The sequence below is a fragment of the Salminus brasiliensis genome, chromosome 5 (genome assembly GCF_030463535.1).
Source record: "Salminus brasiliensis chromosome 5, fSalBra1.hap2, whole genome shotgun sequence".
NCBI lineage: Eukaryota > Metazoa > Chordata > Actinopteri > Characiformes > Bryconidae > Salminus > Salminus brasiliensis.
Genome location: NC_132882.1, coordinates 27,804,778 through 28,080,650, shown reverse-complemented (window position 1 = coordinate 28,080,650; position 275,873 = coordinate 27,804,778). Strand labels below are relative to the sequence as shown.

General features: G+C 40.9%; 1 protein-coding gene across 6 annotated transcripts; it reads left to right on the top strand.

The window, feature by feature from the left end:
• The first annotated feature begins 44,333 nt into the window (after window positions 1-44,333).
• adgrb1a (adhesion G protein-coupled receptor B1a) lies at window positions 44,334-182,593 on the top strand. 6 transcript variants are annotated; one of them, XM_072680058.1, is made up of 31 exons: window positions 44,334-45,122; window positions 79,152-80,040; window positions 107,805-107,963; window positions 108,606-108,710; window positions 115,052-115,216; window positions 117,834-117,998; window positions 119,476-119,805; window positions 119,901-120,002; window positions 121,043-121,149; window positions 121,233-121,427; window positions 122,947-123,015; window positions 125,083-125,191; window positions 126,362-126,505; window positions 130,773-130,848; window positions 131,627-131,729; window positions 134,642-134,685; window positions 142,188-142,314; window positions 151,539-151,648; window positions 155,800-155,902; window positions 156,066-156,216; window positions 158,684-158,753; window positions 159,006-159,072; window positions 160,867-160,952; window positions 167,912-168,010; window positions 171,220-171,391; window positions 171,486-171,581; window positions 172,922-172,961; window positions 174,598-175,274; window positions 179,028-179,063; window positions 179,163-179,321; window positions 180,624-182,593. In XM_072680058.1, exons 2-31 carry the CDS (start codon window positions 79,314-79,316, stop codon window positions 180,816-180,818), a joined length of 4,788 nt encoding a protein of 1,595 aa, XP_072536159.1. In that variant the 5' UTR covers window positions 44,334-45,122; window positions 79,152-79,313; the 3' UTR covers window positions 180,819-182,593. The 6 variants fall into 6 exon arrangements, with proteins under 6 accessions (XP_072536159.1, XP_072536156.1, XP_072536162.1 ...); XM_072680055.1 differs by having other exon boundaries at window positions 117,819-117,998; XM_072680057.1 differs by lacking the exon at window positions 44,334-45,122 and adding an exon at window positions 59,396-59,462 and having other exon boundaries at window positions 117,819-117,998.
• The last annotated feature ends 93,280 nt before the right edge of the window (window positions 182,594-275,873 follow it).

The following is a 275,873-nucleotide window of genomic DNA, read 5'->3' as shown; positions in this document are numbered from 1 at the left end:
AATGAGAATTTGTGGCATTAAAACATGGTATTGTATTGAACATGCAGGTGATTGGGAGTAGCATCCATTTCTAACTTCAAAACTTCAAAAAAAGTTTTGAAAAGTCCAATAATTTGTAATGATTAAGTTTTAGAGATTTCACATTTCGGAGAGTAGATGAAGTAACATTGGTTCATTACAAATTGCCTTTGGCTTCCCGTCTATTGGGCTTAATATATTGGAGTTCTCTTATAGCACTGTGTAAGATCCACAAAACCATCCTAAAATATCTACATTCACTCCATCATTTCCCATATGGCACCGTGTTGCATTGCTGCTGGTGGGTGAACTATTGCACCACCTAGAGTGGTCTGCCAGGGGGATATATATTGTATATTGGATGACCTTTGTAATGAAATTGGTTTGTGTTCATTCCACACTTTCTTTCTCCATCCCTGGTTATTCACATTATTTTTATTTACAGCTCTGTGCAGTGAAACATGGCTGTAAGTTTCCTCTGGATGCTATCTAAACCACTGAGCCAAATCCACTGAGCCAGTGGTTATGAGTTTCGGTGCCTGATCTGTATGACAAATTAATCTACTCTCAGAGCTAGACCGTAAATACGAAGAGTAAGCGCTCAAGAAAGCTTACAGTAGAATCAAATTCACTTTCATTTTAGAACAATGAATGCTTGAGTTAGGTTTCTGAATTCTGAACAAGCTTAATTATACCCAATGCCTGTGAGATACATGAATTTTATAATGGTTTTGTACTGAGATGTGTATGTGTTAAGAATTTTTGAAAGATTTAAAGAAGATTCTTTACCAATTTTAAATTAAGTTTCTGAATAAAGATAAAAATAAATAAAGATTCTGTTTTCTCACAGCTTTTTTATAAAAATGGTTCTTTATGGACCCAAAAGTGGTTCTTCTATGGCGGCGAACCCTGTGTGTGCATTATATATACCGATATTGCAGGAACTAAACTTTATCTTTACTGTAATTTTCAATATTAATGTAATTAAAGATTAAAGTTAAAGGTAAATCATTTTATTTGGTTTATATTAGTACATTCATCATGAACTCTTCAAACATCTGGCTATATTTTTTCATGTTGGTTTGGAAAGGTCTAAGCTGGTTTATGTCTTTCTAGGGGTTGGTCTGGGTTGCAGTATTTCAAAAGGTCTTGTCTTATTAGTGGGGATAGGCTATATAATGTTTAGCTTACATGTTATTGTAGTAAGTGTAAGTCTTGTAAGTCTTCCGAAGCTAAAATTATTTTTTACTGCTTTGCTACTTATTTTTAAAATGTACTTGTGATCTAATAACTGTAACGGATTACAGATACTGTTATTTTTTAACTCTGATTACGTAACACTGTAACATGCATTCCTTCACTACTCATCCCAGAAGAAGAAACACAAAAGCACACTCTTAAAAATAAAGCAGCTAAAAATGTGACTGCTGAGTGATGCCATAGAGTAGGGGTGTCAAACTCATTTTGGCTAATGGGCCACATTACATGCAGTCCAGTGTCAAGTGGGTCAGACCAATTTTCCTTGGAAAATGGTCCAGCCTGCTCAGTCTCTATGTTCCAGTGGGCAAGATTAGAGCCTTTTTACAACATTGCACTTTTCGCTCTTAGCCGTTCAGACGTTTGACATTACTGCCATTGAAAAACCCAAGATGCTTCCCAAAGAATCTTAGTTCAGTAGCGTGCTGCTACTGTCGCTGTGATGTTGAGTGCACATGTTATTGCTACAGAGTTTGACACACACATTAATGCCACAGTATGTCGTCACACCACTTCCCTTTACAATAATTTTTTTAAGCAAGGAGACACAACATCAGCTTACCTAAGATTACATATCCTACAATTTATACTTGTTAGCTTTGTGGCAAAATGTAGTCCTTACACCACCAGTACAAGAAAATGTCTTCTCTGTAAACAAGAGGCAGTTCTTGCACATGCACGTTTCAAGGCAGCCAGTCAGTCAGGATGCGAAATTGCCTCCTCTAGGCCACAAAAATAACAGCCATAAATGCAATAAAAACAAAGTGTTCATCTCCAGAATGATATAGGCAGAAAAACTGATCCAGCTTTTTACATTTTGACAGTGGGAGCTCTTCCCCTCAGGCCTTCTTGCAAGGATACAGTGGCATGGAAAAGTTTGGACACCCTTGTGAAGTTAGCTAAGTCAACTAAGATTAAAAGATGAACTGATTTCAAAAACGATAAAATGTAAATATGAAGAATTCCTTTCATATTTTAAGCAAGATTACTATTAATCTCTGAGAACTACTATTTGTCTGAGAACTTGGTCAAAGTAATCTGAGAGCTCAAGTCTTTCGTAAGGGATAAATTTAAATTCGTGAAATTGTACAAAACAAAAAAAAAAAAGATTATTTTCACTCAAAATGTTGAGAAGGATGATGTTTCATCTTTAACTTCAGATATATTTGAGATCATCTTCTATTCAGAGATGAGCTGATCTCCATTGAAGATATTTTCCATTGAAGGGCTGCCCAAATATTTGCATGCCACTGTATGTACTTAAATGTAGTTGAAAGTGGCTTTTTGATTTGCGCTGATTCTAATCTCTCACTCAGTCCTTGACTAAATCCTCTGAAGACCTGGTTTCTACTGAATACTGATATTCATCCTTCATCATCACCTACTTACTTCTACGAGCAGAATATATTATACTTTTTATATCTTGTTCTTCTAAGTGTTTCTGCGATGGCTCTTCAGCCATTTCTGGGCACAACTGCACCAGGGTGACAGAGGAAATGATTAATTGCTTGGAAGTGGAGCATCAATATTGTTTTAATTAATGACATTGGTATTGGAGAAAGTGGAAGTGGCCTGAGTTCTAATGAAACTAATTGAGGGCCATCCTTGCGAGTCAAATAAACCCACAGCTCTCCACATGGCAGGTCAGCTCTCATTTCATCACCCTAAAGAGTAGAGCCATGTATTCATTTACCATCAGTCAGTCATTATCACAGGAGCCTGCCCTTCATTGGCAGAAACAACGAAATAGTGCTGGCTGGAACTGGGTCATTCTCCTGAAGCGATGTGCATGAACACCTTTGAGCTGGAGGAGTCTTCTATTGACCCTGGTGCCTGCTTCACTCAAGGCTAAGGCTAATTTATTATAAATATATTGGCTTAGTGATTGAGTTTGCACATTGGTGTGGCCTCCATGATCCAGCTTATTTATTACCTCCAACAACACGCTGACGCTTGACATTAAGCGGCGGTCCGCAGTTATTCTCCTAAGTACGGAATCAGAAAGCAGAGAGCACGTGCAGAGGCTCCAGCATGTGCAATGAATGTGATTATAATGGACATCCAGCACTTTGGCAGAGGACAGGCCTCTCCCTTAGCCCCCTTCTGTTTTAAATGCCACTTGCAAATGCTTTCCAGGGCAACTTAAAAATCCATTTCCCACTTCACTTCCCCATTCAAAGCCCATTCGTCTTGCTGGTATTTCTGTGTTTTGTGTATCGATTTGCTGCTGCCCGCTCGCGCGCAGTGGCCGGGCTGAAGGGGACCTTCAGAGGAGAGCGGGCTGGTAATGGAGTCATCGGCGCCTCGTTATCCCGCACCTTCTCTGGGATTCGTTTGCTGCTGCCGCCGCAGAGGAGGAAGTGATGCTGACCGCTTCCTGAACTTTGGAATTTCTGTCCTGAGCCTTCTGCTGAAAGATCCCATGTCTTGGAACGGCATCAGGAGGGTCTGTGGTTGCTTGCTTCTATTATTCTTAATGAATGCAGCGTGCACTGGTGCAGAGCCATGCATGACACTGTATAAGTGAGCCTGATAAATCAGAATACACACACTCTTGAAAGTGGACCATGTACCATAGATACTCTCCATATATTGTATGAAATGTATTTGTGATATAATAACACATTACATACTTTTTGTGATTTTTTGTGTTACATATACAAATTTATACATTAAGCTGAATGAAGAAAAGCAGGACAAATTCCTCATCTTCAATTTGGTTAAATGGTAACTTCTGATTTGGAGGGTTTTAAAGGTGGAGCTTCCCAGCATTTCTATTAATTAGCTTTTAATTATTTTTTTAATTTTAATTTTAATTTTATGGTCTTATATGGTCTGTTTTTTATAGATACCATGGCTAAAATAACATCTATTATATGTCATGTGACCCTGCCTGGTGAATGACTCAAGCCTTGTCCCCAGGGCCTTAATGTGTAGACCATGTATTTATAGTTTTTTAGATAAACATGGCTTGTGACTAATCTCAAGTTAGTGATGCTAGCGTGCTGCTAATGTCGCTGTAGCGATGTTGAGCCAGCATGCAATTGTTTCTTCTTTGTGTCTTTACAATAACATTTAAAATAAGGAGACCCAACATCAGCTTACCTACAATGATCATCTCCTACTTTTTATACTTGTTAGCTTTGTGCCAAAATGTTTACGCATACAACGTATGCGTGTTGCCACGGTATCGATGCTGTGCAAGGCAGCAGTGGCGATGCTAACACAGCGGTACTGATGCTAACACTGCAATAGCAATGCTAATTCTGCAACAGTGCTGCAAAAGAGATGCTAACTACGTGATAGTTATGCTGGGTGAGGCCGGCACAGCAGTGATGCTGACACCGCGGTATCAATGCTGGACGAGGCCTGTGTGGTACGATTGTTGCCACGGTAACAATGCTGGGCAAGGCCGCAGCCAACTAACATTGCAGTACCACTTCTATTTACAATGATATTTCAAGCTAGACACAAGTTGACACAAGGAGACATGACTTTAGCTTAAGATCACATCTCCTCTCTAACAGATTTGTTAACTTTGCGGCATAAGGTAGTCCTCAGACTGTCAGTAGCAGAAAATGTCTTCTAGGCAAACAAGGCCAGTCCGTCAGTGATTCAGCAAGTGACACTGTCAGTCAGCTATATTGCCTTCTCTAGGCCGGCCCACTAAGCGGTCCAGCAAAAATGTGTCTATACTCTAAAACTATAGCTCAAGGAAATCGATTAAGTATTGTCTACATAGTATATATACATTACATCACACACCAACAACCATGTGTCTTCAGCTAGCTAGAAGAAGAAGCTTGTTCAGTATTCCCAGTCCACAAAGGCTCTAAAGACACTGAGGAACACAGTGTCAAAGCAAGTGAGGAAGGGTAAACGAGAGAGTGATGGAGCTAGAGACCGGACAAAAACAGATCTTGGATTTGCTGAGAGATCAAAGAAAAAAAGGATGCAAGACAGATGCTTAGCTGACCTTCCTACTGTTTGACTAGTAAGTAATAGCTTAATAGCTGCTGTTTTTGTCATGGACATTTTACCAAGGGGATGTTAGCAAACTTGCTAGATAACATGTTTAGACATTGGTACTTGTAATAAGGTTGGTACTGTGATAAGGTCTCTTGCGTTGGTAGCAAGTTTTTTAACGTTGATTTAATGTCATTTCTGATGTCGTCTTTGCCGGTTCTGTATCCTTCAGCTGTATGTGTCTTTCAGTATTATGGTCTCCTTACTGACTTGTGTTTAGTAGTGTCTAAGGTTAAAGGTATCTTTGATTTTTAGTCTATTAAAATTAGCTAAGATTATTCTTGAGTAAACAGCAAGGCACTTTGTAAGTCGCTCTGGATAAGAGCGGCTGCTAAATGCCGTAAACGTAAATGTAAAAATATCTGTCAATATCAGCGGACTTCACCATGCTCCACCTGCAACTACTTGTGTTTTGCATGATTTTCTTTGCAAAATTTAGCAGAAAGTCTTCTTTGCTGGACACAGTTAGTCCACCAAAAGCAGGATAAACTTTCTTAATACCCTTGATTTTGGAAGAAGAAATTAATGAACAAGTGTCCCAATACTTTTGTCCATATAGGACTATACTTTGGTCGTCGGCTAGTTTTGTACTTTGTAGCATGCGTGGGCTTTTTTATCACTCATTTGTCCTCTACGAACCTTCGACCCAGTGGAAATTTAGTATGTGGACCTGAAAGTACCCCTGACTTAGGGGGATCCAGACGACAGATTTGAGAACCACAATATTACTCCAATCAGTGGTAAAGAAGCAGAGGTTAAGTGTCCTTTTTATGTTGGATATGTTTGGATATTATATAATGATAAGTTCTTATCGCTGTATAAAGTGGTTAAAGTGTGCCGCTGTGTGCTGCTCTGTCGGACTAAGTGAGTGCCCATTCTCACACTCACCATGTGAACTCCACAGTAGCTTCTGGTAACGCTTTTTTCCTTTTTTTTCCCAGATCTACCTTCTGAAGATCTGAAAGTCATCCGAATATAATACTGCTGACTCTTCACCACCCCGCTCCAGCCTCCAGAAGAGGGGCTGACACACATGGGTCGTGTGTGATCCGCAGGCTGTGTGCTACTACAGCACGTGAGCCAGAGCAGGCGTGTGAGTGATTAGGCGGTGGGTGCGGGACGGGAGCGGGATGGGAGCGATCAGAGAGCAGTTGGCACATCTCCTGCCCTCTGACAGGTGCCACGGGCCAACGGATCGATATCTCCCGTGTGCAGCTAACAAGCGCCTATATTTAGCCCCCAGACAACTGTCAGAGCTGTGCGGGCTCCCACCTGCAGCGAGAAACAATGCCTGCCTCGCTGTCATCTTTTCCACCCTCGCCAGGGGAGAGGAGAGCAGGGATAGACCCGTCAGGGGTGTGGCACTCTGTCACCATGAGAGAATGCAGAGCGACACTTTAATTTCAGCACCAGCGAATGGCTTAGTTCTGTTCCTGATGCCTGGGCACACTACAGATAAGGGTAAGTCATAAGGCCTTTATACAATAGCTCATAACATATGCAAATGGGCTATTCAAAAGCTAGATCAATAAAACATCGCTGTCATCTCCAATTTTGCAGCAAATCTCCAAAATGGCAACTTTACAGGAGAATGTAAAAACATTGTAACATTCAAAGGAAGTCAATGTAAAAATATTTGATTCTTTGTGATTTTAGAGCATTTCTATTGGTCCATTCATCATGCCATTTTGACACCATGTTAAGAACAATTGCCAAATTCAATTGATGATTTTCAAAATGTGAAAATCGACAAAAATGGAGATTTTGTAAGAACAGAATTTGGTTAAAGCAGCATTATGTGAGAATTTCTTGATCTTGGGCTCCCTGTACAGTGGAATTTATGCTTTGAGCCACGGCTAACAGAAACGCTTTTCACATGAATTGTACAAGCTGGGAGATACAGAACCCTCACTAAAAGTGAAAGAAGCACGCAGAATGAGGCGGTTGGGGAGGATTTTACACAAACAGCGTTACGCAGTTCTCACAAAAGTTGTCCCACTTCACCAAAGTTACATAGTGCAGTTTAAGGTCACTATTTTCCCTATAACAAGTGTTGCTTTAATAAGACTTCTTGAGTCAGCATGAATGTAATTTGCTGCTTTGATGTAAAATGCAGTAGAAGTTTTCCACTTATAAGTCAAATTAACACATTAGTATCCTTCATGTTTAACCGCTTAGCATGCCGACGCTTATAGTGTCGTCATACCATCCTTAACAGTTCTTCTCAGCGCTCTTGACATCTTATGTTAGGAGATATGATTGTTTCCTCCTGGACTGGCATGCTCATGCGTATGTTTCTGATTTCTTTACAAAACCATAAAGTTCCTGCCGACCTGGGACTGAAAAGCCACGATTACACTAAGACTGTTGGACAGCTGACATTGTCTTTTTGGACATTGCTAGACAGGGAAAGAGCAAACATTCTTGGACCAACAGCTTAACCCAAATCTAGTGGTGAGACTATGATGAATGTAACTTTTTCAATCAGCCAACTGCCTGCTGGCTTCCAGTGTGTGTTAAATCAACAGGTTTTCTGTACAGGAAAAGAACTGTGATCATACCCACTTGCGTATTAGTTTTATAGCTTAATCATTTACATTAGATACTGAAGGATAAATCTTAAGACTTGAATGATAAGGTCTAGATTAAGATTAGTTTGTTTCACTTTTTTCTTTTTACATTTTTTGAATCTGGCAGTTGATCTTTAAATAGGGCCACAATTTCATTATGAATGGACCAATGCAATCAAAACATTTTGCTCTGCCTGTGTTTATTGTATTTGATGTGATTTTAGTCATAGATTTTTTTTCCTGGTTCTTACTACAAAATCTTAACAGATTTAAAGATATAACGTAAGTTCTGAAGCTACATCTAAATGGTTCCAGCAGGTCAAAAAGGTCTAATTTCTAAATATTGTATGTGTTTGAACTACATATCAGTGTTACTGCAGTGCTGACAATGACCCACTATCCAAATAATACCTGCTCTATGGTGGTCCTGTGGGGTCCTGACCATTGAAGAATGAAAGGGCTGCACCATATTGGAAAAAAACGTCCATTGCCACATTTTTTCTCATATGCGATATGCTTTGCATTATTAGAAAGTACAGACATTTCAACTAGATTTCACCAGACATTACCAGAGATCAATGATTCAACATGTGATGATATTAATAATGCACTGTGTATCTATGATTGGAGCAAAATAAATGATACTGGGTAGATGTGCATACATATGTAGAAAAACATTTCACACTTTCAGTAGAAGTCAATAAATAATAATTCTTTTTTTAATATATGTATAATTTGTATCATTTTTAAAAATGTCATTATTAATATTTTTTATTGTTTAAAAAAATAAAAGGTTCTCCATTACAGAGAACAACCATTTAACCAGGTAAAGAAATCTATCAAAACATTCAAATGGTACTTTGGTTGTCATGGTCCCTAACTTTGCTAAAGAACCCTCGTATAGAGCGAGAGCTGAATAATGTGCCAGACATGGCTTGTAAAGTAAAGCAGCTCTTTTTGCCCTGTATTAGTTTTAATTTGCAGAGGTTTGATTGGAGCTGAAGCATGCACTGTTTTGTCATTTTTCACAAGCCTTTCACACATACGCTTCAGAGCAGGGTGCTGCGGCTCTGTGCTGAATACCATTTGGTTATAAATATCATTATTTTTGAACATGTCTGAATCTTGCTTGTTTAATTCAGGAGCGTTTCAAATAAAAAGGCTTACCTGCTTTTTTCCCCCCTTATTTTGCATATTGTGTGGAGGGGGTGTCTCTCATACAGTGTCTAGTGAGAAACCATGCTAGCAGAAACATAAGCATAATCTTGCTGTTTTCCCTCATCACGGGCCGTAATGCTCGAGCTAACAGCAGTCTTCCCACCTTAGTGAAGAAGGTTTTTGCATAATTATAATGTGTCAAGAGATAGGGGTTCTTCTGCCAGGATGCGGGGATAGACAATTTCCTGCAATGTATTAATGATGAGGCCTGGATTTGTAGGGTAGCGTTTGGGGAAAAGAGCCATAATTAAGACCTGCATGACTCACACACTTTAATATGGTTAGCGAGAGAGGCTCGCTGATTTTCCAAACAACAACAACAACAAAAAATTATTACTGATAAATCCATATTTAAGACATTTAATGACACATTAGCGAATGATAATGCTACTCCTAATGCAATGAGTCAGAATGCCTATCAATGAGTGGGTGTGCATGTGTGTGTGTGTGTGTGTGTGTGTGTGTGTGTGTGTGTGTAAGAGTGTGTGTTAGCGTGTGAATGTTTTGTATGAAAATAAGCGTATATAATCACTTGGTGCAGCTCCAGCTCCAGCTCCTGGGTTGCCAGAGGCAGTTTTGGCTTGGTAGTGTGTGACTAACAGGAGAAGCCGGCAGGGGGTGGAGCAAGAGGGGTGTGTGTGTTTGAGAAAGAGAGAACTGGGATGTTCTCCACTTCCCGTTTGGTGTGGAATCCGTCTGGCAGGGGAGCGAGTTCCTGCTGGAAGACTCCAAATGGGGAACAGTGTCAAAGAACAGTCCTTTTGTACCCAGTGGTCTTCTGAAGCCCCCTGTCATTTAGCATACAGGGGAACTCTCAGGTGTAATCAGTGGAGCACAGTTTCAGATTCACTTTATAGATTCCTTTTACACAACTCAATCAAAGTCAGTTAGTCCTCTGAGAAGGATGCTGGAACATTGCTGTGAGGATTTGATGGCATTCAGCCACAAGAGCAACAATAAGGTCAGGTAATGATGCTGGGTGATTAGTTCTGGACCACAATCGCCACTCTAACTGATCAGGGTTACATCGTGCTACTGCTCTATAGCTTAATGCTGGGGGACTTTATACCATTGGTTCCTTGAGTAATGCCATAGCAGAACCACTTTTGGTTCCGTAAAGAACCATGTCCATGTCATAGAGATGTGTGAGGGTTTTGAACATGTGGACTTTGATCTTTATTTTACCAGTATTGATAGAACAATGTTATGGACTATGGACACCCCCCCACACACACACATGGTGAGAGAGAGCGAGGGAGAGCATTCCTTTTACACTTGTATTAAATGTGGACGACATCCGTGCCGTCCTGACTTCTTCCGAATGTGATTTAAATGATCCAATCGTAATCCGATCGCAATGCATCTTGAGGGTGTTTACACCTGGCTTTTCATACAGACAACTGAAATCCAAAAGTGATCTGATCACCAAAAATGCATGTTAATGATAGGTGTGAAAAGGCCCTTTGGACAAGACTCCTCCTTCTCTACATTCTTCTACCTGTATATCAGGATTCAGCTGTAAGTCTGTCTAGATAAAAGCTTCAGCTAAATGCTTACATTTTCTTTGAGCTCATGAAACCAGTTCCTTTAAAAAAGTTAAATATCTGCCCTTGAGAGATTCATTTACACTTGAATGATAACAGTTTTTACATCTGTTAGTAGACCTGAACTCACATACGATTAATCATATTAAGTTATGTGTTATTCTCTATTTCTTCTAAGCTTAGGTTTACAGTGTCTATGAAAAATTTATGCACTCTTGTGGGTGTTTTGCCCTTTAATTGCTTTTATAAATGAAATCATATTGTTCCTTTTTTCCCACCAGAATTAAAAAAAAACAATCGAAAGTAATGTCTATTTAATAAAAAAAAAGTAATGTAAAATAAGTGACTGCATAAAGATCCACCCCTTTAAAGTGACTGCCCTAATTCAACAGAGGCCCAGGCAATCGCTGCTAGTCTCACAATTATAAAGCTGAAGTGCTGAGTTCAGTAAATGTGTCTCAGGTGATTGTTGTGTAAAGACAGGGAAGTCTGGAAGGTCCAGTCACAGGTTAATCAGCATTCTTGTCTACAAATACATCATGAAGACATTCCCTGGAGTTCATTTTAATCCATCATTAAGAAATGGAAGGAATGGGCCCCGAGAGTGGTCCAGCGGAATAAGGTGCTGTCGCTATGACCTGCTCTCTCCAGGGTGGGTAGATGGCACTTTCTCCCCACACCACTCTGCACAGTGTGTTTTATGTATTTGACTTGATTTTTCTCTGAGGCCAAATTAGAACAATTATGTTCCCAAAAATATCCAGATTTTTTACACAACCATTTTCCAACCTTGCTTTTTAGAATGGCTATGCTGTTTGCTACAGTGACCTTTAGCTGATAAAAGATAAATAAGCTCTGTTCTGATTGGCTGTGTTGTAGTAATTGTCCCATGGCTGCATGTCTCCAGACCCCTCCAAATAAAGTCCTGTTCAACCCCTGCAATGGTCAACTCAAAGCTGGGCCGTTGAGGAACCCAGTGTTTTAAATGAAACTGTCAGCTGTGTGTATTATTACACTTATACTAGAAAAGAGCACATAGACCTTTATTCACAATATATTTACATAGTTTCTGCCACTAATTCCTACTTTGTTATATTTTTATTTTGGCAAAAAGGCCAAGTGATTGGAAAATGCCCAGCAGATCCAGTATGTACATGTGTGGGTATATATCTGTGTATGTGCATCCATGGAGCACAGTTGAATTGGCCAGAGGGTGATGCCGTGAGGGTGAGGTCTACGTCAGCTTTTCGATGGCCTTGATGAAAAATAAAGCAGGAGCTCTTTTCACCGAATCAGCATGGCTATAATTGCATGCGACAGAAATGGATTTCCTGTCTTTCCTGGGGTTTATGATGAGGACCTGGGGATCCTTACCAGCTTTTCCTTTCATTGCAGCGTGCGCTCATAAAGCCGTACACGTCCCTGTAGGCCATCAACTCGAACGCAGTATGCCCCATCGATCTGCATGCAACTCCTCACTTATTACTACAATCAAGGATCTAAATGTTTGCTAAATCCGTTCTACCTGCAGTCTGATACACGTGCAACCTCTGAGATGAGGAGAGAGAAGAGCATAAAAGGTCAGAGGGTTCACCACCATGTTAATGTTAACACACTTCAGACTTTTGTTTTCCAGTTTTTGCAACTGTATATCATTCTCGTTGTCTTGTGGAGAATGCTGTGACTGCCTGTGTCTCGGTCTCTGTGGACATATCCTAATGTAATAAGCTGCTGGATTAAACCTGTCTTGGCGCTAGTTTATGATGATCTCAGCATCTCAAAGACTCGTTGAGATACAGGTTATAAAATAATGATGCGCACTATTGTGGCCAGGATCAATACAGGGAGTTTATAGTTAATTCAAAAAATCCAAAGCGGGCAACATTATGAAATCTTAGTGATAGCACATCTCCTTTAAACGGTCTTTCCAATACTTGAGCGTTTACACATTTGTCTGTGTTGCAAAAAAAATAAAACTTCCAGAACACTTTGCAGTGAAATGAGAATTCAGCTCAACGATTGGATTTATAATAAAACAACAGCCTTCATTTTCTTTACTCCTGATTTGCTTTAGAAGGCCCATATTTGACCTTTTCTTGATTTTTCCCCTATGAAGTACAGACGTCCCCCCCCTGCAGAATACTCATTTTAGAGATCTCAGAGAGTTAGCACCAAGGCAGGTGTATGTTTATATGCTTATTATTTGTTTATTATATACTTTTGGTTATTTTGTCTGTAAACAATGTTGGGTAGATACAGTCATGCCCGAAAGTATTCATACCCCTGTCAAAGTTTGACTTAAATTTACTTTTATTTAACCAGAAATTATATTTTTGCCTGGAAATGACACAGGCATCTCCCAGGAGATAACACGATGATGTACAAGAGGCATCAAGTAAAAAGTATTTCTCAGCTTTTATACACATTTGAACAAAAAGTGGCATGTCCAAAATTATTCATACCCTTCTCAATAATTAATAGAAAAGCCTTTATTGGCTATTACAGCAATCAAACGCTTCCTGTAATTGCTGACCAGCTTTTTGCATGTCTCCACTGGTATTTTTGCCCATTCATCTTTAGTGATGAGCTCCAACTCTTTGAGGTTCGAGGGTCTCCTTGCCATCACCCTGATCTTTAGCTCCCTCCACAGATTCTCAATTGGATTCAAGTCAGGACTCTGGCTGGGCCACTGCAAAACATTAATGTTTTTGTCTGCTAACCATTTCTTCACCACTTTGGCTGTGTGTTTTGGGTCGTTGTCGTGCTGAAATGTCCACCGGTTCCCAAGGCCAAGTTTCTCTGCAGACTGCCTGATGTTGTTGTTGAGAATCTTGATGTATTGCTCTTTTTTCATGGTGCCATTTACTGCGATCAAGTTCCCTGGTCCATTGGCTGAAAAACACCCCCAAAACATTAGGTTCCCACCACCATGTTTGACAGTGGGGATGGTGTTCTTAGGGTTGAAGGCTTCTCCTTTTTTACGCCAAATGGTGCACACATCATTGTGGCCAAACAATTCAATTTTTGTTTCATCTGACCATAAAACAGAACACCAGAAGTCTTCTTCTTTGTCCAGATGAGCATTTGCAAAGGTCAAGCGGGCTTTTGTGTGCCTTTTCTGGAGAAGTGGTGTCCTCCTTGGCCTGCGTCCGTGGAACCCAGTAGTCCAGATTCACCAGGATGGCCTTGGTGGTGATCCTTGGATTTTTCTTCACCTCTCTCACTATTCTCCTGGCCAGCACAGGTGTCACTTTTGGCTTCCGACCACATCTTCTGAGATTTTCCACAGTGCGGAACTTCTTGTATTTTTTAATAATACTTTGCACTGTAGCCACTGGAACTTGAAAACATTTTGATATGGCTTTATAGCCCTTTCCTGACTTGTGAGCAGCCACAATGCACAGCCGCAGGTCCTTAGTGAGCTCCTTTGTCTTAGCCATGACTGTCCACAAACCAACTGCAGAGAGCTGCTGTTTTTCTCCTGTTGAGTTGATTAAAACAGCTGTTCCCAATGAATCAGGGTAATTAGGATGCTTTAAAACAGCTTGGACTATTTGGAATGGTATAGAACTTTGGATTTTCCCATATACTGTGACAGTTTTCAAAGGGTATGAATAATTTTGGACATGCCACTTTTTGTTCAAATGTGTATAAAAGCTGAGAAATACTTTTTCCCCACAATGATGCCTCTTGTACATCATCGTGTTATCTCCTGGGAGATGCCTGTGTCGTTTCAAGGCAAAAATATAACTTCTGGTTAAATAAAAGTAAATTTAAGTCAAACTTTGACAGGGGTATGAATACTTTCGGGCATGACTGTATATACAGAACATGTATCATTAAAATATGTACTCATTGTTTTTTGGATTCTCTTATAACTTTAAGAAAGTTTACAGGGAGGTCAACAGCACAGCGAGCTAGTTAGCAATACATTAGTATTGTCTGATTCTTTTCTTATCTGCTTATATTTTTTATTGATTTTTTATTAACCCTCCCCCTAGTCTTTGTCGTTTTGTGCTATCAATATGCAGACAATGATAAGATAAGATAAGATAAGATAATCCTTTATTAGTCCCACTGTGGGGAAATTCTCAGTGTCACAGCAGAAAAGGGATAGCAAGACACTCAGATGCAAAAACATAGATAAATGACCAATATATACACAATATAAATAATAGAAGTAAAAAGCAATAACAATATTTTTTACAGATGATTACACACATGCACATATTGGGGGGGGGGGGTATTGCACATTGCATGCTTTAAACAATTGCAGTAATGTACACAGAGAGTATATGTAGAGTACAGTATATGTTTTGTATAAATGAATGTGTAAATATTCATTATTTCTATTTTAAAGTTTTCTTTTTTATTTGAGAATATAAATTATATGGGGAATCAATAAAATTAACAAAAGCAAATCCTTAGTTTGATTTGTAATGCTGTGGTAACAGGACTGTAAAATGTATATATTATTGTACCTAGTAATTATTCTAGTGTATTATTGTCCACTTTAATGAATATTATTGTACTTAGTAAATAAGCACTATTTATGACTTTTTAACTGTTTAATACTGAAATATACCTGGTATTTCTCACATCTCACATACTCTGCACTTACACAGGGACATTTCCGGTGTAAAGTATTTACAATTTTTAAGTACTACATAATTCCATATGTTCACTACATAAATGCCTACTATATTTAGCTATTAAATAGTAGATATTTGCTGTACTGTAAAACAACGTGCTACAGATTTATTATGTAATGAATGTAATGTCATCTCATTACAACAAGCGAGTATCTGTTGATAGCATGTCAAAATCCATGAAGCTCACTGGGTAGACAAAAACAACATAACATCACTGTGCCTGCAAAACACTGCCTAAGTGCCTGTGAGCCTGGCCCACTGCGGAGACAGATCTAAATGATCATTAAAATCTGCATTCTCCGCCTCATTTGAATATGCTTCTAATAAGACTTCAGTGTCTGGAGAGGGATATTTGAGAATGCAAGCAGTTACCGTGGTACAACTTGCGATCTAAGAAGAAATGAAGTCTGACTGCCTCTTGGGGTTTACCTTGATCTCTCTCTCTCTCTGTTGTGCTTGGCCTGAACTCTTGTTCTCATTGGCTGCAGTCTGATTTTGTCACAACATTCTTCAGTCTGATTCAGCAGCAGTCTGAAGAAATGAGCAATCACTACTGTTTTAGCAACCAAATCTGTTGGTAACTCCCTTTCCATGCCATTATCGGTTCAGGCTTTGTCTTGATCCCTATCTGTTATCGAAACGCCATTCAGATGCACAGGGTCCCTAAGCAGTACTGCTGCATTCCCTACCCTGAGCACGGGATGTGGGTGAGCAGTTGCAGTTGATTAAATACCTTCATTCAGAGCGCTCTGCAACACCATCATTCAACACAAAGCAACTCACTCCCTTCAAGAGATACGCAGTTAATGATAGGCAAACTTTCCACAGCAACTTCCTGTGATGTAATACGCTGGTGTTCACTCCTCCCGGGTACTCATCCTTAAAATGTCGGAGTACCCGACCGGAGCGCTCCTGTAGTGTTCACAGTAATGCTAATTTCTGCATGTAGGGCCTAAATGCAGCGGGTCCTATCTTACACCCTGCGTGAGGTACATTGCGATGCTCGTTGATATCTTACACCACAACAACAGTCTGTTTTCATGCCTTCCAACGGTGTTGTGTAAGCAGGTAGCGTGTACCATCAGCCACCAGCAGGGGGCCTGGCCAGCACAGTAGGAAAGTTGGTGGAGCTGGAGCAAAGAACTCCAAGCCCCAGAATCCCCAGCGGTAATCAACGCTGACCAGACCCACCTGTGTGGCACAGTATAAATACACCCAGCCAAACACAATTCCCTGTTGCACCTTTTGTAGAGGTATGAATGGTAACAGTGGGTCTATGATGTGAACAGTCAGAAAAATAGAAATAGAGAAGAGTTAAAAAATGAAAAGAGTTTGTTGTAATCAGTGATAAAAAAAACTGAAAATGGTTCGGGTTGGAAAAGGTTTGGATTGTCCTTTGTTTGAGTAAACACCACTCCTGGTTTTTATACTGCCACCTCTCACAGCTGTGGTTCCGCAGTGGAAACGCACTGGACTCCCATTACTAGGTGTTCGAGCCCTGCCACAGGGTCCCAGCAAGCACCAATCTTGTCTTGACTTAAAAAAATCACCATCTGTTACACGCACCATAATATACTTCCCCAAAAAAAGGTAGTTTCATTCACCCCACACCACAGCATGTAGTTTATATAGCAACCGTGCTTGCGGGTGTATCTGCGCAGATGGGTGGGGTGGTCTCGAAATGAGGTGTGTTTAGGTAAATTTCTGACGTATTGCTATCTTGGCGACGGAAAACACAGGTGCGCCACTGACTGAAAACAACCTAGGCAGACGCCAGCAGTCAGACGTTCAATGCTATCTTGGCAGTGAATTGTCAACAGGCGCCAAAGTCAGGCTGCACCAGGCTCTTAAAGGCAATGGCACGTGACACGCAGATTGATTTATTGCACGTAATGCCCAAAACACCCCCATGATTAATTAAGAGAGTACATACTCTGTAGTTTTCCTGCTGTTACGATCGCAAACTGACACGCCAAAGTCAAACTGCGCAGTGCACAGTTGGCGGCTCACCAAAAGATCGCTAAAATAGGGCCCAGCATTTGACCGTGGATCTTCTTACGATCATGGTCAAAATTCAGTGGTGGATGAATCCTACAGTAAACAGGACTGGAATTGTTTTCAGCAGTTCGAACAATAATCCATCTTTTCTAATGGGACATTTTCCATTATTTCCAACTCAGATACTAGTGTTTATTGTCACACAGACAGAAGGTCATCTTTAGATCTTCCATAACTGTTTATAAACACAGAAAGCTACAGTAAATTACATGATGTGTAGCTGAAATGTGCACAGAGAAAGCAGAGCCTTTTTCAGCATGTATCTTTCATCTGGTTAACTAATACCAAGCAGGAAAAATGGCACCAGAAGCTTTTTTTCTTCAATTTATACCAGATATATTTATACTAGAGAGCATGTTCTCGACACTAGACGGGTAAGGACTTAACACCGCCTCTTTTCAAACTGCCCCAGCAAGCTCAGAGGAAAGCATCGAGTCCCCAGCTCCACAGATGCCTGTGCCGGCCAACATCTTTAGAAATGATGAATGGTAGAGAGTGCCATCTACCCACCCATTTGTCGAGCACGACCAATTGTTGTGATGGCAAAGCGGCATGACTCAGGATTTAAACTTGTGATCCCCAGACCAGCGAATTAGACCACTAAGCCACTCGGAGCCCAAATCTTCTGTTGTGTAATAGGGGACGGTAGTCTGCCTTAACTTTCAGTAATTGGTCTAAAGTTCTGAATCACCCAAAAAAAGTGTTTTTGCACTGCAAAAGTTGAACAAGATATTTTTTAGAGACTGAAAAGTCAGAAAATCTGGCCCAAACAAGGTAGGCCTGAAAGCACCCTTATCTGTTTTTGATGTATTTGATCAATTTGTCATAAAGAAAGATGACCTTTGGATATTGAAATGATATTTTCTCTAAGTTAGTCGCTGCACAATTCCACTTGCTAGCTAGAGCTCCATCGAGTGCCAATATGCTCTGTCAGGCTACTCATTACTTATGGCTGTGGCATCGTTGGGAATCAATCTTGTGCTGTCCTGATGACAAGTCATTGTTTGGGAATTACACACAGGAAAGCTTCAGCTGTACATCAGTGTACACCAGGGAAGGAGTAAAGTTGAAGACAGAACCTGTGACTGTTCTCCTCCCTCTCTCTGCTGCTTTTCCTGCCACAGCCTCCTACTCCACCGTTCTTTCTTCTCCACTTGTCCTCAACCCAAATTTCCAAGTCTGCCATTCTTTTGATGCAGTGTTTTTTTGTTGTTTGGTTTGACAATAGGCTCTCTCAGCATTAATCTTTGAGCAGTTTAGAGCGTCATGTGATAAATAATGCAAAGTGAAGTCCAATTCTCCCCAGGCACCTTCACCTTGCCTGAATGGATGAGCTCTCAAACTGGCCCCACTTGTCGTTTACAAGCAGCAGGGGTAGGTGCTCTAAAAATACAGTGTGTGCGTGAGCGTGTGGTTCTGACTGCAGTGTTGACCTCTTGCGAACATAATTTCCATATATCAAAAACATTATACAAAAGGTGTCACCTACAATGTCAGGTCATGGAAATGGTTAGTAGGAGGGAATTTGTCCTGAGAGATCAGAAGGACAAGCTGCTACTTGCAGTGATGTGTCAGATTTTTTTTGTGTCTGGTAAAAGATGACTTACTGGTTTCTGGTTCTATAGCTTTTCATAGCTTCACTGCCCTGCAAAAACCTTGTATCTCCAAAATGGCATTCCAGGTCATTTTGGAGCATTTCTACTGGTCCGTTCATCATGAAAAACTAGTAGATTTAAATTATGTCAGACATTTTGTGAAATTTTGTGTGAAAGCACCAATATCCCATATAACATTAGGTGTGAATGTACCCATATTAATAAAATAGCCCTTTGGTAGTGCACACTGCCACTCATAGCACCACTCTGTGTTATTCAGTAGGATTTAACTGTGTGTTTTTACAGCTGGTACCTACTGGACAGATGCATTTAGCTTCCTGTCTGACAGGCGCATCTGACAAAGTGGCTCCTAGTAATTAAGTCTCAGGTCACAGAAGAGGATCACCAGCAAAGCTGAACAAAGCATTCTTTAAAGAGACAATGGCTGAATCTTGAATGGTGTGGTAAAACCCTGCTCCTGCACTGAGACATCAGTTTCTGTTAGCAGAAGACTGCTGTCCTAGCTCAGCAGTAATTTTACTGAATCCGTTTTTGTAAAACTCTCATGGACGAAAGAGAGGGTGAGGTATATCATCAACAACATCTACAATCATGCAAAGGGTTCACATATGGTAACAACACTCAAGAACAGAAAGGTCAGATTAGATTAACGGAAAAAAAAATCTTGAAGGGAGGATAGTGAAAGAACAGGAAGGCTTCATGATTTCACATCATCTGTCAAACATGGTGGAGGCACTGTTGTTGCATTGCCGGTGGAACTGGGTCACTGGTGTTTACAGATGATTTGACTGCTGATAGAAAGAGCAGAATGAATTCAGCAGTGTACAGAGCTATACTTTCTGTTGTCATAATGTCATAATACGATGGTGCATCACTGAACAGATGCTAAATGACCCAAAACATAGAGCATGAAAGCAATCCAAGATCTTCATAAGGCAAATAAATAGATCCTAATAAATGTTTCTAAATTGGCCCAAACCCAACTGAACACTCAAACAAGCAGCTCCTGGAGGCATCTGCTGTAAAGGCCTGAAAAGCATATATACAGAGAAAACTCAGCATTTAGTGTCCATTGGTTCCAGACACTAAAAAATGGCTGTAATTCCTAAACGGTTAAATGGGTTTAAATTTGTTGAACCTCTTGAATTAAAGCTGAAGGTCTACACTTCATTCACGTCTTGACTGCCTCATTTTTTCAAACCACGCATCAGATTCAAAACCCTGATGCTGGCTTACAAAGCCTAGCACCTCCTTACTTGATGGCTTTACTTAAAGTGTGCATGGAACAGAAAAAAAAAACATCAGTTCAGAAGTTGAGTTGAGTTGAGAAGTCTGATGGCTTGGGGGAAGAAGCTGTTGCAGAGTATGGTTGTTTTGAACCGGATGCTGCGGTACCTTCTTCCTGATGGCAGGAGGGAGAACAGTCTGTGTGAAGGGTGGGTGGAGTCATCCACAAATGCTGGTTGCTTTGCGGATGCAGCGGGTAGTGTAAATGTCCATGACGGAGGGGAGAGAGACTCCGATGATCCTCTCAGCTGTCCTCACAATACGTTGGAGGTTCTTGCGGTCAGAGGCTGTGCAGGTCCCAAACCAGGCAGTGATGCAGCTGCTCAGGATGCTCTCTATGGTCCCTCTATAGAAGAGAGTGAGGATGGGTGGAGGGAGACGGGCCTTTCTCAGCTTCCGGAGGAAGTAGAGATGCTGGGAAGTAGAGACAATGGTCAAAAGCCCTTCGAGCTTCAAGCACGGCTCGACTTTACCCACCATCCTTTAAGATCCATGGAAGACAAGCATCCAGACTTTTTTCTGTCCTGGCACCGGAGTAGTGGAATGAACTTTCCCTGGGTGTCCGAACACTGCTTCCTGTCTTCAAACACTGACTGAAGACCCACATCTTCCAAGAGTAGTGTATGTTAAGTACTGTGGACTTTTGTATTTAGTAGCATCTAAGCTTGGAGGTATTTTTTGGATTCTAGCCGATACAAACTAGCTATGGATATTTTTTTGAGTAAAACGTGAAGCACTTCAGGTTTCTTATGGCTAATGTATCTTTCCTGATTTCTTGAAATGCTACCACGGCAACAGTCGTACTAATGGCGGATTAAATCCACTGCTATAGAGGGTACTTACTTTTAATCTGTTTTAAGGCCATCACACATCAGCATAGCAGATTGCAGAACACACTGCAGTGAGAGTGTTCATGAATGTCTAAGTTGGCTTAATTTTATGCTTGGCTTGTACAGATTTAACGGAATAAAGTGCTCAACGTCATTCAGTGAGTTTACTGTTTGTGATCAGCTTACTATCTTTCACAAGCTCACTGTTTCCCAGTGAAAAGACACACAATAAAAAAAGACTTGGTAATGCTAGCTGAGGTGAGAGGCCATTAACTCTGAGAGCAATTGAACAACTAGAAGTCGACAGACGCCACAGCAAATTGAGGGTAAATGTTTCCGGCAGTGTGTACTCCTTCATTAAAAAACAATGAATTCAAATTCTCCTATGCTGCACAGTGTGGTGTGTCCAGTGTGCAGTGGTCTTTGCTATGTGTCCAGCGGTGAAAGTGGCATATAGCCAACACCACGCTTAAATGGAGGTGAATTAGCAGCTACACATTAGCTTCATTTCAGCGATTACGACTGGGCTATTATTTTTAAACTGTGTTGGAGTGTTTGACAAAGCATACATTTTTACTCTTTCATATTATTTAGTTTTGACCTATTTGCTAACTGTGCTGTTGTGCTGAATGGTGGAATAGAAAAGCGAAAGAGCTGCATGCACCTCCGGACCACTGCATTGGAGTGTTTCAATTATGGTGTACCCCTATGGACATTTAGAAATCTTAAAGGAATAGTTCAAGATTGCTCGTAAAATCAATTTTCCTACACCAGATATACCTGATCAATGTAGTGGCTGGTGTAATGTAGTGAGTAACAAAGACCACCTTCCCCATGGCAGTCTGTGGGGCAAGCACATCACCCAACACAAATCAGAGACTCCTCTAACGCTACTTTCGAGTACATTTGCTTACCTGTGTAGCATGAATTAAATGTAAGTTGCTCTGGATAACCCTAATGTAATTTCAATCATCAAGGGGTCTAGCGGAATAAGGCGCTGTTACTAGGACCAGAGGATCGCTGGTTCAAATCCCGGTCATGCTGCTAGCCATCGGCAGCCAGGGCCCAAGCCCAGAGAGAGCATAATTGGCCCTGCTCTTTCATACCACCACCTTCTAGATGGTGCTCTCTCCCCACTCGCTCCAGTGCTGTGCTGGTCAATGCATCGGAACCAAGTATATGGTGCATCCCTCCAGCTGTGATGGTTGCCCGATGATGTTGCATCAGCAGCAGTTCGAAAAAGAGGCGTTGGCTGGCTGCATGCGTGCCGGAGCGCGGGGCGTGTGTTGGTCTTCACCCTTACTAGGAAATGGGTTAAAAATCAGAAAAAATAGCAGCTTCAGAATCAGCAATGATACTTCACTGACTTGTAATAAGGAGAATAGCGTCTTTATCATTGCTACTATGGCCTTGAAATGCTGCCAACTGCACTATGTAACTTTGGTGAAGTGGGCAGGAAATTGTTTGCGAGAAGTGCATAACGCTCTCTGTTTATCCAGAAATGCATGTAAACATGGCTTGAAGTGTGAATTCCACTCCCCATCTGTAGGGGGGGTCCAAGAGTAGGAAATACCAATTCTCACATAATGCAACTTTAACGAAGTGTCTACAGCATGGACTGATTTCTCATTGAATCACAAGTTTTATTCCAGAATTTGTTACTTGATCATGAAAATAGGTACAACCCACTGATTCATGTAGTGTTGTGGTCTTCTACATATGGATTTGGATCAATGTGCTTATCCCAAGCACATCAGCTGGCAGATGGACAACAGTTGGCCCTTATTTAGCAATTTCCCCCACAGAGACTGCCTTAGGTGTCAGTAATGAATTAGCTGAAATAGTGTTGGGTATCCTGCAGTAGCAAAAAAGAAGGCTGAAATGAAAACGTACACAGATCAGCCGTAACATTAGTACCACATTAGTACTTTGATAAGGGCCAAATTTTGATAGTTAGAAGACTGGCAGGGTCTGAACGTCTCCAAAACATCAGGCAGGTCTTGTGTAGTGTTTCCTGATGCTATCCATGGAGGCCTCATAAGGATCTGCTGCCAACGTCTTGGTGCCAGATACCACAGTTCGTCTTTGGACGAACTTAGGATGCTGAAAGTTCAGCTCTTTTGTGGCAGCACAAGGAGGGCCTACTCAATATATCCACAGTAGTGCTAATGTTATGGCTGATCAGTGTATGCTGCCGGGTCATTAGACAGAATCTTCCGGTGCAGTTGTCTATGACAGATATGATCCTGGGACTGCCCTTCTTAGGATGTGTCGGCTGTGCTTCAACAGACAGGCTAAGTGCTGTTAGCTGTGTTCCCACTGTTACCCCTCAATCACTTTGCCAGTAAAGGCGATGCTAGCGGGCCAGCAGGCTACACAGCACTCACTGCAGACGAAATGCACTCCCACGGTCAAGCTGTGCTAGCTCTCGCTTCCGAACCACATACTGCAGTTTAAAACGTCACAAATGCCATTAGCTTTTGATTAGGTTGTGGGAAATGGTCCTTTACTAATACCAAACACCAACACTGGTCACAGTAAACATGACCCGAAGAACCTGACTTATGCGCAAAGCAGGTTTGGTTATTAGACAGCGCATTTCTATATGTTCACGTCATAGAGTGTCTTTCACTTATAAAAATGACAGTGCACTTCTCCCCAGGTGTTCAAGGTGGTTGGAGACACATCTGAAGTGGTGGACTCAAACGGCACTTGTTATGGTGTCTGTCTTGCATCCAAAGTGCATTGTGAGCATTTTTATTATAGCACAGCATGCAGCGCACTCTGTCATTTGGTGTATAAAAGCAGTATCGGAACCAAGTATATGGTGCGTCCCTCCAGCTGTGATGGTTGCCCGATGATGTTGCATCAGCAGCAGTTCGAAAAAGAGGCGTTAGCTGGCTGCACACGTGCCGGAGCGTGGGGGTTATGTTAGTCTTCACCCTTACTAGAAAATGGGTTAAAAATCAGAAAAAATAGCAGCTTCAGAATCAGCCATGATGCATCACTGACTTGTAATAAGGAGAATAGCGTCTTTATCATTGCTACTATGGCCTTGAAACGCTGCCAACTGCACTATGTAACTTTGGTGAAGTGGGCAGGAAATTGTTTGCGAAAAGTGCATAACGCTCTCTGTTTATCCAGAAATGCATGTAAACATGGCTTGAAGTGTGAATTCCACTCCCCATCTGTAGGGGGGGTCCAAGAGTAGGAACCTGACTTATGCGCAAAGCAGGTTTGGTTATTAGACAGCGCATTTCTATACGTTCGCGTCATAGAGTGTCTTTCACTTATAAAATAAAGTGAAACTTGTGCACTTCTCCCCAGGTGTTCAAGGTGGTTGGAGACACATCTGAAGTGGTGGACTCAAACGGCACTTGTTATGGTGTCTGTCTTGCATCCAAAGTGCATTGTGAGCATTTTTATTATAGCACAGCATGCAGCGCACTCTGTCATTTGGTGTATAAAAGCAGAGCACTGCTGAAAGTTCTTCTGCTGAACCTTGATGTGAGGAGAATGGTTGATGTAGTGCGGTGGGCAGTGTGCTCAAACGCTCGCCTTTCATTCCACTTAGCCCTCTGAAACCTCTGCCATTTGTCCCTCATCTACTTGTGGCCTTTAATTCTCATGACAGGTGATTAGGATTAGCTTAGAGAGACTTTAGTCTAAACACTTTTCCTTAAACCTGCTTATTGATCTACACCCAAATGAGGCCACGGGGCCTCTGCAGTGTTTGTCTTAATCCTGGCTTTTGCCAATATTCAGATGCAGATATATGATGATGGTGACACTGAATGTGACTATAAAACAATTACAATACAATCTCCTCCTCCACATGCTTTCCCTATCCCCACTCCACACACTCTACTCTGCTGTTTGACAGTTTGGTCAGATGTGAGTGCACCGAGTGGATCTCGTGTAAACCGTCAATACATCCAATCAATGACTGATCTTAACTGAGGTCAAGCGGAGTGCACCCTGTTAATTTGCTCTGTTACTGGAGCTTCTTTTTTAAGGTGCTCAGGCTCACTTTTTGTTTATTTTAACACACAATAATGAAATTTGAAACTTTCAGTACATCAGAATTACGCAATGCTGGAGCTTCAGATGAAATACTGAGTACATGCACACATACACAGCCTTGGCTCGGTCATTATAGAATCGTTCTCCATATAGAATTCACTTCATCATGCCTGTCTATGTGACATCGAAGCTGCCAATTCTTATCTTACGGGTCGCAGAGCAGACGTGAGGATCAGTTAAGCAGCAGAACTGCGAGTCGCACTGGTTAAATAGGCGATCATGCGTCACTTTGATTACATGTCACATCACATGTCTCTGTCACACAGCCTGCCAGCCTGCCAGTTGCATGTGGAGATATATTTGGAAGGGACTAACACTGTGATTGTAGTATTGTATTTCATTCCAGTAGAGGTTTAAAAAAATGAACAGTGTATACAAGTTTAAAACTATCAGCAAAACATGTGTTTGACTCTTCTGAGGGTCAGTTATAAAACTAGGGAGCTAGATGCAGCTATTCCAACCTGATCTCTTATTGGAAATTGCTCACATTGGTCGTTTTCAATCGTCTTGTAAACCGACCCATTGCTACGTTCAGGAGAAGCATGATATCTAGCGGCGAAGAAAAGACTACTGGCGACCTATTTCTGAGAGACTCGCCAAACTAAACATTACTGTAACTATGGACATACCACATATAACCATGGACTACAGTGTAAAATGGCATTTGGCTACCCTAATCTACACCTATACCCAAACCTAACCTTTACATACATCTTAATCTACACCTAAACCCAATCTTAATCTACACCTTAATCTACACATGAACACAATCTTAATTTACACCTTAATATACACCTAAATCTGACCTTTACACATAATTTAATCTACACCTTAATTTATACCTAAACCTAACATTTACATATACCTTAATCTACACATGAACCCAATCTTAATCTACACCCAAACCCAACATTAACCTACACCTCAATCTACACCTAAACCTAACATTAACATACACCTTAATCTACACCTAAATCTGACCTTAACACATAATTTAATCTACACCTTAATTTATACCTAAACCTAACCTTTACATACACCATAATCTACACCCAAACCCAACCTTAACCTACACCTTAATCTACATCTAAATCTGACCTTAACATATATCTTAATCTACACCTTAATTTATACCTAAACCTAACCTTTACATACACCATAATCTACACCCAAACCCAACCTTAACCTACACCTCAATCTACACCTAAACCTAACATTAACATACACCTTTAATCTACACCTAAACCTGATCTTAACACATACTTTAATCTACACCTTAATTTATACCCAAACCTAACCTTTGCATACACCTTAATCTAATAACACACAAACCCAATCTTAATCTACACCCAAACCCAACACTAACCTACACCTTAATCTACACCTTAATTTACACCTAAATCTAATCTTTATATACACCTAAATTTACACATAAACCCAATCTTAATCTACACCCAAACCCAACATTAACCTACATCTTAATCTACACCTAAACCTTACATTAACCTACACCTTAATCTACACCTAAATCTGACCTTAACATATACCTTAATCTACACCTTAATTTATACCTAAACCTAACCTTTGCATACACCTTAATCTACACCCAAACCAAACATTAACATATACCTTAATCTACACCTTAATTTATACCTAAACCTAACCTTTACTTACACCTTAATCTACACATAAACCCAATATTAACCTACACCTTAATCTACACCCAAACCTAACCTTTACATACACCTTAATCTACACCCAAACCCAACATTAACCTACACCTTAATCTACACCTAAACCTAACATTAACCTACACCTTAATCTACACCTAAATCTGACCTTAACATATACCTTAATCTACACCTTAATTTATACCTAAACCTAACCTTTACTTACACCTTAATCTACACATAAACCCAATCTTAACCTACACCTTAATCTACACCTAAATCTGACCTTAACATATACCCTAATCTACACCTTAATTTATACCTAAACCTAACCTTTACATACACCTTAATCTACACCCAAACCCAACATTAACCTACACCTTAATCTACACCTAAACCTAACATTAACATATACCTTAATCTACACCTTAATTTATACCCAAACCTAACCTTTACATACACCTTAATCTACACATAAACCCAATCTTAATCTACACCCAAACCCAACATTAACCTACGCCTTAATCTACACCTTAATTTACACCTAAATCAAATGTTTACATACACCTTAATTTACACATAATAAGAAAACCTGATAGGACAAAGTAGGAAAAAAGGAAAAAGTAATACTCTCACATTTATGGAGAGTGAATACTGACATTAGTTATTTAATAAAAATAAAATAAACACACAGACATTTTCTAATTCCCAGACATCATTAAGCCTTCTCTGAAGGCCTAGAGGACCCTGAGGGTTCCCCACTGCTGTGACCAGGCTGTTTACACTGAAAACAATTAGAACAGACACCCATAGGGCCAGTTTTCCAGACACAGATTAAGCATGGTGTTGGACTAAATTTGCAGTGCCAATGGTGAAACACCTATTTGCTAAAAAAAAATATTTAGTAAATTGTGTGAAAGTGATTAAACATAAATGATGCATGTAATAAGAAATATAACAGACAGAAAAAGTGAAAGAAAAAGCATCCAGACATACAAGGACTCCCAATGCTAAATACAAACTACATGTATTCTCAGAGTTGATGACTTTAACCCCTTCTATTACTAAAGAACATCTCCACCAGTATGTACAGAAGTGCCTGTAGCTACTGAATAATATGCCTATGTGGGTAATAAGGCCTTTCTGCATTAAGGGGTTCATTTACCTTTTAAATCATGACAGAGCAGTAGGATTGTATGTCTCCTCGATCTATGTGTGTATTTTAATCTGATTGGCTGAACCAGTGTTAAAGTTACTCTATAGCAATACACTGGAAATCATGGCTAATCAACTTTGTACAATTTACATGCAGACTTGTATGGCTGTGAATTTTACTTGAAAATTTACAAGGTGGTATTTTATGTGAGACAGAGTTCTGTTAAAAATTGCTAATGGCCTGTGCTAGTGAGAGATAAGAAAGTGGTAATGGCAAATATAACACGAATGGTAAAACACACCAGTAATCAACATTGATAAATAAACAAATTTGCTACTGCATCACTATTTGCTCTAAACTTCACAGTAAATCTGGCATTTTATAAATCTAGCTCTGACTGTTTCTAAAAAATGCTAACTGACTCACGGACAGGGGCACCACCACTGATTTTGGGCCCCATGAAAAGATATTACACTTAACAATATTACACTTCTTCCAAAATACTCAATTAATACATGAATGCATTTAGGTCCTGTGTCAGTCCCAAACCCTTAGAATCGTCCTAACCCAAACCCTCCCCCTTTACGACATCTCAGCTCATGAAGACCCAGCTTTCTGACACTGGGCCCTACATAGTGCTTAAAATTTCCTAAAGCCATGCACACCGTCAAACAGCGAAACAACCCCAAAACATATTTGACCCTACATCATGTTTTGCGCCGTAGGGGCTGTGTTCTTTCCTTCCATTTTCTGTAAATAGTGCAATGATGGGCTTTCCCTAAGCTCTATTTTGGTTTCCTCAGGTAAACTCTGATTCTGGAAAACTCCAGTCTGTTTATTTTTCATATCTCTGTGTCCACAATAGGGTCCTCCTGGGTCTCCAGCCACATGGCCCCATTTCATTTAGATAGCACTGGATCATGCAAGCTGACACTGTCGTACCTTGTGCACCTTGCAGGTCATCTTGAACTTGTTTGGAGGTTGACTGAGCTTCTTTAGCCACTGTTTGAACAATCCCTCATTGCAATCTTCCATCATTTTTTTCATATCCGTCCACGTCCAGGTAGGTTAGCTATAGTGCCATTAGCTGTAAACTTCCTAATGGCATTACGCACAGTGGACACTGTGAGATGAACACATTTCTGGAAGAACTGGGGCATTTGTGAACAAAGTGAAGGGATGTATGGCAATGCTTGGCCATAACTGTATATACAGCAGAGGGGGCCGTATGGGTTTTTTTATAGGCCTGTGACTGACAGCGGCTCTAACAAATGTATTAATTGAGTATTTTGGCAGAATTGTTGGAGTTGTGGGGCCTGGTATAATATCTTTTCATAAGGCCCAAAATCCCTGGCAGTGCCCCTGCATTGTGTGTTATTAATAATAGTGCAGGTTATAGTTGGTTACACTTGTGTGTGTTTATGTGTATGTATGTGTGTTTGTGTGAGGGAGCATCGGAATGACCCGCAGGTCTTTGCAGTCACACATAAAATGCTTTCTCTGTTTCCACGGCCTTGGCCTCTCTAGCCCAAGGTCACTCTGTCTGACACTTATCTGAACACAGAGTCTCTCTCTCGCTCTGTCTCGGAGGTAAAACGGTTATGGAGAAAGGGTTGCAGCAGCAGCAGAAGCAGAGCAGAGCGAGCATTCAACCGAGTGACTACTGCAGCTTGTTTCACAACAGGAGGAGAGCAACACTTTGCCAATTTAAATTTGACCCTTCCACAACATGCTGGACTCAGTGAGGGGTATCACAGGCTGAGAATCAAACTGTTTGTGAGTGTGGGTTGTGGGTGTGTGCGTGCAAATATGTTTCTAAGCAAAAATGCTCTTACTCACATTCAGTATTTATTTCCTTACATAACCAAAACATTTTCAGCCAAAAAACAACAATAGTCCATATTAACATTAAAAATGAACTGTCATAACACTCCCGTATTCTGCAGCATGGGCGTGAAAAGGTAATTAGGCCTGAGACCAAGGAGACCATTACTATTACCACTGTATGATATGAGTGTGTGAGGCTTCAGTGAGGTTAAGCCTTAGAAGTCCCATCAGCCATAACAGCCATATTTACATAGGTAGGCCTGATTGGCTGCATTGGGAACAGGCTCAGTAATCTTAGGTGTGTTTTGGGTGTAACGTGCAATAAACCAATCAGCATGTCACTTGCTATTCCCTTCAAGAGCCAGGTGCGGCCTGACTTTGGCGGATTGCTGTTTCAGTGTCATGAAGCGCGTTAGACTGTACGCACCTGTGTTGACAATTCACTGCCAAGATAGCAATGAACGTCTGCCTAGGTGGTTTTCAGTCAGTGGCCTGTGTTCTCTGTTGCCAAGATTTCAATATGCCAGAAATGTACCTGAACACACCTCATTTCGAGACCACCCCGCCCATCGGCGTGGATATATTCACAAGCACTGTTGCTATATAAACTACACAGATCGAAGGTATGAAAATAGACTGTTGGTGGGGTGTAAGATAGCATTGCTACGCCCCTTGTGCAGGGTGTAAGATAGGGCCCATGATGCTCAGAAGTGATTTTACATTCCTTATTATTTATCCTTTTATGATATGACGTGAATCTGGCAGTTGTTCTTTAAATTGTGTGATCATTTCATGATGAACTGACCAATAGAAATGCTTAAAAATGGTGAAATTAGTATTTTCTCTTCCTGTCGGTGAATTCTGATACTGCACCGACACTGTTAACTCGCACTAGACGCTAATAATGAAAATTGGAAACCACACTGTTGGAAATCACAGGATTTTCATGTCCAAATTCATGTGAAGTGATCTTATGGTGAAGCATATTTTGTCCACTCATATTAAAAAAGCTCTTCTATTAAAATGGAAAATTGGTTTGACAGCCCTAAATTAAGCCCTTAGGTAATGCATTACATAATACATCTGTGCCATTCTTTTTTTAATGTTGTTAATGTACTGTATATATATATATATATATATATATATATATATATATATATATATATATATATCATGCAGGTTGTTCTTTCCTACTCATAACAAACTCTTTCTGTAAGGTAACATTTCAATAGCCTGCTGCTGTTGCTGCAATGACTGTAAGCTGACCGTAATATGTGTAATACTGGGTATTATAGTAACACATATGTGTTAAATATCAACATACCAGATGTTCCGATTATCACTCCCAGTCTACACATGCACGAGAAGTGCTGTCAACAGCTGTTTTCCTCTAAATCTCTAAATGCTCACTGGACAAGAAATCAACACTGAACGCTGAGTGAGCTCGAGTTGGCAGCAGCGAGGAAGCACCTGCGGTAAGAGGAGGGAGAAGCTGCTCTACAGAGTTTGGGTGCATTTGCCTTTTCTGTTGCCTGGGCAATTGTCCTCTAATCTGGAATGAACTATCTATCTATCTATCTATCTATCTATCTATCTATCTGTCTATCTATCTGTCTGTCTGTCTGTCTGTCTGTCTATCTATCTCTTTCTCTCTCTCTCTCCATACATACACACAATTTGACATTCTTCATCAAAGTTTAATGTAGAAATGGACCAATAGAAATGCTCCAAACTACTATGACTAAAATATTTTTACACCGACTTCCATGGAAAGTTATGTTTCTTCCTTCCCCTCCAAATTTCCTATTTTGAGTTAAAAAAAAATCAGCATTCTTAAGCAGAAGTGAGCAAAGGCCTCTTGCACCCCACTCTTCTCCAAATGTTCATGTTCTGCAGTTCTCTGAGGACTGCTCTTTCAGAAATTGGACCTGCATTGACTTCTAGAAGCAATTCTTTGTCATCAATAGCCCGGTGCTTTAACCGCTGAGCCACCACTTCCCCACAAGCCATGAAACCCACCGGTGGTCCCTGTCCATCAATTTTTGATTTTCATCTACTTCCAATTCTGACAAGAATGTCCTGTAGACTGGTATTTTTGCCACTGCTGGTAGACCTGTATCACCATACGCTTCCATACACCTGCAAATTTAGCTCCTTCCTTCCCACTATGGCCTTTGATGCCCAAATGCAATCACTCCTTTTTGCAGAACATTAACATCTGCTTTGTGACCCATTCTCCATACATCCAACGAGAACTTCGCTGCACCACCTCTTTTTAATCTCTGAACCCCGTCACACACCCCTCAGGTATTTATAGCCTGGTCATCCTTGTGCAGCACCATCTGCAGGAGCCTGAAGTTAAGGACCTAAGTGACTTACCAACCTTTCTTACACTCAAGTTCACGCGTTGTTACCAGGTTTGTTTTGGCCTTGCCCTTTGGGTTCTGCAGCTGCTCTCGTTTCCCCATCTCCTAGTTTCCCCAATGCCAGACTAGCGCAGCCTTAGTTTCCCCGTGTTTTCCCCAGGCACTGCCTGCTGGTTTTTGTTGATATTCCCTTCCCGTTCCTTCCCTACCTCCTAGCTCAGCTCCCGGAGTCCCACCAGCCTCAGGCGTGTTTTGTGTTGTCCCTTTGATTTGCCACGGTTGTATTTGGTTTTATCCTTTTGCCCTGTACTTGCAGCCTTTTGCTACGTTCTCCCCTTTTTGTTCTCCTGTGTTCTGTTAATAAATATACTTGCATTGGACCCATCTATGTGAGTGTTAATCCCTCTGTGTCTTAATCTCTGAATCCCGTCACACACCCCTCAGGTATTTATAGCCTGGTCATCCTTGTGCAGCGCCATCTGCAGGAGCCTGAAGTTTAGGGCCTAAGTGACTCACCAACCTTTATTACACTTACCCTCCACTACACCCAGACGCTCTGACTGAGCCTGCCCTTTTATGCCTCCTTAGACTGAAGGGCCACAGGTGAACAGCAACAGGGCGGCCTACCGCCTCCTCACTGCCGCAATAGGTGACACCAGTAACACACACACACACACCATACACTCTATAAAGCTTAAGATGAAACTGAAAATTGCAGATATGAAAAAGTCTTACAGAGAAGATAATTATGGGATGTGTCATACTGATCTAAAGATGTTCTAAAAGCTTACGTTTATTTATTACTGATGGATATGTGGGACTTCTAGTGCTAGTTTAAGCAGACATGCATTATCTCAGGAGAACCGTTTGGAACAAGTATTATCTGAGTGGGAAGATTTGGAGACTCTCTGGTTGACGTTTGTCTTTGTTCTTGTTTTTTTGTGCAGATCTTCAGCAGTTGGGAGGCTGCATCCAGTGACGCTGACATCACTTGGCTTGCTCCTGAGGTGGGTGTATGAGGAGCTAAAGCAGACCAGATGATAGAGGATGTGATGACATTTTCAGTGTTGATGAATTAAAGCCTGGGTGAGTTTTTTTTCCCTTTCAGCAGACAAGGCTCTCTTCTGCCACGTTCACTTATTGAATAAGGCATGCCATGCCCCTAAGCTGTCATGAAAAAATGACACATAACAGATGACATAAAACTCCTTTGCCCTTTGGGTGAGGGTTTACAGACCTTTTACATGAGCTGGGATTACTCCATGATGCAAACTGCATGCTGGTTCTTCATACAACTGCAGCTTCAAAGAAGTTGAATCTACCATTCTTCTAGAGCTTACTGCACCTTCTGTAGGGTCTCTTTATTTAGAGGATGCCCTGTAGATGCTTTGTAGATGATCAGCTTTCCCAGAAACATCGATTAAATGCAACTGAACCTTAACTTCAACCCATAACCTGATCCTAATACTAAACTTGGCCCTGCTTAGAATCGAACACTGTGTTTACTGTGCCTGGTGAGTGATCTGAAGAACATTGAACTCTCCCTGAACTTGTCATGTTAATGAAATCAGCATGCTGGAAGTACTCATTTTAAGATGGGCAAATTTTAGTCATGAAGGGATGCTCAGGGATGTCAGCAGCAATACTCACATAGGCTGTGGCAGTCTACAGATAATTGATTGATATTAACAAACCCAAAGTGTCCCAAGAAAACATTCCCCCCACCATTACACTACCTCCACCAGCCTGGACTGTTTGACACACGGCAGTTTGGGTCCATAAATTTAGGCCGTGAGTGCTTTAGCAGAAATTGAGATTCCTCAGACCAGATTACCACTTTCCAGTCTTCAACTGTCTAGTTTTAGTGAGTCAGTGGACCCTGCAGCCTCAGCTTTCTGTTCTTGGCTGACAGAAGTGGAACCCGATGTGGTCTTCTGCTAATGTTGGTCCTCTACCTCAAAGTTTGACATTCTGAGCATTCTGAGACACAACACCACTACTCACCACAACTGCACAGAGGGGTTATCTAAGTTACAAAGTATTTTTTTCTTAAACTAATCTAGGCTGACCAAAGACTCACTGTTACTTGCAATATCTTTCCAGCTTCCAACGTTTCTGTAAATCTGCCTTGCGTACTTTTGGCCTCAGGTGCATCTCAAATGGACTCTGTACTTGTATAGTATTGTACTTGTATGGCAGTTAAGAAATGTTCCACATTTGGCTTCCACTCCCAAATAGCATTCTGTATGTCCAGCAGGGAATTGTCAACACTCCCTTATATGAACTGCCTCAGTTATGCTGTCCATATTGTCAGAACATCATAGACAAATGTTTCATAAAAATTCAAATGACCCTGTGCTATTAGTATATTAAATGTTGTGTACTGTGCCTGCCCGTTCCCATTATTTTCATGCCTCTAATGGGATTTCTAGCAGGATTGAGCTGTGAAGAGGACACACCATCACAGAAATCACACCTACTGCATTTTAACTGCATAACACATAACAAGAATGCCCTTTCCAATACATTTATGTGCCTTTGGGAAGGGTCATGCACATCCTGATCTAAGACCTATAGGCCAGAGAATTCTGGCAAGAGATAACGTGTAAATGGCACTGGATGTTGTTATTAAAATTTCAGCAGCACATTTATGGCTGTTTGGTGAATAAATCATGGCTGATGATGGTTATTAATGTGCATGACGTCAGCTCAGAGCATGTACTTTTGTAATGTACACAGGCTCTAGCAGAGGAACCACTTTGAAAGAAAGCACTGTGAGTGATCCAAGTAAGGCATATACTGTAAGTTCCCCTTCTAGTGCCCAATCCCCATCTAATAAGTGAAGATGGGAATGAGAAATATGGCTGGGCTAGAGAGAGGAGATGGGCGGTGGTGGGCTGTGAAAACTTTGTGAACGGGTAGAGATGGAATTTAGAGGATGGAAGAAGGTAGGAAGAAGGGGGTTAAGGCATATCCCTCCTCCCTAAATTCTCTCCACATACTGTAGTAAAAAACTACAAATACAATCCTTAGACTAAATAGAATAGCTAGTCTTAATTTGCGGTCGCGCTGGGTTTTTCATGTGGATTACAAAATACAACACAAGCAAAAAACAACAACAGATAAACAGAATCTGGTCAAAGTAGATCCAGATACTATCCAGATAGAAATCGCACATTAATGCCAGATGTAAACAGAATCTTGTTAAAGTAGATCCAGATACTATCCGGATACAAATCGTACACTAATGCCAGGTGTAAACAGAATCTGGTCAAAGTAGATTTAGATACTATCCGGATACAAAATGTATGGTAATGCCAGGTGTAAACAGAATCTAGTTAACGTAGATCCAGATACTATCCGGATACAAATCGTACACTAATGCCAGGTGTAAACAGAATCTGGTCAAAGTAGATCCAGATATTATCCGGATACAAAATGTATGGTAATGCCAGGTGTAAACAGAATCTAGTTAAAGTAGATCCAGATACTATCCGGATACAAAATGTATGTTAATGCCAGGTGTAAACAGAATCAGGTCAAAGTAGATCCCGATACTATCTGGATACAAAATGTATGTTAATGCCAGATGTAAACAGAATCTGGTCAAAGTAGCTCCAGATACTATCCGGATACAAAATGTATGTTAATGCCAGGTGTAAACAATGTCTGGTCAAAGTAGATCCAGATACTATCCAGATACAAAATGTATGGTAATGCCAGATGTAAACAATGTCTGGTCAAAGTAGCTCCAGATACTATCTGGATACAAAATGTATGGTAATGCCAGGTGTAAACAATGTCTGGTCAAAGTAGATCCAGATACTATCCGGATACAAAATATATGGTAATGCTAGGTGTAAACGGAATCTGGTCAAAGTAGATCCAGATACTATCTGGATACAAAATGTATGTTAATGCCAGGTGTAAACAATGTCTGGTCAAAGTAGATCCAGATACTATCCGGATACAAAATGTAAGTTAATGCCAGGTGTAAACAGAATCTGGTTAAAGTAGCTCCAGATACTATCTGGATTCAAACCACACATTAATGCCAGGTCTAAGCAGAATCTAGTCAAAGTAGATCCTGATACTATCCGGATACAAAATATATGGTAATGCCAGGTGTAAACAGAATCTAGTTAAAGTAGATCCAGATACCATTCAGATACAAAATGCATGTTAATGCCAGGTATAGACAGGCCCGAAGAATTTGTTGCTCTACGGTGAAAATTCTACATATTGTTGCTTTAATAATGCTAACTTATGCTACCAGCTAATGTTCAATAGCACTTACCATTATCATAACAAAATGTATGTCCATGGTCAAAAAGAAGCCAGCCACAGTTTCTTTCTCTCTTCTCTCATCTCTTTTGACTGCCCAGTTCTCTGCAGCTGCTCTCAGTGAGCATGCAACACATTCTCTAACATGTCTTGGTTGAATGCAAGATTGAATCAGAAAATAACATGTGCAGCGGTGTGTACTGAAATAAGCTGGAGCTGGAGGTGATTTGCACTAGTTCAGACGCTGCCAAAAGGTTGGAGCTCTTGTGATCCAAGCGAATTGCTTATGTTGTTTCACTGGTTCAGCTATTTCTACAGATGCTTCACTCCAGATATATACCCTACTACTGGCAGAGTGCTTTTAGCCAAGCTGTAGATAATACCAACTCAAATGCCCTCTGAAAATGCCCCATCAGCCAGCAGTAAATATAATTTATGAAGAAGCTGCAAAAAGTCTGCGTTGTTTTTTTCCTCAGGATTTGATTACACACAAAAAAAAATAATTGCCTGACTTTACCTGCCAGTATATCACAACAAGAGAATTTATACTGTCATCATCTAAAGCACTGTACGCATAATGTGTGTATGTGTGCGATAGAGGGGGAGAGAGAGAGAGGGAGGAAGAGAGAGAGAACAACAAGAGAGCAGATATAGCGGGAAAGCAAACAGAGGAAAAGAGAGATAGACAAGAGGGAGAAACAGAGCAGCATTTTATCTCAGATCAAATCAAGCGAAAATATTGTCCCATCACTTGAAGATGAAGATCCGCTGTGTGTGTATTTAGGAGAAGCTGCAGAATGCGTTCAACTGCCTCCTTAATATGTACAGAGCTGCCACTTCCTGAGAGAATTAAACCACTGTAAAAACATTACCCACATTCCTTAATGTACTGTATGTAAATATCTGTATTATTATAATTTTAAATGTTATTATGTATTTCTCTTCTTTATTTTTTTCTGTTAAATATTTATCATTACTGTTATTACGCATGCTGTTATTTGCTTTGGCAACAGTTGTTATTTACATTTATATTCCTGCCAATGAAGCTATTTGGCTTTGAATTTGAAAAAGAGAGATAGACAGAGACAGCATGAGAGAGAGAGAGAAAGAGAGAGGGTGAAAGAGACAACGAGAAAAAGTGTGTGAATTTGAATTAGAATTTAGCAGCTTTATTAAAACAAGCTCTTAATGGTTAACAGTCAACATGAATCACTAAACAAACCCACAAACAGCTCAGACAGGAATGTGATTCACACAGGAAATCATTACAAAACCAACCTCACATTAAAAAATCAGTTAGAATACGGGTCCTGGCCAGCCTTTTAAACACAGTCACAGCATCACTGTCACAGAGCCCCTCAACGAGAAAGCGAGACACAGAGAGACAGAGACAGGGAGAGAGAGAGAGAGAAAGGGAGAGGAGTGAAAGAGAAAGTCTTAGAGTGTGTGTGAGAGAGATTAAGAGAGTGTGATAGAAAGTGTGTGATAGTCTGAGAGAGTGTAAAAGTGTGTGTGATAGAGAAAGACAGAGAGAAAGAGGAGAGAGAGTATGGAAGAAAGAGGCAAAGTGAGAAAGAGGAGAGAAAGCAAGCAAGGAAAAGAGAGAGGAGAACATCTGAAGAAGGAAGAGAGAGAGAGAGAAAGAGGAGAGTTTGGTAAGAATGAAGAGAGAGAGAAAGAGGAGGGAAAGCGAGAAAGGAAGCGAGAGAAAGAGGAGGGAAATCGAGAAACGTAGCAAGAGAAAGAGGAGGGAAATCGAGAAAGCAAAAGCGAGAGAAAGAGGAGGGAAATCGAGAAAGCAAAAGCGAGAGAAAGAGGTGGGAAATCGAGAAAAGTAGCAAGAGAAAGAGGAGGGAAAGCAAGAAAGGAAGCAAGAGAAAGACCCTTCAACGTATTGTGAGGACAGCTGAGAGGATCATCGGAGTCTCTCTACCCTCCGTCAAAGACATTTACACTGCCCGCTGCATCCGCAAAGCAACCAGCATTGTGGATGACTCCACCCACCCTTCACACAGACTGTTCTCCCTCCTGCCATCAGGAAGAAGGTACCGCAGCATCCGGTCCAACACGACCAGACTCAGACTGACCAAGCCATCAGAATTCTCAACTCAACTCAACTTCTGACCTGATGTCTTTTCTGTTACATGCTCTCTCTCTCTCTCTCTCTCTCTCTCTCTCTCTCCAACCATTTACCCCAGATGAAATGGGAAGTGTTTTTTGCACAAAGCATTTTGCACTAATAACTTTACTACCTCACTGGACTCAATATTTATTACACACTGCATAATTTGCACACTACCCCCAATTATTTATTATTCTTGTCCTGTGTTGTGTTGTCTGTCTGCACTTGTTTGTGTTGCACTTGTGTTTTGTATGCACTGTCTATGTTGCACCATGGTCCTGGAGGAACGTTGTTTCGTTTTACTGTGTACTCTGTATGTAGTTGAAATGACAATAAAACCCACTTGACTTGACTTGACTTAAGAAAGAGGAGGGAAATCGAGAGAGCAAAAGCTAGAGAAAAAGGAGGGAAATCAAGAAAGGAAGCAAGTGAAAGAGGAGGGAAAGTGAGGGAAATCAAGAAAGGAAGAGCAAGAGAAAGAGAAGGGAAAATGAGGAAAGAAGAGTGAAAAAGAAAGAGGGAAATCAAGAAAGGAAGAGCGTGAAAGAAAACGGCGGAAAATCGAGACAGGAAGAGAGGAGAGAAAGCGAGAAAGGAAGAGTGAGAGAAAGTGGAGAGAAATTGAGAAAGGAAGAGCGAGAGAGAAAGTGGAGAGAAATAGAGAAAGGAAGAGCGAGAGAGAAAGTGGAGAGAAATAGAGAAAGGAAGAGCGAGAGGGAAAGTGGAGAGAAATAGAGAAAGGAAGACTGAGGGGAATTGAGAAAGGAAGAGCGAGAGAAAGAGGAGGGAAATAGAGAAAGGAAGAGTGAGGGGAATTGAGAAAGGAAGAGCGAGAGAAAGTGGAGAGAAATTGAGAAAGGAAGAGCGAGAGAGAAAGAAGAGGGAAATCGGAAAGACAGAGAAAGCAGAGAGAATGAAAGAGGAGGGAAATCGGAAAGAAAGAGAAAGCAGAGAGAATGAAAGAGGAGGGAAATCGGAAAGAAAGAGAAAGCAGAGAGAATGAAAGAGGAGGGAAACTGAGAAAGAAAGGAGAGAAAGCGAGAAAGGAAGAGCAAGAAAGAAAAAGGAGAGAAAGCGAGAAAGGAAGAGGGGAGAAAGTGAGTGAGAAAGAGAACAGATTGCCAAAAAGGGAGAGAGAGAGAAAGAGGAGGGAAATCGAGACAGGAAGAGCAAGAGAAAAAACAAGCCTGCCTCAAAGAGAGTCATAGAGACTGTGATGGAGCGAGAGAGAGTGTTTGTGCTGCGGAACCTCCTCAGATCCTCCTCAGAAGATTTCCCCAGCTGTGAGGGTCTTGACCAGGGGCAGAGCTGAAATAAATAAAGTGAGTCTGGACGTGATGACAGGACCTCGCTGCCTGAAGCCTGCGTTGCGTGTGTGTGTGTGTGCTGGACAAGGGACGGGAGTGGAGGAGGAAATAACCCATGTCATGTAGGGCTTATGTTTTTTCTTGAGGCCTCGGATGTCACAGAGGTATGGCGCCCTGACTCCACAGCTGCGACACCAGGTTATGAATGTACACACACGCACAAATCATTGCTCCTGGGAGCGTTTTTATCAGGTAGACGAGGGTGATAATGCCTTCATGCTGAGGCTGTTAATACCTACCTCTGTGCTAGCTGTGTGCCTCATGTGGCACTGGTTGTTATTCCAGTCATTATCCAGAGGCAAACAAAGCTCTCTACATGGGAGAACCTGGTCCAGGCTTCACAGGCAGAGGTGAGACACTATACTTGATTAAAAATGCTGTTATTTCAATGAAATAACGAAGCGCACTATGAGGTGGTATCACCTAATTACGTATAGGACAAAGGCCCATTTCCAGAATATATGATTTGTACTTGAATGAGCACGTAATTACATCATTGTATGTTTTCATGGGTCGAATACAGCTAAGCTTTGTACGAGGGGATTTGTGTGTTTGTGCTATGCAGGTTTTGTACAGGGGTTGCAGTTTATATATACAGTATATATAGAATATACAGTACACACTATTAGGGTAAATACAGTACTTTGGCAAGCGCATTATTTATGCCACCTGGAAACCTTAAGCTGTTGCATGGTATTGTGGGAACTGTACTGGTTTTGCTGTGATAACTGTAGTCTTGTTTGCCCTCCTTCTCTCGCTCGTCTCTCTCCCTCTCGCCGTTGCGTGTAGTGAGAGTGACTCAGACACTTCATCGGAATTCCGGATGCAACAGCGTTTGAGGTTCATGGTATATCCGTTCCATGTCCCGAACTCCCAATATTCAACCCGCACCTCATATATCCCCCACCCCTTATTCCTCTAGACTTAATGAATTCTTAGACTTCTAAGTTCATTCTTATTCGTCCTTGTTTGCACTAGCTTACTAGCTTACCATTACTTCACCTTGAGTTCACAGCTCTCTCTTTCTACATTTTTTTCTCTCTTTATTGAGGAAACTTTGGAAAATGTAGATTTGTGGCCTTCAAACCCCAAATATCAGCTTAAAAATCATTGCGATGCTCCACTCACCTGTATGAGGGAGAAAGGTGTCATTTAAATGGACATTTGCATTCATATTAGTGTAAAAATCTAGTAATATTACTTTACCACATCAGTCCACATTCTTGGTTTTGTATACCCCACCCCTCTGCTTGTCCAGAAAAACATATCCGTTAACAGCAGCTCAATACGCGAACTACACTTCCCCACTGTAGGGGGAGCCCAGGAGCAAGATATACCCATTCTACACATTTTACACATGCTTTTCTGGACAAGCTGTGGGATACTGAACCGTCACTGAAAGTGCAATAAGCATATTACAGAATTTTACAAAAATATTTTATGGTTATGCAGCATTACGCGAGCGAGTGTTGTCATGCCCACGTCTCCTAAGTTACACAGTGCAGTTAGCAGCGTGCCGAGTCTGGAGCGGCAACGTCAGCGATGCCTTTCTTCCTTATAAAGGTGTGTATACAAGTGAGCGGAGCTTCACAGTGATTTTAAAGCTGATATTGTGATATTAAAATATTACATAATGTTACTTTAAAGTTTAAAGAAAGTCCAGGTAAGGTAAAAGTTCTACACTAACTTTTTTTTCCTGTTTTTCCAGATCTGCCCTTGAGTGGATGTAAGTGAGTAAACGTCACCAGTTACCCCTGACCTCTGCTCCTGGTGAACAGTGCTCTGCGTGAGTGTAAGTGTGTGTGTGAGTATAATATGAATAGAGGCTTTAAAATGAGGATCCTCCTACACACGCCGGTGCAGCAGGAGAGGAGCGAGCAGGTGGCCGCCCACATGCCCAGTGTGGGGAGCGCCGCACAGCAGGGTCCATCTGCATCAGTGTTATTAACACGCTGGCCCGGCCCGTCTCAGACTAACTCGGACTAACTCTGAGTTTACAGCCTCATGCGTCACTCAGTAAACTGGAAGCGTGTGTGTTCTCAGCTGTGGGGGAGTAGCGAGGACATGTTCACAAAAGTGGAATGGTACCCAGGTCCAATCAGAACACACTCTTGTAAACTTGAATCACGTCTTCACTGTAAAACCTTTAACACCGATAAAAACGCAAGAGGGAGGACGACACTGCTCCTAGAAACAGTGTCAGAGGAGGAGCTCCTCTCAGCACAAAGCTGGTGTGTGAACTGCTGATGTTCACCAGGTGTCTCTCAACAGAGATCCTTTCCCTTCAAACAATCACCTTCTCTCTGCTCCTTCCCCTCCTCCTCCTGTCTCTCCCTTTCTCTTTCAAACACTCTCTCCATCTCTGGTCCTGTCTCCTTCTGTCTCTCTGTCTCTTTTTCCTCCTGTATATTTACCTCTTTCTCCTCTTTGTCTTCCACCTATCACACATTCTCTCACTTTCATTATCTCACACTCTCCCTGTTTTCACCCATTAAATCCATCCTCCTCTGTCTCCCTCACTCTTTCTTTGTCTCTGCCTCTCGTTCCTCATTTTTTACCTATCCTTCTTTCTCTCCTCTCAGCCTCCTTGTCTGTTCATTTGCCCTTTCTTTTTGTCCTCTTTGTCTTCCACCCAATCACACTTCAATTCTTTTATTTACCCTCTCTCTTAAACTTTCTCTCTAACTCCCTCTTTTATTTTTCCTTTCTCTCTCTCTCTCTCTCTCTCTCTCTTATTTACCCGCTCTCTCTTTTATTTACCCTCTTTCTCTCTCTCTCTCTTTTAGTTACCCTCTCTCTCTCTCTCTCTCTCTCTCTCTCTCTCTCTCTCTCTCTTATTTGCCCTCTCTCTCTTTCATTTACCCTCTCTCTCTTATTTACCCTCTCTCTCTCTTTTATTTACCCTCTCTCTCTCTCTCTTTTAGTTACCCTCTCTCTCTCTCTCTCTCTCTCTCTCTCTCTCTTATTTGCCCTCTCTTTCTTTCATTTACCCTCTCTCTCTTATTTACCCTCTCTCTCTCTCTCTCTCTCTCTCTTATTTGCCCTCTCTCTCTTTCATTTACCCTCTCTCTCTTATTTACCCTCTCTCTCTCTTATTTACCCTCTCTCTCTATTATTTACCCACTCTCTCTTTTATTTACCCTCTCTCTCTCTCTTATTTACCCTCTCTCTCTCTTATTTACCCTCTCTCTCTTTCATTTACCCTCTCTCTTATTTACCCTCTCTCTCTTTCATTTACCCTCTCTCTCTTTTATTGACCCTCTCTCTCTCTTATTTACCCTCTCTCTCTATTATTTACCCACTCTCTCTTTTATTTACCCTCTCTCTCTCTCTTATTTACCCTCTCTCTCTCTCTTATTTACCCTCTCTCTCTTATTTACCCCCTCTCTCTATTATTTACCCGCTCTCTCTTTTATTTACCCCCTCTCTCTCTCTCTCTCTCTCTCTTATTTACCCTCTCTCTTTTATTTACCCTCTCTCTCTCTCGCTCTTATTTACCCTCTCTCTCTCTCTTTTATTTACCCTCTCTCTCTTATTTACCCTCTCTCTCTTTTATTTACCCTCTCTCTCTCTCGCTCTTATTTATCCTCTCTCTCTCTGTTTCATTTACCCTCTCTCTCTCTTATTTGCCCTCTCTCTCTTTCATTTACCCTCTCTCTCTTTCATTTACCCTCTCTCTCTCTCTTTTATTTACCCTCTCTCTCTTATTTGCCCTCTCTCTCTTTCATTTACCCTCTCTCTCTCGCTCTTATTTACCCTCTCTCTCTTTTATTTACCCTCTCTCTCTTATTTGCCCTCTCTCTCTTTCATTTACCCTCTCTCTGTTTCATTTACCCTCTCTCTCTCTTTTATTTACCCTCTCTCTCTTATTTGCCCTCTCTCTCTTTCATTTACCCTCTCTCTGTTTCATTTACCCTCTCTCTCTCTTTTATTTACCCTCTCTCTCTTATTTCCCATTTCTCTCTCTCTTTCATTACTTTCACCCATCACTCTCTCCTCCTCTCACTTTCTCCATCTTTTTACTCTTCTACCCATCACTCTCTCTCTCTTAATTTCTTCTCTTTTGGCTCATTCTCTCTCTCTCTCTCTCTCTCTCTCTCTCTCTCTCTCTCTCTTTTCTTACTTACATATCCCCCCTATTCCTCTTTTGTCCTGCTCCTGTTCCACCCATCACACACACATACACACCATCTCTCCTCCTCTTTCTGGGTTCCCTCGCTTTCCGTCATCTCTCTCTCTCTCTCTCTCTCTCTCTCTCTCTCTCTCTCTCTCTCTCTCTCTCTCTCTCTCTCTCTCTCTCGTGTTCCCCACCAGGGGGCGCTGCTGTTGCTGTTCTCTCTCCTCTCTCTTTCTTTTTAGTGACGAGCGTTCCCGCTTTTCAAACCCCGACTCCTGTCTCTTCACTGACACACACACACACACACACACACACACAGAGGTACAGACGGACAGATTCAGCAGAGGGGCCAGAGGAGCGCGCGAGAGTCAGGCTCTGCCCCAAAACAAAACAAAACCAACCCCAGAGCAAGAGAGAGAGAGAGAGAGCGAGAGAGAGAGAGAGAGAGAGAGAGAGAGAGAGTCCCTCAGTGCGCCTCCCTCTCTCTGGTTCCACACTGCTCCTGCGCGCCTGTGTGAAACAACACTGAAATAAGAAAAGCAGGGGACGGGAACGCGCGCGCGCACTTGCCGCTGCAGCCTCCACGTGCGGATTACTTCTTCTCTCTGTGCGCGTGTGTGTGTTTTGTGTGTGTGTGTGTGTGTGTGTGTGAGTGTGTGTTTGTTTTTGAGTGACTTTCCCTGAGAGACTGAAGCGACGTGCTCACGCCGTCAGGACGCCGTGTTTCCGCCACAGTGCCGGAGCGCGCGGAGTGTCTCGGAGTTTCCCTTCTCTCGGAGTTGGTGGTGGAAGCCTGTGGCGTGTCTCCCCTCAGAAATCCAGCGGGAGAAAACATTAACACACACACACACACACACACACATACACACACATACACACGCACACACACACACACACACACACACTCGCACACACTCTCACTCTCAGTCGCACGCGCGCGGAGCTCTGTGAGAGGATGGACGCTGGACTTGTATGTGCTGGACTTGGCGGAGCGCTGGGGGGCTTGGGGGACACGATTTGAACAAGGGATGGAGAGAGAGAGAACTTTTACCAGGTAACGTCTCTTCACCTTTCTTCCATGGTCTCGTGCGCGCGTGTGTTTTTCTCTCTCTATGTGTGTGTGTGTGTGTGTGTTTATGAAGTGTGAACTCCCCCTGTAGTTCTCAGTGAAGGTGCTGGAGAAGGTTAAGTTTGTGTTAAGTGAAGTGAGGGGACGCTAGGTCCGTTCACGCGCTTCCACACACCGGGGGCTTGGTGGGAGTACGACGTGGCACCTTCGCCGAAGGGAACAGGGGACACTGTCCTTCTGTCGCGCGGTGAAATGTGGGGCCATATGCAACAGATTCGTTCAGGGGCTCCCTGTTCCTACAGTTCTCCACCCTGATCTGTCCTCCACCTTCTCTGTCCACAACGTCCAAACACCATCCAGCCAACTGGACGCGCCATGCAGCGCGCTTCAGCTGGGGTGCTGAAATGTACCAAACCGCGCGTTTTTACGCGTGTGTGAAGAGTGCGTGTTCGAGCACTGTTCAGTATATGCTGGTCAGTCTGAAGGTCTCTCTCTCTTTCTCTATCTCTCCTCTCTCCTCTGTCCCTCCTCTGAGTCTGTCTGTCCTCTTGCTCTCTGTCGTTTTGCGTGAGTCTGGAGCCCCTCACTGCGTCGGAGAACCGCCTTTACGCATATTCATGGGCCACTTCCCGGATCTTCTGAGGGCTTTAGCAGTTCAGGTGTTCTCCTCAGCAGCTCGGGCTTTTCTCAGCACAGGTAGAAGAGAAACACAAGCTGCTGCACTTGCTCTTTTTGTTGCGCATGGAGGACACCAGTCTGTCTCGCGCAAGGGTTGGATGTCCTGTTGTTTATTATAATTGATTTGAGATCTGAGTCGACTGTTGTTTATTCATTATAGATGAGTGAGACTTGAAGGCCAGTCTGTGTGCAAACTGACCGCGCGCTCATGTGTGTGTGTGTGTGTGTGTGTGTGTGTGTGTGCGGAGTGTGTGGATGGAAGCGGAGGAGTTCGAGCACTGAAACAATCAGTTTATATATATATATACATTGTGTGTGTGTGTGTGTGTGTGTGTGTGTTATATTATATATGTGTGTGTGTGTGTGTACTTAATTTTGACACCACAACAACCTATTCAGTCATTAAATGAGCGTTGCGGTGCAAACTGGAGAGTGCACCGGCTTTCACTGGGTCTCAGTTGGGTCTTAGTGTGTGTGTGTGTGTGTGTGTGTGTGCGTGTGTGTTTGTGTGTGTGTCCAGTAGGGGGAGCTGTATAGGCGCCCCTCCCTCGGCGGGATCACGGCAGCACACTGAATGATGTGAATCCTCAGAGTGCGCGCACACACACACACACACACACACACACACACACGCATACGCACACAGACAACCCTGAGATCCTCACACTGCAGGGTTAAGCTGTGCAGAGCAGGAAAGATTCTTTTTAACAACAAATATTTCATATTCCAGCCTTTTCACCTCACTGTTTTACACTCGATTAGTCCTGTTTGTACAGGCAAAGGCCATCCGTAAGAAGGGTTGCATTGTCTAATAATAATAATAATATTAATAATAATAAGAAGAAGAATTCTAAGATCATGATAAAAATGTTCAGGCTTTATTAATCCTATTCACTGGGCAGTTCTGCTCATTAGTATAGTGTATTTTTTGCAGGACATTAATAATGAGCTCAGTGTAATAACGGTGACTGACTGTAGCCTCCCTGCCTCCTGTAAAAGCGCACTTGTTGTGGGTCACCAGGTTATTTTCATCCAGAGAGGCGAACAGGACAAAGCACTTAGCCCGTGGTTGCAGATCTTTGGTGGGGGCCGTTTTCCGTCTTTGAATCTAAAGCAAGAGGAAAGAGTGATACATGAGGAGTAAAAATAGCCCTCGCCGGAGCAGCCTGACAGCGCGGCTTTAATCACAGAAGGGGATGAGATGGGGCTCGCCGGCGAGCGCAGTAGCCTTTTGGAGGGCAGCCATGCGTACCTTTCGACCTAGATGTCCTGCTTTGTTTTTGTCCGGGCCGCCTCCTCAGACCCTGCTCCCCCTCTCTTTATCTCCCACACCTCTGTCATCTTCGGCCTCCAGCGCACCCTCCAGCGGGTGGGCGGGGTGGGGGTCCTTTGGCCTCACATAATAGCATGTATATTCCCATAAAACACCCCCCCACACACACACACACACTTCAAGTTGCTCATTCTTCAAGTTGTTCATCAATCTGTTTGCCGCAGGCTGTCGCTCCTGACACTTCGCAGCAAAGGTGTTTTGGTGTTTCCCTTCCCTTTTACCAGGCTCTGAAAATAACATCAGCTCTGTTCACACCAGCCGAGCTTAGAGGAGAAACAGCACTTCGAAAAAAGGGTTGCACTGGGGACTATTTTGCCTTATAACGCCCTGCAGGTATATCTCCGCCATGAATGGATTTTTTTTTTTTTAAATAAAAGGTTTAGGCTCAAAAATACCTTCAAATAATGTCTCAGATATCAGGTGGGGTCACAGTCACTGCTTGTAATATTTTCCTGTGAGGGAGCTTTTAGAGACATTCACATTCTTATCTATATATACTATATAAAAAATCCTCAACCTCCTCATTCCAACACTGTGAAAAATCCTGTCCCGCAAATTTGTTCTCATTATACCAGTTCCACCCGGGCTCTCTGGTGTCCCGCAGATGTCGCCCTGATGACTTTGACCTCTCGTCGGGGTGTCAGTGGTGTGGGTGAGGCGAGGAAGGGGAGGATTGGAGAGGGAAGCTGCCTCCTTGTTTTTTTCTGTGGAGTGGTAATAGCTTAACGACGAAACCATGCCGAGAGAACTTTGTAGCCTCTGGGCCATCATCCTGTGCGAGCCCGGCGATCAGGGCTCGGCCGCTCTCTCCTCTAATTAGGATCTAAATCAGGGTCTGGATTTCTGTCTAATGAAGCTTAGGCAGTGTGCTGGGGGACGCAGGCCATGGGCTTAGAACAGAGAGCAGGGCAGGGGAGGTAGAAAGCATTAGCTGACCCTCGTCAAAGACAAGGATGACTTGGCGACAAGGTGATATTTTATCATCATGATACCTAGAGGCACGTTGACTAACCACAGGGTACAGTTCCACATCATATCAGTTCACCATACCATAACAGCAGGGGCACGTGCTCTCCATATGATTCTCCAGTGGTTCTGTGCCAGGTTAAATAGTTCTTCTACATAATGGAAAGCACCTTTTTTGGGGTTCTTTGAAGAATTATTAAAAAAAAAAATTCAGTGTAGTTCTTACAAAGGGTTCCACTGTTATCATGAAGAGTTTTTGTCAAAGGACCATTTTTAGTCCTACGTCCTTAAAAAGGGTTCTTCAGGGGTTCTTTGGAAAAATCAGTGGTTATGTGTAGAACTTAAATAGCAGTTAGAATGCTGGAACAGTTCATTGCCACGTAAAGGATAATCTCTTAGTCGGCTGTATACACACTCTTAGAAAAATGGTACTGTTAAATGTTCTGTTATACTGTATGTCCAAATGTTTGTGGACACCCGACCTAAAGAATGCATCCAGCTACACACAGCTTGTCTAGTCCCTGTAGAGAAGTATTATCAATAGAACAGGACTCTGGAGCAGATAAACATTAACCTGTTGGAACCATGCCTAATGCCAGGTGTATGCCCCCCCTAATGCCCCCCACCCCCCAGCATTGATCTGTGGAGCAGTGGAACAGTGTTGGTCCTCCGTCCAATACTTTTAGGATAAGTTGGGGAGTTGGTGATGGGGTGGGGTGGTGATCATCTAGCATCCTGACCTCACTAACCCTCTTATAGCAGAAACAATATGCAATGAATGAGCTGTTGTCTCAATATTTTTGTCCATACATAAGGTGTGTATTATCCTATATACTGATAAATACTGATATTATATATAATTAAAATATGATCAGAAATGAAACGCCTGCTTTCCACTTTAGCGTTACAGTCGTGTGGGTGGGTGTTTGTGTGTGCATATCTGTGCTGTCTGCGAGGGGCTGACTTATAAAACATTCACTCTGCCATCTTGCCACTCTCTTGCTCTCTTGTGCCGTTCTTTTTCGAGGATGCTACCGCGAGCAGAACCGTGGTGACGTGGACCTGCACACGAAGCAGTGCAGGAACTACTCTGACTTGCATGTGATTCTACATTAACATGCTTGTTCACTCATTTCCCCGCAGTCGCTCCACCCCAAGATGAAGCACATTGAAAATTGATGAAGCCCTTTGTCTTAGTTCGGGCATGACTGAGCTAAAAGCCATACGGACTTCTTTTAGCACTTGAGGAGCAGCGAGAGCCCAGAATAAAGCTGTGAGGATCTCACAGAGGAGAACACACCTCCATCACAGTTGCTGCTTTTGCTTTAATTAGGCAGTGTAACCCTGTGTGAGAGCCAGGGAGGTGGGTTTTCACATCTGCAAGCAAAGATCTTGCTGGAGATATTCGACACTTATGTTATCTAATTACTAGGGCCTGCCTGATGCTTAAAATACCAATTTATATTCTAACAATTTGGATCATTTTGCCTGATATTATTGTTGTACTACGTGATTTCCTCAACTCAGATAAACAGCAGCAAATCACAAAGTCTAAATAATTTAAAGTGTTTGACAATTTGGAGATATAATAGGCCAGATTCATAAAACTCACAGTAGCAGCCGGTCAATATTGACAAGATAATGAGCTCATGCATATTTATGACCACACTCGGCACCTCCTTGGGTGCCAAAATGGACTGAAAGTCTCAAATCCAGATCCACATAATCTAAGAAATAATATACAGCTGTAAAATACAGCAAATACAACCACAAATCAACAGTGGGAAAACAATACTTATGTGGTACTACAGGCAGTTTGACAGCTCCACATCATCTTCATGAATATGCTGAGTTTATGACTTTAAGGGGCGGTTTCCTGGAGAGGGATTAAGACTCGCATTTTGAATGGATCCATCCATCATCAAGGCTCGTCAGTGTGACCAAACATGTTTGAAAACATTATAGAAACATTCATTTTGGTTCTTACTGGAGAAATATACTGTCAGACTCCTGCAGGTGGGCTTTTTTTACAGGACAGTGTTCTGTTATAAATCACTAACTGTGCATTCAAGTGAACATGAGGGGAGGCACATATCTTGTTCATGACTGGACAAGGGCCTATTGTCTGTTACACAGCACAATTAGCATCACATTTCTTGATGTGACTTTAATGAAGTGTGAGTATGAAGACCCTTTAAACTGGTAAAGAACCTTTCAATCAAGTGAAGGGTCTTTAGACCTAATCTTCCGTCTCACATATCTCTATTACCTACATGTTTTTATTAAAACCCTACGCTGTGTGTGTGTGTGTATACTTGCTCCACCTTAGCCACTGGGCTGGTGGCAGAGCCACCACCAAGGCCAGGCTCTCGCAAGCTCTTTGTTCTCCCATGAAGCTGCCTGATCAGCACACACAGTCGATAAGCACTGATAGTTGGCTGCTATTAATGAGATGAAAATGAGCTCTGGAGGCATTAGCTCACATCAGCTCCCGGCCTTCACTGATGAGCAGATACGTATAAGAATTAAGTGAACGGGCTGCAGCCACATGCGCCCAGGAAACGTCTGCAGCAATTAAGTCTGCAGTACGAGGTCACCTAATAACTAAAGCGAGCCATTTATTTTTTTTTATGTCCTCATTTTAATTTGTCTCAGATTTTTTTTCCATATGAAAGATTCTGTATGAAAGAGCCCGTATTTTACATCACAGGCTTCGTACAGTTCTCTAGGCTTACACCATACAAATAGACACACACCCATGCTGACCACACTCTTAATAATAAAGTGAAGAACCTTTTTTAGAGGCCTAAAGGACCTTTACTTCCATGTAAAGGCTCTTTACCAATTTAATCGTTTTTCACGTTTACACTTTTACAAACATGGTTCTTTGTGGAACCAAAGGTGGTTCTGCCATGTCATCCCTTAAACAACCATTTTAAGAACCTTTTAAGGGTCCAAAGTCTTCACTTGATGTAATGGTTATTCACACTCACATACCTTTATTACAAACATGGTTCTTTATGAAACCAGAAGTGGTTCTTCTATGGTGTCACTCAAAGAAATATTTGAAGCACCTTTTAAAGGTCTAAAGAACCTTCGCTTGATGTAAAGGTTCTTTACACTCACAGTCTCTATTACAAACATGGTTCTTTTATGGCATCCCTTAAACAACCCTTTGCAGCACATTTTAAGAACATTTTAAAGGTCTAGGGTTAGGGTTAGGGAACCTTTTTTCAACCCAAGGTTCTTCATATCGCATCTCTATTGCAAACATGGTTCTTTATGGAACCAAAAGTGGTTCCACTCAAAGAACCATTTGAAGCACCTTTAAGAAACCCTTTAAAGATCTAAAGAACTTTCATTTAATGTAAAGATTCTTCACACTCACATATTCCTATTACAAATATGATTCTTTAAGGAACAAAAAGTAGTTCTGTTGTGGCTTTCTTTTATCAACCATTTGAAGCACCTTTTAAGGTCTAAATAACTTTTGCTTGATGTAAAGGTTCTTTACACTCACACGTCTCTACTACAATCATGGTTCCTTATGGACCCATGGTGGTTCTTTTGTGGCATCACTTAAACAACTATTTAAAGCACCTCATAAGAACCATTTTCAGGGTCTAAAGAACCTTCAGTTAATGTAAAGTGGTTCTTCTATGGCACTGCTCCTAAGACCATTTGAAGAACCTTTATTTTTAGGAGTCTTTGATAGGCCGAATGGCAAAAATAGCTAGTGTTGTATTTCCTCATATTTATCCTACCCTTCATTTACCCGACTAGACTAGAACAGCAGCAGCACAAACTGCCTCACTTTTATCTTTTGTCCAGATCAGTGTATTAAAGAATTTCTCCTTTCTCTATTAGTCTAGCTGTTACCTGAACAGACAGGGAGTTATTCATGCTATAAATGTTTACGGAATGAGAGCAGCACTTCTCTCTTGCAGCAACTTACTCTGGGCTGAGTAAACCCTGAATGGTTCCAAGTCATTACATGTTGGAGTGCCGGAGCAGTTCCATACAATAAATGAAAAGCCGTCCTCGCGGCTCCATTGTTCTGCAGTGCCGGTTTAGGACCACCTTGTGTACGGAATTCAATCAAAGCAGCTGTAATAGGATATGAATGAAACATAGTCGTTCTGTTCACACACTCTGTGTTCTCTTGTGAGAACAAGGGTGGCTTTGATGTGAAGTGCATGCATAATCCTCGCTATCTGACATCACTATCTCTTTCTCTGTAGAAGTCGCGACAGATCTCAGGAGGCCTCTTCCTCCAGAGCAACTATTCTCAACTCTCCCACTGCGCAGCTTCAGCCAAATCAAATGACTAGCTGTCGGATCTCCCTTCAGACAAAGTTGCTTTTTAAGTCTCCATCAATTCCAGCAGTCCCATAGCTCCTCATTAAAGTATTACGTAGTACTTTTTGTTGCACATTGTGGTGTAGTGTAGTGGATAACACAACTGCTCTCCATGTGGCTGTGGCCTTGATTGTGGCGTCACCCAGGTCAAAACGCCATGCTATGCCAGTAACTAATATTAATTATATCATATATATCATGAAAGAATTGCGATATTATAATTTGCAGCACTGTATCGACTCTCAGAAACAAAGTATACATTTTTAATAATAGTTTACATGCAAAGATTGGTGTCAGCAATGGTTTATTTAGTGATGTAATTAAACCTTGGCTGCCAGATAGGAGTCTTCAGATCCCACTGTTCTGATTGGATAAAAAGTAAACTTTTCCTTTACTCAGATTTTATGTCTGTGACGGCATATCTGTTTTCCTAAAATTGCAATATTATGCAACATATGCCATCATAACCCCTGTATCATGACACCCTGTATCGTGGGTCTTGCCAGTACACAGCTCTACCAGTACTACTAATGCCCTGTTCTCCTTCCTCTGGAACTTGGTCATATTGTAAATTGTTCTGGATAAAAGTTCATGCTGAATGTCATCTAAAATGAATGTACAAATGATAGAAATTGTCTATATCTTTATCCCTCAGCTGCCTGAGGCCTGTCAGACACTTCTGAGGTAGTTTGACATGCCTTGACATTTGTGAATGTTTCATCTAAAAAACAATGGACCTCTTTCGCCTTCTCAAAACCTACTTACAACGTTGAAATTACGAGGACGCTGGCTATCCATCATTATAAGAGCAGAGCTGTGAACAGTTCTACAGTTTAAAAACACATCAGAATCTGACCTAGACATTTTATTGGGACTCTTCTCACGTTTCTCATATTTAGGAAAACTCTTGAGGAAGATATTGGTGAGTGAGGCACAGTGATCCTAAAGTGCATACATTAAAGTTAAAGGGGTATACCACTGATTTCTGTATAATTCAGTCTTGAGCTGTTTGGAGTTTGATGTGAAATGGTCCATTGTAGAGAGCATGTAAGATTTCCTCATAGTGGTGGTGATAGGAACCAGGGAGTCAAGACACTGTATCTGTAACACAGACAATGTAGCTTTTTAGAAGCATTAATCTCTCCAAACCTCCGTTCACTGCCACTGTGTACAGTTCTGTCTCAACAAGTGACTTTGTAGACATCTTACATTTATTAATCACAAAGGAAATTTGAAAAATTCTATTCTTCCATGTTTTTCCTTCTCCTATGGGGGATGTGCTGTGGTGTGTAAAGGTCAGGCCACTATAATGAGCACAGTTGTGGGCAGTTTCAAATTTGGTAGGATATATATATATATTTTTTTGACTGTCCAGTCCCTGTAGAGAAGTATGGCCAATAGAATGGAAATAGCATATGAATGGCACCATGCCTAATGCCAGGTGTGGGCTAGAGGGGTAAAAAAAAAAGCCCCCCCAGCATTGAGCTGTGGAGCAGTGGAGCTGTGTTCTCTGGAATGATTGTCATGGTGCTCTATCCAATACTTTTGGGATAAGTTGGAGAGTTTGGGATGAGGTGGGGTGGTGATCATTCAACCTCCTGACACCACTCATGCTCTTGTCATAGTAGAATGCCATCAAATCCTCACAGCAATTCTTCAAAGTCTAGTTGAAAGCCTTCCCTGGACAGTAGAGACAGTTACTCCAGCAAAAGCAGGATAAACTCCTTTTTTGATACCCACGATTTCAAAAGACACAATGAATGAGCAGGTGTCCCAATACTTTTGTCATAAGGATGAATAGGCAATTATGGTATTTGTGTGGCTTATTTGTTTGTTTACAGGGCTTGTTGTTGTGTTGTTAGTTTCTGTGTTTGTTTATTTGCCAGTTTTCCTCTAAACGCTCATATGGTGCTTCGTAGCGATCGCTGTTCCTCTGTCGTGCAGATTTTTTTGCGTGTTGCGGTGGAGCAGATGTACCCTAGCGCTGTTCATCTGTGAATTCTTCATTCCCTAACACGGCAGAGCAGAAACAGCCTTTTAAACGGAATACATCTGCCGGCAATCAGGCCGGAATTCATCTCATTGCCTACCATCAGTGGATTTCTTACATGTTTTCCCTCCAATAAAGGGAGAAGGAGGGGAGAAGGGAAAGCAGCTGTTTGCAGAAACGCAGCCTGTCCAATCTGGTGCTGTCAGCGTTTTGAGGCTGTGGTGAAGTGAGGCGTTTGTCTGAGGCAGCGACCTCTGTCTTTCCATCCCATTAAGTCCCAAATTCTGCACAAATGTTGTTTTTCTTGAGGCAAACCGCAGCTGCATGTTACTGTTTACTGTGCACATTTGATGCTGTGCGTCTCCATGTGTGTCCCTGTCTGTGTGTGTGTGTGTGTGTGTGAGCGTGCGTGTGAAAGCTTGGAACTGAGGAAGCGCCTGGCATCTGAAGGCCTATTTCCTTGCCATTCTGTGTCCTGCCTTCTGATGCTGTTGTGTCCCCAGAGCCTGTAAAGAGTCAAACACACATCATTACTGACAAGTTAGACCTGCCCTCTCTTTCTCTCTCTCTCTGTCTTTCTCTCTCTCTCTCTCTCTCTCTCTCTCTCTCTCTCTCTCTCTCTCTCTTTTGCTCGCTCTCTCATACTTTTTTCTTCCTTTCAACCTGTATTGCTTCATTTCTCTCACTTTCTCTCTCTCTTTCTAATTCTCTCGCTCTTCCACTCTCCCTTTTTTCTCTCTCTTGCGCTCTCTCTCTTGCTCTCTCTCTCTCTCTCTCTCTCTCTCTCTCTCTCTCTTTCTTCCTCTTGCTCTCTTGTTTTTTTCTCAGACTCTCCCTTTTCTCCTTCTATTCCTGCAAAATTTCTCCCTATCCCCTCTCTCGTGCTTTCACATTTCTCCTCTCCTTTTTGTTTATCTTTCCATTCTATCCTCTCTCTCACACTCTCTCCTGTTTTGTTTTTCTCTCACACACTCAATTTCTCCCTCAATTACTCTCTCCTTCTCTCGCTCTTTCCATCCAGCCCTCTCTCTCTCATGTCCTTCTCTTTCTAGCCCTCTCTCTCCCTTTCTTCTGTTCACTCTCTCGTTTTCGTTTCTCTGACTCTCCCTCATTCTCCTTTTCTCCCTGTATTTGTTCATTTCACTCGCTCTCTTGTTTCCTCTCTCATGCTCTTGCTCTCCTACTCTCCCTTTCTCTTTTCATCCAACCCCTCTCTCTCTTTCTTCTTCTCTGACTTTCACATGCACTTATCTCCTCTAACTCTTTCACCTCTCTCTCCCAAGCTTTCTCAATTTCTCTCCCACTCGTGCACTCCTTCTCTCACTAGAACTCTTACTCCTTTTTCCTCACTCTCCTCTTCTCTTTCTCTCTCTCTTTTTCGCTCTCCCTTTCATACTTACTGTCCCTCTCTCTTTTTCTCTCTCCTTTCTCTCCTTCTTAGATATGCGCTCATTCCCTTTCCCCTTCACTCTGATCCTTTCTTGTTGATCTTTCAATCCAATCTACCTTTCGCCTATTCTCTCGCACACACACACTCCTCTCAGTCTCTCTCTCCCTGTCTGTGGACAGTCTGTCAGATGGTACGGGTCATCTCTCAGTTAGCTGACAGTGATAACTTGACGGTCAGGCCTCAGAGAGCAGTGTAGTTCTCTTTCCTCTCCAGCTGTGCGCATATACACACACACACACACACACACAGCAGCAGCAGCACTTCAACAGTCGTCACTGACACAGGCGGTACGAGGAACTACGCTGATTTTGCGCTGACCCTGAGGCTAGGATCAGTTAAGGAAATAGAGCCAGCATACGGATAAGCAGGCTACAGTTAGCATGCGCTCAGCCTTCGGAGACCTTGCTGTGAAGTGCTCGCGTGGAGAACTAATTGTTGACACTGGGTAATTGTGCCCCGGAGGCCTGTCGTGTTTTATTCAGCTCTGTGATGAGCAACCGCATCAAAACCCCTCCGGCTGCCTGAGCCGGAATGCAGTCGGATAGCGGCAGAGAGAGAGAGAGCGAGAGACAGAGGGAGAAAGAGGCAAATGAAAGAGTTGGAGAGGTTATCCTTTCATGTTTCATATCCCAGATTGAGCAGTGGGCTAATTGCATGGGTGAGCGTTTAATATGCTGTGACCTAAAGCATGTGCAAAACTGCTTACACTTCAGACTTCGTCCGGCCTTTTCTCCTTTCTCGTACACCCGTTGAGGAGAAGGCGTGACGTGACATAAGGTAGCGCGGCCCACCCTGCTATCTGCTTCTGCAGCTCCACTGCATACACGCATGCCCTTCTTATATGGGGATGTAGGAGAAAATTCAAGGACAAAACATAAGTATTTGGACACCTCTACATTACACCAACAGGAGCTCATTCTAAGTCCATAGGCATTCATAAGGAGTTTGCAGCTCTAACAGCAGGTTTGGGACTCGGTAACTTTACATGGTCTAACACTTTGAGGTTGAGATGCTGTGGCTCCTAAACATACCACTCACAGTTGGAACTGACTTGTTGCATTGGTGGCATCCAGTTACAATACCACACTGGACTTCAGTGAGACTGCATGTCCAGGTGCTTGATTTTACACACCTGTGGCAGTGGGACTGAATGAAACACCTGAGTTCAATGATTAAGACCACCCAGTCTGTTTGTGTCCCAGTACTTTTGTCCATATAGTGTAGCTGTGAGTTTGCATGGTGGTTTGGACCTGGACTGCTGCTTTGTGACAGCAGCTTTATGAAATCTACTAAAATCAGTTCTACTGAACTCCTTAAGTCCCACATTCTATTTTATCTTCTACTTAATGGATTTTTTAAAATTGTATATCAGTCAGAGGCCTCAATTTTTCCTAGACCATATTAATTTAATAATATAAATATATTCTTACTTATTTTCCTTCCTTAGAATTAAGGCGTTTTCACACTAGCATTTTTTCCTGGCCCAGGAATGCTTGCTCTGGGAGTTCTGTATGTTTGGTCAAGTGTGAGAGCTGTTTAAGAGCCTGTGAGTGTTTGTATCCAATAAAAATAATGAAAAGCAGTAGACGGGTGAAACCTACTCTACCAGTTTGCTAGAACGGGAACCGAAAAGTGACGCTGGAAAGTGGTGCAATCGGTCCACGGTTCCTATGGAATTGTTTTGTGTGGAAGCAAACCAGTGATAATGAGCCCCTTCTCCAAAAGAGTCCAGAATTGGTCCTGTATTCAGGTAAAAATGCCCTTTAAACAGGCTGTCTTCGTTAATGCAGCATAAATGAGCTCTGTTCTCCTTGCCTGCTCTGTACTGTGCCTTAGGGCGTTTTTACACTTGTCTCGAATACATAAGTCTGATTCTGGACTCGTTTGGAGGAGGGGTGCATTACCACTAGTTTGCTTTCACATAGAAGAATTCCATACAAACCCATTGTGCAATTCCGAACATCACTTTTCTGCTCGCATTTTTGCAAAATGGTAGGACCTAGGTTCATATAAGCACTCAAGCAGCAAAGAACAGTGGCATCCCACCGTGCAAGAAGCTGTTCTCATCAGAGAAGGTTTTTTTTAGCCATGCAGGTGATAAGCAGAAGCAGTCACATGACAAAATGAGCACAACCCCTATTACGCCACCCCAGACGTGGTGGCGGGAGCGGATAGCTTCCACACGCCCTGCAAGCAGACCGTGCCAGAATCAGCTTGAAGCAAACCCCATACCACCAATTTCAGGAGGACCAGAGGTGGGTTCTCCGGGCTGCTCCTGGGCTCTTAAGCAGTTTTCACACTTGACCAAACATACCGAACTCTCATATCAAGCGCTCCAGGGTCCGGAAAATAAAGCATTTGTGTGAAAACGGCCTTATTCAGAACGCAGTAGAGGCCGTCCAACTCGTTAGGCCTTAAAACACGAATCTGCAGGGCTAAAAAGCAGTAGGCTGAATAAAAGGATAGGCGTGTGTGAAACTGCTTACACTTCAGACTTCATCCGGCCTATTCTCCCATCCTCGTGCATCCGGCGAAGGCGTGACGTGACCTAAAGTAGTGCTGCCCACCCCCCCCCCCCCCTAAAAAATCTCCCAGCATTCCCTCCCGAAGAAGCCTTATCTGCTTCTGCAGCTCTGCAGCGAACATGCGTGCCCTTCTTATTTATGCATCCGTTTATTCACGGCCTTCGTGTTTGGAGAGACGCTAGCGGCCGTTAGCCGACGTAAATCCACCCCACGCACACCCCCCCACTCATTGATTTCTAGTAGATATGGATTTTTTTCCCTTCCTCTGTAGAGCGGCGGCCTAAAATAAGCTTTTGTTCGGTGGGCCGGACCCGCGTGTAAATCTGCCTGTGACATTTTGATAGCCGGGCCGATGCGCAGAGGAAAAGCAAATATCATTAGAGAAGGGCAGGATTAAAAACTGTCACTCAAAGTCACCATTATCGGCCAAACAAGCACGCAGAGTGGGCGAGCACGGAGTCGTCGCGGGTTACAGGGAGAGGGCGAGCGAGCGAGCAAGCGAGTGAGATAGAGCGAGAGAGAGAGGGCGGGAAGGAGAGAAGCTGGAAAAAGAAAACGATGAACCCACGGGCTTGTCAGTCAGGGTCTCTTTTGGTAAACAGCGAGTCGTAAATATTTCAGCCGTCACAGCAGAGTGTCGACAGCTGTTCCCATCTGCATGTTAATGAAGGCAGAGGCGCTCAATGGCTCCCTTCAGCTCTGCTTTACCACAGCTTCTCCCTTCGCTTCTCTCTCGATCCCACACACTCTTAAAGTCCCCCTCTCTCTCCCTCTCTGTCTCTCTCTCTCTCTCTCCCACACTCGGATTCTTAGTCCTCTTCTCTGTGCCCTCCCTGTCTCCCGCAGCACTGAGCTGGCATTGTGCTCTCTCACACACACCCACCCAGATCCCACACCACACAAACACACTCAAGCGCTTGTCTTCGCTGCGGTGAGGTCAGTGAGCTACAGTGCCTCTCCTCCTTCGGGAGAGGCAGGTGCTGCCTTTGAGGGCTGCTGGGATTGATGTTGAGGTCAAGTGAAGGTGAGTTTGGGCTACACTAAAACTCCTTACCATTCCTGCATAGAGGCCGTTCTCATATGACGATGATGATGATGATGATGATGACAAACGAGGGACGCAGGCAGCTGAGCTTGGCTGGTGGTTTGGACCTGGACTGCAGCAGTGAATGATAACATCTCCTGTAGAATTCAGTTAAGGGCCCCCTTTCTACGTTCATTATATACATCCTCACATGATTCTTTTATTGTTCCACTATTTCCACATTCTGCAGAGTTTCTATCAGAGGAATTTAGAGGTTAGTTATTATACTTATTTTATTATATTAGTAATAAAACTGTATGTGAACTATAGCTAGAACTTACAGTTATATTGGCTATTTCATGCCACTCATTTTGCAAGTGTTATAATGGTGCTGATGATGCATTCAGCTACTTTACGTTGCACCTGTTGCTGACACATATGTGCAAATGCACATAATCACAGCTTGTCTAGTCCCTGTAGTGAAGTGTTGGCAATAGAAAAGGACTCTCTGCAGGAGACAATACCTTTGTAGACAATACCTTTGTCTATATAGTGTCCATATCTTTTTTTCATTACTTTTTGTAATTAGGCTGTATTAACAGACTTAAAATCAAATGTGTTTACATTGACTTCTGTTGAACGTTAAGAATGTTTTTTACTTCTCTTGAAAAGTAAAAAGATTTTTTTATTTTGACACAATATTATTTTCACAGTAGAAATGTAATAAGCCTGGAATTTAAGAGGTTAATGTTCACATACAATAAGTAGTAGAATAAGGGGCGATCGTGTTTATTAACCACTGCATTATGGTCTTTAAAAAACAGTTCAGCAGGAACCCATTGGTTTTTATTATAGGTATGTTTTGAATATATAAATTCTGACCACATCGTACACTACAGAAACAGTAGTTAGAGAAGGGGTTGATTGATTGCACATAACAGTCATTAAATAAGAGAATTAGTATAAAACAGAACACCGCAGTCTGTAAAAAGCATTCCTACTTTTCTTCGTTCCTAATGAGAGTCAGAAACCTTTGCAGTGTTGAGAGTCAGTGTTCCCTGCAGTCACTCACTCAGAGTTGACTCATACCAACAGAGTGTGATTGTTAGTACTGTTATGGAGCTAATTGAACACTGCACTGTGTGTGTCTTTTGGGGGGGGGGTGTTAAGTGTGTGAACAGACTCTCAGTGTTTAACCCTACTGTCGTCAGAAGCTGATGTAAGGCCCCAGAGGTCTTCAAATCTAGTGCTGGTGGGGTCAAGTTGTCAGTGATGAGCACATTTTGTGTCCTCTAATGTGTATCTGAGTGACATCACTGATTAATCAAGCATTTGAAACACCAAGCAAATGTCTCACACTCTTAAAAACATAGGGGTACTTTAGAACAGTGCCTTAGAAGAATGGCTGATTTGTGAATATGAGGAACCTTTTTCAAGCTTTTAGTTGCATCGTATGTTTGGACTTTTCCAAAATACCCATTAAAAAGTGTTTTGTACTATTCCAATCTACAAAGTAGACTTCCTTAACTTTTTCCCCACAGTTCGAGGAGTGGCCACTGCACAGAATGATAAACGTGCTCAAACCAGTTAAAAAATGTATCGTTTCGTTGGTTCATAGATATATATTTGGTTAAACTACCAAATCTCACCTTGATCAGATGTTTTGGTAGATCTTGAAAAGCCTCAGAATTCTGGTTGGATATTTGATCACTTTTCTTGGTAAAATTGGTAGAGTTCAATTACATTTGTGGGTTTCCTGGAATGGAAACCCAGTCCACATATTCTTGATAGGGTTGAGATCAATGTTGTATCTATTCAAAAAAGCTTAATATTAGCCTATTTATTCCCCAATTTTAGATTAAGCCAATTACTCCCCCACCTATCACATGCAGTGCTGCTGTCACTGTGAGGGTGAGCACTGGCATATGCCTTCATGTCTATCCAACACATGTGCAACCACCACCGCCTCCTTTCGAACAGCTCTGAGCTCTGCTAGCAGCATTGACTGAAGTAATGTGGGCAGAGGGAGAGAGCCATCTATCTAGCATGAGCGAGCAAGGTAATTTGTGCTTTCTCAGTCTCCGGCTGCTGATGGTTTGAGATCATTCTCCTGTTGTGTCCCAATTGGTTTCCAGTGGGCAGTGGTGGCTCAGCGGTTAGAGCGCCGGGATATCGATAACAGGGTTGTGGGTTCGATTCCCGGGCTCGGCAAGCTGCCACTGTTGGGCCCTTGAGCAAGGCCCTTTACCCTCTCTGCTCCCCGGGCGCTGGAGTTGGCTGCCCACCGCTCTGGGTGTGTGTGTGTACTCACTGCCCCTAACACGTGTGTGTGTGTGAGTGTGTTCACTACCAGATGGGTTAAATGCGGAGGACACATTTCGCTGTACAGTCCACACTGTACAGTGACGAATACGTGCACCTTTATCCTTTACCTTTATCCTTTATCCTTTTCCACTTCAACTTCCAAACATCTAGCTGCTGGTTTGAGGCTATGTTGAAGAATTCAGAGATAGTCCTCCTTCTTTATTATTCTAATCACATTGTGCAATGTACTAGTTCCAAAACCACCACCGCTTAACAGTTGGTATTTTTATTTATTATTTTATATTATTATATATGATTTATTTATTTATTTTTTATTATTAATATAGCCGTTTTTGTCTGTTTTTAGCAAGCAGTGTCATGACTCTGATTCATGTATTCACTTTATCTGACTGACATATTTACTGATAAGTCTGACTGATAAGTTTGGTCATTTTAAAGATATAAACAGTGTCGTTGGTTTGTCATGTTTGCCTTATCTTGCCGTAAAAAGCTGATGATCCACCTTAAAACATCGCCGCATTTACATTCTGGTGCCTGTAGCTTCTGCACCATTTAAGATAGAATGGAAAATTCCAGTATAAAGCTAGAGAACAACTCCAGCCTTATGAAGGCAGCCGTGTTTGCTTACAGTGTCATGAACTGGCACTGAATTTGTTGTCAGAGATGTTCTACTGAGGGGTGGTTCTATGTGACAGGGTGGTTAAATTATTCCAGGCAAAGCGGAACTTTATCATAACAAAGAAAACAAATGACTGTATCTTAGTGTATCTTGAGCACAAAGTTTAAACGAGCACACAGAGGTTAACTAGCATCTTAGATGCACTTCTTTGTCTTTTAAAATGAGCTCACAGATCTTAAAGCTAGCAGGTGTGTGATTGGACTGGCAAGCTTGCACTGATTAACTCAATGTTGCTGCATTTCGGCAGTGTTGTAGAGACTCGCTGTGGAAGCAGGTTAGATGAACTAGTGGAATTAAAGCTGGTTGTTGCATCATGTTCTACGCTGAACATTTTTGATTCCAGTCCCCTGGGTGGGACCATATTAACCAGGGACCAGCCCCCAGCAAATCCCACTCGTACTTGCTTAAGGGATATCTTAGCTAAGAATCTCTAACGTAATAGGCCTAGAGTCAGCGAAGGTAACAGTTGTTCAGAGCTGCACACTGTTCGTCGGCCGTGTCGGGGAGATTTTTTTTTGCTCAGTGATCACTTTAAATCTGGCCCTTTCTGGTGTGACTTAAAGTGTCAGAGGGATACGATTAGCCTGGGAGACTGCATGAAAAAGTTCTTCTTAAAATGTATTATCAAATTAGGAGAATTCTTAAAAGTGTACACAAAGTCTGGTTGTCTAGTTTTGGCAGAAATGTCCTTGCGCAGAGCGATAGTGGGACTGCATTCTAATTTGTGTTGCGTTGGGAGTAACTCAGGATGGTTTTCTTGGCCTCCGTTGCTACATAATGTGAGCTTGCGGTGATTTGCCTAAATGAGCCCATCTGATGCACTCTAGGGAAAGGAGGTTACAGCAGCAGACTACAACACCCCGGAGCCCTAATCTGCTCCTCTGCTTTTAAAAATGAAACGAGCTGCCTGCCTCATTTGATCTGAATGTGATATGGCTTGATTTGATTTGCTATCCAATGCAATTGCCTCTCCTATGTGTATGATTGTGTTGTGGCACAAAGCAGTCATTATCTGTGGTGTTATTTCTGATGGAGAGGAAAAAACGGGGGCAGTTTTGTCAGCCGCGCCACCATCTGCATCGGCCTTCCTCTACAAAACTCTCCGCAAGCCTCTGCTAACGGAAACACACACATACACAGATACACAACAAAAGGCACACGTGAGCCTCCAAACCTTAGTCTTATTTTCTGCTAGCCTCCACTGCTTGGCACCAGGCAGCGAAATGCGTCTTTTTTTTTTTTTTGGAAGGGCCTCTGCGTCCCGAACAGCAGCAACTGACTGCACACCCCTGCAATGAATCAGTTTGTCATTAACAGCCCATAAAAATGTTTGCAAAGCCACTTCTGTAATCTGCTTTGTGCGGTTCCACAATAATCCGAGTTACAGATGTCGTAAATTCTGCTGGCATGAAACCCAATTAGGGCTGTATTAAATGCTGCATCCATTCCAAGCCTCGCGAGGGCGTATTATGCAGGAGATAATTGCTTTGTTTCGTGTGAAGAGACGCCGCCACTGAGCATCTTTCACAAAACCGGGCGGACAACGCAGGCACAGATGCTGGCCAGGGATAAGAGGATGTGTTTACTTAATGAACTGTTGGTTCACATGTATAATCAATCAGTGAAGGTAATGAAGGGGACGCAGCATCAAATCTGTTTGTTTTAGCCACTTATGAAAAGAGCTGAAAGCAGACTCATTAAGTGCACTGTCACCAGCATGAGAGAGGTGTTTATGAAGCTGAATATAGGAAAGAAGTGATTAAAGAAGGTAAAAGTCTCCTTATGAAGCACCTTTTGGGTGTTTTGGAAAAGCTTAACAAAAAAAGTACAACACCACAGCTCAGGAAAGTGAATAAAACCCAAGGAATGAATGAAAGAAATAAGAATGTAATAAATGATAAATAAGGAATCAGTTTGAAATTATTATTGTGAAACTTTATTAACTGCATTTAATTAAGTTTAATTTCTTTTAAATATTTGGAATCATTTGAAAAAAGCCAGCTGCTCTTTACAGTGTTTAAACATTCAATTCAAATGGACCAATAAGAGTTGCCCAAAAATGATTTTTTTTTGTTATAAGTTATATCATAATTGAATTTTGAGACATGGACCACACCCACACATGGACCACACAACTTTTTCTGCTCCTCCCTATATAATGGTAAAGGTGCAAGTATTTGTCACTGTACAATGTACAGAGTAATGTGTTCTCCGCATTTGACCCATCTGTGGTAGTGAACACACACACACTAGTGAACTAGGAGCAGTACGCACACATGGGGAGCCTTGCTCAAGTGCCCAACAGTGGCAGCCACCACTGTAGTTGCACTCCATCTCTGTGTTGAACAACATCGCACAAACAACCACCATACCGTGTCCTCCCTTCTTCCCTCAACCACAAGGATACAGCTTCATGTGCCACCTCAAAGCCACCCTGAACTCCTGCCCACTACACTTGTGTATTTGCCTCCCTGTGCCAGCTACAGGGTATGGTCCTTACTCGCAAAAGTCTTAATACAGGCATAGTATTTATAATAATATACTAATATAAATAATACATAGTATATATTTTTAAATTAACAATTAACAATAACAATAAAGCATTTTTTTAAAGATCAATATTTTTACTGTTTTCTAAATATTACTGGTTGGATATTAGACCTATGCCTCCTATGCCTGAATAAATAGAGTTCAGTTAAATTTGTTGCTTTCCTGCCACTGACCTGACTTTTAAACCTGTAAATCCATATATTGTCGATAAGGTTGAGGTCAGGACTTAATGTTAGCCCGCTGTATCCATTCCACAACCACCTCTGATGTGTGTTTGGGGTCGTTGTCCTGTCGTAACACCCATTTTGTGCAACAATAGAGCATGTTGCTACTACCACCACCATGCTTAACAGTTGGTACAGTGTTCTTGGAATTGAATGCCTTACCTTTACTCATTCAAACATCATCCAAAAGGCTCTAAAGGGTTTTTTTTTGTTTCAATTTAATAACAACTTTGTGAACATTTCCTGATGAGTGGACAGACTGACTGGATGGACTGGCGCCATGTTCAGAGGGTATTCTTACCTTGGGACCAGATATTCTGGGTGGGCTCTGGACCAGTCACAAGATGAATAAATGAAAAAAACGTATGGTACAGTTTTCCTTGCTCCTAAAATCCTCAATTTCAGAGATCAGTCTTATGCAAATGTTTTGGCACCCCGGCCAATTCCATATCTTGTTGGTAATGGCTGTTTATTTGATTATTTAACATATTGCAAAAAGGAAAAATATGAAATGTGGTGTTTGCAAAAGTAATAGCACATCAAATACTTATTTCATTATAGACATTCAGACATAAAATAGTTTAATTCAAATATTTTATATTTAATATAATAATATTAATTATTAATATTATTAATATTAATTATTATTATATAAGCAAAATACCATATTTGAGTTTGTTTCTTGTAGAGGATTTGTTCACTTAGAAAATCAATAAAACGCATTAGGGGTGCCCAAACTTTTGCATAACACTATCATTCAGGAGTAGAAGTTCTGACGGATGGAGAATGTCCTTGTACTGTATTTACTTCATAAATTCTCAGTGCTTGCTGCTACGCCGAGCGAGGCAGGACTTTCCGATGAGATGGAGACAGATTCGTTCTCCGGCAGTGCAGCATGACTGCTTGTGAGAGCCTGATAATCTGGAGCTGGAGAGAGAGAGAGAGAGAGAGAGAGAGAGAGAGAGAGAGAAAGAAAGAGGCCTCCATCTCCCAGCAGTGCCTCCTCAGCTCCATCTATTTCTTCAGACAGTTAGACACCTAATTGAAATTAGCGTCAGGTAAACAGCCGTCTGGGCTTTTGATGGCAACGAAAACAAACAGAGCCGGGCTGGGTGTGCTGAGGGAAGGGGTGCGTGCAGACACAGCCTGTTAGATCATTTTACAAACAGATGTGAAGCTCTCTCTCCTCTCCTCCACCCATCCCTCCACTGCTCTCTTCATCCCCAGCCTGTCTGTCCAGCTTGTTCGCTATCTCTCTCTGTCTCTCTCTCTCTTTCTGGTGCTCCTCTCGCTGGAAATGTGTAAGCGTTGCTGCGGCTGCTGAATGGAGCCGAGTGGCTACGCTCTTCATGCGATGGGGTGGCCTGCTTTAGTATGCGATAACAAAGGCATGGTTTTGTTGCAAATTCAAAAAGTTATGCAGAAATGATAGGACAAATTAATGGTTTTGGTGCTAGAAGTCATTCAGAGTGGTTTGGGGTAAATTGGTGCATTGTAGAGAAACAGAGAAATTTATTTGTATATATTTTTTTATTTATAATATTTTTTATTTATATTTTATATAGTGGTGGTGATATGAAATAGAGGTCACAATGTTTATAGCACATATAGCAATTTGATTTACTATCCAAAAGCACCAGTGAATCTACACTTGTGTTCCGAGTTTAATACATAATTTTGTGGGCAACAACACCACCTTCCTCGTAGCAGCCTTAGGTTTGATTCCCTGGCCAGGGAAGCACACCACCCCTACACCAATAAGAGTCCTTCATTAGCCTACCATGTGTAACATGTAAACTTACAACAACAACAACATACACTCTATGTCATACATCCCTTCTAATGAATGCATTCAACTACTTTAAGTTGCACCCATTGCTGACACAGATGTGCAAATGCACGTGCACAGCTTGTCTAGTCCTTGTAGGAAAGTACTGCCAATAAACTGTGTGTGCAATGCTTGATGATCTAGTAGAAAGTCTTTCCTGGACAGTATATATCTGGTTCTTCTCACCACCACTTTGAACAATTCTCTTCTTTTTCAGAACGTTTTACAACAAACCACTCTGAATGGCTTTGATGGAAATGGAAGGAATTCCCCTTTTGTAACTTATGTATTAATTATTAATTATGTGATGATCCATGTACATGTGTAAATAAATAGTATGGCAAATGACAGTAAGAACTCTACATTGGGTTAAAAAGGGTTGAAAAGAGCTGCTCAAGGTTTGAGCGTGTCTCTGTTCCAGTGGGGAACCCTCAGGGCCTTCTAGGCCTTCAGAGGAAGACGAATGATATCTGCAACCTGAGGTTATTTGTTTTTAATAGACCCCTTGCTTTGGGTCTGTTTAATTCAAATGTCCTTAAATTCTGCAAGCAATTCTTGAACCACACTTCAGATAATTGCCCAATAAGAAAACATAATCAGAAAAGTGGTAGTTGACCAAGCATGGTCCAGTGGTGCAGCTCTGTGCCAGGGCCCTTTACTGACAGAGACACAGCAAAACTGCTACATCAATAATAATAGTAAAATATACAGCGCTCAGTGTGTCTTTCACAATTTCCAAATCTCTGCACTCCATCCAGAACACCCAAAAAGTGTTCACGTGCATTGCCATCGGCACAGTGCTTACACCCTACAGGCATCCCAAAGGCATACTAGCATAGAAATTAGCATGATCGTATTAGCGGGGTTGTTCCTTTTTAGAGTTTTGATATTTATAGTCCGAACTGAAGGCCTAGCTCTACTAGTCACGGTTCCCCAGTGCTCTGTCCATAGGCTTTCTCTGATCACAGGCAGGATCAGAAGAGATCAGCTCTATTTATTCTGATCTGTAAAATAGGGTCGAGGCTTACAGGGAGAAAAGGCGTGAAAAGAAGGCAGTGAGGACCAGCGCAGTAAACCAAGATGGCAGCTTTAAATCTCACCCCCTGAACTTGATTTTATTCAGGCTGAAATTCGACAATGCGCACCCCAGAATAGGCAGAGATTGCTACCTCTTTCAAACAGAACTGCTCACACTCCAGAGAAGAAAGAAACGGAAGGGCGCTGACTGAAGTATTCTCTATTGTGATTGCACTCTCCTCACAATCATTCAGCACAAACACAATCAAGGAAAGAAAATAATGGTGAACGACCTCAAGGAGAATTCCTCAAACCCATTAATGCTGAGAAATCACAAATCGATGAGTCACAGGAGCAGACAGAAGAGCAAACAAGCAGCTTCCAAACTGTAAGAAGTTACACATACAGCTGTGCAATATTCTGTTCAGTCGTTATTAATATGATGTTCACTTTTGCAATTCTGGCCATTCAGAATCAAATTGGCTCTCTAACCTACACGTTGTGGACAAAAGTATTGGGACACCTGTTCATTCATTGTTTCTTCTAAAATCATGGGTGTTGGAGTAACTGCCTCTACTGTCCAGGGAAGAGCTTCTACTGGATTGCTGTGAGAATTTCATTGCATTCAGCGACAGGAGCATTAGTGAGGTCAGGATGTTGGATAATCACCACCCCTCCCCACCCATCCCAGAAGTACCAGGTGGAGCTATAACTGACAGAAGTATTCTCCCCTATCTATGTCAACTGAGACATAATGGGTACAACTTACTGTACATATCCCCTTATACAGGGCAAATGTGGCCTTGTGTCACTTTCTTTAATGTTGTGGTCACTCTATAACCCAAGTCATTACATTTAAAGCTGAAAGACGTTTGGTGTTAAACATGGTGGAGGACCATTTCGGACCCCTAAGACAAGACAAGGGTTAAGAGTGTTGACCTGCATGTGCAGAAGAGCCTGATTCATATATTTAACGAGACAGGTCTGAATGCTTTTGTATACACAAACGTATTTGGGACACCTGCTCATTCATTGTTTCTTCCCAAATCAAGGATATTAAAACTATTGGAGTAACTGCCCTACTGTCCAGGGAAGACTGTGTCCTAGATGTTGAAGAGCACAGAGATCTTATTTTTATCTTCCTCTCATACAAATATCGCTGAGTGTTTGATAAAACACATTGGAAGCTGCATTTAAAAAATTCAAGGATACACCAGGTGAGTGTGTGTGGCTGTATATATAAATGGACACACCTAAACAATGCATCAAATAAACCTAAAACTACAGGTAATCTATACTGATATGTTGTTTTCATATCTTGTAAATTACAATATGTAGCAATTCAATCACAATATTGACTTTCATCCATATCTTGAAGCGTTAACAGCATCTATAAAGCTGGAGAGGTAAGACGACAAACTCTCACTACAGCCTTGATGACTTGAAGTCAGTAACAGGCCACAGATAGAAAGCCACACACACATGCTGTGTTACCCTTCTACATATGCATGTAAAGGCCAGCACACTGGAAAACAACAGGGGAGACAAGCCTCAAGCCATCATGTAAATTACCAAACGCTATAAGATAAACAGAGCGTCCCATAAAGGAGACTGAGATGGCAGTGATCCATTGCAGAATTTTCCCCGGCTCTAGCAGGATTTTAACCAGAAATACACAATCTGTCCAAAAGTTTCTAGACACCTAAACATCCAACCTTTCTTCTCAGATCAAGGGTTTTAATTTTGCTGCAGTAACAGTCTCTACTCTTTTAGGGGAGCTTTACACTACATGTTGGAACATTTCTGTACAGATTTGATTGATGGAAGCAGCATCATCCCAGAGAACACAGTTCCACTGATCCACAGCTCAATGCTGGGAGGGTTTATACACCTCAAGCCCACACCTGGCCTTGTAACCTTGTTGTTAATAGTTCCTGTGTTTGTTGGCTGATTATAGAAAGTTTTCCAAGTCTAAGCCATGGTCTTTATATGTCTGTTCTGTTTTGAGTAGGGTGTAGAACATATTAGAGGTGCCCTTCGAGTCCTTAGTTGTTTATCCTGGACTTAGAACCATAGGCACCAGCTGCTTGGCAATCCCATGACACAAAGCTGATAGCAATTAAGGCCTCCAGACACTCAATCACCTTGTTTGTTGATTACACTCTCCTCTTACTCGCCGATGCCTCTCCTTCTCCTACATGTGACAGCTATTTCCAAAATATAGCTGATTCTAGCCTGAATGCTAGCACATCAGCCACATTCTCATTGGACATTCCTATCATCTTCATGCAAAGGTTGGGTTACCCGGGCATTAGTATTATCATGATTGAACTGGATCGCTGTTTTTTGGCGCGATGCACAGCATGGATCGCCTACTATCTTATCTTAATTGTTTGTTTTCCATTATTTTGGTTGCACTCTAACACATTTTGTAAATGTCCCTAAGGAATAACTCAAGCTCCGCATGTCCAGATAAATGATGAATCTCTGACCCCTGGAGAAAAATTGAAGCAGCATTAGTTAAACTCATGTGGCTTCAGGAAATCCTCTTACTCAATAAATCTAAACCGAGTGGAAGGAATTAATTAAATTCAGCATTATTGTGAATGAGTCTGTTAGAGTATCAGGATAGTACAACAAAAATATCTGCGTTAGGATTTTACACTATTTAAAATGAAGGTTCCTGAGTGGCCATGCTTTAGATATACGGTTCTTAGAGACACTTGTAATTTTTATAGCACCTAAATGTTATGTGGACCCCAAGAAATGATGATGTCCATTCATTTATGAGTTGTAGCATGTTGGTGGGTGACAACACCAACCTCCTAGTGAAAGAAAATGGCCTCACTTCCTGCATTCCAGACAAGCACACAATGCTACACCAAGCTACACCAATAGGAGTTCTTGGGCAAGACTCCTAACACTACATTACCCTGCCTGAAAGTTGCTCTGGTTAGGAGTGTCAGCCAAATGCCATAAATGTAAATGTGTGTGTTCTTAACCCCAAAACTGTTACATAACAGTCTTGGCTCACTTTTTTTTTAGGTCCCTAGAATTTACTCACACCCAGCCCACTAATAAAAGTCTTTATAGCTAAATAAAAGGGTTTTAATGGGCTTGGAAAAATCCCAACCTAAATAACATGCTTAATATTTGCCACCGCATATCCACATAGAACAGCATAGCATAGCATAGCATTATACCAAGAACATTGTAATTATTATTTTGTTTATTATTATAACTCAAGTTTTACCTAATTTCTTGCACAGTGCTTTCTCCTATGATGTGTGTTTAGCTCCAGTTTGGCAGTCAGCTGAGGTAGTCCAGTTTGTTATCAAAGGAGCAGGTGTTGGAGAGAAAAGATGGGAAAAAACAATCAGCTTGGATTAGCTCTTAGCCCAACATGGTTAACCGCTGCCTTCTCCGGCTTTCACTTCGTCATGCACTGCCTTTGAGCTTAACATCTTGCGGACACTGGCACAGAAGAAGCTGTGGTCATGGTCTGGTTCACACAGTAACACATATTCCTGTAACTAGCAGAAGCTGGTGGTGATGTGCTGCTCTCCAGTGTTACAAGTATCAACAACACCATAGTTACGTTTACATTTAAATTTTATGGCATTTAGCAGACGCTCTTATCCAGAGCGACTTACAAGGTTACTTGTATTACAGAGGTGGGTCAGTGTAGTGTTAGGAGTCTTGCCCAAGGACTGGTGTAGCGCAGCATAGTCACCCAGACCGGGAATCGAACCCCAGTCTCCCACATGGTGTGGTAGCTCAGTGGCAGGTAGTGGTGTTATCTGTTGCGCCACACCAACCACTAGTCCCCCGTGTTCTGGAGAAATGATGGGACAATCCGCAGAATAGACCAAGTAAACTGGGAATATATACATACAGTCCTATCAGAACATCATGACCACTTCTGCTTTGGAATGAACTCGGCCCATTAGATCAGCTCCACTGACCATATAGGAACACTATGTAGTTCCACAGAGCGGGTATTATTTGGGTGGTGGGTCATTCTCAGCACTGCGGTGACACTGATATGGTGGTGGTGTGTTAGTGGTGTGTGTTGCGCTGGTATAAATGGATCAGACACAGCAGTGCTGCTGGAGTGTTTAAACACTTTGTCCTCTCACTCTCCACTCTATGAGAGACCTCTACCTAGTTGGTCCACCAGTACTTACTTGCTGCCCACAGGATGCTATTGGCTGGTTACGCCCACCACGCTAATACTACCTGCTCTGTGGTGCTCCTGTGGGGTCCTGTCCATTGAAGAATAGGGTGAAAGGAGCCTAACACAGTATGCAGAGAATCAGATGGAGTACAGTCTCTGAACTACAAAGTGCATGTGGGTAAAGTCTATGTGGGAAGTGGAGCTGATAAAATGGGCCGCATTCATTCCAAATGAATGAATTCCAGTGGTCATAATGTTCTGATATAACTGTTAATCAGAAGCGGCTGCACTACACAGCACTTGAGTTCTACTGTGTTTTAAAGAAAAATTAAAAACCAAAAATAAAACCAAAAATTCTTTGCAAACGTGTGTAAAAAGCAGGTAAAGCTGAAATGCTGTTCTTCAAACCCTTCAAACCCTTCATTTTACGACCTAAATGACAACCTTTAGAACCACCATTAGACTCACCATTAGAGTCAGTTATGAATCTTATTCTTGAGAGGTCAAAAGTAGCCACTTGGAGTTCGTGACTCTTTGAAAATGAAAGCTCAGGAATCTCTGACATGCGGCGGCGTTTAGAAGTGTATCGTAATGCGTTTTGCCTGGGAGGGAGATGAGTAGTCTCTAAGTTGATGAAAAAGGCCTGGCATTTAGCACAGTAAACACATTCATCACCAGAGACAGATAATTATCTCTTTAATTCCACAGCCGCGTGAGGCCTCCCGCGCAGGTTGTCATAGACATTAGAGTGTGGATGGAGGAGAATGCGAATTGTCTTGAAAGAGGCCGTGCGGCTTGTTGCTTTCTGCTCGTTCAAATAACCTTGTTCTCCCAAAGTTGTCATTGGAGCTCTTTAATTTAGAGAGGGGAAAATGAATGGAACGAACTACAGAAAGCAGGATGATGAATGAGACTCAGCATCGAGAAGAAACAGCCAGCAGTTGTGCCCCTTAGGTTCTTCCTAAATTCTTTCTGTAGTCTTTCTCTCCCTCTCACCCAATACCTCTTTCTCTCTCTCTCTCTCAATCACATTCTATCCCTTTTCCTTTTTTTTCTCCTTATAACACTCTGCCTTTTTCATTTTTTTTCTCTCTGGCCTTCAGAGCACTGCGGCTGGGCAAGCACCTCTTATATGCAGCACAATTATTTCTCCTTTCAGCTCCACTGGCCTAATGAAGGTGACAAGCAAGATCATCATAACATGTCTGCCTGTGATCAGATGAGAAACATATCAAATAAAAGGGAGAAGCAGTTCAATTCCTTTAAAATCTAAAGTGTTTAAGAATGCACTTCATTACGGTCATAATTTACCTAGCATAGAACCTTGTGGGACTCCACAGTATCTGATAAAGAAAATGGCTATACAATATGTTCAGTGACATATTTTGGAGCGTTTCCTGTAAATACTTTTGCATACTTTCACCCTCATAAACATCGCACACACAGAGTCATGGTTGTGAAGGCACAGGCAGGTGAAGAGCACTAACCTCTCTACAGTCGCTGAACTACTGCTAAAGAGCGCATAAAGAGCTGTGGTGACTAAGAAAATGTGACTTCAGATGTGCATGACTCAATCTGCCATTTCCTGCACCACAGTGTCACAGCTTCAGCTTTGTACAGTTGTGTGTGTGTGTGTGTGTGTGTGTGTGTAATTACGTTCTGATAGAAGAGAGGTCATCAATTCATTACTCAAAGACCTTCAACCAGTCTTTCTGCATTTCTGTTCTGCTCAAGCTGAAGCCTGGAGTATGCATATATCGGTGGTCCATTTCATTAGCAGACGGAATAAATCAAACGTGTGGGCTGACTCTTGGTGTCCTCGAGAATTGTGCTCAAGAACCCTAGGATAGAATAATGAGTCACTTAACATGTAAAGTGCCTTTCTCTGATCATATTAATGGCTTTAATGTTAAACAATTCAATAGTTTACATGAGGCGCATTTTCCCACACCCTGATGTGGCCCATTAATCGGGCAGTAAAAGAGCTTTCAGAACTTTGTGCCACTCTAACAGTTTGACACCATCCAGGCAGAAGTGCCATGAAATATGTGAATAGTTACTCTGTCTGCCGTCGCTGAACCACTTCTGATCAATAAACATCCCAGATTACCAAGAGCCATACATGAGGTAATACTGAGAGTATAGTGGAGTGCAATTATAGATGCTGTTAATAATGAGTAGGCATATATATCTGTAGAGTGTAGTTATGGTTGTTGTGGGTAGTGCTGTAGATATCTGTGAAGTGCAGTTATGGGTGTTGTGGGTAGTGCTGTAGTTATTTGTATGTTTGTTATTGTGGGTACTATTGTAGTTATCTGTAAAGTGTAGTTAAGTCAAGTCAAATTTATTTGTATAGCGCTTTTTACAACTGTCACAAAGCAGCTTTACATAATCAGTTTTCTGGAATTAGTAAAAGACAGAAAAAAAGAAAAATAAATAACATAAAAAGACATGACAAATCTAAGACCCCCAGTGAGCAAGCCAACGCCTCTCCCTCAGAGCTGGAGGAAGAAACCTTGGGAGGAACCAAGACCCATCCTCCTCTGGCCTGGTAGGTGGCAGCTGGTCTGACACAGGTAGAGGGGACATCAGCGGGAGAAGGTAAAGAGACAGAGTTCGTTCTGAATGGATTTATAAAGAGCAGAGAATGTTGAGCAGCATCAGAGTGTGTCTGACTCCGGCAGGTCTGACTATAATAGCCTAATTAAAAAGAGAGAGCCAGAAGGTAACACAGACACGGGAGCACCCTGAAACGCTAGCGTCCATCTGCTTCACCGTCCACAAACCTGTGCGAGACGACAGGTCTAGCATCTTGGTGTGCTACAATTCCCTGTGTCCGTGAACCCTCTGACTTACAACCTTTATCCAAGGGGAAACATTACTTACCAAAAGCTAAACTAAAAAGATGAGTTTGCGACTGTGTCTGAGTCCCAAACATTATCTGGAAGGTTATATCCAGAGTTGGGGAGGGCTTTATAAGAAAAGGCTCTTCCCCCTCCTGAGATTTTTTGGATTTTGGGAACTATTGAGAAGCCAGCACCCTGAGATCTAAGTAGTCTTGAGTGTTCATAATATGTAACTAAGGAGCGAGGTCATGTAGGGCTTTGTATGTTAATAGAAGAATTTTGAAATGTAGTCATGGGTGTTGAGGGTTATGTTGTAGCTTTCAGTACAGTGCAGTTATAGGTGTTGTGAGTTGTGCTGTTATTTGTATTTTTGTTATTGTGGGTACTACTGTGATTATCTGTAAAATGTAGTCTTAGTTTTGGGTGGTTCTGTAGTTATTTGTAGGTTGTATTTCTGGTTGTAACTGGGGGTAGTACTCTGTAGAGTATATGGTTGTTGTGGGTAGTGCTGCCGTTATTTGTATGGTTGTTATTGTAGGCAGTACTGTGGGTAATGCTGTAGTTATTTGTAAAGTGTAGTAATAGTTTCTACAATAAAGCAAAGGAACTGGCGATCTATAGAAATGCTGCATAAAACCTTTAAATTGCTCTGCTGTACAGTGCATGATCATAGTGCATGTTTGAGATAGCAGTTTCCACAGGGTGAGAGAGACTACATAAGAAGATACCAAGGCTCATATCAAAGGCAGTGAAATGTCTGTGTTGACACAATTGTCTGAGGGTGAAAGGGTTTAAATCTTGCCTTGTGAATGCCTAGAGCTACACAGAACGCTAACCCGTGCCCAAGCTTAAAATTGTGGCTGCAGCTTGTTATAAAGTCTCTATTTATTAAACTGTTCTATGTGTGTAAAGCTTGAGGTGGTTTTCTTTCTTCACCCACTCATTTACCCAGGAGCCTCCGCACTGAACACACAACACAGCTCAGGCACGACCAGGCAGATGTGTGGCAGCGTCCGTGTGTGTGTGTGTGTGTGTGTGTGTGGAGGAGGAAGAGGAGTGTTCTAAGTCATGCTGTAGTGCCAGCAGTGCTGATGTGTTTTATATTCTGCACTTTATTAAAGCTCCTTGGGAAACATGGCCTCTAATGAAACAAAGCAAGCCAAACAGCAATGCCACATTCACCAACACCATGCCTCTCCCCATCCCGCTCAAGAACACCCCCCCACACACACACACCAACATGCTGGCTCTCTGCTGCTGGAAATCAGTTGGGTTCTTGCAGGAAGCAGATCATACAGTGCAGTGACTCCTGCAGTGAAACAGGGCTCACGGATGGCTGGGTTCAGTGCTGCTCGGCTGAGGCCCAGGCTAGCTCCATATTCCTCCTGGCTCACGCTTTGTGTTTTTGAAGACCTCCCTTCTTCACCCTTCTTCAGCACTTCTCCAAACCAAACATGTGTCAAGAAGTCATTTGATGGAATGAAAATGGTGCCATGGAAGAACCACTTTTGGTTCCGTAAGGAACATACTCAGACATCCTTCCTAAAAATGGTACTTTATGGAACCACACATGGTTCTTCTAACTCTATTAAGTTGTTACTTTACTATATTTGAACACTTAACTATATTTAAAAAATAACTATTAAATAAAAAACATGACATTTTCTTGAATATACTGTTCAATATTCTCCAGCAAACAAGCATTTAAACAGTGTTGTCTGACTCACAGTTTTAAAAAATGACTGACCCTAGCAATTGCAAGTGCAATTATTTGAAACAAATCAAGATGGCCTCTAAAAATGACCAAATTAAAGTTCAGGATATCGTAGACTTTATAGCATCAGAAATACCTGCTGGATATCAACATGAGCTTTCAAAGATAGCCTGTTACAGTCATAAACTTATGCCAGACACAAAGTATCCTTGCAAAGCCATGAGTAATACTGTATAAATACATTTCTCTGGTCTATGCCATGGACTGTGCTCATACTATGTTTGATTTAAGTTTTGATAAAATATACATTTATATTGTAGTCATTTATTCTTAAATTAGACACACAGTCCTCACTTCAAGCACAATATAGTTTGCAAATCAACCCAATTTAAATAAGATATTGGTTATTTAGTCACTCATTATAGTTGTTAATTATCTAAAAAAAAGAATTCATTATTAAGTAACAAGTAATTACATATAGATATAGATATATAGATTTTTTCTTGCCACGGTCACCTCTGGCTTGCTCAAAAGAGGCCCATACCCAGACCTCTGTAAAGCTACTTTGTGACATTTGTGTTGAAAAGTGCTTTATAGATACATCTGAATTAAACTAGTGTATTAATATTAAGTATGTGACTCTGATTGGGGTAAAAATGCTCAAATGTCATTTACCAAGTCGTTTACAACCCAGTTATTTGGCTTTCTAATGAAACACAGAATTCTGTTTTGCCGGTTAGCTTATAGCCTTGCCACCACTCTCTTCCCCAGGTTTCCTTCTCATGTAAGTTCAGCTCCAGTTTGGTAGTCAGCTGAGGTAGTCCAGTTTGTTTATGAATGAGTGGAAGCTGGAGAGAAGGCTAGCGTTCGCTTTCAGCCTAGCATATATCTTTGGTTGCTCTCAATGGCTTTTGCTTTGGCATGCGCTAAATTTGAGCTTCCCTTCTGCAGACACTGGCACAGGACAAGCTGTGGGCAGGAGGCCTGGTTTGTATAGCAACCCATATTCCCATAATTAGCAGATTCTGGTTATTGCTTTCTAGTGTCAACAACACCATAATCTCTTGTCTATTTTTATTGTTGTTGTTTTTTAATGATTTCTCTTGTCTCCCATTTTATTATTTAGCAGCTTTTTGTGGGAGGGTAAAAATAACGGGTCAAGACTGTTACATAACAGTTTTGGGGTTTTGGAATTGGCCCATTTAGACAGTTTCTGAGTTGCCCCTTTCCGGGGACCCTTAAACAGCAGTCAAAACACGGACACTGCTGATATTAAAGTGGTGTTTATGTGATACTTAAGTGGGCTGTAAACAGAACACAGTGGGGTTCATCCTTAACAAAGCATTGGCATTTGTTTGGCTGATCACATCGATCGGGAATTAGGAAATCCTTCAAAATATACACACTCATGCATATATATTTTAGGTTTCACCTCATTACACCCCCTAGCTGACTACCAAGCAATCCCACTTGTCAAGCGGTTTCTAACATACACTGATAAATGCAATCATGTGACAAAGAACACATCACTCTGTGTGAGTCGTCTCATCTCCCTTTATCCTTCCCCACAATGCTCTTTTCTAAACGTCGTCAAAGCCGCATAATGCAGATCCTTCTCTTCTCTCTGCTTATCGCCGTTCCAGTCATCTCTGCACACACTGAGCGAGTGAGGAGGGAGAGTAAAGCTTTTAGATAAGGCTGATTAATCCGGAATGGAAGCCCACATGGTGTCCGATGGCAATGGCTCCTCCTCGGGTGCTTGCTGTCTGGCCCCCACTCTCTGAACGCTCAGTGCTAGAATGGCCAGCGATATGTTCGTCTACATCGCTTTGTCGGCAGCCATCACAGTCAGTATGTGCTGTTAGAGTTATTAAATTGTCAGTGGAAGGGGCGGCACACGGGCGTGGAGAGCCAGTACATTTGCTTTTAGCTTAATGATTCACTAAGATTGAGGCTATTGATCATTTTGCCAAGCAGCAAATTCACCGGAGTAATGAATGACTGCAGGTGTTCACATTTTTGTAATTAATTGCCCTATAATTGGATGAATTATCAGGCACATGGATGAAATACGAGAGAGAGAGGGTGAAATTTTGTAGAGAGTGGCTGCCTGACAGGAAACAAGTTGTTGTTTTTTTTTGTTGAGAGATGCTGTAAATTTCCACTGCTAGCCCATGCACTAGTATTTGTTCATACCAGAGTCATCCTTACTTTATTATGACCTGTAATGCATGTCACTGTCTACGTCCATCTTTCTTTGTCCAGTCCAGTTTTCTGCAGCTCTCTTGCCTGACTCATGTGGTCTCTCTTATTCTCTCTGATCCCACAGATCCATCTGAAGGCCTGAGGTGTCATGGACATTCGTCTGGATCAATGACTCAAAGCCATCTCTCATCCTGAGCCAGAAGTTCTCAAAAGGCCCAGGAAACGGCTGACCTTGAACCCAAAAACTAACATAGCACGCCCTTCTTTTTGTTCGGAATAAGGCCTTATGACCATGATATCCAGCATCTTAAGGACCTACCCATCTTCACTCCGGCTCCTCTTTCCTCTCCTGTTGCTGCTGCGGATGGGAGGGCTCAGCGCTGCCCCTTCCGGCCCGGAGTCGGACACGTGCTCTACATTAGTCCAGAACCGCTTCTTTGGCTTCTTCTTCTCCTCCTTCGTCTTTCCCAGCACGCCCTGCTCATGGACCTTGCAGAACCCGGACCCGAGGCGCTACACTATTTTCATCAAAGCCACCAAACCTACAGAGGGCTGTGTGCCCCGACAGCACCGCACCTTCCAGTACGACTCCTTCCTGGAGACCACCCGCACCTACCTGGGCATGGAAAGCTTCGACGAGGTGGTCAAGCTGTGTGACGCCTCCACTCACATGGCCTTCCTTGAAGCAGGGAAGCAGTTTCTGCAGATCCGCAAGGGGCCGCCCAGGATAGGTTCAGGTCGCGGGGAGGGGAACGGGGAGTTTAAAGTGGAGTACTTGGTGGTGGGCAAGCGAAACCCAAGCATGGCTGCTTGCCAGATGCTGTGCCAGTGGCTGGAGGACTGCCTGACCTACAGCACGCCCAGCCGGCCTTGCGGCATCATGCAGACTCCCTGCCAGTGCTGGGACACTCCTTCTCCTGAAAAAGAGGCAAATGGATGCTACAGAGATGGAGTCTACCTAGAGAATTGCCTACCCGCTGTGAAAGGGACAACCTCTGACACGGACACCAACGGTGAGTTGTCAGTTTTTAATAGCTAGGCTGCTTCCTCCTTAACATGGCACTGTGGTCATTAAAGTGTAACTGCACACATCACCTGTCCTGCCCACCTCTGTTTGCCTTTTGAAAGATCATACAGCAAGAGGTTGAAGTTTAAAGCAAGATTACAGCAAATGGCACTAACCCAATTTAAGTGTAAGGCCAGGTTCTCCTACCCAAAACCTACCTTGAATGGGACAGGGTTGTCCCAATGTCCCATTCAAGGGAAAAACACCAGTCAGACAAAAGGTTAAATTTGTAAGTGGATTAAACCTATTGTTTTAAATGATTTGCCACATGATTTTGCCCCATCAGAAGTATCTTGTGCTAGGCTTAGCAAACAAAACACAGCCTACTGTGTTGAAATTCCTTTGAGAGACAGCTCATCAGTCATTTTGAACGCATGTCTTCCAAATATTTGCTGTTTTAGAGAGACCTGGTTTGTGACTAAAGAACTAAATACACTAAAGAACATTTTGTACCAGAAAATTTGCCTTTTCTTCATTTTCTGTATGAATTTGGTCTTTTGGTGACTCTAACGTTCCATTTCGAAACTCCAACATGCAGTGAGAGCTAGCCAGGCTGAAGGACAGCCTATACATGCTGGGGTTAGTTTTTGACACAATTTGTCTTACAAATACTCTCCCAAACTAACCAATGAGTCCATGTTAAAACTCCATTTGTAGTCATTATGCTACCTATATAGCAGTGTGTTAATCATATTAATTTTTAAAAGTATATTTTAAATGAATTTACATTGGGAAGCTTGTTTGGTTCTGATAACAAAGAATTATATTGACCTAGTTTGTGCTTGCTCTCTATCTGTCTGCCTGTTTGCCTGTCTGTATCTCTGCCTATAGGGGCATTTGAAATATTTGAAATAGTCTCTGGCCTCTTTTCCAATGCAGGGCCAATTGGTTCCTGAGGCCATGCTGTACTGTTCCACACAGATACAGACCCTTTGGGTCAGTTACGGTTTCTTTTTCCATTTGCTGTGTTGATAAATCAGGATCAGGAAGGCTACAGCATCTCGTAACAGTTTTGTTCTTTAGTCTTGCACTACAACTGCAAGGCTAATGAAGCTAGCTGTTGCTTGAAGCCATAATTCATCTGGAATCTGGAATCCACTTAAAGAAGTCTGCTTGAAACTAACTCAGTTATGTTTGACATGAGTGTGTGACGACCTCAGTATGCAGTTAGCACTAGGCTAATGGATAGCTTTAGTCGTGGTTCTGGCATAAAAGATGACACAGTCACAAAATCATGAACATAGTCCAGCACATCTGTTACACATCAGCTTTCAATACAGTAGCCCTGCAATTCATTCCTAATTGTCTGCCCACGAAGGTAATATTAGCTTCCACTAAGCGAGCCGAGCCGTGGTAATGGCGGGGTAGCGATGTTGGACAAGCCCGGCGACGGGCAATGCTAATGCCGCGGTAGCACTGTTGGACAGTTCAACTATTCTAGCACTATTAGATATCCTCTCTGCTATTTTCTGTACTGCAAATATAAAGAAGACGCAAATATGGAGCAAATGAACGGATCCCTACACCATTAGGCCTCCCAAAGAAAGGCTTCTGGGGTCACAAGACAACTGGGCCCAGTCGGCCTCTGTTATGGGCTGAATTGTTCGCAAACTGTTTTAATTATCATATAAATGTTTAAATCAGACTTATGACATTTGTGTCTAAATGTAAAGAGCATTTCTGATACAGAATTGACCAGAATCCACTTTGGAGAAACCTTGTATCCCCTAAAAATGCAACTTTACAGGAGAAGGAAAAAACTTGTTATACTTATAAATGTATATAGGAAATATACAGTGCATCCGGAAAGTATTCACAGCGCTTCACTTTTTCCACATTTTGTTAGGTTACAGCCTTATTCCAAATTGTATTAAATTAATCTCTTTCCTCAAAATTCTACACAAAATACCCCATTATGACCATGTGGAAAAAGTTTTCTTGAGAGTTCTGAAAATGTATTAAAATTAAAAAACTAAGAAATCACATTTACGTAAGTATTCACAGCCTTCGCCATGAAGCTCAAAATTGAGCTCAGGTGCATCCTGTTTCCACTGATCATCCTTGAGATGTTTCTACAGCTTAAATGGAGTCCCCCTGTGGTAAATCCAGTTGATTGGACATGATTTGGAAAGGCACACACCTGTCTATATAAGGTCCCACAGTTGACTGCATGTCAGAGCGCAAACACCAAGCATGAAGTCAAAGGAATTGTCTGTAGACCTCTGAGACAAAATAGTCTCGAGGCACAAATCTGGGGAAGGATACAGAAAAATTTCTGCTGCTGCTTTGAAGGTCCCAATGAGCACAGTGGCCTCCATCATCCGTAAATGGAAGAAGTTTGGAACCACCAGGACTCTTCCTAGAGCTGGCCGGCCATCTAAATTGAGCGATCGGGGGAGAAGGGCCTTGGTCAGGGAGGTGACCAAGAACCCGATGGTCACTCTGTCAGAGCTCCAGCGTTCCTCCGTGGAGAGAGGAGAACCTTGCAGAAGGACAACCATCTCTGCAGCAATCCACCAATCAGGCCTGTATGGCAGAGTGGCCAGGCGAAAGCCACTCCTTAGTAAAAGGCACAAGGCAGCCCGTCTGGAATTTGCCAAAAGGCACCTGAAGGACTCTCAGACCATGAGAAACAAAATTCTCTGGTCTGATGAGACAAAGATTGAACTCTTTGGTGTGAATGCCAGGCGTCATGTTTGGAGGAAACCAGGCACTGCTTATCACGAGGCCAATACCATCCCTACAGTCAAGCATGGTGGTGGCAGCATCATGCTATGGGGATGTTTTTCAGCAGCAGGAACTGCCAGACTAGTCAGGATAGAGCGAAAGATGAATGCAGCAATGTACAGAGACATCCTGGATGAAAACCTACTCCATAGCGCTCTTGACCTCAGACTGGGGCGACGGTTCATTTTTCAGCAGGACAACGATCCGAAGCACACAGCCAAGATCTCAAAGGAGTGGCTTCAGGACCACTCTGTGAATGTCCTGGAGTGGCCCAGCCAGAGCCCAGACTTGAATCCGATTGAACATCTCTGGAGAGATCTGAAAATGGCTGTGCACAGACGTCTCCCATCCAACCTGATGGAGCTTCAGAGGTACTGCAAAGAAGAATGGGCAAAACTGCCTAAAGAGAGGTGTGCCAAGCTTAGAGGTGTGGCATCATATTCAAAAAGACTTGAGGCTGTAGTTGCTGCCAAGGGTGGTTCTACAAAGTATTAAGCAAAGGCTGTGAATACTTATGTAAATATGATTTCTTTGTTTTTTAATTTTAATAAATTTTCAGAACTCTCAAGAAAACTTTTTTCACATGGTCATAATGGGGTATTTTGTGTAGAATTTTGAGGAAAGAGATTAATTTAATACAATTTGGAATAAGGCTGTAACCTAACAAAATGTGGAAAAAGTGAAGCGCTGTGAATACTTTCCGGATGCACTGTATATATAAATGTATTTTTTTTACTTTGCGAAAAGTGTCCACTTTAGTCTAAAAAGAAAATAGACCATTAATCGTGGAAAGAGCAGAGACATAAGTGCTCAGGGTGCTCCAATAAGTGCTCTGGGACACAGTGAGAAGGAGTCAGATAGATAGAGGGGAGGGGAGATGAGAAATAAAGGTTTTAGATTTCCGCTGATGTGTCCTGACTGGGTGACCTTGGCTGCTTGGCGCCGGGTGCTGCCTGTGGAGGCTCAGCAGTGGGATATCAGGTGCACTTGTGGGAAGGATCTCTGTGGCGGGCAGCCGCAGCCACTGATACGGGATAGGGATGTGGTTGTGCTGGGGGATTTGAGGATGGGAAGGCAAGGCTGGTCACTGTATCCGCCACTATGCTCTGATTTCTCCTAAGAGAGTGGACGCCGGCTGGAAACTCAATCTTTTAGTTGATGGTTCTGCCAAATCCTTAGAGGATTGCTGCCCTCTGTGACCTCCTGAAGCAGCCTCACTCTTCTTTTTCCTCCTCTGTTCATGTTGCTAGTATAACCATTTAACCCTCAATGACAGCTCCAGACTTCCATTCTTTGCTCCTTTAACCTTTAGAGGTCGAGTTATTACTTTTGTTTTGCTATACTATTCAAATATAACCTACACTGTATGGACAAAAGTATTGGGACACCGGCTCATTGCATTCAGTGATAAGAGCATCATTCCAGAAAACACAGATCCACTGCTCCGCTGCTCCACAGCTCAATGTTGGGGAGCTTTCTACCCCTATAATGCACACCAGGCACTAGGCATGGTGCCAATGGGGTCATGTTCATCTGCTCGGGAGTACTATTTTATTCTATTCTTCTGACAGTATTCTTTAACAGGGACTAGACAAGCTGGGTGTGTGCATTTGCACATCTGTGTCAGCAATGGGAGCACGTGAAGTAGCTGAATGCATTTATTAGAAGGGATGTCCACAAACATTTGGACATAATATGTGTATATTGTCGCTTTTGCACACAAACCCTGTATCTCCAGAAAGGCAACTTAACAGGAGATGTACAAAGATTTTATTCCAGGTCATTTTGGAGCATTTCTATTGGTCTGTGCATCATTTATGATTTTTCCCATCTGTTCAGTGTAAAGCAGTGCCATAAATATGGCACAAAACCAGACTGCAAGAATGATCAGTAGCATTTTATCAAATGTATTTTTTTATTAATAAATAATATCCTCATCTGCTCATGAACACAAATCTGTTTTTATTGCCATTTTATTTATGGTTTGGAATTTGTAAACTAAACATAAAAACTAAAGACTACTTGTCTGCTTTTAATAGGATAAATCTGAGCTGATAATAAATAAAAACAGGTAAACTAAAATCAGTGCAATTCAATTGATTTATTAAGTGTTAAATTCTGACACTTCTTTGTTAGTGCTATTTCATTTTTGGTCAGCCTACTAATTGTTTTAGTGACCAAATTGTGGTGCATCCCTTGTATACAGTAGAGGTTGAGGTTTAAACACAACACACAATGAACCACATAACCAAAATTTCCTTCCTTCCTTTTTTTTTTAGATTGCCAATTACCCAACCCACTTGTTAGCATTCTCCCCCCATCACATGTTATGCTCCCTGGGAGGGAGGACACTGGGAGGGTGAGGACTGACACATGCCTCCTCTGACACTCTTTATAAACTGCTGCCGATGCAACATGCTTGGCCAGCCAATGTGCTCAGGGGAAAGCGCTGGATACCCAGTTCTGATGCATCGGCTAGCAGACGCCTATACTGACCAGCATAACACTGAAGTGATGTGTGGAGAGAGAGAGACATCTACCCAACTGCAGAGAGCAAGGCCAACTGTGCTCTCTTGGGCTCTGGCTGCTGATGGCAAGCAGCATGAATCAGCATTTAATCCAGTTCTCAAGTGTATTTCTTACACCACTAATATTCCATATAGATACTGAATAACAGGTCTTAGACCATGTGGATAATTGAGATCAAGGGGGGTGGGGGTGGTCAGTAAGTAAGATTTCATTCTTTTATTGTGTGTAAGTGAGATAAATTGGACACGTTTGAAAAAGGAGTAGGTCAAATGAGCCAGAAGGATTGATGGATGAGGGGATGTAATCATAGCGCGAGAATGAGAGATAGAGAGAGAAAGAGAAAGAATGAGAGGGAGGGGCTGATGGGGGAAGAAAGACAGTGAGCGAGAGAAAAAAGAGATTAATTATGGGGAAGGGCGGAAAGCCGCGGAAGTCCAGTTTTTTTGAGAGAGGCAAGGCGGAGAGAAGATGACCGATGACTTTTATGAGATGGGCAGCAAATCAGTACAGTGCAGAAAACCCCCCACAGTCCCTTGGTGCTCATACACGGAAGAATTAATGGACGCCTGTCTGTCTCTCGCCGGCCAAATCAGAGAAACCCCTCCCACAGTGCCCGTGGCAGAATGCTCGGCTGGAGAAAGAGAAAGAGCAGAGAGGAGGGAGTGCATGCGCCCCTCTTCAAAATGCTAAAGGCGTGTCTGTTGTGTGAGTGTGACCCATTGCTCTGAGGCATCATGGAGGACGAGTAGACTCATCCTGTGCTCAGGAGCTCTGAGCACAGGCAGAGTATGGCCTGCTTTGGAAACCCTAAATCGGACAAACGCAGATGGAGGGTAATTTTTTAAGGCCTGACTGACATACACTTTATGTCCAAAGCCTTGTAGACACCCCTTCTAATGAATGTACTGTGCTTTAAGTTGCACCCATTGCTGACACAGATGTGCAAATGCACACATAGCTTGTCTAGTCCCTGTTTGTCAAATGTTTGCCTTTTTTTCTCACAATTTGGTACTTCTAATTAACCTGCCCATTCCTAGCCTGCCCTAGCACTAGAAATGCTCCTCACACTAAGGGTAAGGACTTAACACGTGTCTTCTCTGATACACGCAAAGCCAACCACTCTTTTTGAAATGTTGCAAATGTGGCATTGCCAGGTAGCCTACAATTGCTCTACCGCACTGGCTTACGGATGCCTGTGCCAGCCAACATCGGTTCAAGAGTGGTAAGGGTAGAGCCATCTACTCACCCGGAGAGAGCATGTGGCAAAGTAGCAATGTAGCAAATGTGCAGATTCTTAGCAGTTCTGTGTTTTTCATGGCTACATAACACATGAGAAGTCGTATGTTGGCTGAGCATAGATTCTGTCTGAGTGTGATTTCAATAACAGCTAATAATCCTTCTTTTAAATCTGAGTAATGATACAGGGCCAGCACCCGGGCCTTTATAGACCACTCAAGTGGCGCATATCTGCATTTGCCCAACAGTGGCAGACGCCAACAGCAGAAACGGATTGACCTGAGTCAATCAGTGCGAAATATGAAAGTGAATTAATATAAAAAATCACTTTTACCTGTGTAATACCATTTTGTTTTTATTATTTAGTGTTATTTTAAAAATATGTATTTTTGTATCATGATATATTGGTGCTCTTGGGGGCCCCCTTGTGGCCCTGGGGTCCTAAGCGGCCACACAATTTGAGTATGCCTATAGCTATAACGGCAAAAACTGGGCCCAAGTGCCAGTGTCTACGTGTCATTTGTTTAGGTTTCCTTCCTTCCTTAGGTTAATTCCTCAGACCTGTTTAGATATCTGATGGCATTGGCTGTAGTGACTGTAGTGTGGAAAAACAGAGGGAAATAGGGAGCTGAGGATAGGCCTTTTTCTGTGTGTGTGTGTGTGTGTGTGTGTGCAGTGCATTATTGTCCTTGTGTGAACGTGGCCCTGGCTGATACAGCTAAATTCTGGGTTTGCTCTGTGAAAGGATTTAAAATGACTGAGACTAAGTGGTGAGAATCCTCTGGCCAGTGCTAGCATTAGCATCTGCCTCTGGTTCTCACAAACACACCCACATACACACACACACACACACACACACACAAATGTTGAGCCATTTCAGTGTAGGTGGCTGAAAATGGTAGCGAGGGCACCGAAGGTATGTGCTATGTTTGTGTTTGGCCACCAGGGGCATTCTGTGGGCAGCTTAGACAGGCACACTCAGTGCTGCTAAAAGAGGGAGGAATATGGCGCTTATATTTCTTCGGGATGGACAGCCTCTGCCCAACTTCCCCTCCCTCTCTTTCCTTCTTTCTCAAAAGCTGAAGATGCTCCAGTGCTAACCTGCTATGTCACTGGCCTTCCTCGGAGCCTCCAGGGCTTATTAAAAATTCATGTTTTAATTAAGTACTTTTACTGCCGCTTCTTTACATCTGATAATAAAAAACTGCCACAGGTGGGGTGTGTGTAAGGGCGCGTGTACCAGTGAGTGTGTTCGCGCGTGTGTGTTTTGTGTGCGTTATTAAAAAAGCTATTCATTTTCAGCCATAAATAGTCTACGAAGGAGGAAAAGGGAACTCTAACTTCTTCACTTCTTCTCTTCTTCATTCCCCGTTTAGTGTTGCAGCTCATCGCTCATCTGTGACTGGAGGATAATAATACGGCTGTACAGTTGGGCATTTGGTTCTCCGTACAGGAGTGTAATTTCTGCTCGTAACTCGCCCCCCCCCCCCCCCCCTCTCTCTCTCTCTGTTTCTCATTCCCATGCTCTTACTGTCGCACTTAGGGATGCACTGAAACAGATAGCCTGAATTATCTGAACCTAGCCACCTAAACGCTGGCCTACTGAGAACGATGAATACTAGGGGTGTGACAGTGCATCAGAGCTTTGGGATATCGCAGTGCAAGGTCTCAGTGTGCATTGTGCACAACTCCAGTGAAAACAAACTAAAGGTGCAAACCTCAGACACCAAACATGCCTGATGCTGATAAACTCTGTTTGGGGTAAAAGGAAAATTGTGTGAATAAGATTTTTGGCCAGGAATCGCTTTAAACACCTCAAGAGTTGCTATTGGACAACACTATAACTGCCAAGCCAGCCCACCCAGTTTTGCACAGTGTGCGTTCTGCCAGTGTTTCTGGCCCGTATACATTACAACTTCAGACAGTGAGCCAATGGAATGTGCCAGATTTTTTTTTATAGCTGTTGTCCATATTGTCAGTCACTCTCATTATCAAGATAATGGGAATGTGGTCCAGTTTAGTAGGAAGTTGAATGATTCCATATTACGAGACTCCCATACGGAGAGATATGGAAATGTTTTATTGAATACGGTGAAAAATTTGAAATCACCACTTTGTGTATTAATCTGAAGTTGCTAGTTCGGACCATGCCTACATCTTATAATTTGGGATTTGGGAGACGACTGTTAGAGATGGGAGAGAATTTAGAGGACTTTGGGCTGGAGTTCAGGTGGCTTCTGCTTTGTGGTATGAAGCCAGTGCCCATTCTGATTTGTGGAGCCAAGAATAATAGATGGCAGGGTTAAAAGGGAGGAGAAGGGTTGGTAGAGGGTTACACAGACAGTCGTAGACGTGTGAACAAGGTAGATATGTTATTTATAGGATAGTAGATTAGGATAAGGGGCTTCATGCATGTTCCTCCTCCAACAATTTGATGGAGCCAATAAACTACATTTGCATTTACAGCATTTAGCAGATGCTCTTAACAGAACGACTTACAAAAGTGTTTCCCTGTTTACTCAAGAATACCCTTAGCTGCGCTTAGACATTACTAAACACAAGTCAATATGGAGACCATAGTACTCTACACTACACTTTGCCCAAGTACTCTTGGAAGAGGTGGGTCTTCAGTCTGCGTTTGAGGTCAGCGAAGCGACTCGGACACCCAGGGGAGGCAATACTGTTACGGCTCTTACGGCTTAACATTTGGATCATTTATAAAATTACATATTATATTATTATATTATATTAAAATTATGTATTATAAAAGTACATATTATTTATTGCACCACCAAAAAATATACACCAATATGCATCATTCAGTATATTGCTACTTTGGTCTTGTCCCCAAACCAGACTTTGAACCTTCTCTGCTCTTATAAAAAAAATACAAAATAATAATCTAAAATAAAAATGATACCTGTACAACTTGTGCATATTTTTGAACAATGTATTCCCGTCCCCTACATCACCGTCATTACAGCACCAGCCTGTGAGTTTCTTTAAGGAATGTCAGCCGCAAGATAAGAGTGGCGTTTTGATGTGTGGAGAAGTGAGGAATTTAATGATGTATTCCTCCTGATCATGGAGTAGATTTGTTCAGCGCCATTACCCTTTATATCATTACTGCAGTACTGTGAAAAATTACATGTTTACATTATTTATATGGATTTCAACTGCATCTTATAGCAGCTGTTGAGTAGTGGTAGGTAATCCATCAGCCAGAGTCTTTTTTTTCCCAAAAAAGGGAAACTTCTAGAGTCCTAGAATTTGACCGCTACTCAGCTACTCAGCTGTACGTCATCTGTAGGACGATGTGTGCAATCAACAGGCAGTAACTGTGCTGACAAGACCAGATCATAAATACTGTGCTATTTTTCATTATCATGGCTGTTTTTGCTGATATTCCACCATAAAACGGAGCTGCAGTTACATTCTGGTGCCAGTATCTTCCGCACCATTCAAGGTGGAACAGAAAATTCCTGTTAGAAATTAGACTCCAGCCCTGTGATTGTAAGTGAGTTCGCTTACAGTGTCAAACCAGCCCTACATTTGATGCAAGAAATGTTCTACCGAGGTTATGTGACGGGGTGGTTAAATTATCAGAGGCAAAGCAGAACTTTTCCGTGCTGTTTTGTCATACAAGGAGTGTTGTAGAGATGCGCTATGTGCCGGGAGATGCTGGTTAGATGTGGAACATTTGTGGAAATGAACATTTGTGGAAATGATGTGGAAAATGAACATTTCATTCCCATGGGTGAGACTGTATCAACCAGGGACCAGCCGTGGGAAATCCAACTGGTGGGACCATACTTGCTAAAGGGTTAAACTGATAGGATGAAGCCCTACTGTACAAATAGATAAAATCCCAAAACATAGGTGACACTACACGGCTTCACAACTACACTACACGGCTGTAATACAAAGAGCTACCTCTAGTATGTGCTGGTTCAAGCTGTGAGGCTGTGTCTGAGCCTGATTAAAAGCCAGACTGAAGTGCTCCTGCACCAGCATGTCCTCAGTGCCAGTGAATGGCTGAATGAAGACGAATTGTCTTTGTATCTGTCAGGTTATAAATCTCTCTCTCTCTTCTCCTAAAGGGTTCTCTCTACCCAAGGATTGACAATCAGAGGTGAGCACAGTCAGAGGAGCCGCCTGTTCACACACACACATACACAGCACTCGAGGCAGCGCTGAGTCCTACCAAATAGGCCCTGGAGAGTCCTGGAGAGTAGCTCATTAGTGAACACATGTCCCCTCCCCTCTCTCACACAGACCTGCACAAGAGCTCTGCTGTGTATGTGTGTGTGTGTATGTGAGATATATATATATATATATATATATATATATATATATATGTGTGTGTGTGTATAAGTAAGGTGGGCAAGACTTGGCTTGGCCTGGCTGTGACCTCTGTATGTGAGTCAGAATCACAGCTCTGATCCACAGTTTGGACAAGAGACATGGACAAGAGACATACACACATGCAACCATCACTAAGGAGCCCTAAGAGACAAAGAGTAAAAGGAAACAAAAGTGAGAGAGAGTGCATGAGGGTGTGTGTGTGCGAGAGAGAGAGAGAGAGAGAGAGAGAGAGAGAGAGAGACAGTGTGAGAGAGACACAGAGGGCTGAAAGCTTAGATGGGGGTTTGGAGTTATTCATCTATTAAAACTCTTCACTTAAACAGAAAGGCCCTACAAGTGGCCCTGTAGGAACGCCTAATGTATTCCTCCACTCCAGCATATAAACAGAGTCCAAGTGGTTTCCAAAGGAACACAGGCATTAATGCTAGCAAAGAGGACAGGGATACTCTGGTACAGTATGATAGAAGTCCTGTTTGAGCTGGAGCAATTTTTTACCTGGGAAGTGCTGTTATTCAAATCTTTTCCAAGGAGATCCAGGAGCAATTTCATGTGTACTTTTACAAGTTAATTTGAATAGACCTTTTACACCATAGACTTATGAAGCAATTCATGAAGTAATTTCTTGTGTGAAATCTGTGTGAAAAGAGCTCAAACTTGCCCAGAATGCGTCAGATGTAGGCTGGCTGTCATCTTTATCTCTTGGGCCCGGTACTGGTTCCATTAGGTTTGGTGAGTTATGCCAATCTGGGAAGGAGGGACACCACACCAGCTTTGGAATAACTACCAAGAAAATATACATAAATAAATTCAGGTTCATAAATATTTGGAGACTGACACACTTTGGGATTCCGTGGTATGTTTTGAGTCATGATCCATCTGCATTGTGAAGTTCCATCCTATCATTTATTTGTTTCATTTTGATCGGACTATCATATGATGAGCAGAAAGTATTACTCTGTCCACTTCAGAGTTCATCCTGCTACTTCTAGCAGCAGTCGCACCATCAATAAACACCACCGACTCCATTGGCGTTCCATTGGCGGCCATCCATACCAATGCCATAACAGTGCCACCACCATGTTTGACAGGTTACGTTGTATTGTTTCAGATCATTAACCATACTCAAGTTACTCTCTGTTTCGTCGGTTCATAGAGATCAGTTTTAGATGTTTTCTATTAGTTTAATCTGATCTTTTAAAACTTGAACGTTATCAGTGGTTAGCATCTTGAAGTAACAAGCAGATTTACAGATTTTACATTCAAGAAAGCGTCGCTGAATTGTACTGTAACATTGACAGTGAAACACCTCACTTTTAAATCTCCTCAAATGTGTTCTAGACTTGACTAGATATTGAAGGAACGGATTTTGCATTCATCTACTAAAGCTGTGGCCTCCCCAGTGCATTCCTTCTTTTTTTAATGTAGCAAGTTGTTGATATGGCCATTTCTAATGTTTCTGCTATCTTGCTGATAGGCTTTTTCTAATGTTGGCCTCTTTAGACTGTAAATTAAGAGTTTTCACAAACAGCTACCAAATACAAATTCAACCACTCAAATCTACTCCAAACATGTATTTCCTTAATCTGTCACAAAATAACAATGCATGAAACTGCTTGCTATGAAACTGCTCATCAGTCACTTGTCCAATTACTTTTTATGGCTTCAATTCAGCTCCATTGTGGTGGTGTCTGGAGGCAAAAATACAAATGTCTAAGCCCAACAAATGTCCTATTGTCTTAAAGTGAGGTTGTTTGTACTTGCAATCATACATTAAAGTGGTCACAATTTTACTGAGTATCCAGAATCTCTGTAAATTAACACTGGGAGTAAACCAAACCTGTAGAAGTAAGCTTAGAGTAGCATAATACATTAATTAGGTATAATGCTTTCATCATCAATCATGAAGATAGAAATGTGTAAAGTGAAACTGGCACTTTTCCACATAAGCAAGTGATTTTCAGTGATTTCTTTCAACTGTTGGGCAAAATGAGTGACGATGTAAAGATATATAAATCTTCAATAGAAAAAGGCCATTAATATACATCCAGCACACCTAATATTCGATTATGTCCCTTACCAAATCGCACCCAGACTAGAATGATTTCGGTAGCCATCAACAAGCTGCTAGGAGAATTGCTAGAGCTCAGTTAACTTAGTTTCCTGACATCAACCTGACTTTTAAGGACAGTACACATATTTTAATAGGGGCAGCCTTTTGTTAAAAGCCAGCCAGGTCAATATGAGTCAGAGAATTAGACATTTTTATCTCCTACAGTAGTGATAATTGTAGGAAAATCTTGACCTCAGTCCTGAAGATCTGAAAATATTTGTATCATTGCACCCCTAGTGGTAATTCGGGGGAAATTACACAGATACTTTATCCTGCAGAAATCAGCAAGTCAAATCCCTTACAGATTACATCGTGGAACCTCCTCTGGTGAAACTAATCCAGTTTGGAAAGTACTTTTGCCAACCTCCCTGCCAGCTGAGGGACAGCACATTAGATTCCGTTGCCCTTCTCTGTGTTTTGATACCCGACTGTGTGGCTGCCTGACTGCCTCTCTCTTTAACTGACACACACACTCGGTCAGCTGCTCACCTCACTCTCTCTGTTGCTGCCTTTGAAGTCATTTGGATTCCTGCCATCATGGGTTCCACAATGATGCCTGGATTAGGTACGATTTCAGTGTGGAAATAAATGGAGCGCGTCTGATTGGCTGTGGGAGTCATGCGTGACAAATCAGAAAGGAGAAGGTGTGTCTCCCGGCAGCAAATCTCACCTCATCACACCTCTTTCTACACAATGTGGGCTGCTTCCAGCTTGCTGGTGCCGTCTACCCCCAAAACATCAAAGCTGTAGAAACGTTGTCTACAAATATCCTGTTGAATTTAATTAGCTAATTATACAGACTTTCCAGAGAACTACAATGGCATTGAAAAATATCTTACTTAATTACTTTCTTACTTACTCATTTACACACTTACGTACTTTAGATATTCAGTGCATTGTAACCAGCGGGGTTGCAGGGGGGGTGCATCTTTCTTAGTCCAAGACTCTGCCCTAATGTGATTTCACTTACTACACTGATCAGCCATAGCATTAGCACCACATTGATTATCTTCATCTACAGTGTGATCTGTCAAGAGGTGGGATATATTAGGCAGCCCATGAACAGTCATGGCTAGACGACCGTGTCAGAGCGTCTCCAAAATATCAGGCAGTGGTCAGTACCTACCTAAAGTAGTTTAAGAAAGGACAACCGGTTAACCAGAATACCTGGTCATGGGCTCATTGATGCGATCCATGGAGGCCCCACCTCACAACTTAGAAAACTGAAAGGATACAACATTGTGGTTCCAGATACCACAGGATGCCTAGGAGGTCTTGCCAATGTCAGATCTGTTGTGGCGACACAAGCGGGACTTACACAGTAGTACTTACTCATTCAGTCCTAATGTTTTGGCCGACTGGTGAATCTCTGTTATGAATATTTTCATTTTCCCGTATCTGTGAAAATTTTTTACTGGAGTTTTTCATGTCAACAAGTTATGATCTTAAGGAAGATAATGCTTGTACCTACTGTATATGGGCTTATGTAACATCGTATACTTATGCATTTCATCGATTGTACTGTGTATGGTTACACAGTTAGAGTTCACAGTTGACGAGATGTTCTTTTCATGAAATTGTGGAGTTCGATTCTGACCACAGCACTAATTTCCAAAACTCATATGGCTTCTCCAGGTGCTCTGTAGCAAACTTTAAATAGCAGCAGTTACAGGTCTCCTTGTTATAACTCCTTAATGAAGGTTCATGCAGGTTCTTGGTAGACAAATGGAGGTTTTACCAGTACTAGTCTTACCAGCATATGAGCAGTCCTCCACAGAACTGCCTTTTCTTGAATGTTCTCAAACAGTCCACACTGTAGAAACCATTAGCCAACTTATGGCTTATGGTAACACTTGGCATCACATCTTCTCAAACCCTGTTCCTGCCTTGTGAGTATCAAATACTTCAGATCTTTAGACAGTTGCTTAGAGGTGCCCATGTTTAATGAGTGTTAGTATGTTGCAGTGTTTAGTGTATTGTAACTTGTGTAGACTGCGAATATGTGTCCCTATCACATGCTCTTTTCTCAAGGGAACTGTCCATGGTGACTCATTTATTAAGGAGCAGACCTCATTTTCTTCTCATGGCAAGCAGAATTCGTTATTTTTTTATAAAGGGATATCAGTGTGATTCATTACATTATTGCTTTTTAATAGTTGCTCATAATTGCATAATTTTTTTTTTATTTATGCACTTTTTATAGGTAGCCCCATACCACCACCCCCTCACCCTTTTTTCATTCCTATGGGTCCACTTATTACATTTATGTGGGTTGTGTAGCAAAAACACTTTTATTTTATTTTTACATGGCCATTTTTAAACGGACTGTAACTACATTGTATTTTGTCTTTTTCAAAACCAGCCCAGGCTAAAACACATTCTTTTTTACTTTACCGTGAGTGGCTGGAGCTAAACAGCTATTGGCTAAATATACAAACATGCAAATGCACTTATAGACTGCTTTTGAAACCATGTTTTTATACTAGGCTACATTAACTGTTGTATTTTAAAAAGTAATGACAAATCTGTTTGTAATATTATGGGGCAAAACGTCTGAAATGTGTTTATGATGTTTATGTTTTGATCAAGCCACCTGTTTGCTAAGGGACTTGTTAGCTTTTCTCATCTGTTTTTTCTTTTTCTGTCTTAGGCTAATCTTTCCGTACTGCGAGATAAAAGATACCGTATACTGCACTGAAATGTGCAATGTAGCACTTGCTGTGTAGATGAAGAATAAAGGCTGAGATTAGGTGGATATCAGCCAGGACTGAAATTCCACTCTCAGCAGCTATTCCGTTTCACATCCCAACAGCAGTTGGTGCACAAATGCATGTTCTGTAAGCTAAAGAGGATGTATTACGGTGTGTGTGTTTGTTTGTGTGTGTGTGTGTGTGTGTGTGTGTTCTTATCAGCAAATATTGCTCCGCTGAAGATCGATGTGTGTGGAAAAAAAGAAGAAAAGCCTGTTATTTTGCTACTCATCTCTGGCCCGTGGAACGTAGGAGACCAGTCTGATCCCTTTAGTGAAGGTGCTTTTGATTTTCAGCTGATTTTTCCTTTTCATTTCTGCTGAGGAGAGGCATCCATCTTCGAAATTGAAATGTCGCCGTGCCTGACCCACCCCTGCAACCAAAGAATGCTCCACCAAATACCTGTTTTTATTGCTATCATACTTTTTTTATCTGTTTGCCTCCATTCTCATTAATATTCCACCTCACCGCTCTTGATGAATGTTTGCCAGTTGCTCAGTCAATAACAGATTTTTGGTTTACAAAGAAGAGAAACTCTCTCACCGGCAAAATAAGAGCTTAGGTTATCGTGTGTGTTTTCCTCCACAAATTTTATCCAATTCACTCGTTAGTTACCCCAATACATGTAATGCTCCCGACGATGGAAGGGTGAAGACTGACACATACCTCCTTCGACACACAACTCCAGCAAAGGCAGCTGATGGCAGCTCTGTACACTGAAAAGTAGTAGCATCAGGTCATTTGTTTACACTCAAAACATTTGGTACAAAATTTGCACAGTTTGCTTGATCTGGTGTCGTAGCTGAACAAGTCAGGTTATCTGAGGAGATCAGTTCAGGTCTTGTTTTTAGAATTGTACTAATCAGAAACTAACTAGAACCTGTGCTAGCAATAACAGACTCAGGGTTGTAGGCCCAACTAAAGCTAGGCCCAACTTTTTCATACTGTTTTGTGGATTTTAAGCAATAGTTCAGCATTTTTTACTTTTATTGCGTAGCGGTTGTGTGGTGTTGATTACCACCGCTAATTAATTGTATGCTTCACTGTTTTCTTTAAAAAGAAAAGAGAGCTGGTGCCAAATAATGCATTTTTTGAGTATTTTAAGTTGTCCCTTGATGTCGCAGAGGTAGGCTGCATTTTTCTGCCCGCTATTTCAAAGTACCGAAGGACCTTCGATAATAGCCCAGAAATGCAGCCTACGTTCAGAGCGGTTTGGAGGACAAAACTGATGTATCCTTCCCGGCCTTCGGTTACCTACACCACGTTACCTACAGTTTATAATGTAAGTATACAAAGTCAAGGCTCTTACATAATAGTTGAAGGGTTTTGGAACTTTGAGGCTAAATACAGTTCTATCCAAAGGCCCATTTACAGTGCATAGAGCTGGCATTAGCAGCCAGAGCCATGGAGAGCACAATAGGCCTTGCTTTCCAGAAGGGTGGATGGCTTCTGTTACCTGATACATCAGAGCTGAGTATCCGGTTGCTTTGAGAGTGCATTGGTATCGGCATCGGTTCAAAAAAAGGTGGTGGCTGGTTGCACATGTGTCGGAGGAGGCATGTGTCAGTCCTCACCCTTCCAGTGTTGGGAGCATTACATGTGATAGGGGGACAGTTGGATAATTGAGGAGGAAACCCCAGTTAAATATGGGCCATTTAACCTGAAGTTCACTTACAAGACCAAAAATATTAGGTAGTTACTAAATTTCATGATGTTTAAAGACAAGAGCAGAAATCTAAATTATACTTGAAAGAAAGTCTAGACAGAGCTTTTCTAATGACGTTTTATCCACAGTTTCAACACAGAAGTGCAACTGTTCTAGTTACATTTGCTCATCCTGACGTTTTCCAGTGTCACAACGGCTCTCACACCACCACACTGAAGAATTTACCACATATTTTTTCCTCAGAAAAAAAACAAATCTCTGACAGGGGGAGTTATGCAAATTCACAGCTTAATTCACAAATGCCGTTCTTTAAAATTCACCTTCACTGAATAATTCATTAAAAAATGTTGTACAGACAATTACAGTAAAAGGAAGTCTCTGAATGTGCCGCTGATAAGGTGCATTAGTTAGGTTTGATTGAGGGTTATGAGGAGGATGCATTACGCAGTGTGGTACGCAGTGTGTGGATGGAGTGTAAGAAAGTTGTGAAGGATGGTGGAGGGTAAGTTTGAGCCGTGCAGTATGTAAGTTTGAGCTGTGTGTGGTGGATGGGAGCAGAACCTAAGCCGTGCTTCCTGCCCCTGGAGTGAGATTAATCGATGGGATGCGATTGTGTGAGTGCAGCTGTTCAAATATTTATCCTGAGCAGGATAGAGACTGCGGGCACAAACACAGAGAAAACAGTGGATTAGACCTGTGAGCTTTCGCCAGCAAAGTCACACACAGAGAGAGAGAGACAGCATGAGAGGGCACGTGCAAGAAAGAGAGAGAGAGAGAGAGAGAGAGAGAGAGAGAGAGAGAGAGAGAGAGATAACTGCGAGAGAAACAAAGAGGGACAAATCAAGTGACAAGCGAGAGAGAAAACGAGAGAGAAAACAAAAATAAAGACAAATATATAGAGAAAAAAAGATAGAAAAAGAGCAAAGTAGATAAAAACAGACAAAGAGACAGAGTGAGAGATAGAAAAAGGTGGAAAAAGAGAGTTGAGGGAGAAATAAAGAGAACAAAGGACACAAAGCGACAGAGATAAAAAGTGAAATATGGAAATAAATACTGGTCTCAAGAGGAATTTGTACACATGTGACTGAAAGACTATTTCAGGACACTATTTGTACAATCTATCCTTAATATAGTTTTACTGTAGTAAATTCCCACAAATTACTGACACAACCCAGACACACAAAAATGTTACAAAGCAACCAGTGAAATTTTATTTCCTAAACTTACACCTTAAACCTAAACCTTCTCATTCTAACCTTAACCTAACCTAAACTTAATCTACTACACATAAACTTAATTTTAAACCTAAACCTAAGCTTAATCTACTATACCTAAGCATAATTCTTACCTTAAACCTAAAACTAAACTTAATCTATGCCTTAACCTAATTCTATCATTAACCTAACCTAAACGTAATCTACTACACCTAAACCCAATTCTTATTTTAAACCTAAAACTAAACTTAATCTTTTACACCTAATCTTATTTTTTAACTTAAACCATACCTAAACATAATCTCCTACACCTAAACAAAAAATAACTTTAACTTAAAGATTAATCTAACCTACACCTCAACCTAAATGTAACATACTAATCCTAAACCTAATTCTAACCTTACACCTTAAACTAAGCTTAATCTATGCCTAAACCTAATTCTATCATTAATCTAACCTAAACTTAATCTACTACACCTAAACTTTAACCTGAACTTAATCTACTACACCTAAACCTAATTCTAATCTTAACCAAACCTAAACTTAACCTAATACACCTAAACTTTAACCTGAACTTAATCTACTACACTTAAACCTAATTCTAACCTTATACTAAACTTAATCTACTACACCTAAACTTAATTCTAACCTTAAACCTAACCTAAACTTAATCTACTAAACCTAATTGTAACATAAACGTAGGTTAAACTTAACCTAACCCTTAACCATAACCTAACTGAATCCTAACCGTAACCTAACCGTTATCCTAACCGTAACCTAACCGTTATCCTAACCTTAACCTTAGCCATAACCTACATTTAATTTAAACTGTTACCCAAACCCTAACCCGAACCTTAAGCTTTACCATAACCTTACATAACTGAACCCTCACCCACTTACCCTAACCCTGAACATGACCATAGTAGAATGTGAAAGTCGTACCGTTTCTGCAGGAGATTTCGCCTATTGGTTCTTGTTGTAGAAGCTCCATAACGGAGAAAAGCAGAATCCTTGGTAAAACAGTGCCACCAGTGGACGGGAGCTCCTTGTGATTTTTTTTTTTTTTTTTTTGGTGTGTGCATATTTTATGAATGTGTTGGGGGGCACTTTAGTGGTATATGTACAATTTTTATGAGATTCTGTTGCAAAGAGTGAGAAAGAAAGTAATAGAGGTAGAGTGATCGAGAGAGACAGAAAAGAAAGAGAGAAAGAGAGAAAAAAACATAAAGGGAGAGAAAAAGAGAGTCATAGATAGAAAATGAGAGTCATAGAGAGAAAAGAGAGAGAGAGAGAGAGAGAGGTGTCGTTTATTCAGCATCTTCCAGAGGGAGATGAAAAAATGAAAATATAGTTTATTTCCTACTTTATCTTTTTACAGGAAAAGAGGAAATCCACTCAAAGGAATTTCTTATAGGAATAAGACGGGATGAGGGCGATGGGTTGTGTTTTTGTGTTCTCTTATTCATTCTCTCCGTTTTTTTTTTTTTTTCCATTTCATCCAGAGTAGCCTTCTCTAATTCATTCTCTTTCTCTTTTCTTTTCCCATCATATCACTGCCTGCACCCACTTCACCGCCCTCTCTCTCTCTCTCTCTCTCTCTCTCTATCTCTCCCTCTCTCTCAGCTGCTTGCGTGGTCTCCCGTTCTGCACTGACAGTGTGTGTGCGTGTGTCTGTGTGTGTGTGTGATTGTGTGTGCAGTAGACTGCGTCTGTCCTCTGGGTGTCAGCACTAGCCGTATGATGGAGCTTCTCATACATCTCACTCCTCCGCTCTGCCCACACTCACACACACACACACACACACACACATCCTTGTGAACACATTAGGTCTTACATATGACAGCCATTCTAGCTTTTAATAGAAGCTTTCTGAAATTAGAAATTGAACTGAATTTGCCATTCCAATATCTACAATGTAATGTCTAATTCTAGAGTTTCACTTGTGTGGAAGATTTCAGTTCTCGCTAGTAAACAAGGAAACAAACGTACCAGTATGAATTAAATGTTGGGATGCGCTGTTGAAATTCTTTTAAAATGTAGAAGGAACAGGGGGGTGTTAGAGGAGCAGGCAGTGTTGGAGGGGCAGGCCGTGTGGTGTAGGAGAGCAGGTGGTGTAGTGAAAGCAGGTAGTGGAGGAGAAGCAGGCGGTATAGTAGGAGACAATGTAGTTTGAGCAGGAGGGAGTTGGAGAAGCATGTGATGGAACAGTAGAAAGTGTAGTAGGCGCAGGTAGGGATAGGATAAGCAGGTAGTGTAGGATGGGTAGGTGGGGTTGGAGGAGCAGGGGGAGTTGAGGGAGCATGCTATGTAGCATTAGTAAGTGTAGGGGGAGGAGGTGGTGTAGGAGGATCAGTTGGCATAGTAGAAGAAGGCAGTAAAGAAGGAGCAGACAGTATAGTAGGAGCATGTGGTGTGGGAGGAGCAGGACGGGTAGGGGTAGGAGAAGCAGAAAGTATAATTTGAGCAGACAGTGTCGTAGATGCAGGTGGTGTACTGGGAGCATGTAGTGTAGGAGAAGCAGGCAGCATAGTAGGAGACAATGTAATTTGAGCAGGATGGAGTTGAAGAAGCATGTAATGGAGCAGTAGTAAGTGTAGTAGGAGCAGGATGTGTAGGAGAAGCAGACAGTGTAGTAAGAGCAGGTGATGTAGTAAGGGCAGGTGGTGTAACAGGGGCAGGCATGGTATTAGGAGCAGGTAGTAAAGGAAGAGCAGGTAGTGTAAGAAGGGTAGGTAGGGTTGGAGGAGCGGATAGTTTAGGAGGAGCAGGCAGTATAATTTGAGCAGACAGTGTCGTAGGAGCAGGTGGTGTAGAAGAAGCAGACAGTGTAGTAGAAGCAGGTGGTGTAGAATGAGCAGGAGGTATAGGAGAAGCAGATAGGTGTGGTATGAGCATGTGATGTAATAGGAGCAGGCGGTGTAATAGGAGCAGGTAGTGTAGGAAGTGCAGGTGGTGTTGAAGGAGCAGGTGGTGTAAGAGGGTTAGGTGGCGCTGGTGGAACATGTGCAGAAGAGGCAAACAGTGTTAAAGGACCAGGCGGTGTAGGAGCATTCAGTGTGTTAGGAGCAGCCTGTCCAGAGGGAACAGGTGGTGTAAAAGGAGCAGGTGGTGTAGTCGGAACATGTGGTTTAGGATGAACAGTGGTGCAGCTGGGGTGTATATGGCTAACCTTGCATTGCTTTTTTTGTTTAAAATATGATTCATTCGGAAAATATTCTTTGAACTTAAACTGATTCATTTAGATGATTTGGAAAGCTGGCACCAATTATTGATTTATTGATACATTTTATTAATCGCCAATAGAGCAGAGTTAAAATTTTTATATTGGAAAATACCTTGAGAATCCAAAAATGACTCCATACCATTCATTATATCAGTCAAATCAATTGTGATCACTGCAACGACTGCAGAATCAATGCAGTGGAATCGACACCATCAGATCAGTCAAGGCGTGAGTGAGTGTGTGTTTGTGTGTGTGTGTGTGTGTGTGTGTGTGTGTGTGTGTGTGTGTGTAACCTAAACCGTAACCAGAACCCCTTCTCGGCCCCTGCCAGACACCATACAGGAAGCAGGGGTGACTTTGAGGAGGAGGCTCATTAAAGCAGGACGGACAAATACACTCCAGTGCAAAGTGACAAACAGATTGCCACACAGTCCGGCATAGAGAACACATGAGGAGGAGGAGGATGGAGGAGGAGCAGCGGACATCAGAGGGAAATATGGAGGTGCACAAGTTTATAGATGGTAAAACTGTCCATTGAGGAGAGCCGGAATTTTACAGGAGCGCCCACCGAACAAGCGAAGGCTGGTGAATTATTGAAGGCATAATAAAATGTCCTTGGGGGCGAAAAAGAAAACATTACATTATTCTTGCTCTCTTTTCACGGCGAGTCTGTGATTACTGAGCCGAAAAAAAAGTTCATACTCTCCGGCCGTTTTTCACCAGAGGAGAGAATCTTATCTCCAAATGGAGTTTTTTTTTTCCTCCCTCCCTCTCCCTTTCTCTCCCTCTGCCTCTCTCCCTCGTTTCTCCCGAGAGCTTTCATTTGACACAACGCCTTACCCTCCTCGTCCCCGCCATATTCGCCGCCTCTCTCTCTATTCATAAGGCCCATTTGTTTTAAATAAGTCTGAAATCATTCAGGAGAGAAGCTGAAGGTTATTTCACTCAGATTTGACTTCGTTAGAGCTCCCCGCGGAGCCATGACAGCCCCCGAGAGCGGCTCCTCTAATCCGCATGTGATTGGGCCGTGTTGTGCTGTGGCTCCTTTCGCCATTGGTTGATGCAGAGCAGTCTGACCGTGGGCGTGGCTGGAGGACGGGGCTAATCAAGGTTGTGGCTGCAGCTTGCGAGTGGCTCAGGTTCATTTTCGCTCATAATTGTCGCGGGCTGTATGGATTAGGTGTTTTGTTGTGCATTCAAGGCCGTACCGTTTATGGATTGGGATCAATTATGCTGGGTGGCAGGTGAATTTGCCTGCAGCGAAGCCAATTCCAGCATCATAACTAAACAGCGGGCCTTTAATCGCTCATCCTGCGCAAACAAATAGATATCGATGCTGCTTGTCAGTGCATGTTTAACAGCCACAGGCCACTTTCCCCTCACAGTATCACATCCCAGAAAACATCTGCAGAGCATAGTAAAGCAAATAGGCCTATCGCTTCGAACTGAGGGCGCGCTGAATAGTCACTGATCTAGCTTCAGGTTCGGTTAGATTGGCCAGTGGTCCCTTTGTTTAATAAACAGGTAAGAAAGCTAATAAATGACATGGTTTTGAAATGACATTTACCCAGTGCTCATTAGGCTAAATTAACACTGATCTGCAGGTCGGCCTAATCAGATGAAATGTTCATTGATTATAAATGTTCACAGAAGATATCATGGTCTTCATGCTCTATAAGAGCACAATAGATGGGCTGCACAACCTCCCTGGAGCTGGCTGCTACAACTAAGGGCGTTTTTATCCTAGACCCCGGACTGCTTGCTCCACGAGTTTAGTACGTTTGGTCAAGTGTGAAAGCTGTTTTCGAGCATGAGAGCGGTCCAGAGCACCGTTCTCCGGTCCTCCTGAAATCAGTGATCTAGGGGTTCACTTAAAGCGTGGAAGCTATCCACTCCTGGCACCGTGGGTGGGACTGCGTGATTGGTTCATTTTCTTACGTGACTGCTTCGACTTATCACCTACTTGGCTAAAAACCTTTTCCTAGGACAACGACTCCTTGTTTGAAGGTGTTCCTGCATGGTGAAATGCCATGACTCCAGAAAGCACTGTTCTTTCTGAGCTGTTTGAGTGTTTGAGTCCAGCGTATGGAATTGTGTAATGGATCCACAGTTTCAGAATTCTTCTGTGTGAAAATAAACAAGCCCAGAATCGGTCCTGGGTGCGGACTCGTGTTTTCAGGGCAAGTGTGAAAACGCCCTAGTTGACACTGTCGGTAACACTAATAATAAGGATCAGTTCACAATGTATCCTTATGTTGGCTTGATAGTGTTTGCACTTCCCATTTACATCAATTCATTAAAAGAGGGAAACACAGTTGGCGTAGACTACAGTGCACAAGTCATATTTTGAGAGTATTCGTCTGAACTGTGCAGCTAAATTCTACAACTCCATTACCATGGTTCCCTTTCAAAAACATTATATAACATAATACAAACATAATATAATTTCAGATAAAAAAACTGCCATTCACACAAAGTCAGCATTTTATCTCACAGAAAACTAATGACTAAAATGTTCTCCATGGTGCAGATAAAAAAAAATATATAATAAATTCTGTATTTTCATGCCAGACGTCTGAACAGAACGTTTTGCCTTGTTGCTTAAGAAAAGTGTTTATTAACCAAGCAGTAATGCAAAAATGTAGTCAGTAAACAGAAGAAGGTCAAAACCAAAACGGGGAAGAAAAGGTGTAAAGAACCTTTATTACCAGTTTAAATGTTCTTCATACTCACACATCTCTGTCACACTAAATGGACAAAAGTATTGGGACACCTGCTTAATTGTTGTTTCTTCTGAAATTAAGAGTGTTTAAAAAAGAGTTTATCCTGCCTTTGTTGGAGTAACTGTCTCTACTGTCCAGGGAAGGCTAGAAGTCAGAGCATTGCTGTGAGGCTTTGATTGCATTCAGCGACTAGAGCATTAGTGAGGTCAGGATGTTGGATGGTCACCACCCCACTTCATCCCTAACTCCCCAACTCTTTCCAAATGTATTAAACGGAGAATCAACCATCAGATAAAAAAAAAAAACCTTCCATCATTTCAGAGAACACACATTCACTGCTCCACAGCTCAAGGGAGGGCTTTATACCCCTCTAGGCCATACCTAGCATTAGGCTTGGTGCCAATAGGTTCATGTTTATCTGCTCCAGAGAGTCCTATCCTACTGCTATTTGCACATCTATGTCAGCAATGGGTGCGTCTTAATTAGAAGGGGTGTCCACAAACATTTGGATACAAAATATTTGATTAAATAAAGGTATTTCAGGTACATGTAGGTCTAATTGGGTTTAATGGGATGTTTGCAGATGCTATGCATGGATTTGTAAATTAGCTGATTGCTAATTGTGCATTAGGACCACATACTGAACGATTCTAACCTTCCAGAGAATCGTCCACATTCAGTCCCGGCTGAGATGTGACCGTACTTTTAGAAAACTGCCCTCTGATGATGATCAGCTCTGAACGGTAATCTCTCCACATTCGCTTCAAGGATCCATGACCAGCAGCTCAGCATGTTTGGCTTCTTGGAGTGGATCAAATCACATGTATTGATTCATACTTAATGACCGCTCATTAAATCTGCACTTAACAAATAAATTAATAAATGCATGTGTCATACGTACCCAATCTCTCCCTCTCTCTCTCTCTGTCTCTGTATCTCTCTCGATGGTCATTGAGGGTGCATTATGATATCAGCCCTCAACCTCCCACGCAATTGATTTGTGAGTAATTAAAAATGTCTTTGCCTGGTTGTGGGCCAGCTTCATGTTCTATTCATGCCGATTAATACATATTTGTCGGGGCCTGTGGGAGCAGACAGGCGGCAGCGTCTGCTATTAAACATTCATGAGAGTGCAGGACACACAGGCACATTCTACTGGTATTTATGCACCCATTCTCACTTCCTTATGCTTTTATAATGGATCATAAAATGGGGAACGTCATTGGTGGACAGGAACGTTTAAATGGCAGTTTAATTTGTTTCATTTAAATTAAGAGGGAAAAAACTCTTTTTAGAGTTTTGCTCTGGGATGACTGCATAGTCTGCACACGTGTGCGTGTTTGCATGTGTTTCTATGTGTGTGTGTGTATGTGAATGAGTAAGTGCGTAAGTGCTTGTGAGAGTACAAATTAAGTGCACAGATATAAAACGTAATGTTTGTGGGACGTTGTTCCATGATATGAGTTCTACCATATTGAGCATACTTTGTGATTAAACCAAAAATGCTAAAGCTCAAATCCACTCTAATAAATTCATTAGACATCACACACTTTATGTAATTCTCCAGTGCCATTCCACCAAGGGCGTAGGAGCGAGTTGCAAATGCGAGACTAGTTTCTAGGCAAACAGGCAAAAAAAAGGAACTGACAGAGACAGTAGAAATGACCCACTGTTTCAAATTTTTGACACCTTAGAATATTAGGTGACGCTTTATTTGAAGTTTACCTATATAGGGGCTTCAGAACACCTTTATAATCATTGAATAAAGTGTTTATAAAGCAATACTTTTGAATATATGTATGACTAGCTTATGACAGTACTCATAATGTGACATAAGACATTTCATAAAATAATTGAGATTGCATTGAGGGTTGAGTATCATGTTTAAAAGTATATTTAATGTATTTATTGTTATATTTTTGAAACACTATACATCATTATTTATGTCAGCACTCTAAAAAAAAATATGTATGGAAACCAAACCATGGTATGAAAAAACTGAATGGTGTAATTATATGATCAAATCAAAAGCAAAAGGTTTTGGGTTGAGGTTAGGGTTAGGATAAGGACCAGGGTTAGGGTTAGAGTTTGGCAGTTTTATCAATGAATTTGCCTTTGCTTTATATTATTCTTTTCCGCTCTCTTAAACCACATCTACTCTTGTCCTCTGTCAGCAGTGTCACAAGGACAGTGTTTACAGCTTAAGAAGTATGAATTGAAAGTGATGGACTTTTCTTTGCTTTCTAACACTGTTGTGAAGCATTATTCCTCCAGCTCTAGGGCTTATGGCTGTTTCTCTGCTATTTAGATGCATTACATATAACTAACTTAAGATATTAAGAGCTGGGTGAGTGTGAATGCGTGTATAACTTCATGCTACCTGGTCTCTTTCTCTTTGTCCAACTCTTTCTGCCCTGCTGTCAGCATACTGACCTGTGTCGAAAACGTACAATTCATGTGGTTTCCCTTAATTTGACACTATACTACCCTAGTAGGGATTTCAACCATCAACAGTGAGTGGTATTATTAAAAAGTGGAAACGAGCGTTTAGGAACCACAGCAACTCAGCCACGTAAAGTTACAGAGTAGCCAAATAGTATGGGTTTCCATGGCCAAGCAGCTGCATCTGCACCAAGCACAATGGCAAGTGTCAGATGGAGTGGTGTAAAGCAGACTGCTGCTGGACTCTGGAGCAAATCATGCTTCTCTATTTGGCAGTCAGATGGATTAGGGAGTTAAGGTTTTGTGAATGCCTGAGGGACATTACCTTAATTGGGTTGGTATTGGCCCCTTGGTTTCAGTGAAAGAAAATCTTGTGGAAAAACTTGGAAGATCTTATAGCTGCATAAGGGGGCAGCTCCAAATGCCTATAGATTTAGAATGGAATGTCATAAAAGCTCCTGTAGGTGTAAAGTGTAGGTGTCCCAATACATTTGTCCACATAGTGTAGCTACATAGCATATGTGGCACTGCACATAGCGTGTGTTGCACAGCTCCAGAAGCCTGGAGTTGTGGGTTCAATCGTCACTGCAGTCACTGTCTGTAAGGAGTTTGGTGTGTTCTCCCTATGACAACCTCACTAACATGCACTTGTTTGGATAGTGCAAAACAGTTTTCCCATTCCTGATCTGTGTGCGTTTGTGTGTGTGTGTGTGTGTTTTGTCACAGGAGGCTGGAGTAGCTGGGGAAACTGGATGGAGTGCAGCAGTGAGTGTGGGGGCGGGGTCCAGACACGCACACGTGTGTGTAACTCATCTCCGGACGAAGCGTACCTGTGTGATGGAGTGCTGGAGGAGGGTCGGCCCTGCAACTCCCAGCCATGCATCGGTGAGATGTGCATGTGTTTGTTTGTTTTCATACATTTACAGATTGGAATCGTTCTCATTATGTGTAAAAAACGCATATATATTCTGAGCAGGCTATTTAACATTAAATATGCAATATATATCTCATTTATAATTGAATGGGGCCTCTGGCTCAGGGGGGCCTAAGGCAGCTGACTACTTTTGCCTAGTGCGAAGACCACCCCTGTGTGTGATTAGTCAAGTGTGATTGTTCCCTGCGTCTCTGCTTCTCATCATCCTCACTTCTCTCTGCCTCTCTACATTTTGGCTTTCACTTTTTATTTCTCTCTCCTTTTGAAGCTCATAATCTCCCATGCTCTTCATATTTCACAGCAAAGTATTTGATTGTCCTTGCTGGGAGCTGTAATAGGATTTTGTCTCGGTATGCATTTTGTTTAAATACTAGCCTACAGCCAGTACTGCTGTAAAGATTTTAAGCCTGTTAGAATATAACAACATGGAGGAGGATGGAAACGTTGATAAGGTCAGTGTTGACCAGAGCAAGTCAATATGAATAGTGCTAAAGGTGGCCATCACTGTGCCTTATACTGCCGTAACACACAGACTAGTTCTCTCTCAGTTTTAAAACATTGTGTAAGTTGCTAACTACGCCCCCTTCCCACAGGCAAGGGCCGACACGGCTCTCGTAGCCAGTCGCTGCGATCAGTGGACAGCCGTAAGCGTGAGGATGTGGACAAGGGCCGTGCTGGACAGCAGTCTTCTCAGACAGGTAAGAAACACATGTATCAGCCTCAGCTACAGCTTGGGCTCACACACATGCACAAACATGCATACACACACACACACACACACATGCGCACTCACATATTTTAACATATTTTACTAATGTGGAAATGAGAGTCACATTTGAATCAAGTCAATCAATGTCTGATTATGATTATTATTAATTCAATTCATTATTTTTCAGCGTCGGAGGAGAGTGGGACACAAACACTTTTTTTTTGCTAAATCAATTTAATTAAATTAATTATTGATTCAAATGAATTAATCAGACTGTTGGACTAGTTGTAACAGTCGCTAAAAAGTTTTTTTTTTTTTTTACCCCTTAACACTCCAGGGCTTATTACACACTAAGCTGTATTACTCAGTTACTACAGGGACTTCGTACAAACTGCTGGGACTATTCTTTGGTAATAGAAGTCTATGCTAAAAGCCTATTTACATGGTATCTGTAGCACAATTCTAATGATTCACATGAAAACTTTTCAGGAGTTATATAGGTGGGTAGTGACATTATGTCTGTCTGTGCGCACAGAGTGAGTTCTAGGATTTGACCGTTGCTCAGCAATGCAGCTGACTGTCACTGTATTGGGGAATCAGCGGGCAGTAGCTGTAAAACCGATCAGCTAAAGATTCCTGTGGTATTTTTTACTAATATTGTTTACTTATCATTTTTAATAATATCAGGGTTTTTTTGCCAGTTATTCTTACTTTGATTCATGTGGTCACTGGATCTGACTGATCCAATAGAATTTTTAAAGACAATGCAAGAGGTTTGCGCTTATCTCACAGGAATCTATATTCCTCCTTGAAACAGCGCCGCAGTAAAATATAGATTTATTCATTTCATTATTTTAAATTATAATAATAAAACAAGCCTATAAATCTAATTCTCTCTTTCACAGGAGATGCTCTGTGATTGTATTTCGGTCCAAATAAACCATTTCTATCGATATACTTTGTTATCTAATTGACTGTAGGTCTTTTACTGTCAGGTCACCGTCTAATGACAACGTCAGTTTAACCCAGAATAGTGACGCCAGCTGCCGAGATTTTGTTGGTTGTGATGTAAAGTACCAAAATTCCAGCACATGCCAACATCACATACACATAAAATACCAAGAGTTAGTTATCTCAGTGAGGTATGGTGACCATATTCCAACATCTGCTAAACTTCATAAAGTTAAGGTCCAAACAACATGAAGTTCTAACGTTGTCAGGCATTGATATGTAGTTGGTTTTAAAGTCATGGTCTTAAGTAACTAAAATTCAACCCCTGTCTTAACGTTGAAGCTTGATGTCAACCTAATACTGGGTTTTACTCAAAACTCAACTCAACTTGATTTTCACTGTCAACTAAAATTCCTGATGTCAAATTGCCGTCTGATGTCTGCTGGGCATACTGGACAGGCAGAATTATCCACTGTTGTCCAATAAACTCAGCGGTGCTCTGATCATTTGATGAACTAATCCGGTCTGAATAGGGCTATTGTTTCCATTGGGGTGCTTAGTTTTAACACTGTGTTTAAACTGACCCTTAACATAGAGGCTGTTTGTTCACCTGTCTAGCTCTCACTGTTAGTGAGTCATATGCTGCAAAATGGTGTTATATGGTGTTATATCACAGCCATCAAAAGTGTGATTAAAATAATTTCAGTGAGAATTCTAGGACTTTTACAGACACACAACCCAGTAATCAATGAATCTTAGGTGAAAACTATACTTTCACAGTACAAAAATATCCAAATACCTATCATAAACTACTTTTATATTTACCCCACATTTTACTTTGTGCCCCACTCTCTTCACACGCACTCGCACACTTTACAACATCCCGTTTATATCAGCTGACATGCAACATATTTGGCCTTTACGCTCCTCCCACATTCTTACACACACACACACACACGGGTGTGGACTGGATGTGCATGTTGCAATGGTCTGTTCTTGCTGTTATGTGTACGTGAGTGGGATGTGTGGATGTGTATGTGTGTGTGTGTGTTCTGTGACGTGGTTTGGCATGGTTCACAGTGGGACCTCAGTTTGTGTATGAATCATGGACTTCAAAGCTCATTGTGTAGGAATATTGTAGGTAATCTGAGAAGCTGTTATGCCAACAGGCCTCCTTTAGAACCAATGAGCCAACAGAGGACATGCATGGCTCATGTCCAGTCATGCTGTCCTTGGCCTTCCCTTGGCTACAAAGTTGATGTTTCCTGGACATGGTTTAAGCCTAGGTTTGGACTACACTGCAATGCCAGTGGTGTCTTACTATTAAAGAATGCATGTAGTCTAGGCATGGGCTTAATCTAGGTCCAGGAAAATGGTTCTTCATGTTTATTTGGTCAGATCTGTGGTCTTTTTACAAATACACTCTTTCATAGCAAGTGTAGAATTGCAGAACGTTGGCAAAAATCACATTTAATGCCATATAAGAACCACTTTTGGCTCCATAAAGGCAAAGTGATAAAGAACCTTCACTTGATTTAAAAGTCTTTACTAATTTAAAGGCTCCTCACACTCACACAACCCTTCCTATCACCCTTATTTTTAATGTGTGTTTTAATGGGTGTTCTTCTGCTTTAAAATGCAGCACTATTGAGCTGCACTGTGTTGTTATGCACCTAATTTTCCAATAAACAATATGGTTGGCCATCTTTGTTTATATTGTGTTCCGGTGCAACAGTGGATCCATTGATAGAGATTACAACAACAGTGAAATTAAACCTAAGTAGTTTATATGACCTGCGTCTAAATGTAAAACTACCCAAGCGTCCATATGTCTGCTCTTACCGTTTTGTGGAGGGAAAACCAATACTAGAAGATCCTTACCCAGAGAAATGACTTGGTTATGATGCACTGGTGAAGCAGATGCACCGGGTGCTTGTGAGGCACTTAGCTAGCTAGGTTAGTTCTCCTACTAACGTTCGACCTGGTAGCCTCACAAACACCCAACAGTCATGGCCGTCCAGTCAAGACTGTCCGTCTGCTCTTTTGCATGTGATTATCATGATTTCATGGCTTCTCCAGCTCAGCTCTGTCAGACCTGCTTAGCTCATTGACTAATAGTCAGGTGAACAGTATTTCATGTTCAGTGTCCTGACTGTTTCTAAGACGAGTGTTGTGTCTGTGCTATGGTTCAGATAAGACCCGATTTTTATTTTTGGAAAACCTGCATACAAAGACACTGGGCCAGATTGAAAAATAGCAAAAATGCTACGGTAACTAACTACGGTAAGCTAACACCTGGTAGCCTCACAAACATCTAACGCCGACCTCACCAGAGCGTCAAAACCGAGTTTCCACTCTATAAATTGGTAAGAGCAGACGTATTGACGTTTGGGAGAGTGTTCTAATGTTTATTTAGCACCTTCAACCATAGATGCAGGTCCTCTTGTTTGGATATGGTGTCCCAAAGCACTCCCAAGTGTTTGAGAACCAGTTAGCTAAGCTCTAAATAGCTCTAAATAATGATAAATGTTGGGTTAACACAGTGAGCTACTTTATGTGGCAAAAAAGGTGGATAGCTAATTGGAACTGGATGGACTGGAATGAAGGAATGACCTGAATATGTATTTCAAGTGTAGATATCATTTGAAGTGCAAACAAGATGACATTAATAGCACATTTTAATCAAATGAGTTGTGAATTACAGTTTCTCATTAGGTTAGGTTGGACTTTTACCAACGTTCTGTTCTGTAAAGCTTGTCCCATGTCATAACCATTGCTATAAAAGAGTGGATATGTGGGCAGATCATGGATGGATCATTGATACTGATGTGGCATCATGCATTCTGAGTGTTCTGTTAAGTATTGCATGCCTTTGTGTGATCCTTCATCATGACCATGACACCCAGAGTTTTTTTTTTTACAGTAAACCAATTGTAAGTGCATCACAGAGCGACATTAGACCTGCTACGCCATCATGTTCATGCTAAAGCCTTTTTTATTATGGAATATTGCAGAACCCTGAGATATTGACATTAAACAGTTGAGGCAGGTTTCATTCTCCCTGCTTCATCTACAGAATGCTGTCCAGTAGCTTTAATAGAAATTTAATAGAAGATTTACCATTTTGTAAGAGAGCCTTCCTTCCTATATCCTCTCTGACAGCTTGGTTCTACCTGTTGGACAGCCGTGAAACTCCAGTTTTGTCACACTGGATGCTCACGTCAGTCCAACGTTTCCTACTAGAGTCTCACAAAAGCCCACATTCCTGCTCCACAAGTTACCATCCATCTCTGCTTATCGGACAGTCATGGCCGTCCAGTCAAGACTGTTCGTCTGCTCCTTTGCATGTGATTACCATGATTTCATGGCTTCTCCAGCTCAGCTCTGTCAGACCTGCTTAGCTTGTTGACTAATAGTCAGGTGAACAGTATTTCATGTTCAGTGTCCTGACTGATTCTGAGACAAGTGTTGTGTCTGTGCTGTAGTTTAGATAAGACCAGATTTTTCATTGCAGAAAACCTGCAGACAAAGACACTTGGCCAGATTGAAAAATAGCAAAAATGCTACGGTAACTGAGCTAAGCCCTGCAATGTCCTTTATTTAAGTGGTACTCATAAAGTCACCATAGTGATGATCAGTGCACCACTCTCTCTTAACCTCTGTGATAATATACACGTCGTCAGTAAGAGCCTATTAAACATGTTAACGATCTAATGCATATTAATGACCATTAATAAACACCCTGTGCCTGCTGGGGTGGCAAAATGGACACAACACCTTCAAGAAAAACAAAAACCAGGTAAATAAAAAAATAAAATATATAAAAACATATATATCCAATGTATCAAATGGAACAACCTTTATCCACTCTGTAAGAAAAAACATAAAGATACAAAATACAAATTGCATGTTTGCTCTGAGTTGCTGACCTTAATTGAATGTTAAGGTCATGCCAGAGCATAAGAATTATGTCTCCTCAGTCCAAGTATTTCAATTTGATTGGATGAACCACTCAAGAAAACCAAACCCAGGGAATCAAGTGGGAGCAAGGCTTAAAACTATCTGGCTACTATCTCTTTAGCTTGCTAACAGCACATCGCGCTGAGAGGACACGATGAGAGGATAGTGTCAATCCCTGATTTGCATCCCTTGTCTGATGTATGCTAAAGAGCTTGTAGGCAGTTAGCTTTAAGCATTGCTTCCACTCAGGCCTCTGGGTTTTGCTTTCTCGAGTGTTAGTGGTAAAAATTAAGCCACTAATATCCCTTCTGATGTGTAGATGTTTAGTTCCGGTTTGTTAGTCGGCTGAGGTAGTCCAGTTAGTGTCGTCTAACATTAGATTTAACACCCTGTTTACACCCTTCGGGCCTTCGCTTCAACGCGTACCACACCACACTGTATTGGTTATGCCGGCTTTTTTCTAAGGAAGAGGCAAACGGTATATCAGAATACACTTTGACATTCTAGGGCACCTTAAATACATTCAGATATTTTTTTTAAGAAAGTCAAATTCATCACAGCTGCAGTTGTGATGAATGTCATGATGCTCAGTCCAAACAGATTATGCCTTTTAAATATACTGGTTAATCAGTTGAGTACGTACATCAGGACTCACTTATGTGACCATGTATGTTCTAAACATTCAATAAAGCTTCAGAACTGTCAAATTAGTTCAACTGCAATAATTAGCAGGGTGGCACAGTGCCAGATATCACATAAACGACAAAACACACCAGCAGTCCTTGTTTATGGAGGAGAAAATGTGTTAGGCAATGCTATTTGCTCTTAACGTCTTGTTAAATCTACTGGGGCATTTTATGAATCTGGCCCACTGTGGATTTAGGTAGGTTTTTTTTAAAGCAATTAGGAAATTGTAGCCTGATGTCTAAACAATGTGTATGTTTATTTAAAGAGGATCTTCAGAAAGACGTTTCTAAAAAAAATGTCTTCTTGAACAGTACTCTGTCAAGATATCACAGCAGTGACCTGCTGCTTTGGACAGTATATGACCCTTTGTGTAGATCCTCTCTTCTAAGTAAAAGAAAGGCATCATATGAAGAATTTCAGCTGTACGATCCCCCCATCATCCCTCTGTATTAGACTGTGCAATATCCAAAGCTGCAGCTGTCTGACTCTTCTGCTGGATAGCCATGTAAAATCATCATTTTGTCTAATTGATCTGACATATCCTGAAGAGCAACATTCGCCTTGTTCCGAGATCCGAATGTCCAGGATATAAAAAAAAACAAGCCTGAGGTAGCACATGAGGCTAACTCCTGCATGCTAATTAGTTTTGGCGCCTTTTCCCTCCTCAACCCCCACCCCCCACTGAACCCTGCTCTCCCTGGCCCTACCCTGACCCCAACCCTGTCCTGGTAGACTCTCCGTCGGGTGAGGAGTGGTCCCCGTGGAGTGTGTGTTCGGCCACCTGCGGCGAAGGCTGGCAGAGTCGTACGCGCTTCTGCGTCTCCGTCTCGTACAGCACGCAGTGCAGCGGGCCACTGCGCGAGCAGAGACCCTGCAACAACACCGCTGTGTGTCCAGGTAAGCACCGCCCACCTCAGGCCATCCCACCTCTCCCATCAGCCCACCACTCCACCTATCCGTGCTCCACCCTCCGTAGATGATTCTGAGAGGCTGAAAAAGCTTACAGAATGTCGGCTAAAGCAGAAACCCCACTTGTACCCTGTATGTAGGCCTACACTTCAGTTCTTCACCCACATCACTGCATTATACTCATAATTAACATCAATGTTATAGACCCTACAATAGAACCCTGAGGCTCTCCACAAAATCTGATAATCTGTTACAGAATAATTGATTGTAGATTCTGGATTAATAACAGCATTATAAACAGAATAATGATCCTGAGGTTCAAAAGGTTCAAAATTCTAGGCTAGTGACTCCACTGTAGATGTGTAGATAATCACGTCTAGGCAGGTTGGAAGCGACAGCTTTAGCTTGATTACGCAACAAAAAAAATTATTAAACAATAAGAACAAAATAAATTGAGCATGATTATAGGTTAACCACACTTGTAATCAAGATGTGGTTGAAGTGTATGCTGAAAGTCTACACTTCAGCCACATCTTGCTCACTTCATTTCAAATCCTGCACTGTACACTACAGTTTGCACTAGAAGTGTTCAGTAAGTTAAGTGATTTTTCTTGGCACGTCCTCTAAAGCTTGTTCAGTCTCACAACAGTAACTACAGAAGAGCGTGTTTGTGGGAGGGGCATGGATAGGTCAATTCCTCCTGTTACAAAATCCCCTCCACTCCATCGCCAACTGACCGCCCACCCGCTGCCCAGCTGAGACTCACTCTCCCTAGGCTTCTGCTAGCCTCTGGAAGCCCAGTGCTGGAGAGCAGTGAAGAGATGGTAATGGGCTTAAGTAGAGCATAGCAGGACATCTACCCACAGTGCCAGAGCTGTCCCAGTGCATACTGGGTGGTGCTTCCCCCTCTCTCTCCCCTCTCGCTCTCCCCTCTCTCTAGCTCCCTCCGTTTTCTCTCTCTCTTTTTCTTGTCCCCTTTCTCTTGCTCCTTTAACCTTATCTTTTTCCTCTTTTCACTCTCATCTTCTGTGTCCTCTATTCCTCTTGTCTGTCTCCATCATATCTTTATCTGTCCTTCTCCCTCTTTCTCTCTCTCCCTTCTCCCCCTCTTCTATCTCTTTCCCCTTCATCTTGCTTTTTCTTGTTCTCTCTCTCTCTCTCTCTCTCTCTCTCTCTCTTTCTCTATCTAATTTATCCCTCCTTTCTTTTTCTTTCTGTCCTTTCCTGTTTCACCTTCACCTCCCTCCTTTTATTCTCTCCCTCTTTCTGTCTTTCTTCTTCATGTCTCCTTCATCTCTATCTCTCTTTCTCTCTCTCTCTCATTCTCTCTGTCTTTCTCCCTCTCCCCCACTTCTCTGCCTTTCTGTCTCCTTCATCTATCCTTTTCTTTCTAAAGGGTTTCCAAAGTGTTTGGCACATTTTGAACATGTGCATAAAAAAATGGAAAAAGGCCAAAAGTTTCATGCCAGAGGAAAAAAAAAACATTTGACAAGAGTGATTTGAATAAACAATGACTTATATGGCTGAGTGTCACATAATTCCCTTTTCAACTGGTACATGTGGCCACCGGAAAAATGACTGGCCATGTAGGTGTTGAGATCATGACACACTGGTTGTTTTTGACTTTCTGAAAAGCTGAGTCAAAAAACTGGTCCTGCACTGCTGATGCGTCCCCAAACGCGTGGTGGATGTTGTAGAGTGGCAAGGAGATTTCAGCCCTCGTTGGGTTGGCCACTGCTCATCTTGCTCTGTGTGTCTGAACTGCAAACAAACAACATAGCCATAAAAAGACAATGCCAGTATAGATGATTCTACTAAAAGGAAAGATCACATTAAATCTTTCTATTTTGGCTTGTTTTGATGCTGCTCCTAATCGTGGTAGCCTGCCTCATCTTAAGTTTCTTTGCGTAACTCTAGTGGATGGAAACACAACTTTCGCAATTTTTTTTGCCAAAATTTCAACATTTCAAAAACTTTTTGCAAAAAAGAAAACCAAATCTTCATTCTCTGTCTTTTTACTCCATACGTCTTTCTCATCATCTCCTTATTTTCCCTGTATTTCTCTGTCTTTCTCACTCTCTCTCCCTCTCTACTTTAACTATCCTTTATCTCTCTCTCTCCTTTCTCCTTTACTTCTCTCTGTCTTTCTTTTCTCAATTTTCTCTCCATCTTCCTCTTTCATCTCTTCCTGCAGCTTTCTCTCTCTCTGTAACAGATATGTTGTATCTGAGCATGCTCACGTCTTTTTCACCTCTGGGGTGTACATAAATATGCAAAGCAATCCTCTGGCTCACACACCCACATATGAAACAAACAGAGGGGCTCTCAGCGCGCACACAGTGGTGCTTCTTCATATTGCTAAAACCATTTGCAATTCAGCACCCCAGAACCCACCATGTGTGGACGGAGGTTAGCCTTCACTGCTGTGGAGTCACCGCAGAAATGCTGTGTAGAGACTTTTATTTGTATGCACATTTCATTTGTATGTAAGTAGATAGTGCTTGTGTGCCTGTCTGTATGCGTATGTGTGTGTGCGTTAAGTGTGTCTGTGCGTGGAAGGGTGTCTTTCTCTCTATAAATCATACCCTAGCCGCTCTGATTGCAGTGCACGGTGCGTGGGACGAGTGGTCTCCATGGAGTCTGTGCTCCTCCACCTGTGGCCGTGGCTACAGGGACCGCACGCGCACTTGCAAGCCACCGCAGTTTGGAGGAGATGCGTGCGTAGGCCCCGAGAAACAGACCAAATTCTGCAACATCGCCGTCTGCCCAGGTGAGGAGCTTTAAATAAAGAGCACCCCATTCAGCCCTAATGACTTCCATCAAGTGTCACAATTAAAGGCAGATGAGAGGCAGTGTGGGTGGGAGAGATTGAAAGGAGGCTTTGTCAGGCTCACACGCAGAGATGGTGACTAAGTGAGCTTTTAAATTACTCCTGAATGGACGAGAGACTAAAGGCTTGGCAACAAAATATCACTCTTCCTCTCTCCTCTCTGTCTCTCCCTCTGAATTTCTGTCCTGTTCTTCATAGAGGTGCTTACTCACATTCGTAGATATACTGTGACATACAGAAGTATTCAGCCTCCTTTAAAAATGAGCAGATTAGAGTAGATGACACTAGATGGCACGTTTTTGTTTTGGTATTTTCTGCAGTGTCAATTTTTTTTTTTTAATGAAATTCAATGAATATTTAGACTGTGACTGTTGCACAAAATCCTTGCATCTCAAAAATGGCAACTTTACAGGAGAAAGAAATTACATTCTGAACTTTCAATGGAAGTCAGTGTAAAAAGATTTTATTTTAAGTCATTTTGAACATTTCATGAACATTTTGGCCCCTTCATCATGTACTTTTGACGTGATGTGAACAACTATACAAGATACAATTTTTTTAGCAATTAAAATGTGTGATAGCAATTTTGTTTGTTTGGAAAGTTATTTAAGCAAATCAGAGAGAAAGATTTTAAGGTATGAAAAGATCCAGTGATCTACTGTGAGGAAATGGAAGCTGCATCACATCACCCAGGCACTGCCTGGACAAGGCTGGCCTTCAAAACTCAAAACCAGAGCAAGAATAAAATGTCAGCGCAAGAAGAAAGAGACCAGCAATTACTTTGAAGGAGCTGTAGAGTTCAGTCAACGATATAAAGAGCTGTTCTGAATGGAAGCGGTTCTAGAAAGAGACCATTACTGAAGAAAAAAACACATGAAAACTGTGGAGTTTACCCTTTGTGGCCAGATGAGACAAAAATGGAGCTGATTGGCCCACATTGTAAATGCTATAAGTGGTGCCAACCTAACTTATTGCTCAAACCTAATCAGTCCTCAACAAAAAGTGAAGTATGGGGATGGCAGCATCATGTTGTGGTGTGATTTTTCTAATAATTGAAGGACAGATGGATGCTGTAAACTACAGAGAGATACTGCAAGCCAACCAGACAGAAAACAAAGCTTACAAGAAACCCCACCTTTTAGCAGGAGAGTGATCCCATGCAAAAGCCCAAACAGCACAGGAATGCAGGTGAATGGTCTGTAAGCTTCAGCCAACCAACCTGGACAACTTGGTGCAAATCTGCACAGAAGAAAGGGTGATTTTCCTTCTCCTTACAGTGAGAAGTAGACAAATCCTTCTGCTAGGCAGTCTATTTCTGAAATGTAGATATTTGAAGTGCAAACATCATTAAATGAATAGCTTACTCTAAATGTATGAGCTATGCATAACTCTTTATTCTCTCTCTCTCTCCCTTCAGTGGATGGAGTGTGGAACGAGTGGTCCAGCTGGAGCTCCTGTTCTGCATCCTGTTCTAATGGCACTATGCAGCGGACCCGCGAGTGTAACGGCCCGTCGTATGGCGGTTCTGAGTGCCAGGGGGAATGGCTGCAGACACGGGACTGCTTCCTGAGGGAGTGTCCTGTGGATGGACGATGGCAGCAGTGGAGCCTGTGGTCCAGCTGTACGAAGACATGTGGTGGAGGGAGCCAGCAGAGACAGAGAGTGTGTTATGGGCCATTCTTTGGTGGAGAGCCGTGCCCAGGAGACCGCGAGGAAGTACGCCGCTGTAATGAGAAGAGATGCCCAGGTGCATGTGCCAGTGGTTCCAGCACAGTACTCATTTCTGTGGGTTTTATTGGGGTTTTTTTCTTCATTTTTTTTAACTTCTTTTCTCTTCCAAAGAGCCCCATGAGATCTGTGATGAGGAGAACTTCTCTAATGTGGTGTGGAAGAGAACTCCTGCTGGAGACACAGCAGCTGTACGCTGCCCACCCAATGCTGTGGGTAAGAGAGCCAACTCATTACTGCATCTTCCTACACACACTCAGACACACATACACACTTAAACACCCTCCACAGCTAAATGCCTCATCACTATCACTGCTAATGCGGCATTCTGTTTCAGGACCATAGACAGCTCCGCTGAAGTGAATGGGGTAACCCCTGCAGGCTTCTTATTCAGTTCTTAAGACCTATCTTAAGACAGCTTTTCAGTTCAAAGGGTTAACACCTAGGGTGTAAAAGAGGATTAGGCAACACTTCATCATCATGGTCCGCTCTAGATGCTTTGTATATGCTAGCACTGTCTTTAAAATATCTTTAAATTAATATTAGGTAGATTTCCTCACTAAAACCATAACCCTAATTTAAACCAAAACCTAAATCTACCCTCTTTTTGGAACATTTCCATTAACCAACACTGGGTCAATTTATAACAGAACACACACTGGATACTTTGACTCCGCACTGGGCTGATTTTTCATTATTTTGTTATTGTTTGTTTGTTTTTTTATATCATTTTTTTATTTTACTACATATTTAGTAGTGTAATAAGATGCTGAACAGACGTTCCAACCTGACTGATCTAATCATGTTTGTTTGGTAATCAGATAGCTTAGTACGTAGCCAGGTAGGCAAATGTTATTAAACTAGAATAACAAATTGTTAAATTTCCTAAAAAGGGCATAAAATCATCTGAGTTGTTACTGTGACATTCTCCCTAACCCAGCAGCCGGCCTTCAGAACTCCCCAGAGCTCTATAAATACTCCAGAAAAATGACCCAACAGGCTCCAGCCAGAATTTGGGTAGAAAAAACCCCCCAACCCAAAAGAGCGTATTAGAGTGTAAACCTTGTAATCCTTGTTTACTATAACCGTAGAGCCACCAGATAGTTTGTTAACAATTTAAGCATTAATTTAAACAATGAATTGGGGGCTATCAAAATAAAAAGTGCCAATTACTGTATTAAAATGATCAACAAAAAAAACTTGCCATTAGCAGGCTGTAGTCATGGTAACATGGTAACTTGTGTATACTGATACAGGCCTTATCCTTCGTCGCTGCTCTCTGGACGATGAGGGAATTGCCTACTGGGAGAATCCCACCTACATGAAGTGTATCTCCAATGACTACCGCAGCATCCAAACACTGGTGAGCACCCATAACACATGTCATATATACAAACAATGTTGCTGCTTTGTGGAGAAACCATTGGCTGATTGTCGTTTTCTCAGACCCGAGACCATTTGTCGAAAGCACAGAGGGGCCTTGTGGGGGATGGAGTTTCTGAGGTAATGACCAAGCTGAGGGTGACCTCCAGTGATGGCACCAGCTACAGCGGAGATCTGCTGGCTATAGTGGACGTTTTGAAGAACATGACCGAAATCTTCAGGAGGTCCTACTACAGCCCCAGCAGTGCTGACATGAGGGTTAGTGCAGAGTGTAAACCTTTGTTTAGAGTTTTTACTGACATTTTACTGTAGTGTTTAAATGCTATTTCATAAATGCATAGTTAATCATATGGTTAGTACTGAATTACATTTTTAGTAGATTTAGATTAACACATTCATTCCAAAATAGTACTATGCTGAGAGAGTTTGGCACTGGTGCAGTGCCAGTGTCTCATGGTATAGCATGACTTATAATACTGCAGAAGTATCCCCATGTATCCAGAAAAATCAGGAAAACTGGAAATTTAGTCATGGGAAATTGAGAAATTAGTAATGTCCTGGAAATATTAGAGAAGTCCTGGAAAAGTTGAGCTATTGAGCCGCCGAGAGTGTAATAAAAGGGTTTTTTGGCTGTAACGCACTTTATATCTCCATAGTGGCTTTAAAGGTAAAGAAAAAAAACTGGGATTCAATGTAAAAAGGTTTCATTCATTTTGAAGCATTTCTATTATCATACAATAATACAAATACAGGATTTTACATATGTGCTAAGGCAACTTTCCTATTCTAATAACTTTCTTCTTGCTAGATTTTTCAGCTATATCAAGTTTTTGTAGCTAAATTTGCTCCTAATTTGGTGACAAATGTTCAAATTGTTTTATGTAGATGTAAGGCACTGATTATGCACATTAAGTTCATTGCTAATTAATAAGATGTAATTTAAAACATTACCCATATTTGCCCATGTTTTTACTGTTTTCAGGACTTTCTGCCTAGCTTGCAGCTTGACTTCCTTTTTAGATAGCCATTATTTAACTACCAAAAAAAATATACAGGGATTTGCATCTTACAAAAATAGTACCAAGATTTAAATGCATAAAAAAAAGTTCCTTGTATGTAGTCATGAAAAATGTCCTGGACATTTTTTTCCTTAAGAACACAGGACACCCTTTGCAATAACACCACAGTTATTATTCATTAACATATTAAGCTCTGCCACTTAACAGATGTCTGTGCCGGTCCAACATTACTTTAAGAGTGATAAGGGAGAGAGCGCTATTTACCCACCTGGTGAGTATGGCCAACTGTGCTCTCTTGGACTCGGTTGCTGATGGCAAAGCAGCATGACTTGCGATTTGAAAATTTGACCCCTGGGACATATTGGTAGCACATTAGACTGCTAAGCCACTCAGAGCCCACAGTGATTTACTTCTTATGAACCTTCTATAGAGATTTTATTTGTGCAAGCTAAGCTGCACAGTAGAACAGTGCACCACCACTCTCGACTCTGAAGCTAAACCTCCCTGCACGTTCTCAACAGTCATATGGAAGTTCTGCCTTTATTACCAACACCATTCAGTCAACAAACCTTTGGGACGGACCTTCAGTGATACTGCATTAAAGCTTTCATTTTCCAAGCTGGTAGATTTGATGAACACAGTGTAATTAATTTCTGTAGATCTGCTGATCAGCTAGAGAAGCACCTAGTGAAGAAAGACATAATGGAGATATCTGATGTATACTGTATACTGTACGGAATCATTTGTTTTCTCTGCAGAATTTCGTTCAGTCCATTAGTAATCTACTGATGGAGGAGAACAGGGAGCGATGGGAAGAAGCGCAGCTGGTGGGTTCTGTCTCCTACACTTCTGTACCTACTCACCACACAAAGCCCAAACACCAGCATGATTCATCAATTTGCGTTTAAAGAGGAATAGTCTCCTTGTACTTTTTTAATCTGCGCAGCTATTCTCTCACATGGATTTTGACCACAAGGGAACGGCATTTGCGAAACCTTTTATTTAGCGAGGAGTATATGACTAATGCGTTATTACATTTAGTTTCTGTAGGTGTTCCTATCATATTATTAAACTTCAGTTCAGAGAGACACTCTAGCGAAATGTCAGGGAGAGAGTGAGTGAGAGGAGTGCAGTGGGTATGAGTCAGTAAGCTGTGAGAAGGGTGTGTGTATTAGGAGCGTTAGGGGGAGATGTGGTTTATATTCAGCAGTGAGAGAAATAAAGAGAGAGAGAGGCACGCTCCAGTCTCTCTCTCTCTCTCTCTCTCTCTCTCTCTCTCCCTTTCTGCCGCCAGTCCTTAAAGAGCTCATATCATAGATAACTGAATTTTCCTTCCATTATTGAAATAAGACTTTTTGGCAGCATGTGAACATGGCAAGATTTGCTAGATTTAAAAACATGGCATTCACATACTGCTCTAGAAAGTCTATAAAGTAACCGTAGCTGCAAATATGGTCGCAAGCCTGTGTAATTCTAAGAGAGGTTAGAAAATGGTCATTTAATTGTTCCCGGAAATGGAAAAGTCAAAAGTTTTGGGCCCTTTAAACATCCAGTCTGCATCACCATGGCACCAGCAGACTAGCACCACAGCACTCAATCTATAAACAGATACCAAATATAGTCCGAATACCCACAGAGAGGACTGTATGAATATTAACATATATGTTTTGATGCTGCGAACTGAATGGCGGGTACAGCTATTCAATCCAGCAGTGGCAGGTATTTGCTGGATCAGTGGTCCGCATGATATTTTTTCATTCGGCACAACCTGAATGTCTTCCCTGTCTGGCAGAAAAATGGGTTTTTAACATTAACTGATACTGGCTTTAATAGTCTATTCACTATTACTGTTACTGCAATTCAAAAGCTCAGAGTAGTCTCCCATGGGTATTTGCCAGGTTTTGACGGAAAGAATCATTGAACATGCAATTATATATTTTTGTATTAGAAGTATTAAACACAGACTATATTTGGCACATTCTAATACACAGTTACTCTGTCTTGCACATAGCAAAAAACTGTAATCTTCAGTGTGGCCTGTGCAAAAGTTTGGAATTCTTACAGAGTCAGTACCTAATAACACCCTTTGGTCAAAGTCACAGCATGCAAATGCCTTAGATGCTGAGGTCTGAAGATTTTCTTGTTTTATTTCAGATTTTTTCTATTTATTTCCTCCCAATTTGGTACTGCCAATTATCCCACTCATTCGTAGCTCACCCTAGCAATAGGAATGCTCCCAACACTATGAGGGCAAGGACATAACACATATCTCCTCCAATACACGTGAAGCCAGCCACTGTCTCTTTTCGAACTGCTGCCAATGCGGCATTGCAAGGATGAAAGTGCTGGGTCCACAGCTCTGCCACACCACTTAACAGACGCTTGTGCTGAACAACATTACTTTAAGAGTGATGAGGGGAGAAAGCACTGTCAACCCACCTGGAAAGTATGGGCAGTTGTGCTCTCTTGGACTCCGGCCGCTGGTGTCAAAGCAGCATAGCTTGGGATTCAAATGTGCATTAGACCACTGAGCCACTTAGAGCCTACAGTGATTTACTTCTTATGACTCTTCTATGAAGATGATACCTTTATTACCAGCTTATGAGCAGTTTTTTTACAGGCCACACTAGTGATTTGGAGTAACTCTGTATTAGAGTTTCATAATTTGCCAAAAAATCATGTTTTATGTTTTATGAGTAGTTAATATAGAAGACTTTTGGGCATCTAAACAGTGACAATTACTATGGTTAAGTTCAAAGATTTAGTATGACTTAATCAGTTACATTCATTAGAGAAAATTAGATTTTTCTGTTTAACTTTATGTAGCCTCTTAGTCTCTATGATTAAACTCTTTTAAACTCTGAGACCCATAGCTTGATGTTTGTATCTTTCAGCTGGGGCCTAATGTTAAGGAGCTCTTTCGTCTGGTGGAGGACTTTGTGGATGTAATCAGCCTCCGAATGAAGGACTTTCAGGACACCTACGAGGTCACAGACAATCTTGGTCAGTCTCATCATATTCTGTTTCAGCTGAACCTAATCCTGTCTGGTATGCGATACACCCCTGTGGGCTATTAAACCTGTGTGCATAGATAATCGATTTGAATCCTTTCCAGTACTGAAACAATATACCCAGCTGTGTGAAATGTCACTAAACTCTCAAAAATAAAAGTTCCTAAATGTTCTCTACATGGTATAGAAGCTCAGAGGTCATAAATTCTTGTTTTGAAGCACTGACGTCCAGTACAGTTTACTGGTTTCCCTGTACCTGGCCGTATATCACATGGAGATTATAAAAATTATACATTTTTAAAGAACCATCCATTGAAATACTGTTTAAAAACAATCAAAAGTATGGTATGGCATCGCTCCAACCCTTTTTGGAAGCTGTTTTTATAATAATGCAGTAAATCCCCACTAGTCCCTGAACCATGAATGAAACTTTCCCCTGAGATGTTTTATAGGCTGCTCTCTTGGGACAAGTAGATGTACGCACATCTACCCAGATCCTGTAGCTTGGGGCGTTCGAGAGGCCTTAGAATCCCACTGTGATCCACTCACATCTCCCCAGCACACGGCCCAAGTGGGAGATGCGCTTTACTCATGCACACAAACTGGCAGAGACAAGGCAGGAGATGAGCTGTTTTGCAGTGGGCTGCTCAGCGGGGCTGGCACAGTTGGAGAGAGGAGTGTGAGGGAGTGGGGGCCACAAGTTGTTCTTTACCACTGCCTTGTGAAACACACACACTTCATTACTGCTGCCTCACTGAAGAGAATCACCACCTATAGGACTGTCACCTGCCTCAAAACTAACAATCCCTCAGTCCTAAAAGTAACTGATCAGCACAGCGATTTATCAGTCTACTCATGCTTTAGTAGAGTTCAGTAACAGTGAGATAAATAACTGATCAGCACAGTGATTTATCAGTCTACTCAGGCTTTAACAGAGCTCAGTAACACTGCGATAAATAACTGATCAGCACAGTAATTTATCAGTCTACTCATGCTTTAGTAGAGCTTAGTAACACTGAGATAAATAACTAATCAGCACAGTGATTTATCAGTCTATTATTTTCCCTCAATGACTGCACAAGGACATAGTCTAGTGCAGTGTTTTCTGAAAGTTTTCCTGTGTAGTCTCCATCCTGACATCTGTGCCCGTGTGTGCCCTCAGTGTTAAGTATTCACAAGCGACCTGTGGCAGGCACTGCTGACATCAGCTTTCCCATGAAGGGGTGGAGGGGCATGGTGGACTGGGCCCGCAACTCTGAGGATAGAGTCACCATCTCAAAGAACATTGTCTCCACTGGAAACCCAGGTTAGTGCCTTGCACACTACTTTTACACTTGTTCCTTAGGGCATACATGTATATTATTGCTGTTGTGCAAAACCTTGTATCTCCACTTATGTATTTTATGCAGTTTTTTAATACAATGTAATTCTGGCAGTTGTTCTTTACACTGTATCAAAATTACATGACGAATGGACTAATAGAAATGTTCTAAATTACTTAAATCTTCTTACATTGACGCCCATTGAAAGTTACAAAGTCTTTTCCTTCTTCTGTAAAGTTGCCATTTTAGATATATGAGGTTTTTGTGTTACAGCAACAATATTTAAAGACATAATTAACATGTTTTATTACTTTTCTTCCTGATTTTTATTACTTTATTTATTTATTTAATTACTTTTTTCCATATAGCATGACAATTTTTATCTCTTGGCTGTTTTTAATTATTATTATTGAGCCTTTAAGACAAATAAAGATACATGACTTTCATTCTAAAATTCAACCTCACAGTATGCAGATATATGCACATATTTGTGACCTTACATCCATGGCAAATTCAAAATGGACTGTTTTTGCAGCCGTCTCTATTACTTATTATTATTAATATTTAATTAGTACGTATTCAAATACAAACACACTCCCTAGACCACGCTAACGCTGTGTTTCTGTACAGAAGCATATTGAAAAGAAAAGAGTCTTTGTGCTTTGTTTGTTTGAAAAGAGCAGTGGGCTGAGATTTAATAGCGGTGGTCTCTGTCTAATGTTTGTCAGGCTCAACGTTACAGACCATTAGAGAAGTTCCCTCCCCTGCGACTATGCTAATAGGGCAGTTGCTGCCTAATCAGGAGTCAACAGGAGCCAATCAAGAGCAATTAGGCCTAAATTCCACCCCCATTGGGAGCTCTGTTTCCATGACGCTCGGAGCAGATTGACAGCGAGGGCATGCTGAGAGCGGTGCTTATATTAGACATACTTTAGGATCTTTCAGACCTCCAGTGGTTACAGAAGAAAAAAATCATTTGACATACTAGTTTGAAAGAGTTTATTACTTTCTCACATATACAGTACTGCCAAACGGTTGAACAGAGGTAGCCATGTTTTATTATTACTATTTAGGTAATGTAAGTCATTTTGGAGCACTTCTATTAATCATGAAATATCTACATAATGTAATGGATGGCTGCTTTGTCTGACAGATGTCACCCTAGAACTTGTAGAAGTTCTACAAACATCATAGAGTAATAATCTAACCAGGATTCAGGCAACTGTTAGAAATGGAAAACAGTGGTGACAGCTCAGGGCTCAGGGCTCTTTACTAAAAAGTGAGTATTACAGTGCAAAATACAGTGTAAAATACAGTGTAGGGTAAAGTATTCCAAGTAGTAACTTCACATCACATTTTGTATGTTTGTGTTTAAAAAAATCTGCATGTGCGCTACAACTAGAATCCCATAATATGGACAGCAGAGTTTTGACATGGCCTAAACTGATGGTCCTATGTTCTGGACTAGTGCATATTTAAAGGTAAAGGTGCACGTATTTGTCACTGTACACTGTACAGCGAAATGTGTCCTCACTCACACACACACATGTGTTAGGGGCAGTGAGTACAGACACACCCCCAGAGCGGTGGGCAGCCAACTCCAGCGCCCGGGGAGCAGAGAGGGTAAAGAGCCTTGCTCAAGGGCCCAACAGTGGCAGCTTGCCGAGCCCGGGAATCGAACCCACAACCCTGTTATCGATATCCCGGCGCTCTAACCGCTGAGCCACCACTGAGTAACAGTTTAATGGCAGAGATTGTATTAGATCATAGCTGTAGTTATCACCTGGGCAACATACTACGTTAACACCTGGCTATGGGAGTTTCTTTTGGGACCACGTCTTCTCAAGGGTCTCAGTGCGATTACTATATTTACACCTGCCCAAACATTTAAATCACAGATTTGAATTATTAGGGCATGCGACTTTTGATTGAAAAACATTTCAATCAGGTTCACACAAACTTTTAATGTGTACACATATGACAACGGCCCCCGATACACACTCCTGTGTCTCTTCCGTCTCCTGCTGAACACACTTTGCAATTTTTTAGTGCCGTGTGGCCCTCTAGGCTTTTGCTGGCCTCATGGAGCCAGAGGCTGTTCTGTTTTGGCAGATTGGTGCAGTAAGTGGAGACAGGCAGAAATAAAACTGTCCCCAGAGACTAACTCAGCCTCTCCATGCCCACAGAGGCTACACCGCAGGCCTCTCTTTCTCTTTTCTCTGTTCTCTGTCTGTACCCCTACACCCCCCCCCATTCTTACTCTACTTCTCTAGCTTTCTCTGTCTCACCCTCCCTATCTTGATCTCTTTTGTTCCTCACTTTTCCTCTCCCCCTCTGTCTCTCCCTCTGTAACGCACTGCCAGGCTTGAATCAGCTTTTCGAGCTGAATCAGTGTAGCTGGAAGAGCAGATGGACCTTATTTGGGTGTGTGTTTGTATATGTTTGTGTATGTGTGTGTCTCTCCTTTTTGTCCAGCTGTGAAGTGTTACCGCACACTCCTGGCGTGTGTTTCTGCACGCTTATATCTGTGTGCCTTGTCATCTCAGATCCAACATGGCCATATATGCCGTCATAGCAACTGCTGGAAGTGTGTGTGTGTACACGTGTGTTGCGTGTGTACGTTTATAGATGATTAGTCAAGTAGGCCAGCTCCAGGGGCTCTAGGAGCCGGAGGGAAAAAGAGAAAGAGCGAGAGACCTGCATGCTCTCTGAATGAGAAGAGATGCAGGATTAACCCTGACATGTCCGGAGTTCTTACTGCCGTTTTGCTGCACTGCTCAAACACTTTACTCCTCAGTTGAGTTGTATCCAGTTCCCACCCCTCATGCTAGGCCTTCCCATCACATAATGCTCCCAGCCCGGGGAGGAGGTTTCCATCTTTTTGCTAGTTCTGTTATGTCAGTTAACAGATAGCTGTGTTTCTAGCATCGTGCTGCATGATGAGGCGTGAGGGAGAGCGGTCCTAGGGTGTCCATATGTGCTCTTTTTCTAAATTGTGTAAAAGGTACAGGACTTCCCTTTGATTTTACGACTTCCTCAGATTTTTACAGCTTTAGACATGCCTCTTTAAGCCCCGCCTTCTCAACATCACTTTTAGTCCTGTCAGACACACCAGGGGGACTGAACAGTGTGTAGTGAAATTGTGATTTTTTTATGGCCACTGACTTTGTTTTATTTATGTATTTTTTAGTGTTTTCTACACTGGCATTGAAATAAAAAAAATAAAGTAAAGGAAATGATTATTAATTATTTGCATTTTTATTCATTTTTACATTTATTTTACATAAAATAAAAGATTATTTGGCAATATATGCAATTAAAGCGGTATATTAGTCTTTATAAAGAGTACATGTGCACATATTATGTCACATAGGTGCATTATGTTAGAGGTATTTAACTCACTCCCAACCTCACACATACACATTGCCAAGGTCTAGGTATCTATATTTCAGGCCTACCTGAAGCTTCACAGCCTCAATATTCAAACCACGGTGAACATGTAAACACGGTGGACCAAAAAGGTCACCCTGGCTATCCTACACAGCCGGATTTAGATTAAAGTTGTGATCCTTCAAAAAACAGACTATGTTCAGACTGCAGGGAAATCGGATTTGTTTCTCAGATCAGATCTGCTGAGATGACTGTCCACACTTTTACTTGCAAGTGATCAGACTCATTGATCTGGACATCACAAACCTATCTACATGGGCTGCTGTGGGAACGATGCAGGCGCCAGTAACTACGTAGCCTCGCTGGTGATGTGGCTTTCATCAAGTCCGTATAGACAAGAAAGGTTACTTGGTGCCCAGCAGTTATTTCCAGTCACTCAAGACCAGGCCTCTATTTCTATGAATGGGGAGAGATCAAAATACTGGAAACTGAAGGTCAGATTCCAAAACTGTGAAAATCCGTCAGAAATTGATCAATAATGCACAAGAAACTGGCTACTTCACCTGCGCAGATCTCTACCTCGGGGGGTGGGGGGGTGGGGGGGGTGTTCTGGCTGTCCAGACTATCATAAATCTATTGATATAATCTAGATTTGCCAAAAATCGCTTTTGGGGCTGGCAGTCCTAAACATAGCGTTAGACAGCAGGGCCGAGTCTGCACTTTTGCCTTTCCGTTTGTTTTAAGGGCAAAAATGGGGCGAAATGAAAAGCTTGTTTTTTCTTCGACAGAAGAATATCTGTACACACTTCCCCTAGTTTAAATCACAGTGAAATTGAACTTGTGTATGTGTTTGTGTAACAGATGAAGATGAGGCCTCCGCCTTTGTAACCGGCATTGTCCTCTACCGTAACTTGGGAAGCATCCTGTCTCTTCAGAGGTAAGCATGAGTTACATCAGCCACATCCATGCACAACCACAGCGCACAAAAACCACCGTGTTTTAGATTACGTGTTTTTAGATTAATTCATTCAGCTTGTTTTTGTTAGTAGTGCCTGATGATGGGAAAAACATTTGGAAGATGATGACAGAAGCAGTAGAAAGCAGCAGGGCTAAGATTGTTGCTGCCTTTGCTGGAAATGAGTAGGCAGCATTTTGAACAGTCTTTATCTTCCTCCTCCCACCTTTAAGCACTGATCTTTTTTTAGCCATCAGTTCTCAGTTTTAAAGGTTTTTTTACCCTCTGAATGTGGTAATGTGGTGGCTCTCAGAGAGACACTAGGTGACAGGAACGCTCATCTTGACAGATTGTGTGCTTGGACGCATCAGAGAGGGAGGTGTATGTGTGTGGACTGGTATTGCTGTACGTGTGAGGACTAAATAAAACTAGTTTGCTGGTCCTCTTCTGTTTACATGCATGTATTTTATGTATGTATTGGTTAAGGGTAGAGTTTGGGGTGTTACAGACTTCGCAGACATAGCAGTACGCAGTCACAGTGTTAGTGCTGTGTGTGTTAATGTGTTCCTGCAGACATATGAATGTGGTATGAGTGTGGAGATGTTTGATACATATGTTTCCATATATAAATCTGCAGATGAAATCCAGTGCTGTGATAATTTGATGCATATATGCATGGCTGGGCTTGGTCTGCAGCGCAAGGTCATCTTGTCCTTCGTCTCTTGCCTCACTGTGTTTTGTTCTTTGCCTGCTCTCACAGAAACAGCACAGTGCTGAACTCCAAGGTGATCTCTGTGACAATCAAGCCCACTCCCAGCTCCCTCTCGGCCCCACTGGAGATTGAGTTCTCGCACCTTTACAACGTGAGCCACACTGACTTCTACATTCAGATTAAGCAGCTCGGCTGGTTTTGTTAACAGGAAAATAATGCTAACCAAAGCAGGCTTGTTCCTACACCTTGAGAAGATTTAGTCCCGGCACAGTGACTTTTATAACAACGCCACCAGCAGCAGCAGAAGCAACAAAAGCAACAACAACAGTATTCAGTATTATTATTATAGAACATTTCATTCAAATGCAATAAAAGTGCATAAAACATTGGAGTTGAAAAGGCAGAGTCTAAAGAGCCAAAACAGAAGGGAGGGAATTAAATTCATATGGCCTGGCCACTTGCAGTACCATACTGAGCCAAGAGGGGGAATATGTGATAAAAAGAACAGTATAACACGAATAACAACTACTAATTATAATAAAAAGAAGCTTATTTTAGTTCTAAATCCTGTGAAAAATGAAAGCCTCATTGTATTACCTTACACATTTTTTCAGGACACACTGAGACACCTAGAAAACACTGTCAGGTTTGCGCTACAAGCAAATATCGATGTGGTAACACGTTTGCCAGCATGTTTTAGTGATTGCACATTTTCCTCATTTTAATGTGCTATTAGTGGTTCATAACACAACACTGCTGTGCAAAAAAATACCACCTGAATGAACCTAATGGTAACTTTTGAACTTGAGAGCCAAAAAGGATTTAATTCTTTATATTTTATAGTTTTTGACATGTTTTGTCACACTGGCAAGTCACACAGTCACCCTCCACATTAAACTGTATATTAAAAGTGCTAATCTGTCTGGATTGAGCAAGTTTTAGATGGCGTTAAACATAGCTTAGCCAATTAGATTAAAAACAGATACAGACTGAAGAGAATTCTTTGCTGCTCTGATTTAAAAGATGTAAATAATTATAATTAATAATAATTACCTTTATCTGACATGGAAATCATTTAACTGTCCAATAAATGTAACTATTGTAATTGATTGATAATGTATTAATAATGTATCTTTCCATTCTTTCCATCGTTCTCTTTCCATTTCCAAAACAAGTTTTTGAGTGTTAGCTAATAATATACATGAGTTCATTACCACGTCAATCAACAATCAGTTTGGATTGGCTTTTACCAGAGAAAATACTTTGGTGGCAAGCAGTCATCAGTGCATTGAACTCCAGCATGGTGATTGATTTAAACGTCATGCTGCATGCTTGTGCTCGGTAAAGCCATTATCAGCAAGTTTTCTGAATTTAGCCAACAGCCTGAAATGTACGAAAGTGTAAGACCATTAATTGCTTTAAAAACAAGCACAAGCTGTATCCTAAAGGAAACAAGTGTAATATGTATTTTTGCCTGTGGGTTGTGTAAGCACTGCATTTTGTAGCAGGTGCAGCCTGCCTTTGGTTTTCCTTTGTAACCCAGTTAACAGAGCATTACAGTAGACTACAGGAAAGAAAACAAAAGCATGAGTCAGCTGCTGAACATCTTACAGCAGTGTGGTGTAACTTTGCTAACTTTTCCGACATGGTGATCTTGATGACAGTATCAATATGTGGCTTAAACTCTTGTTTAAGTGTCTCGAGTCAGACACTTGCTGGACGCCTCACAGGCTTGAGGTCCATGGTATCCACTTTTTTATACAGTCATCCTGTTTCCAACTATTATCACGGTATACAGTTTAACCAGGGGGCAGGGAGTAGAATAAGCAGCCAAAGTAGTGTAGATGGTTCTACTTTTATGTAGTGTCCATGCCATCTCATTCTGCGTTATTTTAAAATCGAACAAAAACAATAAGTTCAGTTTACTTACAGGGTTGCCAACTAAGTAAAGACCATGCAAAATTTAAATAAACTATTTCGTAAATCTTAATAGACCATCAGTCTAACAATTGGATATGTTAAACTGCTCTGAATCAGGAGAGAAAAAATGGATTAGCTTAGTTAGCATGGCAAACTAAGAGCATGTTTAAGTCTGGCTGACAGAAACCCCACTTATAAATATTTAGACAAGAATGACTCAGATTAAGCAACTAGACCCTTTGCTTAGACTTACATTTATATTTAAGGTATTTTGCAGACGCTCTTATTCAAAGTGACTTAAACTAGTGCTTCACCGTTTACTCAAAAAAAATCCATAACTACTTTATATCGGCTAGAATCCAAAAGATACCTCTAAGCTTAGATACTATTAAATATAAAGGTCAGTATGGAGACCACAATACTCTGCACTACACTTCGCCCAAGTACTCTTGGAGAAGGTGGGTTTGCCATTCGGACACCCAGGGGAAGTTCGTTCCACCACTTCGGTGTCAGGACAGAAAAAGCCTAGATGCTTGTCTCCCGTGGATCTGAAGGCATAGCGGGTCAAGCCGAGCTGTATTTGAAGCTGGAAGGGCTCTTGGTACAGATGGGTTTTTGACCATCGCCATCAAGTACGGAGGGGGCTGGTCCATTCTTGGCTTTGTAGGCCAGAGTCAGAGCTTAGCTAGCTCGGCGTGTTGATGATGAAAATGTGTGTGAGAGACAACTGGTGTTGGTAGTATCACAAAGGCGAGTGTAACAGGTTCGTGTTTAGACCCTTAGCCAGCTAGCTAGGCTTAAATAATCACAGAATAAAGCCTCAACTCCAGTGAATGGTCTCAGGAGTAACCATTAATTTTAAATACCATGTTTATGTTATACTACCCAACCATACTTATGAATAGCACTAATTATCTATCCTCATTCTCAATCTGCATGGACAGTTTACTTCACACAGTTTTAATCTGTAATGTAAAGCTGAAATTTGGTTCTTCATAAAGCTACTGATGCTAACTCTTGTTCCTCACAGTATTGGCCAGTGGTATCACGTACCAAGAGAACAAAAGGGTCTAAAAATAAAGAGTCTGAGCTTCTTAATGTGCTTCAGTGACAGGCTGTAATGGTATTATCTCTGTCTTACAGGGCACAACCAACCAAACCTGCATTTCGTGGGATGAGAGTGACAGGTAAGAAACTAGTCCTTATTGATTTGAGCTCATTCACCCTTTTCTCAGTCCTGACCTTGCCTGCTGTGAGAAACCAGTGCTCAGAGCAGACACGCAGGGGAGGGATTTGAGAAAGCCAGTCTCAGCGGACAATAACACGTTAGCAGCGTGTCATAGCGGATGCGTTGCTGAAATGTTAGGGACGCGTAAATGTAAAGGACAGGCGCAGCGTAGGGGGCCAAGCACCACAGACAGCTTCATGACTTTACACATTCAAGTTCACCCACGCTGCCTCTGTAGGGGTGTGAAATGCATCAGTGCATCATGAGGCATCAATTTGGAGGTGGAGATTTGACTGCATCAGTTTTGTTTTAATAGATTAAATAAGCTGCCCTGATGAAAAAAAAAAACAAAAAAAAACAGTCATCTTGCGTGTTTAAGGTCTCAGTAACTTCAGGCTCCTGCAGATGGTGTTGCACGAGGATGGTCAGGCTATAAAGACCTGAGGGGTGTGTGACAGGATACATAGACTGAGAAGAGGTGGTACTTTGGTAATTTGCAGGTGCATGGAAGCGTACAGTCATACGGGTCTACCAGCAGTGGCAAAAATCCCAGTCTTCAGGAAATGAATGAGTAAAACGTCAGGAAAGGCATTCACAAAACACGCTGAACTGAGCAATATCTCAATGCAAGAGTTGCTGAACATTGATGTCGTCTACATCCAGAAACATGTCCAGTCCATGCCAAATCTAATCGCAGATGTTATTTGTGGTCATCGTGGTATTAGGTCACGCCATTCAAACACGGGTGACTCATTGTCTTGTCCGGTGAGCTTATTATTAAAATATCATCTCTGATATCATGCATCTCGGTCATCAGAATAGCTGCAACTGCATCCAGGTCACTAATAACAAGTCCAGGCGAGCCGGCTCCTCGCCACAGTATAAAGATTCCCGACATTTTGGAGCATTTCTATAGGTCTGGTCATCATTAGAGTTGACACAGTGAAAAGAAAACATATATAACATAACATAACATATATATATATACACACACACACACACACACACACACACATATATGCTACCACTATGTAAATAGTGTGTATTCAGTGTATTTGTAAAAAAAAAAAGAAATTCATCATTTAATCAAAATAACTGAATATAAAAAATAACTGAGTCAAATCATGAGATCAAATCTAACAATTTACAGGAAACATTAAATAATTTCATTAAGCATCATACTCAAGCCTAATCACTGTGATTCAGAGATTTAGACCTTTATTCGCTGGCGATCCATCAGTCTGAGGACATTACACACCACACTCAATGCCTTCCTCCACCGCACATACAAGTAGCTGGAATGACGAGCATCTTCCGTCCATCTGATATGGGCAAGAGACGGCATCAGAAAGAGATGGAGAGAGAGAGACAAAGCTAGAGGAAGTGGCCGAGTGAGAGTAGGGGAGAAGGACAGATGCAGAAAATCAGGCAGACAGACAAATGGTAGGATCATTTGATGTAATTTTGCAGCCTGCAGAGCCCTGTCTCAGTCACGTTTTCCCTTCCTCCCCAACACATCCATCTGCTTATGGACCCTTTGTCTTTTGATCGAGAGAGAAAGAGAGACAGAGAGAGAGGGAGAGCAATGCAGTGGGTGGAACATTTGCATTTAGATGGACACTTTTTTCTATCGAACGCAAAGGTAAAATGCTTTCTACCTTGTTCTTAATGAAAAAAGAGTAGCAAAATAAAGCAGAAAAAAGCCTGAATAAGAGCGTAGTAAGAAACAGTGAAGGGTGAGAAGAAGCAAGTAATCAAGTAAGTGTAGAGAGGAAGGCCCGAGAAAGAGAAAGAGTCAGGGAGGACTATGAAAAGCTGAGAGAGAGAGAGACAGAGAGAAAACACTAAAATGTAATCTGGGTTTACACTGAGCAGAGGAGAAATGAGGGAGGGTGTGTGTGTGTTTGGTGCAAAATTAAAATCCATCTTGGACAGCTGCTATGATTAATGAGTTAATATTTGGGAAAGAAATTGGAATGTGAAGAGGCGTCCTTGTCACTGCGTGTTTTGTTGATAACAGCTTGAAGGAGTCTGGTCCTTGTGGTGCCTCACACTTCAATCTGCACAATCAATATGAGTGTCTACCACCAAGGCAGCCATTTCACCACTCACGCATACAGTACCCACTCCTCTCATCCATGCGCAAATGAACCCAACATCTCGTCTACTTCCAGAGACTCTGTGATGCCTATGACGGGCACAGTGAAGTGTATCAGCACGTCATTTTTTTCTAAACAGAACCACCACAATGCTGTCCTTAGTGTTGGCTGCACTAAGTGAGTGGGAACACTTTCAGAATGGAATTCAGCTTGAAAAGTGCTCTTTATATTTTAGGAGCCACAATGAAAGTCCTCCTAATGTTCCTGAGCTGTAAACACCCCCAAAAAATGTAGATTGCGGTTCACAATCCCCTCCACCCTCCATAACCCCCAGCCATCTTCCTTACATTTCTCAGCAGATTTCTCTGCAATCTGCTTGTCAGAAACAAAGGCTACATTCGGAGTGTAGGTGAAAGTAGGCCAAATCCAATGTGTTGCGCAAAGTCTGAATCTATATCTGACATTAGTCTGAACAGATCCCACTCCAGAACTGACTCTCAAGTGCAAAAGAACAATAATCCATCTGGCATGTTCATCCAGCTCACACAGCTGTCCTCTCCATCTTTCTTTGCACATTGACTCATTCCACATGACTTCAAAATGAGCTGTACAAACTGCTACTTTAAACTTGGAGGACAAGCAGTAGACGCTAAAATGACTGTGTCAAACAAAGTTTACAGAACCGTGTAATATCCATTTTTAATATTCTGAGTCTTATTTTGAAAAGCAATTAGTTTGATCTCTCTCACTAAACAGCACTGTGTTGCTTTGTTTACATTATTATAAAGATTTATGAATTCACAAATTCTGATCTGGCTGTTTAGACAAATGTGGTATTGCCGTGTCTTCTGTGTTACATACAGTAAAAGTGCTTTGCTTTAGTGAGACCGCCAATGAACATTCTATACACTATAAGCCCCTGCTAAGACTCCACGCTTAAGTACAAGATCTGTGACTAGTGACATATCATTCTGGGAATTTCCCAAGTCGTTGATCAGCTTTTCCTCTTCCTAGGGAAGGGAGTTTCTTGCAAGCATGATGTGATCTGAAAAAGCTGTTCAGAGCCAGCCAACTCCAATTGAAAATTGAAAAATCATGCATGGCGTTGCTGTGACTTGCAGAGGAATTGAACAGGACTCAGAGTCATTGAGTGCCAGTGTGTGTACCTCTCTTGCTTGACAGTGAATGTGACCTTTTTTCATTCTGATTTAACCGCTGTCATATGTGATTTGTGAAATCCGTTACTTATCCAACACAAGGCAAAGCTCAGTTGTAATCATGACTTCAATCATAACTTTAACTGCTGTGTGAATACAGCCAAAGTGGCCCCAGTGTTTCTACCTCCGCTGCTAGTATGGTTGAGATTAGTACTATCATTACATGTTAGCTCTTGAATGCAGGACAAAAACTTGGCTTGGCTGACCACAAAACCACAAATCTGTTTAGGCAGATTTTCTGGACACTTCTTAGCGGTGTCAGCTTATCACATAATGTTGACAAACATGAAAAGTAGCGATTAGCTTGATGTCCCCAGTCAGTCAATCTGTTTTAGCTTACAGTGACAGTGCCATATCATTGGTGTAGCATATGGCATAGGACAAAAAGTCATTGTCAGAAGTGTTATTTTTGTGCTTTATCAGCCAACCATCCAGAGATCCCCCAAATCCACTCTGAATTTCCATGCCTCCCCCCCCACCCCCCAGCACACACGAGTATAAATTATGCTACAAACATTTGTCCAATCATATTTACATGCTTATTAGTCCTTTTTAAAAATGGCATTTTTGAAGCATGTTTATTTCATGCCTATTATTACTACACTGATACTATTTAGTCTGCTAAGCTGAATAGTGCTTGTGAGCCCCATATGGAAAGACAAGGGTTGCAGGGACACAGTGTCTTCTAGGGCAGACTCGACCCTCAACCCCTTAATGCCCACCCATTGGCTGCTCCGTGTTTGCCCTATATATTGAACTTTTAAATGTCTACTTTGTTTGCATGCTTGGCTCTCTTATCAGTGGCTAGCTTTATTCTCATCCATGTGGACTTGGCTTGTGTTCCACTATTGATGTTTCTTTCTCTCTTTTGCGCTTCCTCTCTCTCTCTTTCTCACACACACACACCACTGGACCGTATGCCCAATGATCCAATTACACAGTGGTGCCGCCTGTAAATGCGTGTGGTCGACAGAGAGGCCTAATCGTATCATCCACACGCTCTACAGGGGGTGATAATATATTGGATTTCAGGAAGGATGCTGTTAACATTGAGCTTTCCCCAGGAGCTACATGTATGGCCTTCCATGTCACTCCTTTGGCCCCGGGGCACTCTCAGCCCCACTGCACTGTTGGTAACCCAGGCTCAGGTTTTGCAGTGCCCCACTGCACTGTGGGTGACCCCTTTTGGAGCTGTGAGGTGTCGGTGTCCCCGCAGGCCATACAGGCTGTTGGATTTCTACCAGGCTGCTACACTATGGTGTAAAAAGGAGGATAGTATGTTTACATAAAAATAAATATCCACACTATTAATAGTAAGGCCTTTATAGATCACGTTATCTCACTCAGGCCCTGACTCTTAAGCATGTCTCCCACCAAGACGATCCATTTCAAGTGTGTGTAGACAGAACACAGTAGCGTTTCTGGCTTTAAATCCCAGCTAATTGGAGGTGAACCCACTGCCACACATGCCATTATAGCTGTTTATGATTCGGGTAAGAACTAGCGGAGCTGTTATCTTCAATCTGTCGCTGAAGCCTAGGGCCAGATAAGTTTACTTGGCGCACCAAGTTGAGGGCTGATTTCAGTTGGCACAAACACTGTGGTATAATACAGATGGACACTATCTGTCCATCTGGAACTCGCTTATTGTGCTTAATCTAAGGATTTTTCTCATAGTGGTCCTGTTAATTAAACGACTCATTCAGATGCTAAATGAACAACAGTAAGGAACGCAGAGGCAAGGAAGAGAGGCGGAGCTTAACGTTTAGCATTCATCATTTTAAGACGCTCTGGAGACAAATGAAAAAAGCACGTCCCTTTCCGCACTGATGGACTGATGAATGATTTCTGAGACAGAGAGAAGAGCGATAAAAGAAAATGATTAGGTCTTACAATAAGAAAATGATGAGATCCTACACCTGACTTATGAAAATAATATTCCGCTATAAGACACTAAATTGTCCAGTCATGTGTGAAACAGTATTTGGAATAAATTAAGAAAAGCTTAGTGTTGTTTCTGAGGAACAGGAGAAAAGTGCTTCAGGCTTCAGGCTGATTTTAAACAGGACCATGTCTAGAGGGAGAAAATGAGATTAAAAGAAGATGTGATTTAGAATGCACATTTATTTATTTATTTATTTTGTAAAGTACATTTTTGGGCTATTCTGAACTTTTCAGAGCTGAAGATTTGATAAAAGAACAGTATTTTTAGAACAGTGGCATAACTACGCTGAAAAACAAATGCTGCTTTGAATTTACACGACTCAAATGTGTCAAGTGGTTGCGTATTAATCAAATGTGTTACATCAACACAGTTCTTGACAAAGCAAGTAAGTTACACTGCCAAAAAGGATACACTGGCAGATAGCTGTCTTCCAATACAATGAGGTAAACTGAGCAAACTATCACAAATAAGTTAAATTATCCCAAAATTACTAGATCTATGATAATTTCCCTTGTTAAAATATCAATGTAAATAAAAACTAGTGTGTTGTAACATTTTCATTTTCATTTCATAAACCTGTTGCATTTAAGTCATGAACCATTTTTTTTCTAGTGCATTTTACGTTGACGAATTATAATGGAGCATGTATATCCTTACTGTACTTAAGTACATTTTTCAAGCATCTATTCCACAGAATGCGTTGTTACTCTTTACGTGTTGAATTGTTAAATTGGCTCTTGGAAAATTGGATTTTTTGTAATCTCCAAAAGAATGTTTTTTGTTGTTTTTTTTTTTTAACTGAACCCAAGCCAATCATAGTGCACCGTTCACTAACCCCCACCCCCAAGTACCAAGTACAAGAGCTTAGACGAAAGATAAGGAATAATAATTTCACACCACAGTACTTAACTCTGAACAACTTTGTTTACCTCTTATCTGTCAAATTATGCAAGTATGCAATCCCATTCTCAAGTACATCCCAACATGAGTTAGGCCTGTGCAGAGACTTTGATCAATCGCTGGAAGTAGAAATACAATATAAATACCAAAGTAAAAAAATGTTATCTATACTTTTGCTCAAGTACAGGATTTGAGGACTCTCTTAAACGCTAGCTAATTAGTGGACTTACCAGTGTTAACAGTAGTAGCCATAGCAGCTTCAGTAATAGGCCACCAGTCTTTTCACAGTATTATCCGTGAAGAAGCTTTGAAAGACATAATACACTTCAGACACCTGGTTACAATTTAATTGTTATATTATTGATGTAAGAATCAAATTGTTGGGAAAAAAAGACTAAATAAAAAAATTGGAATTTTCAAAAGTACACGTATAGTGAGATATTAAAAAATCTTGTGTCTTTACTGTGGGAAATACATAAAATTCCACTGTACATTAAGACAGATCAGCCAAAAAAAATCTATAATTTGGGGCGTGGTTAAGTGAAAGGTGGATTATTATTGGCTTGTTTCAGTTTAAAAGAGTTTCAAATTCTTTACTCTTTTTTTTTGGAAATTAAGAAATTAAGTTAAGTTAGGCCTATGCATAAAATTTTTATAAATAATAAAATAAAAAAAAATCGCTGGAAATACATTTTTAAGTATTTTTTGTTAAATCGTTTTGAACTTTGACTGAAGTAGAAATATACATTATTTTTTAAATAAAATAAAGGGAAAAACAGTTATGTTATATATAAGTTATAAGTGCCGGCTTTGACCAACACTGGCTAATTAGTAGACGCAACAGTGTTACCAGTAGCAGCCTTAGCAGCATCAGCAACAGGCTAACAGTCGTATTTTAAGCCCTACGCTCGTTCTTTCTTTCGTTTCCTGACTCTTTTGCTCGCTTTTACACTCTCCTGTAGCTAACCTGGGCATTCAGCAAGCAGAAGCGCGCTCCGCATCTCCTCCTCCCTGCGTCTCTCCCGTGTTCACTCCGCTGTGCTGAGCTCCGGCTAGCAAACCGTGCGGAGCGCGTGGAGCAGGTTAGGAAAAGGGAAGGGGGGAAAACACACACGCGCGCACATAGAGACCACCACCATCAGCAGCAGCAGCGGCAGCAGCAGCAGCACAGGGGGATCTGATCTTGCATGTGTTTTCAGTGCATGTGATTCACCGCATCGTTTTTCCCCCTCTCCCCCTCTCTCTCTCTCTTCCTCTCTCTCTCTCTCTCTCTCTTTCTCTCTCTCTCTCGCGGCTGCAGCTCGTCTCTGCTGGGCTCGTGGTCTGGCCGCGCCTGCAGAGCCGTGCCCATCGACTCGTCCAGGACCAGATGTGTGTGTGACAGACTGTCCACCTTCGCCATTTTAGCGCGCCTCAGCCTCGACGCGGTAAGTGCACGCTCGTCTCGCGCCCGCTTTCACGCGCTGTTGGGGGAGAGGAGAGGGGGGCCCGGAGGGGGGGTTACAAAATACGACGCGTTTTTCTGGATGTAATTTGAACGTCTGTGTCGTTTGGCTCTCTTTTTAATGCGTGTGTGTGTGTGTGTGTGTGTCTGTGTAATATAGGCGTCGTTGTCATTTCGTATCAACAGATCCCCCCCCCCCCCTTCTCTCTCTTCAACCCCCTCCCTCCCTCCCTCCCCATCTGCTCTCCCCCCCTCGCGACATGCCAGGCTCATAAAGAGCAGCACTCCGCTTTGATGGAAACGCGTTTTGGCATATTTTCTGCAACATACACACTGCAGAAAGTGTGCACGCGCTTTTGGGCAGCGTCGGCCTGAGCGAATGGCTGCTGTTTAACGCACAGACTGCTGCACGATCAAGGCATGCACCCGTTCACATGCATTGGATTAGCATACATTAAGTACTGAGCAGAATAAGGGGGGAGGGGTGGGGGTGACCATCTTTGCCCACCTTATATCTTTTCAGCCACATGCATGGTGTGGATGTGCAAGTGTGGCCCACACCTGCATTACATTACATGGTATGGATGTGCAGTTGCATGCCACACCTGCAGTACATGATACAGATGTGCACTTGTATTGTGCCACACCTGCATTGCATTACATGCTATGGGGATGCAGGTGTATTTAAATGGCTTTAATTGCGACTGTAGACCACATCTGCATGATATGGAAAATACATGTGTGGCCCACACCTGTGATGGATGTGCAACTGTAAGCCACTCCTGCAATTCAACTAACAAGTAGCTCTAGAATGTGACCAGATTCTATGGCTTGTTTTGCTGCTCTGTCATGAGGGAACGACATATGTCTGACTAATGCTTGCTATGAAATCCGTGCTAAATCCGTCTGATGTCACCCCAGTTCTAAGAGGCCTCAGATGTACATATACAGTACATTTACTGTAAAAGCATACCCTTAAATCGTTGAGTCAAAAATATGGTAAGAAATTTGATGAGGAGGATGAGGAGATGGGCCTGTGTCTTTATGTGGCTTTTTTTTCCGCCCATTCAATACGATTAGATATTATTAGACTGGAAACTGCCACTGAAGCAGTTTGTTCACTAGTTGCCCTGGAAACAGCACTGGGCAGCGGAGGCTCTTAAAGCTATAGAAGGCACCATAACGTTGCCTTTGTGCTGCTTGGCCCAGATCCTCAGCAGAGCCTCAGCGAAGGAGGAAAGCCCAATAACCACCCACCCCACCCCTGCAAAGACTTACAATAAGGGCCAGCACCCCCTGCAATTGGTGAAGTCAGGACGTTTTTGCTTTGCTCTGTCAAATGTCCAATTCACGTTCGCCCAAAAATGTCTTTTGTCGGAGTTCAATAAGTGTTTTGTAGCAGGAGCCCACTGCAAAGTATGTGTGTGTGTGTGTTGGAGGGGGGGGTGCTTGGCCTCAGTCTGTCTTCCTGCATAAATCGCTGAAAATCTTTAGGCTAAACTCAGCAGAGCTCTAGTCCAGAGTGCAGAATCTGGGCACCAGCTTGTGCTTCGGAAACCGGTAGTGTTTGATGTTCCTAGCACCGTCCCCGGCACAGATTGCTCGGCATGTGAGGACAAGCTGGGCTTGGGATGTGGTTTAGATTTAGAGTCCGACTGGCTGCACACACTGAGGCAAGGAGGCTTTTCAAATCTGTGCAGGCCAGAGCTGGCTGGTTTGGGTCTCTCAGAGGGGCCGTATTGTGGATATCTCAGATTTGCATTTAGACTCTCTTGCTCGTTCGCTCGCCCTGGCCTGTACAGTAGCAGTGTGATAATTTAGCTCCATATGTGATGTTTGCCCAGCTCCAGGAAGACGCTCGCCGGCCCCTGCCTGCGCGAGCCTTGTACCCTACACCTGGGCAGATGGCAGCCGGCTGGGGGAGTGTCGCAGTTAGCTCGCCACGTCCCTCGTGGGAAGCATATTGGGCCAATTTGATTGGCGGTGCCATGCACCAGCCAAGAAGCCAGCACCACCTCCTCCTCCTCCTCTCTGGCTCTCTGTCCAGACCCCCACCGCTACACTGCTAATTATTCCTGACACTACACTTGCCACCTTCTGAATGGCCCATCCGACAGCTCCTCTGTCTGCAACTAGCCTCCTACAGCTTCAGAATGATAAAGAGCCAGAGAAGCAGGCCACAGTCTCCTCGCTTGGCCTTCTCTCACTCTGTCTATCTCATTTTATCTTTCCCTCTGGCTTTTTTTCATGTGTCTCCTGTTATCCTCACATTTCCTTCTCACGTGAATGTAAACACATGGACAGCGGAAAAGCTTCGCTCACACAGACTTCACTGCAGCCATTTTACCCAGGCGTAAAATGTGAGCCATTGCTCTGTGAGCCATTGCCTCTGTACTGCAAGGCATTATCAGTTCTATTGCTTTCAGCTGTTGTATTTCAACCAAGGCTTTGCATCTTTGGTCAAACCAAATGTTAGTATGGACATTGTGGTCACGTGAAGTTCTACACAAATGACCTGGCTGAGATGCACTGTATATACATAAGAAGAGCAAAATGGGCCTTAATGGAGCTTCACTTTTAAAAGGTGCAGGGATATAGGGAGTCACCAGCAAACTTGAGACCATCTATAGGGTAGGACTGAGCATTATGATGATATTTATGGCAATACACGTAATTGTGGTAGTCATGTTAAAGTTTAGTACCGGTTTCCTAGACATGGATTAAGCCTAGTCATAGGCTGTAGTTTCCAGAACCCTGAACAAATATATTCCAGTTTCCCAGCCATGGATTAAGCCTAGTGTTGGACTAAGTTTTATTGCTAGTGGTGAATCACCATATATGCCATATTGTCTGCCCCTACTACTAAGGAAACGGGAGCAAGGATTGCCAGCACTTGTGAATGTTTCAGTATTTTGCGTAAAGCCTTCTCACATATGTATTACTGCTGTTAGTGTTATTCTGATGGTGAATGTTTCTTCAGCATGGGGCCGAGGTCTCCAATTAGCTGCTATGACTGCTGTGTTTGTTGAAAGACATCCAATACTAAAAGGCTTTAAGAAACTGTAAAGTCACAAAATTTGTTCTCTCACAGCACTGTCATAACTGAACCTCAATACATCAGTCGCACATAGGGCGGTCTCCACTTTTCTCATCTTTTTTCATCTCAAAATAAGACCACTGTGATATGGAGTATTACCAGGGGGATTATGCTCACGTGGCTTCTGTACAAGCTCATCCTGCCTTATTTCAAAAGCGAAAAATTACCAAAGACAAGGTTCAGTTTGCTCGCTGGCTAAGAAAGTGAATCAATTTTAAATCATTCAATAAATCTTAAACCATCAACCTGAAATGTACAACTGTCAAGCTGCTCAGAATCAGGAGAGAGAAGCAGGTGTGCATTAGCTTTTGAAAGCCCATAATTGCCCATATTGACAATAATGGCTCGAGCAGCTGGTGACTAGCAATTCAGCGATTGCTGTTGGTTGAACGTTTTTTCCCCCATGGTTTTGGTTCTGTAGCCCACTCACTAAGCTAGCCTTTGCTTAACTGGCTCGACTACAGATCCACCAAGTGTTAGACAGCCCAGTGCAGCAGCTTTTGACTAAGTGCTGAGCTACCAATATGGTATTAGTGATAATAAACTCTTATTTATGAGAGCGAAGTCAAGCGACTGGTGTTGGGAGTAACAGAAAGGGGAACTTAGAACTGGTTCTGCTGTGTTTGCATGCGTTGCTAAATATCTGACGTAGATAAGTTTGCCAGCAGGCTAAACACCACAGCACATACTGTGTTCCAGCTAACTGAGGCTCAAATTATACACATTAAGAGGACAAAGCCTCGTACCCGAAAGCAGGTCGAGTAAATGGTTTTAGTGTTCTTGAACATCTTAAGGCACATTTAGTAGGCTGGTTAGTAGACTAGCTGTGTCTTTTAGTTGAACCCAACATCGCTAAAATTGCAAACTATGGTGGTCTTGTTTTTCCCCCACCCTGTTTTCAGTGTAGCTCTCTTAAATGCACATCGGAATGAGCTTATTCGGTCACATTTGGTATCAGATTTTACACATGTAATTCTGAAACACAGTCCTCATTTTGATATACTGTCAACATTATTGTTATACTGCCCGAACCTATCTACAGCCGTCTTCTCACATTTTGTACAGTCAGCCCTGTAATGCACACATACAATGGAAAGAAAGGTATTTTGTATTTTTCCATGTTCACATTTCTGTTCATATACTAGTCTTGTATATTTTAGGCCAATACTACATACTACCACTTCAGGAGAGTAAAACACTGTCTGGAGTATTCACATCATCATCATCATCATCATCTAATCTCTCAATTCAGGTTATTGAATATTCCTTATTTGCTGAACAGCACAAGATCAATCTAAACTCAGAAAGGAAAGGTCCTGAAATATTCTTGGCTACATTACAAGAAGAGATGTAAGCTTTCCTTAACCGAAACAGAACTATTGATTACTATTCCTGCCAGTTCAACGGGATTGATCCTCTAAAACACTGCCGCATTGAATTGCCCTGAATTGATTAGGAATAGTTTCATTCAGTGAATGACTTTTTAACAAGAACACTCACTTTTTCACTCGCAGTTCTGCCTCTAATATCTAAAGCCATTGTAAAATGCACACAAATCACCAGACACATCGATCAAATTCCATAATAATAATAAAAAAAAATATTGGCAATCATAACCTACTGTTAACAAATGACATTGACTGGTCAAACCATTACACTTCACCTCTTGTGGCTTAGTGTGAAACATGCTTGTTTCTATAAAACTAAGATTGGTTCTAATGAACTATTCAGGCCACAGGAATTTGGTTTTGCTGCTTGTGACCAATACATTCAGTCACACTTCCCGGACTTTGTTACTTGATCTGCAGGAACAGCATTTTGTGTTCTGGGCTTTCAAATAGCTTGCTTTGCATTTGCTGACTGAGCAGATCACATTACTTAATGCCTAGTCCCTGTTTCAAGTGGAAATTTCACCTGGGCTAGAAAAGCCACAGCTAACAAATCAGCTCTCTCATGAAGGCAGTAGATAACTGAGAACTTTCATGGAGATTACCGAGGGCCACGATCCAGCACAGTCTGACGAATTCCCTGTCTTAGCACAGCTGCTAAACCTGAAAATTCACAAAAGCAGGACAATCACCGAACTGCAAAACTTTTATCTAGGGAGCCAAACAACCAAAAATATGTCCTTTTCTTTTGTCCATGGCACACACAGTTGTAGGACCATTGGGTTTCAAAGTTGTAGAACCTCCTGGATATACTGCACAGGCCATGTGCTCTGCCACTGGTAGGATGTGCTATACTCAGGCCACTGCTGACTGCTATACTCATACCTCCAATCTCTGCCCCTCACCTGGTGATTGTTATGAGACTTACATGCCCCGTGAAAGTAATGTTGCCTTATGTGGCCATGTAATGTTGGTTCTGATCAGAGTTTGTCTGTCCATGCTCTGTTTCTAGTTTGTATTCATCCTGGTTTCACTTAAAATTACCAAATTGTATTTGACAACTGGTTATTTTCTTTTTTTCTTTTTTATTTTACCCCATCTACCACAGTCTACCCAATTTGGAATGCAAATTGCCCAATCCTGGTTCATATGGAATTCCCCTATCACTAGCAATGCCCTCAACACTGATCAACATCACATTAGAAGTGCCATGGGGAGGAACTGACTCCGATGTGGATTTTGGTACATGACTATGCACTGATCATCCATAACATTTTAAACCACCTGCCAGACTACCAGGGACCTGTTAAGGCATGGATACCACAAGATCTCTGAAGGTGCCCTAGCCATCACAATTTGGCTTTTGTCATAGTGGCTCAGATTTGCAAGGTTGCCCACCAACTTCAAGAAGTGACTGTTCACTTGCTGCCGGATATATCCCACACCCCTTGACAGATACCACTGTAATCAGATAATCTGTGTTATTTATTTAAGCTGCATCTCTTAAATTCATTCTTATAAAGATCTTTCGGATCTCCGCCCTGCCTCAACTTAAGTGCTACAGTTATGCAGGTCATGGGTGTGGAACCCACTAGCAAAATCAAGTAAATGCACTTTTAACCATTACACATTTTCTTCTTCCAGTTGTCAAAGCTTTTGTAGATTTGGGCAGGGATTTGTGGGTTTTAAGGAACCAAATAGCCCTGAAAGGACATTCTGTAGACTCTAAGGCTTTGGATATTTAAAGGAACATAGGACAGGATGGCAAAATGAATGTTATACTCTGAGGTCACTTCAGTATTCAAAAATATTGAGAAAAATCATCTCAAAAGGTCTCATAAACACTCAGGGCCATAATATCCTTGTTCAGATTCTCCTAAAACCTCTCGGAGCATTTCTTTCATGTTGTTCCACTTCCACTGTGCACGTATGTGTGCTGTATGCATTTCTGTGTCCATATTTTTCAGTGTAGAGAGGAGAGCACACTGCAGCACTGATTAATCAGAGGGATTTAATTAACTTGGTTCTGCATGGCCATCGGACCTGGAGACAAGACAGGCTATAAACTCAGCCAATTATCTGTTTGGGGGGATGGGAGGGGGCAGAACCCTTGAGTCAGGCTGTCCTGTCATTGCTACAGTACCTTTCTGCCACGCCTCTGAGTGCAGTCTTGTCTGACAGCACACAGGGCAGCACCAGGGGCGTTTATGATTCACTGCGTAACCTTTCCCGCAGTTCACTTCTTTAGGACATGCTTACATGCCGTTGCTTTCTGAACTTCTTGGTCTGTTCGCCAGTGTACAAAGTGTGTTCGCCTTCTGGCTCAAAGAGGGGAGACACATGCGATATCAAAGTTGCATCATGATAATATAGCAGTGTTAGACAGATTTTTGATTTGACTGATATTTCTGACAATATTGGGTGTATTTATTGTTCTACAGAATGTTTAGATTTGCATTTGAATCATTTACTGCATTTGACACATTTTGGTGATCTCTTGGATTGGTTCTTTCAGCAGTTCACAAGACCGAGCCATTGCGGAGCAAAAGCTGATTTGCCTCCAGCCTAAAGCATTTGTCAAAAATCGGGGCTGAAGTCCTGTAGTGTGAACCTGCCTCTCTGCTCTCCAGGGAAGGCTTGCTACTAGATTTTGGAAGGATTTGATTACATTCAGCAACAAAAGTGTTGGTGAAGTTGGAATGCTGGATGATCACCACCCCAGCTCATCCCCAACACCCCAGCTTATCCCAAATATAATGGATGGAGTACAGTCATTCCACTGCTCATTCACAGCACTGCTCCATTGCTGGGGAGGCTTTATACCCCTCTAGCCCATGCTTGGCATTCGGCATGGTGCATGATTGTTGGGACAAGTCAGAGTATTCATACAGCTTTGGAATTTGCATAACTTGGCCTTTCCTAACCAAAACTGCAAAAGTCATAGCCCAAACAAGCTAATTAAGGTGTGAGTGGAAGGTCATGTAAGGAACGGAAGTGCTTGAGGATGTAAAAGGCACCAGAAAGTTTATTTTAAAAAGGCACCTTCCAAAAAAAGGAGTCAGTAATGTTCAGGGTCAAAGCCAGGACAGTCATAACATGACGCGTGGGCATTGGCAAAAGAAGAGGAAGTCCAAAAACAATCGGGGGTCATAACACGGTAAATGAGCACTTGGTAATGTCTGTGAAACCAGAGGCAATACTTTGCAAAAAGAGACAGAATTACAAACAGGTTTTATTATACAGATAGACAGGTATGAATGTTTAGCCTGCTAGTTAACTTATCTAAGCTTAGATAGTCGGCTACGAGTTCCAACACGGCAGAACCGGTCTCATTTCCCATTTCTGTAACTTCCAACACCAGCCCCGCAAGTTTGTTCTCTCAGACGCAAGCTTGTATCTGTAGCTCAGCAGTTAGTCAATAGCAGCAACTCTGGGCTGTCTGATACTCTGTGTATCTGTAGCCCAGCTAGCTAAGCAAAGGCTGTCTATTGAGTGGGATACAGATCTAAAACCTTTACATTTCCTTGTCCTTGCAACACCAGTCGCTCGATCTGAGTCACTACTGTCTAAGCTAATGTTGACCAGCTTTGTGCTCCTGATTCAGAGCAGTTTAACCTCTGCAGTTGTTGTCAGACTTACCATTTAACCCGCCCCTCCTTCTCCTTACACCTCATACGCCTTTTTTTAAGACAGTATGGCAGATTCCAAACCCTACAGTAATCAGTATTCTGGTAGTGATGATCTGGATACTGAATGGTGATTGGTCGGCAGGGTAGTGAGAGCTGAAGGTGCATCCAGGGAAATGGAGTTCATAGAGTAATTAGAGCGAGAGTGAGAATGAGAGCCAGAAAAAGGCAAGAATGGAACTGAGGCCTTGGCAAAAGTTTATGTGAGAGCTCAAATCTCTTGGCGTGCCCAAACGTTTGGACGTTTTTTTCTTAACTCTAAAATTGTGCAACACAAAAATAATAAACCAAATAATAAAAAATAAAATCAATTTTGACCAGGGATGAATGCCAATACATCATGTTTCTTTGACATGGGTTAACGACATGGGTTTCTCATCTAGTCCTACGACTGGTCATGATCCTCAGACGACAAAAATCATCATTTTCATATTATATTCGTCTGTAAAATCAGTATTGCAAAAAAGCCAGCATTGCCAACAACGATGAACAGTCAGTGTCTTGTGCAGCCCTAGTACACATGTGCTCATGGCCATACACACTCAGCATGTAGTGCAGCTGTCAGCTCACACAAGCAGCGCCCACCTTTGTTCGGGTTAATGCTGCATCCACCACTGCAGTGGCCGCTGTTTCTCAACCACATCACCATGGCAACAAAATCTTTGGCTGCACTAGCATGGAAATGGCGTGGTGGATTGCAGAAGGGTTATGGTGGCGGTCTGTGACTGTGCAGTGTGCTGCGTATAAGCTTGATTTTACTCTGCCTAGCTGTGTTACGCAGATTTTGCAACAGCAGATGGTGGTTTAGGATTGCTCTTGGGCTTCTCTCTTCTCTAGCCTCAGGCCCTCTAAGCCTTTAGCAAGCAGCTCCTCACAGAGTCACCTTGATTTCACCTTGCTCTTCAACCGGAGCCACGTGGACGGCAATCAGCTCCCTCCAGCTGCCTGAGGTCCAGATGACGAGCGGCTTTGCTCTGCTGAAGCGCCGAAATGCTCCACTAGCACTAACCCAGCTCTCCTCCCTTCTTACCGACAGAGCATGGACCCGTCCAAGACGCTCCTGCCGTCCGTGACGCTGATCGTGGGCTGTGGGGTCTCCTCCCTCACCCTGCTGCTCCTTATCATCATCTATGTGTCCGTGTGGAGGTAAGCATTAGCTTCTGCAACTGGTTGCACCAGCCCATCCCAAATTTCACCGGTTATTCAGAATTGCAGTACTTCTTCATTAAAACGGAAAGTAGAGTCATTTAAAGCAGGTTGGTGTGAGATGGTTTATTGTAGAGAAACTTGGACTCGTGGTGAGAGGAACCAGTGGTCTACATCACAGATATAGCCATTTTATTTACTGCCCTAAACCACAAAAAAGTTAAGTCACTATCAGAACAAAACCTGCTGTCTTTACAGGATAAAGTAACTTTACAGGAAAAGTAATCGACTTTCTTTCTCGATTCTTTCGATTCTTGTTTCAAATGTGCATGTTTATTTGGGTAATACAGAAAAATAAAATAGACTTACAATATTTCTTATGTTAACATATGGCATAAGATATGATGAAGACAGATGTTTAAGTGTTGTTATTTATGTATTTGTTTGTTTATTTATCTGTCTATCAATCTGTCTGTCTTATATACAGTGTGGGCAAACTGCAACTACATGCACTCAACACATGCAATTTTGACCTTCGGCGTACAGCTCCCACACACTGCTGTGTACCATTAGTCACAAATAGTTTGAGTCTTCTTTTGCTTACAGTGTCTGTTTGGTTGGCATTGCCTCCTTGTTTTCGTAATATGCTGCTCTGCTTTCCTTGGACAATGGAGCAGCAGCTTTCTGCTTTCACGCTCTTAGCTTTTATCAGATTCCCCCACAAGTTCCATTACTAGTGATAGAATAAAGTTTTGTTTGCGAAGTCTTCTCATTGGTGCACACCTCAGACAATATCAGCTGAGCTATTTACCTCCATCAGAGCCTCGGAACAGAAAGAAACAGTCAGTAAGGATCAGTAAGACGAACTGCTGTCTAAACGTATATGGTCAAAATGACCCCTGCAGCCTTTTGAGGTAGAAATATTGAGAGCTTTATTTACATTGTAATATTGAGCTCATTTTTTTGAGTTGTCAATCTGGACTATTCTCAATAACAAAGTTAAGAAAATGCACCTGACAGAAACACCTTGTCGATGAGAAAGATCAACATAGGAGACTGTCCAGACTGGTTGGAGCTGACAGAAAGGCTACAGTAACTCAGATAACCACTCTGTACAGCTGTGGCGATCAGAAAAGTATCTCAGAATTCACAACATATCCAATTTTGAGGCAGATGGACTACAATAGCAGAAGACCATGTCTGCTTTTACCTCTTTTAGTCAAGAACAGAAAGCTAAGGCTGCAGTGCGCTCAGACTCATCAAAACTGGACAGTAAAAGACTGGGAAAAAGATCACCATTTGCACCAACAGCATGCCGTGGATAATTGCATCAGGAATGTTTTTGGCACAAATCAGTAGTTGGTCTTCTCAAACTGGTTTTATGATCATGACTATGAGGCCTTCCCAGTCCCAGGGCCTGAATCCGATCCCGTAGAACAAGAGATTTACAGCATGAACGAGTTCCTAAAAAACCTGCAGTAATTGGATGATGCAATCATGTCAGTATGGACCAGAATCTGTTTGAGGTTGCGTATAGCTTGTGCGACCAGTCCCTGCAGGGCTCTTGGATGGGGGGAAAAAAAACATGCACACAGCTAAAGCGATGTACATCTGTTCAGCATATGTTCAGCACCAGCAACAATGCTTTCCCCAAGATCACACAGTGATGCCGTGGCTGCTGCCATGCTGAAGCCAAACCTGCTTCTGGTCTCTTCAGTTCTGTTTAGAAATATGAGTCTGCGTGCAGCATTTAGGCGGCATGTTTTAAGGGGCTGCATCATGTGGTGTGCTAACTGTTGAGGCGGTATTGTTGCCTGCACTGTGATAATTGCACGAGGCTTTGTTGTTGCACACCATTTGAGTTGTGTATCTAGTGCATCAACATCAACCATCGCTATTAAAACTGCTCAAGCCGGCAAATGAGCCATCTAACAGCTCACACACAAAGCTGACAGCATGCTGACCAACCTCGGGTATTCACGTTGGCTGCCCTGTGAGGGTACTGATGAATCATAGGCACTCACAGTTTGACAAATGCGTTTCAGACCCTTATTTAACTATGTCATACTACATGGCTTTTGCACACGTTTTATCGTATCCCAATTTCTATATTCCTTTGTTATTGAAATATAAAATTGTGTCCATTATCCCAGGAGCATAAGATGTATTTGGAAACTATTGCTTTTCCCTGTAAATAATTAACACTAACAATTAAACCTTATCAAATAAAACACCCAAGAGGCACTTGCTATATATATATATATATATATATATATATATATATATATATATATATATATATATATATATATATATATCTTGTAAACTGCACTCAAGCTTCTACAAGGGAAACAAAAGAGTATTTAAGAGGAATTCACCAGTAGGGCTGCAACAAACGATTGTTTGATGTTTTGCCGATTTTGTTGATTATTGAAATTAATATTTGATTATTAGGATTATGAATCGCTCAATTGCCAAATGACTCTTATGTAGCTATGTGCTTTTACATTTTGCTTCAGGTTGTTTTATAATATTTGCTAACTAACAAAAAAGATATTTTAGATGAACCGCTTATTTAAAAATGACATCATTGCTGTTAATACTAAAGATAAATACAATTACATTTTTTCCAGTCAAAATTGACCAAGAATGTGAAGTAGCAGCAATATTTATATATTTGTATATATATTATATTAAATATATATATATATACATATATTTCTCCTTTCCCATACTTTCTCGGCTCAGCAAAAAAGGCAAATTCATATTCATATTTCAACCAGTGACTGCTCTCCTTATTTAGAGGTTGACTTACTTTGAGATTTCTCCTTTTGTATACTCAGTCTATGTCCATATGAGACTCCGATGCCCCACAGATGTGTCAACTGTAATTCACACCGGTTTGATTTGGCTTTTAATCCATGGTCCATGTATGTCCAGATGCGTTCCCAGTTAGCGTGAGAAACATGCATCACCAGCTAATCGGCTATTAAATTAGTTGCAGGTTAGTTGTAGTTTTTTTTTCATGTTCATGTTTTAATATTTTCACTAAATTTTGAATAATATTTGAATGAAGAAAAATTATTGCAGAGGTAAAACTCTGTAAATCCCTGTTGGGAACTGCACTGTGGAGCTCAAAGTGAAGACACAACCAAAAAGATCTAAAGCTGAAAACTTAAATATTTGGACACATGATTTTGGTGGTGGTTAAACTTGGTCTGCACTGTTTGCTGTTTTGTGTGGTTAGTGGTGTTTCTTAGCTCTGCTGTTTTCTGATACTCACTGTACTGGGCTGAGTGAGTTTCCGCTTAGTGGTGCAAGTCTTTACTCTGTGCTTCCCCCACAAGGCATTCAGCAGATATTTGAGTTTGAGTCAGATACAGTAAAACCACTCTACTGGCAAATAGAGCACATGAAGTGGAATACAACACTGGCTTTGATGGGTTTTTGCAGCTGTGCATGAGCTCTGTAATTCCTTCTAGCGGTTGAATAAGGGGCTGCAATAGCCTCACACAGAGCTGCTGCAATCCTTAACTCACAAATATGATCTGATTGGCTTTCAGGATCGGCTAACTTTGGAGACCTCATATCTTAATAATATCATAATATCTTTATATAATTGTTTTTTCAGTCTGTAGTATTACACATAAAATACACTAAATATATAATAATAATAATAATAATAATATTAATAATAATAATTGTAATAATGACCATAGGCTACAAATATCCATAGTTTAAAGTGTCTCATAGTTTGTGGACTAAAGCATAATTAGGTTTCTGGAGTTATGCAACCAGCAGTTGTTGATGTTTTATTAGAACATCAGGGGGTTAATGGTCCTAACACATTGTTGCTTTATCTTTATAAGCCTTCAAAACTGGATTGCTCCACCATGGCGTGTTATGCTTATGTACAGAATTTAGATCCTGAGAGCACTGCTGCCGAATCACTATTCCATATCATCTGAAACCCTAAGCCTAGATATCGCAATCGGGAGAGAACAAATTGGATCGGCTGGTTGGATGTGCAGAATGTATCTATCAGGTGCAGTTTTTCAGCTCCTGTTAAACTGCAGGGTGCCTGTGTGTGTGTGTGTGTGTGTTTTGAGGCAGCTGTTTTGACTAAAAGGAGTATTTCCTCCCTCTTGCAGATACATTCGCTCTGAACGCTCCGTCATCCTCATCAACTTCTGTCTGTCCATCATTTCCTCTAATGCTCTCATCCTCATCGGACAGACTCAGACACGGAACAAGGTAAGAACAAACCAAAGTAAACACACACACCCCCCCCAACAAAACACACACACTGTTCACTCTCTGAATCTCTCCGTGCGTGCCTTATTACCACCTGTCTGTCTCTTTATGCTTCTTTTTTTGCTTTATTTTTCATTTTTCTCTCTCTCTCTCTTTCTCTCAGGTTCTGTGCACTCTCGTCGCGGCTTTTCTGCACTTCTTCTTTCTCTCCTCCTTCTGTTGGGTTCTGACGGAGGCCTGGCAGTCCTACATGGCTGTGACGGGCCGTTTGAGAAACCGCATCATACGCAAACGCTTCCTCTGTCTGGGCTGGGGTGAGGCTGGCTGTCTGGCTGTCTGTCTGTCCGTTTCAGCTTCTTTGTTCAGTGCTTCAGTGCTTCCTCAGTGACTCCTCAAGTCTTACAGCCAGTTTCTCAGAGTCAGATTAGGCTTTCAAGACGGCTTGCATTTTTTCCTTTTTATTATTGATTGATTGTAGTTACAAGGGACATACAGTATCAACCATAAATTTTTATGTCATGCCAATTCCATTTCAGATTTTTTTCAGGGCTTTTTTACAGCCCAAAATGGATTAGTGTATTCTTTATTTTGTGTATATGTTTCTTTTTATAAAAATCATAAAGCACACTTCAGGAGGGTTGTGGTTTAGTTTTACTTATGCATCCCAGAGCGTATCAGGCAATATTGCAGGAGACTGTTCTGTTTATATGCTTCAGATAAGAAATTAACACCTCAGTTAAGTCTCTTGTACTGCAGCTGCTCTGAAGATTCAGCAGCGTAAACAAGAATATTTAATGATGCACCAATCTGATATACTGTATCTTTATAAGCACTGATCTCATTAAACTGATTGGATATCAGAAAAGGCCTGAGGATATCAGAGCACTTAAGAGTACATGAAAATCAAATAAAGACCTGCTTCAGAAGTAAGAGGCAACTGCCTCTTACTTCTGCTGCACATCAGCCAAAATCAGAAGAGTAAATTGGCCCATTGCCAGTTACTTGTCTGGTCCAAAATGTTGATACATTTACCACATAGTTAGCTCAGTAATGAAGGACATTTACATTCATATACACATTCTCTATCAACAGACAGAGGAAAACATGCTGTTTAATACAACAATAAAGGCTACTTCACGATTCTTGGTTTATATGTAGTATATATAGAGCCATCATGGTAAGTGAAGGTTCTTTACAATACAAAGGTTCATACAATACATTTTTCGTCCATTAAAAGATTTTTTAGGGCAGTGGTTCCCAACCTTGGTCCTCCATTTTAGTGTTTTCCTGCTCCATCACACCACTTTCAACTCAGGGCAGGCTTGACAATGAGCTTATTAAGAACAGGTTACACACTCAGATGGGCAGGACAGGTTGGGGACAGTGCTTTATAGAGCCAGTGTGCCATTGCTTTAAAAGAACCCTTTTTGGCTCCTTTATTATATTATAAGCCCCTGAGTTTTCTTTCTGATTAAGTTAATCTGGCTCCTCAGGGCTCATCCTAATTTATATCCCTCCACCATATTCATGTAAAAGACAAAGTATGTCTTATGAATATCTAATAAATGTCTGCTGTGTTTCACCAGCATTGCTCTCCTCTCGATGTAAAATGGGCGGCCCTAAATGTGGGTTAGGCTTACGCCAGCATACCCCTGACCAGTTGCAAGGTTAACATGGCTCCGCCCTGTTTGTTATAGCCGGGCTGGTCCTTACCCTGTGGGCAGAGCGCAAGTCTGCATGGTCCTGCAAGAGAGAACTGGTTTGTAGCCGGGCTGCTTCTCTGTGAGGAGGCAGACCTAGGTCTGTGTAGCTCTGTGAGAGGGAGCCAGGTTGTGTAACCAGGCTGTACCTTTTGTTGGTAGAGTTCTACTCAGAGCTGGAAGATAAGATAACCATAGTAACTGAAGCTTGTGTAGTCTAGATATGTCACAACACCTTGAAGTAGAACTGGGCAGTATGACGATCTTTTATTGTATCGTGATCAATTTTGTTATCGTAATAACAAGATGCTTTTCTAAGCATATGGAGGATACTGGTAGCGCTTAAAAAACTCTGATCAGGTGCAAGTTTAATTACAAACAGTAATTAGACTGGTTTAATTAGATGAAGAGCAGCAGACGTTGAATAAAAATTACTGTATTCAGTATTGGAGAGGATCTGAATAGTAATTTATAAGAATCTGTTGACAAAAATTAATTAAATAACGTGATATAGTATTTTTACCATATCGCCCAGCTCTACCTTAAAGCTTGAAGCACAAAGGTTCATACATGACTGTATAATCATGATTCTCCCGACATGCATCTACATATATGGGCTGGTCGATTACAGACATCAGAACCTCAGTAAATCTTAAAGATCTGCGAAATCCCAAAATCACAACTGCAGTACAGGGTGAAAAGCTAAAAAAAAAAAAAACTTGCAACTCCTGTGTGTCAAGGCCACATGGTAATGTAAACAAATAGTGTTTTCCAGTGATAGATGGAGGTCAGTCATGCACATTCACTAGAATATTAAGACCATGGCCAGACTGTTCTCAGAGAAGTCTGATAAGTGCATTTTGGTGATTTTTGAGAAGTGTTTTATCATAGTTCTACTTTGTGTTCGTTTAGTACAAGATTTTTGAATATCAAAATGTGTTCCCACAGGCTTTACCAGTCTGGTATTAGTAATAGCATTGGCATGTTTATGATAAGTGTAATGATTTTACAATGTAAGACTAGGCCTATATCTGACCTTTACAACAGTCCTCATCACCTCTCCCTTCTGTTCTGTTTAAAGGCTTACCCGCGCTTGTCGTAGCCATCTCTGTTGGGTTTACCAAGGCGAAGGGATACGGTACAGTTAACTAGTAAGTTTGCTCTTTGCTTTTCTCTTAGCCTCACTTTGCATTCTCTTCACTTCACACGCTTCTTCTTGGTGTCATGAGGTTACGGAATTTAATATTTCACAAACAAACCGTGTGCCACCTCTGTGCTGGATACAGTATGTCTTCTAGATGAAATTACCTTTTTCAGTCTGACCTCTTCTTTTTTTCCGCCTCCAACCCTGTCTCTCTCACCGTTTCCCCCCACCCCTTCCCCCCTCTTCTGCACCTTCCTAGCTGCTGGCTGTCCCTGGAAGGAGGACTGTTGTACGCCTTTGTGGGACCAGCTGCAGCCGTAGTTTTGGTACTTTCTCTTTCTCTGATCTTCTTTCTCAAAGGAAGGGTTCCTCACTCATCCAGTTACTGTGATAAATAATGAATGGTAGCACCTAGTTATTTAAAGCAGTGCTTCAGCAAAATCATCAGATTTAGGCAGTTTAGCTCTTACCCCAAATGTAGCCCATAAATCAAGACATGTCTGGTGTCTGAGGTTTTCAGTGCAGCTGTGAGGCTAATGTTGCAAAACAAATGTAAAGGAAGCTTATACTTAGCTGGTAGCATTTCACAAACTGCTTTTCTAACCACACTTGCCTTCACAAACTGTTATCTAAATAAATGAACAGAGTGCTGATAAAAGGCTATAGGGTGTCTAAAGCTACAGGAAGGCTCTGAGAATACCCTTAATTTACACAGTGTCTAGTCAAAACGGCCGTTAAGTACAAATTAGGTGTTGCTGAGAAGATAGAAATTGCTGCATAAGGAAGTGGTAAAGACAAGTAAAAAAGTAGGAGTATACAAAACTAAGAATCACAAAAAGCTTAAAAGGTACGGCCAAAATGGGACTCTTATCAACCATGCAAGACCACCAAAACATCCCTATCAGAAAAAACATCACCTACATTTTTGAGAGAGAAAAAAAATCAAGCTCCACTTCACCCTTCAGAAAATAGACAAAAGACCTGATTAAGCTGCTGCTGTTTCTAGAACAATGGACTGACAATGCCAGAATCCAGATCTCAGCATCATTGAATGATTTGTTCTGGGTGAGCCTAATGGTGAAGCGCAGAAAATGTTCAAACTTCGGAAACTGAACTTAGGAGGTGTGGAAAAATCTCTCTGTAGATTTCGGTAGAAAAACCGAAAGTGAGTCTCTTGAAAAGCTATAATTGTCCCTTAATGCTGAACAGTCTGAATTTTTATTTAGTTGTTGAGACGTTTGTGAACTTTCTTGTTTAAATAGATGTTATTAGCTGTTTTCCTGACATTGAAAAATTAATAACTAAACAAATAACTTTATTTAATGGATGTTTGAATTGACAATTCAGTGGTGACTTTAAGCTTCCATTACATTAGCTACATTAGTCTTGTAGCCAGTGCAAAAATAGAGAAACAAACTTTTAACATCAAACAAACAATATGAAACACCAAACATGTCTTGGCTAATGGAGGACTGTAGATTTCTGACGAGTTGCATTAAAGGGATTTAACCCTTTCACAAGTACGGTCCCACTCATGGGATCCAAACTCAGATCAGCTTCTAAAGTGACGCAGCGATCAGCTTTAATTTTGCTGGTTCATCAAATCTGTCTACTAATTAGTCTTCCCACAACATACAGCGCATCCTTAAAAGGCAGGATTGTCCATTCCACCTTAAATGGTGCAAAAGTAACAGAAAAGCAACTCACTTTGGGACGGCCCATTGCAGGTAGCCCGAACCTACTTGTGAAAGGGTTACTTCCCTCTCAGGACAGCTCATGTAGAGATCATTAAGGCAGTCGAAATGAGCGTTTCCAAGCTGCAGACATAATACATCCTCTGAGCCACGTGTGCTTAGCTACAATTGGCCTACGTATCAGCTAAAGCCATGCAGTGCAATCTCTGGTGGCAAACATGTGTTTGGATTTAGACATCTGTTTAAACAGAGAAGCTGTGGTCATGAGCTTCAGCTGTAGTAATCCTCTCATGACAGCACTGCAGAGCAATCGGAGTAGAGTAGATCTCGGTAGTCCTGTTTCTTTTTGTGTGTTTGTGTTTGTCAGCTAGAGAGTGTTATACAGTGCACGCATGTCCATTCACCTGTGTGTTCTCTCTTCTGCAGGTTAACATGGTTATCGGCATTCTGGTTTTTAACAAACTGGTGTCCAAAGACGGCATTACTGATATGAAACTGAAGGAGAGGGCAGGGTATGCCTCATATCATACATCCATCTCACTGGTTGAGCTCTAAACCAAGCCTTTAGCGCAGAGGCCAGGCTCAGGGGCCAGGCCTTTCTTTCTCTCTCCCCAACACCCCCCACCCACCCACAAGACGGACTGCAAGCAAAGTGGATTAGTAACTGATTGAGCATCAGAGAGTCAGAGAGCAGTAGAGGGAGAGACAGAGATAGACATAACAGTAAAAGTGGGTATAGATAGAGTGAGACAGAGAGAGAGAGAGAGACAGGAAATGGCAGGAAAGCGAGAGAGAGAGAGAAAGAGAGAGAGAGAGGAAAAGGTCAACCCAAACAAGCACAGCAGTCATTTGTTCCAGCAAAGCGATGAAAATAATGATTTGAAAATGCTATCTGTCGGGTGTTGTGAGACAGAAAGTGGCAAGGAGAAAAGATGGAGAGGTAGATTCAGGGGAGAGATCAGAGAGGACTGGCTGTTGGTCCTGTTCAAAGCAAGATAATGGCGCACCTCCACACATCGCATCGCATTCCTTTGCCATTGTTTTGGTTTTGTCTGGGGTTTTTTTTTGTACTGTACCATGTGTGGCTTATACATGTGTCCTCAGCTCCTCTTAATTTCAGGTGTTGCTCTGTACAGTATATGTTATAAATATGCATATGTCCATGTCTGTATTTTCATAATGGGAAATTTGTCCTGGAAGGAAAGCAGTGAGGCCCAGAAAAGGCAAAGAAATCATGATTCTTTCATGTTTCATATATAAAATCTAAAGTACTGTGTAAAGGTTTTAGGCACATACAAAGCTCCCTGTCTAGGTGTTTATTGTGTAAGACCCAGATATTAGAATAAATGCAAGCAACATTTATACAAAAAGTAGTGATTTTACTTCACTGTGTTCTTAAAAACATCTATAGAGCTCTCCTCATGGGAGTCTAGTATCATTTATAGTCATCATCCAGCACATAGTTTTGGTAAATCAGTGCTTAATGATGTTAAATCAGGTGAGCTGCTGATGGAATTGAACAAATCTCTGTGCTGGTGTTCAGAAGAAATCTAGAACCAAGCTGGTTTCTTCAAAACCAGCTCACAATATGAACATAAGAAAATTGGGACACCTGCTCATTCATTGTTTCTTCCAAAATCAAAGCTATTAAAAAGGAGTTTATCCTGCTTTTGTTGGAGTTACTGCCTCTACTGTCCAGGGAGGGCTTTTTACTTGATGTTGGAGCATTGCTGTGAGGCTTTGATTGCATTTGCATTCAGCAAATGCAATCAAATCAGTGAGGTCAGGATTTTGGATGACCACCACCTTATTTCATCCCAAAGGAACTGAATGGAGCACCATCACTCCAGAGAACACAGTTGTGCTGTGGGGCTTTATACCCATGTAGCCCACTCCTCGTACCTCACATCAGGCATGGTGCCAATAGGTGTACATAGTCCTATTCTCTTGGCAGTGGCAGTACTTCTCAACAGGGACTAGAGAAGCCATGTGTGACTTTCTTGAACATTTTAAATACTGTATTTATGTTTACTTGCATTTGTTTTAAATGGTTTAAGTAAGTAATGCGCTTAGGTGCCTAAAACCCCTGCACAGTACTGTACATGATCAGCGTTACTCCCCGACTGAGTAGCTTTTCCGCTTCTGTTTGACTTGCCTATTGGGAAGTGGGTAACCCGAAAACTGTCTCAGCTGTCACATGTGAGCTGAGAACAGTGATTACAGCCTTACATGCATGGACTGCATGGAGTAATAACACTTCTGAACATTGTGATTTTACAACCCTGATAGTTATACCATTATGGGCATGGATCATTAATGCCACACCGGAATAACCAGGTACTGCCCGAGTTATTTCAGTTGCACTAAATTATAGCACTTATCCGTGACATTGTTCCAGACTCTCGGATATAAAGCCAGTGTGCTGTGTTTGACCCACATTTGACCTCACGCTCTGAGCGTTTCCTTTTCTGGGCACTTGCTCTCCTTTGCCAGCAGGCTGCTGTGACCCTCACTGCCGCTGTTTTTGCATCCAACAGCTTCATTTATTTATTTATTTTTCTTCCTACACATCTTTCTCTCTCCAATTCCTTCTCTGTCAGGGGAACGGTGTGTCTGCCTGTGTGATGATCTCTCTGACGGACTGTGGTTTGGTTGTTTTTGTTTGTTTATGCTTTTGGGTTTTGTTTTTTTGTTTGTTTTTTATTTATTTATTTATTTATTGGGTTTTTTTGTTTTTTTTTTTGTTCTTGTGTGTCAGAGTTAACCACAGCATCCCCCTCGCTCCCACTCAGGGCTGTCCTCCCCGCTCGCTGGTCCGCCCAGGCCAAGCCGCCACTTTCCAGCTAATATCTCTGTCACTGGATCTGAGCGTCTATTACCGGACGCTCCACGGTACACGCTGCTTAGAGCGGCTCTTCAGCTTTTTCCCGCAGTCCATTTGACAGATTAAGTGGCTCTCGAAGCTTTGATTTAATTATTCCAAATTGTAGTTACATCGAATTGAAGAATGCAAATTAGTCCGAAAATGAGACAAGGAGGAACATTAGGTTAAAATTTCTGCATAGATTTAATTTGTGTGATTTGTATGTATGCATGTGTGTGTGAGTGTATGTGTCTGATGGTGGGGAGGCTCATAGGGGTATCTATTCTTCTCGGTGCCTCATCACTGTCCCTGCCTTGCCCTTAATCTCGAGGTTCATACGCCCAGCGTGTTTAATTGAAGTAATTAACGTGTGCTGCGTCTGATTAAGCACTTTGCAGCATCTGCCCATGGCTAGCTTGCTAACGCCACAGAGATCAGGTCGTGCAGGTGGAGGACAGTTTTCTTATAAACCGTCGCAATGGGAGGAAAAACTACACCAGAATTAGTGGAGTTGTATATCATTAGACAGCCTCACCAGTAAAGATGGGCTCTCTGTAGATTTTCACTATAATTCATATGAAACTGCATATGCATATGAAGTGAACTCTAGAGAAACGCTAGCTTCCTAAAATTCTTCGGGCTCAAAGATCACTAGAAAGACTAATTTGTCACATAATACACATCATGTCTGCCTTCCTGTACCTCGCCTCGCCTTTGTTGCAAGCGAAAAAATGGGGCGTCAAATCGGCTGTGTATCAGCTAATATTAGACCAGTAGAATCAGATTAATCCAGGTGTACACTGCCTCATTTTTTACCCTCATTTTAACCTGGATTTGCCCCATTATGATATATTTAATTTCACAATCAGAATCACACGAATAGTTCGAGACCTGGCAGATCTGGTAGTGTTAGAAGCAGAATACTCCTAAATTAATCTATATGACACCATAGCGGAAAGCCGCACATGGCATTCCAGCTTTTTCTAGACAGAAACGCTACAAAATGACGCATTCGCAACAATAAGCTATTTGTAGTATTGTAAAGAAAACGGCGAGCTAACAATAAGGTCCGTTAATAGCTAATTAAAAAGGCCATGCTCAGGTTTAGTATACATAAAGTTTATTTAGGCAATACATGGAAAATAAAGACATGTAGCTTTTACTCCCATGCAAGACAAACATAAACCTGTAAAATAACAAGCAAAATAACAAGGGTTATTGTTAGAGCTGGGCAACATGATGATATTTTATCGTGCCGTGATGAATTTTGTTATCGTGATACACATTATGCCTTTCTAAGCATATTGAGGATACTGCTAGTGCTTAATAAACACTGATCAGCTGCAGGTTTCATTACTAACAGAGTGATTAGTCTGGTTTAATTAGATGAAGTGCAGCAGATGTTGAGTAAAAATCACTGTATTCAGTACGGGTAAGAATCTTAGTAGTAGATTATAAGAATGTGTCGCTACTGATGTTTTAGTCTGTGATTACGTGTATTGTGATAAATATTGTGTATTGCAAAAAAGTTTTACAGTATTTTACAATATCGCCCAGCCCTAGTTATGTCCTAGTAATATTTTCTAAAAATAATCATGACTCCTGTGGTTTGAAATGCTCATGTAGTTGAAGCTATAGATTCAGACTATAGGCATTTAGAAAAAAAAGCTGAAGGTGACGTGTGCAACATTTCAAGAAGTTCTTCTTGGCAGCTCTACTATTGCCTTTAAACCTTTAGTCCCTTTTGTAATAACCATAACTTTAAGGCACTTAATTTGATCACAGCTGGCCATTTAATAATATTGATTCTTCAGGGCTTGCAGCAGAATAGAGTGATGGAATGCCGTTTCCAACCATGTGTTTACTGTGTGCACAAACAAGCCAGGTCCAGTTTCAGCTTTGTTGGTTTCATGTGAGCATGGCAGGTTTTGGGATGTGTGCGATACCGTGTTTTTTAATCGTTTATAGTGTGCGCCAATAAGGCAGAAAGTATGAGACGCTGTGAAGATTCTGTAGGTCTTGTGCACAGCATAATCCATATTACACCTGTAGACTGGATCTCTCTTATGGGTCCATTTGGGAAAGGCAGGAATAAGCCTTGCTGAAGCCTCGGATTGGAAAAGCACTTAGCTCAGACAGGTCCACTTGGCCTCCTGACGATCTAGAATCCAGAAAAGAGGAACCGGACGCTGCACTGTCTGATTGTTCCGTAATTCCAGTCCGTTTCCGTCTCAGACAGGATGTCATCGAGTCGGGAAGGAGTACTGCAGTACTGGAGTCCCCTCCAGCCTCTACCATAAAGACTAGCAAAATGACCTTGTAATTCAAAAAAACACTGATTGCTTTTTAATATCACTGCCTGCAGCCAGCTTTTATTGGTTGTACTGGCCTTTAGCGTGGAATTGAATTTCTGATATTATGTGGGTTTTAATCTACATGTCTGCCAGCTGCGGGATCGATTCGCCGGCCACGAGGCTGGCCGCGCCGAGCCGATGGCTTTAATTGTTATTTTGCGAGCAGCCATTCTGTGTCCGTGGACAGTTACATGTCTCTTATTAATTTCAGGGGGCAGGGCAGTTTATAGCGTTTGATTGTGCCTCTGCATAGCAGAACCGAGCAGCATTGTTCCTAGGAGAAATGAGTGCATGCATTTGATGTCCGTCATTTGGCTTTGTGACTGCAACCTACGAGTGCTCTTGAGTGATACACGGCAAACGATCTGATCTCACTGTGTTCTAGAGCGAAAGTTTACAAATGAACACAGCGCTGAATTGAAAAAACATTGTAATACAGAGACTGTGATTAAACACGCTCCTAAAAAGAAAGGTGCTGCAAAGGCTCCTTTGATTGATGCCATAGAATAATCACCTATTTCTATTTTTGTAAAAGAGTCAGTGAGAGTCAGAAGAAAGCACTTATTGAGTCACTTTAGTTGTTCTTCAATGTATACATAATAAGTATATGACTTTGATTGTGGTGTAAAACTCGTATTGCATGGTTTTACAGGCCTATTTACAACCCTGTTAATTGGAATCTGCTCCGGTTGGCTGATTTACGGCACTGTTACAGCTCACAGTAGCCGCATAACATTGCCATTCTTTTTACAGTTTTAACAACAAATGTAAGCTTAGTGTATCGTAATCTGCTGGGCTAGCTTTTAGGCTATGTTCACAGAGCAGGTAAAAATGACCCAAATCCAATCCAGTTTCTGGATTACATGTGGTATTGAAATTCGATGTGGAAGTTCAGAATAGAAAAAAAAATGTAAAAAAGCTTATAAGCGAAGTTCAAAGAAAACAAGGATGCAAATCAAAGAAGTGGCTGTGGCTGAGTAACGTGCCTTTTTTACAGCCAGCTCAACCCATTCTCTGTGATAACTCTAGCAACTGGAGCTCATCGATAGCTCCTGTAATGCTGGCGAAGATGAAACCGAAACCTCAAGTGAAGCATCGTGCATTCATGCGGTAGTTTCAGTTTAGGAGCATGAACTGTTCATATGAATGTCGGCTGTAGGTCATATAAAAAAAGGCATCAGATTTGGTTAGAAGATTGGGTATTGGGCCACTTTACTTGCTGTGTGAACGTAGCCTTAGCCTAGCATAGATGCTTTGCTTTACCGGCTTACTCATGCCAAGGTAATTCACAGCTAACCTGAAGTAGCTTTTGCACTTGACCTTGAATGACTTAGGCTGGGTGTATGTACATTTTTGGGTCAAGACTGTTATGTAACAGATTTGGGGTTTTAGAATTGGCCTGTTTTACAGCTTTGTTGGAAGAAACAACAGTGTTTGAGGTTCACAGTTTGTTACATCAATGTATCCAAATTCCTATTATTCAAATATACCAAGATACATCATTTTCCATTCTAGGGCCTCATTTTTGGTTCTTTAGGGAAGTGTTTTTTTATGGCATCACTCAAAAAACCCTTTGTAGCACCTTTTTTTTTAATGTAGGCGTATATTTTGCACACATCTCATAATCAGATGTACACACAACAGCTGCGGCTCTCCATTGTTTTATGCTTTAGTGAGTATAGCTGTTCCCGCAACATGCATGAGTGAGTGTGTGTGTGTCTGCCTCTGTGTGTATGTGTGGTATGGTTTGAGCATGGCTTTAGGCGTGTATGAATGTGCGCTGCTGTGATCAGCTTGTGTGTTTTCTGTGTCTCTCCCCAGGGGGCTACGATATTCACATACAACCCGAAGTAATCACAGCTGTAGACGCGCAGTATTGGAAAATGTGTGGGCTTTGATATGATCAAAAACTCAAATCCAATCAAATGGTTCCAATCAGATATAACCGAGTGGATCGGCTGCCACACCGAGTTATGAAGTGGTCCGATTATTTACAGTCGTAATCTCTTCCACAGCCCGTTCACGACACCCCTGTGTCCCACTTCTTCCCACCCAGGCCAATTACTAAAGAACTAAAGAGCAAGTGACAGTGCTGTACGTGTACAATCCCCTCCTCCCCATAGCCCTGACAGAGAGCTGGTAAGGGGATTCTGTGGCAACGAGTTATGTGTGACGGAGTGTGTATGAATGTATGTATGTTTGTAAGTATGTTAGTGTACGTGTGTATTTTCAGTGTGTTGATTTGACTTTGCAGTCAGATGACAGTGCCACTGTACAATATGACGCTCAAATGTGCCAAGTGCGGAGTTATCTCGTCGGCTGACCTTTCCACCACAGCTACCAGTAACGCCATGTTAGTCCTGCTAATTATTTACCAACTTGTTTACTGCTCGACCTTCAGTTCTCTCTTTTCCTTTTCTTGCTTATTTCTTACCTCACTCCTCTTTTTTGTTCCCGGTTTTCTCCTGATTCACCACCCGCCCCCGTCCCCCTTCCTCTTCCTTTGGTTTGTCCCTTCAGGGAAGGTAGTGAGGAAAATTGTCTTGAGTTAGGGGAGTCAGGGGATCCCAGAGTCAGTTTTGGTGGACACTACAGCCGTGTCTCGAGCGATGTTGTCTGAAAGCTCCTCTTCACGCTTGAGACAACCTGACCAGTACTGACACGTGATGGCTTACTGAAGTAAGCTAGGCAATATAATTCAAATGGAATGTATTAATGAAGTTAAATTTATATTATAAATTATTATATTTCAATATTAACATCTTGCACTTTTAGCTGTTCCCGCTGTTCTTTAAATGCTGTCATGCTTTACCTTTTGAACACTAGGTTTATAATTATGTTATTAATGCAGACACTACTGTGAATTATTTGGTAACCATTTGGTTTGGTGTATTTTGTGGAGTCCCACAGGATTCTATTTTACTGATGTTAAATATGAGAGTACCACAGTTATGAGGGTGGAGAACCGAAATGCCTATGCACAGGGTTTAAGAAGTTAAAAGATATGGGTTGATCTAAGGTCTGGAAATATAAACCAGCAGCGTCCTTCAAATTCTCTGAAATGAAAAAAAATCTTTACTGCTGTAAAGTAAAAGTGAATTACACTCTCCACCTGTAGGGGGAACCCAAAATATACATTCTCACACAATGCTGCTTTAACTGAAAGAGGCGCTCTTCGTTTGCCGGGGCAGTTAGAGTAGGGAAAAACCCACAACTGCACAGAGCACGGGGTCCCTAGACTGACTCTGGAACCACTGTGTTGGGTATACCGCTTATATTAGAAAAGAAGCTATAAGTGATCAAAACGTACAGTCCTTTTGAATAGAAGTGTGTGTGTGTGTGTGTGTGCGCAAAATACTCCACGCTGACTACTCTTGGCAAGTATGTATAATGTATGACAGAGAGAAGTGCTCTGAGAGAGGTCTTTGCGTATCACAAGATGAGGTTGAGTGGTGTTGTTCATAACCCAGAATGAGAGGCAAACATACACAGTGTATAATCACTCACACTTTACATCACAAGTGGCCAAGCACAGTCTTTACGGTTTACATTATTCAAATAAAAAGCCTTAATATTTGATTATACACTGTGTTTGTTTGTGTGTGGGTGTCAGAAGTGAGAAATGGAAAGGGGGGGGGGTAGTTTATAAAGTGGTGGTAGACATAGCCTGCCATTTATATTCATATAATTAATGTTTGTGTACTTTTTGTACATAAATTGTAGCCTTTTAACATTCTGCTAAATGTCAGGGTTTGGTACTGATGACTGATGAAAAGTGTGTGTGTGTGTGTGTGTGTGTGTGTGAGTGAAAGAGAGAGAGTGTGTGTGCATGCATACAGGATGCAGATGATGAGGTCTCTATATAAATAGTTCATCTGTGGGGTTGTGATGCGTGTTGTATCTTCCCCTCACACGGCTTGACATCAGGCGACCTCCAGTGTAGTTCTGTTTACAGAAACACCGGCCCCAGGATGATGAGGACACAGAACAGTGCGTTCATTCACGAGCAGCTCCCTCTGACTAGATACCACTAGAGAAATGACTGAGCTAATGAGTCACAGCAATTATAGGTTTTTAGCAGAGAGCGCTCAGGTTTAAAGGCATTAAAGGAGTAAAAAGCTTTCAATTTCTAATACTTCTCACTTAAAATACTAGCTGTAATACTAGTAATAATAATATTAATAATATATTTGTCAAGTACATTTGCATATACAAGGATTTTGCCTTGTTATATTATATTATACAAGATATATTATATCTTGCCTCATAGATTTTTACATAAGTAGGAAAAATGGGTTATAAACAGATTTAACAAATAATTTAAAAAAATGGGCCAATAGACATTAAAAATAGAGTCCACACAACAAGAAGAACAGTAATAATAACAACAATAATGATAATATAGTAGCCGTACTTGTATGTGCAAAACAAATGTTCTCTTCATGAACAGACAGCATTGAGGACAGTTACTAAGATAATACACAATTAAATAATAATAATAGAAATAATGTAAATAATAATATGAAAAAAGATAAAAGGCAGGCCAGCAGCAAGAGAAAATAAAAAGCAGGGTGAAATGCCTGCTGTTAGCCTGGCTGTGGATTAGGATAGCGCACTCCTCTCTCATGCCCATTGCTATATCTAATCTTCTCCACTTCCCACTTTTCCATTCGTCTTCCTCCTCTGTTCCTCATTGTTCCTTTACTCACACTCGCCCCTCCTTGACTTGGTGCTCCTCCTTCCATGTTTTGCTACATCTATGCAAACATACATGCATATTGTATATGTGAATAATGTACATATAAAAATATGACCGAAGGGTGTATGCTTCTGTATACCTTTATACTATATTTTCTCTAAATGTAACAATGAGCCTGTATATCTATACATGCTATAGGTATATGGATATGACTTGTATTGTAATCAACAAAAAGGGCAACTCAGACTCATACTGTGCATTTCACTCAGATTAGTGAAAGTGAACAATGGTGTCTGCACTGGAAATATTAATACCATTTAAATGCGTCAATCATTTCCACACTAAGAAAATATTGCTACGGTCGGGCAAAAACCTTTCCACCTTTATATGATGTGAATCTGGCAATTGATCATGACATTATGTCCAGATTTCATGATGAATGGGCCAACAGAAATGCTCCAAAATGACCTGGAATAAAATCTTCACAATAACTTTCATAGAAAGTGAAGACGTTTTTCCCTTTCTTCTTCTGTGAAGTTGCTGTTTTGGAGATATGAGGTTTTTGAGTGACAGGGATGCTATACATGACCATTGCTAACAAAATAAAATAGTGTTGATGTAATTTATTGTATTCATGTGGAAGTGATGTACACATTTAAACGAATTAGCAATCCAGTGCTCAGAAATTCACAACAATAAAATAAAGTATTAATAATGAAAGAATTCCTTTGAACTTAGTAAACACATGATCAGTAGAACCGAGAGAAGAGTGCCCCCATAAGCTTTGCCCTCTTTGTAAGTTATGATTTGCTGTGCTAAATACAAGATGAGGACTGAATATAGTTCTCCGTCCCGTCCTGCAGGGCATCGCTGTGGAGCTCCTGCGTAGTTCTGCCACTGCTGGCCCTCACCTGGATGTCTGCAGTGTTGGCTATCACTGACCGCCGCTCCGCCCTCTTCCAGATCCTCTTCGCTGTCTTTGACTCTCTGGAAGGGTTCGTCATTGTGATGGTGCACTGCATCCTGCGCAGAGAGGTGTGTGAATTTGATTAGTAGGGGACTTTTATTTTGTGTGCTTAGATTTCTATGTGATATGTCTCATATACTTGACCTTCTTGTCATCTTTTAGGTTCAAGAAGCAGTAAAGTGTCGAGTTGTTGATCGTCAGGAAGATGGTAATGGAGACTCAGGCGGATCGTTCCAGAATGGCCATGCTCAGCTAATGGTAATAAATAGTGCTAACACAGATTGTACTATTAAGGATGGCTGTGATTAGCTAAATATTTGAGTATATAAATACTTAACCAAGTAAGAAAGCAAGTGTGGAATGAAATCTGAAATTGATAGTGTATTATCTTATCATTTCTTTATTTGGCTCTGTATTTTTTTATTTGACTGAATGTGTGATGTAGAAAAATGAAGTAAGCTGAAACATGTTTTGGCCTTTTGTGCAGCTCCATGTTATCATGCTTTAGTCAAAATAGTGTATTTCTAAAATACTAAAATGCAACAAGAACTGATCTTAAATTAATCTAAAATATGAAAATAAATAGAGTGAACCTAAACTGAACCTAAATGAGCCTAAAATAGAAATTGAGAACTCAACCTAAATAAATCTAAAATTTAATCCAGATCTGAACCAGATCTGATTTTTAAAAGTAAATCCAGATCTGAACCAAAATTAACCTAAATACTGAATTTAAATGTATCTCAAATACAGAAATAAGTCTATATTTAATATAGGCTTGTTATACTAAATAAAGTATAGGGTTATTGTATTAAATGACCCTAAAATAAATCAAAACAAAATACAAAAATAAATCCAATTCTTAACTTAAATTAACCTAAAATCTGAAAATAAATTGAAAACAGAACCTAATTTAAAATCTAAAATGCAAACATAAATCGAACAGTAGACTACACATCTCCTTTTATACTAGCTACATGCATAATAGATGATAAATGACAATATTTTCTTGTTTGGATATTTATATATGTAATTCAAACATCAAAAATGGGTAGAAATAGGGTCCAATCGATTTGTCAGTTTTGTCGATATTGGTGAAAATAATGCTTATAATTGCTGACTTTTTTTTTATCATGTTACATCAGGTAGACTATTACAAAACAAGTCACATGCTTCCAGACCTAACTTTTAGCATGACTCGTTACAGCAACTATTTATAAACACCTAATAAAATAAATAAAAGACACAAAGAATTCTGTGCAGGTCCACCCCCAGTGCTACAATATCAATATTATCATTATTATTATTATTATTATTATTATTGTAGTTTGTGTTGCTTTTTTGAGTTGTGAAAATTGTCACAATGGTGAACAACGTCTTACATCAGGCAGTAAAGAACTGTTTAATTAAAAAGTATAAATAAAAATGAATATATGCACTATAAATATAAAGTACTTACTGATTTTTAGATTTTAGGCTTTATGTAAAATACCCACAACTAACTCATTATATGCATCTCCCTCCTATCACCCTGTTTCACTAGACTATGCTTTTTTTTGTGCTTTTCCATTAAAAAGACTTCCTTGAATTTCTTACAGACTGACTTTGAGAAGGACGTGGACATGGCTTGTAGATCAGGTAAGACATGAGTCTTCAGTCCATTTCAGTGCTTCTAAGGGGGGGGGATCTTTTCTCAAATGCCTCACTCATGCACTGAGAGCCACTGTGACAGCTACTCGGGGGTACGGCCGGCTGTTTTGAAAAGAAACACACCACGTTACATACCCATAATTCAATTTCTTCCAGGAGATTCTGAGTGTGATGTGCCTGCCGCTGAGATGTAATGCTCAGGTAAATAGGGCCGCATACTCCCTCGCTGTGCAGCAGATCCGCCGTCCGCTCCTAATTAAGTCCCTCCCGACGTCTCATCGTCAAACGGCGCTCTCCTCTCTGATATCCATCAAGGATGGGAATCTGATTATCCCTCTAGATGGGATATCACACTGGCATCTAGAGACGTAGCATGTCGGAGACACACAGCAGCCTGTCAGCGTGTTTTAGGAGTGATTTTTGTGTGCATGTGTGTGTGTGTGATAGAATTAGAGTTGAAGCTGTGTAGTAGTCCATTATCTTTGCCATCTGGGCAGGTACATTGAAATTGGCTGTGTTCAGGGACATTTTTATGGTCACATTTTTTGCACCTACCTGCACTAACTGCCCCATTCCAGTGTTGCCTTTAATGAGATATCTACAGACTTGAAATATACTCTATAATATATCTAAAAAAAACAACTCTAAAACAAATTGCAACTTCACAAGAGTCAAAGAAACCTGAATCTTTAGTGAAAGTCGATGTCAAAGGATTTTATTCCATGTCAGATTCATATGGCAAAAATTCGATAGACATTTTTCATTTAAAGACTTTAGACATATCAGGTTTTATTAGTGATTTTTTAATTAGTGATGTAAATGAGAGTTTAGGTACATTTCTGAGTCTTTATTGCCTGGTAGATTACACTACAGCTTTTTAGAGAGTCTGTAGACTATAGCCTTTATTGCGTGTTGGCAGGGGAAAGCAGCAATTGTTTTATGACGGACTGTAAAAACGTCTGAAAGTCTGATTGTTGGTTGTGATTGCAATCTGTCAGCATCTAAGACAGTATACAAAACCATAGTCGCAGGTTTTAAGGGTTTAAACACATGCAAAACAAAGCTCTTTAACTCTAACAACGTCTGCGGAAATCACTGTAAGGCTGTAAGACGGGCCAAATGCCCAAACATCCCCAAGGTTTCCACATGTCCTGAAAAACTTGAGAAACCTGGACATTTATATTCTAAATGCCTTATAGTTGGAGTTGGAGCTCTGGAGTGATCCAGAGCTGATCTTCTGACATCTGTACCTGACCTTGCTGATCTTGTTGTGGCTAAATGGAATCAAATCCTTCTCAAATACAAAAACTTCTGTTGTATTACACACCAGTCTCAGTAATGAGAATGGCCTGTAATACATAAGAGTTAATTACAGTGTCTAAAATATATGCAATTTATATTACAGGCTATATTACCTAGCAGACTGAGCCTGTTGGTGCAGCACTGTTGGTTGATGTTGCTATAAATATTTAAAAATGATTGACAACTATTTCACTTCTCAGATTTGATTAAGAGTTGTCCTTCTAGTCGTATTGTTTGACATAAAGTCTCTAAATAATCCACAGGGTGGCTGTTTAATAAGCAGTGTCTACAGAGTGTAATGTGTGAACTCTGTCTCATCCAGGCACTCTGAAGCGCTCCTCTCTCCAGGGAGAAGAGAAGTTGGCTACTCAGCAGCTCACTTTGCAGAAAGGGTCCAACTTCAACACCATGCCTGCCAGCATGGCCAAAGTTCACCTGCAGAACGTTGCCGACTACGCCAGCCACACGCTCACGCTGCGCAGAGAGAAGGGCGCCATCGCAGGCGTCAGCACCGAGCTGCCCGGAGCCAAGTCCATCTACATCTGCGACGGAGAGCTGTTCAAGCAGCTGGATGGAGACCTCAGCCGAGGCCCAGGAGACAGCAGCACGGGGCCCGAGGGAGGAGGGGGAGGAGTGGGCCAAGGTTATGTCATCCTGCCCAACAACAACAACACAACCACCCTCAGGCCAGCCAAAGCCAACAAGGAGGACCAGGCCTCCAAGTATAGCATCGGCATCGAGCAGCTGCCCCAGACCAGGCTTATTCATCTGACCAACCCCACTGGCACGGAGCCTGTGCCAGGCTTTGGGCTGAAGACCCTCCCTGCTGAGCGGGTCAGTGTGTCCTGCACAGAAAGGGAGTCCCCCGTGCAGACCATCCAGAACCTCTCCAGCGAGGCTCAGATGACCAGCAGTGCATGTGAACCAGGGGACTCTGGGAATTCAGGCATGATGTCAAAGAGTGAGACCGTCTCCACACTGTCCATGAGCTCCCTGGAGGTAAGTCACTCAAATCATGGATGAAAATCACCATTTGTCAATGCAATGTACAGCTTGTCGTGTTTTCCCCATTGTTTTTTTTTGTTTTTTTCCCTCAACACAGATTTTGCTGCCAATAACCTGACCTCATTTTGACCTGTGCTTGTCTAACGCATGTATAGTCACTAGCAGGGCTGCAAGATGAATGATATTTTTATCACTGTGGCGGTGAACATGTTGTGGAGGTCTGTGTTGATGGAACAGATCCAAAAACACTACTCATGCAAAGTTAGAGGGATCAGATTTGCAGGAATATTGGGTTTGGTTTGCCTTTAGTATTAGAGCAGCCATGTGCTCGACTGTGGAGGGTGTAACCCTTAGTGACTCACCAGCTGTGCTACGTGCACAGCTAAAAATCCTGCAGTCATAACAAACCTGGAAATGTTTAACCCCCTCATCACAGACACGTGTAATACGTGTAAGATAACCAAATATCAAATGCCACATTAAAACCAGAGAAGCTGAGCTTTCAGACAGTATACCATATGCAGCACTGTGTGCCATCTTTCACTGTGAAATCCCAGGCATGATTTACAGCACATCTGCAGAGTCCCCTGCACTCGCCGGGCTATTTGGTGATAGATTACTGGCTATATGTTTACAGATCGGCATTCAGCCACCATTTTTGTACAGTTTTTGTTGTTGTTGTCATCGCTTGGTAAATATGGCGGACTAAATACAGCGTTCAGCAGATCCAGTCACAGCAGGGATTTACAAGCCACACCACTGTGGTTTAAAAAAGCGAGTACAGACAGTGGCAGCGTGTTTTGAACACAATTACTGCATTCCAGAGCAGGTTTTGAAAACATTTAGTGTTACATAAAAAAAAAGTTTATGAGATAGGTGCTGAAATTTTAAAAATGATTTTTAAAAGCAGCAATGAAGCAGATAAAGAGATAAAGATAAAGAGCAGCACATTTGACCAATAAGAACATAAACTAAAAGCACATACTAAAAGAAATACAAATATATTTAATAGTTTTTGAAGGCCCATATAGAAATAAAATTGCTTGTATTTACTAGTTTTTGAAAGTTTATATAGATATAAAAATATATTTACTTGCTTATGAAAGCTTATTTAAAATTTAAAAATGTATTTTCTTTTTTTACGAAAGCTTAAATATAATAAAAATATATTTACTTGTTTTTGAAAGCTCATATAGAAATATAAATATGTTTACTTGTTTTTGAAAGCTTAAATAGAATAAAAATATATTTACTTGTTTTGGAAGGCCCATATAAAAATATAAATTGCTTGTTTTTTGAAGGTATGTATCCAAATAAAAATACATTTGCTAGTTTTTGAAAGCATATATAGAAACAAAAATATATTTACTTGCTTTTGAAAGTTTATATAGAAATAAAAATACATATACTTATTATTGAAGACCCATATAGAAATATATATATATTTATTTGTTTTATAGTTAAATCTAAAAAAATAGCTAATAGTATTTAATTATTTCAAATTTTGCACAATAATGTATGCATTGGTATTTGCTTTAAAGAGATTTTTCTTTTTAGTTATGCTATGATATGCTAAGATTCACTGGTGCACTGAAATACACAATGGATAACACCATAGCCTCACACAGGGGATGGAAAGTTCCATTCCCATTCAGGTATGAATGTTTCTACTAGACCACTAAGACTCTTTTACTCTTTTCACGTACTATTGTAGAGTTCTCTCTCCTAAATATGTAAATGTGTGCAATACCGATTTTGTCTGGTTCATTTCTGGTTTAGCAATGTGAAATGTACAGTGATCAATCCCTTAACCTATGCTAAAGATCAAGTGCAGGGCACTGACAGTTGTATAGAGGTCCAAACAAGACACTCATCAGTCTTTAGCTAAACTAAGCTAGAAAGGTCTTTGCCATTAGCTGATTTGAGAAGACGTCTCGCTCTGACAGGACTTTGCTCTGATTGCATCTGCTGCATGAAACAGCTACTAAAGGTGGCAAACTCTTTCACTACTTGTGCAATTTCATCAGTACCTCAAAGGTCATGGTAGCCTGTAGCTTAACCAGGCAGAACAGTGAGTGAGTGTTAATCAAACCCTGTGTATCAGCGCAAGCTTACCTGGAGGCTGTGTAGGGGAGAAACTTAGCTACCGCGACACTGTTTGTGTGTAGCTTAATTAAGAGAAGATGCTCTGCTTGAATTATTCATGCCGCCAGTGACAGAGTTGTTTTCTAAATGGCTGTGCATTAACTCTGCACGCCAAAGGCACTATCATAAGGGCTAAACCGTTCAGTATGTTCAGAGGAGGGGTGACGTTCATTTAATTGTGATGAAAATTCTTTTCCCCCCTTTTTCATTACACCCTATCCTCAGTTCACCTCATCCCTGTTTCGGTTTCTCCTTCTTCCGCTCTGCTCCTCTCCTCTCTCCAGTGCATAATGGTTGCCACAGCTCACTAATGGACTTCGTACTCAGTGGCTCGAGTAGAGTGTAGTGCAGTTTGCCTTTCAAGCTGGAATTTCATGCGAATGTTTACTGTGTATGTCATCAAGATTAAAGCAGACAGAATATGTCAGAGAAGAAATCGTGAGAGGGAGGAAGCATTAGGGTTTACAGAATCACGGTCTTGCATCAACAACACTTTTTTTTTCAAAGAATTGAAAACACTGTGAAAAGTCTTAACTCTACTTAGTTTAAGTCCAAAGTTCTTCTAACTCTACATTTTCTTTAGTTCTGCATCTCAATATGGTCAAAAGTACAGTTAAAGCTATGCCTTAAAAACAGTAAATAAGCTCCCCCTGAATTAGTTAAGTGTGTACCCCCAATTTACTCCTGCATCACATTGAGGGAGGCCTTCATATTCTGGACTCCTAGGGCCGTGATATTGATGAGCAAGCCGTTAACAAGCAGACACTTAGACAGTTGCACCATTCTGGAGCTATGTAACCATGTGCATATCTATGTTCAGAAAAGAGCAGAATGATACATTTACTGAGAACTGTGTTTTGTGTAGTGTAATTTCACAGCTCTAGAGTGGCACAACATTCTAACTGCTGCTCATCAAGTGCAAAGAGGTCATAAGTTTAAATCCCAGCAAGATCTCTGTGATTCATTGTCAGAAGCCTCCAAGTTTGAGGACACCATGTGATCAAAGGAGTTCTAATCTATAGATGGAAATGGACTGAGGGGGAGGAGCACAGAACAAACAGCTTACAAAATATTTAAGCAATAGCTCAACTCAACAGAGCACTGCTCTCAAGACGGACAGCATCAGAAATGAGCGTGTTTAGAATGGCGTAGGTTCTCTCCAAAGGTCAGTTCTTGCTCACGTTTTGAATATTAGCCAGCGACTAGTGTGGACAGCGCTGCGACCACAGAGCGCACACCCCAGACCGCCTCTTCTGACCCCAGGCCAAACATGCTCCCAGAATGCAGTGCAGGGCAGCAGCTGCGGTGGTGGTGGAGCAGGCAGAAGGTCAGGCTCTCCTCAGACGCTTTCTGACAGGCTAACGAAAGGCCACGCGGTCACAAGCTGTTTACTGCACGCCCATGCCAAGGTCTCGCGAAAAATATGCGCTTCCGTGCGCATATAGCCCTTACATTCCTCCATTTCTTTTGTCCTGTTTATATCGTTTTCTCTAATCCAGACTTTATTTTATGTCACAGTTTTATTCTCACTGATCAAACACAGTAACTCCATCTTTTTTTTTCTTTTTTTTTCTTTTTTTTTTTTACATTTTTTCTGTGTAGAGACGAAAATCGCGCTACGCAGAGTTGGACTTTGAGGTACCTACATACACCCCCCTCCATTACTCTCAGTGTTGGCCTGTACCCTTGGTTCAGCTGTAGTTGACCGTCTGTGCTCTGTCCTATTCACTCTTGCAGAAGATCATGCACACACGGAAGCGCCACCAGGACATGTTCCAGGACCTCAACAGGAAACTGCAGCACGCAGAGAAAGACAGGGAGTCTCCCCCGGTTGATAGCAAGCCTGGGAAGAGGTGGAGTGTGTCGTCTGGAGGCAGCGATAAAACCAACCTTAGTGTAAGCTTCTCAGTTTATCTCACTCATATTCTCATATATTCTCCCCTTTCCCCTCTCCCTTTCCTTTTTTAAGCTTTATGTACTGCAAGGATCTGAAGATGGCGGCTTAGCTTCGTTGATCATAGAATGTTAGAATTTATTTTATTTTACACTAATGGCCAATAATTCAGTCAATGTTTTTGGCCAATATAAAATTTTCAAGCCAAAACAAGCTTGGTGTATTGAATGATCTTCTGTCTCTTGACAAGCCAGCAGTTAGACAGGTACACCACTCCAGAGCTATGAAACCATGTACATATGTGTCGAAAGAATAACAGAAAGGTTCATTTACTTTATGTAGTCTAATAAAACTATGGCACAGTGGCACTTTTTCAGTACTGATACAAAAAAACAATAGTGATGTGATACTTTTTTATTTTTAATTGAAATACTAAATACCCCATACCCCACAGGAAGAAATACACAGATAGCATCAAATCACATGATGAGAGTGTGCTATTTCAGGCTAGATTTGTTACAGATTTGGATCCGATTAATTCTTTTTTCCCCTCCAATACTCCAACACTAACATTTATCAATACTGATATACCATCCTTATTTTGAATATTAACAAAATAATGTAATCAAATGATCACAAATTTGGTGAAATTGATTCATGGTTTATTAATATGCCTTAGACTAGCGCCCTGTCCAGGGGATAGTCCTGCCTTGAGAACTGTGTTTTGTGTAGTGTAATTTCACAGCTCTAGAGTGGCACAACTGTCTAACTGCTGCTCATCAAGTGCAAAGAGTTTGTAAGTTTAAATCCCAGCAAGATCTCAGTGCTTCATTGTCAGAAGCCTCCAATTTTGAGGAATTTCACAAATTTGGTGAAATTGATTCATGGTTTATTAATATGCCTTAGACTAGCGCCCTGTCCAGGGGATAGTCCTGCCTTGATGGACCAATGATTCTGTGTAGGCTCCGAACCCACCGTTACTCCGACCAGGAGAAGTGAATATTAAGATGGATAGATAGATAGATGATGGTTCATTAATTCATTTATTAAAGAATCATTTATCAAAGAATCAAATTATTTCATTTATTAAAGAATCAAACCATTATGTGATTGACGCTCCTATGACACTATTGTTTAATTTATGTCGTTCTGAAAGTGAGGAACTGAAGAGTGGAATCTTCTGTCACATACAGAGCCTTAGGTTTTAGAGAGTCAGTTCATGTCTCTCCTCTCTTGTTCTCTTGTACTTATCACCTCACTCTCAGTGTGGTCCTTTGTTTCCCCTTTGGCCGTTCCTCTAACAGGACAAGCAGCAGACTCCCAGTAAGCGGGCGTGGGAGGGAATTAGGAAGACGCACTCTCCGCCATCGTGGGTTCGGAAGGAGCTGGAGCCGCTGCAGGCGTCTCCTCTGGAGCTGCAGGCAGTGGAGTGGGAGAAGGCCAGCGCCACCATCCCTCTGGTGGGCCAGGAGATAATGGACCTGCAGACTGAGGTCTGAGAGACCTCCAGCACTGCACATAGGTTTGGAACAGAAAAACTCCACTGGCAGGGAAGAGAGAGATACACAGAGAATGCGAGCAGTGTGTGTGAGGGGGACAAAAAAAAAAGACGAATCCGGAAAAATGAAACAGCGATCTCAGCAGTGTACAATTTGTTTTATTTTGATGCTGGAATGGCCTTTCCCTTAATGTCAAAGGGAATCGTAACACTTGGGTCTGAACATGTTGCTATGGAAATGGCCTGACGTTACCCACATTGGCTGGATCCGGTGAGTTTTGTGGTGACCCTCTTTGGCATTCTGGGACATCACCATGGGAACATGGGGAGTGACTGACTAAGGAGGAGAGCAGAAATTCAGGCTGTGAGTGGGAGGAGCCTGAGCGTGTGGCCTTCAGTTTCTTACACTCTTCTTGGACACATAAACACACACACACAATCACATCTCTTCACAGAAAAATATTTGAGACCATTCTGGATAAGAAAGATTTGGATTAAAAGCTACACAAAGCCTTCAATTTGTCTAGCAAAAGCCTGGAAAGCCTAACTGGGAAACCTCAATACTCAATCTTCTGTCATCTGGATTCTAATTGATTCTAATGATGTATTATTATTTTTATTATAATTATCATTATTATTATTACATGTGCCACAAAAAGCTAATGCCTATGCTGCTTCGGCTTCGATGGGTGGAGTGGTGGTAAGGTCTCCGCTACCAACGTACAGAGGCCAAAGCCATCCGCATATGACTGTTAATGTTAACGAGAGAGAGAAATGCCTGCTCTACATGTCCTCTCACCATGATGGAGCAGGGGGATTGGACCACACACAACCCTACTGAGCCAAAACCGCCATGTCCGTGCCCTTCCCCTCCCCCATAGCCCAGAATCAGCCAACGAGTCCATCCACCATACGCCGACCGTCCTTGGATGCTCCAGAAACATCTGTGAGGGGCCACAATTTTACCGGCAAATGCCTCATCAGCGAAAGACTCTTAATGGAGGGATCCTGTCGGGGTAACCTTCACGTTCAGGTTCAAAGAAATGGGGCATGCCCTGCTGGATCAGAATGGAAACCCCATCTTTGGAAGTGCTGCGTTGCCCGTGACAACGCAGGCGTAGAAAGGATGACTCTGTTTGCTTTGTGGTGACGCCTTGACGCGCTCCCCAGAACTGTGGAGGGTGCTGATCACAGTAAACAGTAAGAGCAAGGGAGCTGACTGCTCTTAGAAAGTATTAATATGTATAGAATTATGTTTGACAGCGCCAGCTGATGGAAATAAATACACATTATATATGAATATATATGAGTAAATCTTATAAATAGATAGAAATGGTATATGAATTTGCAGAGAGTTGGATTGTGTGGTCAGTCGATGGTCTCACATAGAGAAAGCACAAGGCTCACTCCTCAGAGTCCTGTTGTACAGCATTGTAATTATTTCCAAAAAGAGTTCTACAGAATGAATTTTAGCCTATAAATATCTTTCTTACTGTGCTTGGGGAATATTGTTATTCTTATTATGAAAACCACTGCGATTATGAGATCCCCAAATCTTGTCAGGTTACTGGACTATATGAGTGTTCTGTAACTTCATGTAACAGTGTGTGTTTTAATATCACTGACTGTCACTCCAGAAAATCTGTACGTGTCTGATCTCTCCATCCCGCCACCCTTCCACTCTCCCTTTTTTAGTTAATCGGGTCTTTGTTAATGTACAGTTTTCAGAGCACAAGATGAATGTGTCATATTTCTAATAAAAAAATACCTATATAATCATTTGTAGAGTGTCATGTTTATGCACTGTAAGCTCAGTTAACTTTAAAAATGTGATGCAAATTTGAGATAAGCTTTGTTCAGCAAACAAGTTTAAGTCGAATGTACTTGATTTATCATAATATTTTAATGAAACCTTTTAAGTAAACCCACATTTTAATTCTCAATTCTAAAAGGTTAATGACTTTCTGTATATTTGGTAATAGTTTAATGTTAATTAACTAATATCGATAACAGCTGTTGGGCCCTTGAGCAAGGCCCTTTACCCTCTCTGCTCCCCAGGCGCTGGAGTTGGCTGCCCACAGCTCTGGGGGGTGTGTGTACTCACTGCCCCTAACACGTGTGTGTGTGTGTGTTCACTACCAGATGGATTAAATGCGGAGGACACATTTCGCTGTACAGTGTACAGTGACAAATACATGCACCTTTACCTTTACCTTAATTAACCACCTCACATAGAACTGAGGTATTTCAAGAAACAAGTTTATTGTCATGTGCACAGCAGAAACAAGCAGTTACTCTGTACAATGAAATTCTTACTTTGCAGTTCCTCCTTTTACCAACAACCTTATAATGCCCACGAGAAGGTAGACCGGAATGTAAATGTAGAACCATCTGCGTTACTTGCTCAGCGTATGCTACCCCTGTCCTTGGTAATACCGTAATATCTTGAGACTGTATGGCGGTATGAATAAAGTGGATACCTCCTAAGCCTAACTTGCAGGTCACTGTATATTACTGACTTACATGTAAATGTTAAGAACCATCAAAAGAAGGGAAGTGATTACATCTAACATCAGTGCACTTTATTTATTTGTTGTTTTTTTTAGCTTGTGTGGGCCAAGCACTGTCCAGCTGCCAATGGCTAGATCCCATTTTTATGCAGAAAATGATCACAAATGTTCACCTGACTAAAAAAAAGTCCATATATATCCAGTTTAACATACAATAAACTTGATTTTTTGGGGGAAAACTAAATGTGGGATTTCCATCCACCTGTTTGATGCTCTGGTTGTGTTTTGTAACACCACTCCACAATAAGAGGTGTCACTGTCTGTTATATTAGTCATCAAAATGTTTAAAAACGCCAAACAATGGACTTTGAGTGGCACTCGGCTGAAATGTAACTGCCATTGGATTTATCTGTTCTAAACATTTACAGCATTTGCCTGATGCTTTTATCCAGAGCAACTTACATGAGAATCATGTTATATAATGTTAGCAGACTTGCCGAAAGACTCTTATTTAGGGAGGTGTCTATGGGCCTTATTTTAAAACCGGAAAATGGCCACATGAAACGTTTAGCTTGCTCGCAGGCTGACAAAGTGAGCACATTCTAGTCTGGCTGACACCAAACCCACTTATAAAAGTTTAGATGGTAATGAATCAAGCGACTGGTGAATTAATCATTGGGTCTACCACCATGGGCCTGACTACAAAGATTTTTAATATAGGAAATGTATTTATACAGTGGGGAAAAAAAGTATTTAGTCAGTCACCAATTGTGCAAGTTCTCCCACCTAAAAAAATGAGAGAGGCCTGTAATTGACATCATAGGGAGACCTCAACTATGAGAGACAAAATGAGAAAAGAAATTCTGAAAATCACATTGTCTGATTTTTAAAGAATTTATTTGCAAATAATGGTGGAAAATAAGTATTTGGTCACCTACAAACAAGCAAGATTTCTGCTTGATTCACAGACCTGTAACTTCTTCTTTAAGAGGCTTCTCTGTCCTCCACTCATTACCTGTGTTAATGACACCTGTTTGAACTTGTTAACAGTATAAAAGACACCTGCTCACAACCTCAAACAGTCACACTCCAAACTCCACTATGGTGAAGACAAAAGAGCTGTCGAAGGACACCAAAAACAAAATTGTAGACCTGCACCAGGCTGCGAAGACTGAATCTGCAATAGGCAAGCAGCTTGGTGTGAAGAAATCTACTGTGGGAGCAATAATCAGAAAATGGGAGACCTACAAGACCACTGCTAATCTCCCTCGATCAGGGGCTCCACGCAAGATCTCAGCCTGTGGGGTCAAAATGATCACAAGAATGGTGAGCAAAAATCCCAGAGCCACACGGGGGAACCTAGTGAATGACCTGCAGAAAGCTGGGACCAACGTTACAAAGGCTACTGTCAGTAACACACTACGCCGCCAGGGACTCAGATCTTGCAGTGCCAGACGTGTTTCCCTGCTTAAGCCAGTACATATCCGGGGGCGTCTGAAGTTTGCTAGAGAGCGTTTAGATGTTCCAGAAGAGTATTGGGAGAATGTCTTATGGTCAGATGAAACCAAAGTAGAACTGTTTGGAGGAGAGTGAATGCTGAGTTGCTTCCAAAGAACACCATACCAACTGTGAAGCATGGGGGTGGCAACATCATGCTTTGGGGCTGTTTCTCTGCAAAGGGATTAGGACGACTGGTCCGTGTACATGAAAGAATGAATGGGGCCATGTATAGTGAGATTTTGAGTGCAAACCTCCTTCCATCAGCAAGGGCATTGAAGATGAAACGTGGCTGGGTCTTTCAGCATGACAATGATCCCAAGCACACTGCCAGGGCAACAAAGGAGTGGCTTCGTAAGAAGCATTTTAAGGTCCTGGAGTGGCCTAGCCATTCTCCAGATCTCAACCCCATAGAAAACCTTTGGAGGGAGTTGAAAGTCTGTGTTGCCCGCCGACAGCCCCAAAACATCACTGCTCTAGGAGGAGATCTGCATGGAGGAATGGGCCAACATACTAGCAACGGTGTGTGCCAACCTTGTGAAGACTTACAGAAAACGCTTGACCTTTGTCATTGTCATTGCCAACAAAGGATATATAGCAAAGTATTGAGATGAACTTTTGTTATTGACCAAATACTTATTTTTCACCATTATTTGCAAATAAATTCTTTAAAAATCAGACAATGTGATTTTTTTTTTTTTTCTCATTTTGTCTCTCATAGTTGAGGTCTACCTATGATGTCAATTACAGGCCTCTCTCATTTTTTTAAGTGGGAGAACTTGCACAATTAGTGACTAAATACTTTTTTTCCCCCACTGTATTAAAGAATAAACCTTTTCTCTTAACTAATGCATTTACTATTATTCCATTGGAATGCCTTGTTCTTTAAATTGCTATATATAATACTTATATTGGCTAATGCTACTGTATATTAAATAAATGATCATTCATTCAAATTTAAAAACTCAGCATCCTAAACAATCAATGAAACCACAATAGTCTACTAAAATAAGCGTTGCCCATTTTACAATTTGCTTTGTAATCATCTCCACTGACACTGTCCAGCCAAGGATGTGCCTCCTCCCCCTCACGTATGTATTGGACATTTATGGACATTTATGGACACAACATTTCAGTGCCAAATTTTGTATTTTACGGGACAGGTGGCAACCCTAGTCTTGGTAGTAATGTAAGAAAATGAGACCGAGCCTTCTGTGTGTGGACGTGTAGAAAAGTTAGATAGAAGGCTAAAAAACACAGCACAGGCCATGTTCCAGCAAACTGAGGCTCAAATCACAAACTGAGGCTCAAATCACAAACATTTAGCGGATACGGCCTCATATCTGAGAGCACAAGGTCGAGTGGATGGTCTTAAGAGTGTTTTCAACTGGTTTCAGGTACATTCCAGCTCGTTTCAGCAGTTAGCTCTCCTCATCGTCGGACCGGATCAGTCGTCTAGGTTTGGCGGCTGACTCCTCACGCTCTCAAGTCTAGTAAGTTCAATGCGCCTGACTAGCGCTACTCTTTATGTCCTAGTTCTTAGTTTTCCCAGGCTCGGCTTGGAAGTTTGTTTCTGAGTAGCGGTATTGGCTCAGCCCCGGCAGCTAGCACAGCCCTAGTGCCTCACCAGCCCCAGGTGTGTTCTTTTGGTTTGCCCAGTATTGGTTGTCACGGTTGTTGTTTCTGTTCCTCCTTATCCCTGGTAATCATTGCTGCATTTCTGTTTTGTTTACGGTTTATTGTGATCAATAAACTCTCTCGCCTTGGTCCATCCCCTGTGAGTGTTCACCCATTCTAGTCAGACCGTGTGGATCATGACAATACCAACCGTTGCAGTACTTGCCTGCTTACATCCTACAGCAGTTCTGCAGTATTTTGTGTAAAGACTGAGATCCCTCTTCTCTCTACATATCTTGAAGGTGGGAGGGACATTTGAAAAATGATTACTGCTTTAAGATGGACTTTTGGGGGCAGGCGAATTGAAAGGTCGGTTGTTTTTTTCCATCGGTTGGTGAGGCCTGCATAAGGACGCCAGGAAGGTAACGTTGCTGCCAGGTACATACAGCGCTCTTCAAGCAGTTGTGTTTTTGATAGCAAACAAAGCTAGGATCTATTTGTCTAGGCTAGCAGACTGGTACTGTGTTCCTGCGTAGTGCATGCTGGAGTTTGTAGTACAACATGAAAACCATATAAATTCATGAATTCTGTCAAACCAGCGAGGCTAGGGGATGCAGTGCGGCACTCCAGAATACAGCGTAACATGACAACAAGTGCTAGTGTTGGACTGGAATGCTCATTTAACTGAAAACCTAACAAAATACACATTGATTTATATACAATATTTGACCACTGTGGTGTGAGAGAAATGAGAACCTGCATTATCATATCATCAAAGTTATTACATTAAGTCCTCATTAATAGCCTGGCATCAGCAGTGCAATAGAATTATGGCAGTGAACACACACACACACACACACACATACATGACTGTGGGCAGTTGGCAGCCACCTAAGCTCCTGGAGAGCAATTGAGGGTTAGGTGCTTTACTCAAATGCACCTCATCCATAAATGTTGCGGTAGAAGAATGTGTGATTTCTTCATCACGTGGTCCCCCCCGACCAAATCCAAGCCCACCTCTCTAAACATTAGTTCACATCTGCCCCTTATGAATTTTTACAACTCCCAGCTAAGAAGGCCAGGGCAGGGCAGAGCAAAAAGTCAGCCAAGTCAGCACCCATCGAGCAGGGCAGTTTGAGGGCCTTGCTCAGGGGTCCAACAGTTGCAGTTCAGCAGACTTGGGTTTTGAATCCGCAACCCTGTGATCATTAACCCAGTCACCAGTGCCCCCTTACTACACATACTTCCTAAAAAGAATACTCTTGCACAGTGGAAGACAAATAGTGCTCCATTGTTCTCCTGGCATTTGCCTGCTGTCCCAGCTAAAACAAATAAACGGATAAACAAACAAACAAAAACTTATGGAGTGGCACAGGATTAGCAGGGAGAAAATTGGGGTCTGGAGTTGCCTGTGTGTGATTAGAGGACGGAGAGAGGATGACTGGAGTGGCCTCGGAATTATTTACACTCAATGAACAGGAATCCAATCTGAACAGCAGAGCAGTCTGCGGCAAAAAAATTAGCCAATCATAAATATAGAAAATAAATGCCATGTGTGGAAGCATTAGATATAAAGAATATGGCAGGGTGTGAACAGAAGGAGTTGGGCACAGGCGAAATGCAGCTCTAGCACAAAGGCAGCCTTTATTTCAGAGCAGGGCAGCCCGCTGTCCTCACCCTAATTATTCTGCTGCTATGTGTTCTGTCTCCGTTCATAATAGATCAAATGGGGGGCAATTAACGAAGAGTGAAAGAGTGCTGCAATGTAACAGGCATCAATAATATTTCCACCGTGTGTTTCAGCTTTCTGCAAGCTTGCTGTTAATGCAGAAGAGTCTTTAGTGTGGTCAGCAGTATGCTAGAGCCTTTTAAGTTGGATTTAGGTTCATGGCCTTTATCTGAACACTGAGATAAGGCCTATGATCAGTTGATCCATGATGCTAATCCCTACAGCAGCAGTCCTCAAGTACATTGCTTCAGGTATACAGAAAGGGACATGGTGGAGCAGCTTCACTTGGGGCTAAGGATAAGCATTGGACAGGGGCTGTTACTGTAGAAAAGGTGGTCAAACTCCCAACTAATACTCTTGACTTTAGAAGAAACATTGAATGAGCTGTCTACAAACCTTTTGATGTTCCAAATGCTTGTCATTGCCAACATGTGTTCAAATAGTAATAATCTTTTTTTTTTAGATTGCATCCAGTAGTATGCAGTATTCTTTACCTAGTAGCAACTATTCTGTCCAATTGCAAACTGTTTACTCCCATCTGCAGGTTAGGGCTTTCCCTTACAAAGGAGGGCCATGGTGTAGCTGGGATTTGAACTAATGATCTTCTCACACTTGATGAGCAGGTAGTTAGAGGGTTGCACCACTCTACAGCTGTGAAACCATGTATATAGCTGTGTCATTTCACAGGTCTAGAGTGGTGCAAAAGTCTTAACGGCCTGCTCATCTAGTGTGAGGCAATCGTAAGTTTACCTTCCAGTAAGGGCTCAGTGCTCCAATGTCAAAAACTCTTCCAGTTTGGGGACATCATGCAATATAGGAGGTCCTACCCTGCAGATGGGAATAAAAAGTAAATATACAACACAAAGAAGATCTTACAAATATTATGTATATTTATTTACTATATTTATTATAAATGCTGGTGTTAACATGCCAGGCAGTGCATGGTGATGTATCTCTGAACTATTGGTCTCATATTCAAATACTAGGTCTTCTATTAATTACTTCTATTTAATTCTATTAATTACATTTTACAATTTTTATTAGAGCTATTTCTTCAGTTGTATTGGTTTAGTTATCTTACTCCACCTCATAAATGAAAATAAAATGTCCATATATTAAATTTTATTATAAAAGAGGTTTAACAGGCCTGGACAAACATGATGGTACCCCTGAAAATAATGTGACCAAAGGGACATGTTAAATCAAGGTGTGTCCACTAATTAGCATCACAGGTGTCTACAATCTTGTAATCAGTCAGTGGGCCTATATATAGGGCTACAGGTAGTCACTGTGCTGTTTGGTGACATGGTGTGTTCCACACTCAACATGGACCAGAGGAAGCGAGGGAAAGAGTTGTCTCAGGAGATTAGAAAGACAATTATAGACAAGCATGTTAAAGGTAAAGTTTAGAAGACCATCTCCAAGCAGCTTAATGTTCCTGTGACTACAGTTGCACATGTTATTCAGAAATTTAAGATCCATGGCACTGTAGCCAACCTCCCTGGATGGACAAGGAGGACACCATTGTTGAAAGCAAATCATAAAAAAACAGACAGGAATTTGCCAAACTACATGTTGACAAGCCCCAAAGCTTCTGGAAGAATGTCCTATTGACAGATGAGACAAAAATGGAACTTTTTGCCAAGGAACATCAGCTCTATGTTCACAGGTGGAAAAATGAAGCATATCAAGAAAAGAACACTGTCCCTACTGTGAAACATGGAGGAGGCTCTGGGGCTGCTTTGCTGCATCTGGCACAGGGTGTCTTAAATCTGTGCAGGGTACAATGAAATCTCAAGACTGTCAAGGGATTCTAGAGAGAAATGTGCTGCCCAGTGTCAGAAAGCTTGGTCTCAGTCGCGATCATGGGTCTTGCAACAGGATAATGAGCCAAAACACACAGCTAAAAACACCCAAGAATGGCTAAGAGGAAACATTAAACTCTGTTAAAGCATGGTTGAAAAGCAATGTCTGACTTTCACTGGTTCATTTACATTGCATTTTTTTTTTATTACTTTTGTCAGATTCAAGGTTTTTCTGTGACCGTTGTGGGTTTTTCTTTCATTAACCGAGGGGTACCAACAATTTTGTCCATGTGTGTATATATATGTATGTATGTATGTGTATATATATGTATGTATGTATGTATGTGTATATATATGTATGTATGTATGTGTATATATATATATATATATATATATATATATATATATATTATGTATGTATGTATGTATGTATATTATGTATGTATGTATATTATGTATGTATGTATGTATATTATGTATGTATATTATGTATATATATATATATATATATATATATATATATATATATAATGTGTATATATATATAATGTATAGATATATATATATATAATGTATAGATATTTATTCACTTGGAAAAGTGCTTTGTAAATAAAATAAATAACACCAATATCATAATGCTATCAGATCTATTCATTCACTTAGTGAACTCAGTGTTTAGTGCAGGGTGTCCAGTTTTAATAAAGGCTTTTTGTGCAATGTGGCAGCAGGTTTTCACTCTACAAGCCAAAGCACACCTGATTCCACTTGTTTAATCAGTTGGTATTCGGTCTTCAAACAACTCATCAGACATACCCAGATGCTGATGATCAACATTCTCTGCACTCCATAAAATTCCTCTTAGAACTAACTTCTCTCTCTTTACCTTCCCCGAGTAAATGGCCACCCAGCCCGATCTGCAGGAAGATTGCCCGCTGAGGTCCCCTCTACCTGCATCTAACCAGCTGCCACCTACCAGTCCAGCCAGCGGGTCCCCCCCAACCCGCCACCACCCATGGCTCACCCGCCAGCCGCTGCTGCCTGTTTGGTGGCCGTGCTGAAACCTAGATGGACTCGTGCCTGTCTGACACTATTAATATCACAACTATTAACTTTCTGTTGTACCTGGTTTGGTAATTTTTATCATTAATGTTTAAAACAGTCTGGCCAGAGGAGGATGGGTCCCCCTTGTGAGTCTTGGTTCCTCCCAAGGTTTCTTCCTCCAGCTCTGAGGGAGTTTTTCCTTGCCACTGTCGCCGTTGGCTTGCTCACGGGGGTCTTTGACGCTTCATGTTATTTCTTCTTTCTTCTCTGTCTCTGTTCTTTATTAAGTAATAATTATGTAAAGCTGCTTTGTGACGACAACAGTTGTAAAAAGCGCTATACAAATAAATTTGACTTGACTTGACTTGAACTAACTGTGTGAGCACGCTGCAGCACACTGGCTCTTTTCAGATAAGATTGGACCCCCTGGTTTTATGGCAGCTATGGATTTGGACTTCATGCTTTTGGGACGTACTCTTTTAAGGCTGTTCTTTGGCAAGGTGATTGAAATGTATAAAAAAAAAGTATAACTAAAGCTTAACAATAGCTAGATACCAACTGTTTATAGGTTAGCTTAGTTTGTTACTAAATGCTGGGTCATCATTAATGGTTCTCTTTCAATCTTTCTGAAAATACCTTTACAAAAAATTTATTGGGCTTCTGGTTCCTTTTGGCATGGTGTGCTGTTAGCTAGCTGAAGTGATTGATGCCAAGTTAGGTTTTAGACAAGACAAAACAACTATATTCACAGTTTAGTGTTAAACATAGATGGAATTTGGCCTCTGCCTTTAACCCATCTGTGCAGTGAACACACACACTAGTGATCAAAAACACAGTGACAATGAACACACATGTCTGGAGTGGTGGGCAGTCATCGCTGCAGCGCCCGGGGAGCAGAGAATGTGAGGGGCCTTGCTCAAGAGCCTAACAGTGGCAGCTTGCTGAGCCCGGGATATTGAACCCACAACCTTGTCATCAATAGCCCGGTGCTCTAACTGCTGAGCTAACACTGCCCCACAAAAGCTGGAAATCCCTGCACTAGCCTGTAATCAGACCCAGTTCACCAGCGTCACAGGCAAGAATTCCAATGCTTCAACATGCTAGCATGGATACCTGTTTGCTTCCAAGGGTTTAGCTTAGTTGCCCTTTGAGTTACCTCTCTGAATACTTTTTTTTTTTTTTTTTTGCTTAAACCAGCCAAAGTAAATTAGTTGTCCAGTCCAGGGCACCATTTCATGACTCTTTAAATGGGAAAGCTGTTTATTTAGCACCTGAACGGGAGCTATGGCCCTATTTCAGCCCCACCTAACAACTCATCAGAGAATCGTCAAAGTTAGTAGTAGTACTTTGTGACTTTGCTCTAAACTGTAATCTTTTAACCAAAGATACAATTTTTGTCTCCTTCCAAATATGTCCCTGCAGCCTTAGAATTTCCGTTCCTATCATTGTTGGGATATTATGTCTCCCTCACTATCTCTCTTCCTTCTTCACACTCACTTACCCACACACACACATACACACAAGTCCGTTTAGTTAAAGTTCAGGTAATCAGGACAGGTGTATATATGTGATGAAATTTGTCACAGCTGAAGTTTCTAGTTTCTTATTATTTTCAACAAATAAGACACAGAATTCCAGCGTGTCCGGTAATGGCCTAGGGCTTATCACCCAGCTTCTGCCTGGCTCTTTGTTGATGGAAATGCCAACCCTGAGGTATGGCTCCCCTTGATATTTCTATTCACCACTGAAAAAGTCTGAAAAGTTTTGTTAAAATAATGAGCATGTCTGTTCTTGCACATCAAAACAACCAAACATAGACTTTATCTCCAATTTTAATGCATTAAATTGTGTATTAATATAACATTTAGTTTGTTATTATTGCTGTTGTTTATTTGTTTGTTATAATGTATGCCTATGGTTTTGTTCATATCAAATATATCATAGGGGTTTGATAACAGCACCCTGAAAACTCCACTCTGTTGGTTTGTAGAACATGTCTTATACTTTCAGGGACATGGTTGCACTCATGCCAGATGAGATGACTAATTAAATGTAATCTGGATTCAATTATATGGAAATCACCCCTCTCAGTGCATCTGCTATGCAATTACACTCTGCGTGTGTTTGCTCATCAGGTGAAATCAACAAGATTACTTTGAAAATGCTCACCTCTGCCAGCTTGATTACGTTCCATCTGATGCAGCTCTATAAGCAGGCCGAACAATAAGACGTCCTCCACCACTCCAGTAAACTTGAGGGTCTTATTCTGTAGGATTTAACTGGGTTAAGCATGGAAAATTGCAGGGAGTGAAAGTAGCTGTGACTGCATTTTTTCCACAGCTAAACATATCACACCTCAAATATGCTAAATAAGCAAATTAGCCATGAATGTAAATGATGAGCATGAAATGACAGTGTCCTTCTCTGGTTCGTGGAAACGCTATCTAGTAATGAGGTCTTCTACTACTGTCCTCATTTGCTTTAGAAGTACACAGCATACTAAAAACCTACTATTTTATAGGACTGGTTTATGACACCATGACACAATAGGACACTTTAACTGTAAGACAGCAGTGATATTTCAGATGTCTTAGAGACTTTCAGATTCTTCATATTAGTCTTGCTTAGTTTTAGATTAGTTGTTAGTCCTCAGTTGATTAGTACTATTTCTACCTGTAGGTTAGTGTTGATTACACTGTATTCTACCTGTAGGTTAGTGTTGATTACACTGTATTCTACCTGTAGGTTAGGGTTGATTACACTGTATTCTACCTGTAGGTTAGTGTCGCTTAGCTCTGTATTCTACCTGTAGGTTAGGGTTGATTAGTACTATTTCTACCTGTAGGTTAGTGTTGATTACACTGTATTCTACCTGTAGGTCAGTGCTAGTGTTGATTAGTAGTATTTCTACCTGTAGGTTAGTGTTGATTAGCTCTGTATTCTACCTGTAGGTTAGTGTTAGGGTTGATCAACACTGTATTCTACCTGTAGGTTAGTGTTGATTAACACTCTATTCTACCTGTAGGTTAGTGTTGATTAGCTCTGTATTCTACCTGTAGGTTAGGGTTGATCAACACTGTATTCTACCTGTAGGTTAGTGTTGATTTAGCTCTGTATTCTACCTGTAGGTTAGGGTTGATCAACACTGTATTCTACCTGTAGGTTAGTGTTAATTAACACTGTATTCTACCTGTAGGTTAGTGTTGATTAGCACTGTATTCTACCTGTAGGTCAGTGCTAGTGTTGATTAGTAGTATTTCTACCTGTAGGTTAGTGTTAGGGTTGATCAACACTGTATTCTACCTGTAGGTTAGTGTTGATTAGCTCTGTATTCGTTGATCAACACTGTATTCTACCTGTAGGTTAGTGTTGATTAGCTCTGTATTCTACCTGTAGGTTAGGATTGATCAACACTGTATTCTACCTGTAGGTTAGTGTTGATTTAGCTCTGTATTCTACCTGTAGGTTAGTGTTAGGGTTGATCAACACTGTATTCTACCTGTAGGTTAGGGTTGATCAACACTGTATTCTACCTGTAGGTTAGGGTTGATTAGCTCTGTATTCTACCTGTAGGTTAGTGTTAGAGTTGATCAACACTGTATTCTACCTGTAGGTTAGGGTTGATCAACACTGTATTCTACCTGTAGGTTAGTGTTAATTAACACTGTATTCTACCTGTAGGTCAGTGCTAGTGTTGATTAGCACATTCTCAAATACATTTCTTTTTCCATGTAATAAGTTAGGAGAACATACCTCTGAATAAACAGATCGGTGTAAAAATGCATTTCCACTTGAACCCCATCATAAGATAAAGGGATAAGCAAAACCAAATAACCAACAAAAAATTAATATTTCCAGCACTAAAAAGAATTGATCGTCATATGTTTCTCTTGTTTTTATTTATTTTCCTGAGGTTCACTTATTTTGGATGTTTTAAGAAGCATTTCAGTCTGAAACACTACTTATAACTTCAGTGTAAATGGGTGGGACTAAACTATCATAGGCTGATTAGATAGATATACGGTACTATACTGTATAAATACATAGGTTTTCATGACATTACAAAACAATGAATTAAAATCAGGCTAGTTTTGTAGCTTAGGCTCAGTGGAATGATATATTTCGAAACTGTTCACATAATGCATCACTTCAACACTTTAATTTCAGAAGGGCATGGGAAATTAGGTTTTCTGTGGTTTGGGTCCAATAAAGTTTTCTGGAGTCATCCATCCACAAGCTACAAAATTCGCCCAGCCACATCGTGTATGCATAGCACACGCACACTCTCATTCAGGTGTATAGGTTATGGGAGATTTGCATTCTCATTCATTTTCATTCATTTAACAGATTGATCCCAATCCTCTTAAGCGCTATTCAACAGGGGAAAAATTGAGAGTCTTCAAAGCCATTAAAAAAATAAAAGTTTCACTCTAGAGATTTCTCCTTCTCTCTGTAGGGGTCTTTGTCTACGGCTGCTGACCTCCCTCAAGCCTTCTGATCTACTCTGGTGGCAAATCCCTCCCAGATCCATCCAGTGTGACAGCTTCAGACAGGCTCTGATTTACAACCTGTCACTCTCACTCTCTGGACGGGAGTGCTTCTAGAGCAGCCTGGCCTCAGCCCATCCACCCTCATCTGTGTCTGCTCCAGTCAGTGATTAATGTTCCCCCTATTTTTAACAACGACATACACACAAACACACTCAGACACAACCAAACACAGTCAAAGTCCCCCATTGTCCTGACCAAGGTTCTCTATCCACACACCCCTGCCCGTACACTCTAGGCAGATGACTTGGTGCTTATGGCTCACACTCTTTAGAATTCACTCCCACACAGCTTTGTCACATCTTGTCTATTCCATCCTTCAAATCACAATTAAAGGCCTATGCATTTTTCACAGTGCTGCTTCTTTCCCTGCTCTCACTGATTAAACCGATTATGTTGATGTAGTTGATGTCCTTACCAAAGTAAACAGTGTAGATTTATGCTGTTTCTGCACAGCTGCTGCCTTGTTTAAGTTGGACTTTGCAAAACTATATTATACTATATTATGTTATCCAACGAATATTCTTCTTCATTTTTTATTTCTTTTTTTCAGCTGCATAGCTCATCCTGCAGTTGTTGAGATATCAGCACTATTCCAATTCCCTGCTAATATGCAGCTTTTGGATGGGACATACAGATTTCTACAGAATTACCATACACTGATGATACCAATACACCCAACCAAAACATGCGGGGTACTGAAATAAAGTTACCACTTGGTAACACCTAAACAACCACCCAAGAAACCATAGTAACTATCTGGAATACCTTAGCAACTGCTAGCAAACCACCCAGCAACACTGTGGCAATCCCCTAGGACACCAAAATCACCCCTTAGAAACACCATAGCTTCCACTTAGCAGCACAATAGCATCCATCTGTGATACCATAGCAACCACCTAGAATACCTCAGCAATCACATAAAAAAAACTGTTTCACCCTAGTGACCATGTAGCAACAGCCTAGCAAAGAAGTGACCACTTAAGATATGCAACCATTCTGTGTTCCTGGGCTCATTGTCATATTTGTTTTTGTGGAACTGATCTGTCACATTATTTATATTTTTTATTTTGGAACAGAAATCTAGTCTGAAATAAAATATATAAGAACTCCATTTTGGTTCCTATGAACATCTGAATAAATTACATCATAAATGTTTGATAATTTACACATATTAATTTCTAAGATAATCCTTTATAGTCCCACAGTGGGGAAATTCACAGTGTCACAGCAGCAAAAGGCAAGACATGCAGATGCAAAACTAAGATAAATTACCAATATATACACAATAAATAATAGAAGTAAATATATATATATATATATATATATATATATATATATATATATATATATATATATATATATATATAAAAACATGAATAACTTCTCCAAAACCCTAAATCAATCCTCAGCTCTTAAACCTAACCATGGTCCAAATCGCAACCCCTAATCAAGATTTCTCAAGGCCTATTTCTAATCCTGACCCTTAACATTACTTATGATTTGTTCCTGCTAAAATTTATGGTTTGTTAATATTAAGTATGAATTCTATACATTTCAAACATTTACAAATAAACAAACATTTACAGTGTTTTGATGTAAAATGGTAAAATGGTACGGCACATTCATAACCAATTTATGTAATAACGTCCTGTGAGGGAATGTTTAGAGGTATTACTCTCTCAGGTATTGTAACTACTCAAGTCAGTTACATTCAATAACTGTAAAACACTATATAGAGAACACCAATCAGCACGAAATAAGCAGAACAGACAATCACCCCAAAAAGGAGAAAGTATAGTCTAATCTATGGGGCCCATTGCACTGCTGCTGTCCATGGTGCTGAAACTGCTATTGGACTGGCAACCTGCATCTGACACACAGGAACAAGTCACTGCTGATCCTTATCAACCTCACCAGCTGCAGCCACTCAGCTCCCTGTCCAACCAGCCAGAAAAACTGGTGCTGAGACATAGGTGCAGATGGCACCACTGATGCTCTTTTGTGTTTTGATATCAAGTAATACAAAGGGTAGCACCCAATACTAAATTCAGATACTTGTTTTCCTGTCCAGAGAAAGAGTGCTACTAGATTTTGGAGCATTCCTGTAAGGATTTAATTGCATTCAGCAACAAGAGTGTTAGTGAGGTCAGGATGTTGGATGATCACCACCCCACCTCATACCCAACTCTCCAACTCATCCCAAAAGTACTGGATAGAGCACCAACCATCATTCCAGAGAACACAGTTTCACTGCTCCACAGCTCAATGCTGGGGAACTTTATACCCCTCCAGCCCACACCTGGTATTAGATTCACATTTATCTGGTCCAGCGAATCCTATTCTATTGGCAATACTTCTCTACAGACTAAACTAGACAAGCTGTGTGTGTGTGTGTGTGTGTGTGTGTGTGTGTGTGTGTGTGTGAATTTATATTTACATTTGTGGCATTTAGCTGACGCTCTTATCCAGAGTGACTTACAAGGTTGCTCGTATTACAGAGCTGGGCCAATGCAGTGTTAAGAGTCTTGCCCAAGGACTCGTATTGATGTAGCGCACCCAGACTGGGAATCAAACCCTGGTCTCCCACATGGTGTAATAGCTCACTAGTTAGTGGTTTTATCATTTTTTTCTGTTGCACCACACCAACAAACACATACATTTGCACATCTGTGTCAGTAATAGGTGCAACATAATGTAGCTGAATGCATTCACTAAGAGGTGTCCACAAACATTTGGACATGTAGTGTATTTGTTCACAACAAGTTAATATATTGTTGCATATTTATTTGGTGCAACCATGTTTTTTTCTCCCTTTAATCAGCAGTAAGTGCCTATTGAATTTCATTAAAAACATATTAAAATTATTGGTAAGAGGAGACATTGTATATTAATATTTTTATGTAAAGATCAATTCTCCGAAGAAAATAGAAATAGCATTGATCTCCCTATCCCTGCTGTAGAGTATGAGGTGGGTTGGTCTCAAAGCATTCTTCTTCCTCTCTCCTTTTTAGATTCAGAGACGAAATCCAATAAGCTGTCTCCAGGGTTTTCAGCACCATCTCTCTTACACATAACAATTATTTCAGTTAAAGTGTTAAACTTTATGCGCTTTACTGTTATGTACTGTAACTGTCCTCCACTCATTACCTGTATTAATGGCACCTGTTTGAACTCGTTAACAGTATAAAAGACACCTGCCCACAACCTCAAACAGTCACACTCCAAACTCCACTATGGTGAAGAGCTGTCGAAGGACACCAGAAACAAAATTGTAGACCTGCACCAGGCTGGGAAGACTGAATCTGCAATAGGCAAGCAGCTTGGTGTGAAGAAATCTACTGTGGGAGCAATAATCAGAAAATGGGAGACCTACAAGACCACTGCTAATCTCCCTCGATCAGGGGCTCCACGCAAGATCTCAGCCTGTGGGGTCAAAATGATCACAAGAACGGTGAGCAAAAATCCCAGAACCACACGGGGGGCCTAGTGAATGACCTGCAGAAAGCTGGGACCAACGTTACAAAGGCTACCGTCAGTAACACACTACGCCACCAGGGTAGTGAATGCTGAGTTGCTTCCAAAGGACACCATACCAACTGTGAAGCATGGGGGTGGCAACATCATGCTTTGGGGCTGTTTCTCTGCAAAGGGATTAGGACGACTGGTCCGTGTACATGAAAGAATGAATGGGGCCATGTATAGTGAGATTTTGAGTGCAAACCTCCTTCAAGGGCATTGAAGATGAAACGTGGCTGGGTCTTTCAGCATGACAATGATCCCAAGCACACTGCCAGGGCAACAAAGGAGTGGCTTCGTAAGAAGCATGTCAAGGTCCTGGAGTGGCCTAGCCAGTCTCCAGATCTCAACCCCATAGAAAACCTTTGGAGGGAGTTGAAAGCCCATGTTGCCCGCCGACAGCCCTAAAACATCACTGCTCTAGAGGAGATCTGCATGGAGGAATGGGCCAACATACCAGCAACGGTGTGTGCCAACCTTGTGAAGACTTACAGAAAATGTTTGTATTGAGTATTGAGATGAACTTTTGTTATTGACCAAATACTTATTTTCCACCATTATTTGCAAATAAATTCTTTAAACATCAGACAATGTGCTTTTCTGATTTTTTTTTTTGTTGTCATTTTGTCTCTCATAGTTGAGGTCTACCTATGATGTCAATTACAGGCCTCTCATTTTTTTAAGTGGGAGAATTTGCACAATTATATATATAGGAGCGCTGACCTATGCATATAGATCATTCAGAGGTTTGGGTCTACAGCAGCGCAGCAGTCAGGAGTAATCGTTGTGATGCCAAAGCTCAGTTCAGCTCCTTTTTGCACCAGCATACGTCAACAATAACGTCTAATGGATACCGTTGCTTGCATAATTGGAAAAGCCATTAAAAATAAATCAACAATAGTGCTTAGCTCCACAGCCATAATAGCCAACCCATCAGCCACTCATTCATTTGAGACACAATATTGGGGGAGTGTGCGAGTGTTTCACAAGACAAACAATGGCTCTTTTAATCAAAGGACATTCAACAACAATTCCTGACTATACCCTTTCAAACCCCCAGACTATTATTATGATAATATTATTTCATGTTTTAATACCATCAGCAGCTACGTGCATCACTAATAATCTTTTATGGTGAAAGGGTTTCTACATTTACCATCATCATTTCTGAACACATTCATGTTTCTGACAGTTGTGCTTGGGCTGTTCATTATTTCGGATGCTAATCTTTTCTTGTGGGATAAACAGGAAGGGTGTTGTTTGTGTGTGTGTGCTTGTTTGTTCGAGTTAGTCTACAGATTGTAAGAATTCGGTCCGATTTGACTGCTGCAGATTTTTCAGGTGTCATTTACCAACTTTTCAGTTTGGAACATACAAGCTGAGAGCTTCCTTCCAAGGGCATGTTCTAGAAAATCGGAATAAAATTCCGGATATGCAGTCAATTACAAATAATGGCATCTGTACTGTCCCTAGATTTTTTTTTTTAGTAATGTGGCCACTGAAGCTACAAATGGATGCTTTTGCGAGGAAGCTCTTGGGAGAGCGCAAGGTGCCAGAAAACCTTTCATGCTAATAAAGAAAAGTGGGGCTTGAGTTGACTGTGTAGATGACTCACAGGCACTGGGGCTTGGCTAAAGCAGTCAGGCGCTGGCAGTAATAAGGAGAGGCAGATCCAGCCTATTCATAATGCATTCCCTCCCTGTCAAATTCCAATTTCTACCTGGCAAATGGAAGACAACTTAAAAGGAACTTCATAAAAAAGCAGGGATATTTCATTACTCGTCCCTCTCCAGTCAACAGGCCGCTGAAATGTCCTCACAATCATCTTCACATCTTCGTGAACGTCTGTTTACATACGTCACAACACTTTCAAACATATGCTTTATTGCCTTGTGACATGTTTGTGTAATAAGTACTGGAAAGTAAAAAGGGCGAAAATGCAATCTTGGTGGCTACGCTTTTTTCATCACACACTTTCATTTCCTGCAGAGCACAATATCCTGTCCGAAGGCCAAGTACTATACCTGGCATTTTTTAGTTTATCATCATTTTATTAAAAAAAAAAAACACTGACACTAGTTGCATTTCCTTTAATGCCTAGTTTACCCAACTGAAGCATCTACTAATATCACAACAATATTTAGAATTATAGTCCACGCTCTTAGAACCAAAGCTGCTCCAAATGGCTCTTTGACTTAGCAATGCCACATAATATCCACATGTCCGTTTCATAAAGAACGACGTGTGTATTAGAGATGTGTGAGTGTGAAACTTTAAATTGGTGAAGAAACCAAAGGTAGGTCCTAAAGCACTGTTAAAAGTATACAATCCTTGAGGACCTTTTGGAGGTTCTCCAATTTAAAACTCTGGATAGACCTTTTAAGCTGCTTTGAGGAACTTTTTTCAGAAAAGGTTTCTTTGAAGGTTCTGCAAAGCACCGTAAGAGCTTCCACAACCTCCAAAAGTTCCTCAAGGATCTTATACTTTTAACAGCTGTCTGCTTAAATTCCAAACTCATTCTGACAGATTTATCTGGAACAGAAATACAGATATTAAATGCAGATTTAATAAGTGTGAATCCCCCTCTGAAAGTTTAATGCAGGCTACATTTCATTAGAGGAGAGATGATCTAATGATTATTATTTGCACTGTGGAGCTCACCTTAGCAAATACATTAATATGTCACCCACGCAGCTCTAGACATCCACAACAACCACAATCTTCCAAATATGTCTCAGCAACTGAATGCATTAGAGTTGGACTGAAGCTGAATTAGTGAATGATGTGCTTTTTAAGTCCTAAATGCAAGAGGCCTGCATTAGAGGGCAGACAGCAGACAGCAGGAAGCTGAAGTGGTTGTGAAGGTGGTTTAAAGTTGTTTTAAGGTGATGCGTTAAAAGCAGAAAAATAGACAAGCATATGGACCTGAGCTTTGACAAGGGCCAAATTGTGATGGCTAGAAGACTGGGTCCGAGTATCTCCAAAACGGCAGGCAGGTCTTGTGGAGTGTTCCTGGTATGCAGTGATTATCTACCAGAAGTGCTTCCAGTACAAATGATGAATCATTGACAGAGTCATGGGCATCTCAGGCTCATCGATTGAGGCCCCACCTCACGACTTAAAGGATCCGCTGCAAACATCTTGGTGCCAAATACCACAGGAGGGGGACCTACACAATAGTAAACATGGTAATAGTAATAGCAAGTGACTGACTTGGCATAAGTTTTTGGACAGCGATGGTTTATGTACATTTGCCTCTGTACATCACCACAGTGGATTTGAAATTTAGGAATGTGATCACATCAAATTGTGATATGCTTGAAATGTAGACTTTCACCTTTCATTTAAAGTAGGTTCCCCTGTTATTACATGCTCAACAGTAATTGGACAAGTGATTGATGCACAGCCTAATGGCCAGGTGTGGCTTGATGCCATAGATATAAAAATATAAGATAAAGTCTTGAGTGTTTCATATCATTTAAAACATAATCTTGTATCTCTGTAATCATTGATTAAAACACACTTCTGATGTTTGATGACATCATCTCATACCTATAACAGGAAGTGATTAATATTAAGTAACAAAGAAACAGCATATTTCCTCCTCTCTTCCAACACCTCCACCTGTCATCAGACTAAAACACCGGTAGTTACCATTGTTCATACAGACCTTTGGGTCATACAGGCTCAAATAAATAAGGCCTAACTGGGCCTAAAGTGAGGAATGTTGAGTAAGAGTTTGAAGACAACAGTAAAGATGCACTGGGGGCACAGGGGAGCTCCCTTTTGAATGCCAAATGGAACAAAATGGGGAGAAATGGGACAACATTGTAAGTGCAACATTTGGGGGCCTTATTCTTAAATGCAAACAAATGATGGTTATAGTTTAGTCAGTTCAGAAAGGACAGTTAAATTGGACTCCATTTAGACTTGCATTTTGAATTTGAATGTTTACAACATTTGACACACTGTTCAGTCTCTGGCTTGCAAAAGGAAAGATGACACAACAGTAGAGCTGCCCTCTCTTAGCCGTTCAAACTCCAAATAAGCTTTTTACCAAAAAAGTAACTGATTTTTGCAAAAACAAATCTTTCAATACTGCAGGATGAGTTTATTAGAGACGTAACACACCTAATGGATGACTCATTAACCACGTAACTGCAAAACAGGATCTTATTACAAAAATGTCAAGTGTAATTGAACACTTCAACCAAAAGGTAATATTTGCAAATTCTAATAAGCAAAATTGTCTGTCACTTAAATGAAGAAGAAATGCTGTTTGAGTAGAGTCTGTTTTCTTAAGGTGAACTGAACCACCGGAGAGAATACTTGCTGCGATGCCAGATGATGCATTCAGTCACGTGTGTAGTAGAAATTCAAGATTCAAGAGTTTTATTGTCATATGCACAGCCGAAACAGACAGTTACGCTGTACAATGAAATTCTTACTTTGCTGTCCCTCCATTCACCAATAGATAAAGATAACAAAAAAGAAATTAATAATAAAAAATATATACAAAATAAATAAAGTATAATAATGTAAGTTGAAGTAAAAAAAAATTAAAGTAAACTTTTTCCTTTTTTACAATTAAAAAAAATTAAAATAAATGCTGGGAGAAGATGTGAATGCTGCTGCACGAGACCATCTTTAATGTAATGCTAGAGCATTCTGCCTATGATGGAGTTGGCACTTATACTTGAAGTTGCTAATACTGCTGCTTTCAAGAGACAGCACTTTCTTTGCGCTCTTATAAATTAGATTTCGCCTTCCTGACATTTCACTGTACGGTAGGCTGTGTGCAGCTGAAAAGGGCTGAAAGCTTTGAAATAGCCATATAGTGCAAGCACCCCATATTTAGGATATATTTACTGTCCTATATCACTAGTTGTGTAATGCTTTCCGAAGTCCCCGTCCCCCCTCTCACAATTTCCAACTTTTTTCCCCCCTCATTTTGGAGTTTCAAATAATGCAAAGGCAAATTTCTTTTTAGATATTATTTATGCAGATAATGCCTCACAGCACAGTCTCATTTTCATATGACTCTGTCATCTGTTTTTTGCCAGATCCGTTCCAATCCTGTCCAAAAATGCGAAAGAAGGCACATCATCCTTCATAAGACCACAATGTATTTGTAATCTATAGCCAACAGCAATCAGAATAGAGGAGAGATATGCACTCATAAATCACAATCTTTTACATTTCTTTCCCACATTTGACAACAAAAAGAGGTGTAACTGTACATACTGAAAAGCCTGTGAGCTTTGTCATGTAACTGCTTGTTACTGTTTGCATTGTGTTCTGTTGTAGCAATATAAGCTTTTGTAAACTAGAGGTGGTTTAAAAATAATTATGAATGTATGTAATACCTATTTAATTCTTATTTTCTTAATGCAAAGTCACCAGGCAGCCAATGCGCTCAGACAAAAGTACAGGGTAGACAGCTCTAAAGTATTGCAGAACTTTACCAGCACTGAAGTAAGGTGGGCAGAGAGAGAAATTGTGCTCTCTCATGCTCCGGCTGCTGATGGCAGGCTGCATGACTCTACATATTCATATTTTTCTTGTGAAATAGCATAAATAGCATAAGCAATAGGTGAAGGGCACGTCTCATGGAAAACTTTGTTGTTTTACCCAACATATTTAAACATGCCCACCTATTCAACCTTGAGTAGTTAAACCCCACCCATTCACACACAAAGCAGACAATCAGAACAAAGCTCCTTTACAAATACTAGTCTTATTGGTGCAGTTTACCCCTAATGCAGAAAGGCTTATTACACACTAAGGCCCCTCAGTAACTCAGTAACTACAGGGACATCTGTACAAACTGGTGGAGCTATTCTATGGCAACAGATGTTTGTAATAACATTTTCGGCCCACCGGCATGCCATAGGCTTTTTAAGGAGTTAATTCTGTGGTAATATAGTAAGTAATGTTGGAAAAGGGTCACGTAATATGATTTAAGTCTATGTGCAAATAAAACACAAAAAAAAATGGATGATGAAGGTTCTTTAAGGCATTAGCGATAATTTAATAGTTTCTTCACAGTGTCCAGAAATGCTCAGCTTTGTTGTTGTTTTTTTCAGGAATTTCTTTGAGAAATAGAAAACCTAGTTTGTTTTCCTTTGTTTGAGTAAATTAACTAATAATACTAATAATTAATTTAAGGTGCTTTTCCTCCAGATGTTTACTGACATTTTTGCCAATGTTGCCAATACATGGTGGGAAATACACTACTAGAAACTACTAGAAATTTGATGTCAACAGTTTAGCGCAATATGTGGAGTCCCACAGGGCTCTATTGTAGGGTCTATGAAACTGATGTTAATTGGGAGGGAACAGTACGAGGGTGAAGGACTGGGGTGTGTACAAATAGACATCATTGGTGGCTTATATGTGGAAGAAAAATTATCATACCTTCCATTGTTAATGGGAATGTATCTCACACTGAGGCATTTTGTACACGTTCTGCTGTGGAGGTGCTTTAAATGTTCTAAAGTTTGCGTGTTTCTACTAATCGATGAGGTGCTACTTCAGTGTGTCTTGGAGTGAAGACTGGTTATTAGTGCAGATGTCTGCTTTTTGCCTCCTGGGAGATTCATTAGTGTTCATTAGCCCCTCTGGCTGCTGTCAGTGGGTTGATGTGGCCAGTGGCCAGCAGATAAAAAAGCCTTTATTCCCCTGATGATTACACTGGCCTGTCAAAGACTGATAACTGCAGCAAGGCATATCAGTGCAGCCCTGTGAGCCTCACTTAGGCCAGCTGTGATTGTACCACACTCTCAAACTGACTCTTAGACCACACTTTCCACACAACCTCCCTTCACCTGACTCTGCTTTAGGGGGAGAAATAGAGGGTCATTACTCGAGTATCTGCTCAGTTTTGATGAAGTTCATGCCTCATCTATCTTTGAGACGCTTGCTAGGACTGACCCTTTTTGATTGAGTCGTTGACAGGTGGTACGACATTTAAAGATGCTCTCGGGCAGAAATGTCTAATCCTGAAAAGGGAGGATGATGATGGACTTGAGGTGGAATGACCACACTGGAGTGTAAAGCTCATGTCACTGAGTGGCAACAACTCATCAAGGCAATCTACACTTAATTTTGACTCCAACTGAACAGATGGCTGCAGTTCAGGGATTTAGTTTATACACTAAGAACACGCTAAGTAAACACTAGCACTCTCTTTGCATTTCAATATGTGCTAGCAGACACTGTGTGTGGGTTTATGAGAGGGGAGGGGTGTTTGTGAGTGCATGTATGAGAAAGACAGGCAGACAAGCCAGACAAACAGAGGGTAAGGGGTCGAAACAGTATTTTATTTGATATTTCATATTTATATAAGAACACGGAACACGGAAGGGTGGGTGGATTGCGTCGGAAGTCCACCACCATCTCTACAGACAGAAAAGACTGTAGAGATGGTGGTGGACTTCCGACGCAATCCACCCACCCTTCCCCCCCTCCACATCAACAACACTGCAGTATCAATGGTGGAGTCACTCAAGTTCCTGGGCACCACCATTTCCAGAGACTTGAAATGGGAGAAAAACACCATCTCCATCATCAAGAAAGCTCAACAAAGAATGTACTTCTTGAGACAGCTCAAGAAATTCAACCTGCCACAGACCCTGATGATCCAGTTCTACACAGCGATCATCGAGTCCATTATCACAGCCTCCATAACTATCTGGTTTGGTTCCTCCACCTCACAAGAAAGAACCAAACTCCAGCGCATCATCAGGACAGCAGAGAGGATCATAGGATGTAACCTGCCATCACTTCAGCAGATCTACTCCAGCAGGATGAGGAAGCGGGCTGGCAAGATTACATCTGACCCCTCACATCCTGGACACCTCCTCTTCCAGACACTCCCCTCGGGTAGAAGACTGCGGTCCATCAAAACCAGCACAACACGTCATGCTAACAGCTTCTTCCCCAGAGCTGTAGCGCTCCTCAATCACAGTGGTCACCTCCCACTGTAAACCTCTAAACTTACAACTGAACTGTACCAAACCGGACTGAACAGTTATTTGCACTCTGCCTATTTTGCACTATGACTATTTGCACACCTGTACAGATGTCCTTTTCTTTTCTGTAAATATATTTTTCAGCTCTTTATTACCTTTATTACCTTTAGTACTTTCTACTTTTTTTTTTAATTTATCCCCTACCCTATTTATTGTTTAGTGTCATTTTCCTTTAGTTTAAGACTGTGTCCTGTGTTTCTTTGTTACTTGTCATGCGTGTTGCTCTCACCAAGACAAATTCCTTGTATGGGTAACATACTTGGTGAAATAAAGAGATTCTGATTCTGATTCTGATTCTGATATCACTGATATGAATAGCCATAGCCAGAGTTTTTATATAAGGCTTCCTCCCATTGGCATCTTCAGCATAACGAAGAAAAAAAGACCATGAAACAATATCACCAGAGGGTATCACATGGTCTCTGGAAAGGCAATGCTGATAACAACTGTCTATTTGTGGTGGGGGTGTAGGGCGAGAACCTTGCAGTGCCAGTATTCACAGATCAGCCGTTGGCCTACAGGGTTCTATGTTGAGATGATACAAAAAACAAAGCTTGTGAAAGGGAAACACCACTGAAATTGTTCAGAATTGAAAGGTTAAGATGTAAACTGAGTCATTCAGAGTGGCACTGTTTTAGAGAAACTTCTGAAGCGCATTCACATTTCTAACATGCCTCTAACATCTGCATACTCTTAATAATAGCCTAGATTTTCATAAAATGGTTCTTTGAGTGATGCCGTAGAAGATTTAGTTTTGATTCCATTAAGAACTATTTTCATAAAAGAGATGTGTGAGTGCAAAGTACCTTTAAATAAGACATCTGAGACTTTGTTTTTCAACAGATTTGAGAGGATTTTCATTACAAATTATTGAAATATTAGAATTTAATTTTCATTTTTTTTATTATGGTAGAAAGGTACATGCAGTATGTTGTAAGGCAAATAGATACCAGGCTTTGGTAAATAAATGAAAAAGATAAGTAAATTAAATGTATATAAAAAAATAATTACAAGCAGAAGTACATTACAGTCTAATAAGGATCATTACTTTCACCATGTATGTTTCTAATGGCGTGAGTGTGTTTATATTTGTGAAATTCCACTGTTGTTGCGATTTGACGTGTCTAACGTTCTCTTTAATGAAACACATAGAGCTAGTTGAGTGCTAATAGCACCTCTCTGTTGCATGAAGACCAGTTTTTGTAAAGAAGAAAAGTACAGCCCCTTTAACTCTGTAACCTTGACATAAATGTCTTTCGATCTTTCGAAGTTTTTAATAAAGCAAAAAATAATTATTCTACGACATCCCACTGGAGTACTGAAAATTATTTATTGATGCTCACTTTTTCTTTTTTGTACTTATGTGTTTATGGACGTTTGGCAGTTAAGATTACAATATGCACATTACATTAAATCAGACCAGTCGGAATCAGGGCATCTAAAGGAGGGAACATACATGAAATGCCTTTTCCAGTGTAGACATGGTATACTAATAAATGCATTATTTGCTAACAAATGGCTACAAATTGAACCTGCTATGCTTGTTATCACTTAATTAATGTATTTAATTTATCTACACAAAGACCTAACCTACAGTAAGGCTAGCAATGGTGCCAGCTTGCCATGCTTCTGGACTGCATGAAATGTTAATTGTGTGCCTATTTATAGGCTTGATATGCTTTACCTATGAACTGCCTTTTTTCTTTTACCAGCAATTAAATTTCTTATTGTTTATTATTTTTTATAATATTTGTCTTAGTCATTTGCCTAATGACACGTTTCTGATGTAGTGAAGTTATGTCGCTATTAAAGTTGTTGGTAAATCGTTAAGATGAACTGTTATTAGGAAATGCACCCCAGGTCAGTTTGATGTGCCTTCATACATTAGGAATTGGATTATACTGGATTATGCATTTAAAAAGTAATCCAAAAGTAACTGAAACTTATCAGATTAGTTTACACAAATGTAGTCATTCCCTGGATTAGGTTACAATTAGATTTTTGAACAGGTAACCAGTAATCTGTAACAGAATACATTTTTAGAGTAATCCTCACAACCTTGTTTACCAGTGTTTCACAATTAAAATAGAATTTACATATAAAATATAAAGACTTTGCTCAGTTGTTCACTGCTCAGTTTGCGTTTCACTGGTGAACAGAAGTTGTGCATGTTCACTGCTGGTTTTGGATTCTAAATAAAGTGGATATATTTGTGTTCTAGAAAAATATAGAAAAAATAAGAAATCTCATGTAATCAATTTCTCCACAATTGTCCTTTTAAACCCACTATGAACATTTTTTTGTGTTGTACGATCAACTTTGTTGATCATACAATGAACAATGTTCTGAAAACATTCTTCCAAATTCAATGATCACAGTATCAAGCTTCTGTATTGGTTTAACGACAATAACGTTGAATTAAATTGTTGTTGTTGTTGTGCTGAAGACCACACAGAAAGATCTGAAGGGATTTTGTATGTTGTTTTGACAAAGAGAGGGTGCACAAAATACACCTACTTATGTCATTTTCAGGGAGAATAAATTCAATGCACCCAGCACCTGGTATTCAGTAATGAAGAACACCAGACTTGCTTTTCTCATGGCCAGCTTTCTTCTTCATGTTTTTTGTCAGATGGTGTCCATTCAAAAGATTTATTAGCCTTATTATGGAACAGATGTCCACTGTCTTGTTATACATCAGTTATATATTTGAAATGAACCACAAATGCCCAAAAATGTCAGCACCCCTGCATTTCTTTCACAAAGAAATATTATTTATCCCAGAATAATATTGCAACAAATTTCTGGGAGAAGTTGTACATTTTCTGACAGAAGTGCAGGGGTGCCAATACTGTATGAACCATTACTGTATTAATTCATCAATCCCGCAAAGCACCATAGACAATTTTGTGAAGATAAGGAGTGTAATCATTGCTGATTTAGCAGTTAAACCTATACAGACTTCTTATATATGCAAATATAAAGATTTCAAATTGCCACTGTAACAACAATACAGATTCTTTGTTTGTAATTATGTGATGACCGACAGTAGGCAGGGAAGTTTTCAAGGTGGGGTAGCGTGATAACAAACATCATAAATATTTAAGGAGATGTCTCTGTTCAAACTAAATTATAGGTCACATGCCACAACCACTCCATGTTTGTAAAAAAATCTAAAGAAATGGCCAAACAGGAGACTTCAGGGGGACGCGGCTACAGTGCCACAGGAAAGTCAAAAGCCTATAATCAAAGTTTACAGAAACCAACAACACAAACCAGAGAGGTGGGCGTGTCCGAATAACATGCCCATTTTACAGCAAGCTTGAAAGCACTTTCTGTGATAAGCCCAGCTGTCAACCACTGGAGCTCCTTGAAAGTGCCTGTAATGCTGCCGAAGGTGAAACTGAAACCGAACGTGATGCATTGCTCTTTTGTGCATGCACATCAGTTTAAGGGCGTGAAAATGTTCAGCTGAATGTCACATATAGATCACAAAGGGTACAAATATAACGCAAACAGTCTTAAAAAACACTAGGTTTGGTGAGCAGATAGGATTTGGGCCACTTTACCTGTTGTGTGAACTTATCCTAAAAGTATCACCACATTTTTCTTCACAACTCTACTCGCTAGTGAGACAGGTGTATGGAAAATAAAATGAGTCAAGACTTTTATGCAATAGTTGTGAGGTTTTGAAATTGACACATTTAACAGGTGTTTTGGTCTTTCCTTTCTTTTGTTCAGCACATCTCTGCAAGCATGTTTCCCATTTTCAAAAGGTCTGATGCACTGAATGACACCATCAGTTAAGATTGTAGGTTTCATTATTGAGGACAGTATAGAATAGCTATATAAATAGGGTTATATAAAGAGGCATTAAGTCCATACCTAAAAACCAACATAACACTAAGGAAACAACACTTTATTAGATTATTAGAATGTACAGGGATATTGCCAGCCAGTTATTATCCCCAGTACAACATACAACAGTTAACAATGCAAGACAAAGACACAGTACAAACATAGGGGTATAAGTACTCAGCAGGCAACCTGAAACACCTGGGATAGATAACAAGGAAGCAGGACTGCAAAGAAGGAATGTGTAGAACAAAATAGTAGGTGGGGCTGAGGAGGACACAAAGACCAAAATGTAAACAAAGAGGCACATAGATAGAACATGGGGCATTGAAACAAAAGGAAAAATGTGCTAAACATGATAACAGTGGAAACAAGGACAATCAGACTGTAAAGATTGTGATACAGATTTACACATACAGCAATTATGTGTTTAAATGCTGTTAAAACATTACATTTAAATCATGTTACACAGGTAGGAGAATGTAAAGTTAGGAGTCTTATCTAAAGACTCTCACTGGTCTGTTCTCTCCACTGATGTGAATTATACACAGTACAACTACTAGGTGACTTAATCATACATGACTGGCTCCATACCCTATCTCCTCCTAGAACTCATGGAATAATGGAATATTCAAAGTGAAGTTCCTTTTGTTCCTTTTGTTTATTTGAATCTGTGCCAAGGATGTATGTTTTTAGATGCCCTAATACGATCAGTTCTTTGCAGGTGTTGTTCAGGGTTGGAATATATGGTGTTGTTTGTTAAATGGAAAATAAAAAAAGGAAATCTGCCATAGAACAGACCTCAGTCAGGACTTATACAACGCTAGATGTAATCAGAATTTACATGTCCCTCCGGACATGCCTTTGATTGTGCAGTTTGTGAGATTTGTCTTTTGTTGCTTTGCCAGCCTTATGCTGCCAGCCTTAATATAACCTTTTGAACTTATTGAAACTTACCCTGAGTGGGGAACCAACTTCACTACATGTTCTATGTCATATCTTTTAGATGATCCTGCCAAGTTACCTACGCAATGCTCGTGGCCTTCCCTGGCCTACACTGCTCAAAAATCACAACACAGTCTGGCGTGGAAAGAAAAATCAATCAATTCTATTGGCTTGTCCAAAGAAAAGAAAACAAAGGGGAAAAAAGACAAATGTAATGTACAAAAGAATGAAAAAGCATGTATTGATTGCCTTAGTTGTTTATGAGATTTTCCCTAAGTGGGGGGATTTTAGAGATTGGCTTCATATCTGATAAGTGGACTTTAGCTGGCAGTAATGTGCCTGTTCTCTTTGTGAGCAGGACCCTCAGCTATTGACCAGGAAAAATGCTTTAGCCCTGGTATTTGTCCTCTGCATGGTTTCTTCACAATTCTGCCAATGTAATCCTCCCAATTACTTAAGCCATTCGCTTCAGAGGAATCCACTGCCTGTGACGTACTGCCAAAAGCTCAACTACATATAAACCTGAAATAGGGAATAGCACACTGCTAATCTGTGTGATTTCACTGAAGTCCAATTAGGTTTACTTGAGTGTGACTTTTGGCTACTCTGTCCATCATTGTATTCCATGACTTTAATACTGTGACTGTGACCTAAATGCTTATATTAGCAAAAGGTCAGAGTGTTGTGATGAAATCCTCTGACCATCACTCTTTGAACTCTTTATGTTCTTATGAGAGTATAATTAATAATTAGAATTATTATAATTACAAAACAAAACAGTTCAGGCAGAACACACATGTCTAAATGGTTAATTAAGTGTTTCACAGTTGCAAAGACTTTTCCTTCATAAGACTTTCAAAGACTTTCAATCATAAACTGCAAATTCTTCATACACTCAACCCAGAACCCATGTATAAATAGTCACCCATAGGCTATTTCTTGTCTTTGAATTGGATAAATGTACTGCTGGCCTAAAACCAAAAACAGGTAGATCTATATGTGACCTTTACAGTAAGCTAAGCAATTATCCGCCAAGAGTAAAACAGTCATATAAAGTGAACAGACTGGCTAAAGGCAGCCAGAAAGACGCCAGTAAAAAGTTTTGTTCCTATACAAAAATTGGCCATTAATGTGTGTGTGTGTGTGTGTGTGTAAGTATCTAGCTGGTAATATTAACAAACTCATCTTATTAGTATCTTATATATCATTGTTATTCTACAAAAACCTTTTTCCAATGTGTTTCCAATTTCTGAGCTAATTTTAAATTTGTTCTTTACATTGTGTCCAAATGTTATGATGAACGAACCAATAGAAATGTAAAAATGTTTTACATTGACTCCCACTGAAAGATAAAAAAAACATTTTCTTCTCTTGTAAATGTGTCATTTTGGATATATGTGTGATATGTGGCCAAGTGTAAATGATCAATTTCAAATAAGTTGGTGTATAAGTGACATTTTTCAATGTAAGTTAGATATAAGGGAATTCCCTATATTTGAATGTAGAATATATATATATATATCTCTCATACAGGTGCTATCATATGCCATGCTAGTACATGGCTTCTGTATGAGCCTGCAGTGCTCATACAGCCAATACAGCCAACCAGCCAATCATAGCTGAGCTTATCACATTGTTCACAAGATTCCATATAAGGAAATTAAAATGTGTAAATTTTCGTTTGAAGCAAAACAACAGGGTTGTAAATCCACTTTGTTAAACGATATCCGAGCATTTGTCACCCCAAACAAAGTGACATACTTACAATTTCTACATTAAAGAGCAACTTCAAATACTCAATAAATGTAATATACAAGAACTGAGCAATAATCGTCAGACCTGTCGCTGGAAACAGCCTCGTCAGACTGTTTTTTTTTTTTTTACAGCGTCTGTGAACGCAGCATGCACAAATACAGGCAGACACGAGTGACAGGCATGACGCTGAATGGATGATGGACAGAATGTGACAGATGAGTAAGAAACGTCATGGCAGGTCAGCAGAGAAAGCTGGAGAGCGAGTGTTCCATTCTTCCTCAAGAGTCTCCATGCTGCGAGATGGAGATGCCTATTGATCAGGCCCATTGTCCACAGCCGTCTTAGCAGGGAAAATCATTCCTTATTCACTCTGTGTGAATAGAACGACTTTGTCAGGAGTTTGAGGTGAGTTATATTGTCCTTTCGCCATGGCAACAGTGAGGACTGCAGAAGCATGCTGAAAGGTTGAGTCATGGAGACAAACATGCTCTATCTCGGTCATCAAGCGCTTCCTACACATCCAGGGAGAGCTGATTTGCATTGGTTTTGTTTGCAGGTTAGAGCTGTAACCTGTGAGTCACTGGCTGAGCGAGAGCAGCGCTGCTACCTTCAGTCTGCTCTGCCTTCGGAATGCATTTACCAAACATGCTTGAAAATGCAGGCTCCTCTGTGGTGCCCTGCTTGGATGTATGGTTCCAGGGAAATATTGGTATATATGTTGGAGGTTCTTTTATTTTTTTAAATAGGTTCATTCAGTCACTTTCCTTCTTTGGCTGGTTGTGTTGAATTTTGCCTTATTTTATGGGTGTGTCAATCTGGCCTGTGTGGCACTTCCCTTGGGAAAAGGGGTGTGGCCACGGTGACCCAGTGCTCGGCACAACAGAGACGATGCAAATGTAGGTCTGGAGACACTCAAAGTGGCCTTATTCACACAAAGCCATCCCTAACACCCAAATAACCTAAACGACCCTGAATCTGCCCATCAGGGTTCTTAGGGAGTCACTGAGCAGTGCAAAAGGTTAGTCCTGTCAAGACTTCTGGACATGTGCTCGTGTCCTTTGTGAGTCATACAAAACCCTTGAGCATGTTGTCAGCTCCAGGTGGCGAACGTTAGGGCCCTCTGGCAGCACATGAGAGGGGTTGAACCCTTGTATCTCTGGATTTCCAAAATGACAACTTTACACCAGACCTTTAATGTACTTTAATGTACTTTACAAGATTTTATTGCAATCATTTTGAACCATTCTTAAGAGGTATGAATGTACCTCGATCATCCATAACAATAAATCCACCTGCCTAAAAATGTGAATGCCCCCCTTTTACTGCCAAAAAGACATATGAGGCCTCCACAAGATCTCTGAAAGTGTCATGTTTTGTGTGCCCATGACCATTTCACTGATTCACCAGTTACCCTTTTTTGGTAAGGCACTTTTGGTTGGTACTGACCACTGCATACCATGAACTCCACATAAGCTCTGCCTGATTCTTTGGAGATGCTCTGACCCAGTCGTCTAGCATTCACAATTACTGTAGGTATTTGTCAAAGTGGCTCAGATCCTTAAACTTGTCCATTTTACCTGCTCCCAACAGATCAACTTCAAGAACCGACTGCTCCCTTGCTGCCTAATAAGTCTCAACTCTTCATACATGACACTGTAATGAGATATTCAATGTTTTTCACGTTCCTTGTCAGTGGTTTTAATGTTATAGCTGACCAGTTTTCATGGTGTACTGAAATGCAGTTGTCAGATTATTATGTTTCTGTATTCAGATTTGAACTAGAAGTGTTTAGGCCTAGAATTTTGTGCTTGACTTTGCCTGTATGGTTGCCAGAAGAGCGACAAGAAACAAGAAACCTTTCATGAATTATTCTGTCTATTACGTTTGTACAGGAATATGTTTTATTTGGGAGTTTAATAAGGCAGTTGAAGTTTAGGTCAGGCTGTTGGAGTAAACCAGTGACACCCAGCTGTGTCCATATACGTTACTCAAACATGCTCTCCTTGACCTTGCCTGATCTGGTAACCATGTGGATCCAGAGACTAGTTAGCTCTGCTAGTGTATTTACTGAGGCCATGACCTACAGATCAGACAGAAGCAAGAAGAGCAGACAGTACTGGTAACTTCTTGAATGAATCCACAGATGTGCACAAGGTCATGTCTGGAGTAAAGTGGATTTGTGAAACAGTTATGGTACAAATCTGTTTATAATAGCATACTCATATTTGAAATCTGGCCCTCCAGTTCCCCACCCCTCCCTTTCTATGGCATTGCTCCAAAGAGCCCTTTTTAGCACCTTTATTTTGTAGAGTGTGTTTAACTGAGCCATGTTTGCAAGTGAAAACTCCAGTCTTCTTCAAAGCTTATTTTCAGTATTGTGAAAGAGAATATTTCTACAGTATATTAACCTGATAGGAATCACCTATTAAAAAATCCGACAGGTTCTTTTCTTTCACTATCTTGAATAAGACGTGATAACTTTTTGGCTGGCACGCTGGGAAAATCACTTCCATTTGATGAGTGCTAAAATGTTTTCGGCTTGACGTGAGAATTCCTTTCCTCATATCCCACTGCTTGCAAGAATCTAGATGAGCTTTGAGCTTCTTCTTTTTTTTTTGAACATTCTTTTGCTCACCGTCTGATGGAGCTGGTATTCCAGCACTGTAAAAGTAAGGTTATGTGAAGTTGTAACAGCCTTAGGCTCTGTCAAATAAATCATGTCGCAGCAATTAAACTGCTTTCCCATTTGCCCAGGTACATGGAGCAGGCTGATGGGAACCACTTACTGCACTTTTACTTTTAGAGGAATTAATAATTCATCACTTTGTGTGTATGTGCATGAATGGACACCACTGTATATGCATGCTTCTGTGTATTGTTGTAGATTTATGTTAAAGAGAATGCATTAGGGAAAAGGTTTTAATCATGACATAAACACAGCAACACTATGCTTGCGGAAATGCGCTTCATTCACTTCATCATCTCAGCACACTAAACATGACTTTCTCATCCAACTGTGCTCATTGTGAAAGACTGCATGCAAGGCTTTCTGCATACAATTGTGATCAGAAGGTTACATGCACTCATCATGGACATGAATGTGGGGGCAATATGTGAGCTTTCAATGATTTCTTTGAACTGGGGGGGGGGTGGGTGGCATGAGTGCAAATACAAGTTTGACATCAACACAAACTAACAATTACATGCACAGGCTTAAAAACATGCATACAATACATCTGATATTTGGTTTCATTCCCCTTAGTAAGTTGCACCTTGGCCAGATGCTTCTGGTAGCCACCGCCAAGCTCCTGGCAGAATTCTGGTTAGATATGTTACCTTTTTTTTCAGAATTTGTAGAGTACGGTCAGATTTGTTGGTTTAATTGGACACCAAACAAACAAAAACATAGTGACACCGAAATTTTAACAACTTCCGGTTCATCTGAATCAGTTTCCTCTCAGCTGAGAAGACAGTGTTCCAGATCTTGGCAAAGCGACTACCCCACCCAAGGACTCACATACACTTGTTTGAAATGATAATCTTGTGGTCTGCGGTTGTTTAGAAGTGGCTCCATGAGATGTTCCTGACTCAGATCTGCACTGAGCTCCCTGGACTTTACCATTGTACCATATTGTGTTGGCCAAATCAATGAGTGTTGTCAAACAAACACTTTTTATGTGGGCTCAGAGAAGCTATCAGCTGTAGTCTATCATGATCACTAACAGGAAGTTAAGAGGACTTGGCCATACCCATTTAGCACCAATAAATTACCAGTCTGAGGGGGTGTATGTGTAATTTTGTGATAAATATGTATTGATTTTTTAAAAAAACTAAATTTAGACACCAAATTCTGGTTTTTATTTCAATTATATGTGTATGTTGTTTCTCATTCTGCACCAGAAGAAACAGCTTAAATAAATCACTGAATTTTGGAATTCTATTTTTGTTTCTATGATGAGTGTATGGAATCATCTAATCACTGTATATTAAAGCACACACCATAATAAAACGTTGAGCTATTGTCATGCCTGCCCCTGTTGTCATGTCTGCCTGTGTTTGGTTTTGCTCCCAAGCACTCCCAAGCACATGGCTCTGTTTGTGTCTTGTCTGCCCTAGCCACGCCTGTCCATTAGTGTTCCACCAGTAACTCCTTTGTAACCACGCCCCCTTGTTAGTCTCTTGTTAGTGTCTGTATAAGTACCCCTTTGTTTCAACCGTCCCTTGTCTGGTCTTGTCTGGCCTGGAGTTGTGTGAGCTAATGGCCCTGGTCCTGGTCCTGGTCCTATGGTTTGTAGATTTGGCCTGTTTATGTGAGTCTTGTGTTCATTTTGCTAAACTTTGTGCTTGTTTGGTTTCTGTTTTCTTGTCTTGTATTAAAACAATTATCCTATCAGCTATGAAGTTTTATTGAGTAAGGGTATAAACAATCACAGAAAATACAAAACATGTACATAAATAAAAAAAATGATGTTTATATTTCTCTGAGCTCAAAGATATAAATAGAGGGGTTTGTCTTCTCATTGCTGGAGGAACAGTGTGGAAAGACAGGGCTGAGAAGTATTGGTTGAAGCTCCATCACTCAACAGTTCCATTGTTCCACAGCCCAGTGCTGGAGGGGGAGCTCATGTGCAACCTTAGTGTACATTTCTGAGTATTTATCTAAAAAAAGGGTTTGAGACAGAAAATGAATAAAAGACAAAGACAGTGGACAGAGGTGAGTGATAACTATGTCAGCCTCCTCTGTATGTCGTTTTTTTTTCTTTTTTAGGAATTACTTGCCAACCGCTGCAGTAAAAGTCTCTGATAGTATCTGACTCTTTCCCCAAAGTCAATTTGTCTTCAAGTACCACAGAGGCGCTCCCAAAGAACCGAATAAAAGATTTATAAAGGCTGTCACAGTATCTAATGGTGCAAGCTAACTTGAGAAGCTGTGCTTTTTGCTAAGCTGAGGCTGGGGACAGTCCCCAGAGACAGGCTGACCGAGCAGGACTCAGCGCAGCTATATAACACCAACTGCTTCAGAGTACAGTCCCCTCTGACTGCAGCCTCAATCAAAAGGGTCAGATCAAAACTGGCCTGACTGCTCAGATCCTGCAAAGGTTATACCCTTCTATTGACCTTTTTTCCGCTTTCATCCCACTTTCTTATTTTGAATCTATAAAGCTTCAAAGCGTTTTGGCACAATTCAGAAACAAGTGTACAGATGTTTTATTTCCTGTCTGTTTATAAATGTAAAAATGTCTTTTGTGTATGGTTCTTCATAGAACCTTTGAACCCCTGTGTTGTCTTAACCCCTTGAAAAGCCTAAGGCCCACTGGCGGGCTGAAAGTGTTATTATAAAGTTTTATTTTTAATATAAGCCGTTTGGTATCAAGAGGTTAAGGGTCAAATATAACCCCCCAACGATGTTTAACAGCAGGGAAAACCCTAAATACCCTTTCTTTCCAGCTTGTAATTGAATGACTTGTCCTAGAGTGAACTCAATATTCACCTATGTTCATACTTCTATGACAGCTGTACACCACTAGGGCAGATAGATTGGCTTTGGGTCTCAGAACAAGAGGAGTATACTGTAGAGAATGTTAAGACATAAGGACATAAATTGGTTTTATACAGCACCAAAAAGGGTTCCACTATGCCAAGTCATGAGTACCCTTTTTCAGTACTATGTAGAACCCTGTTTGAATAGACTGTGCTTTTATGCGAGAAAGTAGCAGTGATACGGTGAAACATCTGGTTCACTTTGTTACCAATTAGTTCAGTGCTTGAAGGCTGCCATTCATACTTAACTTTATATTAGCCATAAGACCTTGTTGATAAGCGATCCTTCATTTTCTGCTGCCAGAGAGACACTGAGCTCTCATCACCTCTTCACATACTGCATGCTTCTGATCATGCCTGAAAAAAAGCATGAAATTAATAATGCTTGGGCCACTGATCATAAATAAAAGTGTCAAAAAGGTTTCCTAGCACATTTGTCCTGCATTTGTGTGTGTTGTCCTCTAACACACCCATTTTGATGCAGGAAGGGCTTGTTAATGAGCTGATTAGTTAGGACTAGATGTGTTTACAGCAAGAGAGTGGGTAATCGGGGACCAGGATTGGAAACCATGTAGTTCCCCAAAGCAGTCCTTCATAATTGTTCTCCTGGGGATTATTGTCTAATGTTATTACGTCAACAAATAAATGCTTACTGCTCAGATAAGTCGTTTTTGCATATTGTATATAATACAATAATTTATTTTGAATGTAAAATAAAAGTTTATTCCAAGTAATCTAGAGCATTTCTATTGGTAGGTTCATACCAAATTATTTATACAGTGTGCAGAGCAGCTCCAGGGTTTAATCCAGGGAGAAAACTAAAAACAAAAATGGAAATACGTGGACAGCAGTGATATGCTTAATTAAAATAGACTAAAATTGTTTTTAAAGGTGTGTAAATCTCAGTTACATTAACTCAATTGTTCAAAGCACTAATGCAGAATGAAGTGAAGTTGTTCTACAAACTAAATTATTAACCATAAACTTTATTGTTCATAAATCTACAGGCTAACTGGTGTTTATATAGGCTCAGTACAACATCTTGTATAACACATGCAATGAATAAGAATACATTGCCACTCACTTTGTACCATTTTTGACATGATGTGAATCAACAACTTCACACAAGAAAAAAGATCTTAACTTTCAATGGAAGTTATAAAACAAATATATTATTTCAAGTCATTTTGGAGCATTTCTATTGGTCCTAATTGATCATAAAATTGTGCCAAGATGTAAAGCATGACTGCCAGATTCACATTATGTCCAAAAGTCAAAAGCTGTAATAATGGAAATGCAAGGTTTTTGCATGACAGCAGAGATATATTGTCTGTATTTATATATTGTATTTGTTTCCCAACTAAAACATTAATGTGGATATGAAAAAAAAGACACCTCAGATGTTGGCGGAACGATGTGCTATCACTGCACTGTCCTTGATCTGAATAACCTGTGGGAAATCCAATAAAACTAATAACTGTTTAAATCAGCTAGAATGAATACAACTGTCTAATGTCTTTTTGAAGTGCGAAAAAGCATCGTGCTATAGTGGTCAACACATGTCTGTTCAATAGCTAAAAGTGATGCATGGCTGAACCATTTAAGCTTCCGTTAATGTGGCATACACACTTATGCCTGTTAGCATGCTGAAAAGGCTTCCAAATCACTGCCTCAAAGCAAATACACAGATGTATTTCAAGACTAGTAGATATTGGGTACGGATAGACATGAATACAAAATTAGCAGTCTTGCCCAAGGTGCTTATTGGTGTAGCATGGTGTGTTTGCTAGACCAGGGAATCAAACCTTAGCCTGCCTCAGTAAGGACATTGGTCTTACCCACTCTGCCAACCCATTCAATTTATAGTGCCATTTAAATACACATCACAAATTGAGATGTTTGTTTTTGTGTTACTGAGCTGTCATGACGCATGTTTTTGAAATATATGCACAACATATCATTGAATGAGAGTCATTGAAGCAATCTGGTCATTTATATGCACAAATCTGTCTTAAACAATCCAGTTACTAATGGCCTGGACCTCATGTTTTACTCACGTTCAGGCCAATTAAGCCCTTAGTTGGACCGTGTCAATCTGTTCATGTTATTCATACGTTCATATCTGGGTCAGAATAGCAGGTAATGAGGTTGGTTAGATTAATATTAACCCATTGGTGTGTGGGTTAATGTAGTTACTGATATGCTTGTGCTGTGGATTAGCGTAGAATACAATAGCGTAAACTCTGAAGTGGTCACTACAAAGACTTTGTAAAAGCCACTATGTGCTTCAGAGCTAATAATATATACTAAAGCCTTTTATTCAATATTTGTATAAACGCCAGGCCAATCTATAGCCAAGCTATCAACTTCCAGTTGGTAACAGCTGTAGATGTTGATACTTGCATGCACGTTTTTGGTGAGCTGGTTATCTTTAGCATCTGCTGTTGCTGTGCTGTGCTTTGTCTTCTTGTGCCAAACAACTGTAGTAGTTCTTTTTCAGCTTAGTCATTTCCAGCCTCTGACATACTCTACACAGTCTAGCAGCCTTTACTATTCTTCTGATCTGCTGCTATAAATAAAGTATCCAAAATGTCTGTATGATACCTTTGTACAAGCCTTTCCTTAACATGCAAGGATAAAAGAGTTAGTATAGAAATCTAATGCTGGAATTAAGGGTAATCTGACTGCATGTATAGTTGTGAAAAAAGGACACCCAATAAAAACCTATGAAAATATTTTAACATATGGACATTCAATCCTCATTTTAACAACATTGAGAGATGGAAGTAATATGATTTCAGCCCAGAAGCAGAGTGCAAGATGCATACAGGTAGCTCTTGCCATAGCTGATGTAAAAGTACATGCATCTATCTAAACGTGCTAGGACGGTCTGACCTGGCCATGTTGGGAGTTGTTTGAAATTTGCCTCCACATAAATTATTTAGCACACAGTGGAACGGCTGATTTCTAATTTTTACTGATGCAGTATAGCACATCAGTGTCTGGTAAACATAGCGAGCAAAATTATCGGATGCAGTCAGACGTCAGGCACTCAGCTTTGGTCAGATCTTATTGTAAACAAAGCTGAGCAGATATTTAGAAATCTTACCCATTCTTTATATAGCAGGTTTCAATTCAGCAACTACGGCAGCAGAAGGTTGTTGCAAAGGTAAATTAAAACCAAAAGGTTTGGTGTGTCATTTGTACCTTCTGCTGTTAGACTTTTTCATGAAAAACACAGGTCAAGATAATGAATTGTTTTGTTCATTCTTGCAATATTGTTTTTCCTTTTTATTGTTTTATTTATTTATTTTATTGTTTTTATGGGAGGGGGGGTCTATGTGTCTTAAATGTGCTGCACTTTGACCAAACAAATATCCCATTTTTGGGATAAAGTATACTTTGACTTTGAAAAATGACTCATGTGGTAAATTTGAACTCAGTAATAATTACATTACCCCACCTCCCCATGTAAAACTAATCCAGACGTTAATCTTAACTTTTGCCTTACAAGTAAAGTTCATTTCTAATCATTCCATTTCACAAATCTCTTAAAATGATCATTTAAAGATATATCTTCAGTTACAATATACAGTTTAGTTACAATATTGCCATCTCTGGAGATGAAGAATATGTTAAAAAAGACCAAGCTTTATATTGGGTGTCCTATTTTTCCTTATGACTGTATGCACACATGTACAGAAAAGTAAAAGATGAACATGTAAGATGCTCTAACTCAAGCAGTGTACTGATTGTATGTTAGGTACTTTCATTTTCCTCAGTGTTTAAAAGGACATCAAAGTTTAAACAGAAACATGACACATTTAGGCTTAAGAAAAAAGGCCTACACTATTAAAAATACTGCTATTTAACCACCATATTTCTTTGCTAAGGCTCTACATCCATTTGTAGCACAAGAGCACCACCTCTGGCAAGAGAAGAACCTTACAGATCACATAAAGAAACTGCCAGTCTTTCTGAATCAGCCTTTTTAAAGCTCCACAATCTCAAATTCCAGTCATGTCAGAATTTCAGTGTGATTACTATCCACCCTAATATCTCAGTGTTCAGTAAGGCAAATAATGGCTATGCACAAATTTTAAAAATACAGCTGCTAAAAAGGCTCAAAGAGCAATGCCTTAAATGAACTTTAGATTTTCCGAATCACTTTTCAATAGAAGCTCTTTAAATGAAGAAAATGAAGAGATTAGGACGAACACAAACACTCACACACAAATTCAGTGTTGACTAAGGGCAGTGGTGCAGCCACCTCAGTGACTGTGGAGCAATTTAGGGGAAGACACCTTGCTCAAGGACATCACAGCTGTAAATGTTGAAGGCAATGATAATGCTGTCCACTCCCCCTGCCCCAGTTGCTGCTGGTCCAGGGGATCAAACCAGCAATCTTCTGATCCTAAGCTGCTGCTTTAACCTTTAGGCCACATCAACCCCCTTAAAATAACAAGGTTTTTAAATGGGACATGTAAACGTCTAAGAACTTTCTCAAAGTTTAAAGAACCCCATATAATTTATAAGTTTAAAGTCATTTAACATTACATTTGCTGAAGCTGAGAAGAATTTACAAGCTTCTCTGTTGCTGTACACTTCACTTTTCTGCCTAAATTGGTGCAAAAAAAAAAAGATTTTGTTTGTGTGAAGCAGGAGAAACATCATCCTAAATGAAGAGGGTGGAAGCAAAGGATGGACCATGTACCTATTGCATCAGGCATCACAGTTTCAGTGCCTGACCAGAGGCCACTGACAGTGGGAGTTGTACCAGTCATATCAGTTTTATATGGCAATAAGAAACTCCAGAGATGCAAAGGCCATATGAGTAAGCGATAATACATTGGAAAGGAGAGATCTTGTAGGTGTGCATCACAAAATGAATAAAACAGACAAGGAAAGCGGACATGAAAACCTTGGAAATAGCATAAGCCATTTCTAATGTAAAGTGTTGAGTAGGGGAAACAACATCTTGTTTATGGTTCTTAAAAAAATACCAATTTTCATTCTATATACATCTATTTTTGCTTAGAGATATAGAAAAATGTGTCATATACACTATTTGGACAAATGTATTGGGACACCTGCTGTTTCATTGTTTCTTCTGAAATCAAGTGTATAAAAAGTGGTTATCCTGCTTTTGTTAAACTAACTGTCTATAACTGTGCAGGGAAGGCTTTCTACTAGACTTAGTGATAGAGAGGGTAATTAAGTTCCGGACTACTTTACTCTAAACTCTCCCACTCATCCCAAAAGTATTGAATGGAGCACCAACATTCCATGGCATTAGACATTGGGCCAATAGTCTTATGTTGTCTCTGCTCCAGGGAGTCATATTCTACTAGTAATACTTTTCTACAGGGACTGGACAAGCTGTGGGTGTACATTTGCACATCTGTGTCAGCAGTTGGTACAAATTTAAGTAGCTGAATGCATTCATTGCATTTGGACATATTGGGTTGGCTTACTAGACAGACATTAAGCCTAGTCCTAAACTACACAGTATGCTGAATGAAGGTTTGCCACTGAAGGGAAAAGGTAGTCCAGGACAAGGCTTAATCCCGGTCTGTGAAACTGACACATAGAGTATAAGCACTCGGCACATCAAAAGTACTGAATGAATATTTACCAGTAGAATAAAACTAGCTTCTAGCTCTCAAGGAGATGATTACAACGTGAAACACAGCATAAATGTAACTTGATGCAGCCGCAGTATGTGCTTACAATCTGTGTTCCTACTTTCCAAATGATGTTTTAGAGCTTGAACAGAATTAGACACCTGTGGAATGTTTTCTACTCACAAGCATAGCACCAATGATAGGTGGTCTTATGCTCATTTGCTGACTGAATGGTAATTACAGACATATTGCCAGCACATCAAGTCACAAGTACTGCTTATCTGGTAGATTTAGCAAAAATGTCAGAATTGATTAGATCAACTGAAATCAAGCAAGGTTTGCTTTTAATAGATGGTGGTTGAAAGTGGTTTGCAAGCTCTGGAGATCTGAAATGTTGCCACAATTGCTCCAAAAGAATCCTGTCTCTCACTAATTGACTGCTTGATTTAAATATACTAGTGGAAATCTACTTAGGGCCTTCTTGGAACAAGGTGGCAATATATCACCAAAATGTGATCTAGCATGACACGGGAAGTGGCATGACACTACTTTTGGCTTTTGCTTGGGAAATCTGTCAATAAACCCCACCAAACAAACATATTGAATAAAGACATAAGTTCCACTAGAGAAAACAAATCCAAAAAAGATGTATTTTGTATTTGAAGTATTTCTAGCCAGCAATAAAAATAAATTCTTAAAATCTAATTCTAATCACAGTATTTCTTATACTTTTCATGTCATTAGTTACATTAAGTGGGAGCAAACAGCCAACTAATTATTTAATAAAGATTATTGTAATCAACATGTATCCACTTTTGGGGCAGCCCTTCACCCTCTCTGCTCCCCGGGCGGTACAGCAATGGCTGCCCACCGCTCCGGGTAAGGTGTACTCACTGTCTACTGTGTGTGTTTCACTGGTGTGTATGTGTGTGTTCACTGCACAGATGGGATAAATGCAGAAGTCAAAATCTGTGTATGTCACAAATGGTAAATATGGTTGTCTTGTCGTGTGTGTGTGTGTTTGTGTGTATACAGTTACACCTAAAATTGTTCAAACCCCCCATTAGGTTTGTTAGCAGAATGTCCAAGCAGCTTTCAGCTGATTATTCATTCAAGCAAGAATACCTTTACTAGTTTAACACAACTTCTAGAAACAAGTGTTTTCTCCTAAATTCAACATGAAATGTCACTTTTGAGGACGACTGCAGTCTCAGAACTATCCAACCCCTTCAAGACAAGTGTCTTTAGTACTTAGTAGAGACCCTTTTGCAGTTATGACCAGCAGCAAACATGAGGCATAGCCTCACGGTTGCTTACTAATATTCTTGGGTTTGCTGCAACCACTTTCTTTAAATCTGTTCAAGTGGCAACTGTGATGATTACTCCAGATCTTCCAGGACATCTTTTAAAACCAAGCCTTGGTGGACTTTGAGGTATACTTGAGATCATTGTCCTGTAGGAAGATCCAATAATGCCCAAGCCTCAGCTTGGTGACGCTTTCGCTTAGGATTTCCTGATACTTCATTGAATCCATTTTACCCCTCCATACACTGCAGCTTTCCTAACAAAACAGAATCCCAACCTTTCTGTAAAGCCATGGAACAAAACTAGAACCTTTCTATAGATCAGAGGTATGTTTGGAGGAGAAAAGGATGTATACGCTGAAAAGAACACCCTTTGCACTGGATGTTGAACAATTTTGAATTCAACTGGATTAGTCCTGTATATATCCTGCTGATTATTCAGGATGTGGTGTACATTGATATGCTTTCTGATAACCACAATTGTATAGAGAGGTTGTCTGAGTTACTATAGCCGTTCTATCAGCTCCAACCAGTCTGGCCATTCTGCACTTACCTCTCTCATCAACAAGGTGTTTTTCTATTTGCAGAGCTGTCCCTCACTGGGTGTTTATTATTATTATTATTATTATTATTATTATTAAATAAACTCTAGAGACTGTTGTGCTTAGTTGTCTCTGGAGATTAACAGTGCAAAAAACACACAAACCAGCTTGTCTGACACCCACAATTATGCCACATTCAAAATCACTGAGATCATATTTTACCATTCTGATGGTTGATTGAAAAATATCTGGAGCTGCTGGACCATACCCGCACAATTGTATGCACTGCATTGCTGCTGCATGAGTGGTTGATTAGGTAAGCTCATGAATGAGTAGGTGCACAGGTGTTTCTAATAAAGCGATCAGTTAATGTGTATGTTAATGGAATGTGACAAGCTTTATATGTACTAAAACCTTGTAGGAGAGACAGCACAAATTAGCATTAGCATAGAATTGTTTGTATGTTTACTGTTGACAACCGTGGCCTGAATTGCAGGTTTGTAAACAGTTTATATAGAGTTTAGTTATAACAGTTCCCTGTAAAGGACTGTGTGTTTAAGGTTGCTGCCTAATAAAAAATGTCCAAAATATGGACTTTACAGGAGAAGGCAAAAATGTTCTGAACTTTGAATTAATGTACATGGAAAATAAGTCTAAGAGTTTAGTCCATGTCATTTGGAGCATTTCTATTGGTCTACTCATCCAGAATTATTTACAAAGGGTACAGAGCAGCTACAGGATTCAAACCATGGAGAAAAATAAAAATGGACAAAAACAGAGATACATGTTTCATCTTCCTTGGACAGCAGCAATATGCTTTTGTACATCATAAGCTCTATTTAACATCATAATTAAATGCTTGAAATATAATCCAGTATGTGTGGGGAAGCTTTCTGTATTTGACTTCACTGCATTGAAAAACAATAATTACTCATAACTGACTTCAGTGGCCGTCCTCTTGTATTGTATTCTATGTATTGCATGTACAAGACTATGCCATCATAGAATGTGTGTTTCTGCGTGTATGTGTGTGTGTATTCTTGTTTTTATCATGTGTATTTTTACCTCTTAATGCTTGAGGTCATAACACTTGTCATCCTGAGGCTTGGCCACTGCAACTCTGAGATGTGTGGTCATCCAATGCGTGCCATCAGGTCCTTGCAACTGATCCAGAATGGACAAGCAGGACTTGTCTTCAATCTTCCTAGGTTCAGTCATGTCACTCTGCTGCTGTGTTTTCTTCATTGGCTTCCTGTGGCTGCTCGCCTTAGATTTAAAGCCTTGGTGTTGGCCTGCAAAGCCAAAAACGGACCCCCCACCTAGTGCCGATTGTCAATGTTCTACCCATACCTAGGGCTTTTTGAGCTTTAATTAAGGCTTGGCCTGACCTGTCATCCTTCAAAACTACTCTCTGTCCTGGCAATGAGGTAGTGGAACAAACTGGCTTTTGCAACTGTAGAGCCTCTCGCTGTGTTCAAATGTCAATTGAAGACCTTCAAGAAGCAGTTAAATAAATCTGGCACTTATTGAAGAATATTGCACTTAAGTAATGTTTATTGCTGTATTGTACATCATTCCAAATGTTTGTGAACACCCCTTCTAATGTGCAAATGCACACACAGAGACCTGTCTAGTCCTTGTAGAGAAGTATTGCAAATAGAATAGGACTCTCTGGAGCAGACAAGCATTAACTTTAAAATGGTAAAATTGTTTTTTAATGACATTTGAATGATTTTCGAAGAAATGATAAATGAGCAGGTGTCCCAATACTTTCTTCTGTATTTTGGGGTATTTTAGATGGGTATTAGACTTGTATAACCTATGGTTAAATTATCTGTATGGACAACACAGCACATCTCAAATTCTGGATAGGAGCATCTGCTCCTGCAAATGTTGTGAATGTAAATGCTAGTACCTAGCATAGGCTACTACTTACCAACTACATCCAAATAGTTACATGAAACTTCTCTCTCTACCTTTTGTCCTTACTTTAGCTTCAGCTGCTGCTCATGGTCTTACTAAACGTTGACAAAGCCAACTACCATGTGGATGCTTCGGCTATTAGATAAGGCAAAATTAAGAAAGTCAGATAAAAAGTTAGGTCAGTAATGACGTTAACGTAATAAATGTTTATTACTTATTGTTCAATACTTATAGAGAGACTCCTAGCACTGCAAAAGGTAGGAATCATTTAGCTGTTATAGTAAACAGCAGTTGAATGCCCTGTCAGTTATTGTGTGTTGCTAAAATGTAGCCAAGTAGGTTGGTTGTCTGGCTGGTAGTTGTCAGTGATGTCCTAGAACTTGTTGTTTCCTGGTTGGTTCCTTCATGCTAATACATTACTTTCTGTGAGGTCTGTGATTTTGTGAGTTTTCGTATCCTTCCTTTAATAGTATCAGTTATATAAATATAACTATATAGTATGCCAAACTACTGGGTGCTATGTTCTTGAATACTGTAAACATTCAGGAGCTTCAACCCAAGCCAACCCAAGAGAAATAAGTGTTACAATTGCTGTATAACTTACACAGAGCTGTGGCTGTAACCATTATAATTACAATTCAGTGGAGATAATTTAATATGTCACATATATAACACAAATACAATGACCATGTTACTCCTCAAGCGTCTTTATTCTCCTTTCATTAGACATTATAGTTATACACATAATTAAGAATGGCTTATGAATGAAATCCTTTCACCTGATGCTTAATGTATCAAAGTCTTTAGTAGAATTACACCTAAAATGAGCAGAGAACACTAGGACTGCCACTTGCTTCCTCCAATCAGGATATCATTGGCATTTCTCCCTTTAGGGCTTTATACAAGGGCATTTAGGTTCCAGTTGCCTTCCTTTAAATCTGTTGTCTGGTTAAAAATGCAGGTAGAAATCAGACTGTGATTTGACCAGAGGGATGCTGTTGTCATTTTCAATGGAGCTAATGTAGTTTTAATCACCAGACAGGCAGAGTGTTCCAGATGCTCCTGAATTCCACAGCTATGGGCCTCTCTGGACCTTTCTCCATCAGCAATGAGGAAACTCCAGCTGCTCTCTACTGCCAGCTAACCACAGACAGAGCAGCTGTAGGTGAAAATGCAAGGCCTTCACTGTTTATGGGCAGCTGCCAAGAGTCTATAGTCAGTGGTGTTATGTCTCAGGGTTAATTTTATTAGTGTCAGTCAGATACTTTTAAATGAAAGACCTGTGTAAGTTAGGGCCAGAAATATGTTCAACTGGAAGCCATTCAAAACCCTGCATCTTTATGGGATCTATGACTACCACAGTGGGCATAAATAAAATTCATGCAAACCATCAAATAAATGCATGTTTTATCAATTACATTAAATGTTTTTAAATGCTTTTTTTGAAAACAAAATACAGTTGCCTCATAAGTCAAAATGTGCAGATCATAGGGATACTAATTTTATATGATTTTTATGAAGGAACTCTATAATAAAAGTACAGAGTTGTAGCTGTACTTTTGACCTTAGCAAGAAATGTCCACTAATATTCCACTGTCTATTCAATTAGATTAGGTTTGCTTTTTAGCAGACAGCAGACTATCAGCAAAGGCTAACAGTTAAGTAGACTCTTAGCAGTCTAACAGCTACTTTTGTAAATCAAGAGAAATACAAAATATAAAAATATTAACAAAAGGACAGAATGTTTGAACCATTTTATTAAAAGTGTTAGTGGAGTTACAATGTAAATAAATAAATTCAGGATTTGGCAAACAATAAAATGATGTGGTATTACCATTATTTCTAAATGCATAACATAAATAATAAGTTAAAAATAAGTTTGAAACATCATATATCCACAACCTAGTAAGGCGTGGGAACAAGATAATTAAGTTGTGGCCACTACATAGGAAGATGTGGGAACATCACATTTGTAAAACAACACATATCAATTTTACAAATGTAGAAATTCCTATTTATTTTCTTAATTGAAAAAAATAAAACATAAGATTACATTTAATGTACCATTGCTATTGCACATGACTTTTATTTATTTATTTATTTATTTATGGCATGTTAAATTAAGCAAATAAACAGCAATTATTCTTGAATGTGCAGAAATGTGTTCTTTCTAGAGGATGTTTAAACCAAACCTTTACATAATATTGTATGATTCAACATCTAACTATTCCCCCTTTTGCTGTACTTTGTCTGTGAGCTGAAACTTATATTTGTCAGAACATCATAATTGTTTTTCTAGCTGTAGTATGTTGTATTCTTTGACTGGACCATGAAAGTGCAACCTTATTTATGGTACCAGTGACTATATTTCTAAAACAGGATTGCATAAGCTTCTTCGAATATATATAGAAGTATTATATATATAGAAGTATATTTTAGTAATAAAGGACAGAATTGTGTGCTCTATTTCTTTGTATCTTCTTAATTTAGCCTTCTCATGCACTGTAACATGGGCAGCTCTCTGCGCAGATGTGATATCAGACTACTGTACTGAGCAAGTTTAACAGTCCAATCTTAAATCTGTTATAGGTAAAATAATGTGAGATATTACCCAGCAAGTTTCAACTGTCAGTTATTCACATTTGGTACATGAGATTAATAAATAACCTGCATAAATGAGAATGAATTTACAGTTTCTGGGGCTGTTAATATGGTAACTCGGTTAACCATCAACAGGCAGTTACCCACTGCACTAGTATCATGTACAAAAGTATTCCAAATAAAAGATTAATGATGTTAAATCAGGTGAGCTAGAGACTGAACTGGCTGCCCGCTGGGGCCATCCAGGAGAAATTTGGAACCAAGCTTTGTTCCTCAGACTAGCTCACAAGATCTCAATTACATTCTTCAAAATGAGACATTCTTGTCACCCTTTACTTTTCTGTTACACACAAAACCCCTCTTATGGCTGGGATAAATGGTTTATTTACGTATGCAGTTTTTATACTGATTTCCACACAAGCCAAGTGAGCTCACCAGCTTGATTCACCACATCATGAGCTGGCTAACTGAGTTGTGAGACAAACTGAGACATTGCTAAGGCCTGTTGCCAAGTCATTTACTCAGTTACAGTAAATTGAGCTGCTACTGTAAGTCACCCATTTCAAATGACACTGAAAAATGGTCTACATCCATTGCAGAAAGCAGATTTTAAAAGGAGTGTGCATTGTTTTCCAGTTCAGAGAAAAGATCAGATGATTTTCCCTTTGATGCTATGCGGTTACTATTGCATGTCAGTGTCACTGTCAGAATTATGAGGGAAATGCTTAAAAAATTAAGCCCCACCTGTATACAATTACACCCACAACAGTGCTAAATGTTTGTGAGGAACCTGGACATATAATGCCAGTCTTACCTTCCAGTGTGTATTTCTGAGGAATCTCAGGAACTGAGTCGGCAGCGTAAATGCATGCCGCGTTTCAGCCAGACTGTGATGGTGCAGAGAATACCCCAGAATGCCCTTTGATTTCTTGCCTGTGATCAGAGAAAAAGAGCACTTAGAGTTTTCTGAATTGTACAGCTGGAAGGTTGACTCAATGACTGGACGCCATTTTCCAGCTTCCTGAGTCTTTGTGGTTCGTCAGAGCAGCTCTCATTACCCTGGCCTCTGGCTCAATTGTAGCCTTTTGCGCTACACAGCGTCAATTAGCTCCAGCAACCAGGAAGCTGCTGAAGGACATTTTGATCATGAGAAACTGTAAAAATGGCAGAAAGGTCAGCAACAAAATCTCTTCCAGCATGGGTCAAAAAATCTGTGAGAAGAATGTTACATTTAAAGCTCAAGTCTTTCAGCCTGCACTCTTAAAAATAATAGCGCCAAGGCTCGGACATCCAGTTCTAGGGGAATAAAAAGTTACTTGGTGGAAGTAGCTACTTTAAATATAAGGTTCTTCACACTCTCATGCCGAGGTGAACAGAAATGATGTTCACTGCTTTTTTCAAGTATCTTATACTTGGTGCTTTTACATTCACTCCATTTCCAAGTACGATATCCTATTTTTTTCACTTTTCACTTGCTACTCTGAAGTGGGAGAAGACTGCACTAGCCAATGGAAGATTTAAAACACTTAGGAATTAAGTGAAACCAATCATACTGCCCTATCACTGTAACATGCATGAGTAAAAAACTGCATATATCTGACTTATCATAACAGAACAAAACTTAATAACTTAAATATATATTCCCTGATGCATCATTTGTATTCATAATATCAGTTTTACTAGTTGTGGCTTGAATGACCTTGGTGGGCAGCAGGTGTGTGTGAAAGGGAAATGAGATGCCTGCAGTAGGTTGCACGTGACGTAAAATTCCCAATTAAACCACAGGATGTCTGAGCACATGCTGGAATGAAACGGTTTGCCAGGAATAAGCTTTTCCCCATGTGAAATAAATAAAGTGAAGTAACTGTGAATGAAAAGTCAACTGAAGTTGATAGTATTCCTGCTATTAATTGTAATAGTTGAATAATGAGTATGAGTTTCTCGTGCATCCTTTAATCTAGCTTTCCTAGTTTATGCCAAACCACAAGGGCTTCATACCTTTCAAATTTAATGTAGACATGTTATGTATGTAGTTATGTCATGTCTGATGTGCTCCTGCATTACCATTTATGAGCTTCAGTCTGAGGGAACATCGACCAAACATTTGTTCTCCAAACACATAAAATATTCTGACATGGTCTGTTAGGGTACTTGTGTTTTTTATACTTATACTTCATTCAAAATGTTATTAAATGTTATCTGGCAGACGCTACAGAACTATGTCTACTTAGACTGTCTATCACCTTCATCAACAGCTGATCACCATCATCAGCTACAGGCCATAGATACTACTGATAAACTATTATCATCCTACAGTTACTGCATTACCGCACCATCATTCATTTCACACATGTGTACACTGCTGTGCTTACACAATATTTAATCTGTGTAGTGTTGCATACTGTTATTCTATGAACAACACTATAAAGCACACTGTATAAAAATGTCCTCGTACTATTGTTCTCTGTATGTTGGGTATTGTGTATTGTCTGTAAATTATATGTAGAGTAGCTGAATATTGTTAACACTAGAGAGACACTAACAGCCTGAAACAAATTCCTGTGTGTGAACATACTTGGCCAATAAATCTGAGTCTGATTCTGATATGCATCTTTCTAGGATTTTTAAAATTACATGAGTTACATTTTTGTGAATTTGCTTTTTTACAGTTGTATAAGGACCATAACTATAAAAGAGTATCTATGCAGACTGGTCATGTCTGACCAATTTCCAATCCACTAAGGATTGTAGCAGTGTTTATATTGACCCTAGAGAGCCCCACTGATGACATCCTGCAAGCGTGGGAAAGAGATAATTAAGTTGTGGCCAGGACTTAGTAAAACAGACTTAGGAAGAAATGGGAATTAAATAATGAATTTGTGGCCACAATTCGTAATTAGTAAGGTGAGATCTTGTTCTTACATCTGCCTATGTAATGGCCACAACTTAATTATCTTGTTCTCACGTCTTACTAGGTTGTGGCCACAGCTTAGTTTTGTTTATATGAGATGACCAGCAAGGCGCTGTATAATCCGGTAAAATAGACTAGCACATTAGTAGCTAGTTTATGTGATGTCCAATTAACATGGATTGATGTTTCTATGCATACTTCCACCATGAGAAGACAACTCAATACTGTAGGTCTGAAAGAATGTGAAGTATCAAGCAGCTCTTACTGAGAAACGAAAACAGACAAAAGCTTTTGACCAAATCAAACTACTGGTGTTCTCCGAACAATGGACTGACCATCCAAGAGTTCAGATCATCACCCCACTAAAGATATTTGGGATAACTTTATATATTAATATAAAGTATATTATAAATATAAGTAGTAATATTACATACATAAGTGAAGGCCTGTGAGGCCTTTTTTCTTTAGATAATGAAGGGATGTCTTTAACTTTTACATGACATTGTACATGTTCTAGTTTGCTGAAACAAGCCCATATTATCCCCGGAAATATGAATAAATCACACAACTAGACTACTATGTGGATTTTGAAGATGAAAAATTTATACCAGGAACAGTTTGCACTGTTTCTGTTAGCATCTGTAACTTTATAATGCCTCAGAAGGAGCACTCTTATCCTTAATACAAGAGATTATCATCTCACAATAGTCAATTCACTATCAGCCTATCTTGGAAATCTAATACAACTGCATAACTTGGAAGATTTGACTTTGTTCATATGTTATGAGAAAAGGAACGACTCTTTGAATTTATTACCATGCCGGAATGCCATTTAATGCAAAGGTCATTTTGAGTGTAGAGAGAGTTGATATTTGTGTGCAGGGTGATAGCAGGATTTATTTTAAAGGTTAGTGTACTGTATAAGTCACCACAGAAAAACACACAGGCACATGAAAAATATATATATTTGTATGAAGTACAAAGTATTTTCTGTATTGAAAGAGCCACTTTCATGGGGTAATGCAACACAAGTCAGTTAAATTAAGTTTCATGAATCATCATGAAGTTGTCTTTTGATGTAATAAACCTTCCATAACTCTAACAACAACTGAAAGTAGCACACTAGCGACTATTAAGTAGGGCATTATTAACTGTGTAGCAAATGATTGTGATGCAATTTGTTTATGAGGCCTCTGATCAGCCATTTTTAATGAGATTTGCAGTATTTATTTATCCTCTACCCACCAACACATACACCAACTACGCTAATTATTAGTGACTGTTGATTGTCTGGATTTCCTAACAAATTTAGCTCTGATTCTAATGGCAGAAATCCTTTATTTTAAACATCATCCACTGAATTTATCATCATAACATTGCTGTTTTGGAGATTTTTTGTTTTGGCAGCGACAAAATATATGCATAGGGCAGAATAAGCAATTGCTTGATCACATCACCACTAGGGGAGCTGGTCTGCTGCCAGTTGTGTTTATAGTCAACAATGGCAGACCGTTTCTGAGAAGCTAACACATTTTGTAGTCTTGTTAGACAATCATTTCATAATGTCGATACTGAACCAGTGTGTTTTCCTAAAGTGGGAAATGTGTTGCATTGGACATCATCCGAGGAATCCCTAAAAATTCTATTTCCCCCAACCACCACAACCTACCTCGGAAATTGTGTGTCTTAAGTATTAGCTCATTAATTAGGCTGCAGCTGTGCAACTGCATTGCTCAATGGACCAATATATATATATATAACCAAAACAAATCATATTAATAATCAAACCCCCAGTTTCCTTAAACTGACAAATGTGAGACTTGAGACTGGCTTAGAATGTCTGTTTTTGTTGGTGATTATAGGTTCATATTTTGTCATCAATAATTGATTGTTTTCCCTATTGGGTTTGTCATAAGACTGTGATATCATTGATCGTAAATCTGTAAATAAGTAAATCTGAAACCACATCTGGTCTACCATGGCTTTTTGTGGTTTCTGGGTTTAATAGAATGCAGTAAGAGAGATGATGAGTGGTGGTCTGAGTTTGGTGTTTTTGTATGTGGTCTGGTGTGCTGTAACATTAGTCCACATCAGTTGGGAAACATCTCAGCTCTGTCACATTGTGTTGTACTGCTTTCATGATTTTTAACTAGACCCTTAAGGCCCCAGGATCCATGAACAGATTAAATTGCCTCTGGGGGATAGCTCATTTTCTCGGGATGGTAAGATACATTTGTAGAGATGGGCAGTAACTGGAAATGTACATTGCTGCTAGTATTTGAATCTTTTCTTAGATATTTTCAAATAATAACACTTTCACTTATATTATTTTAACCTAGCTACTGACATTTAGTTACAAGTACAACTAATCTAATGTCCCATAAATTCCACCTCTACCTTGTTCACGTGTCTATGACAAGTCTGCACAACCCTCCGCCATCCACTCTCCTCTCTTTTAACACTGCCATCTATCATTCCCATGTCCACATATCAGAGCGGGGACTGGCTTCCTACCACAACGCAGAAGCCACCTGAACTCCACACCAAAACTCTTCTGAAATCATTCCCAAATCTCCCAAATCATTGTAAGCTAAAAGCATGGTTGAAAATGTGCTGATAGTTAACTCCTTGACACAGAAAGACTTATTACACACTAAGGTGTTTTATTCAGTAACTACAGGATTAATGGAAACCAGAAATATAGCAATATATAAAGCAGATATTAATAATTGACCTGCAGCAGTTAAAATATAATTGCCAGCCCCGACGATTCCGAGCCGCCACCCACAGGCCCAAATGAGGACTTCCTCCTCGTTTGTGTTCATGTTTGGTTCATTGTGTCGATTCAGTGTCTCGTTTAGTGTTAATCATGTTCATGTGTTTCACCTGGGGTCTGGGTGTACTTAGGAAAGCCTCAATGCTTAGTTCAAGGCCAAGAATTGCAAGTTTGGTACCTTGAGGTAGCCCAAGAAGTTCCCAAACCGGCTCACGGTGCATTTAGGCCAGCTTTGGCTCTTCTTCCATGTTCTTGAGCAGGCCACCTGGCCATCCAAGGACTCAGCAAGGCTTGCTCGCTCTCAGACACGATATACCCACGACTCTCGTTCCAGCTACGCAGCAGTTCCAGGTTGGGTTGGCCTAGCCATTCTTGCCAAGTAGCTGGTCCCCCAGCTAAACCCCCAGTCTAAGGTGTGTTTGTTTCGGCCTCTTGTTTGCCGAGTTTGTGTTGTGTTCACCTTTATGCCCTGTAGCTGCTGCTTCGTTTGCCTTATTTTGCCCTCTTGAGTTATCGTGAGTTTTGTTAATAAACAATTTGCTTACAATCCATCTCTGCGAGTGTTCATCCCTCTGTGTCTGGCCTAACCCGCCATGACTAATATCATATTATAAATCGTAATTACTGAATTACAAGTTATTTTCAGAGTTCATTTAATACAGTTTTGTTGGTTCTAAAATCAAGTATTGTGTATTTTAATAAAAGAAAAATTCTTTTTTTTCCCGTCCATCTTTATGTCTGCATTTTAAGGGCCCATTTCATATTTTCCTTCCATTGTATGTTTCTTTTACACAACCATTTTCCAACCTGTCTGTATCGCTTAGAATTCATTCTCGTGACCTGCAGTGTGAATGGGCATGGCTTAACTGAGATGCTGTATTTGTCTTTGCTGTCTTGGATGACAGCAAAGAAATGAAATATTCAAATAAACCACTTCTGCACAAATCCACACACTACACTCATCTACTATTCTGAATTAAAAAAGGATCTGCTGAAAAAGTTGTAATGTTTAGGGCATGTGTTGCAGAACCACAGGGCAAGTGGTCTTGGGTTGCACCCCACAAATTAATTTATATAAAACTCCAAACAGAACTCTCTAACTTGCTGAGGTGTGCTGTGGAACTTTTACTACAGTCATTATTTCACAGAAGTGACAATACTTTCACTTGAGTGTGGGTGTAGGTTGTTCTACCCACCTCCAATCTTGTTTAATCTTGTACAGTGCCATCATTATAGCCCATCATAAGGTCATCCTGCCTTCTGCTGCCATGTAGGTCTTTTGCTATTTGCTAAAATTCTGTGTTGCCCAAGATGACAGACAAAGAACTACAGTTAATGCTTCTTGTGTGTGCCGAGTCAACAAGGCATGTCAGAGAAGTTACTGCATTAAAACAAGGCCTGTGTTTAATAATAAGTAATAACAAATAAGAAATAAAGTAATTTTAATTATTGGCATCATAGTTAAAATAACAGTTGGGTTGTTCATTTACAAAAAATGTAGTTTTGTATGATAAAAATATATATATATTTTAGTTATTTTCCATAAAATTGGGATTTATTTATAGTGTAGAGTTACTGTTAGTGTTACATGAAGTCAACATTTTAATTTCATTAAACAAAACCTTACCTAGCCTTACTCAAAACCTAACCCTTACCCTGGCCCTAATCTTAATCTCAACCCAAAGCCTAATTCTAACCCTCACCCATGGCCCTTTGTCTCAGACCAATCCAGTTAAACTCCAGTTCCAGACTGGAACAGTCAGCAGAATGTTAGATGATCAGTGAACATCTCAGGTGAACATCTACAGATCTGGACTCTCCAAATAGAGTGAAGAACAGCTGAATTCAGTAGAGGTCTTGATAATCTGTCTGTTCAGATGGTGCTACATCATTGAGATGTTGTTGATATAAGTCTGAGTGTTCATTTCATCAAAAAGTTGGTATTATAAAGTTATTTTTAAGTTTACGAATTTTTTAAAGAAATGTAATTGTCAATAATGCTCTTTTAGTTCAATAAATTACTTCAATTTAGCTATCAGGTTCATAAAACTGCCTATTTTTATGCCACAGCATCTAATCAGTTGTATTTTCAAACTAGAGGTCAATGTGCTGTACACTACTCAACATAGCAAACATGACATATATGCATAAGTCTCCCAAATGCATTTTTCATCTTCATCTAACTGTTCGACACATGAAACAGCTTCTGCTCATTCCCTGCCATGCTGCTAGCCACTAAGAGATCCAGCAGTGTTTCAGTGACAGCAGTAACCCAATCCTTTAAAGGTCTGAAGCGTTTGTCTTGTCCCAGCGAGGATGCCTTTGATGCTGGTAAAATAGCCTGGTTCCTTTTAGGAGAACAGCGGGACGTTTCTGGAAAATCTATCCTCTGACAGCTAGCCGAAGACAACCTATTGGTATTTCAGCTGTGCTACAGTGAACAAAGTCCTCTCAGGGGAGAGCTCTGGTCACCCACTGATGAGACTTCTTATGTCTGAGGAGGGACTTTTAAAAATGAAAAAAAAAAAAAACTGAAATGGCCAGACACCAATAGATTGAACAGGTGCTCAGTGGTTGGGCTTGGAATGGAACGAGAAAAGAAATCTATGAGTATCACCTAACATTTCACTCATTGTGTTTGCACGTATTGTTAGGATGAATTCGGCTCAGAGGAAGGGGGAAAAGAACGAGACAGGTTCTTTACAGATGAGATGTACACAAGTTGTCAGTTGACGAGGCCTTTTATATTTATTATGGATTATTATGCGTCGTGTGACCTTAATTTCATCACCTAATCTGATAAAGAACCACAAATTAATAACAATGCAACTAAAAACTATGAATCAAGACTACATATTGGCACATTATGAGACGTGACCCCATTATCGAGAGCTCTTCCATGTACTGACCTTTTCTTAGAACTGATCCGTACAAAGCAAGGGAAGCTGCTCTGCAATTAAAAGAACACAATGGATGCTTGCATTGCCTGAGGCGTGTTTGATATGGCTCCGCATTAGAAAAAACCTTCTGAATAATGGACGTAATTGGTGGTGGGGTGGTCCCATTTTTGACCTCATCTGAGCTCATGCTAAACAGCTACCTAAAGGTCAGAAGCACCAAACGCGTACCAATTTGACAGTTATTTTTCCAACTCCTGGAATGAGTCCCAAACACACAGAGATTACACAGGGAATCTTAAAGGTTATTGCAAGAGGCTTGGGTCAAGTGATGCTTCAGATACTGTGGGTTTGGTCGGCTAAATGTCAGTTTTTGAATTGTTGTGTGTACGGTTGCAAACTCCCTTACTGTGCCATTTACTCTGAAACACCATGCCAGATTCAGACAATGCACCATGGATGTAGGCGGAGCTATGGTAACATATTTTCCTATTCATAAACAAGGACTGATGGACTGTTTTACCATTTGCATGATGCAGCATGTTTTGGTCATTTGTGTGTGCTGTTAGCAATTCATATATCCCCACATATTCCCCACAAAAACACAACCACCATGCAGACGTGTTCTCTCACTTTCATGAATATGGATCATGAATGAATTTCATCAACTCAGCATGTCCATGCATTTTATGTAAAGCACTGGATGGCCTGTTCACACCTGGCATTAACATGCGTTTTGTATCCAGAAAGTATCTGGATGTCATTAAAATGCATCCCCAGTGCGACCAGATGAGATCTGATTTTGCTTTCCTGTGTAGAATCATTCAAGTCAAGTCAAGTCAAATTTATTTGTATAGCGCTTTTTACAACTGTTGTCGTCACAAAGCAGCTTTACATAATTATTACTTAATAAAGAACAGAGACAGAGAAGAAAGAAGAAATAACATGAAGCGTCAAAGACCCCCGTGAGCAAGCCAACGGCGACAGTGGCAAGGAAAAACTCCCTCAGAGCTGGAGGAAGAAACCTTGGGAGGAACCAAGACTCACAAGGGGGACCCATCCTCCTCTGGCCAGACTGTTTTAAACATTAATGATAAAAATTACCAAACCAGGTACAACAGAAAGTTAATAGTTGTGATATTAATAGTGTCAGACAGGCACGAGTCCATCTAGGTTTCAGCACGGCCACCAAACAGGCAGCAGCGGCTGGCGGGTGAGCCATGGGTGGTGGCGGGTTGGGGGGGACCCGCTGGCTGGACTGGTAGGTGGCAGCTGGTTAGATGCAGGTAGAGGGGACCTCAGCGGGCAATCTTCCTGCAGATCGGGCTGGGTGGCCATTTACTCGGGGAAGGTAAAGAGAGAGAAGTTAGTTCTAAGAGGAATTTTATGGAGTGCAGAGAATGTTGATCATCAGCATCTGGGTATGTCTGATGACTCCGGCAGGTCTGATTATCACAGCATAATTAAAAGGAGAGAGCCAGAAGGTAACACGGACACGGGCGTACCCTGAGAACACCAGCATCTATCTGCTCCACCGTCAACAAACCTGAGTGATCGCGTGTAAGCAGCGAGACGACAGCTCCAGCATCTCAGAGTACTACAATTCCCTGGGTCCGCGAACCCCTGGACCTGCAGCCCTTATCTAAGAAACATTAATTACCAAAAGCTAAACTAAACATATAAGTTTTCAGTTTAGATTTAAAGATTGAGACTGTGTCTGAGTCCCGAACATTATCTGGAAGGTTATTCCAGAGCTGGGGGGCTTTATAGGAAAAGGCTCTTCCCCCTGCTGAGGTTTTCAGAATTTTGGGAACGCGTAAGAGGCCAGCACCCTGAGAAGTAGTCTTGATGGTTCGTAATATACTATAAGATCCTGCAGGTACTCAGGAGCGAGGCCATGTAGGGCTTTATATGTTAATAAAAGAATTTTGTATTCAATACGGAATTTAACTGGGAGCCAGTGAAGTGCTGATAGAACTGGACTGATATGGTCAAATTTTCTAGTTTTAGTAAGGACCCTGGCTGCAGCATTTTGCACCAGCTGAAGTTTATTGAGGTTCCTGCTGGAACAACCTGACAGTAACGCATTACAGTAATCTAGCCTTGAGGTAATAAAAGCATGTACTAGCTTTTCTGCGTCTTGTAGTGATAAGGAGTTTCTTAGTTTGGAGATGTTCCTAAGCTGCATAAAGGCTGTTCTACTAATATTAGCTATATGTTGCTCAAATGATAAATCTGAGTCGAATGTGACGCCAAGATTTTTAGCTGCTAAACCAGGAATGATGGGAGAATCTGCCAAGTCTAACATTAAGTCTGATAGTTTATTTCTAGAGTCTTTTGGACCTAAAAGGAGAACTTCGGTTTTGTCACTGTTAAGGAGAAGGAAGTTATGTGACATCCAGAGTTTTATATCCTTTACACAGTCCTCCATTTTCTGTAGTCTAAATTTATCGTCAGGTTTGGCTGATATATAGAGCTGTGTGTCATCTGCATAGAAGTGGAAATTAACGCCATGTCTGCTTATAACTGAGCCCAGTGGTAACATGTATAATGTAAATAATAGTGGTCCTAAAATTGAGCCTTGCGGAACTCCATATCTTACTTCTGTGTAGTTTGAAGATAAATCATTTATCTTTACAAATTGGAAGCGTCCCGTTAGATATGACTGGAACCATGATAGGGCTGTCCCTGTGATTCCAACCATTTTCTCTAATCTTTCTAGTAATATAGAATGATCTATTGTATCAAAGGCTGCACTAAGGTCTAGTAGGACTAATAAAGATACGTAGCCTTGATCAGAGGCAAGAAGGAGATCATTCGTAATCTTCACTAGGGCTGTCTCTGTGCTGTGATTGAGTCTAAATCCAGACTGGAATTTCTCATACATGTCATTTTTACTCAGGTATAAGCAGAGTTGTTGGGCCACAGCTTTTTCTAATATCTTAGATACGAATGTTAAGTTTGAGATGGGTCTATAATTAGATAATACGCTAGGATCAAGATTTGGTTTTTTGATTAAAGGTTTTATAACTGCTATTTTAAGGGTTTGGGGTACATGCCCAAGGCTAAGGGATGAATTTACAATTGTTAAAAGAGGTCCGATTATAATTGGGAGAATTTCTTTTAGCAATTTAGAGGGAATCGGGTCGAGTGTACATGTTGTACAATTAGCTGAGGATATAATTTTTTCTAGTTCTGGCTGTGGAAGTGGGTAGAAGGCTTCCAGCCTTTGTTCTACAACTAAGTTTTGTTCTAAAGCAACTACATCGGGTGACGGCCATGTTTGATTTAATAAGCAGGGTTGGATTTGTTGTCTAATATTTTCTATTTTATTATTAAAATAGTCCATAAAAACATGACTAGTTAAAGATGTTGGGATCTGGGGTTGAGTATCTGCCTGGCTTTTAGTAAGTTTAGAGATCTCATTAAAAAGAACTCTGGGATTGTTTTTGTTTTTCTCGATCAGCGAGGCCAGATACGCTGAGCGAGCTTTAATGAGTGCCTTTCTATACTGACTAAGGCTGTCCTTCCACGCAGAGTGGAACACCTCTAGTTTGGTCGTCCGCCATTTACGCTCTAGTTTCCGCACTGTTTGTTTTAAGGTACGAGTATGATCACTATACCACGGTGCAAGCCTTTTTTGCCTCATCATTTTATTTTTGAACGGTGCTACTTTGTCTAAGGTTGATCGGAGGGTATTCTCTAGATCGTTTGTTAATTTGACGAGCTCCGTTTGGTCTGACGGAGTGTAAGCTAAGGTCGATAGGGGTGGGAGATTTTTAGTAAACTGTACAGTTGTCATTGGTGTTATTGTGCGTTTTAGGCAGTGTTGGGGAGAAGAATTTACATTTTGCCTTAGATGTAGATCATTCCCCTTTCACTTCATTCCCCTTTCACTTCCTGTAAACAACAGTTTCTCATCAAAATTGACCTCCAAAATTGTCCATCAGAAAATTTGACTCACTATTTAAACCTCAATGGAACAAACTCTACAATACTGCTGTCATCTCCTGGTAAATAAGCACAAGCGTGCACATACACAAACACACAGACGAGAGAGAGGGTGAGTTATTTTACATAAAATTAGGATTTATTTATAGTGTAGAGTTACTGTTAATGTTACATGAAGTCATAACCCTCACCCATGGCCCTTTGTCTCAGGCTAATCCAGTTAAACTCCAGTTCCAGATTCCAGTCAGCAGAAGGTTAGATGATCAGTGATTTGAGAGAGAGGGTGAGGAAGATACATATAGCAAAAGGGAGAGAGAAGCCGAGATCCACAGTAGTAATTGCTCGTAACAGTGATAGATGTATGCAGACATGATCAGACATGAACATGATCTGACGCATGTTAATGGTGTAAACAGGCTCTGAGACTCTGAGCCTTGTATATCTGGATGCCAAAACTTTTATTTTTTTTCCTGAAAATACCCTTGATAACGGAAAGATGGTACTGTTACAGTTGATACCACACTGATATCATATGTTTATCAAATATTTGTATCGGTTCTTTACATGTTATCAGACATGTTACTAGACAGTACCGCTGCATCTTTTCTAAGAATCTGTAGCTCTAAATTTTTTGGTTTTCTTAGACATAGCTTGTCCACTGAGCACTGGACTGAACTGTTTCCCTGTAAAGTTACTGTTTTGGAGATACAGTTGAAAGTTTTTCCATGACAGTTGATGATATACAGCATGTGGACAAAAGTATTGGGACACCTACATATTATACCTACATTAGGAGATGTGACCCCATTATCGAGAGCTCTTCCATGTACTGACCTTTTCTTAGAACTGAGCCATACAAAGCAAGGGAAGCTGCTCTGCAATTAAAAGAACACAATGGATGCTTGCATTGCCTGAGGCGTGTTTGATATGGCTCCGCAATAAAACATTTGTATAGGTTCTTTACATGTTATCAGACATGTTACTAGACATGTTACTTCTTTTTTAAGAATCTATGAACTGTTTCCCTGTAAAGTTACTGTTTTGGAGATACAGTTGAAAGGTTTTCCATGACAGTTATGATATACATCATATGGACAAAAATATTGGGACACCTACATATTACACCTACATGAGCTTTTATGAAATCCCATATTACATCCATAGGCATGAATATGGAGTGGACTGCCACTTTGTGGCTGTGATTCCTAAACGCTGCCACTTTTCAGAAATACCACTCACAGTTAATGGTGGAATATCTTTGAGGGAAGAAATATATATACATACACACAGAGGGCTGCCAACTTTTACTATTGAGTGCGCGTCGGTGTGGTCCAAAAATCTACTGTTTCAAAAGGTTTTTTTTCTTATTTTATTTATATAAAATTAATTTAATATAATATATAATATTTAGCTTGCTGACTAGGTCTTATTTACATTTGAATTGTTTTTAAATCAGTCAAATCTGGAGCTGCAGCTGTGGAAAACTTTCTTTTAGAAGTCATTTGGAGGAGAATGGGGTCTCACAGCCAGTTCATGGGAGTTGGCAGCCCTGTTGCATTATATTAGTGATGTCATTTGTACTGCTTTGCAGTCGGTGAGACCTCAGATTTGAAACAAGATCATCAACTAAATAGTTCAGAAATTCCACTCAGTAGTTTTGCCAGGTTAAATTTAGCCTACATTTACGTTACAATTACATTTAAGTGCAGTAGTTTCAATTTAGCTCATGGTTAGGGTTAGGGTTAGGTAAAGGTAGATTTAGCTTTCAGGTTCAGGTTGAGGTGTAGGCTTGGTTAACTGTACGTTGGTATTAGTTTTAGCTAAAAAATGGCCCAGATCACTGTACATTTTGTCCTATGATGCAAACTTAATAATGGTCTAAATTATCTGTGCTTCTTCTCTTGTTGTTGTTGTCAGAACATAAGAGCTTAAATTCTTATGGTGTGTTTCAGTGGTGAACATTCACCACACCATTGTACCAACTCCACCAGCCTGGACTGTTGACACAAGGCAGGTTGGGTTCATGGATTCAAGCTGTTGACACCAGATTCTGACCCCACTATCTGTGTGCCTCAGCAGAAATGAAGATTCATCAGATCAGGCCACGTTTTTAGTCTTCAACTGTCAAGTTTTGTTGAACCTGTGCCCACTGCAGCTTCAGCTTTCTGTTCTAGGCTGATAGAAGTGGAACCTGACGTGACTTTCTGCTTTTGTAGCCCATCCACTTTAAGGTTGGATGTGTTCAAGCATACAGAGATGCTTTTCTCATCAACACCATTGTACAGTGGTGTAAGTGGTGACCTGAGGTGCCAAAGTCTTTCTGCCAGCTTCAACCACTCTGGTCATTCACTGTTGAACACTTTCATCAACAAGGCGTCTTTATTGCACCATTCTGAGAAAAAATTGAAGGAGATCAGCAGTTGTCAAAATCCTAAAACCAGCCCGTCTGGCATCAACAATCATGCCACGCTAAAAAATCACTGAGATCACATTTTTTCCACATTCTGATGATCAACGTGAATGTGACCTAAAGCTGTTGGCCTGTGTCTGCATGATTTAATGCATAGCACTGCTGCCATGTGATTGACTGGTTAGACAATTGCATCAGTAAGTAGGTGGCTTGCTTAATGAGTGTATAGCTCTAAGAAATGAGTCATTAAAAGACACTGTCTCGGAGGACACTTTTACATTAAGCAAGTGGTAGAGCAAAACTACTACAATATACAGAATCTCACTCTGTACGTTGTGGGGTTCTGCTGTACCCTTGTGTTAGGCACAAGTATGTAAAGGGAAATGGAGTGGGTGGTTTACATTTTTTGGAGCAGAGAGGAAGAACAGACCAAAGAGATACTAAGTGCACAGACGGTGCTTTCTTAAACTTCTTTGTCCCTGTTCCTAATAATTATCTCTGCTCCTGTTGCATAATGGATAAGCGAAATTATTTCGGTGGATGGAATGTGGCTAGATAATTAGCACGTATGACACAATGGCCTAGAGTTTATGACTTTAGGCTGCTCGTAGGCTATTTTATTTTCCAGTGAGTGTATGAAGGTCTCACAAAAAGAGAATTTTGATGAACGCTGTGTCCGTACTGCGCGTGTATGTATGTGTGTGTGTTTGTGTTTGGCGGCAGGCCAGAGGCTTTGACCAAATGCGTCAGTTAGTGAGATTAGTGTCTTTCCCTCTAGGCTATAGACAGCGAAGAGGAACCTGAGAAACAGCCAGTCTCTTATTGCATTACACTTTCAATTCGGCTAATGAAATTCACTATGCTGGACAATGGGAGGAAATTACATTTGAGCAATGGATGACCAGCCTTTAGATTCCCTCTCTCCAGTTTCCTTCCACCTCAGACAACCTCTCCCAACCTTCCAAAACCACCAACCCACCCCCCACCACCACTACGCTTTCCACCCTCCAACACACTGCTTCCCCTTACAAAGGCACAGCGAGAACATCTGTAAAGATGGAATTTGCTTTAAAGATAATTTTCCTAATTAACCTACACAAGATTTAATTAAAAGCCGGTCTGGTTTAATTACAGTGTTTTTTTCCCCCTCTCTCTCTCTCTCCCCCGCTGAACAATGTGTTGAGAGCAGAGTGGTGAGGCGTGGAAGGAACATGTCTTGTATGAGGCTGAAGCAATATTGCTTGATGGATGGGCTGTAAGTGTTCTTTTAGCTCTGTCCTAGTTTGATGAAGCTGAAGTTTTAGCAGTGCCAGCACTGTCCCTGTCCCCTCTCTGCCGCCTGACTTTCTCTCCCTCTCTCCCTCTCTACTTTCTTGCACTCTCTCGATTTCTCTTTCTTTTCTGGGATTTCGCTGACAGTTTGTGTGGCTTAGTTTTCTCCACTTCATTGACATGGATTATCTGGGGGGATGGGTACTAATCACATTAAAATGCTAAGTTTGGATTGATTTGGCCTGCCTTTCTGATCCTCTTATAAACTGCCAGACGAAGTTAGGAATGCAAAACACCACCCTGTTTCGTCTTGAAGTCTCTCGGCCCATGTACACTTTACAGGTTCTTTATACTTCCTTCCTCCCCACCACCACCAGTTTAGTCCAGATGGCTGCCCACAGGGTAGGTTACACCCCCTGCCTCTAAGTTCAGCAGGATTTGCGAGAGTCCCGATGTCGCAAGACCTGGGCTGACGACGGGGGCCTACGCCAAAGACAATCAACAGTTTAATCTGCTACCATTGTTCCCATCTTATTATTTGTCAAGATTAAGTTTACAATTTACTGCCTTCATGTCTCCAGAGTCTTCTAGTAGAAATGTGGTTATTTATGACATACGCTGTTAAAAGTATGAGATCATTGAGGAACTTTTGGAGGATCTTCAGTTTGAGTGCTTTGAGGGACCTTCAAGAAATAGGCTTCAAGAAAAAGGTTATTTGAAGGTTTCTCAAGGCACCTTAAATTGAAGAACCCCAAGGTTCCTCAAGGATTGTATACTTTTAACACTGTACCTCCAAAAAACACTTTTTTGAAGTGCTTACAGCCTGCTCACAGCCTGATATTATTCTGTGTACTGGGGAGAGTGAGTGTGTGGCAGTGGCAATAGAAGACAGATATGAAGTTAATTAAGCTTTCATCCCTCAGAAGACACAAGCAGTCTCAGAGAAGCTGCCTTATGAATCATATCCAAACTTCAGATGGAGTGAGCTTATCTCAGGCCTTCGGGATTTAAGTTTTGTTGTTTTTCTTGTTTTGGTTTGGTACCTGTTCATTGGCTTTATTTGGGTTCACCCCCACACTTACACTCTTGCTGTTACACTATTCACTACTGTAGCGCTGTTATGAAAGATTCACATTTTGATGGTGTTCTTGAGAGATCACCATATAGAAATGACCATTCATATTTTTGTTTATTCTTAAAATATGACCCAGCAAAAATACAATTTCACATTTAATCAAAGACAGCTTCCATATCCTTACCTACAGTATTGTCAAAGACAGGAACCTCTGTGTAACCGTTTATCAATAGCATTTCAGGCAGATGGGTCATCAAGGCCTTTGGAAAAAAGTTAGTCAGTAGTGATTACTGTGACCTAAAAAAAGGCATGTATTTAATAGAATAAAATATTTCTTGCAGTGATATTTCTCTTATATTCATAGTTTTGGCTGGAAACAAAAATCAGCATTTTTAAACGCCCATTGGAAATTGTCCACTTTTTCCCCCTGTGGTTTTAAGGTAGCCAAGTTACTTGTCCCACTGGTTAGGCCATGAGGAAGTAAACAGAAGGCCTTACCTGTTACAATGTAGATTAACTACCACAATAATGAAGAACAGAGTGAGAACCAATCAGCCAACAACATTTTGGTTTACAGTGGTGGGGTCCATTTCATGAACATCACTATGTGCTTTTTGGAAGTCTACTGACTGGGAATATGAGCTGCATTGCAGTCTCACCAGGTCAAGTCAATTGTTAGGAATTGAAAACAGCAACTCTGTCAGGGCTATTATTGAGAATCACTGTACGACGAAAACATGCAATATGCGTTAATATGTTTAACAATATATCTTTTTGTTTTCTAATTTTCTCCCCAATTTCCTAATTACCAATTACCACTCATAAACTAGCTCTCCCCAAATCACACAATGCTACCAGTGCTGGGAGGGTGAAGACTAGCATGTGTTTCCTCTGAATAACTGGAAGTGCCACCACATCTTTTTATACTGCAGCAAATGCAACTTCTTTGGACAACTGAATGCGTCTGGAGGAGTACACTAACTGCCACTTCTGTCACGTCAGCTGACAGATGCCCACATTGGCTAGCATCTTATTGACTGATGCGAGAAAGGGAGGGCCATCCTAACCGTCCAGAGAGTGAGGTCAATGATGTTCTCTTGGACTCTCTGCCACACTCATATGCCCATATTATATCTTCTTCAAGCTTCAAATCTAGAATGACCAAAACAAAAAGAGTTTGCTTACTGCTAAAATGCTGTTAGAATTCTTAACTGGGGCCTCGCTTTAATAGTCATGGTTTGTCACTGATCCCAGGTCTACCCCGAATATAAACCAGACAACAACCAAATAGATTTGTCCATTTTTATCCGTTAAACCAGAATCCAGATCTCAATCTCAAAACATTTTCTTTGTGCCATCAGTTGTGGTCTCACATTGTGTAAAAAGCCTTTTATTGTTGTGCCATTGTGCTGCGTTTCTTTCATGGTACCTGAATTGACAGTGAATGTTCCATACAAATATCTCTTTCACACGATAGAGGAAAAACTACGGTCTGCTTTAACTCATGACTCCATTGGGAACTGGTAGAGGGGACAAAAAAATCAATAGCAATAAAAGAGCAGCAAAAGGTGCATACAAATTACAGCAGTCTATCAATGTGCAAGTCTTAGAACTGTAACACTCTGAGTCACCTCAGGGGACCCATTGACCAATTCGTCTGGAAAAGAGAAGGACTTGATAAGGAAATATGAATATAAAGTAGTAGAGCTCAGTTTCTAAGTAGGAAGATGCTGGTAGTTGACCCACAAATTGACAAATTTTCACTTGTGGAAAATGAAAGCTATGATGGTCAGAATATACTACATATACACAGTTAGAAATGAAGTTGCTTCAGATGATTATTTGAATGATGCCATGGAGAGGGGTACAATTGGAAGACTCCAGTCCAGGTCCAGACCTAAATAAAACTTTTCACTATCATGTCTAAACTTTCAATGACCTACTTTCAATCATGGAGAGAAAAAATAATCTATGGCAAGTGATATGATTGAGATTTGTGTTCTTCAAAACATCTCACTAATTGACCGCAGTAGGCTAATATTCAGACAAGTAAAATGGTGTGTTCCAAATTGCTTAAAGAGTAGAAAGCTGACTGTGAAAACTGCTCATTTATGAAGGAGTGGACTGAAAGATCTGCATTCATTCAGCCTAAGAGAAGCATGAAGCCTGTGTGGCCACTGAGAAGAGTGGTAACATGAGGTGCCACTATGACCAAACATGCTAATTTTGAACAAAACCACCCAGGTATGAACCACACAAATCATCCGGCTTAAATCACCATATCAAGCCACAGCAGCACTGCATCACACTGACCAATGAACAATTCATTTCTCCCACTAAATTCCAGTGTTTTTCTCTACACTTATTATACTCTACACTTTACAAAAGACTAGGCAAAAGTTCATTTATTGTTTCTTCTGAAATCAAAGATATTACTTTTTTTGACTGGTAAGTAGGGAAAGGTTGAAAGGTTTTCTACTAGATTTTGGAGCATTGCTGTAAGGATTTGATTGTGGGTTGATGTGGGTTGGTGTGGCGCAACAGATAACACCACTACCGGCCAGTAAGCTACCACACCATGTGGGAGACTAAGGTTCAATTCCCAGTCTAGGTGACTATGCTGCGCCACACCAATAAGAGTCCTTGGGCAAGACCCCTAACACTACATTGGCCCAACTCTATAGTATGAGTACCCTTGTAAGTCGCTCTGGATAAGAGCATCAGCTAAATACCATAAATGAATAAATTAAATGAGAATTTGATTGTATTAAACAACAAGAGCATTAGTGAGGCCAGGGTGTTAGATCTTTAACTTCCTAACTTATCCCCAACTTATTCCAGAAGTACTAGAATGGTGCATCAGCATTGAGCTGTGGAGCTTCATACAGATCTGGCCCACACCTGGCATTAGGCATAGTGCCAGTAAGTTCATGTTATCTACTCAAGAGAATCATCTTCTATTGGCACTTGATGTAAAGGTCCTTTTTCAATTTAAAGGTTCTTCACACTCACGCATCTCTACGACAAACATGTTTTTTAATGAAACCAGAAGTGGTTCTTTTACGGCATTGCTCAAAGAACCATGCAAGGCTTTGAGAATGACTGATAAATTATTCAACGCCTCACTCAGGCTTTTAATGACTGTACACAGTAACATGCATTCTGCTCTATCAAAACATATCCTTCAATAAATATTTTGTTAATTTCTGGCAGGTTGCCCTGGTGCGCCTTTTGTATTTTAATTTATTTACCAATTTGGAGTCTGAGAAATGAAATATTGATCTTGAAAGTACAGAGTTTAATAAGGAATTTTGCATGGCTCAGCTTAGCATTCAGTCACTCCTCTCTGGACTTTACTTTCAAAAAAAGTTGACCACAGTGAGCTGAAGGTTTGCCAAAAAGGACAATAGGCCAAAATGCTGTCTGGCCTTTTTTTACGGTTGCATTTTATGGCATAACTCTAAATATGCTAATAGTCTTTCTTAGATGTGGGCTTTATCGTCATCTATCTCATATCTGTAAAATCACTGATTAGTGAATATGTCTGATCTTTAATGAAAGGCTCTCTTTGTAGTCGGCATCCAAAAGGATTTGCTACACTAAAAAGCTACTCTAATGTAGGGATTTTGGGATGTCCAGAAGTTTGAAGACACTCGCTCATCCAATATTTCTGCAGAAACCAAGGGTATCTATATGGAGTTTGTTCCCCATTTGCTGCAGTAACAGCTTGTACTTCTCTAGGATGGTTTTACAGTAGATTGGAGGATTTGACTGCTTTCAGTCACAAGAGCATTAGTGGACATCCCATCCGGCAAAAGAATTCATTTCAGGGGAGCACCAACCCCCCCATCCCCTCCCTCCAAAGTGACCTCCAATGCAACAATATATTTACATATTTATTCAGAAGCCTTCCCTTTTCTTACCTAATATGGTGTTGTCACTAATATAAATAAACACATATGGTGTACACTTGTTATTTTCTCTTGTTTTACTCATTTGATAATATTTACTAATCTGTAAAGCAAGTTGACAGGGAATTTGGCCTCATCACTAAATACATCAAAAGGGCAAGACAGCTAGCAGCTAGTAAATGTATATATACAACAGTAGTTATACCAATGAAAGAATAACACCTGTAAACTTGTAAACAGGTAAGTGCCTTTTTACATTCCCTGTATTTGAACGCTCTCTTTGAGCACTCTGCTAAGGAGCTGCAGAACTAAAGTGAGATGATGCACTATAGTACACTATAAAGAGAGCTTGTGCGTAAATACTGTATACGATTTGCAGCCATCAGGGCAGGAAAGGTGGTATGTCTGCATTAGTGAGGTCAGGTACTGGTGTTGGGTGATTAATTCTGAATCAGAAATGCCACTCCAACATATCCTAAAGGTATCTATCAGTCCAAAGAACACAGTGAGGCTTTATAACCCACCAGGTGACCCTTGGCATCAGGCATGCTGACCTTAGGCTCATGTGCGGCTCTACCAGAGCATCCTATTCTGTAGGCTTCTGCAAACACTGGAAACGTACATGTTTAAGAATGCAATTAAACTAAACAGACCTACGGTTGTTGCAGCAGTGCTTCACGATTGAGATCCTGCCTGGCTAATCCATGTCTATGATGTCTGTCATTGCTAAAGACTTCATCATGTAGTCTGCTTGCCAACCTTCTTATCATAAGTAGTTATCTTAGTGTTGGACTAAGCTGCATCGACAACGGCAAGAACAACAGATATCTAGAGTATTTGTCCCTGCCCAGTGGGATTATGCTAATTGTCTCGAGCAAACACAGCCACCCCCACCCTCCTATTTCCCGTCCCTTCCTCTCTCCAGAAATGTGCACTGCTCCAGGGGAGAAGGAGAACGCAGCTGCCGCTTTCATACTTTCCATATTCGCATGGCCCTGGCTCCTGCTAGAGAGAAAGGGAGGGACGCAGAGAGAGAGAGAGAGAGAGCGAGAGGGGCTTAATAGGATTTGAGGCCTCAGGCAAGCTGTGGTGTTTGTAAAAAGGTGAACCGTTTGTTTGAGGATGATATACATGCAGCCCCTAGGGACGTGGAAAAGCCAACACTGAAGCTGTTTCAAGGTCTGAACTTGACTTCATTGCGGTGTGAAACCTGCAACGTTCTGGTCCAAAAAGGTTACATTCATTCAATGTTCCTCACTGTTGGTGGTGCTAATTTGCAGAGGAGTGCTCTCCACTAAGATTTCCATGCTTTTGTTTTTGTGGCTTATTTAGTGCCTGGTCCCCTGTAATTGCATTTGAGGAGGCCATAAAGACTGGAATCCCAATTTTTTATGTAGAAAGTGACTGATAGAGGAGCGGTAATTCTTTTAACAGGAGAAAGAAAGATGCAAAAAGCAACTTAAACAGCTTTTTGCATGCAGTCAATAACACAAACAGTGTCGCACTCGGGAGATGCTGCCATCGATTTCACGTCTGTAGTCAGCGGCACGCAATGTGTCTGATCAGATAAGATGAGCAAGGAACAACCAGTCCACTGGCTCCATAACAGACATAAATAAATACTCTTTTAATCTCACCAACAATGACATCCCCTCTCTCTCTCTTGCTCTCTCTCTCTCTCGCTCTTTCTCTAGTCCTTCTAGAAGGTTTTGCTGGCTGGAAAAAAAGTCATATTAAATAGCAAGGATTTAGGTTTTCCGGCATTTAGATTGTGCTGTAAAAAATGACATTTTCGCTCCTGAGCCAGAATGTGACCTTTGTTTTGAATGGCATTTTAAAACCTGAGAATAAAGGACGGTTTTCAGCATTGTGCACTGAACCATCTTCCTCCCAAGCAGATCAGTAAATCTGCAGCTTTAACTTTCCAACGAGATTCCCTAAACTGTATCCTTCCTGCCTCTTCTTAGCGTGCTCAGCTTGCAGGAAGAGGGGGCAGTAGCAGCGTGTTTCTGGAGCGCAAGGAGTTAATGGTGGATGTCCTCTTTCAGGGGTGGGTGCAAATCTTCCCTCCACAGTGAGTCTTGTGTCCGTCTTTATGTCCATGATCCTCTAAATCTCTGGGATGTCACGGCAACTTGAATCCACCATTCTTGAGCAGGGGGCTATTTCACGTCTTCCCCCTGCTGAGGTTGGGGGAGTTCAGTGATGTGTCTGTATCTGACTTGAATCAAGGACACACACAGGCTAATGAAAGGGTGTGCATGGGAAACAGAAACTCATATATTTGATGGCAAGGGGGTGAAAATAGAGGGTTCATTATTGGGGTGCGGATGGCAGGAGCGTCGGTTACAGAGGCTGCTCAACTGGGTAGTGTTTCAACAGGAAGCGTGTCAGGTGGACTGCTCATAGTTATTCTGACTGACCATCTTACTCCTATAATGAGATATTTCTCTCCTGATGGGAATGACCTATTCCAGGGTGACCATGCTCTCATTCACAGGACATGTGAGGTCACTAAATGGGTTGATGAGTATAAAATTATGTAAATGACATACTATGGACTTCGTAGTCACAAGATAATAACCCAGTTGAATGAATGGGACGTACTGGACTGTCCAATATTATATGCTTATCTCCATTTTTGCTGTTTTTGACTTTTTGACATAATTTAAATCTGCCAGTTGTTTTTTTTACTTTTTTATTGTGTCAGAATTGAATGGATGGATCAACAAAAATGCTTGGAAAATGGCTTGGAATAAAATATTTATTTCCATTGGCTTCCATTATAAGTTAGGAAAGGTTTATTCTTCTCCTGTAAAGTTGTCATTTTTGATTATTACTATCTCTCGCTCTGTCTATGTATATATAAAAACAGATGCATTCCTTTAAAAGAGTCAATTCCAGTGCTCTGTCAGATGGTCAACTCACCCACTATGAGCACAATGCACGAGAAGAGAGAGCGAGAAAGACAGAGACAGAGACTGAACATAGTAACAGTGTGTGCGAGAGTGCGTGTGTGTGTGTTTGTGTGTATACCTGTAGGTGTTCCCATGGGTTATGCCTTATAACACACTGCCACCAGTCGTCAGCATGCTGGAACTGCAGCTGAAGGTGTTTGGTCAGTGCTGTTGTTCTCTGCTGGGTTCTCACTCCTCACTGCGTGCCTCAGCTGCAGAACTGACTCACATTTGGGCTGTGGCTGCTCGGCTCTAGCTGAGTCACATTTCTGCTCTAATATTTGTTAAATCATTAAAATATTGTTTACTTAAACAAGAATTCACATGAAAAAAACAGCTCAGCTAAAGGCAGTAAGATGCAAAACCGTGTGTTCTCAGACTCCAAAAATGTGTGTGTGTGTGTGTGTGTGTGTGTGTTTGCACAATATCAGTACTAATCTCTAACATCACAGCTCCTCTGACTGCTAAAGTTTCTGGCGAAGAGGCAGCCCCTACCAAACCCTAGATCGATTCCCCACCACTCCCTACCGGCTCCTGATAAAGATCTATATGCCTGACGGTATAGAGAGAACAAAGCGAGTGATGAATGCTCCAGTAGAAGGAAATACGACAGGGGCGGCATCTTTTTCTGCCATTGCCAACATTTCTCTTTATTTTATTCCCTGCTAACAGAGACTGAGAGACATCCTGACACCTCACGAACAAGAGCAAAAGCTAGTGGACGTGTGTGTTTTCTACTGTGTGGAAACTGATGAATCATGATGAACGGGCCAGAAGAAAACTAATGAATTACTTTGGTTAGAAATGTATTTATTTTAAAAAACAACAGTGACAATATACACTGATCTGCCATAACATTAAAACCGGTGAGGTAAATAGTGAGTGAGTGGAACCTGTCAAGGGTTGGAATATACACATTAGGCAGCAAGTGAACAGTCAGTCTTTGCAAGCAGGAGAAATGGGCAGGTGTAAGAATCTGAGCCACTTGGACAAGAGGCAAAATGTGCTGGCAGGACGTTGCAGGGTCAGAGCATCTCCAAAACATCAGACAGTACTTGTGGGGGTGTTCTAGTTCTAATGCAGTGTCTAGTGTCTAATATGTTTGTAAAGTGGGTCATGGAAGGACAAGCAGCGAACCAGCAGCAAGGTCATGATCAGTCCGTAGAGGCCCCACCTCACAACTTACAGGACTTACAGGATTGGCTGCTAATGTCTTAGTGCCAGATACCACAGGACACCTTCAGAGGTCTTGAGGGTCCAAGCTGTTTTGGCAGCCCAACACACTGTTAATATACCTACATCCATATATGTGTGTATGTATATAGGTGGATACGCATACATATAGAGAGAGAAAAAGAGAGAGTGTAAGAAAGAGAGTACAAGAGAGAAAGAGACAGAGAGAAACAGAGAGAGAGAGAGACAGTGCGAGAGAAAGTGTAAGCCTGAAGGTGACCTTAAAAAAGTCAGGGTGGGTGCAGTAAAGGTTACACACACCATAAGGCGCTCCTTCTGTATGCATAGCGTGAAGCACAGACCTAAAAGAAGCTATAAAATGTTAACTTGGAGAAACATCAATACATAAGGACTCTTCTTTATGCTCCTAATTCTACAACCCCCCACCATGAGGTGGTAAATTTATGCTTCATTTTTTTTTTTAATTACAGTTTTGACCTAAAATAAGGAGAGACATAACCCGAGGCAAAGAAACCAAATAGGCTAAAACAAGTCCCAAGTGGGTAGAAAATGTCTACAGTTAATTAATCCACAAAAGACGCTGACTTTGGCTGATTATGAAGTGAATCAGGAAGCTTCTAAACGGCAGCCACCATACTTCTCTCAGGCTTCAGACCATCCGACATGTCATATCAGTGTTGCTCATTAACATCTACTTCACAAGCATTATTTAAAGATGGTAATGAGGCTCATCACTGGGATGTTCTGCATTGAACTGAATTATGAATATGGTCTACCAAAAGCTGTGGACGTTCATAGACCCTCACGTTTATTGAAAGGTGGGGTTCCCAGGTAACAATGCAATGCCGTCAATCAGCTTAATGTGATTCACATGCTAATAACTGAATATTGGCAACAACTTCTGTATTCTTAAAAATAAATGTACTAAAAAGAGCATTGAAGCAATCTTTTAGTTCCCTTGAGAATGTTCAGGTTCTTTAAAGAACCGTTTTTGTAAACGAGATGTGCAAGTTCTTGAAGTTGAATGACCCTCCACACAATGTAACGTTCTGTACCCATGAAAGTTTTTAGGAAGGTGCCCAGGCCTATGTCATATGTGTGTGCAGTGCAGCCCATTATTTTTGCCAGTCCATCATCAAGCCCACGCCAACAAAATGGAGTGACTTCACAGAAAACAAAGCAAAGGGTGGGTTTTTGTAAATGAATTCAATTAAACCAAATAAGCTCAGTTCGTCTCTTGCAAGAAAATAAACCTATTTTTGCTTGTCTTGTTCTTTCAGATACTCAAATCTGGATTACCTGAATTACCTCTTCTGTTTAATTGGCCGAGTGGATGGGTTTTATAATGCCTGTAGAACATGTGCACTAATATTACCACTGCGATGATGTAGCAGGACTCCATTTTAGTTTCATGAAAATATGGGGGAAAACAATTCCAGGTAGCAAATTAAGCAAGGACCCATGAAAAAGGCCACAATGTAATCGTTGATATTTAATTAGAATGCAGTTTTAGTAACAGGCAGCATGTGATTTGGTAGTGAGGTAAGAGGTAACATTCATTTAGAATTCATGTAACTATATGAAATATTAAATATCACCTGGACATGTTGCGCTGTTCTGGCATTCAAGCTAAAGGCAGACAGTTTACGTAATCTACTGGAAAAGAGCTTTAGAGTGTATATATCATTATTGGGTCATCTATTCAGGTAGACTTGTTCCTTTGCACATTTGGGAAACCCTGCCCCAACCCTCACCTTAACCCTGTCTGATCAAATAATATGTCAGAACGTTGCCTCAACACATTTGCTACATGGATAAACTGTAGTTCTGTACTTCTGTGCTCTGATTTATTAATTTTAACAATGAGCATTACAATAATTTTAACAATTATTCTCTGATGTCTTCCCCCAGAGACTACAGAAGGCCACCTTTAGCAGATGGTTCATGGTCCATGGTTTTAGCTAGAGTGATCATGAACATTGCTAGAACCTTAGCTAGAATTCATAGGTTTTATTAGTCATTTTGTTAGAGTGGAATTTGAACACACTGCTAATTTGTTGTTTTATGTTTGTGTTTGCACTGAATGACCACTGCCCAAGTTATAGGTAACAAAAACTCCTCACCTGAGTATTTCTACACCTCAGCTATTAGGCCTTCCAGGCCAGAGGCCAGAGTTACCCACCATCAGGTGTTTTTCCAGACCGGCCTCTACATCACAATTCAGATTTTTCCACGCATTTCTGCCAAGGTGAATTTATATATCATGGCTCGGATATATGAGTGCCTCTGAATTGCTGCTTGGATGTTCCCCAGGTCATCAGCTGTAGTGACCCTTCTGTCACACCTGGGCTATTTTCTGGGCTGGTGATGTCTCTCCTTCATCCGGTAGTTTATTTCATCCACTTGTATTTATATCAGTGTTAAAGTGTTAAAATGAGTGTTTTATCCGAATAATGAACAACTGACATTATATTCATCATATATACACTCATCGAGCACCTACTCATTTATCCAAACTGATCGACCAACGATGTGGTAGCAGTGCAGTGCTTAAAGTCCTGCAGATATGGTCCTGCAGCTGCAGGAGAACTACCTGCTAGAGTGTGTTTTAAACATTATTATTATTATTATTATTATTATTATTATTATTATTGAATGCTTAAGCCAACTATGAAAGGCAGTTTAGACAATGTTATGGAAAGTCGTTTGGAATATGGTTGATTAGAGCTACAGGTTGGTGTGATGGGTTGTAGTAGTTAAGTAATGAATCTTATTTAAATATAATTACACTGAATTCATTCTTTTTGATTTACATTCTGTATTGGTAAGTTTGAGTCTGCACCTCTTAAGGTTTGTATGACTGATTTAAAGATATTTTTTTTCTTTATATGAGAAGACCTCATATCTTTTCATTCATTCAATTTAATAAATATTAACTCTTCTCCTAATTATGAAGATGAATGTGGTATTGAATTATGGTATGGTATGGTTTGGTATGGTATGGTATTGAATGTGATATTAAAGGTCTAGAGACAATTAGCCTTAGTATATATGCTTACCTTCAATGAGCTATGAGGAAAAGATCATTTACATGATAGAAATGATACAAAGCTTTTGTTATCGCCCCTCACCCCAGAGTATCAACAGATTTCTCTGTTGTGTGTTTGATACAAAAGAATGAACTTCACTTCACAATGAACGTCACTGCTATACTGTCATCCTCTGTAAGTGCTGTTTTATTCCTGTTGGAAATTGCCAGGATTGCAATTGACCAAATACCAGCATTCCCAAATTCAGAAATAGCCTCTGCAAATATTTCTGTTTCTGCTTCAGTGATGTTAAAAACCTAAAAGGCGGCTTGAGCGGTACTAAAAGATAAGCGCGGGAGGGGGGGAGTCACTCGGCTCTCTGCGGGGTCATTGTGTTCATCCCCCTGCTTTGTGCCACCTTATACAGGGAGGGCTGACTCACAGCCTCATTGCACTGAATGGCCTCTTAGAAGTTTAATTGAACATGAACAGACAATGTAGCATGTGCATCTGTATGTGTGTGCGTGCCACACATGTGTGTTTGTATATATACATATATGTGTGTGTGTGTGAGTGTGTGTGTGTGTGTGTGTGTGTGTGTGTGTTTTCATTTGTTGGATATGCATAACAGGGCTCCATTTAGTTGTCATTCATTTAAGATTGCATGTAATAGCAAACCCCTGAGGAGAGATGAGGGAGAGTGAACAATCACTGTCAGCTGTGGCTGCAAAAAATTCATTAAAGCGTCAGACATGGTTGTGGCCGCACTTGGATTAGGGCTGAGTTGCCAACACGGAATGGGGTTCATTTACGGCATTGTGTGGATGGCATCCATTAGATTTGTCATTTAATCTGAGCCTGCTTTTAACGGAAACATGAGCCGCGATGCACGCATGATTTAACCAGGCGAATAGCAAAGGAACATGCTTATGCTGCAGGATTTGGTCAGCAAAAAACGATTGTGGGTGAGCTTTGATCATGTCTTCTTCAAGAACATCGTAAAATGAACATCTTTGTAAAATTAAAGGGCCCATGTCGCATGATATTCCCTTGTGTTTTTCAAATTGAAGAGCTTGGTGTACTGTCAACAGTCAACAAAACATGCATGCATTTATAACCAAGCTCCAAAAACACTTACTTTTAAGAGCTTTATTTTTGTGATGTCACAAACATCAATGCAACTACAAATTGTCGCTGTCGCATAAAACCCTGCACATTTTCAGTCTCCAGCATTTTTTCCCTTTTCAGCAGAATTTAAATCTACCAACTACCCATTGCCATATATCTGCCTATACCTGCTTATTCAGCCCTGCCTAATCAAGTTAAAGCTTTCTGAATGAGGTAGAAGAGACTGGGGTAAGATGATCCAGTGAGTAAGTTTAACCACCTCCTTTATCTGGGCAACTGTACGTAGTGTTTGTCATATACGCATCTTCTTATCCACTCCTTCCTGGTCAGTGAGTCCAGAGCCTACCCATTATTAAGTATTAAGTTCAAGGGGAAACACCCCCTGGACAGTGCACCAGTCCATTGCAGGTTACCACACACACAACCGTTCACTCACACACACTCACACCTTGGAGCAAAATAGTAAGGCCAGTTCACCCACCATGTGTGTTTTTTGGAGGAAACCAGAGTACCCGGAGGAAACCTGTGTGGACATAGGACCAACACACTCCAAACTCCACATAGACAGCTTGGAGTGGAGTGAGGATCAAACCCGCCAACCTCAGGCCCCCGGAGCGGTGCAATACATGCACTACCTGCGGCACCACCATGCCATCCTAATTTCTGTCATGCAATGCAAAATTTAGTTTGCGTTTTCCTTTCTCATCTCTCAGGAAGAAGCATGTGGATAAAGTATATTAGATATTAGAATTATATTATTATTATTATTATTATTATTATTATTATTATATAATTATAATATTAGCTATGGAAGCTACATCAGGGTTACTAGACTAGACACTTTTCCCAAAATGGTGGCTGTGAGGCAAATGAGTCAGAGCCCACTAGTGGTTCATCTCACCCACTCGAGTTTCCATCAAGTAAAGTGTTAAAATTAGTGTTTTATCCTAATAATAGTAGCACCTAACTGACATTATGTGCCTTATATATACACTCACCGAGCACATATTCATTTATGCAATCTGATCGACCGCTGCGATGGTAGTGCAGTGTATTCATGTAGATATGTGTCTGCAACTGCAGGTAATGTTCACATCAACCATCAGAATGGAGAAAAACTGAATTACAGTGAATCTGAGCTTGGCATGTTTGACTGGTTTGAGTATTTCTAGAACTGCTGATCTAACATTTTTAGTACAGCAGTCTCTAGGGTTTTTCTGGGAGACCCCATATTTTGTTAGGCCCACTATAAGTTTCAATCGATGCCACACATCCTGAACTTGCATGCATTCGTTGTATTATTGTGTAGTCTCTTGGATATAGGGGATTAAGTTTAAAATGTTTCCAGACTCTCCGCTACAACAGGGCTAGGGTTAACCAAGAGCCCCCAATGGAACAAAGGTCATTTACATAAACACCTCAGCCTTAAAGACACAGTAACTAAAACAGGCTGTAAGTGTTTAAAATTAGGTACATAGAGAGATAGGAATAATAAAATGCTTATGGAGGTTTTTGTTATGTAGGCCTCAGGGGGTTATAGAAAACACAAGTGAACATGTCCACGGATTTCTAGTCATGAAGTAAATGTAAATCTGTTTTTATGTAAAGTAAATATTCCAAAATGCAGTTTTTCAATGGTCATTAGAAACCCTGTTGTTCTCCCCCGGAATTAAGCATGTTGATTTTTCTTTTTACGTAGAGATTATGAGATAAAAAGATAAGCTGTGCTTTTATTGTCAGGGACACAGCTGCTTAGCTTAGCTTAGCTTTTGAGACTGTAACATAAACGTTTTATTATTACAGAGTCTTACCAGGATGCTGCTGTCCTCTCTGGGTCCTCTCAGTGTCCAGTTGACTAGGTGTACGATTACACTTATCCACTTCTCACACAGCTCCTTTTTCCAGCAGTGCTTGTTCCTTAGTGTTATTAACTAAGGTTCTTCACATTTCTAAATCTAAATATACTATATTAATAGGCCAATATGATCATATTAAGTTCATCGTACCATGTAATTTAAATCTTGGTAAGTAATCTTCTAATCTATGAAATAGCTGTTGTTCAGCTCTAGCAGCAAGATCATTCAGTAACGTTTACGGCACCGGGCTAAAGCTCTTATTGAGAGATTTGAATCATTAAGTAGCGATAGGAGTCTTCCCCAAGGTCTCTTATTGGTGTAGCAGAGTGTATTTGCTCGACTCAGGAATCAAACCCTAGTCTGCCATGGGAAGGGTGGTGTTACCATGTACCCTCTTAGCACCATGTTTCACTCAGAAACATGACATGATGCATTATGATTTCCAATTCACTATCAATTCTTTTAAGAACCACCCATTAATGGATATTTTAGGAAACTCAAAGCGGTTCTTCGAAGATGTCGTGCTGAAAACCTTTTTTGGGCCCTTTTATTTTTCCAAGTGTAGGTGAGAGCCACATTTGATTTGAAAGCACTCAGTGTGTTCATCAGGGTAATTGCTTTATTAAAATATCTCCCCTGCTTGACTCCTTTGTTTCTAAGTTAGGAAACAGTAAAGTGAAAATCCAGCAGAGCGGTTAACTGTAGGTACATTTCACTCAGCAGAGACCCATACCAAAGGAAAAGGGAGGGAAAAAGAGGGAGAGGGTAAAGGGAAATCAATAAAGTCATCAAACATGAATTGCGCCCTGAAATGACTTCTTAAGTCCCATCAGGAGCAGCAGGCAGAGGGCGAGCAGCGGAGGGGATGCAGGTGATGACTTTTAAATGTCCTTCAGTGGCACAGGCACTCAATCAGGCTGATCTAACCTCTATTCTGCGGCCAGAGAGCCAAACACCGTAAGTGCTTTTGCCCAACCACCCACCAGACACGTCATTCCTGCGTGCATCTGCCGTTGCTCTTTTTCGGACCCAAAATAGACCCCATCCTAAACTCAACAGGATTTCAAATGACAATCCTCGTTGACCATGTAATTTGGTCCAAGAATAGGCTTAATTTGCGTCCAGACAATGAGCTCTTAGAGCATGAGGTCTGGCTTTAGAGTGCTCCAGGCCTTTAGCCCTCATCCATTAGAGGTGCAGGAGGTTAAAGCCTGCACCACTTTTCACATCAAATAGGTGAGTACTCTGTCCTAGTGCTGGTGTGACTATTTCTGTCTACAAATTAGTCAGTTTTTTTCTATTTGAAAAAATAACAGCTACCACTGTGAACCTCCCTAGTGGTTTTCCCAAGAGTTGTGTCTTTACAACCACAAATCGCAACCTGATTTTCAATTCCAGAGGTGCAGAGTTCCCTCAATGATCTGAAATAATAAACCACACTAATGTAAAGCCCCATGACCTTGAGAACCACGTCTGCACATGTGAAATCACAGTTATGTGACTATTGAAAAAATGTCTCCACTGCCAATTAATATGACCTGACATTTCGCCGGATTCTTTTTACTTACCTGCGCAGGGACGACGAAGGGGAAAGACAAGGAGAAGAAGAGCCGCAGAGTGGATAACAGCCCAGTGTACCCTTCTCTTTTCCCTGTAGCGGAGGTAAATAAAGGTCACTGTGATGGATTAGTCACTTATCATCATTAGGCTGCAGTAAATGACCCCTGACTGCTGAGAAGCTGCTCCTATGAGAAGTTAATTGAGGTAATGGAAGAGGACTGTTTCCGTCTGTTTGATTAATGTTGGAGCTGTGTCATAAAATGTGATGCAGGAGCAAAACAGGACTTGAAAATAATCATGAAAAAGTGCCTCAGAAGCCGCGCCTATGGGTCGTTTCTAAAGACATTAAAAAATGCATTTTTTAATGTCAGAAGATACCTAGACTATGTGTACATCACCTGCATTTTTGTTTTTCTGCCTTGTCTATGTAAGGTAGTTCAGAGCCACTTGAATGCAACCTTAATAAGGATGATCAGAATTCTGAATTCATGTGACAGATGAATGTCAATATGATGAGTGATTTTAAGCTAACAAAGTTGATTTTGTCGAACCTAACTCTCATTTTTTTAGTTCTGCATCTCAGTTTGATCAACAATATATATTAAGTTGAGCCTCAAAAATAAAATTAGTAAATGAGCTGCAGCTGAAATTGATTGAATATAGGTTATGATGCTCAGTCTGCATTGCGCCCCTCAATTTATATTCTCTTCCTTCCGATATGTAGGGTAGGACTCCTCTGATCACATGATGTCCACAGACTTTTGACAATGGAGCACTGAGCACTTTTGAGAATTTGAACTTGTATTCTCCTGACACTTGAGGTGAGCAGCGGTTAGACTGTTGTGCCACTCTGGAGCTGTGAAACGATATTAGAACACAGCTCTGAGTAAATTTACCATGGATGCATGTGCCACGGTTGATTAGGATGTGCACATGCAGGTCCTTTCAGGCCAGATATTAAGGGCTCACTTACAAACAAGTAAAATAAACAAATAAACAAGTAAACAAGGCAGAAAGTTCAGATATAAGCAAAACAAAAACTGAATTGTGCAATAAGGTAATGGGAGTGTACTTCAGTAAGGTAAGTGAGAGTGTATCTCCTTACACTTGATGAGCAGCAGTTAGACTGTTGTGTCACTCTGAAGCTGTGAAATTACATTAGAACACAGCTTGGAATAAAAATGGTCATTCTGTTCTTTCTTGGACATGTACTGTATATGAGCTCTAGAGAGGGACAGCAGGGACTGCCTGATTGTCAAGAAACAAAGTCAGGGGTTCATAGATTCCAGGGTCAGTAGTCTCAGAATAGGAAGTGCTCCCTACATGTGATGGGCCGGTTCTTAAAATGCAGATGGAAATAAACCATTAACAAACTAAGGGGGGGCCCCAACAAAAAAAAACTTACAAAATACTTAAGCAATTTCAGCTGCAGCTCATTTACTGATTTCATGTTTTTGCTGCCTAAACTAAAATGCCAAACGAAATAATGTAATTTAGGAGAACCTCTGAGCAACCTAAGTTGAGGCAATTAAAAAAATAATCTCTGTAATGAGTTACTTTACATATTTATTGTGTGTAGTATGTAATACGGAAACATTTATTATCCATTGCTGAAAATGTGGCAATGGCTAACTTGCAGATATTGTCATTAACAGGGTGAAAAGCATTGATGCATTTATCTCCCTGCTCATTTGTTGGCATTGTTGTTCATGAAGCACATGGATGCATGTGCCACGGTTGCTTAAGATGTGCGCATGCACGTCTTTTCAGGCCACAGCTGTGTTCACACTAAGGACAGATATTAAGGGCTCAGTTACAAACACAAATAAACAAGGCAGAATATTCAGATCTGAAAAAATGGATTGTGCAGTAAGGTAATGAGAGTGTACTCCTACATTTTTTCTTAATAAGTAATTTTAAGATCTATAACTAGTCTTTAACCAGAGATTTCAAAATGTTCTCCTTCTGATCCAGGCTGACAATCCTTATATAAAACTGATGACATATGGTAGTTTTTCAAATGATTGACAAAACAAATTAACTAGTTATTCTGACGCCAGGAACTGTTACAATAGACAAATAGACTTGGATAATGGCCTGATCAATTGCTTATCTGGCTATTGTCTGCTTCTTGGCTATTGTAATTCAATAACGTGTCCATATCAATTACATAATCGCTGTGCTTATAGTTGATACTAATGGTTAGAGACATTCCAGACATTTGTTTTCTTAATAAGTCATTAAATAGTTTATAACCAGAAAACAGCCAGGGAATTTGAATTTGCACTGTTGTGGTCCAAGTTGACAATTCTTAAATAAAAATCATGACATTAGTTAGTTATACAGCTTGTTCACTTAACACATTATTTTTGACACTAAGAGAACTGCTGCAATAGACAAATAAACCTAAATAATGAGCCAAAAAATGGTGAAATTTGTTAAATTGGCTAATTAAAAACATGTCAATAACACTGATAAGGGCCCACAGTTGCTACTAATGGTTCAAAAAATGTTCATTCCAGGAGTTTCATTCCAGGAGTTAGCTATTCAGATCATAGTATACCTAGGGAAAATGAGATGCTGGGAAAAGCAATTTAGTACATAGTGATAATAAAGACCACACAGTCTTTTTTTATATAAATGCACATAGCTCTCTTTGTCTTCTCGCTCTCTCACTCTCAAATTGCTGTACCTGACAGAATTCCAACAGTAAGAAAATGAATGTATGTCTTTTACCCGACAGGAAAGTGGTTGTGGGGGCTGATGGGAAAGAAAGAGGGGGAAAAGGATTGACGTCAGCAGGCTGAAGAATGGCACTAAAGAAGTCTTGTTTGTCCGATCATTAGAGGAAAGGCCCTGCTGCAGAAGAGAGGGGTATACTCCCATTCAGGTTCAGAGGCTCCAGGAAGAGAAAGGCTCAATGAACTGCTGATTAGGGGTGTGATGATGAGGGGTGGGGTTTGTCTGGAGCGAGATGTGGCACAAAGCTGTGGTTCAGTTCTCTCACAGGACTTAGAATGAGGAGGACCAGGTGATGACTGCCAAAAAAAAAAAAAAAAAAACTCTTAATAGCCTCCGGCCCTGAAACAGACATATGACAAAGCGAAGGAAGGAGCAACCTTCACTTCCTCTTCAAGTGAATGCAGAATGCTGGAACATTCAAAGAAATCAAAGAAAACTGCACCTTGGAAGGAAATCAGCAATGTAATGGTATAAACAAAAGCTCCTAGTCATGTTTGAAGTTGGGCATAAATTATACACTTAAAAAAAATTATTTGTGTTTACAAATCTTTTTATTTGTGTTTACAAATGTATTTGCATAGTGCTTTTTACAAAAAACAAGAAATCAACATCATAAAAAAACCTAAGACCAGTGAGCAAGCCAACGGCGACAGTGGCAAGCTAAAACTCCCTCAGAGCTGGAGGAAGGAATCTTGGGAGGAACCATGACTCACAAGGGGGATCCATCTTCCCCTGGTCAGAACTATTTATAAATTATGAATAAATGTCACCAAACCACCAAGACTGTTGAAAAGTGGAACCTTTTAAAGAGTGTAAGACAAATGTACTAGGTGTTTATTTGAATGTAAGTTAAAGCAGCATTATGGAGAATTGGTATTCCTTGCTCAATATCTCCCCCTACAGTCAGGTAGTGTAATTTACACTTCAAGCCAAATAGAGGATTTTACACAAACAGGACTCGGGTTACAAAGTGTCATGCAGTTCATGCAAGCATTGTCCTGGTGCTGAGTAGTAGTAGTGCTATTCTCCCTATTACATGTCAGTGGAGCAATACTTTTGAAGCTGTTATTTTAAAGTAGAAATGCTACATACAGCTGCTTTAAAGGTAAAGTAATCTATAAAGATATATAGATCTATAATCTATAAAGTATCTACAGTAGGCTGTCCAAATAAAATGGTACCAGGCCTGTTGCAGCCTGGGCACCACCTTCTTTACACAGCAGTTTTGTTTTCCTTGAGTTTCAAGCAGTCTTTCAGATGGCGTGGGAGAATTTGGACAGAAGCAAGCAAAGGTTTTACAGCTGCCTTTATCAGGGAATTTATGCTGAGCAATGACCAGCTCAGCAGTTCAAAAAAAAAAGGACACAAAAGAAAAGGCGATAGAAATTATGGAGCAATTTGGATGGGCTAAAGGGTTTGGAGCTTTGAAACACTGAGAATATCAGGTGTGTAGCAAAATACAGCTGATAATACAGTTGTAAATGCTGTATTACTAATATGTTGACTTGTGCTAATAAGAGATTAGTCTTATTGAGCTCAAATGCATTGTTTTTCCTCCAGAGCACAGTGATTTTCTCTGTGAATGGAGATGTAGGTCAGAAGTCTAGAGCTGGGAAAGCACCTGGCAACCTCCCTAGAAGGAGATGCATTCTGTTAATGAAGCAGTTTGCAGTTTGAACAGGCCATGATTAATAAAAGAAAGTTTAACTTTGTTTCTTGGATTCATTATTTTCTCTTTCATTTACCAAATGAGCCAATAGAACATGTCTGTAGCCCCATTTGGATTAAATTTAATTCCCATAAGGTTCTGGGGTAATTTCCTCTTTCGCAGGGTCCTCTTGTGATGTTGTTTACACCCAGATCACCCATGTCAAGTATTTTTTGTCCTGCTTCTTTTACAGGCTGAATTACCTACAGTTTTTTTTCACTGGTAATTTTAGTCCCTTCCAGAAACACATCTCAATGATGTTTCCTTGGTGTCTGCATCTCTCAGGAACTATTGTGGTCCTGACACATCAACTACCTGGAAAAGATGTCAGTCAGTGTTTCTACCACCTCAGACACCTAAGGGACTGCCATCCAAGGTGCTAAAGAACCTGCACTATCGAAAGCATACTCATGAGAAACATTTTAAGATGAAATAATATTGTTACAGCAAACACCAGATTTTCAGTTGTCCCTCTCTCTCTTCCTGTCTGTCTTAATGAGACTATGCCAGCTGTGTTCCTCAGCCTTGGATAGCACTGCTAGGATTGGTTGGGCTTTACTGTGTGTGCCATTCCTAATAATGTCCTGGTGTGAAATGGCTTCAGTGGACAACACCATGTGCCGCTGTATCTTTGAAAATCCTGTGTAAAAGTGTGCTTTATGCAAGAAGAGACACAATTCCAGATTGGGATGTCAGAACATTTATGCATGGCAAGAAGAAGGGTTCTCTGAAAAAGACAACACAGACACATGTGCTGCAATTCTCCCACTGTGCACAGTAGCAATTTGGCAGTGACTAATCTTGGTTAGCTGAGCAGAGATTTGCCATGGCACCACGATGCACAGCCCACGTTTTTACTGTTCCTTTTTGTCTTGTGTGTTACCTAATTTAGCATATTTGCAGCTCTTACAACATTCTAATTAATGGCAGCTACAATTCTGCACTGACTGTAAAGTACCGTTTGCCTAAATGACATTGGATACTGTTCAGTGTTTCAATTTCAATGCTTATTGACAGGCTGCAGGATTGGGGCTTGAATATGCTGTGTTGGTTCCTCATCACAACATTCTAAATGTTCTATGTACACTATGTTGACAAAAGAATTGGGACACCCACTCATTTATATATATTTTTTTCCAAAATCAAGGGTATTAAAAAGAGTGTATCCTGCTTTTGTTGAAGTAACTGTCTCTACTGTACTCTACTAGATTCTTTTGAGCATTACTGTGAATATTTGATTGCAGTTACTAAGGTTGTTAGTAAGAGCATGGTGTTGGATGAGCACCATCCCACCTCATCCCTAACACCCCAAACTCATCCCAAAAGTACTGGAAGGAGAACCAACCATCATTTCAGAGAACACAGTTCCACTGCTCCACAGCTCAATGCTGGAGGGCTTTATACCCCTCAGGCTCATGCCTGGCATTAGGAATGGTGCCAGAAGGATCTGTTCCAGAGAGTCTTATTCTATTGACACCACTTCTCTACAGACAAGCTGTGCATGTTTGTGCATTTGGACATCTGTGTCAGCAGTGGGTGCTTGAACGTATTTCCACAAAATTTTTGGACATACAGTGCATATGTGAACAAGATAGGAAATATTTTTTTCAAAAATTGTAGAAATACAAATGTTGCACAGGTTGAATAAAGACAGCATTCAGAGGCAAAAAAACAGAACCCATCAAATACCGAGCCATGCCGCTTTGCCATCAGCAGCCAGAGTCTGAGAGCACAATTGGCGGTGCTCTCTCCAGGTGGGTAGATGGCGCTCTGTAGTGATCTTTGGGCGAGCCGTAAACCGCGCACCGCACAGTTTGATTTAGGGCGTGTCAGTGTATCTTTGCTATCATCACGATTGGAAAAGAACGCCCTGCATGGCTTAAAACGCTCGAAAGGCATGTACTAAGTCTATTAATGGGTGTGTTTTGGGCGTAACATGCAATAAACCAATCAACGTGTCACTTGCCATTTCCATTAAGAACCAGGTGCGGTCTGAAGTTTGACTCAGTCTGGGAAGGCGTGCTGAAGCGGTGAAGAACCTCGCCTCTAGAATAATGTTTTTTTACTTGGTTTTCTGTTTATTGTTGATGCAAAAGTTTGCATAGCTGCCAACTGCCACATGCTATGGGTTTGTGTACTGCTGCTGGGTTTGTGTACTGCTCCATGTGTGCGTAGCAAGCGGGGGTGTACTCGCGCCTGTGTTGACAATTTACTGCCAAGATAGCAAGCAACTCAAATAATAAAAATAATACAATGCTGTAGTTAAAAATTGTATTGTAATTGATCCCCTTGAAACAATTTGATATAATATGACAGTCCAATTTGAATACATGGAAATAATTAAGTTGGTCTTTCTTACTAGTAAGTAATGAAGTGATTGCATTATACAAGCTAGGCTGAAATAAGCATAATAGAAAGAATCTACAAATGTGCAGTGTAGAAGGGACAAGGGTATATTTCCACTATTGTCACAGTTGTCACAAATTAAACCCAATTGCCACAATGCGACAAGACCTTTAATACTGCAATACACAGTGTTTACACTGACTTGTAAAATTAATTATTAAATAAATACATAAAAATAATAATAAATGTATGATAAACAATGAATATTATTATAAGCTGGTAATTAAAAGAGTTACTGTTTATTAGTCAATTAGTCATATTGCTAAATGCAGCTGTTGCTATAGTGCTAGAAGATATCATTCTTACTTTTTTGAGTAACTGCCCTAAAACTGGCAACAGCTCAGTAATTCAATGGTATTCTTGTGTACTTAGTTTTTTCTCTCCAAAAAGAACATATCTGGTAGGTGAATGGCTGCTTCTGATAGAGAAAAGCTAATATCGTTGAACCTAATGAGATATATTTTATGCAATTTGCACTATTTACATCATTATCACTGTACCTCCTCCTGCAGAACATCTGTTACTCACCACAGAAAGCTTAGCCAAATAGGCCTCTTGTCTTTTTCCCCATCATTATCAGTGCATTAGCCTGTCAATACTGCCACCCTCCAGCGTGCCCCACACTATCAGTACCAGCACCCCCCAGTTGATTCACCAATAAATCTATTCCAGCTATTGGCAGCGGTGTGACGAGCCAGTGAGGAAGAGGCGGGCCCCCACAGGAGGATACTGCCTCCTACTGACCGGAGGCTTTAATAGCCCATGCAGGGATTCCAATCAAAATTCCATCAAGGCTGCAGGAGACAGCACACGCACCACTCGTCTACAGAAAGTGCTCAGAGTAGAGGAGATTAATTAGCACAGCACGACTTAAAGAGCCAGCATTGATGACAGGCATGTAGGAACATCCCAGGGACGCAGCAGAGGATCCACTTCCTGCTGAGACAGGAAGTCGCCTCTCTACTGAGCCAATCAAGAGCTAATCTCCTGTATGGTGGAGTACAGGATTAAAATATGAGCAGCTTTTGGACTAACGGCGAGAATAAGCTCAGGACGGGCAGTCAGGGTTTTGAAAGGCTAAGTTGGCCCGTTTGGATGACTGTGCTGTCAGAAACTGCACTCTGGATTTTGGATTCAAGATATATAAATGTATAAATGCTGACGATTGAGGGTGGGCCTTTAAATTATGTGATTCTCACAAGCTAGATATGTAGTAACTTAAGATTAGTTTAGTTTAGTTCAGTTAAGACTGTAACAGCTCATTCTGTATCTTTGAATTAATTGTGCCTGCTACTGGTCTCTAAAAGTTAAATAATAAAGTATAATATTATAAGTTAATATATTATAAATTAAAGTATAATAATATAATACAAATATAATACAAAATATAATACATATAATACAAATTTGATGATGACATGCTATTTGGATAATCCACTGTATAGCTAATAATGTTACTGATACATCACAGACTTAATACATCTAAGAAAGACCACTCTAAATAAAGGGATACCATAATGTTTAAGGTATGGTTGGAATGGACAAAATGCCAAACAGTATCCAAAACTGTTATGGCACCATATGGGTGATTTTTGCCAGTGTTGAATAAAACATGCTGTATGTATGGGGTGAATAAAACAGCTGTTTTTGCTGTTATTTATTAGCTAGTTGGCTAATAACAGTTTGTCCTGTTTTCTGGTTGTTTTTTGAAAGAAATGCCCTAATAGTCCATGTTTAAAGTGTGCTTTACCATTCTGTATTATATTTGTACAGTTTTATTTGATTATGTTGATGGCTTTGTTGTTTGACCATTATAAGAAAAGCACTGCCATCAATAGAACTCAACTGATTTACTTAATTAAACATTTCAGCATGACTAATTCATGCTGAAATGCATGTCATAATTCAATTCAGCATGTCATAATTCAATTTAGATTTTGGTATTTATGGAATGTAGTGATGTGAATTCCTTCTCTTTTTAAAGAGAGCTTGTCCTTTTGGCTCGGCTCACTAAAAGAGGCCGGCTCTTTCAGCTCTCAAGTGGCTCCTTAGATTTTTTGTTGCTTTAATCAATTTATTACCAAATTATGTGTAAAATGAATTACTAATGTAAAAGCATTGGTTATAATGATTGTTTATTATTTAAATGGCTTTTTTATATGCTCACATTTTTATACACTTCGCATATGCCTGTGCAGGTTGTTGGTGGAGCCTGCTCAATATGAAATTTGAACTTTGCCTGTCTATTACAATGAAATGTGTGTTTCCTGTCCCTCATTGTCTGACTATGTAAAGTGCAAAGTTCTCATGCTCTCTCTTGTCTCCCGAGAGAACTTTGCGGGAGACCCCTCCTCTCCCCTCATGCTCAGTGTGGACACATAGACACCGCACACATCTTGACCAATCACGTGTGGCTTTAAGAGAAAAACGAAATCATCTCTCAATCAGGAGACGCCTCCCGTTGTTCAAGTCAAAGATCGCGACTGACCCATCACTAATGTAGTGCTCCTGATGGCAACCTCGCTAGACTGCTAGACCTCTTAGAGAGAGGACTAAGTTCAATTTGTTTTGTACAGTTTAGTCTTTATGAAGTATTCATTGATCATAATTTCATCTATAGCAATGTATATATATATAGAAAGATGTATTGTGATGTCATTTATCATGATAACAAAGACTAATCGCCCACCCCTACCTATCTGGCATAGTCTTTCACTTTAGACAAAACATGCAGTGCAGCTGTAGTCCAGTGAGCATCATTAGCCACATGTTTGCTCTCAGAATGCACATCCAAACAGTCTATAAATTTGCACCTGGCTTTGAGTACTGTAGCCAATAAAGGGCATGCGTGTGATGTAACAGTTCGGTATGGATGCAACTAAAACAAAAATGAGAAAGAGCTGTTTTGCAATTGACTGTGTGATCAGATTCAGCAGGAATTCAGAGCTTCCTTTTACACACTGCTGAAAGCTCAAAAATTTGAAGCAAATGGTTTGCTGCAGTACTGGAATCTAGGCACCAAAACATGTAGGAACTCACTAAGTGGTGAAGTTGCGCTCTGAAAACAGGTGGAACTAAAAAACAAGCCCATTGTAGTTGTGAATTTAGCAACACTCTAAGTTCGATTAAAAGGGAAAGCAAGCAAACCTGGATAAATAAGTGTGCTAAATGTGTTTATAAACAGTAGAAAACACTCCTATAGGTTTACTCACTCAACTTTATGTTCTCAGATATGAGGCTTCTAAACGGGTGTGATTTGAGCCTTGGTTAGCTGGACATTTCTGGCTACACATCAATGTGCATGTATCACTGGTTCTCTGGTCATTTGGATGGATCACGGTCGAGTCCAGCTGCCTTTAATTTTAGCAGATGATTGTCTGTTTCATTCCTGTTTGGCTGTTTTTTCCCAAACGAAGTCATGTTGTAGAATGCTTTGCCAATCTAGGCACTTTAGTCAGCACTCTAGTTTTGTGAGGTCAATGCATCTCCTTTAACGGTAGTTCTCTGTTACACCTGTGGTATTGCAATAATAGCAACAGCATTTTCTCTGCTGAATCAAACAAATCATTAATTTTTGCCCATTTTTACTTTTTGACATCATTTAAATCTAGCTTTACATTGTGTAAAAAATATTAAATATTTTACATTGACTTTCATTACATTAACATTGTAAGTTAAGTTTCCCCTCTTTGGTAAAACTGCCATCATGGAGATACAAGGTTTTTGTATGATCCTTTACATCATCATTTTCAGACAAAATAATAACCCTGGCCAGCATGACATGAATTGAAGTATTAATAGCCCCTTTTTATGCAAAAAGTGTCCACTTTTGCACTTCTGCAGACACTCTGGAGAGTGCTCGAGTTCCAGCTCTGAAATAAACAGGGTATTGAATTTACTTGATTCAAAACTCTCTATGGGTTCTATGTGAAATATATTACATGGACACATTTATTGCCAAAATAAGCAAATGACAAAAAAAGCAGTAGATTTTATTTATGTGCAAGTGATGCATGCATTCAAACTGAGGAAACCCAATGCACCTTCTTGGGTTTTCTCCCCATTGAACAGTGGATAGGTGGCTATTGAGCACTATGCAACAACAGCGAGATCCTGATCAATAGTACCAATTTAATGAAACTGTATACGCATCAATGCTGTATAGATTTTAAATTTACAGCACAGACCTGGAAGTCATTCTCAGATATAAGGCTGGTGCAATTATACAGAGGAACACTGGACTGAAATGCAACTTTTCTCGTCCCTAGAGCTCGTCTTGATGGGCCATCGATGGCTACTCTGGAGTGCGACGGCCAACTGTGGCTGGAGAAACAAACTGGAAATACATGCTCCGTGACATTACCGTGATTATCTGAATGTCTCACACAACAAGCCAATCGCGGACACGGAGAGAGAAATGACCAGTGCACAAAAGAGCTGGCATTGACTTCCCATGTCTTTTACCCTAATAATTAAGTATTGATTGGATTGTAAGAGACCCATTGGCTCAAGAGCAGAAAAACAAGAAGGTGTTATTTAGGGAGTAAAACTGCAGTGGATGTGGACACACTTTATATATAACGAGCGAAGCGAAGCTCTGCTTGAAATGGTACATTTCACATGACAGATGATGTGCTAATGCTTAATCCTATTCTAAGGCTTCCCTGCCATTCTCTTTACCTGTGCTATGGCTCAGGGCAATGCTGGGACACTCACTTCGTATGGCTGCTGAGCCACGAAAGATAGGAGATACAGAGGAGCCATAAAATATTTTATCAGATTTTATTTCCGCATTAAAGACGGCCACCAGGAAGCCAGGGGAGAATGAGAATGTGAGGAGATGTGTGTGTGTGTGTGTGTGTGTGTGTGTGTGTGTGTGTGGGTG

Coding starts and splice junctions, on each gene's coding strand:
- adgrb1a (XM_072680055.1), top strand. CDS start 79,314: ATGACCATGATATCCAGCATCTTAAGGACCTACCCATCTTCACTCCGG. Junction 168,011..171,219: donor ACAGCTACCAGTAACGCCAT/GTTAGTCCTGCT, acceptor CCCGTCCTGCAG/GGCATCGCTGTGGAGCTCCT. Junction 179,322..180,623: donor GCGATAAAACCAACCTTAGT/GTAAGCTTCTCA, acceptor TTCCTCTAACAG/GACAAGCAGCAGACTCCCAG.